This window comes from Melopsittacus undulatus, chromosome 2 (assembly GCF_012275295.1).
Source record: "Melopsittacus undulatus isolate bMelUnd1 chromosome 2, bMelUnd1.mat.Z, whole genome shotgun sequence".
In the NCBI taxonomy this organism is placed as follows: Eukaryota; Metazoa; Chordata; class Aves; order Psittaciformes; family Psittaculidae; genus Melopsittacus; species Melopsittacus undulatus.
This window is the reverse complement of record NC_047528.1, coordinates 69,240,817-69,507,396: the sequence shown is the minus strand read 5'-3', so window position 1 is coordinate 69,507,396 and position 266,580 is coordinate 69,240,817. Positions and strand designations below refer to the sequence as shown.

The 266,580-nt window shown below is 40.7% G+C and overlaps 2 protein-coding genes across 10 annotated transcripts; both read left to right on the top strand.

Annotated features, from left to right (window-relative positions):
* The first annotated feature begins 49,041 nt into the window (after positions 1-49,041).
* Positions 49,042-109,699, top strand: ZBED1 (zinc finger BED-type containing 1). 6 transcript variants are annotated; one of them, XM_031051164.2, is made up of 4 exons: positions 97,106-97,249; positions 102,586-102,886; positions 103,617-103,667; positions 103,769-109,699. In XM_031051164.2, the coding sequence occupies exon 4, from the start codon at positions 103,820-103,822 to the stop codon at positions 105,905-105,907; it is 2,088 nt and encodes a 695-aa protein (XP_030907024.1). In that variant the 5' UTR covers positions 97,106-97,249; positions 102,586-102,886; positions 103,617-103,667; positions 103,769-103,819; the 3' UTR covers positions 105,908-109,699. The 6 variants fall into 6 exon arrangements, with proteins under 6 accessions (XP_030907026.1, XP_033915984.1, XP_033915986.1 ...); XM_034060095.1 differs by lacking the exons at positions 97,106-97,249; positions 103,617-103,667 and adding an exon at positions 96,513-96,588; XM_034060094.1 differs by lacking the exon at positions 103,617-103,667.
* On the top strand, positions 96,379-257,908 carry DHRSX (dehydrogenase/reductase X-linked). Of its 4 annotated transcripts, none has more exons than XM_034060098.1 (8): positions 96,379-96,588; positions 133,801-133,908; positions 145,131-145,199; positions 200,430-200,531; positions 210,962-211,169; positions 228,120-228,327; positions 256,565-256,726; positions 257,712-257,908. In XM_034060098.1, exons 1-8 carry the CDS (start codon positions 96,477-96,479, stop codon positions 257,739-257,741), a joined length of 999 nt encoding a protein of 332 aa, XP_033915989.1. In that variant the 5' UTR covers positions 96,379-96,476; the 3' UTR covers positions 257,742-257,908. The 4 variants fall into 4 exon arrangements, with proteins under 4 accessions (XP_033915989.1, XP_033915987.1, XP_033915990.1 ...); XM_034060096.1 differs by having other exon boundaries at positions 256,565-256,782; XM_034060099.1 differs by lacking the exon at positions 133,801-133,908 and having other exon boundaries at positions 256,565-256,782.
* The last annotated feature ends 8,672 nt before the right edge of the window (positions 257,909-266,580 follow it).

Sequence of the window (266,580 nt, the reverse complement as noted above, 5' to 3'; positions counted from 1 at the left end):
GGGTTGGAAAGGACCTTAAGATCATCTAGTTCCAACCCCCCTACCATGGGGCAGGACCATCACACACCAAACCATGTCACCCAGGCCCAGCCTTGAACACTGCCAGGGATTAAGCATTCACCTCCTTGGGCAATCTGTTTCAGTACCTCACCACCCTTACAGCAAAGAACTTCCTTCTTAGATCCAATCTAAACTTCCCTTGTTTAAGTTTGAACCCATTACCCTGTGTCCTGTCACTACAGTCCCTAATGAAGAGTCCCTCCCCAGCATCCCTGTAGGACCCCTCAGATACTGGAAGGCTGCTATGAGGTCTCCACGCAGCCTTCTCTTCTCCAGGCTGAACAGCCCCAACTTTCTCAGACTGTCTTCATATGGGAGGCGCTCCAGTCCCCTGATCATCCTCATGGTCCTCCTCTGGACTTGCTCCAACAGTGCCATGTGCTTCTGATGTTGAGGAAACCAGAACTGCACACAATACTCCAAGTGAGGTCTCACAAGAGTAGAGGGGCAGGATCACCTCCTTCGACCTGCTGGTCACACTTCTTTTGATGCAGCCCAGGATACAGCTGACTTTCTGTGAGTGCAAGGTGAAGCTGACTCATTTTAAGTTTCTTATCAACCAGCACGCCCAAGGCTTTCTTCACAGGGCTGCTCTGAATCTCTTTTCTGCCCAACCTGTAGCTGTGCCTGGGATTGTCCTGACCCAGGTGTAGGATCTTGCACTTGACTTGGTGGTCCATCCATCAAATTAATGTCTGTCCAATTTAGAGACAAAGATGTTTTGTGGGACAGTCTTGAACGCTTTGCACAAGTCCAGGTAGATGATGTCAACTGCTTTTCCCCTATCCATCAGTTCCATAGCCCCATCATAGAAGGCCACCAAATTGGTCCAACAATATTTCCCTTTAGTGAAGCCATGTTGGCTGTCACCAACCACCTCATTGTTTTTCATGTGCCTTAGCGTGCTTTCCAGGAGAATCTGCTCCAAGATTTTGCCAGGCACAGAGGTGAGACTGACTGGTCAGTAATTCCCCAGGTCATCCATTTTCCCCTTCTTGAAAATGGGGGTTATATTTCCCTTTTTCCAGTCATCAGGAACTTTACCTGACTGCCATGATTTTTCAAATATGATGGCCAGTGGCTTAGCAACTTCATTTGTCAGCTCCTTCAGACCCGTGGATGGATTTCATCAGGGCCCATGGACTTGTGCCTGTTCAGGTTCTTAACATGATGTCAAACCTGATTCTCTCCTACAGTGGGCCCAAGATCTTCATTCTCACAGTCCCTGCGTCTGCCTTCCAAGACTTGGGTGGTGTGGTCAGAGCATTTGGCAGTGAAGGCTGAGGCAAAGAAGTAATTGAGAACCTCAACCTTCTCCAAACCCAGGGTAGCCAGTTTTGATAGCATCTGGAGATTTCCTGCCCCTCCTGGTACAATTCCTTCTAGTTGGGATACAACACTCCTGAGCTTGTAGCAGGTGATTCCTGAATATCAACCAGCAGGCTTGTTCCTCCCTGCTCTCTAGGGTATATCCCATGGAACCTTACTAAGCAGGTTCCTGAAAAGGCCCAAAGTCTGCTCTCTTGAAGTCCAGGGCAGTGACCTTACTGCACGCTCTTCTCACTGTTCTGAGGATCTCAAACTCACCATCGCTACAACCAAGGCTGCTCTGGAGCATCACATTTCCAACAAGCTCCTCTCTGCTGGTGAGCATGAGGTCAAGCATGGCATGTCTCCTTATTGGCTCCTCTATTACTTGCAGAAGGAAGTTGCCTTCTACACAATCGAGGAACCTCCTGGATTGCGTGTGCCAGGCCGTTCTGTCCCTCCAACAGATATCAGGGTGGTTGAAGTCTCCCTTGAAAACAAGGACCTGCAAGCATGAGGCTGCTCCTATCTGTCTATAGAGTGCTTCATCCACAGAGTCCTTCTGATCAGGAGTAGTAGTAAATGTCTTTATTGGTGCAGCAGCTGGTTGTTCATTTGCTGAGGTGTGTGTTTCCTTGTTAGCTCCCTGCAGAACCACAAAGCAGTTCTGGGTGGTGATGGCTTGGAGGAAGCACCTTGCTGTTTAATTGTCCTCTTTCTCCTTTTTTTTTTTTTTTTTTTTTGTTGAGTGGGGTTTTCTTACCTTTTTGTAACCAGTTCCCAGCTTCCTGGATTAGTGCCCTCATCCTTTTCTGGATATGCCTGGAGCAAGCAGCCCAGCTCCCTCTCACCTCCCGACACCTTTCAGGTACTGACAGCGCCCCGCAGCTCAGCCCCTGCTGCAGGAGCACCCCCACCAGGGCGCACCGAGTGCAGCCCTGCCCATTGTGCACCCTCGCCTCACCAGACCAGTGCAGGCTCTCTCTGCACCCCGAGCTCCGCACTGCAGCCTCCCCTCTCACCGGCTCTGTCCGGTGCCGCCGCTGCCACGGCCGGGGCAGCCCGAGCAGAGCTCCCAGACTGGGCCCTGCCCTGAGGCGAGCGATCCCCAACCCGCCCCTCCCGCTACCCGCTCCCGCTGCCGACGCCAACTGCCGCACCACGCGGTGCTCCCGCGCTCCCTGGGGCGGGCTTTCCCCGCTCAGGGCGGGGCCGTCCCTCCTGGCTCCGCCCCCTGTGAGTCCCTGCCCGCCTCAGCGGAGCTGCGGCTCCTGGGCAAGGCCTGGAGGGGGCTGGAGGCTCCTGGGCAAGGCCTGGAGGGGGCTGGAGGCTCCTGCGCAAGGCCCGGAGGGGCAAGGCCTGCAGGGGGCTGGAGGCTCCCTCGGCGCCTGAAGCCGCTGAGAACTGAGGCTCATGGACACGGGGCTCCCCTCGCTCCGGTGCTGAAGGCTCCTCTGTGGAGCTGCTCACCTCGGGAAACCTGCATGGATTTTAAGACTACCAGGATTTAAGAGTTTCTGTGTTGACAGTATTAGCTTACCCCAAGTTATGTGCTGTGTGGAAGGCTCAGGGTAGAAACCACAAGGAAGAAAGCTAAAGTTTAATGAGAGATAATTGTTCTTACATGCTTTGTTGTCTTTTTTATCTCCAGCTCTCTTACGTAGCACAGGTTATGTATCTGATCAGGTTCATAAACACAGTGAGGGTGTAGATGGGGATTTTGGAAGAGGCGGTCAGATCTGACAAACATTGCAAGAATTTATCAGTCATTTGTGAAGGCATTTTGTCTGTAACAGCTTTTGTGTACGCATGCTAGATGCACGACATTATGGCAAAATCTTTTGAACTGCACTGTTAAAAACATCTCTGTTTCTTGCTTAGATCTTCATGTAAGGATACTTCATTAAGATGCTATGGCAAATGCTGTTGGTAACTTCAGTTGTCTACAGGCTAAGATGGGCATAAGTTAGTCATGTGTTGCAGAATCAAAGAAGCAACTGCTCCAGGGTGTTACGAAGTGTACTGTTGTTGCACTTTGTTACAGGGAGCCTACAGGAAAGATGGGGAGGGACTCTTAGCATGGTAGTGATAGGACAAGGGGTAGTCTAGTGTAATCAGGTGTAGTGGAATGTGCCCCTGCCCATAGTGGGAGTTGGAACTAGATGATTTTTAAGGTCCCTTCTAACTCAAACCTTCTGTGATTCTAAGACTCGATGATTAAAGTTTTAAATTTATGCTTCAGGCCCAGGTGTAGTTAGAAAGTCAGTGGCCTCCATCATTGCATAGCCTGGCTATGGAGTTAGTGACCCAAAGAAGCTCAAGTCACTAAGTTATGCATTTGTATGGAAGTATACTCACTTTGGTGCCGTGTTCACCAGCACACGTAGATACTGTCAGTTCTCAAAAAGACCGAGCTATATAAATGAATGCAGAATCATGGCAGTGGAAAACTTGCAATGCTTTAAATAGGGGAATTCCCAGAGTCAGTCTTCTCTCACACGCAGAACTAAATGCATTGCTAGTCATGCATTGTCTTAGTAAGAAACGAATCTAAAGGGGCAAATGCCCAATGCCGCCTTAATGGGTGGGTGCTTAAAAAGGCAGGTAGGAAACCATTATTCTTACTTCCTTTCAAAAACTTTAAAATTCTTCTTTAAAGAATCATTTCCAGCATAAGGGTGGATTTCCTGCTTTAGAATCTTTCTTGTGGTTTTTCCTCTTCTTCAGGAGCAGTTGACGTTCTGTGTCTTTGTGCTCAGTGATGCTGATTAGCCAGGCTCCCTCCTCAGTCCATAGAGCTTTTTTTTGGATCATGACACAGAAATGCATGGTGGTACTCTTGCACTTCGTTGGTGAACAAAGTTGATTTCCTGAATTTGGTTCCCAAAAGATGACTGTTAGTATCCTTTCTCTTGCAGCTGTCTGTACAGCAGTGGCAGAGAGAAGGGTGTAACAGTGGGGAAGCCTACATATTTGCCTGGGTGGAAAAAAGAAAAACATTGAGGAGCTGCTGATACTGATGTCATGGTCCAGTTGAGAAGAATCCCAAAGCAGCTTAAATTATTCCATGGTTTAATTTACACTGATGGATAATATATTAATTAGCTGATTCATATTTGGACTTTATTTTTTTGAAACTGATAATTTAAAGTAAGTTGAAGTGCAGGAGTAGTATTCCTGTCCTTCCATACTACAGAGGAAGATAGTTTTTCCTCCAATTCTCTATTAATTATTTGCTTCCTTTCTGCTTTTGCCTTTCTGCCTTTGCAGGAAAAAAGAGAAAAAATACAAACCAGAAAGGCAGTTAGTAATCCTAAATAATTCAAGCTCTCTTTTACTATTTCCTTAAAGGACATCTTATGAATACAAATTTACATATTTATATGTGATTTTGTTGCGAATGCTGGGACCTGGAGGGAGCAGATCTACACTGTAATTCTGAGAAATGACACACTTTTTCTGTTATTATCTAAGGGAAGAAATAGAGAAGTGCAGCTTACTAAAGTAAACCTATAATATTCTTGATTGTCTATCTTTTCTTACTACATTGCAAAATTAAGGGGGAAAAAAGATAACTACAAGGCAAAATGGTATGTATGTGAAATACAAACCACACAGCTGGAACACATGCTTTTCCTGTCTGTGTAGTTTAGGAAAAGTCATTAAGTCAAACAATACTGCATTTTCCATTTGAGTGCATAAAATTTGAGTTTATAAAATAAGCTAGCATAACTGTACTTGCCTTGGGAGCACTAGCTGTGAATAACTTCTCCATAGAATTTAAGAAATGTGGAAAGTAAGCATCACTTGAGAAAAATAGCTCATGCATTTGTCATTCCACATACATTTTTTCTGACTCATTTATTTTTACACTGCTCTTTTCCTAAGTGCCCAGAGTGCTATCAGAAAGCTTAAACAAATCCTCCTGCCTTTTTATTTGATAGGGGTGGAGTGAAGAATTGGAGTGAGGTCTCGCCGGTCCTGGTAGGGATGCATTTTCACACGTGGGGTTTGTTATTACCAGATTCAGAATCTCAAAGCTGTTACTGCTCACCTTTCCTATCATTGCTTCACTTTATTTTCCCCATATACTGTTCCATTTCGTTGCCTTGCCACCTTCTCTATCTGGGTAATTGCAAGGTCATTGAAGCTTGCCCTTGCTATCTACTGAGACCAGTAGATGGGAACCAGCAAAGGAATTCATTATGTCCTTAGTTTCAAGCACCCCAGCTATGTCTAGAACTGTGAAGTCAGAGAGACCATGTATGCTTGCTAGTTTAAAAAAAGTTAAAGCACCATAGCGGTATCAGATGTGGAGGAGAGATCAAAAACATGTATTGATGAGGTGTTGCATTGCTACTGACTACAGTGTATCTCATTTCTTGTGCAAAACCAGGGCAAATACTGATGATTAAGATGGTTTGTTGATGCTTCAATCTTCACTGTGTTGTGTGCACTGGCGGACTTCGGTATTTTAAAACCAGCTAAGAAAGTGGAACATACCATGTTGGTCTCATTGTATCTCAGAAGAGAGGTAGTTTCTGGATCTACCATATTTCTACCATAATTGCATATTCTATTATATACAGTCCCCAGTTCTAGTTGACATCTGCTGATGCATATGCCAGGAGGAATCTTTTTAAATGTACAAAATTCTGCAGAAATTGGTAATTTCTCTCTTCCTGCTCATTAATAAGAACCAGTTGTGTGTACACTTCTCTGCTTTAAGTGACAAACATCTATGTGCCACCTCACTCCCCTCTGTCCAAATGCAACCTGCTAACTTGAGTTCCTAGTGTAATGGGACACTAGGGTTAGCTATGGCCGATTGTTTAGATGAGCTTTAGCAGAAAAGAAGTAAAAGGTGTGCTTAGACTCTCTCTGTTGAATATGCTGTGAGAGACTGTAACTATGGGGAATGAGCTGTCCTTTTATAGTTAAAGTAGTCAAGTTCTGCATAGCACCTTTATATTAGTGTACAGAATGCACAAAATAATTTTTGGTTTGTGTAACAGTTCAAAAGAGGACTTTCCACATTTTGTGCAAAGAAAGTGATTGTTTAGTGATGCAAAAAGGAAGCTTAGTAGTTGAGATTTCTGATTTTATTCCTGGTTTGTGACCTTGAAAACATCAGCCTCTTTTCCTCTTGTTTCTTTCCACAGCTCAACAAGTGGGTTGACACTCTTGAATCTTTCAAAATTTAGCACTGGCTTTTTAACAAGATAAAATATTCCAGATGCAATCCTCAGATGCAGCCAACATGGATGCAGTGGATGACCTAGGCAGACCACAGGTCACATAAAAGTAATTTCTGTCTTCCTGGATACAGCACCAGGAAGGCTAAATTTCAGCCTTTGCAGCTGAAGTTAGCACATCAGAAAAACTGACCAAAACTCTATTGCAAAATCTTTGCAGATTGTGCAGTTAGCAGGAGCATGCATCACACAGAGCCTCATCTGTGTCTTGTCACATTCAGGTGCTGGGGAATTAGCACAAAATTGACACCACCAGAAACAAAATATGTTTACAACATGCTGTTTCTCTGACAACCCATTGATTTCCAGAGGTTTAACTTCATACAAAAGAAAAATAAAGTCTTCTCCACCCTCTACCAGCCACTCTCTACAGTACCTTCAAAGCCCACTTCCTCTTCTGTTCTACTGAAGACACGCACTTAGAAGAAATAGGCAGAAGAAACTTCCTTACTGTCTTAAGCACAGCTGAAAATCATAGAATCGTAGAATGTTTTGAAACACCTTCAGATCCACTGTATTTTTCTCTGCTGCGTTAATTATACACACCAGCCTTAGTGTTCACATCCTAAAGCTGGCTAATGAGAAGGAAAATCAAGCTTTGCTTATCTATTTGTCTTATGGTAATTTTCTTCTTCAAAAGTAATACTGATCAGGAAAGAATGCATGAGGAGGGTGAAGCACCAGACAAACATGCATCAGACCTGACAAGTTCTGTTCTGGCCTGGTGCTTTTTCAGTGAACTTTTTAAACTCGACACAATGGGATTTAAAGAAAACATCATCTCAGCACACCAGTTCCACTGTTTTATTGTCCTCACTTGGCAACAGCTGAATGTCATGTTTGTGCTGTTCTTGCACATTCTTCTTCATCTTTATTTACAACTAATAATTTGTACAACTCTTGAAGATATTTGCATGAATTGCAGCATTAATTTACCTAGAAATTGAATGGTTCTGTAACTTTATGCCCTTCGTTTAGTATATTTAGTTCCTGTGAGTTTCCAGGTTATGTTTAGTTACTAGCATAATTCACAGTTTTATCATAAACTGTCTTCTTCCCTGTGTTTGGCATTTCTTCATTGAGGCATTTGTATAACGATATGAAGGATTTTACAAGTATAAGAGGTGAAAATGATGCATACAACTAATTTGATAGATATATGAAGTCAGTAATTCAGCTAATACCCCAAAATACCAGAAGACTAAATGTTTAAGTTTACATCCTTTTTCAAGTTTTATAGTTTATCACATGGGAAAGTAAAAATCAACAATTGATTGTGTGGTCAAATTCCCAGGCATCTGGCTTGTGAACCCCTTGATTTACTCAGCAGCATTAAATTTCGGTGGAGCTATTTAAGAGCTCAGAAATATCCCTTAGTAGAGAATGGAACAGTGGAAGAAAATCATTAACTATACATCCTCACAAGTATGTTTTTTCAGAAGCTGAAGTAGGACCTGTGAGGAGAGGCAGATGCAGTTTTGCGTGGCTATGTGTGCATTACTACTGATTGTGTCTATGAGTTTTGCTTTCAAGAAAAAAAAAGTCTTCCATTTGTGTTGCCATCTTCATACACTATTTAGAGATTACCTCAGAAATGCCTGCTCTTGCTGGGGAAGTCAAGAGGAATAGCAGGGAACTGCAATCTGGTCTCCTCAAAACTATGTGGGAGATGTTGCCATTGCTTTTCCATAGGAAGATGCTTTGTGCTAACAAAACCCATCATAACTTAATCACAACTGCAGTCATTGTATTGGTGATCCAAACAAGCAAACATTAGATGCTAGTTTTAGTTGCTTTCCTTTTTAAAATACAACTGTCTAGTTGTTGGGTTTTTTTTTAAATACAACTGTCTAGTTGTTAAAAACCAAGCTACCAGGCACCTGCTCAGTTATTTCCATATCTTTGCAAAGACTGAGAAAAGAGGGACATGATCTACAGCGGCCACAGTACGTGAGCAGTAGGATCTCTGGGAAGCTGTAACCTAGACTGTCTGTAGAGACTACCCGAGTACAACTCTGTAGTTCACGTTAAGGGATTTCCTGCTTGAGATTTTCAGCTGATTTCATCTGTAGCAGTATGTGGTGGAGGAAAACAGTCTCTTGGGTAGGGCACATGCGCTGTGCTGGAGAGAAGTTAACGCACATTGAAACTTTAGACAAAGCACATTCTCCACCCTCAGAGAGAAGAAACTGTCAGCAAAGTGCCTATGACTCATGAAACAGATTAATAGGGTTTTACTAGCATGCCTAGTTTGAGTTGAGTATAACGGATAAAAGATGCCTCAGACCATCCCATGTGAATTAGGCAAATGTTGAATTCAGCTGTGGTTATGCTTGCTATTCATTTTTGGAAGCTGATTTCTGTTGGAATTTGTCATATCTGTTGTTTTTCTTCATAAAATATTTTTCAGTGTGGCCAGTAACTGTGGGCCAGAAAGAAGGCATGCACACATACAAAAGCCGTGGGTTGTATTTTAATAAGGATCCCTACTGCTTATCATTGCTGGTTTATGTAATTGTCTGGAAAAGGTCAGCATAGTTTGTGATGTTGAATGACTGAGGCTGAAAATTTTGCAGTTGGTTCCTTCCCCACCCCCTCACTGAACTTGTAATCTTTTGACTTAAACCACTAAGAAAAAATAAATCAGGGGAGAAAAAATAGGCAATTCCAGCCTCAGGCCTTTGCACCTTTGTTTTTGAATTGTGGTGAATCTTACTAGCAAAGCTATTCCCAAATAATGGTTATAAAATATTTGGTTTAAAGACAAAAAACACTCAGATCTTTAGGTCTAAGGCCAGTTCCATAGTGCTTAGTTGGTGTTTTTCTGTATCTCTCTTATAAAATTCTGTGCTAGAATATCTATATTTTTGATTTTGTTTTCGGTAGCACATATGCACTCATCTTTGACATGACTTTTTATGTTGACTATATTTGTCTAATTACTTCTATAGGCTTAGCATAGAATTTAAAGTGCTTGCTTTGCTTTTAACACTCTGCAGTTGCTCAAAACAGCTAACTGCTCCCTTAAATACATTTCAGAGGAGGACAGGGTTGAAGGAAGGTCCCTGCTGCCCCTGCTGTTGGCTGAGTGAAGTCAGCCTCTGCTGTCATAGGAAGATCAGGAAGAAAAGTTCAATGCCAACTTTTATTCAAATTAAAAAGCACACTGGAAGAAGGCTCTGAAAGAGATCTGAGCGTGGCACTTGGTCCTCGGGGGACTGGGGAAGGAAGCTAGCTCTGCAAAGCCAAGGCAAGCTTTTCTTTTCTTTAGAAATGGGGACCCAGAAGTGACACTGGCAGTGGAGCTATGTTAAAGAGCTGCAATCTGAGGAAACTTAGAGCAATGGCAACAGGACAGAAATTGAAAATAGTTAGGGAAGGCACTGGAAGAGAGGACCACCTTAAGGCCCTTTTCTCTCTTACACTTTAATATGTAATAGATGGAGTGCAAGGGCTTTTATTCCAGTGTCCCTAGGAAAAGCAGGGTGATCAAGCATTGCAAAAGACTTCCCACGGATGTGGTAGAATCACCATCCCTGGAAATGTTCAAAAAGCTGGAGATGAGGCTCTCAGTGACGTGGTTCAGTGGTGACCCTGGCAGTCCTGGGGTAACAGTTAGACTTGATGATCTTAAAGGTCTTTGGTAGCCTAGTTGATTCTAAGAAATAGTCACAGGTGCTCAAAAATTGAAGTGGTTATTATGTAAGGAGTGCATCTATACAAGTAAGGAGAAAATAGTATCTAGGAGATTTGCTTTGTAATTGCAGATGCAGCCATAGAGTGCCTTTTTAACACACCTGATGTCTCTCTCGTAACTTATTCAAAGCAGCATATGAATGGTGAGCTGTAACCAAAGCAAGAAATTTTATTTCTGAAAGCAGGTCTCTGTCAGTAAAGGGGACATGCATGCCAGATTTCCTCGTAGCAGCAGAAGCTGTAAGACAGGTGTCCCATCAGAATTGAATAAGAAGTTACGTCTTTGTTTCAGTAGGATCTATGTGTTTGTCTGGCGTTTATTTCCACTTTGTAGCCTTATTTTGCCCCAGATTGGATGAAATAGGTTAATCATTCATATTTGAATTGTGTTACATAATGAATATAGCTTCCTGGGAACAGGACACCTGTGTATACATTAGCTTCACTTAGAGCATAAGGAACCTATAAATAGGACAGGCAATCATGCTTTCCTGTTACCTCCTCTAAGGTTAGTTTTATGATTATCAGGCATTTGCATGTATGTGGTACAGTGATGCAAAGGCCAGATAAAAGTTTATAGCATCACCTGCTGCTTTTGTGAAGAGGGATATTCTTCAGCAGACATTAGTTAGGACCATTGTAGTTAACACATATTTGTGGAGGTACTCACACACCTGACTCAGATGCTGCTTCTCCTTCCTGAGCCAGAACATGCAGAAACATACATATATTTACTCATATATCTATTTATCAGAACACAGAAAGTTAAAACTCGAGTTTTGGCAGGAGAGCACAGTTGAAATTTTGTCCAAGCAGGAAACTTTCATTGGGAAAGGTATTAAAAAAGAGGGTTCTTGACTCAAGGTGCAGTTGTAGGAAGAAGATTGGCTCCTGTGGTCCTTCACTGGCAGATACCATCATGCACTGAAACGCAAAGGAACCCTGCAGGGTAGGTAGCAAGTGATGCTGGTGATGTCTTATGTTGTCTCCTGAGCTTGTCTGCTTGTTCTGCATAAGTTTGTGTCTTGGTGGAAAAGACAGAAGAAGAATCAGACACAGAATTTAATTCCCTATGTGTAAGGGAACAAGGCTGGACTCTTCACAAGAAATAGGGAGGATCTCAAAATTAGTCATGACACAAAGTGGCTTTTGTGTGATATAACCAGATCATCTGTAATTGCTAAGAGAGCATTTCAGCTGTCCTAAAACTTCCTGCTGGGGACCAAATTCTGACTTTAGTCAAAAGATCAAATGCTAAATAAGAAAAACCAACATGTCAGAAAAATTACCCTCTGGAAGTGAGGAAGTGCATGTAAGAATAAAACATGAGAAAGAAGCAGTCTTGTCTGAATCAAAGTGGAAGTAATGCAAGGGTGTGATTGGCAAGTATTAGTCATCAGTACTTTATGTGCTTGCTCCTGCTACACGCCCTGGCAGACCCTGGCTGCTTGCCCAGGCTTTATGCAGCTTTGCAGGGCAGAGCACAGCCCCCAGCTGCATCTGTGGGCCTGAACTTTATGTCCAAGCAGTGATTAAACTTTCTTCCCTTCCTCTGGAGGTCTTCAGTCAGCAGTAGAGCAACAGTGGAGTACATGTTCTCCTGACAGCATGGAGGATCTAACTTCCCAGGATTTCTGCATGCTCTGGATTTGGAAAAAGACTTTAGAGGAAAACCTCAAACCCTCAGTCATGAGTGAATATTCCTGGAGTACTAGCTGGTACTGACTAAATGTCTGCGGAATGGCACAATGCCAAGCACTACAGTTTATGTTATTATTCCCCTGGAAGGAGATTTGCTCCTTTACTGAACTGTGAGACTTCAGTTTTGTATCAGTGTAAGTCTTTGAGAGGCTTTTAACTAGGAGAAACTTGGAGTACTACACTGATTGGCTGGAAACACACCAGCAGTCAGTGAGAACAGCTGCTAATCATTTAATGGGTTGTGATTTACTTATTCCTAGAGGCTAAAAGAGACCAGATAACTGGAATTCACAGATGATACACTCAGCAAAAGTCCAAATAAATAAGACTATCCCAGAAAGTTTGGCCAGGGTAAAGGTACTCTTTCTTTCTTTGCTGTAGTACTCATGTATAGCAAATCTTTAGCTCCTACAACACCAATGGTATGTAAAGTGTTTTGAGCATTTAAGTCCCTAGCCCTGATGCAAGTAGCCCCTCTCTGAGGAGTGCTGAAGACCAGCATAGCTGCAGTGCAGAGGCTTTCTATTTGCTTTTTTCCTAGGCATCACCAAGATAACAAAATCAACTTATTACCACCTGACAGTTGTGGACAAATCACAGTCCTGTCCTCTCCTTTCCTCTGCTCTCCTCCTCTTAGGTAACAGATTTAAAAGAAAATCATAAACATCTGTGTCCAGGTGTGGACTTCTGATGGAAGGAACGAGATCTCTTGTCCAACAGGCTTCTGGTTGTATGACAGCCTTTCTTCACTCAAACTGGAGCTGAGATAATTTTGTGTTTCTAGGAGAGCAGAGAGCACACTAGGCAGAATACAAATGTTGCTGTTAGATAACAGGGTATTAAATAACCGTCTAGTTTCTTGGTAGCATTAGCAAACTGAAAACTTGGTGCTTGAGGCAGGATTAAGCAATAGGAGCTCATTTCTACTGCAGTGGAATTGGTCAGATCCTCTTACAGCTCATGGAAAATCATTATATTTAAACCTTACTGCTGGGCCACCAGCTTTTTGAAGCGTTCATAGCTTTCTGCTGGGTTGATATTGGTGAGGCTAGTGAAGCACAGTACTAAAAATAAATTTTGAAAGGCGAGCTTTTGGCAGATTTGCAGTCCTAACAGCACTTTTCTAGTTCCCTCCTCAAGATAATATTCTTAAAATGTGATTCAAGGAAATTAAGTCCTAAACATCCAAAACATCAGTTTATATAAGTATCTGTCTTTATCTGATATCCTAATAATGATATCCTGAAATATTTGTCCATTACAGTTGTACAAATCAGGGCAAATCTAAGGCAAACATCCTGGGACCTGTTGCTTTCTTCACCTCCTGTCAATGTAATTAAGGAAAAAGCTAAGAGAATAGTTACGCCAAACGAGAAGTTAAAAAAGTTGTGCTAAATAAGCATGCCCATCTGTCTTTCACTAGTGTGCTATGACTCACAGAGATATCTGGAGATCATTCTGTTTCCTTCCTGCCCTGAAAAAGAGGTTTTCACAATTAGAATGTAGCCACCTTGGTTTAGACTTTTTTTAGACATTTTATTTCTGTGCAGGCAGTTCATTCTAGAGAAAGTAACATGGATGCCAGTTGCTAACTAGTTAAAGAAGAAAGCAGAGTGATAAAGTATACTTAATCCCTTAACATTTTTTTGTATGATGCTTCAGTGCCATTTCCAAAATCATTCTGGTGTACTAAGCTACTAGGTCTACTGTTTCTCATAGGCTGTGTCTGCACTAAGTGGATGTAGGGTGCTGAAGAAGCTTGTGGAAATGCTCACCAAGCCACTTTCAATCATTCACCAGCAGTCCGGTTCACTAGGGATGTCCCAGTTGACTGGAAGTTAGCAAATGTAAAACCCATCTACAAGAAGACTGGAATGAGGATTGCAGGAACTAGACACCTGTTAAGTCTGACCTCAGTGCCAGGGAAGGTTATGGAACAGATCATCTTGAGTGCTGTCACATGGTACAGAGGACAACAAAGTGATCAGGCCCAGTCAGCACGGGTTTACGAAAGCAGGCCCTGCTTGACTAAGCTGATCTCCTTCTATGACAAGGTGACCCACTTAATGGATGAGGGAAAGGCTTTGGATTTTGTCTACCTAGACTTTAGTGAAGCCTTTGACACTATTTCCCACAGCATTCCACATGAGAAACTGTCTGCTCATGGTCTGCATGGGTGTACTCTTCTCTGGGTAAAAAATTGGCTGAACATCTGGGCCCCAAGAGTGGCAGTTAATGGAGTTAAACCCAGTTTGCAGCCAGTTACAACTGCTGTTCCTCAGGGCTCAGTATTCAGGCCAGTTCTGTTTAACATCTTTATCAGTGATATGGAAGAGGGGGTTGAGTGCATCCTCACTAAGTCTGCAGATGACACCAAAATGGGAGTGTTGACCTGGTGGAGGGTAGAAAGGCTCTGCAGAGGGATCTGGACAGGCTGGATCTATGGGGTGTGGCTATCAATGAGGTTCAACAAGGCTCAGTGCCAGGCCCAGTATTTGGGCCAGAACAGCCCCATGCAACACTACAGGCCTGGGGAAGAGTGGCTGTAAAGCTGCTCAGTGGAAAATGACCTGGAGGTGTTGGTTGTCCGGAGACTGAACATGAGCCAGATTGTGCCCAGGCAGTCAAGAAGGCCAACAGCATCCTGTCTTGTATCAGAAATAGTGTGGCCAGCAAGAACAGGGAAGTGATCATCCCCCTGTACTGGGCACTGGTGAGGCTGCACTTCGAACCCTGTGTTCAGTTCTGGGTCCCTCACTACAAGAGAGACACTGAGGTGCTGCAGTGGATCCAGAAAAGGGCAACAAAGCTGGTAAAGGGCTTGGAGAATAAGTCTTATGAGGAACTGCTGAGGGAACTGGGATTGTTTAGCCTGGAAAAAGGAGCCTCAGGGAAGACCTTATCGGTCTAGTTGTAACTACCTGAAAGGTTGTAGCAACGTGGGGGTCCTTGTCTTCTTACAAGCGATAGGACAAGGGGAAATGGCCTCAAGTTGTGCTAGAGGTGGCTTAGATTAGGTATTAGGAAAAAATTCTTCACCTAAAGGGTTGTCAAGCCCTGGAAAGGGCTGCCCACTGAAGTGGCTCAGTCACCATCCCTGGAGGTATTTAAAAGGCATGTAGATGTGGCACTTAGGGACGTGGTTTAGTGGTGGGCTTGGCAGTGTTGGGATAACAGTTGGACTCTATGATCTTAAAGGTCTTTCCAACCTAAATAGTGCTATGATTCTATCTATGATTCTATTGATGAGGACATTTCAAGGCTTTGTAATGAAACTTCCCATAAAACAGCCATGGAAGTAAGTAGAAGGGATAGAAAAGGGATATGTCATTAGGTTCAGAACTTTTAGCCTGAAGGGGAGATCAGGTGAGGTGTTCTTTGTCCTTTTTCTGTTAGGTGTGAAGCAGTTGCTACATAAAATTCAGAATCTCTCTTGGGAATAGTGCTTATGCCACTTCATGAAGCTGGCCTGTACTACAATAGAAATGTGTGTATTCAGATGGTCAATAGACCAGAAATACAAACAAACCTATTGTAAAACTGGAGGGAACAGCTAACACTGCAGTGATTTTACAGCTTCACTTACATGGTAAAAAAAATGTTTCTAAAAAGAACTGGCAGTGATTATTAATAATAATTATTAATTTTTCTGTGTTAAAGAAAATTTCTCTTCATACATAGATATAAATATTGAAGAAGTTTTAATATTATGATAGTGTGTCAGAGAAACATTTGGCTCTTAGCCATGTGTTAACAATTACAATTTGTTCCAAGGATGCAAGAAAAAGTATTCCATAAATATTTACTATGCATCCATTGTTAAGACTTGATTAATATGAATGGACAAGAGACAAATGTTATCTGTTCTTTTTAATGTTGTGGTCCTTGTTAATTTGTGCTACTTTGTTTTCCAAAGGGGAAAAGGACACATCAAGAGAGTTTAAGCACTTTAGAGCAATGAAGCTATCCTTGAAGCTAGAAGAACTGTTCTGTTTCTTCAGTAAAAATGGTAACGTGAGCACTTTCAGTAGATAAGTGGCAAATTGGAAAGATGTCATTGTATAAGTCTTTCCATATGGATACAGTGAATGTGTCAAGTAAAGCAGCCTACCATTTGACAGATGATGGTTTTCAGAAAGATTACTGCATTCACATTGTTGAATTGTGATTGGAAGAGCCAGATGAAGCTGATGCAGTTCCAGATGCTAAATATGAAAAGTTTATTGTAAGACTCAATAAATGTAGCATTTACAGCCACAGACTTGCTGCTGAGGTACCAGCTAAGTGGGTTTTGTATACTTTTGATGCTGAAGTACTGCAATGCAAAGCCTAATACATCAGGAAAATGCTAGACTTCATGTGTGAGATACACAATTATTTGCAAATATTCAGTAAAAGGATTGTTTTCTTTAGCCATAGACATTTTCTTTATGGCTGTCCTGGTTTGAGCCATAGCAGTCATTTTTTCTCCTTCTTGTAGCTGGTGCAGTGCTGTGTTTTGACTTCTGGGCTGGGAACAGTTGCTTGATAGCGAGCATGTTTTGAGTTACTGCTCGGGTGGTTTTTTGTTCAAGGCCTTTTCTGAGCTCATACTCTGCCAGGGAAGAGGGGAGGCCGGGAGGAAGGAGAGACAGGACACCTGACCCAGGCTAGCAAATGAGGTATTCCATACCATAGCACGTCATTCCCAGGATGCAACTGGGAGAGAGAGCCGGAAGGGCTGGTTCTCTGCGGGGGAAATGGAGGAGGTATGGGTCGGTGCTCGGTCGGGCAGGGTGGAGTGAGTTATGGGTCGGTGGCTGGTGAGGTGTTGTATTCTCTTCGCTTGTTGTTTGCTTTATCATTATTATTTGTAGTAGTAGTAGCAGTAGTGATTTGTGTTATACCTTAGCAATTAAACCGTTCTTATCTCAATCCATGGGGGCCACATTCTTTGGATTCTCCTTCCTAACTCTCCGGAAGTCGGGGGAGCGAAGGGGGGAGTGAGTGAGCGAACTGTGCAGATTTGGTTTAAACCACGACAATGGCCAACTTCAATCAGCACTTAAGTTTACATAGCAAGAAAATAAGTAATATTAATGAATTAATTAAACAGTTTGAGTAGCTTTTCAGATAAAGACAACTGCTAGTGACAATACTGAAAGATGTTGACACTTGGTCTCAGGTTGTGATCTTCCGTTCTGTGTGTTACTTAGTGGAACCTGAGAATTTCAAATAGTGTCCCTGGTAAAATACATTCACTAAAGATGATCAGCCAGGGCAAACATTCTTCACAGCTTCTCAACTACTGCTCGCCCCTCCCTACAAGCCATTCATTCCTGAGGCTTGTGGTTCTGGCAGAGCAATTCTTCATTAGTGTATCTTCAATACTCAGCTATTTTACAAATAGAAAGCACCTACCTACTGGACAGATTTTGTGACAGCCTAGGATTTCTAAAAAAGAGGGTGGAAACAACCTCAACTAATGTATTATATGTCTCAAAATATTGTCTTGTTGCTTGGCATTTAGTATACCTATGGATCTTGAACTCCAGTTCTGTTTTTGTAATTGGACGAGGTGTTCTCTCTCCTGCAGGATTTGTCAGGCAGTAGTATTCTGAGTCTTTCTGGTAAAATACATGCAATCTGACCAATAAAAGGCAAGTGGGCTACTCTTCTTTGTTCTACAGTGCTCAGAGCAGAAAGAAAATGCTGGAACCATTTGTGATAAAACTAGTGGTACATGGCAGAACACTGTTTAAATTTTCATTAGACCTTTGAAGCCAGTGGCTTCAGCAACTTGATAGACCACATGAAGGAGATATTTTGAAAAACAGCAAGGTATGGTTGCATACTTTAAATGGAAGTTTTACTGTATGTTTTATCTTTTCCATAGGACACATCACAGTGCAATTGGAATTGATCTCTTACTGTGTTTCAGGTTCACAACCCTCAGGCTTTATAGGTGATCTGCTTAAGACATGTTGACAGATGGTTGCTTGGGAAACTGATGAGTTAAAGTGTATGCTGGTGTCCTAATAGTCTTCTGAAATACTGTGCCTCTCACAGATCCACGGAGAGGCATGATCGCTGTGGAAGTGGGAGATGGTGGTTGTGTGTATGAAGGCTTATTTTTCAGATCTCACTGCCTCCTTGGTGGAAATGTGACATACCAGGGGTGCCTAATGAACTGCTTCTGAAAGAATTCTGAGACTGGCACATTCATACTTTTCATTTGGTCACTGACTTAACACAATTAATAAAATGACATCTTCACACTGGCTAGCATTATCAGTCTGACACAGGCATTTAAAAGAAATTCTAGTTGCTCTTTTTATTATACCCAAGTCAATATTCATATAGACTAGGTAAGAACACAGACCTATGTGCATGTTTTTGTGTGAGGTAGAGTGTGCATGCATGCATGCGTGCGTGCGTGCACTCACACACTGGGGGAAGTGTTTGGGAAATGACTGGCACGTAGCAACAGAAAACAATAGGTCTCTTTAGTGTTTATATAAGATGAACCCCTTTGAAATGATAATGAAGTGTCTGACAAGGCAAACAAAGAATCACAGAATCATTGAAGTTGGAAGGCATCTCATGAAATCATCTAGTCCAATTCACCTGCTGGCTGCTTGGGACAAGCGTCATTCTGGTCATCAAATAATTATTGGATTACCAAAAAACCCTATAGTAGTGTCTTAGAATAATGTGTTTTATCTTCCTGGCTTCTGTACTTAGCATTCATGGTTCCTGTTTTAAACTGTTTCTCTGAAACCATGACAATGAAGAATTATAATTAAGAAAAAAACTTAATTCCAAGAGCTGAAGTTAAAGACAAAAAATATACACAGAGTTTTGTTGTTTTTTTTTTTTTTGTATAAACAGTGTGTCACATGTACTGAAGAATCCACATAAAATTGTGTGGAGTAGAACAGCCAGCTGTTGAGCATAGCAGTGGCTATAAATTAACTACATGGACTGTGCAAATAATGAATCTCATAACCAAGAATTTCCTAAGGCTTTGCTTAGCTCAGGGGTGAAAACTAGCAGCTGTTAGAAGAAGCAGCCGCAGATGATTATCAGCTGCTATCATGACTTTTTAAGGAGAGGGCCACTCCACTTGTTCTTGACATGGTTTGATTGCTTCGAAAACAGTACAGGAGATAGAAAAGTTAATTAATTACTTTGAAGTCTCAAAATTTTGATAAGTATTATTTTCTTCCTCTTCTGGAACCTTCAAATTCTTGCTTATGTGTTCCGCATTTCCATCATGTAACTTTCAGTGATTCACAGCCATCTCCTGTTTTTCATAATTGTAATTTCCCCCCTTGTTTACATGTACCACACCCTGATGTTTCTTGCTTGGTATTTTTTTTTTTTAAATAACATCTGTTCTTACTCATTTAAGTACTCCATAAAGATCCTTGAAACAGGAGACCTTTTCCTCCTCATATGAGTCATGTCACAGGCATGATGCATCTAGGTTTTCCAAAGCATCCAAAGGGGTTGGTCTCCTAAATTCAGAAATAAAACCCCAAGATTGACTGGTTTGCTCTGGTTTTTGTTTTGTTTTGTTTTTTTTTTTTTTTCTTTCAAAGATTCTCTAATGGGTTTGTGTCCTGGGTTCAGCTGTAGCAGTTATTTTTGATTGCAAGGGTCAATTAGGGAGAATTCATTTAGAGGTTTGCTCCTCTAACTGTTTTACAAGCATATCTTTTAATTTCTGAGGCAGTCAATGTGATTTTAAGAGTTCCCATAATTACTGTGAATTCCTTCCTCTCACATAGTACTGCCAACTGCCAGTAGGCATCAATGAAGGCTCCTAGGAAGTCCCAGTCAACAAGATGCTATTGACTAAAAGACACATCTGTGTCAGAGTTGCGTGAACAAGGGAAAATCAGAAATTATGATCAAGAAACAGTAGCTAACAAAAAGAAAAATTCACTTTTAATAGTCAACTTTTAAAATAAATTTTAGTCTGCCAAGAGGAATTAAAAGATAACCTCACAGTCTTTCTGAACATGCCAAGATACTTAAAATCACAAGAGCAGGGTAGCAGAAAAAAAAAATAGACTTTCATCTTCCTGATTTAAAGGAAGGAAACACACCTATGTGTTGATTAATACCTTCACTCAGTTTGTTTTCCATTATTTATTGCCAGGAAACTAGATTGCATAATCTAATTCCTGGAGTGGGTCCTTCACTTTTTCTGTTAAGGATAACTAGCCCAGTAGAGGTAAATCTTGAAGATGGTTCTTGAAGCCCCAAGGAGAGGAAAAAGGAAGATGAGCAAAGCTCCTTTTCTTATCTCCCCATTCCAGGGCACCTCCCATTGTGTCTCCTCTGGGCAGTGCTCCTGCCCTGCTTCTCTGTTCAACACCACTGGGTTTCACCTTATTTCCATCTGACTGGAAGAAATGAGCAAACTGGAAACAGGAGCCTCGGAGCAAGATTAGTGAGCTGCTTGTGTTCTTGTCTCTCATCAGATATCTTGCTCATGGATGTAGTAGGTGCATTGAACCTGTCTTGCCCTTTACAGACCTAAAACCTGTGACAGATCATGGTTATAAAATGTAAAAATCCATGCTGCAAATTGCAGCTGTTTAAGATCTGACTCATGAGCAGTTCAGATCTCTGCTGCAGCAGAGGGAAGATAATGGGCTATGGCAGAACACCCTGCCCCAAGCTGTCACCCTCACATGACAGCCATCTGCAAACAAGCCAGTCACCGATCTGACTGCAGATCTGACTACACAGCGAGACTGTAGTGGGTCTCTTTTGCAGAAGTAAGGGGCCTTCAGTCACATGTTGCGGGCTGCCATTTGTGGAATCATTTGATGTGGCTGAGGTAGAGGTAGAGCTGGAGGTGGTGACTTGTGACATAGTGGTGGAATGCAGCAAGTCCATAACATGGACGGTCCTTCAGTTTCCTCTCCAGTGCACCTCTTTTCAGAGAGTAGGCAATGCAGAGACAGACTAGGACACTAACTCTCTCCCTCTCTCTCCCACACCTCTTTAAGAGAGATCTTGAAGGGTTCCTATGTTTGTGGTCACACTACCTACTTATGGCTGCCTCTGGAATGGTGAACTTGAACAGATCACCATTAGCATTGCTATAGTTAAATGTATATTAAGAAAAGGTGCTGCAAAAACATTATAGATATGAATTTTGCTAAGAAGCTGTGGCTATGTAAAATATATACAAGAGCTGTTCAGTGACCCCGGACCACACTGAGGTTATCAGGAAGCCACAGCTGGTGATGTTAGATTTCTAATCAGGAAACATCCTTAAGAATGTTGAAGATAACAGCAGCATTCTGCTGGGGGAGAAAAAAGTCAACCAGTCATTGTACAGGGGTCACATAACTTGAATATATAAAGAGAGGGTTGCAACAATCTGAATAGGCAGAGCCTGAGTATTTAAGACTGTAATGAAAACCACTAGTTTTGCATATACTCTTGCTTCAGCATTGGGGCTGCAGAAATGTTCACTTGCTACACTGTATTAGTATATAGGTGTTATAACATCATTAGGGGGAACAAACAACTCACGCTTGTGTCTAAACTAGTGTCCTTACTGAGGCTTTATTGTAAGTCAGCTACAACTGCCTGTCCTGTATATAATATGAATAAAGCTCTATTTATAGCCAGGCAATTTTTCCTTGAGCTGAAGAAGCAAACAGGCCTCAGAATTAGGTGACAACTTCATTGTCTTTGCATTTGTCTCTACTGGCAGTTGTAGGACCTACCTGATAAAAAATTAATGATGGCTTGTATGAGGAATGAGGATGCACTGAAAAATTATCATGTTTTTATTTTTTTGTTTGTTTTTATTATAGAGAAAGTTATTGCACTCCACAAACCTAAAAGGAAAATCATAGCAAGGAAACAGCTGTTAGGTAAGTCTTCATACAAATCACTTTAGTGGCCTGTTAGATAAGGCTTTGAAAGAGTGATGGAGGGAGGAAATAACAGAATTTTGTTCAGCAAAATCTTGTTATGAGAGAACTCCAGGACAAGATAATGATATTGTTCTTTGTTTCATAAATATAAAAGTTATGACTTTCCTGGCATGCATCACAAGGCCAGTGGTTAGTAAGACATGCAGTCTTGTCTCAGGTGCAGCATAAAATCTGTAATAAGGGACTGGCAACCACGCTAGCTGAGATGTCATGTCAACACTAATCCTGACTCCTTGGAGAGCACATGAAGAGTGAAAGGCACACAATCAGAGTTCTGTGCAAGCACTGTAATAAATGTATATTATTATTGTATATATTATGTATATATTATTGTATATATTGCCAAGGGAAGCAATGTTGGGGTTTTTTTATAAGTTTTTTTATACTATCCAGCAACAGCAGCGATGTAGCTAGACTGAGCTTAACAGAGGTGAATTCTTCAGTTGGAGAAAAAAAGAGATCTGCTCCACTAACATTTGTTATGGGATAGGTCCAAATTACAGACATACAAATTCACCTGTATTCAGCCTTTGAATCTGGCATTATAATTTAATTCACTTTATAAGCAAAACTTTGTTCCAGGAAACAATTGGTATCCTACAACCTCACAAGGCTTTTGATATCTAGACAGTAAGGAAATCACTGAAGCAACTGGTCTTGTTCACAGTGATAAAGAGTGATTAACTTATTTCTTTTGGGAACTGCAATTCCAAGGAATAGGTCTAAGAAGAAATGAAACACATCAAAAGTTTTTTGCTAATGGCATTTCTTTTCCTCTTCTTTCCCCTGCCCTGGGGAAAGGGTTAGGGTAACCACCAGCAGCATTAGCTTCCCATTATCATGTTGACGAATCTTCCTTTTCATTAATATCTGCTTCATCTTCCTCTGAAGTGTGCCAAAATTTAACCCAGTGTGAAAGTCTGTGATGAAGCTGCAAAGCAGAAACTTAGCAGGGGAAGCTGATACAGACATGCAAAAGAGTGTATGCAGCAGTCCTGTTCATTTTTTACAGGGCTCACTCATTTTTGAGTGGTAGCTGCCCTGATACAACTCTACACACTGAAGATTAAATGAAAAAAATAACAGCAGAAAACCCCACTTCCTCCATAATTCAGCCTCTGCTTTCCAAATTGTAATTGGCTTCATGCTGAAGACTCACAGTTCTTCCATCCAAAATTAGCTTTTCCAGTCTTACAAACCACAACTGCTTCTGGCTGGAGTAAGGGTGAATTTTAAAAAATATTCTGCTTCCAGTGGAAGAAAACATATCTAGGCTGCTGCAAACAATATAACTTATTACTCTAAGTGTTTTTATAGCTAATCGTTTGCTAAGTGTATCAGCAGTGTTTTCTTTCTCCCTTCTTTGTCTTTAGTTGAGAATACACAATGATACCTCCTTCCAGCTGGCCTCACAGTTTATATTTCATATGAAATTACCTCAGTTTTTCAGGTTATTCCTTTGGGTTACAATAAGTTGGACAGACTGGCAAGTTTTTAAAAATATAAATAAAGCTTTGAAATAAAACTTCCTGCCCTGCCAACTCTCCCAACTTCCTGTATCCTCATTCTTCTCATTTTGCAGCTACTGATAGCTCAGGACAGTGTTTTACATGGAGAAACGGATGCATAGAAATGCTGCAGATGTTAGACAAAATCAGCGAGGGATCCAGGAAGTGAAGTAGAAGGTCAGTCCTGGCCTTTCAGTATATGCCAGGAAAGCAAAGGAACTGTGGGCCAACAAAAGGAAAAAATGCTGTCTACCAGAAATGGAACATTTTTCATACTGGCTTTTTAGTATGCTGGAAACCAGAGAAGAAAAAGCATCAGTGATTGATCCCTTCTCTGATATGTCTTATGATACAGTCTGAAGACTAGTCAAAGGAAGCTGAACCAACATTTCTAACCTGCATTGCAAAGTTCTCATCAGTGTGCAGGAGCCTATTACTACAATGTGTAATACTCTCATTGCCATCTTTTGAAGTTTGGTAGGTTTTTTACTACATATGATATATATGACTGAAGTTTCTTGTCTTTAGAAAAGAGAGCCCACGTGCTTCCAGCAGATGCAGGATGAAGGCTTCTGCATCACTCTAGCTCTGACTCTCCATCTTATCCAGTGAAATTTTAAATAAGCTTTTAGCAAGAGTTTGAGAGAACCTCACATAAGCATCTATCACTGGCCAGGATGCACTCCTGAGATAGAAGTGCTGTGAGGAGTAGAATCATAGAATAGTTAGGGTTGGAAAGGACCTTAAGATCATCTAGTTCCAACCCCCCTGCCATGGGCAGGGACACCTCACACTAAATCATATCATGCAAGGCTTTGTCCAACCTGGCCTTGATCACTGCCAGGGATGGAGCATTCACAACCTCCCTGGGCAACCCATTCCAGTGCCTCACCACCCTAACAGTAAAGAATTTCTTCCTTGTATCCAATCTAAACATCCCCTGTGTAAGTTTTAACCTGTTACCCCTTGTCCTATCACTACCGTCCCTAATAAAGAGTCGTTCCCCAGCAACCCTATAACCCCCCTTCAGATACTGTAAGGCTGCTATGAGGTCTTCTCTTCTCCAGGCTGAACAGCCCCAACTTTCTCAGCCTGTCTTCATACAGGAGGTGCTCCAGCCCCTGATCATCCTCGTGGCCGTCCTCTGGACATATTCCAACAGTTCCATGTCCTTTTTATGCTGAGGACGCCAGAACTGCACACAATCTGAACTTAAGCTTTCTGTAGACCAAGTAACTCCAGGAAGAAGGGTTGTTACCTTACTCACTCTTCTCCTTTGAAAGGCACTAAAAGCCTTTCTAGTTAAAGAAAAAAAATAAAAAAGATCTGCAGATTCCATATTGAGTTAGGAACTTGCCTATATCTCCCTATAGACAAAGCTTATTTTATGTTTTGACATTGTACCTTGGCCTCTGTGGCACCACAAAATACTTTATTCTCTCTGAAGCTCATTAGGAGAGCACAGGAAGGACTGAGCATTATGCCAAGTTCTCTGTGTAAATGTTTCCCTCCTTACAGTTCAATAGGCCATTTGTAAGAATATCTAACTAAAGGATATTCCTTTGCATGTCATTAATCAGGAAAAGCAAGAAATGAAATGGTGTGTTTTGTGAGCTTTTATTACTGAGTCCTTTGGCAATGAATGTGACAGTGAGGTGGCTGGGTCAGCCTTGGGTAGTGTCACAAATAATGGGACTAGTGTAGTAATAGATGTCTCCTGTTGTAGTGCCACTCACAGTTGCTGTTCTCCTCATTTTTGTAAAATGTAATTTCTACTGGTCCTTGATGCGAGACAGAAAAGGAATTCTTAGTCACTCACCATGGAGAAGCATATAGATAAGGGCTGGTAACTGGCTAAATAAATCTTCAATGTGTTTTATCAAATTTTTCTTTAGAGCTATCCAAAGTCTTCATGCACTTACGTTAATAATCACAGAGCAGCAAAAGGCAGTACACAACTTTTTTGGTGCAAGGCTGTGAGCACCTTTCTAACAGGTGAAAATGCTCATTTTTGGACTTACAGGATAAACACAGATGAAAATTTAAAGTTTATTTTAATCAGGCTAATATTTGCAGTTTAAGAAGACTGCATTTTTTTTGTCTGCGTGAATAAGACAACAGTTTTTAGTAATGTTAACCAAATTGTTAATGGTACTTTGGTAAGGTTACAAAATTACTGTCTCAAAAGTAAAGATACACTAGGAGTGCATGTTTCTGCAGCTATTTAACACAGACTTGTGCCTTTTGTATATCTGTAGCATGATGTAAGTCTTAGAGAGATTGTTTTTTTCCCCACTGGTCCTGGTGTATCCTCTGTGCCCAGAAGGGACAGTTGCTTCCCAAGCAGCTACTTCCTTTGTCATCCGGCTGTACTGTAGGAGCCTCTTGCCTTGTTTACTCGTCATTATCCCAGTCCAGCTTGTACAATATACTCTGTGTTCTCCGTGACTCCTTCTATGTTCCTTGATATGGGTGCTTCAGGAGACTGAGTGAATTTACTGACACATTGTTCCTGTGGGATGGGGAGATGGTGTCCTTCCCATTGGACCAAGGAGCAACTAAGATGCAGAAGAACTCGGGGAAAACCCTTCCACTGAAACCTCTGCAGCCTAAGTTTTTGAGAACACCTTATATTAGCAATTGAAAGAATAGCTCTTGGTTTTCAACTGCAATTTGCAAGAAGTAGGGTATTAATATTCACTTACAGATTTTGATGATAAAATAATTACTGGCATACACAGTTTCAGATTCTGTGGAAATACTTTTTAAAACCAGCATTGTAAAAATGAATTGATACTTCAGTGACTCCTGTTGGCTCCACTAGAGCATAAAACAGGTATTATATGAAGAAAAAATTACACACTTTTTACCACGTATTTATAGAAATTTATTTTTTATGTTAACACAGACAGAATGAATCTCCAAACTAATAATCAGATGGCGATCTTGAAGCTCTAATGTGCCACATTGCCTCAGGCTCTATCATGCTTATGATAGCTATTTCTCTTAGATCTCACCTCTCCTAGACACAGTCTAAATTATTTGCCTCTCAAGAGACAGCAGTCAGGCTTTCTGCAAGTGAAAAAGAGGGAAAATATGCTGATCATATGCAATACACAGGCTGGAGCATCCATTATTTAAGCATATTTCAATTATTTTAAACATATCACTGCACTAGGCTTTGTTTTCAGTGGCTTGATCCTTAGAACCTGTTTACTGACTTTAACAGTTGAGAGCCAACCTTTACACACAGGAGAGATTATAGAATTACAGTATTGTTCATGTGGGGTTTTTCTCCATTTGTTTGATTTTAAGGTTCTTGCTAGCAGAACTGTGTATACCTTTAACTCTATTGTCTTTTGTTGTCATGCTTCATCGCCATTTTGACCAAAGCCTCTGATGATTCCAACTGGTTCCCAGTGTCAGGAGCTTCTAGTGGAAGTGTAAAAGATATTTATCAATTCCTTAAGAAATTAGAACGACTTGTTCTCATTGGAAGGAAACAACTATGAAACACCCATACTAGGATAGCCCACAATAGCCTGCAGTCCTCTGGGCAATGTGGACTTCTGGTCAGAGGGCTATCATGCATCCGGTTGCAGACACTTGTGTCAGCTCTCTGGAGTCCTAGAGATCCTGCCCAGGCCTTGAAACAGCATTATTTTTCTTTTTTTTTTTCTGTTTTTGGTGAAACTCCCATGCTGTGTTGACAGTGAACTGAACTGAACTACAAAGAAATCAATCTTGCATCTGCCTTTCACTCCTCTTTCATAATGGGTTTCCCTTTCTAAGACCATTTTTGCAAGGTTATGGCAAACAGTTGTCACAGTTATTGTTTTCTCTTTTGTATTGTTTCCTAGCCTCCAAAATACCATTAGGTGAAGTTATCTGCAAATAAAGATTTCTATTTTTCACAGAAATGGCAGACTTTGTTTCCCTTCTTCTCAATTGCTGTGTCATGTATTGTATAAAAGATAGAGCAGCCATTGGACATAACCATTCAGTTCTGTTTTTTTCTGAGCCTGCTAATGAAAATAAGCTGAAAAAGTTCAGATTTCTGGAGATCTCACTGTATGTAGCCACATCTGGCATTATAACTTTACTCATGAACACACTGCATTTTATGATGCATGAAGGGATCTTGCAGACTCCACTTTTCTGAGCGAGGGTTTCAGGTGCAGTAGTGAGTGTCCCCCAACAGCCACTTTACTTGGGGCATGCCCTAGGGCATCAAGAAATGCAGCTACTCGTGCATGAGGATGCACTTACAGTTCCATACATAGTCCTCGAGGTTATGCTCAAAATTCAGGCTGAACATAAAAAGACACATGCTTTTTTAATTTATTTGGCTGGAAGTATGTGGCTCTGGCATTTTGCTTGAGAGCTAGGCATTCCTTGGGTGATAGCAAAGTGAAGGATTCCTAGAAATATAACATTTTCACCACTGGGGGGGAAAAAAAAACCCTCTTGTGGCTGGTGAAGTGCCAGAAACAAGAAATCAAGTACTCTTCTCGATTAATATTATCTTTCCAAAGAAAAGAAGAGATACAATAGTTGCAGGAAACTTTTGTTAGTGAGTTGCTTTCCTTCCAGCTGTGGGATTGCAGCAACAAAACTGTAGCTCAGCAGTTGCAGTTATGCCCGTGGTAAGATACTATTCAGAAGGGACCATCTCTAAATAAACAAAGATTAAAAAAAAGAAAGGAGTTTTCAGTGATCATGTGATGATGAGCAAAGATTGTTCCAGACTGACCTTGAAAGCAGAACTTTCCAACCTCATTTGGTGTGCAAAGCACTGGGAATACTAGTTTGGGTTTGTTGGTTTGTTTTTTTTGTTGTTTTTTTTTTGTTTGTTTTTTTCCTTTATCTCTATTGCTGCTGAAGAAGGAAATTGTAATTTTGTCCTCATTTTACAACAACTTTAGAGTAATTGGCTAGAAAAATGCGTAAAGCCGATGCGGAGGAGGATTTACTGCAGTGCTTTCAGTTATATCCTTAGAGAGTGCCATCTAGGGGTAACTTGCTAAAACCTCGTCTCTCCTTAAAAATCAAACCGGAAAATATTTCATTTGCATGATGCTCCAAGATATTGCAACAGACACTGAGCACACTGCTTGGAGTACATATGGTGGCATTAAAACTATAGGAAAGGAGATTAGCAAGAGATCACTACAGGATACAAAATAATGAGTTCAGAAAATCATCGTTCTCTCACCTCCACAAATTACCTGGCATTTACAGCCAAATCCTCCCATGCTGTCCAATAATTCAGTTTATTGTCCAGCTTGTGAGAAAAACTATGAGCTTTAAAATCCAAATTCTTTAATGTGATGATTAAATTAAGACAATTAGTTTTCTTTGCTTGTTTCTCTGATAGGACGAAAAGGAAATGCGTAATTCTTACAAACATCTGAAGACATTAGCAGTCATATTTACCTACAGTTTTGATTTATTTTGTTGCCTGTTTTGATCTCCTATTCTAACTTTGCACATTTTTAATCAATATATATTTGGAGTAATATGATCCTAATGTTGCCTAATGTTTGCCTAATGTTTCCTTTACTTAGCATTGCTCGAGTTGGTTTAAAAAAGCCTGGTTTTCCTCCTGCCTTTCTGAAAATTATGATGGGCAAACAGATAAATTCTGAAGGTCTCGAGGCAGCTAATTATGTTGAGATACTTTGATGATGCTTGAATTTCTACCATTATTTAGTCTCCTAAAATAAACTTGCTAAAGAAAATTTCCATTATTTTTATTGTTTTGGACAGAATCCTAAAGTTCTTTCAACAAACACTCAGAAGGAGAAGGACCAGCTCTCCAGGCTTCAGGCATGAAGCCACATGCAGACAAGGACCTCTTCTCCTTCAGGAAGCAGCATTTCTTCCTTCCACCACACCTGTCTTGCCTGTTCTTTTGTCACCTCTTTTTGGCTTAGCATAGTTAAAAATGTATCTTACATATGTTTGTCTTGCAAAGTATCCCACAAAGAGGTATATTTGAGTCAGCCTTGCTGTATCCTCTCTATCATATACATTTCCTAATTTCTTTGGGTTTGGAATAATCTTCAAACTCTATATAGCTGTTAATCAGGTCACAGTTTAGTCTATGGCTTGTGCTCCAAGGTGCTGTTAAAGATACCTATCTAGAAAAGTTAATTCTGCTCATGTCTCTAGTATCATTGTTACATTGTTATATTCAGTTCTTTTCCTGGTAAGAGCTGCAATCAACCAGTGCTATGTTAAATCAGCCTCTGGTAGAAGAAGCTGGTCTCATTTTTCCTTGAGCTGCACAGCATTTTTTCTTTACAATATTGTTTTAATAATATAGAAGTATTTGATGCTTACAAGTACTGATGGAAATAAAAACTGTTGGCAAATGTATCAATATCCTTCTGTCATTCAGTAATCACTCCCATGAATTCATAGCACCCCTTTTACAAGCAATCTCCGCTCCCTAAATCATATAATTTCAACAAAAGGATAAACAGTCAGTTCCTTAATTTTGTAAGCATGATTTATAAAATGGAATGGTGGAAATAAATCATAATTATGGGATAGTGCGCTAAAAAACTCCAATGTAGACCTATGATACCAGGAACAAAATGAGCTGGTAGAAACTGTATAAATGGTTAACAATTATTTATTATGTTCTTGTTCTAACATTTTTCACATTACTGAACTGGAAAACTCAAGGTGTTAATGATGCTAGTGGGTGAAATTCCTTCCACTTTCACCTTCTTCCAGGTCAGTGTCAATATCCATTGATTTTCGTAGGTCTCGTACTCAGGTGGTGGCACATAACACATGCTTCAGTTTAGTGCATACCTGTCATAATTTGAACACAGCCACAAAGTCTCTCTCTCACCTCCCCTTTTTCTTTCCTTCCACTTCCCCCCCCACTCCCCACAATCCTGGAGGGATGGGGAGGAGAATCGAAAGAATGTAACTCCCATGGGTTGAGATAAGAACAGTTCAGTAACTAAGGTATAACACAAACCACTGCTGCTGCCACCAATAATAATAATGATAAGAGAAATAACAAGGAAAGAAAATATGATACCACCCGCCAAAACGAGCCCAACCCAGAAGAGAGCATGCCCTTCCAGGTAACTCCCTATTACCTCCCCGGGCATGACGTCCTGTGGTATGGAATACCTCTTTGGCTAGTTTGGGTCAGGAGTCCTGTCTTTTCTTCCTCCCAGCCTCACCTCCTCCCTGGCAGAGCATGAAGCTCACAGAGTCCTTGGTCAGAGTAAACATTACTTAGTAAATACTAAAAACATCGGTGTTATCAGCGCTGTTCTCAGGCTGAAAGTCAAAACACAGCACTGCACCAGCTACTAAGAAGGAGAAAAATTGACTGCTACTGCTAAACCCAGGACAATACCTAAGTACACATAATACTTAAGTAAGTGTATATGTTACTGAAGCCCAGAAATGGTAAAGGATTTTATTTTTATTTCAAACTAAATAATAGTGGGTGAAACTGTGCTGTGTTTTATTTTATTTTCCTCAGTAGCTAGCCCTGTAATGCAAGCTTTTCTTCCTCCCATTTTCTGCTTTTAGTAGAAAGGTGTTGTTATTTAGCAAGTGGCTTTGTCTACTCTACTTTGTGCTAGAATAGTAAAAATAGCCAAAAATTGCAATAATAACTCAGCCATTTTCTACCTTTTTAAAGAGCGGTACAAATATGAATGAATTGTTCATAATAGCATATGATTATCTTTTACAGCATCTACATTATAAGAGAAATAAAAGCATAAAGAGCTTTAGAAAGGTAACAATTAGTTTTGCAGGGGCTTTTATTTTGTTGTTCAAGTATATTATACTATATAGAACAGAACTAATATCTCCTAAAAGTATATAAAAAGAGGGGAAGCTTAATACTCCATACTGGATATAACTGAAATAATTATTTAATGTTGTTGTTAATATTTTTTGATTGTTGCCTGGCCAACAACCTTTTTGCTTTGTGTTTCTTTTGTCTTGGAAGCATTCAAGCTCTGATGCACCTATGTACAATTGCAGGACACTTCTCACCTATGAGCACTGAATTGCAATAAAGCAGTGTTTTAACCTGAATAATATGTAATGGAAGAATACTGCATGCTGGTAAGCCCTCCTCTCCCTAAAGTATTTTAAGTTAAAATGCCAAGATGGGAAATTGTATTAGCCGTATACCTCTCCACCTACCAGTAGCTGCTCTGAGTGGAAATAAAGTGATGTGAAAAACCTGAACTGGAGCAAATCCCATCCTGAGAGGGAGACTGGTACACAGGCATCCATGTCCCTTTCTAATTAGCAATAGCACTCACTGTGCTTGTGCTCAATTAGCACTTTGTAATTGTAATTTCATCTTAACCCCATTTTTGATCTTATATAATGTCTCAAGACAGCTAAACTTCTTTTCCTCCTGTCAGAAGGGAGTTACTAGCAGGGAGCTGGAGTGCTCCCCCTCAGACCTCCTCTAGCAACTGCTGTGCATGCTGTGTGAAAATGTACGTTTCACCCTTCAGCTAGATCTAATTTAGAAATCTTTGAGCTCTGAATGATTTCCTATAGTTTGGCCTAATTGAATCTAAGTGCTTTTGCATCAAAACTAGAGTGCTCATCTGGGCTGAAGCTAAAAACCTGTCACCCTGAAATACAATCCCAGAAACACAAGCCCTCCTCTGTGTCAACAGTTGCTGTCTACTGCATCAAAACCAGACACTGCCATCTTCTGTGTTGCAAAAATAGTTTGATCAAGACCGAAGTCTTCTGCAGAATTGAATTACCACCAATATATGCTTCAGCCTGAGGGCTCACCCTCTCCAAGAAAGAAGGCATGACTGCAGGAACTGCACGGTGCCTCCTGTGAGAGAAAGGAGTTCTGCCACTGCTGAGGAATGTGCCTCTCAGGGCAAGGCCCAAAGGGCTACCTGTACTCTGTGACTTGAGATGCTGAGTATGACTGACCAGCAAGTCAAAAGATCCATCTCCAGCACATGCATTGAGGTATGAAGCAGGAAAGAAACTACTGCTGGGAGCTGTATCTCATCTCAGGTGTTTGGGGAATGTGACTCAGGAGTCAACTGGGCGAGTGCTCTGCTGAGGGAAAGACATAGAATCATAGAATCACAAAACGGTTTGGGCTGGAAGGGACCTTTAAAATCACCCAGTTCCAACACCCTGCCATGGGCAGGGACACCCTCTACTAGACCAGGTTGCTCAAAGCCTGGCCTTAAACACTGCCAGTGATGGGGCAGCCACAGCTTCTCTGAGAAACCTGTTACATAATGGCAGACTCAGACAAAGTGGGCTGGGCTCCCTTGTCTCTTTCTTCCAGTGGTGTTTGCTGTTAGCTTTCCTCTAAATCCATGAAAACTGTTAGTGAAACCCCATTAGTTTCCCTAAGAAATTCTCACCTTACAGGCTTTACAGTAATGTACTTAATCCAGAGTCTAACCATTCTCAGGTACCTCCCCCCTCCAAATTCTGCTGTTCTCTTTAATGTTCAGGCAAGAACAAGAAATATTTGCATATCTCTATTCAGAAGCCTCTTCTAAGCACACCATACAACTGCTGCACAGGGCAACATCTTTTACTGATCTATTAATAATTATAATCATAACAGTAGCAAGTAACTATGAAGCACAACTACAGAATATGAATCCATGATCTTATCCCAAGGTAAGAATGATAAGAATAACAGTATGAGTAATATTTTACAATCATCTAGCTACCAAGATTATATTCCTACAACACTAGACAGACTTGTTGCTTTTATTTTAAAGACTGTCTAATTAAGAGCACTCCTGATGTGTCTAGGAAGTTCGAAGGGTTTAGGCAATTGCTGTCACACATTCAAAGTAAATCAGACTGTTAGGCTCTAATATTTACATTCCACAATTTCTGGCTTGCTACATTATATTCCCAAAGTAAATATCATTGCAGTGTAGGAAGTTATTTACAAAAGAAAAGCTAAGGAAAGCTATTCCATCATTTCTATTTTCATCAAGGTGAAAAACATGCTCTTGCAATCATCTTACTGGGCTCAATTCTATGCTCCATTAGCAGGAAAATCTTCCACTTAAGTAAGCACGGATGTCGATTTTGTAAGAGAATTTGGTATTCTGTAGCAACACCTTGTCTTGCTGTCAGTAAAGTCAGTGGGAGACATGCTTCTGAAGGTAATGATGGTAAAATGAGATCTTTGGTGGTGTTCCCAGTGCTACACCAGCAGGAAAAGAACCACCAGTTTCACAGTTCATGGAAGTGACCATCAAAGAATTGATTTGCTTCTGGTAAAAAAACAAATGGGAGTGGGCCTGAAATTTAAGAAATTTTAAAGTAACCTGCACTGAAGCGTGGGAAGAACATCAGACCTTAAGCATTTTAGTAATCCTCAAGTGGAGAAATCACATTGATTCAATGACTTCAATGCTCCAATTAATGTCAATATGCATGCAAACAGCACCTGAAGCTGCTGATTTTATTTAAAACAAACAAAAAAAGTTAAATTCAAAATTCCCTGTGTTCCCTAGAAATGCCACAGAAACTAATGAAACCCTTTGTTCTAAATGAAGGTTGTTTCAGTTTTCCAGTCAGCAATATTCTTTTCAACTTTTAGTTTGGAAGTAAGCAGAAGAATCCTCAGTTTTATCCAAAATGTGTTAAATTTTGACTGTGATTTGTTTGCATTTTCCTACTTTGAACTCTTTCATACATACTAAGCAATGCTCTCAGGTGACCTTCTGAAATATACTGAAATCCAATTTGGCAGTTGGAGACAGCATATAGCTCCAAAACCATCTCTTCAGTTACTCTGTAGGATTGTCTACCCCCTGATATCATGTACAAAAGCCCTTGGAGCTCTCCCTAGAGATGTTCACAGTGGGCAGTTAAGGAGGGGCGGTGCACAGATCTCACCAACTCTTCTGCATATTTCAAACTTACAATATTGTCTCTGGACTTAGGCCAGCGAAATAATTTAACTTCTCATGGCAGACAATTTTTATCTTCGGCATAGTTAATGCTCCCCAAATAATTAAAAAGATCGGCCTACAAAGCTGTTGGCTTAGGAGAAATAAGAAATTAGTTAACAGATGTGTGTTTCAGTAATGTTACTTTTAATCAGCTGAATCACAAAATTCTTCCAGTTCTAAGTTTATGCAAAAAATATATAATATTCATCTGAGCAGACACACAATTCCAAACATGCGCCTTTTCCATCAATTATTGGCAGAGTTGTTCATAGTTTATTGCAGACATTCCCAAATGCTTATAAATTATATTGTATGATTGGATGCTTTTATAAAATTGATCAATATGAAAGAAATGTTCATGATTTGTTCTTCTGTTTAAAGTGTCACTTGTTTATCAAGGTTCAGCCTTCATAAATTCTGAATTCATGAGCTGAATACCCAGGTTAAGAAGTAATAATAACAATTGCTCTCAGGGTTCTTGATTGCTTATTGCCAAGCAGCCCTCTACTGCCTCACCCTGCAGCAGGGTACTCAGGTGACAGTCACACTGGGCTGGCCATCAGGGCCACATCTGTGCTGGTCACGTTAAGCACGCTTTGGGAATGTTTCAAGGCATTGCTTTAGCTTGACCAGGTGCCCAGAGAATTTGCAGTCATGGTTCAGGGGTCAGCACAGCCACAGATCTGTCCAAATACACCAGGTGCATGGAACCGCCCTGCTGTCAGTGTCTGAATGCTCAGTAGGTGCAGGCAGGTGTTCATTGCCTCTGCCAGGTAATAACCCTCTGCATATTTAACTTACTAGCATAGGCAAAGCTTTAGGGGCAGCAGTACAGCTAAACTAACGTTCATATCAATCAACAGCAGATGAACAATTAATAGAAGATGAAAGAAGTAGTGTAATCTGTACAACTCAGTTGATTTCACACTCGTATTCATCTCATCTTTCTTAAGTAACAATTACAGCATTTACTGATTTTAGATCCTTGGTAGAATAAAAACAGGTAAAAAGATTAGAGCAACTTAAACCATCTTTTCTTTGAGACCCGTGAAAACCTGTACCTTTGAGTTGCTGCTGATTCCCATTTTTCAGTTGTTGCCTCTGTCTTGCAGCACAGCTCCAAAAGACTGCTACCACATCAATGATGAATAGGCCGGGCAGCGATACACTACTTTGGGGAAAAACAAACAGTAAGGGAAGGAGTAGCTGAGGCAGGGGAGAGGAGGGAAACATTAAAATGCATGTAAAGCAAGGCTTACAACACAGCACAAATCAGCTAAGTTGAAGTATAAGCTATGACAGGAATCACATGAAACGAGTTCTGCAGCATCTGCCACGTCTAATGTATGCCCTATGGGACTCCAGCTGGAGCTCCAAATCAGGATCTTACTGCAGCCAACCACACTTGCCTTTCCACAAAAACCTCTCTCTGCCTTTTTATCAAGGGAAACGCCACAGGTAATTCAGGATGAGAGTTCCACTGGGTCTTGGGAAACCTATGGGCCATGGCAAAGGGATCAGTCTGACTGCGGTCCCTCATGGACCATCTGCCACTGACAGTAGAATTCATGGGTTTGGGAGGTGGAACAACTGACAAGTAAATCTCCGCATATTTTCCTCAGTATCCTTCTCTACAAACTTCTTTTCCCTCCCAAGCACAGACCACTTTATCCCCTGGCTTCTCTGTTATACCTAATTGGAAGTCAGCCATCTGATATGGTCATGCTGCTCTTCCAAGTGTATGTGGCAGTCTGGTGTAGGTATTTGGAGCGTGATTCATCAGACCAAGGGTGGATATATACATCTGATCTAGTTGTCTAGACTCCATTTGTCATTTACTGAAACAGATACTTCTACCAAATGACTCATCTTATGCTAAAGTTGCTTTCTGAAATGAATGGTATGCCAGAAAGTGCCCATTTCCCTCCATTAATTTCAAAGGGAGTTCAGATGTGCTTCAGACATCTGAACTCTGCATAGGAGTGCAGGAGACAATATGCTGCACAGGAGGTGCAGGATTGTTCAAACTTGGTCTGTTGCTAGAAGCAGATGTCAGTTTACTCATTTCTAGAGATCAGGTACGCCTCCTTGCCAAGCACAAAGCCCAAGGTCCTTGTGGCCTTTTACTTCCTCACAGCTTTTAGGTTTGGAAAGACTGAGCCAAGCAGCCACCCCTAGCCCAAGGGAAGAAGCAGTTGTGGGCAGTGGTCTTCTGAGAGACTCCCATTCTCAAGTTTTTACTTCACCACAGTAAAAGTGCAGGCATAGCCAGATGTGTAATTTTTGAGTTTCCCAGGCCAATACAAATTTACAGACACGTAAGGAACCCCTTCAGAGCAAAGCCTTATTTATCCTCTTAGTCATGGGTACAAACCACAGGATTTATCAGGGATGCGAAAAACACCCTGCTCAGTCCCCCCCAGTGGTCCCTCCAACCAGTATTCCAACTCCAGCAGTGGCAGCAGAATATATTATTTAGGTAGAGTACGTGAGCCTACCATTTTCTGCCATCTGTTCCCTCACATCTCCAGAATGGAGTAATTTCATTCAGAAGTTGAAACTTTCCCTAGGCTTCCTTACCTTTTCTACCCAGACCTGCAGGGATTTTATTGGAGTGCTTGTTTTCGGTTTGAATTGAGGCAGTTTACCAGGGCTTCTAACACAATATTTATAACAATATCAATACAATAATACCAATACTGTATGAGTCCTGGAATACCTATATGGTATTTAAAACAACAGAAGTATCTAGATATAACACTTTCACCTGACTGCCAGCCATTCACTGCAATCTTGAATACAGAGCATCTGACTCAGCTGATCATTCCCTACATCGGGAGAAACTGCTTGCCTGCTGATAGCTTTTTTGTCTATTTCCTTAGATACCTATTTGTGCCCACAGCCCTCTTTCTAGCCTGTCATCCTCTGTTGGCTTATGTTCAGACTTTCAAGAGCAAATTGTTCTTAGTCTGCCAGGAATCAGAAAGGGTATATTCCCCAAAAAACAGCATCATTATTGCCTTTTCAAGGATTCACATTGCTTTGCTTTTCTTACTGGCCCTGCTACATCTTTCATTTGGTTTAATTCTCTGTGCTGAGGCAAAATAATACCTCCTCAGTAATGTGTGTATGATATTAAAAATATTACACATAATTGCCTTGTTTGTTATACTTTGCAAGTCTAATGGCGTTCTACATCATGTTCCTCAGGTCTTGGATACTAAAGTCTTGGTTAGTGTGAGGATCCCAGCCTTCACCGCACAAAGGAAGTATTTCTACCCCTCTTTGTGGCAGTGTAAAGCTTAAAAACATTATTTTGTTAAAAATAAAAATGTGAAAATCTGGAATCAATTTCCTATAAAAAACAGGCTCATGATTTTTGCGATTATGCATCACTTTGGTGGGGGCAGGGAGGAAGGGACATTCATTCATTATTACTGAATATTTGCAGGTGGCAATATTAACTATGGAAATTTCATCTTTGGGAATGGTTTGTCACCAGTGTCTTCAGAACAGTAATAATATCCTTCTCCCATTAGTTTGTGTGAATATATGTAGTCCTATGGTCTAATAATATTCTCTCTGCAGGTTTGGACCCTGATCTTGCAAGCTGTATTTTGTACCCATGGAAAGTGCTGCAGTGATATGCAGTAGTAGTATGCAGAAGTAAGAAACCCTGGCTGTGTAAGATAACAGATCTTGCAGATAAGCAAATTGAGTGCAAAAAATAGGAGACATTTAGTTTATCTGTATTAAATTTGCCTTTACAAGAAATCACACTATATTCAAACTCTGCGATATTAAAATAGAAGACAATTTAATACACAGTTTCTGTTCATTAACTGTTCTTTACTCCAAAAGTCAAAGGATGCACCTCTTCTCAAACCCTCTCTCCAGAAGACACACAAACACCAGCATAGAAATAGGAAGAGGGGTTTTAACTCCAAATCTGAAAGGTTGATACCTTCCTTTCGGTCCCATTAGGTGGAGCTCTCAGACAAGAAGAAATGACCAAAAAAAAACCCAGCAGGCACCCTTAGGAATTATTAGTACTGTACTATGCGGGTATTTTTCCCTGCTGAGAGCCCTCTCCTCTTGATAGAATTCATTTGTATCCAACTAGAAAGCTTATTACATGCTTTCAAAACTACTATTACTCAGCAACCTGCCTATACAAGGTTTTCATTAGCTTAACACATTACTAAGAGATCAAGCTGCAAACTTTCGAGGTAGCTGAATGCTGCATCACTGGGGTCAGCATAAATAACCAGACCAACAGAGAAATGGTTATGGAGATAGGGAAGCAGAGCAGGTAAAGAATTTAAGAGCAATACATAAATCAGAAAGTTCCAGCAAGTGCTTGACCTTGTCTCCACTAATGATGGAAGTCTACTGACATGAATGGTGCAGGATTCAGCTGAAAAATTCCTCATGCAGACACAAAGGCATAACACAAATGAGAATAGGAAAATGTTTGTAACCTGATTTTCTGCTGTTTTCCAGTTTCTATTCTTGTTTTGATTTTGTACTTCATGTATTATATTCTTACAAAGTTTTGGGGTAGCTCTCCCAATGCCTACTACAAGGGGAAGGACAAAGACTACCCTTTGTGAAGTACTGAGCAAGCAATGGACAGAATGATGGGTACATATTCCTAAGGCTACTGGCTCTTACACTGATTATTCATTATGTGCAGTAACTCAGCAATGTCAATGCTTTTGCTAACTAAGTGGCTGTGGCTGGCAAAATGGAAAAGAGGAAAACAATGTAATATAGACAATTATGAGAATTACAGAAATTATCAGAGATTGTCCAGATATACATGGAAGGAAGAAGTCTGAACTAGTTCCTGTTAGACTACACTGTGTTTAAAATAAATGATTGACTTAATTTAATCAATTTGACTGTGATTAAACCCTGCTAGTTTTACCTTTCTGAAAGCAAACAGGACACGTCTATAATTGATCATTTCAGTAAAGCTTAGCTTACCTCCTAGATTTATTCTTGATACAAAAATCTGATCATTTCAAGACCATTGAGATCTGATGCTGGCAGGTCATTTTTATTTTATGTTTGAAATATCATCTGTCTAGTTTCAGGTTTTGCAGCAAAACTCGACAGTGCAGCAGACACTTGAACAGTCTGAAAATCTGTTCCATTTTCACTTCTTAAAACCTGGACTCCTTGTGCCCAAAGTAAAAACTATTTAGCCCCTTGTCCTAAAATAAGTAATATGCAGTGTCTGTGAAACATGAGAACTAGCAATTTCATGTCTGTGTTGAAATCAGTTTGCCTCATTATCTGACAAGGTTTAATTTTACACACTACCTAGATTTGTTTCACCAACGTAAAAAGAAAACTTCTGCTAGTATAGACTGCTGCAATGTGAGAAGAGTGTCTCATCCCAATATTGAAGGCTTCTTCCATGCTTCCAAACTCTTCTGCTCTGCATGTTTCCCCAGAGGAATGATTTGTGATCAGTATGAACTTTTAAGCTTTTAATTTTTCCTGTCCCAAACCTGCTGCTGACATAAGAAAGGTGTCACAGGTCAGAATATGACCTTTCCTTCTTGAGCCTGTCACCATGGATCAGGACCGTTCTGGAGCACTGGGCAACGTGCACTGGTTCCAGAGGCTGCAGCTGTAGCTTCCACAACCAGTTACAGAGAGCAGAAAAAGCCAGAGCTTCAGGAGCACATCTTACTTCTAACTTCCCCTCACCTGCCTTCAGGATGGCCTTAATGGCTACAGAAGCCTATGCATTGTGGTATTGATCAGCTCAATTCTCTCTCATATATGGTCACTCATAGCCTCTATGTACTTATCCTGAGACCCCTAACTCTAATGGAGGGAGGAGTTATCCCTGTTTTCCCTTTCAGGTTAAGTAACTTTAGTGCTATCCTGGGAGCCTACAGCAGAGTAGAAAACTGAACCTGATTCTGGTTCACCCTATACTTCAAGGTGACACTGCACAAAGAGATGACTGTAAGTCTGATTTAAGCTTCAAGAAACAGAATTAAGGTTACAACAGTCTTACCCTGTTTGCCTAGATACCAGAGAGAAGCAAGCAGGAGAAGGGTTGACCGTAGAAAGCTGAAGCACTTGATGCCACACGGTGAGCCTCTGACAAAGTCCTGTAGGCAAAGAACACAGTTGGTAAGATTCACCTGGCTAGGCATGACAGAACCATTATGCCAATTTTCCCAGTGTAAAGCAATAAGCTCTCTCTCCAAATCTGAAATTTTCTCCACAGAGAGCTTGTTTTTAAGAGATGAGTGGTGTTCAATGGAAGTTTTTCCAGCAGAAAATTCCCCTCCAGCTTCCCAGTGTCCACACACCTGAACAGGTGAGAATGTTCTCTTACCCATGATTCAGTATTGTGCAACAGTGTGGTTAAAAGACAGAAAGTCAATGTCAACTACCGAGACTTCCATAAAGTCAAATTAAAAGTGTCAAGCTATTGTGACTACCTTTGTCAAAATCTGGGTGACAAGCTCTGCTGTGCAGCAAAATGTGCTTGTTTCGCAAAACGCTGGTGAGGAACAGCCGGATGCTGCTCCTCAGGAGGCTGCAGCTACACAAACCTTCTGGCTGCATCTTCTCAGCTTGCACCTGACCCTGGCACCCGGAGCTGAGCCACCTCATAGAAAGGGAGAGCCTGAGAATATAGCTCATGCAGGTGCTTGGGGCTCAGAAGGAAAACAGTGTGATCTTGATGAGAAAAATAATAGCATTCACACAGCCAAAATTCCAATCTGCTACTGATTGTGCTGCACCACTCCCTTTCTTTCATTCACCTGATTTGGACATGGTGCTTTGAAGAGAACATAAATACACTTCTCTTGACTTCTTTATCTATCCTTTAGGAAAAATGCTCAGTGCTTGTACTGTGTATCCTAATACGGTTTCTTTTTGAATATCTATTTCAGAAAACACACCCCTACTGCAGCACAGTGCAGCCTATAGCAATGAAGAGGAATAATAACAAAATCCTTAAAGACAGATCAGGCATTCTGAGTGCTATGCTTGGGTCAAACTTGAATCTGAAGGGCTTTTATATATAATCAAAAAGATGTTTTCTCTCAGTCTCACAATAAGTTATATGATGCTGGAAATTTCTGCTGGTCATTATGTGAAATTATTAATTATTAATTATCTGAAATAATTATACTTCTTAAAGTCAAACTTTCATTTGCTCTGAATAAATCCAGCCTCCTATTTAGTAACAGTCTTCTCTCATTAAGCTTTCTTGAGACCTCATCCTGACAATGGGTGCACATTGGCTATTAAACACAGGTGGTTTGTGAGGACCCTGAGATGCCGTGCTAAGCAAAGCTTCCCAGCCCAGTTACATGCTTCACTTAGGACTCATCTGTTCAAAACCTGGTAATCCTGCACATTTGTTTAAACAAGTGGCTCTGCCATGACCAGCCCTGACCTACTTTCCTCAATGGCTTATTTGTTGCACACACGTTTCAGCTTTCCTCCAACTATACTCAAGCACAGCCTGCCTTTTGCTGTTAGCAAAATGCTCAAAACAAGGGGGCCCTGATGAGGGAACACCAACATCACTCTGCCACACAGAGCAGAAAGTACAATGTATTGCCAGCATCCAGCATAACCAGAGGTTGTTATCTGCTCTTCAAGTGAGCTTGGGATTAATTTCTCTTAGATGGCCAGTTTGACTTCTTATTGCACAGAAACAGAGCAGCAAACCAAATATAAACACATAACTCTTGCAAAATAAAGAAACCTATAGAAGAAAATACAAATGCAGTTAAAGGGTAACAGTGTTTAACAGTGACCATGTCTAACCTCTCTTCACCATTCGAAAGAGATAGATGGAAGACAAAACTAAATCACTCTGTGCAGAGTACGCGTCTCTTAATCTTTTCAATAGAACCACAGTAGAGTTTTCTGTTGGTCGTATCGATCTCTCCCACGTTGCACGTGACCTATCATATTTTTTTCCAAGACATCTTTCTGTTCTTTAAATGACAGCTTGATTGCTGGAGCCAATCTCCATCACAGCAAAACTATTTATCTAGTGGTACGGGTGAGTGGCGCTATTAGTCCTGAAGTCCTGTTGTGTTGCCACTGGCTAGAGAAAATGATTTTAAATTGAATGGATTCTGTTTTGATGTCCAGTATCTAAATTTTTTACTTCAGAAGTGGTTTTCTAAAGGCGCACTCAAGAATAGAAGGCCTCTCCCCCTGCCCCCAACTCTTCCACTGAACTCCTCCACACAATGTCAGGCAATTCCCAGATGTTTTGCAAATAGCTTGCCTTTGACTTCGGGTCCCAGTAGAGATTTTTCATTCCAAACATGGTATAAAATGACAGTTTATGCTTCAGTGAAAATAAAAAAATCCATAACCCAAGGTATTGGTAGAATGCTCATGTAGGAGCATAGAGGATGAGTTAAGTTGAGAAGGGAAGGGAAAGGTGAGGTGTCAGTAACTGGCTTAGTTCTCTCTCCCTGCACTAAAGGACTAATGACTGATTAGCATGATTATATAACTGAAATAAGTGAAACAGAAAAATCTCCTTCTATAGACTTCACCATTGCACCACGAATGAGAAAGCATGAAAAGAATTCTCTTTTGTAACCTGATAGAAACATAGCTGAGCCATATTAACCACCTCTTCAGATGGACATGTGCCTAAGCTTTTCTCTGTCCTCTGATGTGAAAGACACATATCAAAAGTGGTGATGGACAATTAGGTCAGAGATACCTCCTTTGCTCATCCTTTTCCTTAACTCTCTTGCTGAGTTTATTCCGTGTTCTTAAATTCCTGTAGGTAAAATTGAAGAACAAAAGTGCAGCTGGGGTTTGCGCAAGTGGCAATTTGAAGAGTACCTTCATTCTCTAAACAGCTTGACTTTTCTTGTCAGGGAAGCATTATCTGTCAAACTACATGTTCCTCCTCATCCCTCAGCTCCAGCAACATGTTGCTGATATCTGAAAAGGGCTGATATCCATCAACATCCAGCATTTAGCCAAGTTAAATCCACAACAATAAAGTAATGCACTCATAACCACTTTCTACTCCTCCTAGACAGAATTAAGTAAATCACCCAGACTTGGATAGCGAGTCAGTGCTACAGGCAATAGTGGAGCTGAACTTTTCCTGAGTCTTAACCCTACTGTGCAACCACAAACTCTTGTGGTCTGTCAGTAACGACATTAACCACTCTGGCAGAGAATGACACGAAGAATAAATCCAGCTAGCACCAACCACAGCCTTAGCTAGGTACAGGATGAAATTCAGCCTGGGGAGAAGAGTGAACACAGTCCCTATGGCCAGGCCACGCTAGTCCATGTGAACCATCTCCCTTCTTTTTCTGGGATGGAGTATCTGCACCATGAGCCAGATACCCTGCATGATGCCCGGGGCACCTCTGAGTAGCCCCAAAGGAAAAAAGAATTGGTAGTCCTCTTTTGTCATCTCCCATGGAAAGGTAGGACCGCTTGTGTCTGCAGCTTCAAGAGAGCCAGGGAAAATAGAGCTACTTGATTTTCTGTCCCAGTTTGAGGCCTTGATTTGATAAAGATCCATTCTTATAGCTTTGAGTTGTTTTAGTTGATTTTTCTTGCCTTTCATTTCCCAAACACTCTAACTTGGAAAGTGGAACTCCACTACCCCAGGAGGGTATTACTGATGTGATTCATCATGACAATATGTAACTCCTGTCTCCTTCCTGCATTTCTACTCTTGAGTGTTCTATAAAGAACATCTTTTTTCAAAGCTGTGTTGTGCAAAGGATGCCTGTAATCTGTTCTTTACTGTGGCCAATAAGCTTTCCCATCTCCAGTCCCCTCCCCATAAAGTACCATTACTCAATATCTCTCCTTGCTGTGAATCTTTTCAAACTGTAAAGTTTTACACTTCCTTACATTAAGCTGCATCTTCTGAATAATGCTGGTGGACTATGAACTCTTACAGTTAAGAGTTTTCTCATGGCTCTGGGTCATACAAATAGCTGACTAGAGGGAGGTCCATTAATCAGCATCACTGATAACTCAGAGATTGTTTTCTGGCTCCCTCTTTCGAGAGGAAGACCTGCTTTGTGTGTTTGATTGCCCTTGGTGCCGCTCGTTCATGTTTGCCCAGGCTTTTATGCTGCGCCCATCATTGTGAAACGTGAGATGACTGATAACTCTCTTCTAATTCACTGAATAGATACTGTCTCGGCAGCAGCACGTTTTGGCCTAAAAAGGAGTATTTGAGGCCTGAAATGTAATCTATAGATTTATCCAATCTAATTAGTGCCACTAGCATCAGTATTTTATGATACAGACATATATTCACTCAAGCTACAGAGTCAGCTGCCAGGCAGGCATCCCATCAATTTGTGGTCACTTCTGGCTTGGAAAGGATTTAAAAGATGCTATAGAGGTGGAAGGCTCTGAAGCACACTATCAGTCCCTTAAACAACATCTTTTTCTATGACTGTTCATTATCTTTTATTAGACTGAATTCCAGTTTTCACTAATTTCCTTGTCCTTTCATTACTTTCTTGTAATTAGGTAAAATTCTGGTTTTGTGGAAGTCAGTGATAAAACTTCTACAGCAAAAAATACTGAATCTATCTATTTTTTAAGACAATAGATTGAGAGTTGGGCTAAATTAATATGCATTGAGCACCGTGCAGCAATGACAGATAAATTGCCATGCTCAAGCTCACTTGCTGACAATTGCCTTTGGTATTTGTAACATGTGTGGCCCTCTTTATTGCAAACACATTCCAGGAACAGTTGGCTATGTGCGTTCACTGGGCATCTTAGATATGGTTCTGACACTTGTTCTCCAAGGAATTGTTCTGTGCCTCTCAAAATCATTCTAATAAACCAGAATGTATCTCCTGACATTTTTTTTTTGCACCTAGAATTCCCATGAAGCCATTGAAAACCGGACATGCAATGAAAGATTGTATTCAGAAATGATCAGTCTGCGTTTGACTCTGAACTGGAGTCATCTCCAGATAACACCAGTGTAAATCACAAGCCTTTCACTGACATCCCTGAAATTACATGCAAAAGCAAACTGCCCCCAAAAAGAAAGGGATCCGGCTGGCTGGTTGTTTTCTTGGGTAAAGGAATGAAAAAGAAAATTATTTATTTCAACCTGAACTCATCAGTCTTCTGCCCAATCTGCCTGTCTTTAATTGCAGTAGGGAAAACACACTGGGTTTGCATTGCTGCTAGTGTCAGGTTTACTGTGAGAAAGGATTAATAACTATGACTCCTTCAAGCACCCAGCTCTGCCAGCGCAAGCCTTATCCACCACCACAGACCAGTGGTTGTTCCCTTTTTAAACACTGCAGCCCGCTCCCAGGCATTCAATGGCTTCTGATCCCCTCCCACACCAGGGATGTGCTATGAGTTGTCTAGATTTGTCTCCACTAGTGGAATCGGGGATAACATGAGCTGGCCAAACCTGAGAATCTAAACCATCCCTGCCTTTCCAATAGGTTCTGGCTGATCTGAATAAATACGCTGGCAGGAGGACTGGAGAGGTGACAGGGAGTGGTGATAACTTCATATTGGCTAAGGCTGTCTGTGAGCTCAACAAGAAACAGCCCAGTCTTCTTGTGCTCTCTGTGTTGCATAGGCATTTGGTACATTAGCACGGAAGTTAATTTGGGCATTTAAAGCTGCCTGCATTAATGTGTGACTGTGGGTCTTTTCACCCATCTTTTGTGTGTGTTCTTCCTTGCAAATGTGTATTTGCTGCAGCACACATTCTCAAAGGGAATTGAGAAGGAGAAAACTCAAAGCTACATGTATTAATATTCCTGTTTAATTTAATATCAGCTTACAAGGTGGAAATTAAAATGATTTTTCTGCCACTGTTATCTCTCTTCACTTGGCAAAGATTGATTTCCTTCTTCCCCACTGCTTACTAATAAGACGTCTGAAAACTAAGATGGTTTTCATGTTTACTTCCTTGTTTAAATCAGCTTTCTCAACTAAGGACAGCTTTGGCAATATATTTGCTTTTTAACTTGTGATTTCTGTGTTGGCTCAGACTCCACCAGTGACAGAACATCAAACATGGAGAGGCTATATATTTTTAATTACTCAGGGATGCCCTTGTGCATAAGTACATGCAAATTAAACAAGCAGAATTCGAAACCTGTTCAGAACAGATTGCACATGTTACACAATCAGACACATTTTGGGCTCAGAAATGATGGTGCACTATTTTGCTTCTCGTGCTGACAAGTACGGAGGCATCGGCCATCACTCCATACAGCGTCATGCCATTTCTAGTGCTGTGTCTGGCACTGCCAGGTTTGGTACCACTTTCTTGAGAGCTGACAAGCCAGGGAAGCAGCTGATGGCAGCACATGAATGCTTGAGTGTGAGAATAAGCTCAACAACAAGTCTACATGGAATGACACTTTCCTACACAGGAAATAATAATGTCCAGCAAGGGGACTGGATAAAATATGACCTTTTTGGTGTCTCAAAGAATCTGACATAAGCAGGTAACCACCTGCCTTCAGGATCTAGCACTTCTTTGACACGCGGAGGATAAACTAACAAGAAAAGTTGCTGTTTGGAATCCAAGCTGCATTTAAAGGACTTGGTACGTGTACCCTGGTAGCATTACAGCTCCAGCCAAGACAAAAAATGGCTGGTGAAAATCTCTTAGCATAAGGTGGTCACACCAAAAGTAAAAGGTAGGGAATATGGCCACCTGCATATTGCAGATGAGGAAAAGAAACTAAAACACTAGAGACAGAGGCAGCAAAGTGAGCTGACCATTCCTCCAGCACAAAAAAGCTGAGCTTTTTCCAAAAGTAATGTGTCCTGCAGCACATTCTCTTGGGATATTATCTCATACCCTTTAGACATTTCACTGTGTCATAAGTCTCCTTATTTAAGAGCCTAACATTTCTCCTTCACACTTTCTTTCCATTGCCTTTTTTAAATCCCCATGCTCAGCATTAAGAAGAATTTTTCCACTAGGGTGTTTATGCTTTGAATACCTATACAACATTATCTTACCTTCTTCCTCTCAAACAAATCCTTCCTTCATCCAGTTTATACGTTTAGAAGTTTTGATCTTTCATTCTCCCTCTTGATGGAGTTGTTCTTGTCCTTCTTGGGGGACTGATGTCTCAAGGTTTCTTTCAGCCTTATCTTACATGGTTCCATGACTTTCTTTAGTGTTCTGTATTTATGATACAGTTGCACCCAGAACTGAAATCCAGTGAGCACCTTCTGTGAAGATGCATATGGCTTTGTCCCCATGAGCGATGCAAGATGACAATCCCTCACATTGTACCAGAAGCAGCTTACACTGTATGAGCAGCCTGTGTCCTTCTGTGTGTGCTCCTGCTGGCCACCTGCATGGGTGACCTGAAGCAAAAGCATCTTTATCTCTGGTTGCCTCCCAGAGCAGGGCTGGTTGTAAGTCACCTTGTTCTTGGTCCTGGCCTGCTGTGCTGGGCCACAGGCTGGTGTCTGGACACACTTCAAGTGATAAGTGCTGTATGGTGTGATGCAGTTTGGGCACTGCTGGTGCTACAGAACTCTGTGGCAAGTTGAAGGCTGCACTGTAGTTGCTGCTAGGGGGTCGGTATGCAAGTGATGGTCTTTCATCCAGTTTCTATCTTCCTGTCTTATTTCTGTGCTACCTGTCCTGTGGAGCCTTTGGCCACAGAGGCCACAGAGCCACGGGGTTTTTCTTGCCAGGTGTGACCCTTACCGACCTACCAGAATAAGAAAAAAGCCTTTTAATTTCATCAGTGCTGTGGAGGGGTGACCTTTCCACTTAGGAAGCAGGGACAAGCCTCAGTCACTCTCCCCACCGCCCGTGGGTCCCCAATGGGCACTGAGGGTGATGGAAACTCCTAGTGCGGGCGGAGGGGGTGCACTGGGGGCACACACTCCGGCCCCCTCACACTATCCACCCTGCAGCCACCGCCACGGCACGCATTCGGGCAGCGTGGGGCGGGAGGCAGCGCAGGAGGCGGCAGCGCAGGAGGAGGAGGGAGGTGGGGGAGAGCGGCGGCGAGGGGAGGGAAAACATCTGCTGGGCGGAACACAGCGGCCGGCGCGGTACCAGTGTGCCGCGGTTGGGCTGACCGCGCTGCCGGCGCCTGCCCGTGTCCTCCCCCCGCCCCGCAGCTGCGTCCGGGGCCGGGGGCGGCTGCACCCGCTGCGTCCCACCTGCAACTTTCCCTCCGCCGTGGATGGCTGTCTCCGGAGACCTGCAGCGCAGCCGGGCGCCTGACACCCGTCCCCCATGGGACACCCCTGCGCTTAAGTTTGCCGGCACCCGGTTCCCCTCCTCCGCCGCCGCAGAGAGGGCTTGAAGCCGCGGCGGGGGCCGCGGTGCCCATGGCCGGGCGCCCCGCGGCGCCGAGGTGTCCGTGCGCGCCGCCCCGTCCCGCCCGCCGGGCAGCCACCGCGCCCGCCGGAGCGCCGCAGCGGGAGCGCTGAGGGAGGCAGCCCCCGGCACACCGCCACCGGCCCCGCCACAGCCGCCGTTGCCTGCCGGGTCGCTGGCGGCGGCGGCGGCGGGGCCGCGGGATCCGTTCGCGTTCGCTGCCCCCGTGTAGTTCCCGAGTCGTGTGTCCTCGGTGGCGGCCCGCGGGTGACATGCAGTCCCTCATCTCTCCGGTGACCAAGGCTATCCTGGTGGCTTTGTTCATCTTCGCCATCCTGCTGATCCTCTACGTGATTCTGTGGTACATCTGCCGCGATGTGGATTGCGACCATGGGATCTGAGCGGCGCCGCGGGGCCAGGGCTTAGGAGCCGCGATTCACCCCGCGGGGCCGGCAGCGGGAGCCCCGCCGGGCGGCAACCGCCGCCACCGCGGCTGGAGCAGGGAAAGGGAAAAAAGAGGAAAAAAAGAAAAAAATTAGAAAAGAGGGAAGACCCGAGCGGCGAGAGCCCGGAGAACAACGGCAATCGAGAAACCAACCTGAGCTTGACCTTCAGAGACCAGGGTGACCCGGTGAGTCTCCGCGCTCCGCGGAGCGGGGAATGCGCGGGTGCGGCGGGGCTGTCTACCTCCCGCCTTCCTTCCCCTCTCCTTCCCTCCCGCCCCGCTCCTCTTCGCTCCCCTCCCCTTGCACACACACACACTCACACGCACGGATGTGGTACTGGTACCCCACGCCGCGCACACACACATGCACCCCGGTAGATTTGCGTGCGTGAGTGCCGGCTGCCCACAAGCATATGCGTGTCCTCAGGGGACGAGCGGGACGGGTCCTGCTGGCCGGGGTGAATTGTGCTTATCCCCGTCCCCCCGTTCCCCCACTTTAAATTCATGGGGTGACAATGCGGGAGCCGCTGGGGCCGTTTGAGGCCGTTCGTTTGGGGCCGTTTGGGGCCGGGGCTGTTTGCAGCGCCACATTGGTATGCAGGCGGTGGCTGCACCGCCGGCAGACCGAAAAGGTGAGCCCCAGGGATGGGGGAAACCCAGGGTGGTATCAGCCCGGAGGCAGATCGGGAGAGTAACGGAGAACGAAGGGGAACGTGTCTGGTGTCCGGCGGGCAGACCTCGGGGAGGGGTTGCAAGGCGGAATGAGTTTCTCCTTCCCAGGGACAGGTTGGTGGAAAGACGTGGGGGAGATGGCAGAAAAATGTGCCTGGGAAGTTCTGGATGGCAGCGGTCCTTGCCTGGTCTCACCGGCACTGCATTTCCTGTGTGCTACTCTGCACGAAAGGGTTAATGCTGTCCTTGTTTAAGGGTCGAATATATGACCGAGCCGGCGATGTCAGAAAAGGTGGATAAAAAAGTGTGTGGTTGATAAACATGTACACGCTGAGCGCACTGGGACGCTACAGGGGACGTATCCTGCCCGGCTGTTTTCCCACCTGAGAGAATTTGTCGTTGGCGATTTCTGCTCTTACCGTTGGACTGTATTGAGTACCATGTGCTGAAGCGATGAGACAGCAGCACATTGTGTTTAAAGTGAAAAAGACCTGCTGAAAGAAAAAGGGTCCTAAACACTCGGGCTGTAAACGTTTCTATCGTTGACAGAGAAGCAGGCAGGAGTAGGACTAAACTCTAGCGGTGGGTGTTATTGCTGATGGGGATGTTTTCGGACATGGCAGGGTGCGGATGTGCGTACACAGTGGGGAGTAAGAGTAAAATCAAATCTGTGTCTAATGGGAGGGAATGGGGACCTGGCCAAGTGTAGAGAGTAATTGTGTGATTTGGGATGATTTGATATTGAGTGTTGCAGACCGAATGCTCATCTTTGCAGCTGGTGTCTGTATTTGGAAGGAAACTGTTCAGGAGTCAACTCTCTTGCCATTTTGGTTTGTGCTTCTCTTCAGGTTGTATTTCGATGGGCTTTTGACCCCACTACTTGATCAAACATGACATTACCGTTAACGCACCCCACTAATGTGATTATAGCAGCAGTGACATAAATGTTGCCTTGCCCTGCAACTAACAGCAGCTATGCATTTGTTTACTTCCCCCGTGCACACTGAAATGTCTGTTATTCAACAGCGGGGGAAGACGGGAGGAGGAGGGGGAAGCTTTTAAAGGCATTCAAAAATGGCCATAGCTCTGTTTTTCTTGTACATTTAATTATGAGAAATGAAATACCTTCCAAGTCCTCTTCTTCAAATTTCTCTTTGCAGTTTCACTCATCAATACACTTGTTGTTGCTAAAGTGGCAAAAACCTCTTCACACTTCAACATGTCAGGTTCTGTCACATGTTCCTTCCCAAATGAACAGTGGTGCGCACCTTCTGCCCCTCTCCTGGCTGTCAGGCAATGCAGCTACAGAGGCTTTGCCATTTCATGTTAATTATTTTACAGTAAGCCAGTATTTCAAAGTGTTAGTTACAGAACTGGACAGAATGTGCCAAATTAAAATGGTTTTATTGAAACTTTAAATATTGACAGATATATGTGAATGTGATTAAATGCTTGAAGTGTTGATATGACCAAATGTGTGTTCTATTGCCCATCATTACTAACACTGAGCAGCTTAATCCTTGCAGAAACTGTGAAATAGTCCATTCAGTTATTGTGTGACCATTGGTGTTTCCAGCTGGCTTGTTACTATTTTAATTATGTAGTTTCTAGGAGACAAGGTATAGAAAATACTTTTCTTCTGACAGATTACATTCTAAATAAGGTAAATATATATGTGTTTATATATAAATATGTATATATGCATTTGTATGAACACTAATGGGTATTTTCTAGCCTAGCACAAGTGAAAAATCACAAAAGCAATGATTAGAATTATCACATTTGATTTATAGTTGAAGTCGCGGATCTGTTGGCTTTGGGTTGATACTCTGTGTGTTCATTATTGTGTATTAACAAACACAAACCCCTAAATATATGAAACTGCTGCGATGCCTGACAGAAGGGGATGAAATCCTGGCCTTGCTGAGGTCAGTGTGGAGTTTTGCAGTTGGTTTTGAAGGAGTCAGGAAAGTGCCGTCAGATTTGCATGTGAATTTGAAACAGCAGGATGTTACTGAAGTTGAGAGATCTATTAAAACATTAAACAAGGGTAGATCAGTTACAGTGGAGTGCCTTATTTTTATGTTTATTTACTTGCTTGCTCAGAAGTTGGGTGACTATTTTATTTCTAGCTAGTGTTATTAGGTGCTCCTGCCCCAACTCAACAGTTTTCACCAGCTTGCTCTCTCTTAATGTATGGTAGTGTTTCAAAGGTGGTATCTGAAATACAACCTGCAACTGAGATACAGAGTACTGTAGCAACAGGTAGATAAAGATCATCCATACATATTTTTTTGCCATAGGATGGGTTGTAGCATCATGAGTAGTACCTTTGTTCAAAGCAAAGACAACTTGTTATCGTGTTCAGCTTGAGCCAAGAGAAATCTTCCTTTACCAGATTGCAAAAATTGGTAATGTTGTAGGCTGAAAGTATGTTATTAGTTCAAAAGCAATTTAATAGGCTATTCAAGCACTGTGTAAAAGGATATTTCAAAGCTTTGCCTTTTTGTGTGAAAAAGACTGTGAAGAAGTTGCCACTGCTTCATCAGCAGAAGTGTAATGAATTTTATGGATTAATTCCTACTGCAAGGCAGCATGCTACAGGCTGGTCCCAGGAACCCTGTCACATCTGACTTAAGCACACAGTATGTTTCTAGATAGGTCATTCCTTACCCAGTCCCTATTCAGGGAAATCCCCTGAAGGTTTATTAAATATTTTGCTCGTAAAATGGATTAATGAGAGACAACATCTTCATGGTATGCCCTTATGAGTGCATCTCATTCCATTTCCCTGAAACAGGCTTAAAATGAGCATTGAAGATCATTCCAGCATAGGAGGGCCTCTGCAGAGACGAGAGGTTAGCCAAGGTCCAAAGATGGCCTTGCATTTTACGATTGCTCAGCTGTCCTTTTTTCCCTCCAGGTGAGTGTAAAGTAGAGTAGCCTTTGGGCTGCTGCCAGGCAAGACACACAGATCTGCCCTATACAGCTCCAGCCCCATTTAGCAGAGGGCTGGCTGTAATAGTGATTTCCTGCTGTCTGTTTTATGCAAGAGGTCAGATACGATCATTTTATATTTGTCTCTTTTGGCCTTAAAATCTGTGACACTTCAATTATTGGTGATGTGACAAGCAGTGAGGATGATTTGTATGTTTATAAACAGCTTGGAGGTGGGATCCTGGGGATTAATTATATGATTTATGCCATGATTAGAACACTTGCAACTGGCGGGGACCTTTGAATGACAAATTTTGGAGCGTGTTAGGGAGTAGAGTGTCACTGAAACAAGTGTATTAAACCTGCAGCATGCACAGGCTGTATCTTTTCTTCTTTCTTTGCTAGAATACTGCTCTTGGATTGGTAATGTTAATGCAAACTCGGGTGGTGTTGTAATGGAGTTATAAAGAGTGTTTGCCCTTCGCCTAAAGAGCAGGCTCGGCACACACCCGAGATCTATATGTACCATTAGACACATTAGAGCCTGGCATGCTCCCTCCCTCCTGCACAGTACTGCTTCACAGCTGGAATTGGACATTGAAACATCCAGAAAAGTTCTGCTACAGTTTCTCAACAGATTAATTTTCTCCCCAGTTTTCCTTTGATGCATGAATGTTTTATCCTTCCTGAGTGGCAATCCTCAAAACTGTGACTGTTTAGTGCGTAATGTGGTTTGTAGACAAACTACATGAATTGATTTTCCTGAAGTGGGCTGACAAAATGAGTGTATTGGAAAGCAGCACACACTTGCTTATTTGTTGTTCTACATTAAGCTAGGCTTTTCAAGTAAATATCCTTTAAAATAGCCTTTTGTTTAATTTATTTTAGTGTGTAGCTTTCAATATGGAGAGCTAAGATACAGTTCATGCAGTTTCACAGCAGCATCTGCTCTTGTTAGCGGCACTCTGAAAGCTTTCAAAATTTTAGTCAAATGAGAAAATTTGAGCTTCAGCTTGGAGTGGCTCATAACACTGGCTGCTGTTGAGAACTGCATCCTTATTTTGAACGTTCTGGTGTACTACTTCAGAATACTAAAGATTCTTACTGGCGTTTTCACGAGTCACCATTAAATTAAATCATATGTGAAGGATACCGGTAAGGTGACATTCAGAGTTTCTTTGTAGAATGTATTATGAATGTGAATTATAGCCAAGAAAAAGATACAGGGAAAAACATTGATTGTGACTGATTAAGAAAGAGGAAGGATTGGGAAAAAAGGAGAATGTTACATCAAGATGGAAGAAGAGAGACTCAGAGTGTTCACATTTTAAAAGGTGCAGCTAACATAGAGTAAAATGCTAAGCTCACAGAGCAAAAATTGCCACTTTCCTTTAGAGGAAGTGTACATACATATATACACGCACATATACACGAGTGTGTACATGTGTACATACATATGTGCAGTCTATGCGATGGAATTAGAAATCTGCATCGTTAGAATGAGCTGAGACTCTTTACATGGATTATTTTATTCCTTTATCCTTGAAACCTGGTTCTATTATTGCAAACATACACCTATTTTAAAACCAGATAGTGTTGCAGATGCTTTCTTGAGAACTTTGTGATCTAACATAAATGATACTGTAGACTGAAATTATGTATTAATCATCCTTGTAAAGAAAATACTAGCACTCTTTTCACTTTGGGAAAAAAATGAGTTCAGGTTTTATGGGCGAGAAGTACATTAATAACAAATAGATTTTATGTCTTGTTTTTTCCACTGACCTCAGAGACAAATCCTTATGTACTAGTGAAAAAGCCTGTTAGGTAATTAACCTATTAGGACCAAGAAATAGGTGTGAGAAAAGAGCACCTCAGAGAGAAGATAGCAGAATTGTAATATTTTGGCTAAAACCAGTAATAGCCAACACCTTCCTACAAATGTATAAACCTTTCATGTAACACATCTTTTGTATTTATGTCTTCTAGTGCAAAAGACAAAAGAAGCCCCCTGAAGTTATGAGTGCTAATCCTCATGTGCATTATGATGCCTTTTTGGGTATTACACTTTTTTATACAAAGCCTGCCTGAGAAAATATTTGGGTTTGAGTGGAACAGGAGAATAGATGTATCAAGGTCTAGGAAAACAATAAAAAATAGCACCTTTTGTATGAATAATGTCTTCCATATGCCCTTGTGAGATATTTATATATAAGTGGGCTTAAAACTAGATTTATCGTCAATTCCCATTCTAGTGACTTGTTTGTGTTTTCTACTGTAATACCATTCTGACATGCTTGATAGGGACTATAAGCCCTATAAGTTTCATTAAACTAAGTGGGAGTTTAATGGAATCTTGTATCAATGAAGATAAAAAGAAGACTACTGTGAGCACAGGGAAGGACATTCATCAGTATATGTTTCTGGTGACTGACATAGCATAATTGAACTTGGCTGAAGGGACCATGAAATGGTGGAATTCAAGATCCTCAGGGCGGTGAGGAAGGCACACAGCAAGCTCACTACCCTGGACTTCAGGAGAGCAGACTTTGACCTCTTGAGGAATCTGCCTCATGAAGAATCATGGGATAAAGTCCTGGAGGGAAGAGAGGCCCATGAAAGCTGGGTAATACTCAAGGATCACCTCCTCCAAGCTCAGGAATGTTGCATCTCGACAAAGAGGATGTCAGGCAAAAATGCCAGGAGGCCTGTGTAGATGAACAAGGAGCTCCTGGACAAATGCCAGTACAAAAGGGAAGCCTGCAAAGAGTGGAAACATGGACAGGTAGCTTGGGAGGAATACAGGGAAATAGTCTGAGCAGCCAGGGATCAGGTTAGGAAAGCTAAAGCCCTTATAGAATTAAATCTGGCCAGAGATGTCAAGGGCAACAGGAAAAGCTTCTATAGGTACTTCAGTGATACGAGGGAGTCAAGGGAAAATGTGGGCTCTGTCTGGAAGGAAATGGGGAGACCTGGTCACCTGGGACATGGAGAAGATAGAGGTGCTTGATGACTTTTTTGTCTGTCTCTACCAGCAAGAGCTCCAGTCACACCTCCCATGTTGTAGAAGGCAAAGGCAGCGACTGGGAGAATGAAGAGCTGCCTGCTGTAGGAGATGATCAGGTTTGAGATCATCTAAGGAACCTGAAGGTACACAAGTCCATGGGACCTGACAAGATGCATCTCCAGGTCCTGAGGAAACTGGTGGATGTAGTTGCCAAGCCATTATCCATAATATTTGAGAAGCTGTGGCAGTCCAGTGAAGTTACCACTAACTGGAAAAGAGGAACTATAACCACCATTTTTTAAAAAGGTGGAAAACCCTGAGAACTACAGGATGGTCAGTGTCACACCTCTGCCCAGCAGGATCATGGAGCAGATCCTCCTGGAAACCACGTTAAGGCACATGGAAAATAAGGTGGTGATTGCTGACAGGCAGATGGCTTCACTCAGGGCAAATCTTGCCTGACAAATTTCGTGGCCTTCTATGATGTGGCCACAATGTTGGTGGATAAGGGAAGAGCAGCTGACATCATCTGCTTGGACTGGTGCAGAGCATTTAACAGTGTCCCACGTGACATCCTTGTCTCTAAACTGGAGAGGCATAGATTTGCTGGATGGATCACTCAGTAGATAGGGAATTGGCTGGATGGTCATACTCAAAAAGTTGCAGTCAACAGCTTGTTTTCTAAATGGAGACCAGTAATGAATGGTGTTCCTCAGCGGTCAGTATTGGGATGGGATAGGGAGAAGCTCTGTGAAAGACCTGGGGTAATGGTAGGCAGCAAGCTGAAAAATAGGGTCTGACCTCAAAGCTGCCCCTGCTTTGAACTATAGAGTGGACTGAGGCCCCTTCCTTTATCCTTAATTAATACTTAAATTGTCCTAGGATTGTATGATCTTACAAACAGTGTACTCTTGAGAATCTTCTACTGGAATGAGTGCTGTGTGATACGCTTTCTTCCCTTAACTGTTTATGCATGCTAGCCAGGTAAACAAAAAAGATGGAGGCACAGAACTGGGACTGGGTCAGAGTGGGGATCTGTTCTCAGTAAGCCTGGCCATTTTAACACCTAGAGCTCCTACCCAATACTACTGGGTATGGCTTGGTCAGCTGCTGAGATGGTACATGGCAGTGCATCACTAGAGCAGAATGACTGCTGTGCTGGTATATGTGTGGAGAATGAAGCCATCACAGATAAAAGTAGCTTGAAGGTTAAAGACAAAAAACACAATGTGCTTATAGCCTGTTTAATTCTTACACCTCTGTGGGGCCTGTAGCACATTTCTAGGAACTGGAAATTAATTCAGTTACATCGCTCTAACTATAATATAATCATGCTGGGCATACTCTTGTGCAGTATAATATTTTCCATAATCTTGTCCAATTTTTATCTTACTTTGTGTTTGCCTTCAGCTGTACAAAGCCTGTTATGTTAACTATAATGTCCGTAGAGGTAGTTGATGCAGTCAGTAGGATTTTCAGGTACTGCCTGGCTTGAATTTTAACTGCTTTGAAGAGAACAATCCCATGCGAGCTGCATGCTTTAGTATCAAACCTGTTATCTCAGACCTAGGCTATTCACAGTTTATATTTAGGCGGAGAACAGACTACTAGCTGGAGAAAAAGGCACTTAATGCACATGGCCATTGTACTTTTCTTACCCTCAGGTAGAAAAAGCCTTCTCCTCAGCCCTCGGAGGTGTGCCATGACACACTTGCCTGCCCTGCTGGATGGTGGGCAGGCGCTGGTCAGAGCAGGGAAGTTTCACAAGATGGTAGTGAATTTATTCAGACCTTTCGGTGTACACCCAAGTTTATTCCACAATTACAGTACTAAGATATCAAGGGTAATTACTTTCAGTGCAAATCCAAAATAAATGAGAGCTGCAGTGCATCTGTTGTCAGGAGCTCAGACTGTGTTTCTCCTATGTTAGTTCACAGACTACCTTCCATCGCCCTTAGGAAACTGATGGAAAGCCACATTTGTATACCTCAGCTCTTCTTTTTTTTCTTGCTTGAAGATGTGTCAAATCATAACAAAAAACATTTTCAGCCTAAGAAAAAAGTCAGGCTGTTATGTATTTGAACACATAAACTGCTATGCTTTAGGTTTCTGAAGTGACTTCAGTTTTTCCTCTCATGTGGTCTTACAAGCCTGGAGAGATTTTGAATTCAAGGTGGAAGAGAAAGCTTGCTTTTTAGCTGACTTTATGAAAGCTCTCTTAGTTCTGAAACGAAATTATGTATGAAGCAGAAAGATCCTGTATTGTATTTAAATTCATGCAACGATTCCCGTTTCAAAATCTCACAGAGTACTCAGGTGTATTAACTGCATATAGGTAGAATATACAGATGGGATATCCAGTTAATTTATTTATTATTATCCAGTTAATATATTTATTCCAGAGCTTCTATGAACCTACTGCCTTTAGGAATTTCCTTTGAGAATTAAATGTTTGACAGCTTCTGCCTGAGAAGCAAGACACTGGCACCAAATTCATTTAACTTGAGTCCATGTGTTGGAGGTGCCATGGATTCTGAGGATAAACGTGTGACAGTGTTATGAAATTGTATTACCTTTAATATCAGCCAAGTGTTTCTTCTCTTACTTCTGGCTTCACTAATAATGTCAGCTGGAAGGTAGAGCACAACAGAGGAGGCTGAGGCAGGCTTGGATGACACTGCAGCCACTGTTGTGAGTCATTCTCTTTTAATCACGTAGACAAAATCCTATGGGCATGTGGGATGATACATAAAGGAAGGCAAATTTTTGCTTGCTGTGGAGGAGCTGTTCATTTGTAACAAACATTCAGCTGACTACAGCGGAGCGGTGCCAACTTCTGTTAGCAAAGGCTTTGGTTCCGATGATACATATATGCATTAATAAATGGTTGAAGTCCTTGTTCAGGCTGCAGACAGTAGCAGACAAATAAGTCATGCAGGTAGGATTGCGTCCAGCCACCTTTGTCACTCTTCAGCCCATGTAGCCAAGTACCCTGTTGTTTTAACTGAATGGGCTCCGATTGATGCGACACACAGACCTTAAAACTAATAATGTTTATTAATAATGTGTAATGTGTGCTCTATATCAAATGTTGCTAAATTAAAAAGGAAACTGTTACTTTATGTGAGATTAAAGTGTTTATGGTATACAGTTGAAAAATATAGCTATGCAGTGTGTGCCCTTGGTTCGGCAGATTTCATGAGATAAAGTAAAAGAACCAGCACTCCAAAGAACCTTTGTACATACCAAAAAGGAGTCATTCCTGAATAAGCTTGTGCGTATGCTGCTGCTATTTTAGGAATGTCAGTTAGGTAAACTATACTTATTATACACAGCTCGGTACTCTAGATGATTAGAGAGATCAAATGGGTCTTGTGATAACTGAAAAAATAACTAAAAGCCTCTTGAGATTCAGCAAGGAGAAGGTTAACTGAAAGACAACATCCTGGGTGGGGTGTACTGGTGGTAGTTGTGCTTTGGTGGATGAGAAGGGTTTTTTAGGATACCTCACTAATAGCTGGCATGGATGGATGGATGGATGGATGGATGGATGGATGGATGGATGGGATGGATGATAGGGAGCCCTTTGGGGACTTGCAAACGCCAGGTAAGTCTGGGAATGCCAGGCAGGCTTTGCAATGCATTTCTCACACGGAGTCGCTTTAAAAAGGAAGAGTCTACTCTGACAGGGGCTATCCAGTGTCTGGCAAGGAGACAAAGCGTGGAGCTGGACTGCGACTTCAGGACATGCTGTATTATGGCAGTCACCATTTGGTGCAGACTTGAAAACAAGCTCAAATGCACAATACTAAATTTATAGTGATGTGCCTTAACAACCTGGTGTTGTGACCTAGTGTGGGCATGTGTCAATGTGTTTAATGAGTATTGTACTTAATAACATATTAATATGTGTAGTATGATGCACTTCTTAATTTGCCACATTAGGATAGCTGTTGGTTGAATTAAGCCTGTGAATAACCTTTCCGTTACATTTCTCTGATGCCTGTACTAGTACTTAAACTTAATTTCTCTTTGAGCTATAGTTTTATGAGTAAATCAGGTTGTTGAGCTGTGAAATCCATTTATTTTCCTCTTAATATTTCGGTTATATAAATATTGTAAGAGTGTAGATCTTGCTGTTGTGATCAGCTGGATGGTGCCTACTGCCTGATTACTATTCTGACACAGTATCTTCACACTTCTTTATCCTAACATAGAGCCCTACAGCCACCTACCAGCCTTATCTTCCTAGAGCTGGAAACCTGTGCTGGATTTCCCTTTCAATATGTGGACAGTGGACTTTGTGCCTTGATAGGGGACAGGCTGAAAAAATGCAAAGTTATTATAACTTTTGAGCATCATGAGATAGGAGAATAAGCTCTTTCAATGCAGAAAGTGTCTACATTTTTCTGTCTCTATCTGTAACAGTAGCAGATGGAATGTATAAGCCCAGAATACTTCACCCTTTGAATAATGGTGCTTGCTTAGGAAAGCTCAATTTTACTTTTTCCGTGTATATAAGAAGTTGATTTTTAAAATTTAAAAGCACAAGCAAGTCTTACCCTTTACCTGCCGGGGTTTTCTACCAGTCGTAATGGTTCTGATTTTTAAAACCTTCTCTATGATATATATCACATTAATGATGTGTTTAAAGAGATGTTATGCATATGCATAACATACACACATTTATTACCAGTGGTGATTGAAGTAAAAGTGGTCACTCCTCGTTTGTGCATTTCCATCATACAGATGATTTCCTTGTTTTGCTTAGTTTTAGGTCCCAGTTCATTGCATGGGCTGGGTCAGTGCCCCAGAAATGAAGGGTGAGACCGCTTGGTTTTCAAAAGGAACTCCTGACAATCATAAGTTTCTATGGCTTCCATTATATTGATATTAACTTTTAGCAAGGACAGAGTGAGAATGGAAATAGATTCCTTCATAAATTAAAGGTGCTTCTAAAATAACTTTCTGTATGGATTTTATCTTTGGTCAAGATGGTGGCCCATTCATACCTGTCTCCTTTTCTACTCAGCAGCTTTGGGCAGAGGATTCTCTATTTCAAGATGACCGACAGCTTTGGTGCGTGGCAGTGAGATGCCTGTGTGTTGGCTCTGGAGACTTATAAGTGGCAACACGCAGATTTGGAAAGTCTCTTGATTTTCACCTGACCTGCACACACTCAGCTTTTACTTCTTTTTTTGAGTGTACACATATATGCATACATATAGCTTTATGTAACTTTTACAATTTATTATAAAATTTAAATGATAAAATCCTTATGTATAGTCTTATATAAAAAAATCAGCCTAGATACATATCTATACAGAAACATAAATCAGGAAATGAGAAACTAATTAAGGAAAGGAGAAAGGAAGAGCTAACTAATTTTAAATGACTTATTAGGTACATCACTGTAATACTTCATTGCTGTATTACTTAGTTATATACAAAACAAGTAAATAAAAGTAAAAAACAAACAATATTCTTCCCAATAAGAAAGCTGATGTTCTCTGTCTCAGAGACTTAACCAAAACATAGAAGTATTCATGTCAACATCTCCCAAAAAATCAAAGCATTTATGGGTTTAGCACCACTGCAGGATTTTTCTGTTTAGATTTGAGGGTGAAACTATTCTCGGTGCCTTTTGACACTGAGCCAAGACCTAGTGGAAAAGGCCTAGTCATTTTGTAGAGAGAATTATTGATTTTCCCTTAAGTTTAAGTGCACTGGTGTGGAAAGGGTGGTCTTACACTTCTAAAACATTTTTCAAATGTAAACAGTGGTGAGCTTCGACCAGTCTGCATTTGTGTTTGCTTAAGACCCAACACCCTGGAGGCAGAATACTGTGGTAGTAGGAATAATATAACTATAAAAATAGAACAAAACCTGTAATAGCAGGAATAATATCTAGCCTTTTACTGTGAATATAAAAACTGCTTAGCACCATGATGTCCAGACACTTATGGAAAAGGTGGATGTAAGCCCCTCTGCTTTAAAGGATATGAAATTGAAGCTGAGGCTGGGGGACTTCCCTGAATTTACCTCCTGGAGCATGAAAGAACCAGGCTTACAAACCAGCTCTGTGCATCTCAGTCTAGTGAGCCACCCTTGAAACTGCTCTGCAATAAGATAATGATGTTGGTGATTACTGTGTTTTGATCTGCGAATGTAGTAGTAAGAGGTTACATATCACTGCACTATCATTTTAGGCAATTTTCCAAACATTTATAAATAATTCAAACTTCAGGTTGGATGTGGCACATCAAAGGTATCTTGTCACATCCCCTTGTCTTCTTACATTAGAGGAGTATTGGAGACAGTGCTGACATGTTATAGCTATTAAATAAAACAAAAGATTTTGAATTGAATGGCATTTGAATACCAGACTTTGGCTTATAATGGGAAAGTAAAACCTTTGCTATAAAATCTGGTTAGAGCACTTCCATACAGAGGACATTGAGAGGAGTATATTGACATTTGAAACCTTTGTTATTTAAAAAAAAAGCTAAAGGCTGTTGTTGACAAGATGAAAGAAGGTTATGGGTAGAGAGGCCAGGGTTCTTCACTGTGACCATTACTCTCAAATAACATGTCATTATTTTTAATGAAATGTTATCTATGTCAACTTACGCGGAAGTGGAAACCACTGCCTTCAGAAAAGGAAGCAGCATCCCAGACTCCAACTGAAAACCAAAGCAAACCCAAACTTCAGATTTGATTTTATTAAAACATAAAACTAGAGATGTTTGAAGGTACCTTTGACCTTCAAGCTCTTTTCTTAAATATGGGAACAACAGATGGTGTTGCTGAATGATTAAAGTTGCATGAACAAACGCATTTAGAGATGGGCATGGTGCAGATGAAGTCTAGAAACACTGCAGAAGGATGCAGAAGGCAGAAGTGATGAATAAATTAAAAAAGCACCCAACATGACCAACATCACATAAGAAATGACTGGACATGGCACATGTCATTAGCAAAACCCAACACAGTTATGATTGACACAGGGAAAGAAATGAAACTCATTTTGTGAGGACACCTAAACTGCTGTTGGCCTTTCCAAACTTGGATGGTTGTGTTATAGGCAGGACTGCCAGCTTCTTGGAGTGCATGTGAAGCAGGTGATACAAATGAAACCAACATGGAGAATCCTATTATGGAGTGAAAATGAAATACCTCCTGTGCCAGTCTGCACTTACGCAATTTAAGGAGGTAGCAGTCAATCAATTACAAGTCTCACTAGGAGAGAAACGCCATTTCTTGTGAAAGCTTAAGATGTTCTGTTTCAAACTGTCTGGTTATTATTGATACAACATGACTGCAATTTTAGGTATTGTAATAATTTCTGCAGCAACGAAATGCAGATAAAAGCTGAGCAGTGATCATTAGTTTAATCTATTGAAATGTACAGTGCTCCACTGCCCTCTTTTGCCACACACCTGGAAGAGCAGCAGGCAGAGTAACAGGTGCCATCCCAGCAAAGGGCACCTCTCTCTTCCAAGGCATGTACCTTTTAAAGTGGCTTGCAAACCAGTGACAGCAGGTGAGTGATCCTTTGGGAATCTTCTCTTTCTTGCTAGAGAAGGAAAACTTACTCCAAATACAACCTCTTCTTTCACATGCCTAGGGAGGAAATATTAATCTTTCAGTCCTGCAGGTTTTCCACTGAATTCATAAGTGATCGTTAGAATTTGATCCCAAGTGTATTTATTTCGAAGGTATTGCTATGTGAAATACCTCATAGAGATCCTGAAGAAATGGAATTAAAAACTACATCAAGGGCTTGCCCTCCACATGCATTCTGCTGGGAACCAGTTCAGCCTGGTTAACATTGCTTCTGTAAGCTCTTCCGCAAAGGAGAAAATCACATTAATTGTTTATTATCTATCTTGCTTACCAGGACAAAATATGTTTAAAAAATTCTGTGCCAGCCCTTCAAAATCTTCCTGTTAGTTAATAGGGCACACTTGAATAATTATGTTGATAGTTATCATCCCATTTTTCACAGTTGGCAGCACCCTCTAGCAGCTTGAAAATTATTTGGTTTTCCTGCCATTTTGACACTGAAATTTATGTAGAGAAAGAATAGCCTTGGGCGCATGTTGGTGTCTTATTGTCTTGCCAAGATATATTTTTGCTTTTGCACAAGCTTCACCAACAGTGAAAACACAGCTCTTGGAACAGTTTGTATCTGTGAGGTGTCCTGCAAAGTTAGTAAAGAATAATAATGCATCATGAACTAATTAATCCATCCTAAAGCAGAGTCACATCCTGGGTAAACTTGGCTGTCTGCATTTTTACAGCAGGCACTTTCAGGTTTCACTTTTATTTTATGGGGAAATAAGCCTTTTATGCATTAATCATTTTACAAAAATGTATGTGGAAGCATACAGAAACATATGACAGAAAATACTGACTCTTCTATGTTATTTGCATCCTATTAAACCATTTTGCTGAAGTTACTAGACTGACAATTATCTAGGTTTACAAGATTTGGTCAAGGTTTGCTTTTAGTGTTAAGAGGCAATAATCTAAGGATGTTTAACTTTAATTTCTGTTCATGTCAATGGCAACTCTTTTGTTGCCATTGAAAGTACCCACTGAAATATTTTCAGTGGGTATTTCCACAAGCTAGCTAATAACAGACATTGAGAAGTAGTTACAGTAGTGTGCCCATTGCTGTGATAAAGTCTAGGAGCAGGGGAGTTGGATGGAAGAAATGAGAAGACTGTTGGGGAGGCAAAAGAGCATTGCACAGCTTGAGAGAGCTGTTTTGAGGAGGCAACACAGCTGGGGAGATTCAGGGTGGACTATAAAAGCATGCAGGAGTGCTAGGAAATAAGGAAATAAATACTACTCAGCTCCTTCCTCTCCTTGCTCAGTTCTACTTTTGACACAGCTCCAGTGACTTGTCAGTACCTGTCTGTCTGTCTGTCTAGCAATCTATCTATCTCTCAACGTACCTACCTTCCTCCAGCAGACTAAGGAGACTTGGCTGCAGCTCAGCCGAAGCTGTGGCACTGGATATGAGCAGGCAGTAGTTGTAACACGGCTGCCTGACAGATGTGTGAAAGTTATCTCGCACTTGACAGCTTTATGATACCGAACGTGTTGAGGTAACAAATGTCATGGAATTCAAAGCAAATAATCTGTGATACCCCTTGCCTTCTTTTCCTTTCCCTCCCCTTCACTTCCCTAGGTCTACTTATGTACAGATGGCAAATCTTAACTGGTACAGTCCTTCTCAAGATCTGTGAAATGCCTGAGTTCAATTTCAAAGGTTCCTTTTATTCCTTCTCTTTTTTTTCTTGTTTATTTTAGGAAAAAGACTTCTTTCAAAACCAAAAGCTCAGAAAGCTAAATTACAATTTCATGGTACTAAAAAAAGTCTGTTTCCTACTGTCAAATAACATTTTTTTAAGTCCTTAATTTATTTGCTGAAGATAAAATGCATTAAGACCTGGAATAACACAGCACAGCACCAGTGTTGAAAATCTGTAGTAGCAGGACCTAATTACCACCCCCTGGGATTAATGGAAAGCGTCTACATTAGTGTTTTGGTTTGGAACAAGAGCGTGCTTTTGAAATGAGGCTGATGGTGGTCAGCACTTCCCAGGCTTTGGTTCATAACACAGAGGTCTCTCAGCAAGCATGAGAGGGCTTCTCCTTGGGCAGCATAGAAGCCTTCCTGATGTGCTCCAGGTATCATTCCCTACTGATCACAGAATCACAGAATCCCGAGGGTTGGAAGGGACCTCAAAAGATCATCTAGTCCAACCCCCTGCAAGAGCAGGGTAACCTAGAGTACATCACACAGGAACTTGTGCAGGCGGGCCTTGAATATCTCCAGCGTAGGAGACTCCACAACCTCCCTGGGCAACCTGTTCTAGTGCTGTGTCACTCTTAGAGTAAATAAGTTCTTCCTGATGTTAACGTGGAACCTTCTATGCTCCAGTTTATACCCATTGCCCCTTGTCCTATCACTGGATATCACTGAAAAAAGCCTAGCTCCATCATCCTGACACCCACCCTTTACATATTTGTAAGCACTGATGAGGTCACCCCTCAGTCTCCTCTTCTGCAAGCTAAAGAGACCCAGCTCCCTCAGCCTCTCCTCATAAGGGAGGTGTTCCACTCCCTTAATCATCTTTGTGGCTCTGTGCTGGACTCTTTCAAGGAATTCCCTGTCCTTGAACTGAGGGGCCCAGAACTGGACACAATATTCCAGATGTGGCCTCACCAAGGCAGAGTAGAGGGAGAGGAGAACCTCTCTTACCCTACTAACCACACCCTTTCTAATGCATCCTAGGATGCCATTTGCCTTCTTGGCCACAAGGGCACATTGCTGGCTCATGGTCATCCTCCTGTCCACCAGGACCCCCAGGTCCCTTTCCCCTTCACTCCTTTCCAATAGGTCAACCCCCAACCTATACTGGTACATGGGGTTGTTCTTCCCCACATGCAAGACTCTACACTTGCTCTTGATGAATTTCATCAAGTTTCTCCCTGCCCAACTCTCCAGCCTGTCCAGGTCTCGCTGAATGGCAACACAGCCTTCTGGTGTGTCAGCCACTCCTCCCAGTTTAGTGTCATCAGCGAACTTGCTGAGGGTACACTCAGCACTGGTCCCAGCACCGACCCCTGAGGGACTCCACTAGTCACAGACCTCCAGCTAGACTCTGTGCCATTGACCACAACTCTCTGCCTTCTTCCTTTCAACCAGTTCTTGATCCACCTCACTACCTGATCGTCAAGCCCACACTTTCTTAGCTTATCTATGAGAATGCTGTGGGAGACAGTATCAAATGCCTTACTGAAATCAAGAAAAACCACACCTACTGCTCTACCATCATTCCTCCACCTAATCACTTCCTCATAGAAGGCTGTAAGGTTGATCAAACATGACTTCCCCCTGGTAAAACCATGTTGGCTGTTCTTAATAACCCCCTCATCCTTAATATGCCTAGAGATGGAGTCAAGAATAAGTTGTTCCATCACCTTTCCAGGGACTGAGTTAAGGCTGACCGGTCTATAATTACCCGGGTCCTCCTTCTTGCCTTTCTTATAGACTGGTGTGACATTTGCCATCTTCCAATCCTCAGGCACCTCTCCCGTTTCCCATGATTTACCAAAAATTATGGAGAGTGGCCTAGTAATGACCTCCGCCAGCTCCCTCAGCACCCATGGGTGCATTCCATCTGGACCCATTGATTTATAGATGTCCAGATTGCATAGCTGATCCCTAACCCAATCCTCATCTACCAAAGCAAACTCCTCCTTTGTCCTGACTCCTTCTGGAGCTACAGGAATCTGGGCCCCCCGGGGAGAGTCTGCAGGAGTAAAGACAGAGGCAAAGAAAGCATTCAGCACTTCTGCCTTCTTTGTATCCTCTGTCTCCAGGGCACGCACCTTGTTCAACAGTGGGCCTATATTGCCTCTTGTGTTCATTTTATTTGCTATGTATTTGAAGAAGCCCTTTCTGTTGTCCTTAATCCAACTTGCAAGATTAAGTTCCAAGGAGGCCTTAGCTGTCCTAATTGCCTCCCTACATCCTCTAACAACTGTCCTATATTCCTCCCAAGTGGCCAGCCCCTATTTCCATAATCCATAGATTCTCCTTTTCCACTTGAGTTTGCCCAGCAGCTCCTTGTTTAACCACGCTGGTCTCCTAGATCCCTTACTTGATTTCCTACTCATTGGGATGCTCTGATCACACACAGCTGCCAGAAAAAATATGTCTGTTACAGAACTTTACAAAAGCTTCAACTCTAAGTGCCTCAAGCTCTAACTATGCTACTTAGGATTGAATTAATGGAAGTTAGTTATTCCATGTTTTCTAGGATTTTTGGCTCTATGAAGCAGTCATTGATGATCTCCAGAAACTTCACTTGTAAACTCTGACATTTCAGCAGCTTGTGTACCAGCAACTGAAGCTCTCCATCCGTGAGTATTTTATGAGATATCTGATGACTGTTCTTTATCTAGCAACACCCTTTACTTGATAATATTTTTAGCTCTAAAAGTATATAGCAGTAGCTGTAAAAATCTAATTTAATTAAGGCTAGTATCAGGAAAATACTAAAATGTTCATATTTTGTGTTCTTATGATATGGGAAGTTGTATCATTGTAGATATGAATACTTGTGTAGGTCGTTTCTTTATGAAGCCATAGCTCTAATCTGCAAAGCAGTTGGATACTTGCCATCAACTCAGATGTAGTCTGAGATTTTTACTTTGAATTCTGCCATTATTATTATACAGTATTTTTCTATTTCAATGAATAGTGTATACGAATAATGAATATAGTATTTCAGTGATAAAAACTTTCACCCGATGTCAAATATTAGAAATATCCTCTGAATTGCTGTTATTCCATCAAATTATTATTTTTATATTCCAACTGCATAATATTCTGTGGGTGCAGCTGTGAAGAGACACAAAGAGCACCAGTCATACATGTCCCATTGAACTTCAAAGGAAACTGATGCCAAAAAATGTCAGGGTACTTAAGGAATTTCAAATTATTGGACAGTAAAAAAACAGCAAGCAACATCAAAATGTTGAGAATTCAAAGGGGATGTTTATAGGGTCTGTCAATAAGAATAAAGAAGTGGGGTAATCTTGGAACAACAGAACTGTGTAACAATTGTATCAGATTATAGAATCATTGAATAATTAGGGTTGGAAAGGACCTAGATCATCTAGTTCCAACACCCCTGCCATGGGCAGGGACACCTCACACTAAACCATATCACCCAAGGCTTTGTCCACCCTGGCCTTGAACACTGCCAGGGATGGAACATTCACAACCTCCCTGGGCAACCCATTCCAGTACCTCACCACCCTAACAGTAAAGAATTTCTTCCTTATATCCAATCTAAACCTCTGCTGTTTAAGTTTCAACCTGTTACCCCTTTTCCTATCACTACAGTCCCTAATGAATAGTCCCTCCCCAGCATCCATATAGCCCCCCTTCAGATACTGGAAGGCTGCTATGAGGTCTCCACGCAGCCTTCTCTTCTCCAGGCTGAACAGCTCCAACTTTCTCAGCCTGTCTTCATATGGGAGGTGCTCCAGTCCCCTGATCATCCTCATGGCCCTCCTCTGGACTTGTTCCAGCAATTCCATGTCCTTTTTACATTGAGGACACCAGAACTGCACACAATACTCCAAGTGAGGTCTCACAAGAGCAGAGTAGAGGGGCAGGATCACCTCCTTCGACCTGCTGGTCACGCTCCTTTTGATGTAGCCCAGGATACGGTTGGCTTTATGGGCTGTGAGTGCACAGTGAAGCTGGCTCATGTTCATCTTCTCATCGACCAACACCCCCAGGTCCTTCTCCTTAGGGCTGTTCTGAATCTCTTCTCTGCCCAACCTGTAGCTGTGCCTGGGATTGCTCCGACCCAGGTGTAGGACCTTGCACTTGGCATGGTTAAACTTCATGAGGTTGGCATCAGCCCACCTCACAAGTGTGTCAAGGTCCCTCTGAATGGCATTCCTTCCCTCTAGCGTATCAACCGAACCACACAGCTTGGTGTCATCGGCAAACTTGCTGAGGGCACACTCAATTCCGTTGTCCATGTCAGCGATGAAGATATTAAACAAGACCGGTCCCAACACCGATCCCTGAGAGACAACGCTCGTTACTGATCTCCAGCTGGACATTGAACCGTTGACCACAACTCTTTGAGTGCCACCATCCAGCCAGTTCTTTATCCACCGAGTGATCCATCCATCAAACTGATGTCTCTCCAATTTAGAGACAAGGATGTTTTGTGGGACAGTGGTGAACGTTTTGCACAAGTTCAGGTAGATGATGTCAACTGCTTCACCCCTGTCCATCAGTTCCATAGCCGCATCATACAAGGCTACAAAACTGGTCAGGCAGGATTTCCCCCTAGTAAAGCCATGCTGGCTGTCACCAAGCACCTTGTTGTTTTTCATGTGCCACAACATGTGTTCCAGGAGAATCTGCTCCCAGATTTTGCCAGGCACAGAGGTGAGACTGACTGGTCTGTAATTCCCCGGGTCATCCATTTTCCCCTTCTTGAAAATGGGGGTTATATTTCCCTTTTTCCAGTCGTCGGGAACTTCACCTGACTGCCATGATTTTTCAAATATTGTGGCCAGTGGCTTTGCAACTTCATTCACCAGCTCCTTCAGGACCCGTGGATGGATTTCATCAGGTCCCATGGACTTGTGTACGTTCACGTTCTTAAGATGGTCTTGAACCAGATCGTCTCCTACAGTGGGCCCAAGATCTTCATTCTCACAGTCCCTGTGTCTGCCTTCCAAGACTTGGGTGGTGTGGTCAGAGCCTTTGCCAGTGAAGGCTGAGGCAAAGAAGTCATTCAGAACCTCAGCCTTCTCCAAATCCAGAGTAGCCAGTTCTCCCAAAAGCTTCTGGAAGGGGCCTGCATTGTCCCTACTCTGTTTTTTATCCACTACATACCTATAGAATCCTTTCCTGTTATCCTTAACATCCTTAGCCAAGTTTAATCCTAACTGGGCCTTTGTTTTCCTAATCTGGTCCCTAGCTTCCTGGACAACATCCCTGTATTCATCCCAGGCCACCTGTCCTTGCTTCTACCTTTTGTAAACCTCTTTTTTCCTCTGAATTTTTTTCAGCAGCTCCTTATCCATCCAAGGAGGTCTCCTGGCCCTCCTGCTGCACTTCCTTCTAGTTGGGATGCAACACTCCTGAGCTTGTAGCAGGTGATCCTTGAATGTTAACCAAGAGTCTTGGGCCCCCCTGCCCTCTAGGGCTATATCCCATGGAACCTTGCTAAGCAGGTTCCTGAAGAAGCCAAAGTCTGCTCTCTTGCAGTTCAGGGCAGTGACCTTACTGCACGCTCTTCTTACTGTCCTGAGAATCAAGAATTCAAACATCTCATGATCGCTGCATCCAAGGCTGCCCGGGAGCATCACATTTCCAACAAGCCCTTCCATGTTGGCACCGCTCCTTGTCGGTTCCTCTATTGCAGAAGGAAGTTTTCTTCCACACAATCCTCCTGGATTGCTTGTTCCGGGCTGTACCATTGCTCCAACAGATATCAGGGTGGTTGAAGTCCCCCATGAGAACAAGGGCCTGTGAGTGTGAGGCTGTTCCTATCTGTCTGTAGAGTTCTTCATCCACTGGTTCCTCTTGATCAGGTGGTCTGTAACAGATCCCCACAGTAATGTCTCCCAGAGCTGTTTTTCCCTTTAACCCTGACCCACAAACTCTGTTGACTGATCACCTGTCCCCAGACAAAATTCCATACTCTCCAGCCTATCCCTAACATAAATAGCAACTCCCACTCCCCGCCTGCCAGGCCTGTCTTTTCTAAAGAGCCTGTACCCTTCCATTCCAACACTCCAGTTTTAGGAGCCATCCCACCATGTTTCTGTGATTATCTATCTATAATAAAAAAACCCCAACAAATTAAGTGAAAAAGACCTGCACATGATCTTTAGGCCCAAATAGAGCAGTGATTCTCTACAATGAATTTTGAAAAGCTGTAACCAGTTGGGAAATAGCTGAAGATGAACATCTGTATAGCTAGCTAAGGAGACGATAAACCTGTAACTAGACAAGAGAGATGTAGTGGAGAAAGGATGCAATTCTTTGAGAAACTAAAGCAAGGAATCCTGCCATTACCATTTAGCTGGCTGCATGTTCAGCTATGGTTAATCACTGATATGAATGGTAGAAAAGGATATCTTTAAACATCTGAAGTATGAGAAAATGATGACCAGGATGCATATGAATGTCCAAAGATAAATCCTATCAGATAATGTTATATTTTTCTGAGGAAATAAAAAAAAAGCCTGCTACAGATTGCAGTATGTGTAGAGTGCAGTAAAACATTTAAGATTGTTTCTCACAAAGCACTGTGTTGAAAAGGATAAAATTGGTTTCAGTACAGTGAGCACTTGTGCCAACATTGACAAATAACTTGCTGGAGGACTGTATGAAAGGTGAAAGGTGTTAGGAATTAGATAGGAATGTTTTCAAGGAGATATCTGAAAGGAAATTACAGGGCATACTTTATTTAACATCTCATGAATGATCTGCTTTGACTACAGATTCTTTTTCCCCTTCAAAGAGCTGTTTAGCAATTGAAAAACCACAGCAAGTGTCCGTGAAGGGCCATGAAACAAGTGTTGAGTTGTATAGTATGTAGTCTGAGCAGAACATGGCTGGCTATGAGTCTATGATAGGTTCATCCCTCTTTATTCATGAAAGAAAAACACAAGATAAAAAGGAAGGATAATTATGGGATGGACTAATCCATCATGGGATAGACTAACCAAGTCTATGAGATAGACTAATCAAGTCAACAACTGAGTTGTTTGTGCTTTTCCTATGGTTCTCTAACATACAGGGAAAGGTCGCTGACCTTTCTGACCGTTCTTTCGACTAAAATATTTTCTTGTTACTCATTTTATGTGGCTGCTAGGACTTGTGATTTCAATTCTAGGAAATAAGGATTCAGTAATGCTAAAAGCACTATTTCTATTTTATTTAATAATTTTCAGGAAAAAAGAATTTTCAAATTGGAATTTTCTAAAGGGAAAAAATATTTTCTTGAATAGAAACTTCTGTAAAACTTTGCAATATGAACATAATGGAGGATAAATCAGAGAAAAATAAACGTACCCTGTAGTACAAGACTTCAGCCCTATGTTTTCTAAGAATCTTGTAAGTAGCAATCAATTTTTAGAATCAGATGATTTTCTCTATTTGTTTATTTCACAAATTGTGATACATTTTTTAAATTTATTTTTTAAATTAATGCAATACAATTAATTTAAATTAATTAAAAATTTGTTTTTTTTCATTACTCTCCCTTCTCTCCAGAGGAACACCAATGAATGCCAAGTTTTCTTTTGAGATGCATAAAGGTCTCATTGACTTTAGTGAGAGCTTAATATCTACCCTTTGATAAGAGAATTTTGTCCTAAGATATGTCCAATTAAAGAAGTGTCAAAAGAAAGTTTCACTTCATAAAGAAGCTTTCATGAGCATTACCACTGAACTGCAGTGATTCGTTTTTTTCACCCAGTCAGTATATGAAGCATGCTGGTTTCACCGAATGTGTAACACTCATTAGAAGGCAACATTCTAATCAGAGTACTCTTGTTTTATGTTGCGTTTTCCTTTTTCATTACTGTGCTAGCTGCCATTTTATGTGACATTTTAGAAGCCAGCTAGAAATTTTTCACTTTCCATCTTTTGTCATGCTGGATACATGTGAGTGCACCAGGGTTTTGAGAAGGACAAAAAAAAAGATGAGGTGGCGTGTTGCTGCCCCTGTGATGAGGGAGAAATCTTCAGTAATGTGAAAACTCTGGCTCCATCCTTTCAATTTCCTTAGGACTGTCTGCAAGTTTCTGAAAGCTGTGACAACCCAAGCAAAGGTTCAGAGCAGTTTGATAAACGTCAGTGTGTATGGATCTCATCAAAGATCTAGTAAAAAAAAGAAACCCTAGCAATTAAAAACGAGACAAAGATAAAAATATAATTAAAATGGCTTGAATGACTAGCTTCTGTGTTGGTGAAGATACGTGGATAATTTAAAAGAGAAATTGCTGCAAGTACTGTGACAGTGATGACAATTGTCACAATTGTATTTGATTAGATTCTGTTACTCTTAAAATCTTTAACTTTATAATTACATCTGATTCCATTAGCCGTCCCATCCTTTTAGGAAAGGTGTGTATGTAATAATGAAGATTGTAGGGAAAAAGTGACATCTTATTGTACTAAAAGGTTCAGAGACCTAAAATGCTAATTTTAAAGAATGCTATTTTCTTTTAGGCTTTATATACTATTTTCAGCCAAACGCCCACTAACATGTGCTAAAGGAAGTGAGGCTGGCCCAAGCCTAACATCCTGATGATGATTTGGGGTGGCTTTCCTCCCCAGCCAGGGCTGGTGGTAAGAGGCAGGAGCTGGGGAGAGCCTCCAGAGGGAGATGCTGCCCTGCGAACTCCCTGCCTTGGTAGAGGGAAGTGCCCACTCCAAGGCTCTATGCTGGGCTTGCCCTGGATCCTGGGGTTTAGGTGCAAGCCAGGGGCCACTTTAGCTCATGGCCCTGAGTGCTTGGCTGTTCTTGGTTTACCAGCATCCATCACTGGTGAATTTTATTTCTGTGCTTGTGTTCTTGCTCCTCAAACGCCTTTTGCAAGGAAGTTGACAATTTAATGGGGTCCTTGGCATTAGAAATGCTTGTGGATGTTTTCAAGTGCTTAGTTTTATAAAACCCCATCTTTATTTGGCTTCTCTGAAGTAGCTGTCTGGAAGAATCTCATAAGGGTAATGTCTGGGCTGCCCCCAGGAAGGGGACTGACCTCTGCAGCACCAGACTAGAACAAGAGCAGGAGATGTGCCAGCACCAGCAGTGGCTTGCTGAGGAGCACCTCACATTTTTCTCTGGGATTGTGTGGTTGGGAACTTTCTCAGTCAGTCGTGTATCTGTTACTCCTCAGTGCTTGCTCAAGCACAGGCTGTGTGCTGAAGTTCATCTGGAAGTCAGGAATATCACCATCCTACTTGGCAGTTTGGCAGCATGCTGAAAATCCCACATCAGCAATCAGCTTTTCAGTGTGAGCAAGTCCCTGCTAACTACATTGGCTCAGATAAGCTTGTTAAGTGATGGAGACTGACATTTGCTCCTGGAGAGAGCTGCCTTTATTTGTGAAAGTTATCAGATATTACAATGATTCATCTGCTACTTCAGGCTAGCTGTTCAGTTTTCCTTCAAGTCAAATCAAACAGTTGCTGTTGGCATGAAAAACAGGGAAGGCAAGCAGAGTAAGAGAAAGAACACCTTATAATTAAAATCAAGCTTGATCTTATACCTTACTTCATTATACTGCTGAAGAAAATGGCAGGTTTTGCTTCCAAATATTTAGACACTCCAAGCAATATTCAGCTGTAGCAACACAGCTTTAGACTGAGCAAGAGCTAGAATTACAGTAGGGAAATTAGTTAAGTATTTTTAAATGCTCCGAATCCTAAATGTCAACATACTCTTTGAAAAAAAAAATCAGCGTGAGCCTCAAAAAAAATTGACGTTGCCCTCAGCATGTTACTGGTACCAAATACTGAACAGATATTTTTTGTTGGACATCCTTGGACATGCCCAGGATTTCTTTGGATGTATCTCAGGCATTTTATCATCCTCCTCTCCATCCTTCATGGATGAGACGAGAGTGACGGTATATTGAAAAATGTGTGATCTGAGCATGATGTGAATGGTATGGAGTAAGGGGTGGATACTGTCCTGGGTTCAGCAGTAGCAGTAATTTTTCTCCTTCTTAGTAGCTGGTGCAGTGCTGTGTTTTTGACTTTCAGCCTGGGAACAGTGCTGATAACACAGATGTTTTTAGTTGTTGCTAAGTCATGTTTTCCTGACCAAGGACTTTCTCAGTCTCACGCTCTGCCAGGGAGGAGGGGAAGCCTGGAGGAAGCAGAGACAGGACACCTGACCCAAACAGACCAAAGAGGTATTCCCTACCACAGCACGTCATGCACACTATATAAACTGGGGGCAGTTGCCCAGAAGAGCTAGTTCACTGCTCGGTCAGGCTGCATATTGGTCAGCAGGTGGTGAGCAGTTGTATTCTCTTCTGTTGTTATTTCCCTTATCATTATTATTACTGCTGGTAGCAGCAGTGATTTGTGTTATACCTTAGTTACTGGGCTGTTCTTATCTCAACACGTGGGAGTTACATTCTCTTGATTCTCCTCCCCATACTTTCGGGAGTTGAGGGAAGAAGTGGGGGGAAGTGAGTGAGTGGCTGCATGTTTCAGAGTTACCGGCTGGGCTTAAGCCACAACAGTTCTTTGTGGTGCACTGGGTAGAATTCCTTCTTGATTTGTTTGGGAGACTTGTTTTTCGACCAATCCATTAAACCCATGCCATCTAATAGCTGGTGAGGAAACTGTACTCCCATTCCTGTGTTTCCCATCTTTGTCATTAATAACTCTTCTCCTTCTGCCCTGGTCTGTGAATAAGAGGGGTGTTGTCCTTGTCCCATGATGCTCAGTCATGAAGTGGCAGCTGACCTGCAAGTGTGGTGTTGCTTAGCAATCACTCACCATCAGGCAAATTGGGAAAATGGGTTAGAGAGATTTTACGCTGGTGAAGAGATAAATGCTAATTTCTCCAGAAGATTCTGGTTTCTGTGGTTATTAGGAAGGATATTAGCTCATAACCCCTTCTTCTTCCTGTTGGGTTTTTTTTTAACTTTTTTAACAAGTTGAAGAGCATTTGAAACAGATCATCAGCTTAAAGGGAACTCTGTGAGAAGTGCATTTGCTTCCAGAACACTAATTTAACAAACAGCTGATGTAACTGAGAAGGGAAGGAACAGTAAATAATACAAAGAGAATATTATTTTAATGCTTCTAAGAAAGTTTTCATAGCCACGTTAATTTCTGGATCAGTTTCCAGAGTCCTGACCCTGCCACAGAATCCCTTCTGGTGGGATGCTGAACCTGCCTGTGTCCAGAGACTCAGAGGCTGTGCCAGCCCACCTGAGCTCACTGCAGGACCCAGGCCTGAATTAACTAGCCACCTGGGTTGAGACAGAAGAAGGTCACAGTTGCCCTGACTCAGATCACTGGGGAGCTCTTGTACCAATGCATTGCGATGGAAAGGAGTAATTTGAATTTGGAATATTGGTAGCTTTTGGGCACTTTGTTGAGAGTTTATTGGAGATGAGAAGCTTTCTTCCTCCTTCTGTTTTGATGTACTATCCACTTTTCATGCCTCCATAGCATTAGATAAGGAAGGGGGAGGCATTCTGCTTCACCCTTGTTGCCTAGTCCAGACAGATCTCTTACTGGATGTGAGCAGTAAAGTGAAAGCTTTGTCTATCAGACTTCCTGGTTATACTGTAGAAGATGCAGGATGCAGTGATGCCTTCTAGTTCACTGTGTGGCTAACAGGATGTCTTTCCATGATATGTGGTGACAAGGGTGCTCTCTCTTGCTTTTCCTGGAGATTTTTCCCATCTCTTACAAATCACAAGAAGGGTAGGCATGGTTCCAGCTTTTCCCCCTCACTTATAAACACTGGTAGCCAGGCAGTTACTGCACTTCCAGAGTGTAGGGACTACTGGTGTGCCAAGCCTTTTTGTGCAAAACACGTAAATTCCTTGTACTCCCTCACACTTAGGTCTGCACAAAGCCTAAACACAGACGAGGCTCTCACTTCCAAAAATTTCTGTATGGAGTTTATGCTGCACTCTAAGAAGATGAGCTTGTGGCACCCCAGAAATGCATCAGCCCAACACAGAGGTGCAGCATGTTTCCGTGTGTGACACATGAGCTGCTCTGCACAAAAATATTGAGAACTGATGCATAGTACAGGTTAGAGTAGGTGGAATATTCAGAACTCTAGTATGTATATTGTGTGATGGATCTCCATAGGAAGTATTACCACATGTGGTAGCTGCCCTTAGAAAATAAACACAATAGCTTTTCATTTGATGGTTATTTTAGCACATGGTCGAAGTGTGAAAAGAATTTAATACCTCTGTCGCTTAAACTGGAAGTCTGACATTTCTATAGCCGATGACAAATGATTTTCCAGACACATTTCTGAGTTTATTTAAACTGAGAGGTAGCTGTTATCTTTCTGAAATGTCAGGGTGCTTTGTGTGAGAAATACAGATACTACTTTCCTTTAACTGGCATTAAGTATGTCAGAGCAGGATGCACAGGGTCAAATACAGACCCCCTTCTATAATAAGCAACCTCCAAGTTATAAGTAATTTCTTTATATAAGTATCCAAACCGTTTTCAGCACATTTTTGTCTTGACCCTTTACCACAGGCAATAGTACTTCTGCTGGCAAGGCATCTGATTTTTGCTCGTCTCTTGAGAGGTTAAAATGATATACTGATTTTTACTACTGCCTCAGAGGACTGCAGAAAGAAAACCTATTTAATCAGAGCGCATAGCTTCAGAAAATTACCAACTACTATTATGAAAATAACTGAAAATATTTCAGAATCCCCCACCGTTACAAATGGGACTGCTTCCCAGCATACCATTTTAATGATAATTTCAAGAGGAGACAAAGGCTGACAACACATATCATGAGAGGGAAATCAGAGCTGCATCCAGAGAGAGCAATTTCAGGCAGGAAGCAGTGGGAGAGTTTCACAGTTCCTTTCAGATAAGAAGCGCAAGAAACATACAAATGTGAAAAATAGCTTGAAACGTAATGTAAAACTTCTCAGTGAGGCAGTTAAGAAAATCCCCCACAAAATGTATCTATCTCAAACATGGTGTGGATGTGTGTTTTCCCACTTTCATCACTGCAGCTTCCTGGGACTCTGACAATGAAAACTAGAACCAAACACTATTAATGATTTAGTAACATTGAGTGAATTGACTATCCATGTTTTGAAGCCTGTTTTCTTTATAAAGACGGATTTTGCTGAAGCTGCCAAATTAGTGATTTCAGCAGGGAGGGAAGGCTTCTGTTTGACCCCCAAGTAACAGAGAAAATGAACTTCCTTACATATAAGTAATAATAAACCATTTTAATGCAAAGTTCATAAGAAGTCTTATTGTATTCCCATCTTCATACACTTTGCTCGTGCAGGGTACTGTGCTAGCCTCATTTTCTCTGATGAACAGTGCAGAACTGCGGCAGTGCATCTGCCTAACAAATGCTCCCTGAGGAAACGTAAAGATCCTGACTGTGTTTGCGCAGGCATCTTGTTAACATGCACACATAATCTGTGCTCTCAGTGTCCAATTCATGGACATAACCTGCTTCCAGCTTGGTCAAAGCTGCAGAAACAGGCGTCTAGCTCTGGAGGTCTGCCCCACAGTCTTCCTACTGGGGATAGGAAGCTATCTGTCATGCATAGTCATTAGCTACTTGTCCTTCCCCAGCTTGGTAATGGTACCTAAGAAACAAAACATGCCTTTGAATTGCCTTTGTGCCGAAGTGAGAAGATGGATAACAAAGTGCAGAGTGTTCCTGGCTTTGCTAAAAATGTTTTGCTTACCAAATGGCGTGGCCTTGATGGGCTGAGAGACCTTTAGCAGAGAGGAACTGTGGAACAGGAAATCTGGGCTAGTTTCGCTGTGCGTGTCAGGCTGCAGCCAAAACCAGAGTAGCTGTGCTAACATGTGAAGAGTCATCTGATAAAAGGCTGCTGCCAAAGAGGCACAACTCAGAGGAGGAATAGCCTCAATACTTTCTTTTTCTTGGTTTTGGTTCCAGAAGATGCCTCTGTCTCATGACTAATAATATTCAATCATCATGCTATAATTAAGGGCTTTTCATGTAATCAGCTGTAGAACTGATTACTTTGGGCTATACCCTGCTCATGCTGAGCTTCCTGGCAAAATTCCCACTGACATCAGTAAGAGAAGGATTGGACCTTTCCTCAGCAGTTTACCACTATTGTTTAACAATACCATGCTTTTCATATGGCTCACAGTGGAGATCAAATATCTAGACTCTTAATTCTTGGAACATTAAAATGGCAGTGTGGAGATAACACGCTCTTTCTCAGAAGACTGAGTTTGTTCTGGTCGTTATTGCTTCCAAGGAGTACAACACCAAAGCAAGGGAGGAAAAGGTATGAAAAAGATTTTATCTAAGAGGCTGAAAATGATAGACTCCCAAGGCATGAAAAATAGGAAGGAAGATGAAAGATTTTATATTGCAGGTGATATAGCAACATTCACTTGCTTTTGTTACAGTAAGAACCCAATCAAGCGATCAAACCCACTAGAACTTCAAAACATAATACACCCATAGATTTAATAATTTATAAGAAAGGTATTTCACCCTTTTTGCCAGGTTTTGCCGTTAACTCTGATGGGACCAGGATGCCCAGGAGATTAACTAGGAGTTGAAAAAGCTTTGGACATTTATAGGCATAGCCAGAACATAGAAGACATGAGCTCTATAAGCTCTTGTTTGTAAAGGTTAAGAGCTTGCTTTGCGAAGTACTGAACATGTGTAATTCATTTTGACTTGAGGTAGAGTTCAGGGCATGCAGCCGTGTTCAGGAACAAACCTTAATTTCCTGTCACAAGGGCCAAGTGTCTCTATTCGCATATTCTTGCTTTTCATAATTTGCACTGCAGTAGCAATTAAGGGATACCATTATAGACAATGATCCCATTGTACTAGAAATAACAGTGGGTCATTACTCCAGAGGCCTTCAACTCTGAAGCCAAGGCAATTACTGGAGACAGTTTACTGAAAAGTGAAGAGCAAATTCCAGCAGTGCCTGTCTTAGGGCACTGAGTGCAGGTGCTTGGGCGTAGAGGCTTCTCTCTTGAAACCCTCTGCCTGGCGAACATGCAGGTAGGCCACTCGAGGCAGAGGTGTCTTGAGTGTTGCACAAGGAGACACTGCAGCTTTCCCTCTAAGGACCATGTGGGTCAGGGCTGGGGAGCCCAGCTTGCTCATGAGGGGTCAGGGTGAGCACCATGCTATGGAACTGTGGTTGTCACCACAGGTTGCGTAAGAGACATATCACTGCCAGACATTATTTGTCCCTCCTTCTGGCAAAGCTCTTGATGCAGTTCCTTGTCAGAAGGAGAGCAGCAGATTATACTGTGCTGCAGCTTGAGTTGTCAGTGAACTAGACATCTGTGAGGTGGTTGCTTCCTTATCCAGATGAGGCATCTCCCATGAGGCCATCACAGAAGATACCTTGCACAGGTACCCAATTTCCAGACATGGAGGAGATGAAGGGATTACAGAGATGGGTCAGGGAGTGTAGGAGCACGTCTCTACCTCCCAGTGTATTGCCATACTGCTTGTATATTTCCAGTGTCTTAACCACATTTCTTAAGGATTATGCTTCACAAATGCTTTCAGAAAGGTCCAATCTTAAGTAATAGTTCCAAGTAAGGTGGATGGCGTGGATTCTTATGGCTATGTCTGCACTAGCTCAGCAGAAACAGACTGAAGGAGAAAGGAGCTGGTACTCCAGGGAGTTTTACTTTGACCCAGTTTAATAGCATAGGCTGAATACCTGTACACCCTAGGAGTGCCTCATGGAGGGCCTCTTCTACTGATGGCTGTAGGGTACAAACAAGGTAGGTTGCTGGAAGGACAGACAGAAACTCACTTTCAAGAACAGCACTCCTTGATCAGAACTAAGACTCATGAAGGTGCACCACCTGCCACCTGCACTCCCAAGTGCATGAATTGTATGGTCAGAAACACACTGAAAGTCTGGCACTTCAGCTGGGCAATCTTTTCTGTGAGCTGATGCACTGAGCCATTTACAAGAGGCACAACAGTCTGAAGCACAGTGTAAGACCCAGGGCTACACCCCTTCTAATCCTATCTCTGTCCTTAAATATGCACCTGTCTTTGTCCATCTTTCTATCTGTTTACTTGCCTTGCTTGAATTTTATAAGGATTCAATTTTGCATATAAGTCCAGAGATGTGAAGGTTTCCATATAAGTAGGCACTGTAAAAAAAAATCCAAATACAGTAATAAAGCTACTTTGTCATCACACTAATGTAAAGGAAGGAAGGAAGGAAGGAAGGAAGGAAGGAAGGAAGGAAGGAAGGAAGGAAGGAAGGAAGGAAGGAAGAGGGAAAGACAAACCATATAATCAGGATATTGTCAAATAGAAGTGCTGAAAGGTGTCAAAACTTTACTGCTAGTAAAACTTCTAGTAAACTGCTAGTAAACTAAAACTACTAGTAAATCAGTTGTGTTTGAAAAAGTTTACTGTCAGCAAAAAAGTCTGGTTTTCTTTTTCAAAATGCAAACTTTTCCACAGTGCTGAAAATCTCACCCCAAAATCCTTGTTTAACCTCAGACTACTGGGCTTTGTGAATTGGAAGTGTTTAACTTTCCTATTCCTTTCATATTGACTTTGTAATCATGCTGGAATAGCAACTTAAATTACAATATGTTTCTACTAGATGCTGCAGACACTGATATATGTAGGTGCTTTGACAGAATCTGTATGTAATGCCTAAGAATCATGATTTTTCACAATTTTTTGGGAGAAATTTAATTTTTCTAATTCTGATTCAGCATGAAAACAAATGTTGAAATGCTAGTGCTGAAATCCTTACCAGCTGTAATTATAGTTATCCTAAATAATTTTGTTTCTGAAGCTGAACAGAGCAATGGCAGCTAGAATATGCAAGCCTATGTATTGTAGTCTATTGGTATTCATAGCTTATGCTTTTAATCTGAGCAATTTTCCTTAATTTTTATTTTCTTCTTGTGCTTGTGACTTATACAAGGCACATTTATTCTAAAACAGCTTTCAGTCATTTCAGTCTTTTGCGCCATTGTTTCTAACATCAGACATCTCAGTGCTGGGGTCTTAGCAAAGTATAAAATGTGTTGTCTAATTTATAAGCTAACATTTGTTTGGTCTGTTCCCTTCTTGGTTAGGTTATGAGAGCAGAAAAAAAAACCAGACCATTGATATTCAAAGAAAACTGTGTGGAAGTTTCAAGATTTTTCCATTAAACTGTTCAAGTATGAGCTCAAATCCTTGTATACAAGATTTTTTTTCTTCAATATAGCCTCTTTTGCATGACAATGTCCAGAGATACTCATCCCCAGGTGAGAGCTGAGAGGATTTAAGGGGAAGAACACGCCATCTGGAACGTTTATTTTTTCACTTCATACATTTACAAAGTGATTTAGCTGTACCTGCCCGCTCCGCAGGTTGGCTCAGGCTACAAGGCAAAAGTCGACTGGCATTTTTCTAGCTGCTGTCCCATGGGATTTACGGTTCTACAAGCCAGATCTGCCTTCCAGTTACACCTCTGCAACCCCTCTGACAGTTAATGGCATTGTATGAGGGTAACTTGAGGATATCACTTGGCCTGCAGTTATGTGGAATTATGTGATGCTTTTATTTCAGTTTTTCTTCCTCAGGTCAGTGGAGGATTACTTCCTTCTGGAGCAAAATCACAACTTAATGACAGGGACAAGAAGCAAGGCCTTTTCGTTATGGTCAATGGACAGAAACATGTTTGTATCGGGAGGTGATTTCGGCTGCTGTTTGGTTTTCTGTTTGTCATCTATTGTTACAGTACTGAAAGGGTGCTGGACATTTCTAGATAGCACTCCCTCACCAGCCGCCCTTCTTCAGTGTTCTTGAATATTCTGCCCAGCTCTGCCCTTTTCTTCCCATTTTGCTGTTGGGTAATGTGGCCAAAGAGAACCAAAGCCTACTGAGGTGTCTTTCACTGTACTTGCTAGGCTTAGAGTCCTGCCCTTCATGTGTTAACAGAGCAAAATCTCAGCCTGAGCATTTTACACACTCCTTGTAAAAGATACTAAGAGCTCCAGGTTAGATTTTGACAGAAGGTTTGCAGTCTGGCCATAGCACCAGGACTTTCATGGTGTTGTCAGTATGGGCCATGAAACCATGCAGCCCCTCTCCTTCCTTGAGCTGGACTGTATCGCTGCTAGGGTTTTACCTGTCTGTGACACAGAAAATGACAGGTGAAGTTGAAACTTTATTTAAGCCTTTTAGCTTTTCATGTTGCTTGATTATACCATCTGAGGAAAGTGATTTATGATACTGGCTTTGCCCTCTTTGCTCTGCTAGGAGACCAAGCAATGCCTGACAGGGGGTATCCATCTTCATTGCTGCTAGTTTGATTGGAATTGGGGGATCCTAAAGATGGAAGAGACAGTAATGATGCCCTTCAGAATATTAGGAGGTGAAGAAATAGGCTTGAGGAATTGGCAGATTATCAGAGGGGAAAAAAATTAATCAGAAAAAAAATCTCTGTTAGGAAACCAATGTTTGTTTGCTGATGCTGCTAATTAGTCCGTCGGGGTTTTGTCATCTAGTTGTCACTGATCTTAACAAATACATTAATTTTGAGGTACATAGTAGGGCTTATTTCTTAATGTGAATATCTGCAATGATTTTATTCTATAAGCAAATAAAAAAGGACACTGACAAATAGGCAAAGCCTAAAATTTTGCAAATCCACCAAGTAACACAAAGTTACTATGAGAGAATTTCTGTGCTTTCCAGACTGTCAGTGATAACTGCCAGAGCTGACTGGCAATCAGGAGTGCTTGGTGTGCTGGTAGGGACCCTCCTCTCTCCCCAGTCAGCTCCCTGTAAAAGTCCCTGCATGGAGACATGGAGCATGGGTTCAGGTTTCTCTGTAGAGATGACAGGCAGCAGCCTTATGCCTGAAGTGCAGGTAGAAGACAAAGATAAACAAAAGCCTTGCAGGGAGTGGGTTGAAGCAAGGAAACAGTATAATAAATAAATGACTGGGTAGATGAGGAGCCACACTTCTTTCTCATTTCCAAGCTCTGCCTAGGAAGGCTGGTAAATAAAACCAGTCAGTCCATGGAGTGATTCCTAGACAAGAAAATGAGTTAAATGTGCGCCAGAGCGTGGTGCTGTTAGAAGGAGGCTGTGTGCGCCATCACTATCTGATTGCTCATTTTCCCCTGAAATAAATATTTCCTATTGGCATTAATGCTAATTTCTGGAGATGCTGGACAGAGGTGATTAAATCACTCCACACTTCAGATGCGTCTGGTTTCTAGTCACTAATATTCTGCATTAGTTTTTGATTAGTGACTACCAGTTATCAAGAAATGTATCTTCAGGGTAGTGAAACCTATTCTCCTCTCTCTTGTAAATGTGGAATAAACTTGAAGTCAGAAGTGTGCCACTGATGCGTAACAAGCTTAATTGAAGGTAAAATGATTTCTATTTGTAGGCACAATGCTAATACTGAAAGAAGAGCAAAGTTCCCCTTTGTGCAGGAGGCCTGAATGCACCAAAAAAAATCACCTCCTGAACACTCAAAATGATACACTTCTTGGTCCTCTCCAAGGGGTATTTCACTCAAAGGACACAAACCAGCCACATATAAGTACATGCAATTGATTGGCTTTTCTAGTGGTAGAATCTATAAATAGAAACTGGTTGGTCTGTGAGAAAGAAAGGCCAACAAGCTGAAGTAGATGTACTAAGTAGCACCATCATCCAGTGCAACAATCAGAAAAATGGCTTGAGGTTATTAAGGGAAAATAATTGAAACTATCAGCCTAATGCATAGCAAAAAAGCAAACAATACAATAGGTTTCAATAGATTCCTCTAAGTAAGCAAGAAAACAGCGGAGAGCAAATCTGATTCTTGGTATATGGAAAAATACATTTTTCTGGGAAAAAAAGAAGCTACTGTACACTCAACAGGTGTGTTTATTTTAACATAGAACATAGATTGCATCCTATGAGTCAATGTGTACATCAAGGATTTACTTTTAGAAATTTATATTGATTTTTTAAGTTTTCTTAGAAAAAACATTGTAATACCTACTATGAGCATAGAGAATGACACAGCAAAAACAAGAGAGAATTAATCAATGTGGCTTCCCCCCCTTAGGAAGAATAAATCATTATAACTATAACTCTAACAAGATATTACAGGGCTCGAACAGCCCTGAAAATTCCAAGTAGCAGCAGCAGGTAATTAAAGAGGAAAAGCTGAGATTAAGTTTTATGTTTAAAATGCTTCAAGAATTCACTGCAAATGCCTTTATTTTCTTTCTTTTTTCCCTCTCTCACTCCCTCTCTCAAGTGGCAAACAGTAGTAACCAGAAAAAGAAAGTGCAGAAAAAATGCTACTTACAAATCATCCTTATCACCATAGCGGCCTCACTGCTGATGGGTATGGCTGGAGAATGGCACAGATGGAAAGCTGTTGTGTGCTGATGGGAGAGCAGATGCTATTGAAGGCATTTTGTGGCATCGGATAAGGTTCTGGCTTGTCTCCATCAGCAGTACCAATCTCGTTACGTTCAGCATGTTAAGAGATCTCACCCTCTAAAGCCAGGGCTGGATGGCTGCAGTGAGGTGTGCCAGTGCTGGAGGCCAAGAACAGCCAAGAGGGCCTGCGAGCAGAATTTTAGGAAAACATGTAGTGCAGTTGTCACCTGTATTTTCATATGATCTCATAGTTAAAAACAGGGAAGAGCACGGCACGGTATGACTAGCCAATTCTGTGCAAGCCTTAACATGAACACCTTTTGTCTGTGGCTCGCTTAATACTCAGACTTTAATCTCTGTCTAGTTTACACTTGCAGTTTTGTGCTGTAAATATATGAAATACTCTTTATACCAACACCTCTTTCAGTATGTATCAGTCTCAGTTAAATTAATCGACACTCCATAGTACACTTTGAACAGGAGTTGTCTGAATAAAAGTTAACAGATTGTGTTGTACTGTGAGCTCCCTCTGAAGAGATGTGAAAGATCTTTTACAGTAAACAGGAAATGATTAAGACAGAAAAAACGGCATATAAAATAATACATGGTTTAAAGACAGACTGGGAATTTTGCTTTCCTGCTTCACAATATAGAAATAAAGGGCTATAGAATGAAATTTGAAGGTGATAAATGATAAAATGTTAAAATGATTTGTCACACAATGTATATACTCATATACATGAAATGCAGCACATTTAGAAGAAACTTAATAAAATTAATAGTCATTTGGAGAATCATCTACATATAAAATGTATCAAAAGAGACAGTGGCAGAAAGGCAAAAAAAATGAATATGAAATCTTCAGAATTTTTGTCTTAACAACCATTACTAAATATCAGTATAAAAGGTGGAGATAAGGAAAGTGGAGATTACTATGTAGGAGGTTGTCTGCTGAGAAGAGTTTAAACTTCCCTCTGAGATACCTGGTACTGGTAATTTTAACAGATACATACAAATCTGTGCTGACCTTCCATCTCATCGAGTGCGGCTGTTCAGTGCTTGATCCCATTCTGGAACTACAGATCACACATTCATTCATATGCATTTCTGAAGCTGAGTAAAATTTTCTTTCATAACATCATGATGTAAATTAACCTTTTGATTAGAGCAGGAACAGTTAATAATTAGAGGGAAAACTAGACCTGCATGTAAAAAAAGCCATTTCTTTGGGCCTAGCTACAGGCAAATGTATGCCCTTTTCTGTAAATAAACGCGTGTTTTGATTAAGCAGTCAAGTTCTATTTCAGTTTTTACTCTTCCTATTTAATCAACAGCAGCAAGAGAGAGAGAATCAGATCCCTGATTGCTATTGATGTCTTATTGTAAAGCATTGCTTGCAAGACAGTGCAAAACAGGGATATGATTGATACTGCGACAAACAAAACCCAAGGATGCAAAATGTAGTTTTTACCTTGATTCCTGCTTGAATAAAAAAAAAAAAAAATTAAATACAGTGAATTGGCTGGAAATAATCATTATTAGGAAGCAAAACCCCAATAAAACACAAGCTGGCCACAAGACAGATGGGTGCAAGTCCTGATACGCAAGTTGCAGGAAATCCCCTTGTTTTGCAATTAGAAACCCAGCCAGCAAAATCATGAGCATAAAGCTGCGCATCCTGTGCATGGTGTAGATGTTTGGTTGCTTACTTTTCTTTAATATGAAAGAGCAGCAAAGGCTCCTGGTTTTACACTTCTGATTGATAAAAACCTGTTTGCTAAGTGTTGCAACTTGAGCATGTGGTTACCAGGAGAATGTGCTCCCCAACTATAATTTTTGTGTAACAAGTGCATGTTATAGCCACTATAACTCTTTTATTCAAAGTAGTAATGATGCTGTAATGTGATTTATATAGAAAAAGATCCCTACTCTTTTGAGGAAAGTAAACCAAGCCCTTTAAACACTTCTCTATTAAGTCCTGGATGCAGGAAATGCCAATCACCTTCCACATGCTTAATGAAATTTCAAAATGTTATTCTACTTGTCTGTACATGCAAACATTATAATGTATATGTATATTCTGGTTTTTATTATGGGAAGTTGTCTACACTTCCCATAATGTAGACCTTAGATAAATCTGCTTGGAAGGGAAGTCAGGGCATAGGAAAACATCTTTTAACTAGAACTGTGGAGTACAATATTCTGCAGTGCTAAAGCAGTTTACCTTAAACTCACCAATTAACAGTCAGTGACATGGAGTGGATTGTGGGGTGATGTTCTGTTTTCAAGTTTGTAGAAAAAAAATACCAAACAGCCAGGTTTTAAGAACCAGCTTCAAAGATTACAACTCGTCACTTGAATTATTGATTGGTTTGGATTAAGGCCTTTTACTACCTATGCACTTTTGTAATCTCATGCTGGTACTTAAAAGTATATTCTTACGAAAAAAAAAGCCAAATAATAGAAAATAAATATATGTCTCTAACATGTATACAAGCAGGGATAGCTGAAGCCTTTATCTTTGGTTTATCAGAATTAAATACTGAATGAAAATGGCTAATATTACTGAAACAGCAGCAGCAGATTAGAAAACAGTACAAACCCAAGGCTGATCCAGGCTCTGTAATGCACCATTTCTAACCTTACCTCGTGAAAATCCAAATGTTATCTATATCAATCAGGCTCGAGCAGTCTTGACTCTCAGGGCAGCTGGAGAACTGAGAAATACGCACTTTGTTACATAGTTAAGAGCCTCTAGTGAAAGATTTTTAAAATTGGCCTATCCTTCACTCTGTACTGTCTCAGCAGACTGGAATGTGATGATGATGTTGAATTAAACTGCTTCCTTAGTTGACTTGGAAATTAAACTAGCATAAGTGATGTATTATATATAATCAAACTATTTTATTATCTCTGAAACATATGGAAGGTAGTATCATACATATAAGCAGAATCAGACACAGAATCATAGCATATCTCAAGCAGGAAGGGACCCATAAGGATCATTGAGTCCAAGTCTCTACTCCTCGCAGGAGTACCTAAAACTAAACCATAGGACTAAGAGCATTGTCAAAATGCCCCTTGAACTCTGGGAGGCTTGGTGCTGTGACCATTTCCCTGGGAACCCTCTTTCAGTGACTGACCAAATCTGAATGTGGATATTTAATAACTGGATAAGCCCTTGGGTTTCTCTAGCCTTTAAATTATTATTTTTATCAGCAGAATTAATTGTCTTTGATAATTTTTAGTATACATATGTTAGGAGGTCAAACTACAATTCTGGAACATTTTATGCTTCCTCACAGCTAAATGTTAAGAGGACAAAGTCTAAGGTTGGGGCCCAGCTGAATCTTCTCTGCAGTTGTTCTTAAGGCAATTCACCATGATCATACTATTATTTGCTTTTGTACTGAAAAAAAATGAGATGAAGAATGGAGAATAAAGCTCAGTGTTTACAGGGACTTGGATCACTCCAAGGATAAGGAAGGAGATTTTTCAGATACCTCTTTTTTTTAACTCATCTATGTCACGTAAAAATTCATTGTCAAGAATAGCAGGACCTCTTTATTCATTTGATTAACTTCTCCCTTCAAAATAAAAAATGTTGTCTATTCATTTCTTGGCCTTGCTAGCTTTTTACACAGTTGTTTTGTGCTTAGCAAATTAATGCAATGCTATAGAATAGCCAAAGTCCAAACCATTACTGCACAAGCCAAACAAACAAGTTATATAATGCTGCAATCACTCATTTGTTAAAGTAAGTGGAAAATTCAAGGCGTACGTAATCTTTTTGGACAACTGACAGGCAGGTGTGATCAAGTGGATGGGAAATCCAGTGATTGTAGGCAGATAGAGAGACAGGTTTGTCCGGGTGATTAGAAAGTGAGATGGAATTGGGAAAAACGGGAGAGTGTCAGCTGTCCCAGGACAAGGAGAAGTTACAATGCAGAGACAGCTGAAGGGTTTAGAGGAACCAGCTGCAGCAGTAGGAACTGTCTAGGGAAATTCAGGAGCCAGCACCCATTGATAAAGAGGAGAGCAAAGCTGTTGTGCCAGAAAAGTGATAAAAGGAGGTGCAGAGCAGGCTTAACGAACTGCCAGATCCTCCTGGATTCTCAGTAATATATTCAATATAGAAGGCAGAAAGGGGAACACTGGGCTTCAGGCACCTCCCAGCTCAGGTCACTGTACGCATCCCTCCTGTTTGTGGTCTACATTCTAAGTACCCCATGAGCACACCTTTATGCAGCTCCAGCCCTGTTGCAGGATAAATGGTTTTACTGCAAGTGAGCTTTTCAGCTCCACTTGTTTTCAGATGTACTGACCCTACAGACCAGAAAATTGCTCATCTTCATCCTTCCTGCTGCATGCCATGATTCAGGTTAACAGTGAGCTGAACCGTTTTTCACCAAGGTTAAACCAAAGCCAGCCCACCTCTAGCCTTTCTCACAATTCCTATCTTCTCTCATCTGCATTAGTTCCTTTGCTCAGCATTTGCATAGTGTTTGGCCTGATCTTGCCTCCAGCTTGTTCTATTCATCTCTTTACCCATCATCGCGTTTGCTCTCATATGCCGCAGCCTAGAGACAGGCAGTCGGGAGCACCCCAGACAGTCTTTAACAACAACAACAGACATAAGAGATGCTCTTCCCATGCTGAAGTCACGGAATGCTGCGGGCAGGACCCAAGGAGCCCAGGAAATATGTGCAGTTAAGTACAAAACCAGCATGGGTCCTAAAGACAACATGTATTAGATCCCATCTAAGAAGTCATTTGGTGAAACAGGAATACATGAGGAAAAGCATCTTCACACTGATGTGAGACGCACAGACAGAATGGGCCACAAAGCCAGGTCACTTCAAGCTGTATGAAAAAGTCATAACAGGCAAGAATTGCCCTCATTTAAGTAGCATGAGTGTTTAAAATGTCAGTCACAGGCATGACTACACATTAATTTCTGTATGGCACAGTCCTTGACACTGCATCCATTTCTGTACTGCTCTGAAGATTCTGATATCCAAACTCCACCTCCCCGCTTCCTTGACCTGGCCACTCATCTGTCATCAGTGGGAGGAGACCCTGCTTATGGTGTTGAGTCACCTGCTTATCCATAATGTGTGGGATCTAATTCAGCCAGCATGTCCAAAACTAGGGCTCCCACATCTTTGCAGGATTTGATCCCACTGCTTCCCAAGGCCAGCTGGCTGGTTGTGACAGCAGTGAGTGCAGTCTTCAGGGAAGTGCCTGCAGACAGCATGGATGAGACCAGTGAACTCTGTTACTGAACCTTTAATACTAACAGTAGTGGTGCTGTCATAGCCCCGTTTGGCTGAGGACAGGCAGGGTTATGTGTGCTTGAAAGCTTGCCTGCTGTGTTCTCCCCACATACTTTTTCTTGTGTATACATTGCTGTACATGGTACTCAAGTATTCTTGCAAGCAGATGTAACAGAAATACAGGTGCAGATCAACTCATGATATCCAGTTTGTGAGGGGTGATGATTTTGCTTTTTTATTTTCTTCACATTAGAACGGTGCTAACAGATTTTCTGATGAAAGATGTGTTTATCTTACAGTACAGCTAAGAGATCAAAGACACACGGAGGACCTGGTGTCATAGAAAAACACTTGTTTTGGACCATAATAATCTCCTTGTCTGTTTGCTGAACCCTAACAAAATCCTCTCAGCTGTGGGTTGGGCAGTGTTGCACAGGGTATGCCACAGGTGCTTGCAGACATCGCTATACAAACACTGAAATAACCACATGGCAATTACTGACAGTAGATATTTTTTAAACAAAAATGAACTGTCAACAAATCCGTTTCTGTAGTGGGCTTAATTAATCCTTTTTTTTTAGTAGCATTATTTTATCAGTGTTGAAATACTGCCAGTCTACCTCACATGCTTAAATCTGTCTGAAATTCCCCTGCTCCTTTCCCACCTTGACTAACAGAAGTAACACCATGCCATTTTGGTGCAACAGCTTTTCCCTGACCCCATCCAAGACATTAACGAATGCATTAGTCAGGGTTGGATGTAGTATGGAAGCTTCTCACCCTGCTCTTGTTTTGCTCTGATTTCAGTCACTTTGTTTTGCTCTTTTTTTAGTGTGGGATTTGTTTCTTCTGTTTTGTAAATATAGGGGGTCTTATCCCCTGAGAGCTTAGCATCCTTTGTGCAGAGCACCTTGTCAAAGGGCTTTTGAAACTTCATCAACATTAAGCAATCAGTTTATCTGGTTATGGATGTTTTCAAATAAAGTCTGGCAGTGTGTGAAAACTGACTCCTCACTACTGAAATAATGCTGGTTAGTCCCTGCTACATCTAGAATTTCCAGATGATTTGTTATTCTTTCAGCCAATTCACCAAGAAAGGTGATGAGTACAGTTTACAGGCTGCTAATGCCCCTACTTAATTTTAAATAGATTCACTATTTTGAGGTGTTTGATGACAGAAGGATTTTTTTTAACATAAGCCTGTGCTGTTTTTCTGGCAGCTCACCTGCTTTATGCTTGCGTTCCTGAGGAAAGTTCGTATGTAAATACACATGTTTGGAGATCTTATTTTTATTTTTGCAAACCCAGCCCCAACTACTCATGCTTCAGGCTTTCCAGACCAGATACATCCTGAAAGTGCGACATACACTGAATACTCAGATGCACAAATACAATAGCTGCTGCAGGGACAATCACTTTGAAAAAACTCAGAGGCAGTAATAAGCACACTATGCCTGTTACATGATAGCTGAATGGTGTTACCATTTAGTAGAAGAGGGGAAGCTGTCCCTATTCCAGGACTCATTTGCAATTATTCGTTCATATTTCACCCTGATCTTCTCTAGCCTAAAAAGTGTAGGCTTTTCAGGGAACATGGACTGGAACTCTGTCCCCTTGTTCCCATGAACTTAAATACTAGGCTGAAAAACATCGGATTTCTTTTCTTTAATGTGTTCCTGGGCTTCCCATCCTTCTGAGTACAGCCACACTGTCAAGGATTGGTTTTTCCCAATGAGATTATTTTCTTGAGAAGTGAAATATCTGAAAAAGACTGACATGGATCAAAAGCCATCCCCCTTCGTGGGTAAATGCTGTAGCGCTGGTTCTGTTACATGAAAGGTCAGTGTTACACCTATCTTCTATCTCCCCCAGCATTACTAAAGAAGCATAAATGTATCCTGTGAGATGACTGCTCATAGCAGAGGAGCCTGCTCTCAGTCCCAGGGACTTTCTATGGCATTGCTTGCAAACACCTCTCCTCTTGGCAAAGTTTCTTTCCCTTTCCAGGTAGTTGGTCCTCACCAAGCTACTATGGAGAGTGCCCAAGAGGTTTTACTCCTCTGTAGGGTCCTGCTATGCTTACATGCCCAATATCAAGTAAGCTGATGCCTCATTTTGGGATACCTAAAATGACTTTTTTTTTTCATAGAGGGGGAAAAAAATCACATGCAGCCTGTCAGAATTGTCTGCAAATGCTCAGAACCCCCCATGAATTCCAGATGCAATCCCAATTGACTGTTTCCCAGCACTGCCTAATCTTGTGAGCACTCCCCTCCTGAACCTGAAAGCTCCTTGGGCATTTAACGTGGTTCACCCACACATGTTAAGGAGATCCTGTTTTGGGAAGATAGGCACTTATCTCTTGCCTCAAGTCCCACTCCAATCCAGCTTAGGAAGACAGGCATTTAAATCCTTTTTAGAAGCCTGAAAAATAAGCAGCAGTCAGAATTATGTCTGGCTTCTTCCGGCGTGGGCCATCAGCTTTGACATACGTGCAAAACGCAGAGTACACGTCTTAAGCTAAACAGGGGAGCGGAAGTGTTCATTTAACTGTTTGACAGGGATTGCTGTGACACTGTTGACATCTTGTGAGACTGCAGCAATTATTACGCCACACTTGGGCAAAAAGCATTGCCCTCTCCAGCTGAACTTCCTGAAGAGCCGAAGAGCCGCGTGGTGACTACTAGGAGTTCTTGGCTCCAGTTCTCATCTTCAGGGGAGCAAATCCAAGGGGAGCAAATTCACACACCTGGAAAAGATGTCTTGTACAGGAGATTGTCATGGAACAAGCAAGAAAAAGAGGGCATAATCTCACAACCCTCCACGCCAGGCCAGAGAGCATCTGAAGTGCAAGGCTCTGATGTGGCCCCGTGCCTCGTGCGTTCCTGGCTGCACAGGCTCTCAGCTGCAATACCTACCATCCCTGCTACTCGATGATTGCTGATTATGCCATTCGGCTGAGGAGTTTGAGCTCAGGGCTTAATTAGAATCTAGAAACATCACCTACTTCCTTTCTTATGACTTTATGCATCTTTATGCAAAATGTGGGTGAAAGCACTGTGATCACCTACTGCTTCATTAGTGCCAGTCCTGAAGGAGAAACAGAGAAGCTGGATCATGTGTGGATGGAGAGTTTCCAGCCTTCCAAGGGGATATCTGTGTTCTAACTACAGGCTGGTTTTGCCCACTGGAGCTGAGTTCTCTTGCAATTGGTGGAAAGAAGGAAGCATTGTAAGCACCTCAAAGGAAGTAATCATCTTCTGCAGGTCTTCAGAAGTGCCCCTCTCTGTCCGCTCCCTGTACAGCAAAGTTGCAGTAATTAAATTACTCCTTTTGTCCCTTCCAGGGCTCAAACACCTGAAATTTCACTGAGGTAGTAACATCTCAGTGAGGTATCTAAAGTAGGTGGATGAAATTCCCCACCAGATACTCAAGGCCTCACAGTTAATGATTGCAAGAAAAAAAACAAAGTATCAATCAGAATATGGTGACTACTGAGAACCAAAAATAAAGCAAGTATCATGTAAAATTCTGATACATTGTTTTGAAAAGTATCAGATGCATAGGCTTTTGTTAATATTTTCATTTTTCCTCCATGCCTCATCAGCCTTTAGAAAAAATAATTTAATCTAGGGTTAAAACAAATCTTTTTCATCCTTTCCGTACTCATGAACCATGGAGGGCTGAAAATCAGTTAAACACCTTGAGAAAAAATAGCAGGACCACTAAGACCCATTGTTTGTTCTCCACTTAGTCTAATTCTTTGGATAGCATAGTGTGAAAAAAGACAGAGTATTTATTGCTGTAGCTTGAATACGCATCAATCAATTTTATTATACTAGAAACCCTGAGAAAGCATAATATATTTATATACAGATCAGGTAAATACACCGTAGACAAGTTCCACAGTTTAATGTTGCAAAGTGCTTTCATTAATGCTGTAGTTCTGAGGAAAGGTTGTAAGAGAACATAAAGGAGTCAATATTTGATTTTTACTGAGATAAGTTGAAAGCACAATTCACCTTTACTAAAAGTCAGTGCTTCTTCTTTCATGTCTTTTTATGTGATGCTCTTTCTACCACTCTATGCATGGCTGAGAACAATATATATTAAGAATGAATCCTTCATTGATGTGACTTCACGATGTTCTGTTTATTATTTATGTTTGCATAATTTCATGTGCTAATATAAAACTCTGTAATTCACCAGAGATACATACAATTAAATGGTTGGGTTTCTCCTGGAGCAACTGCACACTATGGTTTTATTTGATGTATATTTCCAACAGGATACAGAAAGTCAGATCTGCTGAACAGTTCGATCTGACATTGAAAAAGTATATTGTTAATTTTTTCTAGAAAGCAGATTCATTTTTTTTTAAGAGGAGTAACATTACATTTCAAATGCCCTTCCAAACGTTGTATGGCTCCCTATCCTCCTCAAAATGTTACTGAAGGACCTTAAATTAAATATAGAGGTCAACCTCTCCTCTTGTGAAATGACTATTTTTTTGTTTTGTATTGATACTGAGGCTCATCTGCCATTACAAAACCCAGCAGTTCTGTGAATGAAAACCACAATGTCAGGGCTAAGCGCTCTATTTCCTGTAGCTGAAAACTGCTGTCTACCAGGACTGGTAGGTAGGAACTACTCTGTTCCAAGTAGTTGGAGTCTTCAAAATAAGGCTAAGGATTTTAAACTTGACAAAACTCTAGATGTAAACCATATTACATAGTAGGTATCACTGTAAAGAATGTGTTCATCAGGCTTGTATAAAATTCTGGCTGTTGATTCAGGCAGGCTTTGAACATAAAGCTGCATTTGGAGAAATGTCACTATCCCTGGAAGTGTTCACGAACAGTGCAGATGAAGCCCTTAGTGACATTATTTAGTGGTGGCGTTGGCAATCCTGGCTGAGGTAGAGGCTGGACTTGATGATCCTATAGGTCTTTTCCAACCTAGCTGATTCTGTGATTCTAAATTGTATCTGCAACTGCGGAGCCGCGACCGCGAGAGGAGGAAGCCTGACGGATGCCCGAGGTGGCAGGGGTCATGCCCAGGCAGAGCGATGCCCATGGGGTTCAGCAGCAGGAGCAGCCCTTCACCTGTGCCAGACAGAACATGAGCTAGCTCAGTGCGCACCTTCAGCCACGGGGTCTGAGGCACAGCCTGACCCCCTTGCGGTACTCCGGTGCCAGCAGCAGTGACAGCCGAGGCAGCCAGAGCCGCTGCGCCCAACCCGGCGGCCTCACGGGCGGCTGTCAGCGCCTCCCCGCTGCTGACTCCCACGGCCGCGCGGCTCCCCTCACCCGGTCCCCAGCTCCCCGTTGCCAGCGGCCAGTCTGCCCACGGCCGCCCCTTCCCTCCCCGCGCCGGCCGAGCCGCGGCCCTTCCCCCGCCGCACATGCCCAGAAGGGCGGGAGCCACGGCGCACCCGGGCGCTGTTCTGACAGCGGCGGCGCTTTTCCTTCCGCTGGGCGGGGGCCGCGCCCCCCCCCCCCCTCCCCCCCCCCCCCGCCCGGCCCTGCCCGGCCCGGCGGCGGCGGCCAGCCACCGCGCCGCTCACAGGCTGTCTGCTCGCCTGTCGAGCTCCTTCCGCACCTCGCCCCTAGCCAGCCGCCGCGGGGCGGGAGGCGGCCATGTCGCTATTGTCTGCGCCGGTGCCCTTGCTCCGGGTGTATTGGATCGGCCTCCTCGTCATCCTGCACCAGCTGCGCCACCGCCTCCTCTCGCGTTGCCCCGCGGCCCCAGGTGAGCACCGCAGCCGACGCCGCAGGGAGGAGCGGTTGCGGGACGGGGGGCGGCGAGCCTCTTTGCAGAGGGGAAAGTTTGCCCTGCCTTGCACCGCGGGGAGGGCGGCAGTGCTGGGGCCCAGGGAGCGCGGGGCCGCCAGACGGCCCGCACGGGGAAGGATAGGATAGGATAGAACAGGACAGCTGCGACCTTGGCCGCAGAGGAGGGTTGGCCCTTTCGCTCCACTTCCTTCGCAGAGGAGCAGAGGTTGAAGCAGCGCCGCGGCCCCGCACCGGGCACCACCACCGGGCTCCACCCCCTCTCCCTCCGAGGGCCGAGACAGGCCCCCTGCGCCGCCGGAGGGCAGCGGCCCGGGGGGGAGCTGCGGCTGGCGGAGCGCCCTCCCCGCCCCCGCCGCGCCGGGCCCCGCCCTCACCGCCGCCGGCGGGCGGCGGGTCCGGGCCCCGTCCGGCCCCCGGGCCGCGGCCGCCCAGGACGCGGGGCGGGGCGGGGGGCTGAGCCCGGGACGGGCAGCCGGCCTTACTGCGGCCTCGGGAGGTGGTGTGGGGGCTCTGCTGGCCGGCGGTCCCCGCTTCTTCTCTCCCTCTTGTGCGCTTTCTGACCGTTTCGCCTCAGACCTAGGCTCAGAGCCGCGCGGGTGCAGCCTCCCTCTGCCCAGGTAGGTGCTTGGAAAGCAGGTAGCGGCCGGCAGCCTCCTGCTGGCCCGCCAGCGGAGCTGGGCTCGCCTGCCGCCTCCGACTGTTGTGCCCCTGCCGCGCCAACAGCCCCGGCACCACCGACCGTGGGCTGTTCGAGAGCAGAACATACCCGTGCTCAAAAAGCTTAGGCTTTAGTAGCGGCTGTCGCTCGCTGATAGTCTTTTTGCTGAGAAGTGAATGACACCTGTAGTTTTCTCCAGGGGACTTCAGATTAGTAATGTTTGGAGAAGTCATGGTTTGAACTTTTCCAATTTGGGTCAACAGCATGGTTAATAGTGACTAGGGGAAACTTTGAGTTTGACAGAGAACAGAGATCTGAATTTCCTCTTTCCTCTCATTACTCTTGAAGACTTTTTTTAAAAAACTTCTGAGTTTATAAACTTAGAGCAAACTGTGAGTCTGAACGGGCAGGTAGGGTATCATCAGGGCTGAACATACAACTCCGTGCAAGTCAGTGCCTTTAACTTCCTCTGCTCAGCAGCAAGTGAAACTCTGTGGCTCTCACAGTAGTTTTAACCAGAAGAACAGTTTAAAAAAACCAGCAAACCATATGCTGAGAAGGCATAGTGTTTTGGTAAGAAGATGGGGCAGATGAGGAAATTGTTTTAGAGAATATCTGAAGTGGCGAGGAGATGGGACAAGCATACCACATAGTAAGAGTGTATTAGTACACTTCATCACATGTGGCATCCTTGGGTAGCATTTTGTCTACTTTTAATTCCTTCCAACCCTTCTGTGATAGGCTGGGATCCTCCTTTCTCATTCCCGAAAGACAGTGACAGAACCCCCAAACAGATGATAGTGCCCTGGTGACCGAAAGGGCAGATGTGCGTACGGTTTGAAGTCATCTGAGCATTTTTCTAGTGTTAGTTTTTCTTGGCAGAGCAAAGCTGGGTATTGTGCCTGGGGAGTGTAACGCTTTCCAAATCTTTTTTGAATCTCAGAGAAGCAGCATGATGAAAATGTGACACAACTGTTTTGTTCCAGTCTCTTCTTTGCTGCTGTTCCAATAAGTAAAAGTGTTGAATTTGGAAATGCCGGAGGAAGGCAGTGAAGATCAACCTGGAAATGTCAGCTGCCTAAGTAGGACCAGGACAGATTTGACAGATGTAAAAAGTTTTCTTTTATCCCTCACTCATGGTGGTTTCTTCCAAGGACTATTAGTTTCCTCCTCAGATAGTTGTTTGCGTGCAGTTGCCTCTTGGCAGTTACCTGCTGCCTCGCTTCAACTCGTAGTGTCCAGCTATTGCTTAGAAAAGTGAATCAGCTTGTCAATGGGATCTTTTTTTACCCAGATAAACCCTGTTTCCGTAATAACTTCAAAATAGTGACTGCAGTGCAACAAAAAGCAAAAGTGTTGGTTAGAACATGCTTTATTAAAGCTTGGATCAATAAAATACTCTTGCTGTAGAAAAACACAAAGTGACTTTTCCAGACAGTAACCTAGTAAGGTGCTTAAGTAATCTAGAAAGGCACTCAGGTTTAAAGTTTTCTACATCTTTTCAAGGGGCTGTCAGTAACTCTTACAGGAACAGGCGCTTTATTGCCAGGGTGCCTTCCCAGGGAGAGCCTGGAGGGGGGCAGTGGGTCTGGGAAGGGCAGGGCAACTTCCGATGATACTGTTTCCCTGGCCCCAGCCCCCCCCCCCCGTCAAAAGTTCCCACTCTTCATGCGGCAGTGGTCCAGCTCTACCCTGGAAGGTTTAGAACAGAGGGATGCTCCGTGGCTTGTCTTTGAGCTCCATGGGTAAGCAAAGGGGTCTGGAGTCAGTGCAGCCTTTCTGCCTCTGAATTTTCCAAGAAACGCTTGCTTTCTTGCACTTGCTGGGAAGAAGTGTTCAGGATTTCAATCCAAGTAAACCAAACTAATTTTGTTTTCTTTTTCTTTTTCTTTACCCTAACTTAGAGTAGCATGCTCTTGGCACGTGTGCTTTCACGTGGGTTTTAAAAGTGACCATCTGTTCTGTCACATCCTGCTGGGGTTCCTCTAATTTTTATAGATGGGATTCAAAATGGGTTTGGATGGGAAGAGGGAAAGGGCAGTTTGAGCTCTGGAATCTAGGTCCCATGCAAAAACTTGGTAATTGTTTTGAGCTGCAAACTGAAAAGATGCTAAAATTTGCTACTGAAGTGAGCCTTACTCCCCTGTCCCAGTACAGACTAGGGAGGTTGTCCTGAAATGCTGATCCCGGAGAGCAGGGAAGGGAGATACAGAGCTGGGGAGGATAAACGGGGCACAGTCAGTGGTTGCTTTGCTAACTAAAAAATCTGTGTGCAGAGGTAAAGGGGAACTTCTGTTTAACTTACATTAGAACATTTTTCCAAGTACTAGTTGCATGAATGTTATAACTGCTGATACGTAGTGCCAAGTTTGTTAGTGTTCAGTGATCTAAACGATTAAAAGTCTTATTAGAAATTACTTCTTGGATGTTTTTTTTTACAGTGCTTACTCTTAATTAATTGGAAAGGGGGAAAAAAGCCCTGCATGACTACAGGTCTTGGTATAAGTAGCTTTTTAAAAAGAAAAATCAAATCAGTGGATGGATTAAAGACAAACTAGTATTAATTGTGACACCAGGATATTAAGACTGGAAATGCAGACCCTAAAATCATGAAAGTCATCCTACCAATAACAAAAAGGTTTAAATAATATGCTACTACTGCTAGTATCTTTTGATGTTTTAAAAGTCTATGAAAGAATTTATTAGGCATTTTCCTCCTGCATTTTCTCTTCTACTGTGTGTGTTTCATTGAAAATTGGTAGGAGAATACTAAATACTGAACATTTTGTAGTTAAATCTGGTGCCTGTGATGTGTAGAAAAATGGCTCTGAAGAAGGTGGTAATGTGGCTGAAGTTCAGAAGACCTTAAAGATGACTCCCTTCCATCGTAAAAGTGGTTGAAATTTCATGCGTTTTCAGTTGGTCCCAGTTTCTAGTTATTCCGTATCATAATTTGTTCCGAGCTTCTTTGCAATTTATCATGAAATACTAATTTGGGAACATGAACCTCTTAATTTTGATTCATGTATTGAGGGCTTTTACTTTATATGAGTAAAACTTAATGATAGACCAAGCACTTCCTCCTCAGAGCTGTATGAGCTCTAGGTTGTAAAACATCCATAGGTGGGTAGAGAACCAACCAGGTAGGAAGGATTGATAGCAGGCAAAAATGAAGTTGCATCTAACAATTAATCCTTCTCCCCCACACATGCACCTTCCTAAGAGAGTTCTTTATGTAGTTTCAGAAGTGAGGAAACACTCGTTTTGGTTGCGGGTGTGCAGACTGAGGCAAGGGGTGCGTGACAGTGATACCTGCGTGTAATTAGAGAGGGTGCCATGACTGTGCCTGCACGAGGGGACGGAGCAAAGGTTGCAGGGTGGCTGCACACCCCGCATTTCCTCACATCCCTGTGATTTCTTTCACAATAAGAGTAACTCTTATGTGGGGAGACACAGGTTTGCATTAGGAGAGTTAGAGGGGCGTGAGAGGTGAGGCAGCACAAGGTACTCCGTGGAGGAGACCTGGGCCCTTCCTCCTCCTCCTGTGGCAGGTGAGTCTGCAGTGAGGCCAGCAGGGGATCCTGTCTGCAGGCATTTAAAAGCCTTAGCCCTGCTACTGGCTGGTGGTGTTGGCCAGCTGCATAGAGGAGGTGAGGAACAGAGCAGCTTCTCCGAAGGTGTGCTCTGTTTCAATGTGGGTGGGAATTCCAGGGAGAAAGGAAGAGGCACGTTGGTAGCCTGGAGGCTTCCGTGTGTGGAAGGGTTTTCAGCAAACCAAAGTGGCACTCTTTTTTTTTTTATTCATCATAGAAAACTCGTCAAGCTTTAGGAGAGCCTTTCCATCAGCTGCCCTTGTAACAAGCTGCAACACTCCCCACAGGCAATGAGGTGTTTCATTCCAAATGGATTTCCTTCTGTGAGGTGCTGGTGTCTTCAGTTTGGCTCAGAATTGAAGCTGCTCTAGTTTTTGCCAAGCCAGTGCTATGAGCACTGTTTCACTAAAAGAGGAAAAAAAATTACCTCTCTTACAGAAAAATGAGAGATGTGGGCTTTTTCCTTCTGGTTGTTTTTTTTTTTTTATCTCATAATGCCAGTTACACTTTGTAACAGTTGAGGACAGGCAGGGATGATTAGCAGTTTATATTCCAAACTATTATGACAGCTGAAGTGTGGTTTACAGCATTATAATAAAGGTTGTGTTACACTGCCATATCCTTAACTGTGGCAATGCTATTCTGTGCCACTGTTACCAAGTGCCAGATCCATTTCAACATGACGGCAGAGCTGAAACATACATAAGAATAAAGGGTGGGGTGAGTCTGTAACACTCCCTTTCTCCAAAATAACTTGTATTTTATCAGTCTGTGATGACCTTTTTATGATCCAAGGTGTGTCATACTAATTTTAAATCTTAAAGTAGGATCAACTCCTTTATCACAGTGCCTTCCTCCTTGCTTTTAGGAATTGCCACATAAATGCAAAGAAAACAGTAAGATATAATGGAATACCAAGAGCCTCTCCATTTCCTTGAGACACTGTATCATGGATTGAAATGGAGGGATCTAAAAGTAATAGTAATGCATACTGATACAATATGTGTCTTGTCAGTACACAGTGATGATATTGCAGGGTTACATCATTATACATTACACCACTTTGTCTTTCAAAATCATATTTTTTGTGGGATTGCATGCCTTGGTGCTGTTGATATGCACCATCTCTTTGGAATAACACAGCATGACCATGTTGAATCAATAGTTTATCCTGGCAACTTAAAAGGCACTGAATGTATCACAGTATAGGGCATGCTAGGAGTGAGAATATTGTCCCTCATAGGGGACTAAAAAAAAAGAGAAAAAAAAGCCTACTCCCAGAAGTAAATCTTCAGAACAGATACAATAAGGTACTTGCTCTGCACCTCTCATTCTGCTTCTAAGCCATCAGCTGTGTTTAAATAAGTATGTTTAACCTTGGCAAACTGATGTTTGGTTTTTCATTCAAGGCATTCAAAAAGTGCTTCAAAATGCTCAGAGAGGAAAGATCTTTTCTTGGGAATGTTCATCAACAGCATAAAGCACAATGAAGAAGCTTGTACACATACATTTTTGGGCTGTTCCCTTGCAGCAGTGTGAAAAAGTCAGTTTTTCCCTCCCACAGCCAGCCAGGTTGCCAACTGGGGATTTCCGGGCTTGGGTGCAAGTGCAGCTCCTGACCAGCAGAGAAGGAGCAGTGCTATCACTTTCAGGATTGCTGTAGACATGCTCCTGATATTCCTCTCCTGCTCTCTTCCCCTAGATTTTTGTGGAGGAGGTTGCATCTGTGCTCAACTGGTGTCTTCCTTCTCCTTCCCAGTCCTTGCCAGGCCCCTGGTTGAAGGGCTTCTTGCTGTGAACAGTGGCTCAGCTGGTGGTGTGGAAGAAACGAGGAATCATCAGTGTGCAGCCATGCTGTGCTGTGGCTTGGCTTTTTGATGTAGCAGAATCAGCTCCAGAGGGTGCCAGCTGCCAGCACTGTGCATAGAGACACTCTGGGCCTCAAGGAGTGCTTGCATATGACTGTTTGCACAAGAAGCATTTTCCTGTGCACACATACTGAGGTACAGATTGCCAAGTCTTGCCTTATCACCACACTCATCTCTGAAGTGTCACCCCTTCCCAACTTCTGTAGCCTTTTGAGGAAAATACAACAAAATTATTTTCCAGCTGATGTGGATAATAACATTTATTAGTGTTTCCATGTCTGCTTTTCCTGTAATTATAATGTACTGTTATTCCAGGAACCACAATTGTGAACTAGTAGTTCAGGAGATGGCTTTGATTTCAAAAAGAGGACAGGAAAGGTGTCAGATGTGTATTGTTGATCTGCATGTAGGCTCACACACCTTTTCCTTTTATTTCAGTCAGAAAACATCTTTACATTTTAGAGGAGCAGATAAATGCCATAATTTACATCACAGATTTTTTTAATTAAGTATTTTTTTTTAAGGTAAATGCTGGAACAGTTAGATTGAGCTAACAAAAACTTCTTTCAGAATAAACAAACAATAAACCCTTCGCTCCTTCAGTATCCACTTTCAGTTGAAATAAATAAGTGAAGCTCAGTAACTTAGGCAAAAGGATGTTGGTCTAGCCTTAACTATCACTGAAGAGGCAGGAAAACACTGTAGCAGGTGACCTCTTTATGTAACAGTAATGTATCAGCTCTGTGGTATAACTGTGTAATTCCAGAAATGAAATTTATTGAGGTCTTCTAGCTCAGTTTCACAGCAGAATGTGAGGCATTAAAAATCCTTTTTAATTTTTGACATTCTGATTGGCTTCTTGTAGGTCACACTTCCTGCAAATCTCATCTTTAAATTTGCAAATGTAATTAGTAAGGTAGGTTTCTTGATACATTCACAGAAGCGTTGATTTCACATAGTTAAGAGTGGTCAAACTTGTGCTTTCTCATTGTATCTTTATCTTACTGCCTTTATCAGGTACTCATTAATGAGTGAAGGATCAAAAAGTGGGACGGTGGCCAAGAAGCAATGGAGAATAAAAGTTTAGAAGGTTCCCCATCAGACCTAAAGTTAGTGGCTCACCCGAGAGCAAAGAGTAAAGTGTGGAAGTACTTTGGGTTTGATACCAATGCAGAAGGATGCATATTGCAGTGGAAGAAGATCTACTGCCGTATTTGCATGGCACAGATCGCCTATTCAGGAAACACATCCAACCTTTCCTACCACCTTGAGAAAAACCACCCTGATGAATTCTGTGAATTTGTGAAAAGCAACACTGAGCAGATGAGGGAAGCCTTTGCCACCGCCTTTTCAAAAATCAAGCCAGAGTCATCACAGCAGGTTGTTCAAGATAGTCTCATCATGAAGACCTACCAGAACTATGAAAATAAAAAGCATCAGGAACTGACATCCGCAGTCATCAGCTTAATTTGCGAGGGCATGTATCCGGCCTCTATCGTTGATGAGCCCACCTTCAAGGCCCTCTTGAGAACAGCAGACCCCAGGTATGAACTTCCAAGCCGAAAGTACTTCTGTGCAAAAGCTATTCCTGAAAAGTACAATGCCATTAGAGAAATTGTGCTGAAAGAGCTCACTGAGGTTCTGTGGTGTGGCATATCCACGGACATGTGGAGGAGCGAAAACCAGAACAGGTCGTATGTAACGGTCGCTGTTCACTTTCTCAGCAGCAGTCCTGCCAACTGCCTGGCTGTGAACTCACGGTGTTTAAAAACATTTGAAGTACCGGAGGATAATACTGCAGAGACTATTACACGAGTCCTTTATGAAACGTTCATTGAGTGGGGGATCAATACAAAAGTCTTTGGTGCTACAACAGATTACAGTAAAGACATTGTGAAGGCTTGCTCTCTCTTAGATATTCCCATACAGATGCCTTGTTTGGGGCACACTTTTAATGCAGGAATACAACAAGCTTTTCAGCTCCCCAAACTCTGCAGCCTTCTTGCCAGGTGCCGAAAACTGGTGGAGTATTTTCAGCAGTCTACAGTCGCAATGTACATGCTGAGCGAGAAGCAGAAGCAGCAGAATGTTCTCCACTGCATGCTGGTAAGTGACCGTGTTTCCTGGTGGGGAAGCACGCTTGCTATGCTGCAGCGCCTCAAGGAGCAGCAGTTTGTCATTGCGGCTGTTCTTGTGGAGGACAGCAACAATCACCACCTCATGCTGGAATCCAGTGAGTGGAATACAATCGAAGGGTTGGTGGAGCTGCTGCAGCCTTTCAAGCAGGTTGCAGAGATGATGTCTGCTTCAAAGTACCCGACAATAAGTATGGTGAAGCCACTTCTCCACATGCTTCTAAATACTACCCTGAACATCAAAGAGAATGATTTGAAAGAAATCAGCATGGCAAAGGAGGTGATTGCTAAAGAGTTGTCAACCACCTACCAGCACACGCCTGAGATAGACATGTTTCTCAACGTTGCAACTTTCTTGGATCCCCGCTACAAAAAACTGCCTTTTCTTTCAGCCTTTGAACGGCAGCAGGTTGAAAACAGAGTGGTGGAAGAAGCAAAAAGCCTTCTGGAGAAAGTAAAAGAAAATACTTTTAGAACTGAAGAGAAGTTCTTCGCTGTTTCGGAAGAGCCCCCTGTGAAAAAAATCATCATCTCCTCTACTCCTCCTCCTACAAGTGTCATCAATAACATGCTGGCAGAGATCTTTTGCCAGACGGGAGGCGTGGAAGACCAGGAGGAATGGCATGCTCAGATCGTTGAGGAATTGAGCAACTTCAAGTCACAAAAGGTCCTGGGTTTGAATGAAGACCCGCTGAAGTGGTGGTCTGACAGACTAGCGCTGTTTCCAGTTTTACCAAAGGTTCTTCAAAAATACTGGTGTATTCTGGCCACACGGGTCTTCCCTGAACGCCTTTTTGGTTCTTCTGCTAATGTTGTAAGTGCAAAGAGAAACCGGTTAGCCCCGGCTCATGTGGATGAGCAGATCTTTTTGTACGAAAACAGTCGGAATGGGTCCGAGGCAGAACTGGAGGATGAAGATGAAGGAGAGTGGGGTTTGGAACAGGAACAGATTTTTAATTTAAATGACTCTGTAAATGTAAACAACAATTTCTTCAATATCCGAGACAGTGGGTTTGTTTAACAGGACTGCTGCAGTACATTTAATAGCAAAGAAAATAAGGTATTTGTCTTAAGTTACCAAAAATACTTTGGTATTATGCTATGAATGCTGTAAATATTGAACAGTTGTAACAAACTTGATTTAGCTTCCATTGTCTCATGTTTTTCCCACTGTCTTAAAACACGAATGACTTATGGTTAAACAGCACTGAAATGAATGAGGAAATAAATTCTGCAAGGACTGTGATTTGTGACTGTGGCCCAGATTTCAGAAAGCACTTACCTGTGTGCTTCCTTTCCACTTGCTTCAGTGGGAGACAAGCACATGATTATGTACTTTCTATCATAAAAATATTTTCCTGCATTAGGACCCTGAGCAAGGGCGTTTTTAAGATTTATGCCTCCATTTGTAAATCCTGTGTGACTCAGGATATTAGCTTTAAATACTGGATTTTAAAACATTTTTAAAATCCATAAATCTGAGCAGTGAATATTTTTAGACTGTATCAATGCTATGGAATGAAAAAAGATCTTGAGCCTGATTTTCTTTTTCACTACCTCATGTCTTAGGCCTGGTCTATGCTAGAAAAATTCAGCTGGTATCATTCTGTCAATCAGGAGACTGATGTATTATTATTTTAACTGTTACTGTGCTGGCATAGGCTGTAGTGTGGATGCACTTCTACTGGGATAATTTATTTTCCTTTCCAGTGCGGTATAAATAGTATAAACACTTGTAAACCGGTATTGCTGCATCTACATTAGTTTGGTTTTACCATTTAACTGCAGCAGCTAAATGGCAAAACCTTTTTTTTTTTTTTAATGTCTAGGCAAGCCCTGATTGTAGCTTCTCGTGCTTTTACAAAGTGGTAACGAAGTGTGCAGGGTCAAGGTGGTGTTGTGTTACTTTTGCTTTGTGCCTACATTAAAGCTGATGCCATGTGATGCAAAGCAGGCAAGGCATCAGGCCCGTTGGAGGTCAAGAGGGAGAGGGAAGGAAGGAAAGGTCAGGGAGACTTGTACAGGCCATGGGTCTAACTGTCTGTTATAAAGTCCTTAACCTCTTAATTTAAATGGGGACTTGCCCAGGGTAACTAAAAAATTTTGTTGGCATGAAAAGCAAAATAAAAAGCTTTAATATTATGTAAATATATTTAAAAGAAGGGGACCCCTCTGTTTCCCCACATGTATTTAGTCAGTCTTTAAAATTGTTTCTTATTACATTAGCACCTAAAACCTCTCTTTTTTTTTTCCTCCTGTCTCTTTTTGATTCAGTTTGTAGAGTGGACTTTAGTCCTGTCCAGTCTAATGTTTTGAGTACAGTTTCAGATTAGTTGTTGTGTATTGTAATCTGTCCCTTCGTGTCTCTATGCCTGAGTATTTTAAGCCCTTTTGAGAACTTGGCAAACAAGAAAAAATTAAAAAAACCTAGTCCCAAATTCCCCATCTCTTATGAAATACTGCAGGTCATAAACAGGATTAGAGTTCATGCTTGGCACAAAGTGGGATGGCAGCCAGCATTTTTCCCTGAGGTGCAAAGGAAGGCTCTTGGCATTGTCTAGTTACAGTCAAGGTTTGCTTGGGTTTTTACTTTTTTTACTGGTGTCTCACTCCCCACCTCAGCTTTAGTCTACGGCACTGTTGAGCACAATCGTTCTGGAGAGAGGCCTGTTGAAAACTGGCCATTGTTCTGGAGGAAGAAAGTTGGGGGTTTTTGTAACAGGGATACCCGTGGACATCTGGTTGTAGAAAGGGCACAGCCAGGAGGACCATACAAAAATGAGAACTGTGGTGGAATTAAATCTATTGCCAAACTGCTTGTTTATGTTTTGTTTTAATAGTTTCTGGAAGTCGAAGACCTCTGTGTTCCTTGTAGGTGGGGAACGGGCGGGTGGGTGGGGAGGAAGGACAAGGTTTAGAGTAAATGCATGAAGTAAGTAGCAGTGAACTACATGGCACATCTAAGCCCAGGAAAAATGCACTTAACAGGTGATGTGGCCTGTGTTCAACTGTCAGTAAGCCTGGGTTTTCACACTCCAGTCCTGTGAAAATTAATTTGCACTTTTGCAAAGTACATGCACAGTGCATCCCGTTGAATGTTGCTGCTTGCTACGTCCACTGAAGAGGTGTATGTGATTGCCCAAGCTGCAAAACACAGGGTTGGCCTAAACTCCCACAGGTATGCAGGCTATCAGCAAGGGTAGTGAAAGCAAATTATGGGAGTGAGGTGCAGCAGGTCCCTTAGTGATGTTACCTGAGCTCCTGTGACACCCCTGCAGTGTGCCAGGAAGACCTCTTGGGTTTTACATTCATTGAGTGCCAGCTGGTGTTGGTTACGTCCATTTTTACCACCTCCACCTACTAGCAAAACTGCTGGCCCTTGAGGAGCAGTGCAGATGCTAGCACAAGGTATGCAGATCTTCTCTTAGATGAGCATAATTCGAAGCCATGCCGTGGCAACCAAGGCAGAGAGCCCTGAGCACCAGTCCCCTGGTCTGTGTTCATTCTGCTCCCCTTGACAGCATCCGTCTCCTGTTTCCATCTTTGTTCTTCTAGGGCTAAATGTATGCAGTGTTGCAGGTTCAATGCACTACTCTCTTCCTTCCAGCTTCTTTTTAGTTTTTGGTATCCAAAATAAAACCATAATTGGTTCAATTGTCATGTCTCAGCATTCTTTTTAAAAAAGGAGAAGGAAAAAAAGAAAAAAAAAGAAAAAAAAAAGAACAAAGCCATTGTTAGTCCTACCCATTGTTTGTGAGATTTTTATTTAATGTTCTAAGCCTGGAATATTGTTAAATAAACCAGAAAAATAAGTTAGTTACTAGATTATTTGTCTGCTGTGTGTTCATATCTGTAGCACTTTACAACTTTGAACTCTTCTGCAACAAGGGAAGTTATATTCTAAGGTTTTGAAGCTATGCATTTATTTTCCTTTGATCCTGTAAGTTATTAAAAAAAAAACAACATGCTGTACAAATCTTTTGGATTAAAAAAGAAAAAAAGATGAAACATGTCAGAAGTTTAGATGGTTTCTCTCACTTAGTGCGTGTGGTGTTTCTCATTTAAGCGCACAATTTTCTGTTGTTTTGCTGGGTGGAGAACCAAAGTTGCAACGCTGTTTTAAATATTGCTACAATGTGAGTTAAGTCCTGGCGCTGTTGCCAAGGGTGGGCCCAGAACACATTTCCAAATTACGCTATTAATTCAGATTTATGTTTGTGTTTTTTGACAGCTCATTTGAATCCATAATGTTTAGTTTCCTTTTCAGTACAGCTAGAACATCTTTTTGGAGGGGCAATAGAGGAACTTCAGCTTTTGAGTGCCCTCATGCTGGGAAAGTGAATTTTTAAACAGGCTCTCAAAGTGCGTTCTTGATGTCAAAAGAAGAAGAATTGCCTTTTGCCACCAGCTAAGTATTTCCAATTCAGGATTAAAATTCAGTGGGCTAGGCAAGGTTTCCTAGGGTTAACAATGTAACTAAAGGCAGTTTTGTGTGACTGACCAACCTTTGCAAGCATTTCACCTCTCACTGCCATCAGGGATTGCTGTGAGGACAAAAGGAAAACCCAGAACCAAAATGAAGCTGAAGAGGTGAATTGTTCCAACAAACCATGTGTGAGATGCCTTGGTTTAAATGAAGGGAATAAAGTTCTGAGTTACTTGGAAAGGACATATTATTTTAAGTTTCTATTGCTGCAGTGCATTAGATTAATTTTGAGGGTTTTCTTTAACTAATGTCATGGTGTTCCAGTTAGCTTTACGGGAGCATTTGTATGCAGGGACACAGCAATATTAAAAGCCAATGAAACACTAACTGGCTATTTGTAATATTTTGTAGGACTTTTGAAAAATGTTAAAGGTGACGTAGAGTTCATGATTTTGTGATTTTCATGTGATAGCTTAAAAAGAAGGGGCTGCCTGAGGACCTAATTTCTGAAGGAGGGGACGTGTGTGGATCTAAGCCCAGAAGTAGTGTGTTTTACATATTCCATGACAATTGGGTAAAGGAAACTATGCTGGAAAAACTGCATTTTAGTCTGCACAACATAGTCCTTTCAGTGGTTTCCATTTCTGAAGTTCTGGTGATCTTGTTGCTGGTGATGCAGTGTTATCCGTCTAGTGTGGGCTGTCTTTTTGGCTGTGCTGAGGAGACTGTGTTATGTTGGCTCCTGGTCTTCTAAAGTTTTGTGTCTTTTTTGCTTTCTCTTTTCTCCCCCATGGCAAGACTATATGGACTACCTCACCATATTTCCTCCAAATTACTAGCCTTCTGCTACATTCAAGATGTGTTTTAATTTTAGGGGGTGTAGGAAAATTACAGAAATTGGGTTTGCTTTTTTAATAACAGTATTTGGTGCTGTAGAGGGACTTACAAGACACAGTGTAATTTTACGTCATGTTAAAAGCACATCAGTAAAGCATGTCTAATGACTTGATGCTATTTAAACTGGAATTTCAGAACATCACTACAGCTGTCATTTTTACATGCAAATGTATTCCCTTGAGGTTGAACAAGAAAAATCTATTAAATAGATTTTTTTCTACTTCTGCAGTAATTTTCAGTGCCCCTGCAGCCTGGTTAAAATATCACAAGGGAATTGAGTTTACTGTAAAAAACCAAAACTCTGTCTGTAAGCTTACCTTGTTTTCTAAAACCTTTTTAGGGATAAAACTTGATTTACAGTTTTTTAGAAATGCAAAGGCTGTTAGATAAACTATTTTCAAATGAGAGGCCCTCAGACTCTGAAGTGTTAACATGATGCTTTTTGAGCATTTTTATTGACATTTCCACACAGAGTGGTATTGATTTCCCTTGCTGCCAGAAGAAAACATTAAGTGTTCACAAAAGCAATCCTGCCATTTGCAATACATTGAAGTGGTGATCAGATGTATCTTTTTGAGAGGTGCTGAAAAGGTTGTTACCTTCTACACATATGTGCTGGTTTCCATGCCTAATAAATAGTCCTTACTTCCAGTGACTTGAATTGGCAAAATCGTTACTCCTCTGTCTTGCCTCTTCTCCCTGGCTCTGCCTGGGCAGAGCACTGAATGGGGGAGCAGCAGGAAGAAGTCCTGCACACCAGTGTGGTTTTCTTCCCTTACAGAGAGACTGTTCTTTGAGAGCAGGTAAATTCAGTTTAAAAAGAGTTTAAACTAGGTCCTTGTTCTGGCCCACTGCGGCTAAAGCACCTATGTTGTGCTGCAAAAAGGCAGAGCCAGTGATTCCTCCCCCCAGAGTGATGTACATTGTTCACTTGAATACATTCCTTAGTTGGACCAAAATTGCCTGCTTAAGGGGAACAATGATGGGCAACTGGGCTCAACACAGCTAGAAAAATATGATCTGAGTGAAAGGCATAATAAGCAGTAATAGTCCTTATTGCATTCAAGCCCAGGCTGAACAGGGCCTTGAACAACCTCATCTAGTGGGAGGTGTTGGAACTAGGTGATCTTAAGGTCCCTTCCAACCCAAGCCATTCTGTGATTCTAGGGTAGAAGCAGTTTGTGCTGCTCTGGTTGTTTGGGTTTTTAAGATAAATATATTAATATACCAGTTTGTGCTCTGGGCTGAAGCTGTGCCTGGGAAATTTTGTCATTATTCAAGTAGTTAAGTGCTTAATACTGACATAGAAGAAAAGTGTGGCATTCAAGTAAAGATTTTTATATAGAGAGTAAAACTACAGTTCCTATTCAATAGCGATTTTGGGGCTAACATTTACAGTGGTTTTACTGGTATAAATATCATGGCCAGAGTTACACACACATTCAGAAGCAGTAGGTTAGCCTTGTTTTAAAAAGAGACAGGAGAGGATACTTTCATTTGGAGTAAATTAAGGAATGTCTATTTTAATGTTCTTAGGTAGAAGACTAATTAAAATGCATCTGTAAATGTTTGTGGTAGTAAAATAATTTATGTAGATATATCTATAGAGAGTTAATCCCTTTGGTTAACTTAGTACACTGAAAGTATGAGTGTATTTGTCCATGTCTGTATGTGCATGATGTGATGTTCAACAGCGATTCCCCAGACAGTGCAGAATAAGGTTATTTTTAAAAAGGCAGTGTCTTTGATTGCATATACTTTTCTGAGAATGTTGTTGTCCCAAGTATTTGCAATCAGGAATGAGGAATGAATCTTTTATTTCTCTATGGATGCTGTTTTGCTTTGAAAGTTGAGACACTTTGTGTCGTTACATATCACTGTCTTTATAGACACTGTAATTGAAAGGGTTTAATTCTCCCTTTTGTTTTCTTTTTTTTTTTAAGTGTGCTTTTTCGACATGAGTCATCAGTGAGGTTTAGAGTGTTAGGAATTTACAGTGATAACAAGTAAGATGACAAATCAGCATCAGGAAAGCTCATGCCAGAAGCATCCCATCCCATGTCATGAGTGCTGTACTCCAAGGGAAACCTTCATCTTCTCAAACATGCCTTTCTGATGTGTGTGTGAGAAAGAGAAAAATGGAGTGCTTTTGTGAACAGTGATGGGTCTGGTTTATGTGTGGTAGTCCAGTTGGCTGTGAGTTTGGGATGTGTTCAGTGGTTTGGCACCAAATTTCAATTTCTTGAGCATGAAGCAGAACTTAGTATGAACAGAAGGAATTTAAAAACAAATCTGCAAAAATCAGTTACTTTATTGATGACACCAAATAGGAAGTGGTTCCATCTATGAAAAATACCGAAATTGTAATAGGAGCCTGGAATTCCTGTCTGAAATCCTGACAGCATTTAAAAATACTAAATGACTAGCTTCCCTGTAATCTGACATTTCAGAACTCTGAACAATAGCTTTTTTACACGTGTGTCCATGCTGCCAGCAGTGAGCTGTTTTTGCTTCAAAACCCTGCACTCCCAAATGTCCAGGCAGCAGTTTTAGGTAATAAGGTAATGGAGAAGAAGGGAAGAACAAGCCCTTACTGTAATCTGTCCTCTAGTGTGCAGGAGCCTGGGCTGAAATGTTGTTTCTGAATGATTTTTTGACACGGCCTCTGATCTGCCACAGATACACATTCATATGCAATACAGGAACTTGCCACTGATCATAAATCTGGCAGGTCCCAATGGAATGAGTGCTGTGGTGCGAAAGAGCCAGTCTTGTGGAGGAGTGAAGCCTTCTGTGCATGGTATGTATCTCTTTTTGTCCCCAGTTTTAAGCCCTTTTTTATTTCCTTTGCCGGTAGTATTTCCTTTGCTGTGTGGGTTTTGCATTCAAAGTGTAAGAACAGGAGAATGTTACCTGTGTGCTTTCAAGACAGAGTGAAAGTAGGCAGAGGTTCAGCTGCACTGTTTGCATGAGCACTAGGTTGAGAATGATGTTTAATATATCCCATAGGGTTGCAAATGTGAGACTGGCATTGCTGCTAGGAGATTTCAGCATGCCTGGTTAGAGAAGTGAGCTGAGAAAAGAGCAATCTTGTGCATGTTGTATCAGAAGGTATGATGCAATCTGCATGTGAACTTAAAGCAGTCACATGAAGTAGTTCTGTAGTCCTGCAAACAGACTAACCACTTTGTTCATGCCCTCTGCACTCCACCCCACCATCCTTTCATTACTTTGGCTGATACTTGCAAAGATTTCGCAGTTCTTTTTGGAGGGATAAGTTCACAGATAATACAAGAAACAATTTGTCAGTTGTTAAATTATTGCATATACTTTTTGTGCTTTTTTTGGCAATGCATATTAGAGCAGATGGAAGATAAAGTTATTTTTTTAACCCAGAGATGGGATCCACACTCATCTAAAGTAGGTTCTCATGCACAGAGACTGATACGCTCTTCCTGCAGGTCTGTCTGCAGCGCTGGTCTGTTGACTGTACTTCTACCCTTTCTCTAGGCTGCTTTGGAAAGTTGCTGTGGTCTGCAGAGTTGCTGTGGTCTATTTCCCCAGTGTTTTAGTGTTGCTGGGTCTGCTTTCTGGCCTGCACATTCCTGAAGGAAGGGAATAGGCTAAGGATTTTCCTGTGATCCTGCCTATTCCCTTGGCTGGTTGACCACCTGAGAAGAGTGGAAGGGTGGAAGGTAGTCCTGCTGGATGATAAGTTTGCAAACACCGAGACTACAGAGTGATACACTCATATTTATTTTTAGGATAAGATTAAATTGATACAAAATGTGGCCTAAAAAAGAGTCTTCAGATCTTTTGCACTAGCTCCTTGAGATAGATGTCCACATACAGATTTAGGGATTTAATCTCTGAAAGCTATCCATTTTGCATGCTCTGCCTTTAGAACTACTAGAAATGCCAGCAACATAAGTGTATCTCTCTAAGTATCTTTTAAATAATGACATTTGGAGGTGGGCTGTGTCTGTGATGCCTTTTTAAATACAAACCACAAGTTTTCATTTTCCATGTATCCATTTTCTCTTCCATTGTGCTTCAAAGGTTAGTATTCGTAGGATCATTCTGTCGCAGATGAGCTATTCAAACACTTCAGGTCACAAGCATAAGTGGGTTTCAGAAGTAAAAGAAATATTTCCCCCCCTGACTCATAAGCTGTAAGTCTTAATTACTCCGTTGCTGAGGGAGGCAAGTGCAACTGTGTTTTTCCAAACTAAGGGAAAATATGAAATGTAAATAACTACATTTTTTTTTTTACTTAAAATTCTGAGAATAAAAGCCTTAAGTGTAAGCACTCCATTTTTGCCCTGTTGCCTGCATCATAGCCATATGCTTTGGACCTATGGTATTCTGTTGAGCGTACAAGCGAAAGAAGAACCTTCTATTTAATCATGATTTTACTTATGAGGATGTTTCGGTTTACATGATTTAATCTTAAGAAGCTTAAAATCAGGAGTTTCAGCAGATGTGAATGAGCATTTCTATTGCTTGGTCCTTCCTTGAAAACCAGGAACGTTTGTTCATTGTTAATGTAGAGCAAAGAAGGCAAATTTCTTAAGTCCAGTATTATAAGTGGAAGAGTGGGTGTTTGCTTCATGCTCATGTAGCTGAAGCACTGATAGATTTCAGAGCTGGATGATGGGCTGCTTGTGCTGGTAGGGCATCTGGGTCTAAAGATGGACAGATGGTACCTTGCAAAGGATATGTGGCCTTTGCTTCCATGTAATTCCTGTGCCAATAAATGTGAGGCTTCATCCCAAGAACTAGCTGGTCGTGCAGTTAGGAACTTCTGCAGTCAGTCAGTGTCTCTCCTTTTGGGGGGGTGTTTGGAGTAGGATCTGCTTGTTTAGGTGATGGAGCAAGCTCTGTTAGCATTAGAGATGCTGCAACTCAGGAAAATGAGCTATAAAATGTAATTGTTCCTTTACATCATAAAAAGAATTGTTCATCCAAGTTCGACTCAGTCAGTCTGAAGGCACTGAAGATTGTAGAAGTTAAGCTGAGGAACACAGATCTTTACTGCCAGGCACTGGGGTAGGTGGAGGTCTTGAGTCACACAGGAACTCCTGTGGACACTACCATTAGTCTTCCTTGTGTGAGACAAGTTGCACAACCAGAAGTCTTATTTGGCTTAGATGTGAGCACTGAAGCATCCTCAAGAAGTTTTGCAAGGCCGGAAGGCAGGAGGAAGGGAAGTGTCCATGGACCCTGTGATGTTATTTTTAGAGATATTTTTGTACTCGAATCATAATATGTCATTTTGCTTAGACCGTGCAGATACTGTTCCACCACAAATGCTTTACACAGGCCTCCCTTGCTCAGTGCTGGAGTAGTGTTGAAGTCACATGGGTACTTATGTATAATAATCTTGATTCAACTCAGTTACGGTAAAGCTTTTAGTGCACTGAACAAATAGAGTATTATGAAATATTTTGATAAACTGTGTCACTAAGATTATGTGCTGTGCCTTGCAGACAGGGCAAGATTCAAGATTTGGGCAGTTAATTGTGTAATGGTATAATGGTATAATTATGACATAAAAATGTCATAATTATTTATATACACACACAGAGCCCTATCTTGATGTTTTCAGAAACTGTTGTCTGCCAATTTCAAGCTTCCCATCCTTGCAGTTTCTAAATTACAGATGTCATTACAGATGCAATGATTTTGGGTTTCTGACTTTATCATAAAGTATGAATGACTGCATTAAAGCTGCAGATGTGGTAGATTATGGGTAGGTTTAAATAGGGTTATTGCCATCAAGGAAAGAAAATACTACAGCTACTATTCCTAAAGGAAATAACCAAATAAAACAGTGATATTTTGCTTCATGTCAGGGTTGCTTTTAAGAAAGAAGAAAGTGCCATAGTTTTGTAATGAAATCATGATATTTGCTTTCCGTGCACAGTATTTGTGCTCTGCTAGGAGTGGTTTGATGCTTCACAGCAAATTCATTGGATAAAGAAAACTACATCCCGTGTCCTACCCAAAACACTCTCTGAGTTGTGTAAGGCTGAGTAAGAATCCTTTGCACTGATACGCTCCTGGTTTTTGTAGCGTGACTGTTTTCTGCCAGAGTCTGCTTTCTGAAACATGGACATTTTGCCATCTGAGGAAATGTATAACCATGATTGTTAACATTGCTCAATATTTTAAATTAGCCTGGAGAAAACAAAAAAGGAAAGTTGGACCTAAAAAACGCACTGAGCTTGTTTCTGAAGGAGGACCTTGAGTGAACTGTTAAAACCTTTTTTTTTTTTTCTTGTTGACACATTGGTAACATGGTGATGTAACTAAACACTCTCCGACTCTATGAGGACATACTCATCTCCTGTAAGCTCTGCGCTGGGTTATCCTCTGTGACATTAGCTTCACCAGCATGAGAAAACGAAGTCACACCACACAAAAGCAAAGCTCAGTCACCTCCTGACCTCACATTTCACACCGGCGTTTCTCACATGCAGAAACCAGGGATTTGAAGTTAATGAGCCTTGTGAGTGTTCAATGAATTTGGGATTAAGTTTTTAATCTTCTGTGCTGCAGGCAAGGGTTTGATTGCCACCTCTGGCTTCCCAGGCACGGTGTGCTGTAGCGAGAAGAGGGTGATGCTGTGTGTTAGCAATTTATACCAAAACAACTGATGCTAGGGCCCATATGCCAAATGCCTTAAAGAGACAACCCAAAAGATGCTCTCTGCCCTAAGCAAGTTATTTTTAAAACAGAAACAGATAGCTCTTTATAACAGTATTTTTACAAACTTGTCAATTTAAGGAAGTTACAGATGAGTTGGCGTAAGACCTTGTTCTCAAAAAAAGGTTCAGTGATACTATTGCAAATGGCTTCTAAAGTATGCAACAGTCTGCATGTTACACCAGGTGAAAGCAATTTTCTAAATAAAACATCACTGACACTACACTTTCTGCAAATCAGGACTGAGACAGTGAAGAGATAAGTTTCTGAGTTTTCTTCTGACTGCACTCCAGTGAACAGAGTGCCTGCAGAGCAGTAAGTGCTGGCTTTTTGGCAATTGGATATAAACTGGTTAACTGGAAATTAAATGTTTGTGCTATGAAATGTTTTTGCAATGAAATGCTTCTTGCAGCAGATACACAAGAGCTTCTCGGATGTATTTTTTTCAAAATAACATCTTGTTAATGAATAAAGCCATCCAGTGTGAATACAGATATAATCTAATCTGCTTGCTAGAGTGCTTTCATGCTAATTAATGCCACCACCTATATCCCAGTCTTACTTGTGCATTCATAACTGGAGTTACTGCATTACGCAGCATATGATTTTAACATTAAATAGTCTGTTGGAAATTAGTAGGAAAAAGGTCAAGAAATGCAAAAGCCATGTTCTATGTTCTCTTGATGATGCTGTATTTCCTAATTATAAGGTACAGATATTTAAAGAGCAACTAACCTGAGTCAGAAGGAAGTTTCAAGAGCTGTAGACAACTGCAGTTAAAAGTGACTAGCAGAGTTCTTTGCGCTTGGTTGTAGGCAGGTAACTTTTTTTCCTCCTGTAGCTTCTCAGGTGTTCACTTTTGTAGCTGATCTTTTAAATTTGTTACATGCAATTATCCATCATGGCAAGTACTAAAGGGACATTTGAAGATACAGGGATGAGTGTGTAGAACAACAAAAGAGGTGGGAAACATTGTAGCTTGGATTTTAGGTTGAGCATGGCTGTTAGAGTTATGCTAGAGTGACATATGGTCTTATTTGTTTATGTGCTAATTTAATGACATTTAGTGGGGGCTTTACTACTAAGTGTACCATATCTTCTATCCATCTCTTCCACCTCGATTTTTAAAGTCATGTAAAGAAACATATTTTTCTCAATATTTATTCATTAAGACTAGTCATGAAATATTCTAGTGAGGCACAGGTGTAAACCGTATTTTTTTCCCAGCCTTCCAATCCAATTTTTGAAGTATTCTTTTTCTTCCGTAAAAGAAAAAGCATGTACATACCTATATATGTATGCAGAAGTTCACTGTAATTCTGCAATGAGGTCCAGTTTATTCAGTTCAAATTCTTACAAGCTGCTACTCTCTGCTGCAAAGGACAAAGTAATCTTTACAAATGTGCTGGCCCATGGTTTTGCTGAGGGCTGTAGTGGCGTGGACTGATGGTGGGAGCCACCATGGCCACCACATGGCCAGCATCTCTGCGAGCATGATCTGTTGCTTCCAAATCCACTGCGTCAAAATGGGTTTGCAAGGTGCTTTTCTGGCTTTGGTGGTGGTGGTTTGGAAGGGGAGATGCCAAGACCTCTTTGCCATGGTGTGTGGAAGAGGAAAAGAATCCAGAAAGTTCAGGGCTGGCAAAATGCCTATGCTCCCTGAAGAAATGTCACTGTGAACACAAGATTGTAAGTGGTGTGGTTCTGGAGAGTTGTTCTGGGTGGCCCTTTTCATATTGACATTGCTTCTGTCTGCCTCAGGTTTGGCTGTAACTACTGCTTTTTTACGTGAACATTTGTCTTCTCCAGGTTAAACCTGCACTGGGCTGTTTTGGCTGGTGTACTGCAGTGCTGGGCAAAGCACTCCCTTGTAAAAATGCCGTACACATCAGCAGGGCAACCCTTGTGGGAGCTTATTCAGTACAACACTTTTGCTGTTTCCCCAGGTGAAATAGGAAATGCCAGTAACTGTGTCTGGAGCAGAGTGTGAGCTTTTGTTGGTACTGCAGTGCTGGTCACAAACTATATCAGGACACAGACACGTTAGACAGATGTCTTAGCATGCCTTGGGAGGGCTGCGGTGTTGTAACCCTTAGTGCTGATGGAATTTTTTCTTGTATGGAAAGCTGCAAAGCTTCAAATGCAATAAAACAAAATAAATGCTGAGGTAAGGACTCTAGTAGCTGGTACAGCTTACAGAGACAGGAGGGGCTCGCTTTGGTCTTCCTGCAAGGAGCTGCACACCTTTTACCTTCTGTATCAGCACCATTTCTTCTCAGAGGTGTTCTAACTGGTGGCAAAGCCCTGCTACAGGACCATGCATGAGTGTGCTGGCATTTCAGACCGTGTGTTACGGAGGGCTGATGGAGATGTAAGGCTGGAGTCTGGAACTACAGCTGCATTTTGGGGTTGCATCTTCCAAACCACCAAGAAGTCAACACGCCGCATAAGGTGTGTGTTTGAAATGCAGGCCTTGTGTGCTCTTGGAAAAAGCCCTAGAGAAAGAAATATCAGAAACAGCAGAGAGCTGCTGAACAAGCCAGTGCAAGCCCTTCAGCTTTTATTCCTCAAGCTCTTTTTCTCCTCCCCTTGATATGTTTAAATTTCTAAATTCCTTTGTGCTTCTCAAACAAAAAAGCTTAATTCAAATTATTTTAATTGTTTAGCATCAAACAGAAATTTAATGTAGGTGTAACTATTTTCTGTTTAATGTGAGGTGTAATATGAATGCTGTAGATACGTAGCTTCCATCCATCAGCTTGGCAAAGTCCATCCTCCAGGTCTGTCAGCTGCAGTGGAAGTTGGTTATCATCTTGGTGTGGTAAAAATGAGACTGTAAGATCTGTCATAATACATGAAGTGTCTTTTTCCCAAGAAAGGAAAAGAGTCATGCCATAAAAGAATATTTCACACCATATGGGCTGTTACAGGACAATGCAGTGATTTAAGCTAGATCCTCTGGTTGGATGGAACAGAAAGCACGCATGAAACCTCTTTGTGCTAGCACTAATGCCTGAAAAGTGCTGGTATTTCTGTCTGAGGTTGTTAGAAGGACTGACAGGGTGCATTATGATGTATCAGCCTGTTTGAACTGCTGGTAAGATCGAATAGTTGGGAAATGAGGTCATAGCCTGGCCATGCAGAAGGACCAGTGTGGTCCCTGCAGCCCTTACCTCCCAGCTTAGAAGCAGGATGTTTGGGAGGTTTCAGTCGACAAAGACAAGTGTTTCTGTATGAAATGAGCTTTTCCCTTAAAATTTTTGAAAACTATCTATCAGAGATACAAAATGTAGGAATGAAAATAAGATGTTTGTGTCATAGTCCCAGAGCATTATCAGTGACAGGACTCATTTTGTGATTAGTTGCATTTCTTCAGAGGAGCGTGTGATACTCTCTAATTGAAATATTAATAGCAGATAATGGTGCTATAGAATGGTGGTCTCTCATATGGAGACACGCTTTGAGAGTTTTTAATCTGTGTGGTAACTCTGCATATTAACATTTTTTTATAATTTTGATGAAGAGCAATTATAAAGCTTGCACAGTAGCTGCTCTTTTTTAACTAATTCCCCGAGTCCTGTGGATCTGCATTAGATTGATGGCCTATAAAATTTCATTCGAAAGTAAGTCTTTGACTGAGGGATAAAAACATCTAATCTTTAAAAAAAAATCTTTCCAAACAGTTTGCTGCCTCTGTTGCAAAGCAGCCGACTTCCTTGTGAAAAATTTGGTGCATGTTTTATGAGGAACAAGAAAGATGAAAATGGAAAGAAAATTTGTGAGTATGAGATCACTTCAGCACGTGTTCAGAAAGAGGAGTCTGTAAAGAAATCAGTCTTTTCCTAGGAAAGAACTGTCTTGAGAGAGTTAGGAAATTATGTATAGTATAGTTGAGACCTTTCTGTACTTGCACTTTCATTCTCCATTTGAAAACCCTGACCTGCTAGTGTTAGCAAAGAGAAGAATGAATAAAACTCCATCTTGAGAAAACAAATGCAGCTGTCTTGAAGACAAAACATGTACATGCCTTTTGACTTTCTCATTTCAAGTTAGAATGGATTTTTAAGCAGTTTTGTGTTCAGAAAGTAGTTCCATCCAGAGGCTCAGGGGGCTTTAGTGGAACTCCCATCTTTATAAAGGAAATAATTAACACTACCCCTAACGCTATCTTCCATCATGAATTTGTGCTTCTGGAAGCTGGACTGTGGCCCTGGTCGGTGGCACGTGGCAGTGGAGCATTGAACAGCTCAGAGCCCTGGGCCGCTGGGGCATCAACCTCAGGCACCACCCCAAGCTGGGCAGCTACCTCTATGTTGAGGCTATTTTCCATCTTTTTTACTAAACCAGTAGCACCTGAAGGTTATCTCACATTAATGTCGATGCTGTAATGGTTTCTGATCGTTAGTTGCTTCTGAAGATTATTAAATATGGAAATGTGATTTTTAACATTTTGTATTTTAATTAATTGCAAATATCTCAGGGTAGCTTTAAGTAACGATTGGTTCATGTGCTGTGCTTCCTGTTAACTAAATTTTTCCCAATAATCTCTAATCACCTTGTACCGCTCTTCCTGATTCTGATTACTGGAGCTTTATATATAATAATAATCACTTCATTTCACAAGTGATTACACCATTTTCTGAAGTGAGGTACTCCAGAAACTTTCAAATACCTTTTAAGTTCTGTATACCAACTCATGACTTCTGTTTGCTTCTTTATGTTAGATGGAAATACTGTCACGCTGAAGCCACGGGAGGCAAAGGGGTCTGCTAAGTGGCAGCAGAGCATTTTGTTGGCTGGAAGATTCAGATCTGAATGTGACCTTCATCTGGATGCTCTCAATCTTGATTGGGATATGGAAATTACATTCTGTGTCTCTGTAAAGAGAGGAGATGCAGCTTAAACTACTCTTAATGATCTTGCTGACTTTTTTTTTTCCTTCCCCCCCTTCCCTATGAATCTAATATAGTAAGGGAATATTTAAAGAATAGACTTTTCTGATTGCCCGGCTGTATCTCTCCATCTGCTCTCTGAGCAAGGAAGTGATGGAATGATTAATTCAATCTTTTAATAGCATGTGGTCAGAATAAGATGTGTTGAAATTTACAAGCAGTAAAAGTAGAAGCTGTAAGATAATGTTGGGGTTGTGGTACAATATCCTGTTTGGTCTAGGAATATGCTAATACTGTAGATACTGTTTTGAAAATTAAAAATAAAACATTTGGTCTTTTGAAAAGTAGAGCTCATAGTGCAAAGTATAAATTGTTTTCTGTTGGCTTTTTAAGTCCTGTGGTGAGATGCTAAAAAGTAGGTGGCCATATTTTGCTTTTTGTTTGGGTTTCCAGTTTGACCAGAAATGAAGAAATCACTCTTTGCTTCAGTTTCTGCATATGAAAGACCCGATGAATCATAGAATCATAGAGTGGAAAAGACATCTTTTAAATACCTGCAGGGGTGGTGACTCAACCACTTTCCTGGGCAGTCTATTCCAATGCTTGGCTACTCTTTTGGTGAAAAGATTTTTCCTAATACCCAATCGAAACCTCCCTTGGAGCAGCTTGTGGCCATTTCCTCTTGTCTTAGCGCTTGTTACTTGGGAGACCAACCCTCACCTCACTACAACCTCCTTTCAGGTAGTTGTAGAGAGTGTTAAGGCCCCCTGTGAGCCTTCTCCAGACTAAACACCCCAGTTCCCTCAGCTGTTCCTCATAAGATTTGTGCTCCAGACCCTTCACCAACTTCATTGCCCTTCTTTGGACCCACTGCAGTACCTCAATGTCTCTCTTGTAGTGAGGGGGCCAGAACTGAACACAGAATTTGAGGTGCAGCCTCACCAGTGCTCAGTACAAGGGGATGATCACTGTCCTATTCCTGTTGGGCACACTATTTCTGATACAGGCCAGGATGGTGTTTGCCTTCTTGGCCGCCTGGGCACAAGTTGGCTCATGTTCAGCTGGCTGTTGACCAACAACCCTGGGTCCTTTTCTGCTGAGCAGCTTTCCAGTTTGGAGAGTGGACAATCTTTGGTTCTTGATACAGAATGAAAAAAAAAAGATTGTCTGATGTCTCTTAACTTCTGTAGGATGGGAAAATTCATTCTGCAGGTACTAGACTATGCAGAGCTATTTCCATTACGCCAATTTAAATCTCCTGGGATGAGCTCCTCTTTTTCATCTCTTATTTCACAACAGGAAAAAAGTATAATTACAAGGTGACATGACTTGAAGAGCATTGGGAAGTTTTACATAAAATGGCATTGCCTGAGGTATTGCACAGTTACATTTGCCCAGAGGGAGGGAGTATGGGAGTAATTATCTGTAAATCTGTTCAAAAGATAACCAGATGCTTCTTTTTTTGATTTAAAGATACACCTGTATATCACTTCCCTATCTTAACTGTGACTGGAGTGAAAGAGAAGAAAGCCAAAGAGTAACATTTAATAGGTAAATGTATAAAAGGAATGAAAGATAAGCAGGGCAGAAAATACACAGCGAATGGAAATACATCCTTCTTTATTCTTGTGATAGTATTTTCCCATGTAAGAAATCATATGGGTAGATGGATCCTTTAAATATATGTATATGTAGAGAATTGTTACGTTCTTCTTGGAGCTAGTGTTGAGTTACTTCTCCTGGTATTTTTAACAAGTTCAGTAATCAGGCTGTGGCTATCCAGTATACAGGGAGTTGCTGCGATTTCTTCATATTATTGCATCAGCTGTCTTGCCCTTGTTTCACAGATGCCTATGTTACATTTTTGAGAAGTGCTTTTATGAGTGAAGCCAGGACTGCTCATGAATAGATCACCTGGACTGAGCCAAACAAGCACCATGCCTTTCAACTGCTGCTTTTTTTCAGAGTGCGGTGGTGTCCCACATGCCTCTTGTACTGTATAACATTATGAGAGCTGTATGGCAGCAAAGCCCTCCCCTCCTAGTGAAGGTGGCCTTCCGTGGCCTCATCTGAGTCCCTAGTTGGCATCTGTCCCCAAAGCAAAATAATTGCTTAGTGGAGCAAAATATACTGTGTGTGGTGTAAGGCTAGTGGATAGTCCAGTGCCAAATACTCTTGCACAAGTTTGTCAATATGTGGTATCAGCCTTTGACTGAAACACTCTTATTCCTTGAGAAATTGAGTGTTTCTCCAGCAAAAAAACCTGGCTCAAACCAGGAATAACAAGGATATTAAGGTAAGGGCTAACCTGTGATGGCAGAAATTGCTTGATGCCTGTTTGGAACTTGAAGAGTTGTAATGTCCCTAATAAAATCTGTAGTTGTAGATCTAAGGCAACTTTTCCATCTCTTATTCCTTTCTGCCTCTGTCTTCCTTCTCCCACCTCATCCCCTCCCAGGTTTCAAGTGCTCTCCTATTCCTACACATTTGGCAAGGAACTTTGCTCCCAGAGCAGATTGTGGGCAAGCACAATGATGAATTTTTAGCAGATTTTTTAATAGTGCACTGTGGTATTTCCCAACTGTCTGATTTGTATAATGGTGTGTTCAATCTATCTATTTGGCATTTGTAAAAATTCGATTCAAATCTCTTACCTTTAGATGAGTTTTGGCTAAAGGAACAAAGTACCTGAGAACAGCAAACATGGCCAGAAGTGAGATTTAGGACTCGGGAACTGCACCCTCCCTTCTACTTTTTGCTTTGTTTTACCCTAGGGCCACTCCATATTTGTTGGGATCAAATTTCCTAGTATCTCTGTCAAAATCAGCCTGAACTGATTTTACTTTTACTGAAGCTTGTAAAAAGCTCTGATACATCCTTCATCAAACTGTTTTTCAATGCAGCCTTGTTTCCCATTATCTTAGAGAAAGCCAATTCAGAAATGGAAAGAAAACTTCCCAGATAAACCATCCTCTTTAGTTTGCTCTGTTCTCAGCCTCTTCCTTCTCTTGGGGCAACATTCAGCTGCTTTTGGTGTGACCAGTGAGCCCGATGCAGAAGGTCTGTGCAGTCAGAGCGAAGACAGCATAAATCAGTTTGGAAAATTGCCATCTATATTGCTTCTGTTATCTTTTTTTCTGTGCAGCCCTCTGCCAAGTCTAGCAGCATCACAAGATCCAGGTTCAGTATTACTGAGGATCCTATTTGACAAATAAACGAAAAGTACTCAGGCTCCAGTTGAAAGATGTGTGAAAATGCGGCTTCCCTTGGCTCTTGTAAACAAGGTGGGACTTCCTAACTTGCGAGTACTCCAGTCATACACTCCAGAAAACGGAGCACTGAAAATATGTGTGCAAATGCAGAGAAAATGTGGGGTTTTTGATTACTTTGGCAGTAGCTGTAGCTTACCTTTGTACTAATCTGTGGTTACAGTGCTTTGATTTACACCATCTTCACCTCCCCCCCAAGAAACCATGGCTAATTTGCATCAGTATGTAGAAGGAGACAAAGGTGTCTGTGCAGGTTTCCTTGCTGGACCTTTCTTTGCCTTGAGGACAAGGTGGCAATGTCCTCAACAAATGGACCATTCAGAGATTTATGATTATTATTAATTGATATTAAATTGTTTGGAGTTGTCAGCTAAATACTTGGAAGTAGGGGGGAAGGTGAAGGCAGGGGAAAGGGGTTTGAAGCACTCTAAAACAACCCCTTCTTGACCAAAAAGCTTCTTCCTGTGTCTTTGAGAATCTAACACTCACTTCTGCTTCCCTTCCCACACCCTGCCTTCCACACATACTTCTCCCTTTATCTATATTTATCCTGTCTTTCCAAGAATCACTAGAAGAAATGCAGATAGGTGTGTCATGCAAATGAAATTTTTAGTGCAGCTTCCCACCCCCCTTCCCATTATTGCTAGAGAGATCTCTTATCAAAGGACTTTGATTTCTGAGTGCCAACAAATGTTGCTCTAAAAAGCTACCTTATTTAGGGTATTGTTATTTTTCTTTAGGCCTCTCCCTCCTCCCCCCCAAAAAAAAGTTTCTTTCAGTACTGTAATGATGGCATCATAACTTTCTTCTTACTACTGCACCAGTTTATCTTGCATCTTTTATAAAATGTGATTCCTTTCACTATAGTTAAGTCTTGCTGTGGATACTGGGACTCCAAGCTTGTGATATTGAACTCTCATAGTGGTTGTTGCTATGTAATTCCTCCCAAGGCTCCCCAGTGTGTTCATGAGATGAAAAATAAGGGGAGGAGGAGCTATTCTGCTTATTAATCCTTTGTGGTATAGCTTTCCCATGTGTTAAATGAGATCTCTGGGGATGAGTCCTGGAATCAGTTTTGGGGAATTGTATCTCTGGCTTCTGTGAAGGGCTTGTCATCTTGCCTGCAAATGTTACCACTTCTTTCTAAGCAAGCTGGCATGCTTGTCAAAAAGCTAAACAAATGTTATAAACTTACAGCAGGATTAAATTAGGGTAGGGCTTATTTTAGTTATTTTCACTGGCAATTAGAAAAAAACAAACTTCATTAGTCTGGCTCAGCAGATGTTTGCAGCTAACCCTGAAGAGATACCACTTGTTCCTTTGTTGATGAGGTTGGGAAGGGATGGGGATGCACATTAGCTCTTTAGCTGGGTGAACACACTGCTTTGCTGGTTGGCGTAGATGCTGACTCCCCTGCTTTTGTGTCATTTGCTGCCTTGCTACACCTGGTCATTTGTCTAGGCTTGCTGGGTATGTGGTACCTTGGCTCGAGTTACGGCACTGGTTGGGTTCTCAAGTGTCCAGGCAGCCCAGACAACCTGCTGCCACTAGTCCAGGGACTGCCCATGCTGTGTGTGTGTGAAAGCTCTGCTGTATTGGGGAAACGTCTGCTTCAAAGGGCAAGGCTGTGCATGCGTTCCCATGGATATCCCATCCTGAAATACAGGGGATGGAGCTATGAATCTCATAGGTATTTCATAGCTATTCTATGAATTTCCATCATTGGCAAGTGCAAGTTACTATTTGTTGGCTCGTTGTCACGCAGCATTTTAGGACCCATGTGCACCTTGTGCAGTGGTTAAACAAGAAACTTGGTCTTACGGATGCCAGGGGTTTGCTGTGGTTTAGTGAACGGTTATTAACAATCCATCTTCCCTATTGGTGGCTGTGTGGGAGGCTTCTTAAATTAGGTCTTCCCTTGGCTGCTGAAATTCTTACAGCCATCTGGCTGCTGCTGTTCCATTAATAGCACCTTGAGATCCTGTGCGTTTGTAGGGTAAGGGACACATTTCCATGGTTTGTTTCTCCTGCTGTTCTGGTTCTTCAACACCTTTCACTTCCCATGAGTAACTCCAGGGACAACCTGTCTCCAGTACCTCCGTTTCCTCGTGATTACCGATTTTCACTTTGCAGAAGTAAAGTAAGACAAAAGCCAGGAGGCTTATCGCCTGGCTGGTGCAGAATTCCAGTTGTGCTTGGAAACAGATGCTCTCCCTGGCAAAATAAATCTTCCTTACACAACACATCCCTTGAGTTAAGGTACATTGGAGCAGTTGGTCATGTGCCAGTGGATCTGCATGTGTGCATGACAGTTGTTCAGCAGCAGAAGGTCTGATGACCTCAGCTGTTGAAACCAACAGGATACCTTTTCACAGAAGGACAAGTCAGGCTGGTTACCACCTACCTGTTTTCCAGATTTAAAGGCCTTCAATCTTGATTGCATATCGATGGTAGGAGCATGGTAGGAAGCAGCAGAGGCAAAAAAGATTTTGGTGTGCAAATTTGGGAAGACCATTTGCATTTGAAAGATCATCTGCACAGGCTTAGGTCATACAACCTTTCTTCTGGTGAAAGTAAAGAAAATAAATAGCAAGATTGCATGGTTTATTCCTCAGGACTTGAGTGCCTGACATTGTCTTCTGTTAAGATAGTCCTGGAGTGACTTTTTGAGTCTGAACCCCATTTGCTTGGTCTCTGCCAAAACAGAAGTTTATGGAGATGTTGCTTTAAGGCTCATACAAAAGGCTGTTTCTGAAAGCTACATGGTTCCTCCAATGGTCTACTGATTGCCTCTCAGAGTAGCAAATGAATTACTTTTGTACATCTGCTTTGAAAGGGATCTTAATATCTAGAATCTCAGTATTACCACAGTATAAATCAGGGAAAAAGAGCCAAGAGTATTTTGTGATAAGAAAAACGACAGTAATTCAGTGGTAGACAGAGCTATATGAATTCTTCAGCTAACTAGAAGAACTCGATTGTGCCTTGTCCTGTGGTGCTTGATGAGGACTGACAATTACAGTTTGCCCTCTCTTTCTCACTCAGTGTTGCTATACAGGAACAGCTCCAAACTTGGCTCTTGTTATTCTATCATCAAACTAAATATTCATTGGGGCTTTTTTTTTCTCCTTTTTTTTTTTCCATCTGTGGTTCTGCCAGTTCCCTTTGGGTGTCAAATTTGCATGCAAATTATTCAGCTATAGGAGGAGGGAAAAAAATAACTGTTAGGATTTGTCTGCAGAGGTCTCTTCATCACAAATAGCACCAAAGTCTCAGCACCGAGTGCCCAGTTCAGGAGGTGCTAGCAGGACTCAGTGTGGCACCTCTTGGGTGGCCCCTCTGACCAGCTCTTCAGATGCCTTTGGCGATGCCCATCTTTTTTCCCTGATAACGAGTGGAGACTGATTCAGATAATTCAATTCTGCCTTTTGCCTTTAATGTCTTAGAAAGAGGGTTTAATGAAGAGACTAATATAAAGATATTATATTTTAATGTCCACAACTCATAATGTTCCATGATGCAGATGTTAAATTTATAGGGTAGGACATATAGCTTTGTAAAAAAATCACATGTAATTTTAATTTCTTTTAATAAACTTTTAATACTTCTTTTTTTTTTTGTTGTTGTTGTGTTTAGCCTCAGGCTGTGTTGTACAGACACAGAATACCAAAGCAAGCAACTGTAAGGGGAGTTCTGAGGTTTTCATTGTGTTCATACTCAATGCATTTCTGCAAAGAAGAAAGTTTAACACCTCTGTTTTGATTTGGCTACTTTACTTATGCCCATCCCTACCCCAGAGTTGAGATTTTGCCAGCAGGAACTGGTCATTGATATGGAAGTGGTTGTTGATATGGGTCTGCAGTCTGTTTTATTTCTCTGTGGTTTTGACAGTTGCAGAGGCACCTTGACAGCCCTGGAAAATCAGTATTTTTAAAAACCACAGAATTGAATCATAGAATCATAGAGTCATAGAATAGTTAGGGTTGGAAAGAGCCTTAAGATCATCAAGTTCCAAACCCCCTGCCATGGGCAGGGACACCTCACACTAAAGCCACTCAAGCCTTCGTCCAACCTGGCCTTGAACCCTGCCAGGGATGGAGCATTCACGACCTCCCTGGGCAGCCCATTCCAGTACCTCACCACCCTCACAGTAAAGAATTTCTTCCTTATATCCGATCTAAATCTCCCCTGTTTAAGTTTTAACCCATTACCCCTTTATTTATTTATGTACCCATTACCCCTTTATTGCCTTAAATTCTTCGTGGCTTTGTGTAAAGATGTCTCTGTACATGGAAGCTATTTCAGATTAAGTAGAAGTATATTTTAAAAGGTGATAATTATTTTTAAATAGTTTCGTATCTGGTCATATTTATTATAGAATAAATCTGCCTTATTTTTCTGCTTCAGCTTAACCCATTTGTGAGCTAGACAGGCTTATTTCTTCCAAATACATTTGAATGCAGGTAGAACCTGCAGCCTGGGAGTAGCCCTCAGACTTTGGTGTGATAAAGCAGCATTGAAGGGCTGCAGGCTGGTTTCTTTGAACACAAAGGGAAATTAACAGCTAGTGCTTGGTCAGGAGATTTTCATTAGCACCAGGGCTGTACAGTTCTCCTGTCCCACAGTGATAGCACTGGCATTACGCCTCTCTAGCTGAGATCAGTATCTACCTGCTTACTAGCAGCAGAAGCAGAGAGGGAGCTGGGGTGTTTTAAACGAGGTGCAAGAAGTGCCAGAGGGAGCCTCCCCTGTGTGACTGAGCCTGTGGATCCCCACTGCCTTCTGCCTGGGAGCTCCCAGCCTCCAGCCATTCTCCACTCAACCTCTTGCACCAAATAAACCAGTATCTGCTGTAAATCCATGCTGAGCCCGGGTCTACTTTAAAGTTTGACGTCGGGCTTCATCATGGGAGAGGTGTTTTCACACTGAAAAGGTGGGGGTTTCACAAACTCTACCCAGAGGTGGAGTTCTAGTGAGAACAGGGCACCAGTAAACTGCCTTTCACTGTGGTTGTCACTGGCTTACACACCCAGCCTGGATTAAATCCTGCCACTTTCATTGATGTAAGAACTCGTAGTGAGAATCGTGAAGGTTCATTTTACATTAAGGCATCTGTCTTGCTGGAAACAGTGCACCTTTTCTAATGCTTAGAATTAATTTAAGAGTAATAAAAATAAAAACTAAGAATTAACTGAGGGTTAGTTTTTTTTAGTTGGTTTGTTTTTGTCTCTCCTCCCAAAAAAGAAGATGTTTTCCTTTTTGTGTTTCTCACTGTGGCTAACACTAGCCGATATGCTGGGATGTGATATGCAGTATTGTGTCTATTCAAAATCATGCTATGTGGAAGCTGTGTACTGTACTGTTGTAAATAAAATAGATACTGTCCATTTTCCATGTGTCTGCAGCACTCATTTCTCCCCACCTGGATGCTTTCTTAGGTCCTTGGAGCTAGCTGCTCAGACAGGCCTGTTTTAAAACTCTCTGTAATGCAAGATCTCAGTGAGGGCACTTCTGCAGTGGAGTCTGTCCATCTGTCATGCTTTTCATTGCAAGTTGTTAATGTACGTGATTTGGGTGGCCATTGGGACCAAAAATTGTCCTTTTCTTTACAGCCCTCATGGGCACTGTCTTTCACTGTCCTCTGCTATGCACTATTTCATTACAGCGATACCTGTTATTGCTTTGCTTTTCTGACTTCACCTTTTTCCTTCATGCTGTTTTCCCTTCCCCAGTCCTGAATTCTTTTTCTCATTTTCTTGCATTCATTTTCTTCTAAGCAAATTAATTTTGCACTAAAATGTCACTTCTTATTCAATAGGTATGTAGAGGGGTGCAGAAATGGAAATGAGTGGCAGCACCTGTATGCAACATGTGAAATCCAAATGTCAGGTTGGCGATGTGGTGAGAGGGGAGGAAACAGGAGGAGGAGAGAGTGCTCAGCCAAAAGGAAAGCAATTTCTCTCAAGGAATTCTTTTTGTTAGAATATGTATTTTTTTTCAGCTATAGAGAAATAAACAAAAATTGAAATGACTTTGTTTCATTTTTTCTATAGTTTCTATGCCCTAGTGCACAGGTGAAATGTGATGAAAAATAAATTTCATTGGGAGGGAGGACACTGGGGAGGAAGCAAATTGTTCAACTCTTACCATGTCAGTAGAATTTTCAATGTAGTTTATGATTGGATTAATTAAATTTTAAAATAAAATTACTTAGTAGACTTTAGCTGATGTGTTTGCCTTCTAGATGGCATTTTCTTTACAAGTAAATACGTAGTTGCCACATGCAAAGTTTACACATGTATCTGAAAGGCCAGAAATCGCCTTTTGTGCTTTAACACCAAGGCAATGCCAGTACTCCTTGTGTGGATTTAAAGCTGTTCCACCCCTCAGGAGAGGCCTCAGAATATCTCTTGCAGCATGGACTCAGCTGAATGAAGAGGTATTTGTTTTGCAAGAGTTTGTTTTTCATAGTCTTGAACTTTTTGAGCTAATTAAGCCTCAAAAAGCTGTTTGTTTCAGTTTATCTGCCATCTTGCAAAGAATATTGCCCTGTTCCTGGCTGAGACCTGTCTCCTTTCAACACACCTTTGGTACAAGGCAGTGGGTTTGTATTTTCGTGTGGTCTGAAATGCTGAACAGTGGGCACATACTGCTTCCCCTTTACATGAATGCAAATCATTCAAGCAGTGATTTTTCACTCCGTGGTTGAAAAGAATTGAGATTATGTGTCCTTGCCAAATTTCAAGTGTATCTGGTCACGCTGAAGCACAGGGGCTCTTCACATAGAGGTGACAACAACTTGTTTCGCTCTGAGAACATCCTCTTCAAAATCTTTTATTTCCTGACTGCATTTTCAAAACCTGCAAAAACTCCCTTTCTTTTTTTTTTCCCCCTCCACTGACAGAGAACAGGCCAGGAAAACATAATCTAAAAATGCCAAGACTGATAAAGTAATAAGCAATTAAAAATACTACCCAGAGCGAACAATTTACCCAAGTAATTACTGTCAGGTTGAGCTTCAATTTCTAAGTTTAACTCTTGAAGAAAATGAGGACATTTTACTTAGAGTTTATTATGAGAAATATTTGTGGTGGAAATTGCAGCACTGCTTATAACCAAACCAAAGTTCTTTAACAAGGCTCTCAGTGATGTTTTACTTAGCTGGAATTATATATATTAGGACACCTACATGTGTGAATATCACTGTAATAGGAATTAACTTTTAAATACTTGAAAACAATTCTCACTGCATGGATGGGAAGAATCCTGTTGTTACCTGAAGAGAGCAGAAATTCATGTTGAATTGTGCTGCAAAGAACTATGTATTTCAAAAAGGTAATATCTGGGTCCTTTTTGAAGTTGCTGTGAAGAAAGCAGCTTGTATCAGCACTAGTTCTATGTTTTATAACAATATAAAATATGAGCTAGTGTTGTACAACAAAGCAATCCCCTAAAAACCTAGAAATCAAAATAGAAAGTCCTTTGATAGATGAAAGCCGACATCTTTTTGACATTTGTTATTTATAACATTGCCTACGGACACTGCACCACGGTAAAGTGAAGTACTCGGCGCCGTTTTCCTTGTCCAAATACCTAGCAGCTTCTTCTAAAAAGCAAATAGAAATTCACCTTGGACACCTGAAAACACTCAGTGCTTCACATGAAAGATTCACTACCTCATCAAAAGATCATATTTGATATTTGACCTAATTCATGCCTTCCCCGAGCAGCTACATTAAAATGCTTTTGCTCTCCTCTTGCAGGAGGGCTCCCTCTGTCTTGGAGGGATGCATTGGGCAGCCTGCAGTCGGGATGGTGGCCACTCTGCCAGGACTGTCCCAGCCTCTTTATAGCTCACTTGGGGGTCCAAGGCCTGACTGGGGATTCAGGATAGACAAGCTATAGCCCCTAGCAGAGGGAGCTTGGAGAGTGTGCCCTACCCACTGGCTGTGTGTTGCCAAAGAAAAAGGGGTGCTTGTTGGGGCACTGGGGATGCTAGCTCTTGTGGGAGAGAGCTGAGGTGGTTGGGAAAAGCAGTTCGGGTTTTTCATGCAAAAAATTATCCCCTCCTTTCTCTGGGGGCCAGGACTGGACTTTATGATCCTAAAGGTCTTTTCCAACCCAGTTGATTCCATTATTCTATGATTTTCTACAGGGAGAGTGCTCAGTTATGCAGGTAAATTACAGCATTTGGCTCCTGCCCTTCAGATACATCATCTTTGACTGAGCCCTTTGCTGTTTCTCCTGTGTTACTGGTAGGGGCCTGTTCTTCATCTTTCCTCATTCAAGAAGTTTTCAGGACATCATGCTACTGATTGAGGTTGTTTCCCTGTGTGCATGGAGTAAACCATCTCTGAGCTGACTTGCATCAGCAGTCACCTTGCTCTGTAACAAAGTTAAGGGGAACAATTTAAAGGACATTTTACTGCAGGATGACGAAATGCATGCAAATAGAAACAAAAAACTTTCTGATCTGACTGTCTTTCGTGTCATCTTTCCTGAGCTCAAGTCTTTCCTGAACTGTTAATATTGGAAAATTATAGCACAGTAAATAATGGCGAATGCTCACTAGTTTTTATTTCTATGCAGTTTGTTTCTGACATTGATTGCTAGCCTGGCTTGAGTAGTCTGCTAAGTGTACACCTCTTTAAAGTACATTTTAGCTTCTTTATAGTGTTACTATTGTGAATTAAACTTGTGTTATTTCTTTTTCTTCATATAGTTTTCCCTACGCAAAATGGAAAGGTTGCTATAGTGACTGGAGGTGCCAAAGGAATTGGTTACCAAACTGTGAAGCATTTGGCAAGGCTTGGCATGCATGTTATAATAGGTAAAGTAATTGGTTTATTAATATATTTTTTGTTTTAGAAAGTAACTTTTTTTCTCTTAGAGAGTATTTTCTTTCCAGCATAAGTAAAGATATGGAAGGGTAAGTGAGGGATTTGCTAGCATTTAGATCAAATAATTATTTGATTTATGTTTTGTTTTGCAAGGTCTTCAAGAAAAGTAGACAGTTGTTTGTTTGTTGTTTTTTTTCCTGCTGAACTTGGAAGAGTTGGGCTACATTATTTACTTATGTAAGAAGTAAGCAACTTTACTTATTAAGAAGTAAGCAACAAGGTCATGAAAAAATCTTAAAAATATGGGTATTTAAAAAATATTTATTGTCTTGTTACTGAGGATGGACTACAGCATTAGGGTCCACATGTTCCTTAAGAGGAAAACTAATGAAAGCCTTGAATATTCCAGTCATAGTGGGGGATGATTTGTGTTATAAGAGCAGAAGAAGTCCTGAGAATTTCTTCCATGTACAAATTGAACATTTACATCTGTTTGTCACTGTTGGTGGCCTTTGTAGGGAAGGCAAGGAGATAAATACCCTGGGCAGTTAATTCGTGTCAGTCTGAGGTGGTGTCCTGGGTTCAGCAGCAGCAGTCATTTTTTCTCCTTAGTAGCTGGTGCAGCTCTCTGTTTTTGACTTTCAGCCTGGGAACAGTGCTGATAACACAGATGTTTTTAGTTACTGCTCAAGTGTTTAGTCTGACCAAGGACTTTCTGAGTCTTATGCTCTGCCAGGGAGGAGGGGAAGCCGGGAGGAAGCAGAGACAGGACACCTGACCCAAACTAGCCAAAGAGGTATTCCATACCATAGCATGTCATGCCCAGGATGTAACTGAGAGTTACGTGGAAGGGCTAGTTCACTGTGGAGTTGGAGGAGGTATCTGTTGGTGCTTGGTTGGGCTGGATGGGGTGCGTTATCAGTCGGTGGGTGGTGAGGTGTTGTATTCTCTTCCCTTGTTATCTCCTTTATCATTATTTCTATTGGTGGTAGCAGTAGTGATTTGTGTTATACCTTAGTTACTAAACTGTTCTTATCTCAACCCATGGGAGTTGCATTCTTTCTATTATCCTCCCCATCCTTCCAGGAGCAGGGGGAGGGCAAGAAGGGGGGGGGGGGGGGGGAGTGAGAGAGAAACTGAGTGGCTGGGTTTAAACCACGACAGGTGGGCCGGACAACTCTCCTTCTGGGGGTGCCAATTTCTCTCCATTGATAATAATGAGTTTATAAGCTGACTGTGTTAAACTGAGACATCTGAAGTTAGGTTAGGTGAGTTTCTGCAGGAAGTCCACAGTTGTCCTGAGTGCACAATTTCTTCTTCGTATTACAGACAATATTAGTGAGACTTTTTCCCTGGTTTTTTTTAAGCTTTCTATACTATATATATACACTAATATATCTAGCAAGGCTGCATGTACCCTCTTGAATACTCATATTTAAAATGCTACCTTTTGCTGTCTTCATCTTTCTTTAACTAGATTTTTACCTAAAACATTGTAACATTTACATGATAAGGTCACTGAAGGTTGGTATTTCATAATACATTAGCAAGCTAGTGATGCTGTTTTATTTAGGTTTTATACAGAATTTATACAGAATGTGCTCTCTCTAAGGTTTTGTATACATGTCTTTAAAAAAAATCACAACACACCAAACAAGGAACAAGAGCACAGTGCACATGTATTTTTAGTCTAGTGCATCAGTAACTCTGATGGAGTTGCTGTGGAATTACACAGGTGTAATACAAAATGCCACTTGTTTTAATAGATGTGTCAAACCCAAGCATCTACAAAATGCAACCAGATGCTGCTCTATGTAGCTAGATGCTAGGTGCAGCTAACGTAGTTAGATGTAGCTAATGATATCAGCATTAATATTTCACTAAAGAAGTGTCTTCTCATTTTTAAGGTGGACTGCAAAAATGTACTTGTTGGGAAAACAAAAAGGTCAATTTTCTTCTCTTTGCATATGGTCATGGGAGCATAGAACATTGCTGCTTTTTTAAAGACTTCTTTTATACCAGTTAGGGTTTAGGATATTTCATGTTACAAAATCAAATGTGAGATCCTTAGGAAAGGAAATTACAAAATCTCTGAATAAGCTGATATTTTTTTTCTACTCACAATCGCTCTTTCATAGATCTCATTCACTGATACATCTATACTGCCTTGTGTGCAGCATGGGAAAAGGTACAACAGCTACTGAGTTCTTACCCTGTCTCTGTGGTTCTTCCGGAAATGGCAGGCTAGCTTATGGACAGATTTTTTACAGTTTTTAGGAGTCATCAGCTCTTGGTGTGTTTTTCCTTATCTGGAATATGTAGGCTATGTCCTGTAGCCTATTTTCTGGGTGGGTTAAGAGGAAAAGTAATGGTATGGGTGATATTCCAGAACCTGGATGTTATCCTTTGGGTGGCAGAGTGCATAGTCATCTGCTGACAAGCCCTCCACTCTAGCCTGGAAATACGTCCTTTATTTTCGATAAGGGGCATTCTTTTAGCTCTTTCCTCTGCTTTTTCTTCAGGTGCTTACAGATACACACACTTCCATTCACTCTTCAATTGTACCAACCTTAATATTTGCATTATGAATCTCTACAGATGTAAATTAGTGAAACTAATTATAGGAAGCATTTGATGAGTAAGATTTTCAACTGATTCAATTCTTCCAGACAAACTCTGACCTAAACGCTGAGCCCTGTGAGTCACAGCCGTCTTCTCTGCCTGTGAAAATCTTCAGAGCAAAGAAGCCCTGTCAGTAGAATGGATAGTCTCAGGCTTTGTTCCAGCTGCAAGATTAAAACAGTCTCAAAACCACATTAAATGCAATGACCTTCCATCCTCATTGCTAACTGTTGGCCTTAAGTGTCCAGAGTATGCTTAAAATACTTGCTGGCACATTGGCATGCATTAGCACATTCAGCTTGAGGCCATGCAAGCAAAGATTTAAGCCTCAGATAAGACAGCAAGTGTGCTCAAGCTTTCTACCCTAGAAGCGTTTTCACCCTATGTTTGTATATAGACATGAACTTATGTGAAAGCGTGGATGTTAGGAAAATTTGGGCTTGCAAGGGAGACTGGTGTAGCTCACAGTTGGTCTTGGCCGTTCACTGAGTGCTTCTTTCTCACTAAAGGGACTTTAGCAATAAAGAATGAAACCCTGCGTCAGGCAAATGAGTCAGACCTGAATGTCTGATGTGAAGATGATTCACTCTCTATGATGTCAAAGTCTATTTGACATTTTAGAGGAGTAAATGTTTGAAGTAACTTACTTTTAAATCCAGTCTGCCAATGGAATGAGGAAAACAGCCAAATAAAAAGCATGTTACCTTGTGGAACATGAATGGGCACTGTATGAAAAGGCAGTGTGCTCACTTTTTCAGCAGGCAGTTGCAGTTCTTTTACAGCTTCTTTGTTTCCAGTCCCAGCACTGGTGCATAAGATACCAGTCTTGCACCTCTGCGAGTTCTGCTTGCCCTGCCTTCAGCCTGTTACTGAGAAAAAGGTTGGCATGAATGTTGAAATGATGAAAGTAATTTTCTAAGGGTTTGTTCGAGGTATTTCACTGAGACTTTTTGTCAGGCTGCGGTAACATTATGGGCAGTCAGAAAGGCCTTTACTTTAGGAAAATCTTATGACAGACAGTTGGATCCCTGGTAGAGAAAGCTACTGCCAGCGGTGAGTCTTCGGATTCAAGCCACACCAGGAGCTCCTGCTCCCTCCTGTGTGATTTACTGCTTGATAAATAATCTAGCAATTTTATTTTCAGAGAGAGAAGGCAAATGACGCACAGGTTTTGGTGCCTACTGGCTAGTGACTGATATTGATGATGATGTTTTGTGTGGACTTACAGGTAAATATGACATTGAAAATCAAGAGATCCTTCCCATTAAACCCAGTAGGTTCAGCTCTGGTTCACAGTGCTGGCCACAGTTTTGTGAGTCTGAATTTAAACTGATTGGAAGTGTAAACTCTTCATATTCCTTCCATCCTTCATCACTGGGGTTTAATTTTAAGAGGATTCTGTGAGTGCATGTTAAAATTGTTGACCTTAAAAAAGAAAGCTTCAGTTTGATTTTTCCTTTTTTTTTTTTCTCAGTCCATTAATAAAAGTCTAGAAAAAAATGTCTGAGAATATTTAATATTGGAGCTTTGATAATACTGTCTGATAATGGTGAATGAAAAAGTCCATCTTGACAGTGTTACATGTATGCTGCTTGTTATAAAACACCAGGTTCAGGACAGTGTAATCAATCTTTTTGTCTGAGTATATCAGCGTCATGATTTTCTAAGACAGGCTCACATTCTGAAGGAAACAGTGCCATTATATATACATATATGTATATATATTCAAGTGACTTATTTGAGACATGCCATTTTGGCTTAACTAAATGTAGTTCCGTCACCAGACTCATCACTGCTGTGTGATCTCTTTAGGCCCTGCAGAAGACCAATGGTAGATATTTCTGTCATCTCTTTCATTCACATTCGTTTCCAATTTTCAAGCTGGACTCTCTGCACTATGAATCAGACAATTCTTATATTGTATAATAATACAAAGTGACTTTAGAAGGATAATTAAACCCTATCAAAATGGTGCAATTGTTCATTTTCAAAGACAGTTTGATTTAATTTCAATTACTGACAATTTATATGAGATACTTTAATAGTCTTTTCTCATTGTACATAGATGTGTGAGCTGCTTGAGTTATATTTTTTCTAGAAAAGTATTTATCTTCATAATTTAAGCTAAGTTTTGTTAGGTCTGAATGAGTCACAGAGTTATTCAGGAGGTGTCAAAATGTTACCAGCCTTTTAGAAGTGGGTGACGGTTTCCTTTTGCTGTGATGAACATTAAGAAAATGCATGCAGATTGCCTTATAATTGTCATTTGGTTCAGTTTTTAATGTATCAGTACACTGTAATCAGGATTATGAAAACTCTACTTACAGCGCTATTCGTTATTTATACGCTATACATTTATACACACACAGAGCCACACACAGCCTTCCAAATCTGTTAGAATTTTGTCAAACACTCTAGTCCCAAATTTCTGCTCTAAGGAGCCTGGAAGAACTGGAAAAAATAAGAGAAGGATGGTGAGGAGGGTGAGATGGTCTGTGCAAAGTGGGGCTGGTGGGGCTAATAAATAGAGGTTCTTTCAGTTGGAAACATATGACTGAGGTGTGATATTATGAATGGTATAAAGAAAGTGGATGAAAAGTGGTTATTCCCTGTCTTATTGTACACAAAATATAGAACACCAAACAAATTAAAATAAATAAAAAGAAACAAACAAAAGCAAAACCAATCCAAACCCAAACAAAACCAAAATACTAAATACAACATTTTAATGTAATTGTGTCATTAAGTCACAGAGCCTGTTGTCCCAGACCCCTTTGGCAGCCAAGCGCTTGAATGAATTGGAAGTTCAATTAGATGCAGCAATGGAGGATAGGTTCATTGAGAGGCTAGGTGTGACCTTTGATTCAGGAAATCCCTGCAACTTTTTTTTTTTTATTGAAGACATTACAGATTCCTTTAGAAAATACTCATTGTACTGAGTTCAAATTTCTCATCCTCAGAGCTTTCTGGGGCAGTCATTCCTCTCTCGGACATATGCTGCTTGTTGTGCCACGTGCACTTGCAAAATCATAATCCTCATAACATCAACTGATAGGATTTTGGTTTTCACTTGGGGCTTTCGGTGCCCTTGCAAGCCCTGCCTTCAGGCTGGCGTGCCGATGAAATCAGTTCCCCTTCAATTGTAATGAGGATTATGCTACTCTGAGGAGGTACCTTAGTTCAGATTTCCAGTTGGAGTCTTCTTTATATTCTGTTGCATAAAGACAGCTAACCATTACCCTCTGCAACTCCTTAATCAAATGGCATAAATTTATACAGGATTTACTAGCATACCACCAAGCTTCTCCTGGTAATGCACATATGCATTAGAGTTTGTAGGCATCAGTTCTAAACTTGTGTTACTTGAAGTGATGAGGGGGAGTGGGGAAGGCCACTAATAGCCTAAGAAACCAGGAAGGCTGTGAACCCTGGAAAGTGGTTCATCATTTCAGGGATTATCTAATACGTAATTATAGATAAATAAGTCAAGAGATGAGCATTTATCTATAGCTAAATAAGTCAAGAGATGAGCGTTTATGAGCGTTAACCTATCAAGAGATGAGATTATCTACCCTAAGGTAGAGTTCCCCAGGTGGATGAGGGGGTTGCATTTGCCAGAGGCTGGGGAGAGGGAGGGACTGGGAGGCGATGTGCCTGCATGGCTGACTTGCCACCAGGCAGATCACCCTGTCCTCCCTTTCCTGGGTTGCCTGCAGTGGGGTTTATTGCAGGCTGAGGGGTGCTTCAGTGCTCAGTGTGGCTCTTGAGTTCCAGGCTGGAGGGGTTGGGTTTGTCTCTTGACTATCGCAACCTGAGTGGCTTGCATCTTCTTGGTGTTCTTTACTATGAGGGTGCTGAGGCCCTGGCACAGGCTGCCCAGAGAAGCTGTGGCTGCCCCATCCCTGGCAGTGTTCAGCGCCAGGCTGGACGGGGCTTTGAGCAACCTGGTCTAGTGGAAAGTGATCCTGCCCATGGTAGGGGGCTGGAACTGGATGAGCTTTAAGGTCTTTTCAAACCCAAATGATTCTGTATTCTGTGGTCTCAAAAAGGTTTTATTTGTGTTTCGCTTTTACGTTATTTAGCTGAAAGTCAGGAAATTCTCCACTTGCTACCTTTGGTAAGCTAAGGCTTTTTGCATTTGTGGGTTATTCTCTCCAGGCAACCTTCAGCTTTGCAGGCTGTATCATTCTTCATAGACTATTACAAATTTCTTTATAATGCCCTGCAGTATATTCCCTTGAAAAGTCTAGATTGCAAATCCTTATTATGGCAAAACAGCAATTGGAAAGGATCTTGATTTTTTTATCAGGAAATTTTGAGCATGAGTATCAATTACTCTTTTGGAGAGATTTTCACATTCAAAGAAATGAAAAATACTGTATAAAGAATACAATAGATATGTATCAGGACCCTTTAACTAGTGATTGTGTGAATATTTCCCAGCTGTGCTGGATTTCTAGGAGCTGTGGTTTTGCCATCTGTATTGAGGCTGAGCAATCTTCTGTGATAATTCTGTTGAAATCCCTGAAATAACGTTCAGAGTTAGGATTTACTTAAGTGATCAAGATGGCAGAGCCTGACCTTTAGGGTAAGATCCAAAGCCTCTTGCTGCTGATAAGAATTTTTCTATATACTTCTGTGGTGGCTTTAGATTGACATGCTTTGCCTTGTGGTGTTTGTGTAGATGAATGTTGAAGAGGAGAGTCAATGTTTTTCACTAAAAGTTCTGTTAAATCTATTATCCATCTTTTTGTTTGTTTGTTTTCAAGACGAGTTTCAGTATTTTACTAAGAATTAGATTTTTTCATGCCATTAAAATGACATTTTATACAAATTAATCCATTCAGACTTGAATGTTATTCGTTTTATTTTAAGAATTGATTGTATTCCGGAATGTTATTGAATCAGTCTCACCTTACTTTTTCACTGTTCTATGGGGACTAAAAAGAAAAACATCAGACAGGGCACTGAACAGCTTGCATAAACAGTTCTTGAGACAACTGTTATCTATTTTGTGTTCCCAATAGACACTTTAAACTAGCAGGAAAAGCAGTATTATTATGGTTTTGGGTACTTTGATGATCTAACTCTCTAGACATTGAATCCCTTTTTCTCAAAGCTTTTGTTCAGATTCCCTCACTGCATAAAACACATGGTCTATCTTTCCATTCCTATTAATTTGTCCAAACCACTTGAATCCAGAGTAGGCAAATCTTATCTTACAGATGCTATAGCATTTAAAATGGGTAAATTCTGGAGTGTTTGACTTACAAAAAATATGGTGAATCATTAAAAAGTCCAGTCCAAGGATTCTCTTGTGCATCACAAAGTTTTTTAAAGGATCGCTACAAATGTACTGTTGAGGATCTAAACCAGCTGATGGTGGCAAGAATTTAATTCTCATATAGTAAACTGTCCCCTTCCTCAGTTTTGAGTGCTGTGCTCCAGTGTACTTGAAGGTTGTGCCATTTAGTGACCCATCTTTATCAAGAAGACACAAACTATTTTTCATTTTTTCCAGCCTAAACCTGATTGTGTTAGTTTGGTGACTTAAAAGCAATTTTTAAATTTTTTAATAAAATAAAGTTTTTTTAAAATTTTGAATAAAAGGTGGTTGTTCTTTTTCATGCCTACCACTCACTTTTCGTAGAGGATCCCAGAAGGATGTACCAAAAGCAAGGCAGTACAACAATGCAATGTCCCTTTCTTCTCCTACCCATCCTCAGCAAGGGGATGCTGGTTTCCTTAAGCTAACTTAAAAGCGTAGATTACTCTCACAGTCTTATGGTTTCTTTCTAATATATGTGTCTTTGAACTTTATGTAAGGATTTTGGTCATTTGTTCATTGTTCAGTGTCATTTGTTCATTTATTCTTTCTTACAGGATTTTCTCTGAAAGAATTATTTCAAAAGCCTCTATTACCATGGCAGCTTTAACTGAGGCTATTTCAATTCTGAGATACTCCAGGTTTCAAAATCTACTTTTCAAACTCTCTTGAATCAGGCTGGAAACAGACAACTGAAGTGACTGTTCAGCAAAATAATTATTTTTTCCCAATGGTGTAGAGTGAAAAATATGCAAATACGAATAAAATGAGTTCTTTTGGAAAGGACTGAGATTTAATGAATAACCATTTATATAACAGCAGAATAAAGCAAATTGAAATTTGTTGTGAACACAAGCTCTTTTAAAAGAATAAATTAAGTGAGCATACTGAGAGTTAAATCAAGACACTGGAGGCTTTAATAAGCCAATTGTCTGCATCAAGAGCACTGAATGAAAGAGGAATCAAGTAAGACCTTCACAGAATTGGCACTTAAGTGTTTTTGTTTTTACGCTAACTCTATCTGGTGTAATAACACACTGAGTTTGAAATCTTACTCTAGTACATCACTTGAGGTGAAACAATGAGGAAAACTGATCTCTTGCCCACAACCCCTGTGCACAGATTTCCCCAGAAATGGCAGTTTCACTGGAGGGTTTGTTTGTGGATGCTGCATCTATGTGTAGAAATTAGCATCAAGCTGAATGTTTCTGTTCCGGACAAGGCTGATTTAAAGGGGAAAATAAACAACAGCAAGAGAAAATACTGCAAAGGTCTCCTTGGTATTGTTTGTTTGTTTGGTTGGTTGGTTTGGGGAGTTTTGTATGTTTGTTTGTTTGTTTTCTTTTCTTTCTTTCTTGGTCAATCTGATCAACATAATTCCCTAGTTAATGAAATTCATAGAGAACAGTTATAGGCCAGTATGACTCTAGGTTTAATGTGAAAATTATATTCTCTCCAATATCTGAAATGCTGAATGTCTTTATTTTGTTCACAAATATTGGCGAATAATGAGTCTTCTTGTATATTGTGCAAACGAAGATGTGTTGCAAATCATTGTTTTTTTACTGCAGAAGCACAGCAAAACCTCCATCCTCAAAAGAATATTAACCTACCTCCTCAAAGTGATCAGGTTGTCCCAAAAATCTCCATTCACTGCTCTGAGCAACTGATGGATGGCATGATCTGTCTCAAAGGGCATACTCCCACTTTTTGAACATATTCTCTGTGAGATCAAATGAATCCAACTCAATAGCTCTATAAAGCATGTTCTGACATCTTAAAGTAAATACAAGCAGATACCAACTACTGTGAGCAGGAAGCTGAACTAGATGACCTCCTGAGGTCCCTTCCAAATTCAGCTTGCTCTGTGATGTGATTCTTTCCTTCTCTTTGATAGAGCTGATTCACTGTTACTAAAATAGAAAAAGTGAGAAAAAATGTGGAAAACCTGAAATTGTGGCTGCATAGCTAACAAGTAAATGAGAGGACAGAATGCTTGTAAAGTGGTGTAAGATAAAACCTGTATAGAAACTGTCCTGGTTTCTGCTGGGGTAGTTAATATTTTCTTAGTAGTTGATACAGTGTCATAAAATCATAGAATATCAGGTTGGAAGGGACCTTAAGGATCATCTGTTCCAACCTTTATAGGCAAGCACGACCCAGAATAGATGTCCCAGCATGCTGTCGAGCCAAATCTTGAAAGTGTCCAGGATTGGGGAATCAAATCAGTGCTGTCTTTTGGCTTCAGTCTGAGAACAGTACTGATAACACACCAGTGTTTCAGTTGTTGCTGAGTATGCTTACCCCAATCAAGGACTTTTCAGTCTCTCATGCTCTGCCAGTAAGGAGGGGTACAGGAAGTGGGGAGGAAGCAGAGACAGAACACTTGACCCAAGCTAGCCAAAGGGGTATTCCGTACCACAGCACGTCATGCCCAATATATAAACTGGGGAGAGTTGGCCAGCACAGGCTGATTGCTGCTTGAGTCAGGCTGAGCGTCGGTTTGTGGGTGGTGAGCAGTTGTACTGTGCATCACTTGTGTTTCTTGGGTTTTATTTATCTCTCTCTTTTTGCTGTTTATATTCTTATAATATTTTACTTTTATTTACATTATTAAAACCTGTTTTTATCTCAACCTGAGGGGTTTAACTTTATCCAGTTCTCTCTCCATCCCACAGTAGGTTGGGAGGAGTGAGTGAGCAGCTGTGTGGTACTTAGTTACTGGCTGGGGTTAAATCATGACAGAAACCAAGGCAGAGGTTTATATAATCAGGAAAAGAAAAAGGCACTTTCATGAAGTTCATAAGAGTATCATTCTTTATATCGAATTTTGAAAATAAACAATAGGTATTTTGATGTGTCATGCTATGGAAAATATTTGTGGATGGATAAACAGAATGTGAAACTTCTTTTTAAAAAATTAACTTGTACCACCAAGCACAGTATTTTGTTTGTGCTTCTGTTTTTTCCTTTGATATAAGTTATTATAAAAATTGCCAAACGAATGTCACTGTTTACCTGAGCTGAATGTCACAAAAGCTGGTCCTATCTTGTATGAATAAATGAGATAAGGAGGCAGAACTCGTGTGAACAGCAAGTGCATTTGTGCAGCCTTTGTCAAAATCTCTTCTACCTGACAGTGCCTTTTCACCTGAAACTTCATACTGGTTTTACACTGTGGTTAGCACTTCATAGCGGCATACTTATATTTGCTATCCTTAGGTTGATTGCATCAATGATTTTCCATTTTCTGTGTTCTAACAGCTGGAAACAGTGAGAGCGAGGGCCAAGAAGCAGTGAGGAAAATACAAGAAGAAACTTCGTCTGGAAAAGGTACCATACTTTATCCTTTTCTTTAAGGAACACTTTATTCCTCTCTTTCAGCTGGCATCTTTTCTTACATTATCCCACTTTGTGTATTGTTAAGCATCTTTTACTTTGGGGAAGCCAATCCTTAAAGTAAACCTGACATGAAGGGTAAAATGAGTAGGATGTATTTAAAAAACATTTTCAGTTTTGTTTGACTTCTTCACCATGTGTCATTGCAAAAGGGCTGCCTGCAAGTTACAGGCTGCCTGCACGTGTGTATGGGAACAATGATTTAATAGCTGCGCAGAAAATCAGAATACTAGAGATTTCTGCTAAGGGGAGGATGAGAGTAGGTAAGAGTGGGTATGCTCTTTTTTACTGCTGGTCTTGCCTCCATTGTGTATGATCCCATAAGAAAGTGCTTGTATTTTCTTTTTCTGAGGGAGAGGGGTAAAAGGTGTCTAAAAGAACAACATTGCCCAATTGGAATATTTGACACATGTTGAGAGCTTATAATCCTTCACAAAAGGAAACTGTTTTCTTAAAAATAGATAGGTCTTTCATATCAAGCCAAAATTCCTATGTTTTTACAGTTCTTCCATTTCTTCTCTTAATCGCATGAGCAGTCAAGTTGGGGAGGCATAAGGAGAGCGTAGCTTGATAACTATGAGAAAAGGTATATTGTGCACTATCTGCTGTGTGATTATAATTTGCAGTTTATGGTGGAGGTTAGTGCATCTAATGTTTCCATCTCGGATTCACTGGGTGTAGCTCCTATTAGCATATGATGATTCACTGATGCCACTTTGATGTATCATTTCTTGGCAAAATAATAGGGCAGTGCTGCTAGTCCATCCTATTTAGGATCTCCATGGCTTCTTCTGAGATCTGATTCTGGTTTTGTGCCTCTAATAATTACTGTTATGATGATCAAAATAGGTTAATTATTGTGTTAAAACCCCCTTTCATTAAGATTTATCTTTTGACTCAAATGTGCACCCATCATAGCCTCAGGATACATGTATGCTAGTTAAAAGCATCATAAATTAAGGTATAGTCAGAAGGATCATGAAAGGAAAAAGGTAATTGTTACATTGTTTAAGTCTTTTGCTGGAAGTTTCTGTACAGAGACCAAAACCATTTGGAGTTAATTACCTCACGTGACCTGCATGAAGCTGAATAAAGCAGGGTCTGTCTTATTTTCTCACAGCCGTGTGATCACAGGCTTTTCTAGCACCCTGGTCTTTCTTGGGTTTTCTGCATGAAGTAAGCTCTAACGCTCAGTTATAAATTTTGTCAAGATACATCTGGCAGTTTGAGGAAGCTGAAAGTGTATCTGAAGTTGACTGATGTTTATTATAATGACTGAGGCTTTAGTAATCTCAGATTCTGGTAGATTTGGCCCTAAAACAAATGGAAAGAGAATTTCAAGAATTTCCTTAAAACAAATTTCAAGAATTGTTTCCCGATTGAGGGATGTTTGTACTTACAAATGCATTGTCCTCTACAAAGGACTCACTTGAGTTTGAGCAGTAGTCCTATGTGAAGAAAACTACTTACAGAAGCTGTTCCCATCTGAAATACTGGATTCTTGAAGGAGAGCTACTCAAAGCAGTATTGCTGGGCAGCCAGCACGATGAAGGATTAGGACAATATAGCTGTCCTTCCTTTACTGTGAACAAACTTTATGAGTGGGTGCCAACAGTTTGCTATCCAGACCTCAGATCTCTAATAACAAAGAAAATCTCCTTGCTTGTTATCAGGTTAGACAGCAAAAGGGAGCAAGAGACCTTGTCCTCTCCTTGTTTCCTGGCTGAGACATACATAGCACAAGCATCCCCAGAGACAGCTCTGGGAAAAGGCCAGGCTTGTTGAATGCACAGTGTAATGTAATTACAGAGTTTTTAAGGCGATATGGTCCTTCTGTGTCTTGGCCACTGTCTGTCTGATGCTTTGTCTGCTATCTAAGGATGAGCAGTTTTGCTTGACATAATGTACACTTCTGGGACATGTGAGTTTCAAAGCGTGTACGTAACTGATTCCTATCAAGCAGCTGATGAGCTGTTAACAGTTTCAGAGGAGAATAAAGACTAATAATCAAAAGGCTATGCATGCAGGTGATGCTTTTTTTTTTGCAGCAGCAGCAGTAGCATGGCAAGTCATGAAGAAAGGACTGACAACATTTTTGAATCCAGGGTGGCAGGAGACTTCTTTTCCCATGCTGGAGGCATTCAAACCAGAGTCAATGCCAAAAGATGGTAGGGTATTGGAGAGGAAGGCAGTGATGCTAAAGGACACACAAAAATCCAAGCAATGTATCACATCACCTCTTCTTACCACCCATCTGCTCTCATAGTGCTATACCAGAAACCTCTTTGGTTCCTCTCACTGCTGATTCCAGACTGTTTAGATGTCCTTCTTGGTTTTGGGTCTCTGTGCTGAGTTACCTGTTGCTAAGCTAAAGGGTGAAAAAGGACATGGGTCCACAAGAGTGGAAGAGAATAGGTGCAGGTCCTTGGGGCATGATGGATCCAGTTCACTCGAACACCAGAACTTCTTCCATGATAAAGCACTCAAAGCCCTCAGATATTCAGAGCAGACCAGAAGAAGTGCTGCATTGTCATTGAAATTATCAAATGGCCACTATTTCCAAAAGACCAAGGGCAACAGATTGCTATGCTCTGAATCATAAAGCTGGGAGAAACCAGAATGATGTGGGCATTTATCTTGCTTCCATTTGTTAAATTGGGAACTTGTGTTGTTAATAGTAGCAATTATATGGCTGGGAAAATTGTTGATGGCTAGGGATTGCCACAAAGATATTCTAATTGTGTAAGTCTCTGTAATTTACCCAGGGTGTGTCTATGCTAGTGTGTTCATTAGTTAGATCAGGAGAGTGCTTTCCAGGCAATGCTCAACGGTTGCCTGCTTGCTAAGCACAGGTTCACATCAAGAAGGGCACTGCAGGTCCTGACCTGGATTCTGTTTAGACAGAACTAGCCTGAGAGGTGACCTGCAGCAGAGTGACTTCTATTGATCGATTGGGAAGTTTCTGTGATAACTCTCAATGATACTACAAAAAATCTTTCTGTGTACATAATATAGATTATCTCCTCAGCTACCCTCAGTTTACATCTCTGCAAATGAAAGCTGGTTTTAACCCAATGATTACAAGCATACAAATGTTGGAAACTAATATATAAACATGAATGAAAGCTGCATTCATTCCAGCATAGGTTCATGAATGCCAGTGGAATCAGCAATTAGCAAAAGTTTATGCATAAATATCACTTAGCATAGTACTGAAGAAAGGCTCTCACAAGAGCAATGTAGGAGCTGGAGTTGCAACTACACTCAAAGGAGAAAAAAATTGAAAGTTAGTGAGAAAACAGGGTGTAAAAGTCATATTAAGCACAGACCTCTTCAAAAGGAGAAGCCTGTGTTTAAAATCACCCAACATTTTTGCGGCAATTCAAATAAAACCACATTATAAAACTAAGCACTAAATCCACAGCATTCATGAGGCTTCCATTTGAAGCCAGGTGAGAAAGGAATGAGAGACTTTCTCCCTCGGAGTCAGAGGAATGCAGAGGTTAGCACAGTGGCAACCAAATCGTATCATTTACAATCTGATCCACATCAAGACAGCGTGGGCCAAGCAGTAGGAGGAATGATAGCACCCTAGAAAAACTGCAATTCGCATGCATTCAACCAGCCTGGCTTTTTCCCAGAGCTTTCTCTTGGGATGGTTGTGCTATGTATGGCTCAGCCAAGGAATAAGGAGATAACAAGGTTGCTTACTCCCTTTTGCAGTATAACCTGCTAACGAGCAAGATTTTCCTTGTTATTAGAGGTCTGAGATTGAAGAGCTTACCCAAAGAAGGGGTGATCTAGCCGATAGGTACCAAGTGTAATTGCAGAATAACTCATGGGTGATAACTCCACTAATGTTCTCTGTATGTCAGGCACCAATTTTAACAAAACAATCCATGTTTCTCTGCTCTGTACCAGACTGTCACTGGCTTTCCCTACAGGCTAGAGTAAACCAGCTGCTGAAAGTTCCCAAATTCCCAAACTTTTAGATTTGCTTTTGACCAAGAGTCAGTGGTGATATTCCCAGCACATGGGCTGGAGTTGGGAAAGCTATTCAGCAAGGCCAGTACCTTCTTAAAATGTTCCAAATTGTCTCCTAGGACTTTTTTTTTCTGACACGGTACGTCAAAGGTGTTGTTACGGAAGTGATCATCCAGATGGTCAAAAATAGTAGAAAATATTTGTGGTTGAGAAGTGTTTTCTATATGTGTGTGTAAACATGTGTGGGTTTATCCTTGCTTGTGTCAGATTTGCTTTTATGGTGTAGTTTTGAGGTGTAAAAGCGTAACACCCTGAGCTTGTGGCAAGACCTGACATGGCTTCTTTGTTCTTTCTACCACATTCTGCCATTGGCATATCCTTTCTTTACCACTGCTAATGCTGAAAGACCCATAGAATTGGTTTAAAGAGTTTCCTAGAAATAATAGCGTAGTTTCCATCTACATGGCTTCTTTTTTCATGCTGGTGTGTTATCTCCAGTACTTAGGTTTGGCAGGTCAGGGACTGCCCTCAGAGTTGTACAGCTGAACGCCAGGCTTATGAAGACATCTTGAAAGACAGGGTAGTGATATGGGTGAGGAGTAAAGAGGTCTCAGTCTGACAGTATGCCACTTTGCAGGTCCCTGAATGGAACTGCAGATCATTTCTGCTTTGTCTCTTGATGATGGGTATAAGAACCATGCCTGAACATTAAGATTTCTTTTCCTTCTGTTGCCTCAACTAAGATTGTATCAGGTATATTCAAGCCCCATGAGAATATTTGAATCTTGAAAAATATTGGATGTGTTAATCTAAGTCTATAAGGACTGGATCCTCCACATGATCAAGGGCTGGAAGACCCCTTTCTAGAGTCTAAGAAAGTAGTGCAGGGGCTAAAACAGTTTCTCTGCTCATAGCACTTATGCCCAGACCTCTTATAAAATCATTTAGGTGAATAGTTTGCAAATCAATTGTCCTACTTTTCTGTTGGTTTTACATAATACTTTGATGCAAAAACATGGTTAAATTCATTAAGCCTGCTTACTCATGTCTTTTTTGTTCTCATTTTGACTTTCAGTGTAACATGTTGCAAGATTTTTTTCCCCTCGGCACTTACAGACATTTAAAACAATAGAGAATCCCCAATTTTTTGTGTATCTTATGACACCTTAGAAATTGAGTTGTCATGTTAACAAGGTGGTAATTCAGGCATTAAGAGCAATATGAATAAGGTTCACAGAGTTGAAGATGAGCTGTAGATCTGGATGGTGAGATAAAGTCCTTGCAATATAAAATGTATTCATAATGCAGGCACAAGCTCTGCCTGTTAGTTTCCTGAATTCCCATTTCCAGTGGAAATGTGAAACATACTTCATTAACAGGCTCTGTCACTAAGGAAACATGATTTTCTCATATTTATATTATTTCTAATTGAAATTTAGAGACAAAGAAGTGCACAGGTGTAGCTGTAGGCAGAATAACAAACTCCTTTTGGATGTCTTGAAATGATTTTCTGAGTGTAAATCACCAAAGCTTTGTGTGACTAAGGGGACGGGTGCTCCAGGGTTAGGATTTTGCTGATTGGGGTGCTCTAGAGCAGGCAATAGGGAGAAAGGGAATTTCAAAATTAAATTGCCTCAGCAAGGCCTGAAAATCTTCCATTTCACCCTCTTACAGGATTTTGTTCCTCTTTGGTGTACCTATAGAGTCATGATGTCAAACAGTGGCTGGATAAAGGTGCTTCTGGGTTTGACACCTCCCATAACATGCAATTAATTTTTCTGGCTCTAGCAGTAGCTGCAGACAGGTTGCATGGGCTATTTCCAGACCTTGTCTGCTCTCAAGAAAACTGCCAGCAAACACTGAAGGACAAAGCCAAGAAGAAGGCAATTTGTCTTCTCTCTGGAATGCTTTCATATCTCCCTTCCAAGATCTACTTTATATAGTCCTAACTTCTGTGGGTTACATATAGGGCTTTAGAAGTTAATTTGCTTATAACAAGTGTAATATTTTCTGTGGAAATGCTATTGGCTTCTGCACTAACGATCCAGCTACTGGGAGTAAGGAGAACTTGTGGCCTGGAGTAAACATGGGAAAAGCAGAGCCTATATTTGAAGCACTTAACAGGCTGTGTGTGTAACCTGCATGTGAAGCAACAGACTGTGGTCTGTTTAAGCACATGGGCAGTGCTCGTCTTTCCTTGCCAGCTCCATCCTTGCAGTAGTATGGCAAGGTTCCAGAGGGAGAACAGCCAGAGAGGAGCCTCTGCACCTCTGAAGAGCCAACACTAGTGTGTCCATGCTTCACTTGTGTTTTGAGGGCCAATTTTCAGTGGCAAAGAACCAGATCTCTGAATAGATATCCAAGTTCTTAAATGAGATATGATGCCCAGTGATAGGATCAGAGGCAATGGGCACAAATTGAAATATAAGAAATCCCATTTAAAATTAGGAAAACTCTTTTTTAGCATAAGAGCTATTGAATATTGGCACAATTTGCTGAGTTTGTAGTCTCCATCCTGGGAGATACTCAAAAGGCATCTGGGCAGGGGCTGGGACTGGTACAATCTCCAGAGCTGCCTTCCAGCCTCAGCCACCCTGTAACTCTGTGATTCTATGAAATTTTAACAGCCAAATCCACATGAAACCATGAAACATGTCCAGACATACTGTAACAGACACAGATTCTTGTGTGTGACTGTGTAAGACTACTGGCTCTTCAAGGAATTGTATTGGTGTTCATACACTGCCCATAAAGACTCTTGGGTACGGAACATGGTGAAAACAGCAATAATTTGTCCATAATGCAGTCTTAGGAAATGGGTATTTGACAAGAATTTTGGAGCCATGGAAAAAACTCTTCAACTGTCTGTGCAGGTAAAAAAAAACATTCTATGGAAACAGACGGAACAATTGTGGGAACACTGAGCAATAATCTGTGAAAGGGCCAGAATATATTGCCCATAAATCTGGATCAGCTTGCCCTTCTTGTTATTTTTATCTATGCAGGGCATATGCTAATATATTTTATATTGAGACCTAAATTTTAAAATCTATGTTTCAAATAAATGCTTTCAAAATTACTTGATGACATCTCTGCCACATTTCCACAATCTGAATGGAAATCACCAAACAAATGTGTACTTTGAAATCCTTCTCAGCCTGTTTAAAGGCTTGCAGGAAACATGTAATGCCAGAGCATTTTTTATAGTCTTTGCTGGTACTTGGTGCTAGAAAATCTTGCTTGTAAGAAGAAATAGAAATACCCCTAAGGAGTTTGGTATACTCTTGAATTAAGAAAACATCTTAACACAAGAAACATTAGATGTCTGATAATCATGTCTGGATTTGGATATTTTTTTTTATTGAGGCTGTTTCTGGACAAGGTGATGTGAACTATTTCCCCATGATAGTGGTCAGCTGTGTTTTAGTCCTTATTAGGCTTAACTCTATGTCTGCCCCTCTCTCCTTGTGAAAAGATTACTGTTGACTTCGGGCTGCTTGGAAGGAGTAGCTCTACACAACTGAGGTGACTTGAGGAGACAAAATAAATCAAATCATCTTTAAAACATTTAGTTTGACCTAGTTGAAAAATAATCCTTGCCTCCCAAGCATAGAAAATGTGTGGGCCTGTGGTGGGAGATAGAGCTCCATGGCTCTGGCCAAGATTTGCTGTTGTTCTGCATTCCCTCTTACTCTACTCCAGCCTCACTTATGCTCATGCACTTGAGCTTTTTTGAGTAATTTACAGCTACTAAACTTCCTGGAACATGGATCTCATTTAAATTGTACAGTGTCTGTAATTCCTTCTCCTTCAGAACTTGATGGTATATTGGGGGGGGGGGGGGGGGGGGGAGGGGAGGGAAGAAGAGATATGCATGTATTAAACGAAAAAAACAATATAAAGGGAAAAAAAACCCTTTGTCATGACTGCTGGGGGCATCTGAACTGGTAGTTTATGAAAAGTTAATTTTGCCACCTTTCCCCTGCAGGCTTTCCCCTAGATTATATTTTACACTTGAAAGTCAATCCATGAAAAAATCCCATTTTATAAATAATTATTTATAAAATATATGTAAAAATAAAGCCCTAATTGAAACAACTTTCATGATGACAGGACATTTCCTAAAGATGTGTCTGGTTTGGTCTGTGTGTCTGTTAGTGAAAGAGAGAGAGAAATGCTTCTGCACTTAGTCTGCAAAATGAAGTGGGGAAAGTGTTCCTGCCTGTAGAATGGATTAACTCCAAACATGGTAGTTTGTGTTCAGATCAATCCAGAAAAAAGGGTTTTCCTCCAGTGCACACTGGGTTTCTTATGACCCAGACTACAGTACAATCAAAGACAATATTTGTTTTAAAATCTGGACCTTTAAATCTTCTTGAATCAATAAGCTGCTGCTTATCAATGCTTTGTGTTAATTTGCAAATCCATGCTATATAGGAATTTCTTTCTTTTTAGAGAGAATTTTGCAAGGATTTTGTTTAAAACAATTTTTTTTTAAATTGCCAGAAAACTGAAATGTCCCGTGGAAGACACTTCTTTCATGTGAGTCTGAGCCTAATTTCCGTCAGTCTTTTCTGGGATTTTTGTTCTTTGAGATGATGCAAAATTAAATCTTCAGTTCCAGTTTAAGTGCAGTCTTCAAATTTTCTTCAAGACCTTGTTTCTGTATACAGAATGCAAAGCACATCTCCAGTGCCATGAAGGCCTTATGCTTTGAAAACATAGGCCATAGATAATAGAGAGAGATATCAAAAAGTGTGTTTATTTGGCATATAACTGTCTCACGTCTTACAAGGCTAACGTAGTGAGCAGTTCTCCTGAGAATCTTACTCAGGCTTATCCTCCAGATAAGATGACCTCAAATGGCTGGCTGAAGACTGCTATCTTAGAAGATATATGAAATGATATTTTAGTCTGGAATCATAATCCTATAGTTACCTTGACAACTACCAGTGATACATACCTACATTGTGTTTGCCTCTCCAGATGCAACTTTCAGCTGGTCCTGCAGACAGAATATAGATTTTTCTTTCTTTTTTTTATTTGCTTGAATTATATCTCTAGAAACATGCTATTCAGAAAGCAGTATCCTTTTCTTTGTGTCCTCTCAGTGGCATAAAATAGTGATTTGCCTTTGCTTGCAAAAGAGAACAATTTGTGGCAGCATTCACGTATTATACTGCTGAACAGTGACTTTTTGTATAAATCTCAGATTCAAATCTGTATGTTAGTGTAAACCAAGCTGGTAATATGTAGAGATTAAATCTGAATAAGTCTTGAGTTTCAAGTAATGAAAATGACATCACTGAGGTTATAATCCAGTGTGTTCTGTCTTCAAGTGTCATGCATGAACAGAGCACACAGTGTACACTGAATGGTGGAAGAAGGGCATGCCAGAGGAAGGGTGTCAGAGAATAGCAGCTTGTACTTGTGAGCAGAGCAGAGCTGCCTGGACAGTTTTTTCATCTAAATGCAGTGAAAGTAGAGAATTCAGACCCATGTTTGCATTTAGTGATGGGAATTTGGGCCTCAAGATGCATGAGGGACCCAGTAGCTCTGCTAGGTCAAACTGGCTATTCTGGCTGTATATGTGGTTGGAGGGGGCAGGACAGCGTAGCTGCAACAGCTTCGGGAAGTTGACTGGACCTGAGCTGAGAAGTCCTTCACTCCCTCTTAGTTCCCAGGCCTGCCTTCTGCCTCCTCATAGGCCGGCTATCCAGGCAGGTGCTGAGGGTACACAGCCTTTAGCAGGTGTCTGCAGTGCAGATGTTACCTAGTCATTTTTCTGTTTAAATGAAGAAGAACTCATTAGGTGATGTAAATTGCTGGCGCAAAAGTTAACTTCATGAGGCTAGTTCAGAAATAATGTTCTTAGTCTGTGTGAAAATCTAGCACCTATATCTGTTCTGCTGACAGACAGGGTACACCACAAAGTGACCACACACTAGCTGCATAAGATGCAGAGTTTGGTAAACAAGCACACTAAAGCAAATCAGCACACTAAAGCAATCACACTAATGTAAATTAGGTAAATATCTGTCTATATGTAGTGAATAAGTACAATAAAGCAAATCAGAGATATATGAGTAAACTACTGAAGAAAGTTAGCAATGCACTAAATCATTACTGCATAGAAAGAACAGAGATTAAGAAGAAATACATCACCAGTTACCACTGAATCATCATCTGGGCCCACACTTCCAGCTGGGAAGCCTCATTGTAGCCAATGCCAGGAATCTCAGGTAATTGGGAAAATTCCTACATGGTGAGTCCACCCATAGGTGAGGCTTCTCTCATAGCCACAGGAGAGTCTCCCTTTTACACCTTTATCAAAACGACTGACTTTATGCCAGATCTCTGATTGTTTACTCATGGGACCATGCAGTTTCTCGTGATCTCACCGTTGTCCACTCTGAGTCATAGAACAGCTGGACACCTATGTTTTCCTGTCTCTTTCCAAAAGTCACAATGAACATAAACATATATACTCTACACTGTGGCAAGCAACATCCTTTTATTATGTCTCTCAGTCATGAGAGGGAATCAACTCTCAGCTAAGTTCCCATCCATTATAATATCCTTAGTCTGTTGAATATAATTTTACCTTCTTATTTGAAGATAATATGTTGAAAAAAAACATGCTTTTGTACTTCCGAAGTGTTTGTATGGTGATTATTTTCAGAAGCTGGATGTAAAAGGGCTAATCCTTCACTTAAGCTAGAGGAGTGCAACCCACCAGCTGCAAGTTTAGGGAATTTCTAAGGCAGCAAAGTGAGCCCAGGATGAGGAATTTAATTAATTTCCTTCAGTCCATGGTTAGAAGCATATGCTGTGGGGAGTTTGGATCGAGTGCAGCATGGTGGTCTCGGGGCACAGTTGTGTAAGGAGCAGGTTGGAGCTGAAAGGAAAGAGAGGGGTTATGAGTCTGTCTCCTGTCCTGTGCAGCCTGGCAGGGATTGACCTGAGTGGTGCTCGCCCTACTGCCTGGCTTCACCAAGCCTTTCCACAAGCTGTCATCACAACCACCCAGAGAGACCTTTTGAAACACACCATCTTATGATAGTCACAGAGGATAACAATTAGTGCTGGTTTTCTTTCAATTTCTTTTTAGCACCAGGCAAGACTGTATGTAACTGGTGATATAAAGAGAATTCAGTATCAAAGGGGCTGTATAAATTTAAACTACCTACAGTAAACTGTTAATTTACTTGAAAAATAGTCTATAATGGTCCTCTTTATTTTTAAAACAATATGACGATTTCTCTTTTTTTTTTTTTGCAGGTTAATTTCAAATTTTGCAGATTAATTTCAGATAATTTTTCTATATAGTTTACTCTTTAAGTTGAATAAAAATCATCATCCTACTGCAATGGATACTGTAAAAAGGAATATGTACATATGTGTTCAAAGAGCAACTGAATTGGACGGGTAAAATGGGAGAAAATAGGAAAAACAAAGGAAAATAGAGGGGACAGAGTGATGGAAGGAAAAATCACAACATAAATACCACATTCCATACATTTTTGCTTTGAACAGTTACATTTTTTTAATAGTTATATTTTTTTTTACTTTAGTTACAAGTTTTGGCCCAAATACACAGTTAAGACACTCACATGCAAGTTAATAAGCTAAATGAAGCTGGGAGATACTAGAGTGAGAGGAAAGGGAGACTAAAGAGAAAAACAACACTAGGAGTAGGAAAGGGTGAAGAAGCATGTGAACAGAGAGAGAAAAGAACCTGAAAAGAGGTTACAGCCACATAAGTTTGAAGGAGAATAAGATTATACCCCAAAAATATGATGTGCAGGGTCTGGCTGGTTGTTTACTGTATATGTTTAAACAGACTTTGAGTAGATGAGTCCCTGAGGAAAGAACTGGAGTGACTCCATACTTCAGGATTTCGCTGCTGGGAGTTGCATTCATTGCACTAACATGGTAGAGAAACTCTTGGAGAGAACGTCCTGGTTAGCAGTGACACAGCCCTATTTCCAGGGCATGAGCTGGGCTAGCATAGTGCAGGCAAGGCAGACTTTGCTTTCAGTGTTGTTTGTATCCCCCAGGGACTATGGAAGAGGGTATTGTCTTTGTTCTAGCCCGCAGATTATGAAATTTCCCCTACCTCTCTATCAAGGAAAATTGATATTTTCCTTTCCATTCTGTGTACTTTATTTCCTTGTCTTCTTCAAAGGTCTTCCAAAGCATTCAGCATTCCTGGCATCGTTATGTTTCCATTTCTGTCTCTCTTCCTCTTCTTCCTTTCTCTTTTCCTATTTCTTTTTCCTTTCTTCCCTCCCTCCTTCCCTCTCCCCTTCTTTATCTCTCTTTTATTTTTTAAGGAATGAGGAAATAGAGCTCTGTAACATGCATCTTGCTGTATAAGAAGGTATTTGTGTTCTCATAGGAGTTGCTTTCCATTTGCTGGTTTGTGTACTGCAAGCAAACAGTAAGTATCAGTGGGAACAACCTGTACTTTTATTGTGCCTTTTCTTTTTCCACTTTTAAGATTATCCCAGGTTAATGGTGCTTGCAGAGTCAGAAAAAAATGGGGCATTTTTTTAAAGGAACAGTATTATTTGCTATTTTGCATATTTCATCCACTATCCTAAGTTTTGTTTAGTTTCTCTTTAGCTGGCTTCTTAGATGGAGACATAAACCTACTGCCTATCCAGGAAAAACAAGCTCCTTCATAGATTTTATGTAGGATTGGAAGAGTACACATGCATGATATGGGTTAAATGGTATCTTTTCTCTGGCAACTATTCTGTTACATTAGTTTCAAAGCTGTCAATTTAAAATACATAAAGTAAGAGTGACATGTTATGTCCACTGGGTGTTTGTGTCCTAGGACAAGGTATCATGCCAGCCCTGGGAAAAACCTAAAAGATAACTTACATTATTATTCATCAGAAAACCAGAAAAAGAATGGCGGAATCATTAAGCTCATATTTTTGGATGAATGGGGTGAAATAATTCCTTATGGGTGAAACCAGGACAGTGACTGTGCTCTTCTTCCTGCACCATTTTGTCCCAGTGTCTCTCTGGCTTTTCCATTGCCAATGGACCATCACTCCATCCTTTTCCCCAGCCTTTCTTCTAACTGTTTCTGGATTCCTTTTATTTAATATCTCAGAGCTGAGCTGGACTGCCAAAGGCAAGCTAGAAATAGGTGTCAGTGAGTAGACACAGCAATTTAAAGGTATGAACTTAACCTTGAGTTATCCCCCTGTGTCTTTTCATCATTGCCTCAAACCAGTTCCTTGGCAATATGGATCTCTTTTCCTTTGATAAGAGAGCTCTTTGCTCTTCCCTTGCCCTCTGTCTGGACTGGCACTAATACAGGCAGGCATTTTCTTCTCTAAGTTATCAGGGAGAGCCCTTGAGCAGTGCTGCAAGAATGCAGCAGCAGGAAGGCTGGCTTGGCTGGAGGCCTTGTGTTTTGAACCCCCTGAACCCTGTGTTTGCTGCCTGTGCTTGGAGGAGCTGCACTCTGCACAGATTGCTGTGTGAGAGCTGCAGTCTGCAGCTGCCGAGGAAATGCTGATGAACACATTGCCTAGCCTAAGTGCAGCCAGGTGGCTATGTTAACAGCTGATGATAAAGGCCATTGTTTTAGGTAGAGGGTGTCCCAGCTCCCAGAAAGGCTGAAACATCTTAAAATAGCAGAGGACTGGTAGAAAGAGTCCTAAGAACCTCCTTGAAGCCTTGATTCTGGACCTCCAAAGGCAGTTGTGGAGTTGTGGCTCTGTGTCATGGGACAGAGGTCTCCCCTGCTACCCAGGGATTGGAGACTTACACCGCTCAATGTATTTTGTAAAATCAGATGACTACAGATCACCACTACTGAAGTTTTGAGGCCCAGTTCATTCTCTCCCCTCTGTGGAAGGTACTGGTGTATGCATTTGAAAGTGTTTCTATCAGCGTATATTGACTCAGTTCTCAAGCACTATTAAAATCTGGGAAGGTCTTTTGATGGTTTTATGTTCACGCTGAACATGAACAGCAAAAAGGTAAAATCCTATGAAACCACACTGGAACACTAGGAAGACAGAATGAAAAAAATTCCTTCATGTCACGGTTCCTTTGTTAAGAAAGTTGACCTGTACCCTCCCCGCTAAGGGCCAAGCAGCTCAAAAGTACCTCCTTAAAAAGTGAACATTAAAGGAAGGTAACTATAATATTATGGCCAGAGCAGACCTTGGTATTTACATGTGACTGAGAAGAAGTGTCAAGGATTTTGTACCTAACAGTTTATACAATTACATTCAATAAATGTGAATCACAAAGACACTTGATTATTGCATCCAAATATTTCTAACCCTTTTTTGGGGGGACTACTATAGCCTTCTAAATAATGGCTTTTGGGGCTGTAATTCCGTCTCCTCTAGAAAACAATGGTAAACTTTCAATTGACTTGAACACGGTCACTGGTTCTACTTCATAATTTCTAACAGTGCAATGTATTTTGTTTCTTTCAGTGAATTGCCCTAACTAGAAGTTTGTCACAGTTTTATCAGTAAAGTGACAATTCCAACAATTCACCTGGAAAATTACTCAGAGGTAGTCCAGGCAGGCAGGAATTTTGATCCTAGTTGGCCTTCAAGTTGTGTTGTGGGGCATAGAGACTCATGGCTCTTCAGATCTGAATCACAATAGGGGTGCATGCAGGTGCTGTTCCCAGCCATATATGCTAAATCCCCCACACTAGATGTATCTTTTTTTTCAGTCAATAAGAAATGCAATTCAGCTACACATTTTAAAATGCATACCTTGTAACATTTTTGGTTTCAGTGAATTTACATATGAATAACAAGGAGTTTTTAAATCTAAACCCTCACTCAGCCTGAATAGCACCAAATAGTGGTGTGATTTCTGTGTATGCTAAAGTTCATATACGCTAATCAGTCTGACTGCTTGGAAAACACTGCATAGCACTCGGCTCCAATTTGCAGAGTAACCTGTAAAGGTTAGCCATTAGCTGAATTCAGTCACCTTTCATCTTACACACTGCCTGACAAAGAGCTGTATCTTGCATTCCCAGTGCAATGAGGCTGAACCAGGCTTTTTTGTACTAAGAATGAATTCAAAGCAAAAATGCTTGGTAGTTACAGACAAGAAGATCTTAGTTGCTTTATACTACACCCCATCTCCCCTCTCCACACACCCAGTTGCAGACATTTTGTAGCCTTTCCTTTAATGAGCTTTGTATTTTGAAGAGGTCACACTCATTCAGAATGTTATTTATTTTTCTCTGCTCTTGCACAACACCATGCACTTACCTACAGTCATTCCTCTGCTAAGTGTTGCATAATTGTGCACTTTTGCTTGGTCTTTCAGGAAATTCCTAATGATCCTCCCAAGCCTTGGTTCAGCTGAATGCTTCTGTGTTGTCAGCAGCTTTCACCACCTGTCTATTCAGCCTGATTCACAGAAAATTTGTAACACCTGGCACCTATCACTTGTTTGGGTACAAAGCAAATGAACCATGGTGTTTCTCTTGAGAGTGCTCAGAATTAGCAGCAGACAGAGGCAAAGACATTGCTCCTGGTGAATAGGATCATTAGTTAGCTCTTAGACTCAGGGAAGACTTCTTGGAGCCCAAACAATCCTGACACTGAAAGCTTAGGCAGGTTTTATTTTGTTGGGGGCTTCTTTTTCCAGTGGTACGTGTGCAGAGCAGAAAATGCTCAAATGAAACAAACAAGTGTGATTTGGAAATGGCTAGTGCCTTTGCCTCCAATCAAACCCATCTTAAAATAATAGTTGTATTGAGCTTTGTGGAACTGAAGAGCGTAGCTTCCACATTCCAAAAGCAAGGCACTGTAGATACGTTAGGGATGCAGACTGCTACTGTGTAGCATCTTTGAACAGAGGGTATTCTATTCAGGAGTCTTCCTGGGTTACCTTCCTCAATGTGTGTGTGTCAAGTCCAGTGAAAAGACGAAAAATTTAATGGTTAGACACAGAGCAGTGGGAATGCTGTGCTGACTGATCAGATACATTGTCTGGAAAGTAAGGCTATTTTTAAGTCAACGCAGTAAGGAAATATGTGGGGAAAAGATAGATAAATCAGGATATTTTTTCTCCTTTTTGTTGGAGTAAAAGAAGGAGTCCGGGAAACAGGAGTTGCTAGCAAGAACATCTAGAAGTCTTTGTAAAGGCATTTGTGAGTGCTGCGACATATGTCTTTAACCTAGATATATTGAACTGAAAGAGATGCAGATACTTGCATGAACTTAGAAAACTAGATAAATACAAGATTTTTGAGTTACTCCTTCATGAGAATAAGATTTTTATCTCACAAAGGAGATTTTCAAGAAACAGACTCAAGCCTTGAGAGGCAGTACTGATGGAAGAGCTGGCAATAGTTGAATGCCTGGGATGCCAACTGCAGCTGGAGTGCTTCTGGCTATACTGAACATGTTAACAGTATGAACACAGATCCTTCACCTTTTTTGGTATGGTAAATGAACAAGTTTATATTGAATCTCCATATTCAGTCTCAAGAGTGTTTTAAATTGTTGACTAAAAGGTCACTTCAGTGTGCTGCTGCATTTTGTGGGGGTCTCAGAAACAAGGGTAGGTGAGATACAGAATGAGATTCTAAAGATGGGCAAATGCTGTACTTCTTAACTACAGTCACTTCAGCCTCTAAATTTGTATGTTTCATTCTTTGGATTTTTTTTTAATATACCATTTATTGTTACAGTGGAAATCTAAAAGTTTCATTCCACTATGTGACTCAGAACTATAAATCAAGATTTGTTTGGATAGAAATTAATGTTTTATTATGTAAGCTGAAAGTAAAGATTCATAAAGTTAATAGTATTTTGTTTCTTCAGTAACATAGCAGTAACATCTTGTCTTTGGGAATTTCAGCCTTTCCAAATTCAATTTCAGCAGCCTGATGTATTTACTTACCTGTTTTAATTAAGAATTGGCAGGAATAAAGAAAAAAAAAATGACTTCTTTCTGAGCTGATAGGATCTTAATTGAGAATGCCTGGCTCTCACATTGTCATTGATCACTTATTTTTATGAATTATATCAGGGCATGCATAAGGAATATGTAATAACCGCCTGTGGCAATATCTAGCAGAAGGAGCTGAGAGAGCCCAGGTGTTTTAACACGGTGGTTTGAAAAGGCTCCAAAAATAGTATGTGATTTTCGAATCCTTGGACGAGGCAGGGGACAGCTTTCCAAACACCTGGACTCATTGATCCACCTGTAGGATAAGCTCCTTCCCACCTGAGACATTGCAGCATATTAACTGTCTTTGCCATGCTTGAACAATGCCCATTTCTTTGTTGTGTAGCTATGGAACAAAGATGCAATGTTTCTACACAGCCCTGTTCCCCAGAAAACTTACACTTTTCTATTTTGCTTCCTTTAGATTTGCAGAACACCTTTGAAAGGCAGTTTTATGGAGGAATGTAAAATAAGAGACTTTAATGTGCTTGAGAGCTTCTATGTTGTTTTATATGCTCCCTCCAATGCCACACAGAGAGGGAAAAGTACAGATACTTACCTAAGTAATGGTTTGATTTTTAACTCAAATGTAGATTCTAAGTGTGCAATAATAATAGATAAGCTGTCTGAGACATTAAAATACATAATAACAGAAGTGGGGATTTAGCCTCATTTTCACTGCTTTCCCAGTCATCAATACCTAATAAATAAATCATGACAGGATACTGAGCCATGTAAAGACAAGTGGCCTAAGAGGCCAGTGGGTAGGAGGGGAAAAATGTGTAGGAGGGGAAAAATCGGCATCAACAAAGAGTGGGGAAAAAATGCACGTGCCAGTGAAATAGTTTCATAATAAATTCATGGTTTGAGCTGTTTCTTTCAACTTTCATCTACACCATAAACAAACTAATAAATGTTAAGAGTATTTAAGACAAACCCAATCATCAAATATCCTGAAAAAGTTTAACCCAATGAGATGTAAGATAAGACGAGATTTCAACAGATCTTTCAAAAAAATAGAAATAATGAAAAAAAAAAAAGTCCCAAAAATCTGTCTGATGCAATTTAGGAAGAATCTGTCATGGGCATTGTTAAGCGGTTATTTGTTACCACTCTTAAAAATTTGCCTGCTGTTGCCAGGCCTAGCTTCAGCTTTAGAAGTGCCTAACTTCCATTTCTGAATTGTGGTGTTCTTTTATCTCCCAGATCAAAGCGTCTTCGACCTATTTAGGAATATTCACACTGTATTAGACTCAGTTAATGTGCCTTTTATGTAGTACCTGCCCATGTCGGGATTTTGGGTGATAAATCCACTTGGTCTTTTTGAGGCTGAGAAACATAATCTGTCCCAAATTTTTTTTGGAGAGGTATGTGTACCTTGGAGGTGCTTCTGCCTGGTGGCACCCTCACCCCATACCAAGATCAGACAGAGCACACACCAATGCTGACCACTGCTTTTGTTTTTGCAGGGAAGAAATCTGGATACTCTGGAAGACTAGGTTTTATTAAATTCTGGATAATTAGGAAAACTGACAGTGTGCTTCCACCAAATTACTTGAATTGGAAGGGGTCATCAAGTCCAACCTATTGTTTTTTTAAATTGTTCTACAGGAAACAGGGTAGGATAAGATATGGTTAATATATATTGCATGAAATATTGTTGAGATCCTTGATTTTCTGAAATGTCAAGTTGGTTATGGAGGAGGAAAATACCAAATTTCAGTATTGTGATAGTTGGGGTTTTCTAGGACTAGCACGGTGGTTTTAGAGGGAAATATATATTCTAGAGATTTGTACATGGCATCTCATCCACCCTCTGCATCAAAACCACAGTCTTATATGGTGTAAAGACTAAACAAGATCTTCCGGATACAGCTTTTAGGTATTTTGTTCCCAAGACTTCAGGAGAGAGATAGGGTGGATCTCCTTCACAGACTCTATGCCATTCATTTAGCAACAGGACCTTTTGAGAGGGAGGAACTCAAGCATATTTCATACAAATTTTATTCCTTAAAAGAAGCAATGACTTGTTACTCAGCATGGTATCTCCTTTATAAGAATCAGTCCTTTGGGATAGCTAATGCTGAGCACACTGTGGTTCAGTCTATCTAACCTCATCTACATTATTGCTCAAACTCAGTGACTGAGAACGCCTTGTGGACTGTGTTGAGTAACTTGTGGTTTTCGCACTTGCTCAAATGTCTCTGAGGCATAGCTTGGACAGTTAGCATCTCTAAACCACTGGTGGTTGGGAGCTTATGGGAAATGCTGCAGGAAGCAGCAATAACTGTGTCTAGGAGTTAAGACCTGCAGTGAAGCTCTAAAATTTTAGACCTTATAGTTGTGTCTTGAGGCCAGGCATGAACAACTGCTAATTTTCCCCTTTTAATGCCCCTGCATGTATACTGTTGTTTAAGCTACAGACAGAGTAAAATCTTTGAGCTCCCGATCTGCCTTCTAGATGTGCCAAATAGGAGCTAGTCATCAATGAGTTCCTTTCCTATAGGACTTCAGAGAAGTGCTTGTAGGTAAACTGAAGAAGAAAGGCAGAAATTTCAGGATTTACTTTTGTGGTTGATCTGTTCATATACATGTTATCTATGAATATACTTAGTCATACCTTATGTATCAATATACTGTGTGCTTGCTTCATGCAATAGGATTTTCCTTACTGCCTCGAGAAGAAGCTTTCACCTCTGTGAAAGACTGCTGGGGTGATGGCCGTGGCTCCATGTGGATATAATATCTATATGTATTAGGGACAGCCATTCGTTCTGTAATCTTCAGAAATGTGATTTCCAGGCTAGCACAACACTGTAAGTTCTCTGACACCAAGAGCAAAGGCCAAGTCTTTGTTTCCTGAAATCACAGAATCACACAATGATTAAGGTTGGAAAGGATCATCCAGTTCCAGCCCCCTACCACAGGCAGGGACACCTTCCACTAGAGCAGGTTGCTTAAAGCCCCATCCAGCCTGGCCTTGAACACTTCAGCAATGGGGCAGCCACAGCCTCTCTGGGCAACCTATGCCAGGGCCTCACCACCCTCATAATGAAGAACTTCTTCCTTATACCTAAGCTGAATCTCCCCTGTTTAAGTTTGAACCCATTACCCCTTGTCCTATAACTGCAATCCCTGATGAAGAGTCCCCCCTCAACATCCTTGTAGACCCCTTCAGATATTCAAAAAAATATAAGTTTTCTCTGTTCTACAGAAGTTTTCACAGTGCTGTGTGTCTCTGTACTTGCTGGTGAGGTGCCTGCAAGCAGCATCAGTGTAACACAGATGTGCTTCATTTTTCTTGCTGCCTATTTAATGCAGATGCTCCATGGAGGACCCTTTGCAGAAATATTCCTTCCTACAAAAAGGTCGCAGTCTGCCACCACAGTGAGCAGTGCCTTCATCTGTGTATAGTTCAGCTGAAGCCATCTTTAAACCAGACAGAAAAATAAATCGCTCATAGTGGGAAGAGTTCTTCAGCATGATCCAGATTGCCTCAGTGTAGCCCCTTGGGACTATTCATGCACCAAGATACTCTTCACTGTGAATAGGAGTGACAAAATCTGGCCCAGAGTTAGTTTGCTAAAATGTAAATTTAGAAACTGCCACAAAAACATGTGCAGGGCACAGAAGTCTTTTTTTTCCACCCATAATCATTCCAGCTAGGTTTTTTTTTCATAGAGAGTGACTGTGGCAGTTCAAAGCTTCACTAACATTGTGGGTTGACAAGGGGAAACATTGCTGATCCAGCTCAGAGAAGTAGGCAATTTGCTTCTATAAAATTACCCTTAGTAAAGCTTTTGGGAGTTTGTGTCAGACATATCTGAGTCATATCTCAAATGCTCTCAGTCATGAGAGGAAGAGGGGGTCATATGAGGATGAGAAGCTATATAGACATACAGAGTAACCTCTGATGAAGTGCACAAGCCATAGAAAGGGAAGCTGTCAGCAGCTCTGTGCAGTAATCTGGAAGTGCTGACTGCCAGTGTTACTGTATTTCATAGATTCTGAAAACGCTGAAACCCAGAACACATGGCTTTGCTATATAGATGCCGAACACCTGGTATGTAGTGTGGAAGGAGGATCCAGGCCCCTTTTTGTGCAAGGGGCATAGCCTTGGCAGGCTGATACCACCTTCCAGGGCTCTGCTCATTGCACATTGTGTATTCTCAGGCAGGTCACCTTCTTGCTTGCACTTCTCTCCATGCCAAGTAAATGCTTGTGACCAGGCAGGGGAAATCAGGCTGAGATTGTTTGCAAGTGGAGAGTTGGATTCCCTTGTCATAATACTTGAGGCCACTGACTCAGCCTTAAAAAAACAGGCACTCTTATCCTTGCAGCATGAATTAGCCATGGTAACCTTTGCAAGTGGCAGTATATAACAAAACTGGTGGTCAGATGTGGTCATACAGTGTAGCTTTTAGCAATATTAGTGTGTTTCTCTAATAGTTTCATTGTATTATAATAATTTTCCAGGTCTTACTTCACTTTTCATTTGTGCACTGTGTTCAGGCAGTGCATAGGTGATCAATCTTCATTTTTGTCTGCAACAAAATTTCTTTAGAAATACCTCTAATGTTGGGGGAGAGAGATGAATTTTGTTGTTGTTGTTGTTAGCCTCACGTAATTCTGCAATTCTTTGCCACCTTTTTTTTTTCATTATTAGTAGTACTGTTTTTCTTTTTAATGCCAGTTACAGATCCCAGATGTCAAATGGCAGCAGCAGCAGCTGGCTATATAGCAGATCCCTTAGGCTGCAGCTGGGTGAGCACTCCTGGCCTTATTCTAGCTGTGTCATATAGATGGTCTGCAGATTATTTCTCTGAGCTGTCATGATCTTTAAATGCCTCTAGCTTTTTTCTTCCTTTCTCTTACTCTGGTAATACATGGGGGCTGGAAAATTCACTCTTGGAAAAATCTCTCATGCATTGTGTACAAGGTCTGTGGATCAAAAGGATGGCTATGTGTACATTATTCCTTTTACATAGCTAAATGGTTCAATTAATAAATAATACCAAATACTCCCCATAAATACAGTATTAGACTAGGGCTGACTCTGTCCTTGCATACACTGCATCTAGGACGATAGCACTCTTGTATGAGGATAAAAGGAGAAACATTAATTCAGGAAGTCTGATCTCTCTCTTTAAAATTATATGTCCAAATGAACTTCGTGTCCAAATTGCTTGAATGGTACTTTTCTGTTCATGAAGTCAATGTGAAGTAGACTGATTGGATGTGAATGACAGAATAGAGCTTCAGATTTCAACAAAAGAAACAAGCTGAAATAAGGTTAAATTTTCGATAGAAGACTGCATGCACAATATACCGCATTATCTGCAGAGAGGAGTTACAAGCAAATTAAAATCTATTATTTGCCATGCTGGATATATTTTCAGAAGCACCTGTGCTAGTGAATTTTCTTTGCTAGTTGTGCTGTACTTTTCTTTTAACCAAATCCTTTCACTACTGTGCTGTAGAGCTGCCAAAATTGCCACTAACATTAATGAAATAATAACAAAGTTATGCTTTTGCTTTTAATTACAACATAAGCTTTGTTAAAGCAGTATAATTTGAAAGTAAAATATAGTTCAGGTATTCTGATTAAACATGAGTATTCTTACTCAAGATCAATAGCACCCTGATAGCTGAATGATTTCATCTCAGATTCTTGAGGCATACATTTAAAGGCAGTTGTTTCAAAATATCATTTACTAATAATTTACCTCTCCAGTACTGTCAAGGGTATTAACCTACTTGAAGTAGTTTGTTCCAGACACAGAATTTGTAGTTAACTCATCCCTCTTCTTTCCTTTTGGGTAGCATCAAGCAAATGGTTTTCACCAAGTGAGACAAGTACACATTCCCTATTTTAATCATCCACTTTTGTTTCTCAAAATATTACCTGAAACTAAAATGGAGGTGATGCAGGCATTTGGGTCCCATTCCTTTGTATCCGTTAAGAATTATTGATTGTGCTTGCAGGCACAGAGCAGAATACAGCTCAGAGCTCAGGGAAATTGCAGAAATGCCATGCAGAAGTAACTGTAAGCACACAGAATTTCAGCATCAGTAAAGGCAACTCCACTGTAATTTATTTTAAATCTGAAGTAGTGTTACCTGTTTCTGCTTTACAGTCACTGAATTATGTTATGTGTACATTATCTCTGAGTTGGGCACTCATATAGCCTTCACTTACGTGTCTTCCTCCAGCTGCACCTGCATAACTCTGTTCATTTTGCTACTTTCTACTCCCAACTTCCAGTTTTCTCGACACGATTCAGATTTTTAGCTCTCCAAAGGACATTGCAAGCTGGGTGGCAGTACACGCCATTCTCACTAAGTTAATAATGCTTCTCTCGCTAGAGCAAAGATGCTTTTATTCTCCCTTCCTAAAGGAAATGTGAGATATTGAGCAATGTTGATTCTTACTCTTGATGAAATCATGTGCAGTAGGCCTGCTGTGCTACTTCCTAATAAAAGACAAGTCTGAGTGCATTCTTGATTTCTCTTCCTTGCTAGTCCAAAACAAAATCTGTTTTTCTCTTGTCTCCCCAGCAGCTTTTCTTCCTCTGTTACAATTCTGAAGGAGGCACTTGATGCAATTGTTCAGATCCTTTAATCACATTTTTGTTTGTGTCAGTAGAGTTCCTGCTGGTCCTTTGTTGTGCTTCCAGTTGGTTGAATTTCTCATTCTCACATGACTGACTGACAAGATAGAGTAGTGAAACATCTCAACTGCTCTGAAACAGACTATTTGAAACCTGCAGAAACATTATTTTGTAAATGTTTCTCCACGCTCTGTTTCATGTCTTTCGGCAGGAAGCTTTGTTCCAAAAGGTCTTCCAAAATATCTTTCTTTCTGTCTTATTTTGGGATATTTTATCAGTTTCTTTATGATTTGACTACACTTAGGAGGTGCACTTGTATCTGAAAACACATTCCAGAAGCTTTATCAACAGTTGAAGTATCCTGCTTAGGAACTGTGTGATCAGGAAACTTCTCTGTTCTTTTTTGTTCCCTCCCACCCCAATCCCTCTTGTTTTTTCACCTGCTTCAGATATCAGTCATTTTGTCTCCACGTCTTACAGTTCATCTTGCTTTCAGCTTGTCTGAATTGCAGACCATCACCGCCATCTTTTTTCACCCAAGTTTCTGATCGTATTTCCCTCTGCTTTAAGCTTTTGTGATAGAAATTGTTCTGTTAATTCCTTTCAATGATTGTTTCTTCCATCTGCCTGCTTGATCTTCTCCTTGTGTTCAACTCTCTTTCCTTAAACCCTTGTTTCTTACATCATGTTATGTTACCTAGCCTTAGTCGAGCTCAGTAAGCACAACTTCCCCTGTGTTTTCAATGGTCTTGATCACTGTATTTTTTTTCTTTTTCATTTTGTTTCTCTAAAGCCTCCCACTGAAGTAGATGTGCTTTTAGTTATTAACTTAAGCACAAAGAATATCAAGTTCCGCATGCATCACTACAGGACTGTTATATATGTGATACTGAACTAATTTGTTCTTTGCTTTGTAAATAGTTCTGATCTAATTAGTTCTGGCTAATTCTGTCCTGAACTTACTCATGAAACTTCAGTACCAAGAGGGTAGATCACCTTATGTCAGTGAAAATTTATAAAATAATGAAAACATATAACATAAAGCTTATTTTTTTTACCATAAAGCATCATTGTAACCCCATGAAATATTAGTGAGGATTTGAATTTTGTCATGAAAGAAATTACAGTATGCCAAAGATGCGGGATTTGCGGTTCAGATGTGATCTATAAACTGTACCCTGTTGAAATAATTCTTCTGAAATAATTCCCTACCACTTCTAGTTAGAAATGTGGAAGAGATCAGACCTGGGGAGCATGTAGGACAAACTGTGGTATTCCTGCTTTTGTGTCGTCATGGGAAGGAAGATGGTGTTTTGCATTAAATGTTTGCAGAGAGATAAGTGAGTTCTTCTGCCTGTGAATATATATTTCTTTAATGATGATAACATTGAACAAAATCATAAAAGAAATGGCATAGAATTTTCTGTCTGAAGAGGAAATGTAAGTCACAGTAAGAAAAAAGCCAGCTAAGAAGACACATGTCAGTAAGAAATGGCATTGAGCCAGTCAGAAATAGCTACTTTTCCCTTTAAATCTTCTTTAAGTTTGAGGCCTAAAGGAAAACATGTCAAGCAAAAACATATTAACTTCTATTCAAGTGATAACAACTGTATTTAAACACTATTAAAAAACTTGAATTGGGAAGATACTGTGGTGCCATGGTGTGGCATGTCTGTTTTCATAAAATAGATATGAACCTGGGTTTATGCCTTAGATAATGCATCGCACCTCTGCAGCTTGTTGCAGAGTTCAGTCCATGTGTACCTGAAACTCTCTTCATGGTCTATGGATGTATTTCATGTAGTAGATCATGATGAAATACTGCTCTAACCACAAAACCACAAGTATGTGCAGCTCAAGTGAGTATATCTTGACTGATGAGGGGAAAAGAAAATAAAGTATTACAATATTTCTGTATATGACAGAGCCAGTCATTCATGTGGCAGATACCACATTATTGAATGTATATTTTGATTGCCTGGTGGGGTTCAGGAATCCTGTGAGTGACATTACCTGGGCAACAGCTGACTGCTGCATCATAATTCTCCATGAGGATAAAGCCACAAAGCAAGGAAAAGCCTGAAGTTAATTTGAATAAAAGATGGAGTGAGGCATGCACTCAAGAGCTGCATTTGGTGACAGAGTCTTAATGTTGTGGAAAAATGCTAATTTAATCTGTTCAGTAATGTTGGTGAGCTTTCTTATGTAATTCAATATCACTTTATATTAGCATTTTATCCATTTGAATTCTCTTCATACATAATTATGTATTTTCAGGTTCTTTGGTCAGAGAGGTGACACAAACAGAGTGGGAATATGAATGACTGCAAGATGTACTGTGCACCGTAAATGATGATGTCAGCCATTTTTAAAAAGATGATAAATATGAAAACCCCTAGGCAAACTGGTTTTTCTATTCTAAATTCTGAGATGATTCTGCATGAAACCACAGTGTTGTATTGTAATTGCTTTCCTTTTCCTATATTTTCCTTTTTAATTTTTCAGGAAAAGAGGAATCCAGTTACTGATTTCATATTTAATAATTTTTATAGAGATCAAAATCCCTTGGAATATGAAGTACTCTTTAGTATGTATGTTGTAATTAGCTGTAAAAATTTACATAATGAATTAAGTAGTTAATTTATGAATGTGATCTGTGTCTATGTATATGAACCAAGGACCCATGCCCTATGCTCATGATAAGAAATTCTCAGCTAATCAGTTCCTGCTCTGGATCGTTTGAGCCTTCCAGTTAGCTGTGGTCAATCATCTGGACAAATTTACCGTGGTTAAGAGGTTTCTAAGTGCTACAAATTAAAATATAATTTTCTTTTGCATGTACTGTTCATACTCAGAACTACTAGGGCAAAAATACAAGACCATGTCTTGTCAAAAGTGTAATACAGAATACCCTGAGTACATTCATGCCCAGGTATGGTATAATCTAAGGAGAGCAGTATTTCTCTTTTTGAAACTGTTGCCTCCAAATCTGTGCGTCTGAGGTTTTTTTTAACTTTTATGGTAGTAAGCAGCATTCACTACTCACAAGCCATAGTGTGGCAGTGGTTGCCTCACGGACAGCTTCGAGCCATCACAGTTGTTTCCTACAACTGACAAGTCAGTGGAAAAAGCCTGTAGCGTCTGAGATGGCACAGTCCGAGGATGACACAGTTGTTGACCAGCTTACATGGACAACTTCTCCAAGTTCTACTGGGGTGGGAAGAAAATACATGGAGGGAATAGTTTTTATTACAGGTAGTTTCCACTGACTAATATTATTCTAAATCTTCCTTTAGAGCCATATTTATTTACATCTTAGGAGCTTCTGAAGTACTTGGGGCTTTCTAGAGGGGGAAGTGAAAGAAGCCGTCCTGTTATTTGAAAAGCCCAGCTGAACATCAAGTCACTACAACTGTGATTCCTGCTGTCCTGCAAAGGATGATGTCATCAGATAACCACGAAAACTCTGCTAGGTAGCAGAGTAAGACTAAAAGTAATGGGCATAGTAGTGAAAAGTCCACGGTGAATTCTTCTAGTGGATTTGCTGCTTTGAGCACTGAGTCTGAAACTGGGGCTATGCCCTGCCCTGCCTAAACAGCACAAACAGGGCCTTATTTCTCTCATTTAGAAGATGGGTGTTCTTCATTATGGCATGTTTGCTCATCTTAATAATCTGTGTGAATCTGTTTAAGTAGGAAGGCTTGACTTGAATTGATTTGCTTTGTTTAAACATGCTCTAGCTTTTGCTCATGTATATAGCTCATAAAAAAGAAACCTGTTTGAGTTTAGTGCAGTATCCCATGGTGATTACTTGGATGTGCTGTCATAGCCAAGAGCTTTGAGTCTAGGATTTTGTTGGCAACAGTGCAGCTGCAATAATTACGATGATATGGAAAACTGAACCACAGTTTGAAAACCAAAAAGACTATTGCAACTCTTACCGTTCAGAGACTGCTGAGTAATGTCCATTCAATATATGTAGGTAAAATTTATGATGCTTTATTATTTTAAGTAATTAATGTGGATCAAATCTATTTCAGAAGGCATCCTCTGGTTTAAGCATGCAGGTAGGAGGTGTATTTGGCTGTTTTGTTTAACCAACCACTTAAGAGTCAAGTAGAATTTTTAGTGAAATTAATTTTGGCTAGGTAATACTTACAAAAGCCTTTGAAGATATTTATTGCCATATATTTGTTAGATTTTACTCATACGGGTTGAGGAACGACATTTTTTTGTCTCATAAGCAACTTGTCTTGTGAAAAGTATTTCAACAACTTTTTTGACCCATCAGCAGTATTTTTTTCTTGATCGGAGCCTACGAAGGCAGATTTATGGCTTGGATTTCCAATAGTTTTGCCAGAGCAAGACACTGAATCCCCCTGAACGCCACGTGCCATGAATTCCAATCCTGCATGTTGCCTAAAGTTGTCACATGTAATACTAACGAAGAGCAATGTGAATTTGGCATGAAGAACTGTGGCCTTGATTCCCTCAGTGGGGATAAGAAAAAGTTTTCGACTCAGCTCTGGTTGAAAGGCAGAGTGTTGTATTCAGCACCTTCTCTGAGGGTGAATTCAGATTTCTTAGTTGGGATTTCTTTCAATAGAAAAGCGGTTAATTTGCTTAATTCAAACATTTTAGTTGTAAGATATGATTTGCCTACATCTTAAATAGTTCTTCTTATTCCTCTGGTGACAGCTAGAAGTTGAAAACATCAGCCTTCCGCTGGGTAGTCTGCCTGTGAGTTTACCAAACTTGATCCCTTTCTGCAATTTTTACTCCGCTCGTACTTGATTTGGATGATGTTGACTTTGAGACAACACTGGCAGTGCAGGAGAAATGAATATCATTTGAAAGCTAGATCTTTTTGTGGTTGGTTGTAATATATAAACAGAAGAAAACTGATATGCAATGGTAATCTGCAATCTTATGAGAGAAGCAGTTGAAAAGCAAAACGAAGACTGAGAATGAATGTTTTCTGACAGAAATGCAGGTTCTATGGCTGGTATGTTTTTCCTCACACAACTGTATATCTGATGTAATCAAAGAATAAAAAGAATAAAAAATTACATTGCTGAATAACTTCTGGTAATTAGCTTAAACAGAGACAGATTTGTGGAGGTGCATGCTATTTTGAGCAACCAGTAATTGTATTAGCTACACCTCAGAGACGAACTTTGTCTTCTGTTTAACAGCAGCTTCCCCATCCTGCCTAACTAGGTTGTACAGTAACCTTGAAGAGATGATTTTCTGCTTTTGAGGGAATGTTTGAAAGCTGTGGATATGTTTTTTGTGTATTTGGGCAATCAATCAGTTTATTGCTTGGCTTCTTTCCCAGCTCCTGGTTCTTTTTACTACTTAATTTTGCATCGAACAAGCAACTAAATGTTCTAATAGTATATAAAGAGAACTGTTTTGATTGTCATATTTTGAATTCTTAACAGCAGCTTAAAGTATTACAGCCATATCCTGTCAGCATATTGTGGCAAGTCTTGTGAATTATTTTTGGTAATGAGTATGAGGAAAATGCCACTAAAACCCTGCAGTAGAGCTCTGACATTTTTCATTGCTATTTCCTTCTAGCTTTCATCTAACAAGGATCTGTTTTCCTAGAAAATTAGTTTCTCCCTCTGTTTCGTAATAGAACTGTGTTTCCAAAAAGTGTGGGTTTGAATTGCATCACAACTTCTGCTGGTCTTCCACACTTTAGGTATCTTAAGGGCAAAGGAGGCTGTTGATATATTTGATACGTGCTGACACAAGGAGCAAAGGGTCCTTTGCAGCAGAAGGAGGGTGCTTGGTCCATGCAGCATCTGGCAGGCAGGTGGGCAGTGCAGAATGCAGCTACACAGGGCAGTACAGCAGGCACATGTTCCCAAGCTGGCAATGAGCATCTTCAGTACGGGCTGAGACTTCCCCAGAGAGAAATTGTGCAATATATGGTATCTCTAGCCTCTCTAGGACAGGTGTGGAAGGAGGTATCATCCAGGCACTCAAAACTGAAATTTGCAACAGCTACCTTTGACACCTCCCCAGAGCAGCTAATGCTCTTTGAATTTGTTTGCCATTTAAATCCCTGTCACCTCATCTCCATTTCAGTTGCTTCTTATGTTCTTTGTGCTTCATTCCATGCTAAGGTCTATTACTTGGAAAAGCTCAATACAAATCTGGTCAGCTGCTTCTGAGCTGTGTGGATGGTGTTGATGCAAAATGCTAGTGATGGAATAGTCTCTCCTGATGTTTCACTGGAAGTGGTTGGCTTCTGTGGGGACAGGAGGGTGTCTCCAGTTGGCAGAGTTACAGTTTGGCCTTGAAAAGAAAGAAAAAAGACCTCATTCCCCCCCCCCCCCCCCCCCCCCCCCCCCCCAATTACATACCTGTTAAAGTGCTTGCTTTGCATTAGAATAATTTCACTGTTAACCTTAATAAATTGGGATAGCCCATAGACTCCACAAAAGTAAAGTAGGCAAGTCAAGGACTTGCCTTAATTCTTTTTCTCTGTACTCCTGTTAATTGTATGCATCGATCTCTTTTTTCCTAGAAAACCAAAACCCAACCCTAAAACAGTATCAGATAAAAAACCAAAAACCCAAAACAAAGTATGACCCACAGATTAAGGATATAAAGAATGCATACATTGAGCATTGTTTTGTAAAATCAAGAGAATGAGCATTCCACCAGGAATGGAGCATTCACAACCTCCCTGGACAACCCATTCCAGTGCCTCACCACCCTTACAGTAGAGAACTTCCTCCTTATATCCAATCTAAACTTCCCCTGTCTACGTTTTAACCCATTGCTCCTTGTCCTATCACTACAGTCCCTAATGAAGAGTCCCTCCCCAGCATCCTTACAGCCCCCCTTCAGATACTGGAAGGCTGCTATGAGGTCTCCACGCAGCCTTCTCTTCTCCAGGGTGAACAGCTTTCTCAGCCTGTCTTCATATGGGAGGTGCTCCATTCCCCTGATCGTCCTTGGGGCTTCCTTTGGACTTGCTCCAACAGCTCCATGTTTTTTTTTGTTGAGGAAACCAGAACTGTACAAGTACTCAAACATGTTTAGGGAGAGCTGAAAACTAACATGTCCTGATACAACATTTCTAATGGCTATGACGTGGTTGTATGATGTGTGGTCTCCTGCGAAGACTATAATTAGATTTGAGAATCTGGGTATGGAGGATATTATCTCACCTATGTCCCTCAGTTAAAGGCAGACAAAGTCAAATGAGAAATCAGCTTTAATAACTAAGGTGATAAGACATTAAACAGCATAAATAGAATAAAAATTTACAGAACAAATTGATTTTTCATCTTGTCTAGGCTTAGATCAAAAATACCCTATGTTTCTTGAAGAGGGGTTCTAGTTCTGAAATATAATCTAATGAGCTTACTCAGTCTCTGGGAGAACTGTTATGATGGAAATAAGAAAATAGGTAGATGGGTTAGTGAGTTTTTAGGAAAGGAACAAAACTGGGATGGATGAGCAAGTAAATCAGTTTTAATTTCTCAGCATCATAGTAGAATGACAGCCACAAAGCATGCAGTCTGTCATGGATAATTTTCCTTATATCTGGACAGCCACTTTTACAGGAAGCAATAACTTCAATAGCTATCACTCTTCAAGATACCTCTGACAAAGGTAAAACTGGGTAACTTACTTTTGTAGTATTAACAAATTCTACATAACTTCTAGAAGTTATGATAAAAAAAAGAAGGAACAGAAATGTTTTCATGTGGAGACAGTGTTCTCACAAGAGAATGGATATTTGGTACATGAGCTCTGAATAACTCCGAGGGATACAGCAAGACCGTGGGAGGCCCGAGGAAGCTTAAGCAAGCAAGATAAGAAGAAGCTGTAATTCACTGAGTTATGAGAACTGTGGACTGTTGGCAAGCGTTCGAGGTCAAGTTCTCACACCTGTGCTTAACCAATTATATGTTAGTCACTAAGGGTCTTCAAGACATGTACCCAGTCATGATATGCCAAATTGCTGTAGGTGTGTGTAAGCAATAGTATATAAGGAGTTAATGCTTTGCAATAAATGGCTTTCTGTCTGATCACATTGATCTCTGAGTCCATTCCACAGCATTTTCATTTTCTTTATTTTCTACCGTCTAGGTAAATATTCAGATTCCTGTATTTCTGATACAGTCAGTGAAGGAAGGTCACCTTCCAGAACTTCCTTTGAAAGAACCCACAGTCTTTTTCTGACCACCAGGAAAACAAAGTGCCTGGTGTGAAATTGGGTGTGTAGACTTCTCTTTAGAGAACAAAGTGGGGGTCTCTTCCAGATTTCCTTGCCATTTTTCTTATCCTGTTCATATCTTTGCATTCTATCCTGTAAAATACCTGTTCATTTCTGTACAGAGTTAGGCCAGCACTGTGTGCATTGGGAATGTACTCCAAATGAAGCAGAGTGGGAGACAGAATCTGTCTAATGCTAATACCCCACTGACTTATACCTATTAATAAGCCAATCAATTCATACTTTTATACAACTGTAAGAAGGACCAAAAGCATTTTGGTTTTATCATTAAGGTTCTGATGATAAACGTGTTAAGTACTGTGTTCAGACCATTTATATACAAGACTTGCAGTTAATGTATAATTAACTAATTTTCAAGCAACTTCTGCTTGCTTCCTGTATGCATTTCATTAAAATGCTTTCCAACATAATGTAATTTCGTTAAGGGAAAAACAAAACAAAAAGCACACACAGCCTACTTGCTGTTCATCTAAAAATGCCATGCATTTTCAAATTCATAAGCATTGTACCTAAGTAAGAATATGTTTGCAAGTGGCAGCACTGGAGTATAGTGAGTCCTGTAGGATATCAGGATTGGATCCATAAGCTTTCAGGACAGAGGGTTAGAACAAGCTTGTCTATCCTGACCAGCAGCCACAGGTCTGATGGGATGCAGGTGACATCTTTAATGTTCCACCGACTGCTGTGAGATCCCCCAGGTCTGGCACATGCTGGAAAAGGAATGTATAGTAAGATGTTGGATCTAGATGATCTTCTAAGTTCCCTTTCCAGCCTGAACCATTCTATATGTGTTTAAATAATAGGACAGAGACTGGGTCCAAAAGAGGGTCGTCTGATTCTACAGGTAGCTGGAGGAAGTAGGACACAAGCTAGCAAGTTGTTGGTGCAGATGTAGCCGTCAGTCATCAGCCATCAATTACCCATCACAGGTAAGACCAAGCAGTCTCTTACACAGAGCACCAACGCAGGAACTGAGCACCGGGGAAGAAAAATATTTCAGTGGCAGGTGCAAAATATGAAGGAAAAATAGCAGAGAGGCTTTGAAATGCCAATTCACATTGTAAAAGAGAGTGGTAGAGAAGGATGTGATGAGACACTATAAAAAGGTATCAATGGAAACTGTGATAGGACATACATGTTGGCAGGACAATGTACAATAATAATAAGTACCAAAAAAAAGTAGAAATTTGATATAGGCTTGTGTTAATATGGTATACCAAAAAGGAATGCAGGGATAATATCAAATATTAAAGAGGTTTGCAGTCAGAAGAGTGAAGTTTATTCTTATGGCTACACAGTTCCAGGAGAGAATCTGCTGCCAGGAACTTGGTTAGGCCAGAGCTGATACAACCCTGCAGTGTGCAAACTGTGGCTGAGACAGTGCATCTAGGGCACTTTGATTCCTCTAATTAGAATGCAAGTCAAAAGCAAGAGGCACAGCCCTTTGAGAGCTAGGTACTGTTTATATAACAAAACTTGAAAGAAGTTTTAAAATCATTTATTAGCATTTAAAAAAAAGAAGAAAAAAAACCCACCACCAAACATACAAAACAACAACCAAACAAATGAAGAAGGAAACCTCTATTACACACAAATCCATGCCAAAAGAAAAAAACACAAACCCCAACCCCTCCCCTCTGTGTGGTTGTCCTTTCCAGTAGTTCCTTATGGCTGCTGAAGCATCATCAGGAAAAGTTGTTCAAAACTTCTTTGTCTAATGTATCTTCTTCCAACTAATTCAAGTCCAAGTAGCTGGTGCTGTTGTAGAATTGCATTGCTGTAGCATATCTTCTATTGTCAAAGCTGTTTTCATTTTTGTTTGCGTTCTTGACATGTTTTATCTGTTGTGTTTTTTCTTGGTTTTAATTTTGTTTTTTTCCATTTGGTAAGATCAGCAACCATTACCTCAAAATGCTGCCCTTTTTTCTGCCCTCCCCTTTTGCTTCCTATATTCTCCCACAGAAGAAGGAGTAAGCATATTAAAAAAGTCACTGTGATGTTTGGTACTGACTTTCTCTCTATGCCCTGTATGGAGGACAAAGAGCATTATTTAAATGTGAACTTTTCTAAGCCTGTCATAGTTGATTTTTTTTCCCTGGATATGTGTGATGAGACTTAAAAGAATTTTAATGGCAGATTTTCCAGCATGGCTCAGTTGAATGTCTTGATATTAAATTTTAATAATTTCAAATGAAGCTCTGTGTGGTGCAGCGGAATTCAGCAGAAGTATGCTGTTCTAATAAGCTGCAAACTGTTAATACTGAGGTCCTTTTTTGTCTGCCTCTCTGGTATCAAAAGGCTTCCCTGAGCCATAACATAAAATAAGTTTTCAGCTATAAACTTGAAGTTCATCTGTTAAAAATAACTGAGGAAAAGGAGGACATCAGTGGATTCGCTGTTATTAGGATGACTAAAGGTGACAAAGATAAGCCACTGTCATAGCACGTTAGGCTTTCATATATCTGTGAAAAAGATAAATGAGCTTAAGATGTATTTGGTGGTTAGGATATTAGGAAATATCAGTTACAATTTATGTTGAATTCCATCTGAAATACAGAGTAGTGTCCTGCTCTGCATGTTCAGTAAAGTGGTCACAGTCTGAATTAGAGAAAGCTTTCTGAGGTAAACAAACAGTCTGCTTTAACGAAAAGAGGCTAAATGAGCTTGACTGGTTTTGTCAAAAAATAATTAAACCTGGCAGAGGATACTCTTGCTGCTTGTGGATATGTCAATGGAGCAAATAATAAAGAAAGTACAAATAAATTTACAGTAAAAGACAGTTTCAAAAGGCAGTGAGTTATAAACTAGCCATAAATAGGTTTTGATTAGAAGTTAGTTTCCCAGCAACTGGAGAAGTGAGATTATTGATCAGGCTTCTCCTAATTACCAGAGAAAAAACATATTTCACATTGAAGCTGATGAGTTTATGAAGGGATATTACATAGTGCATGTGGATATAGCTATGATTTGTCAAAGCCTGATCACTCCATGCTTCCTAGCTTTTACTGCAAATAGGTTGGTTGTACATAACCCTATGCGGTAAAATAAAAATGAAGGTCTTCCAGCTCTTTTGCCTTCTTTTCCACAAACCCAGACAAAACCATAAGGATTAGATAACTTCTAACATTTGTTATTGAAGTGATTTCTATAGCTCAACCAAGATTGGGACTCCTTTATGTAAATAGAAGGTAATTAAAGAACTTTCAATAAATAATTTACCCTAATTAAAGTAAGTCAACCATTAAATTAATTTAGAAAATTGCTATTGTATTTTCACTCTTAAAAGTTCATGATAATTATTTGTCACAGATCAATTTTTGCATTTCGATAAAGAATTAATTACAAATGTATATAATTATTTTGCTGTATTTTACCCTTCTTAATAAACTCTGGCAATTTTGCATACAAAACTATGTGAAAGCTTCAGTTCAAGCTGCTCTGAAACATTTGTAAAGCACTGAATACTTTCCCCAGCTCATCCTACATTTTAATGGATTGAGGACAGAGACTGCTAGAATAAATTTGGTAAGTGGCCAGGAAATAACTCCTAGGTTACAGAGATGTCTTCTGCATGGTGTGATGAATTTTTAATGCTTTTCCAAAATTCATAATGGCATTTCCCACTGCATTCTTTTCAGGTGGATCGAGTAATGTGATACAAACTCTGAATTAGACATTTTTCAGTTCCACGCTTTGTTGTGAATCTGTTAGTCTTAACATTTGTTATCATCATGGACCAAGTGTTCCTATCTGTCAGACCATCCCTGTACACATTGGTATGCTCTCCACATTTCCTCACAGAAATGCAGAGCTGTGAACAGATAACTGAAAATCATAGCACTTGCTACACTAATGTGTTGTTATTTGCCTGCTTTGATGTTCTTGCACATGATAGCTCATCCGTTTGCTTCAAAGGGATCACACTAAACTGTAACTGCAGTAAGGGCCTACGGGAATCTCACTATTTGTAGGAAACAATCACACCTTTTTCTATGGCTCTTCTAATCTTATGATGATTTAAATATATAAGCCTTGTTGCATGGTAATCTTTTTTGACTCACATGCATACTTAGATCAGGGTTTTTCATGATGAGAGGCTTTTCTAGAATTGTGTCTTATAAGGCTCTGCAGCCTGTTTTTCTTTCTGAGTGTTTGAATGGAGCAAGGTCTGCTCAAAATGTGAAACTTAAAAGTTTTGGTCACTTGGACTATATTAGAGCTTTTTGTAGTGTTTGTAGAAGTTGAGTGACAATGAGAAAAGTACATTTTAAAACCTTGCTTATTTGTGTCCTAAGGGAATTAGGTCAGAATATCCATGTATGTTCCAGTGTAATTCTGAGGTTCCACTAAACTAGGCATTTGATCTGTTTGTGTTTGATCTGCATTTGATTTTGGAGCTCCATTGTTAGAACATTAAGCCATTGGCTTTTCAGTCCATATTAAAGTTTCTTTCTTCCACCCTGTGTGTTCTTTTGCAGAGGACCTTAGCTTTTTACCCAAGGTGCATTGCAGAATTAATGCCACTTGTACTGATTTTCTTTTTCTTTTACAAAGAGTATCTCTAAACATCCTTGGATTCCAAGTCTGGCTGTTACTGCTGGGTGGCTTTATCACAAGCCGACCACAGTATAACAGAAGTATTCAGATAACCTCTGAGAGAGCACAGAAGATATGTTCTTTGAATTCAGTTAGTACCAGCTGTAAGTTTCTCTCCTGTGTCAATCATCAGTTTCGTTACTTCCCAACTAATATCTTTGTCTCATTTCCCCTCATGTAATTAAAACCAAAATTTATAGTTTCAAGTGACAGATTAGATGTTTCTGCCAGAAAATAATGCAGAACACATACTCTTCTTAAGGTGTGCGTTTCCAGCCACTAGAATTGCTCCCGCTATTTTGTAAGTACATCTTCTTCACACTCCTTTCAGTGTAAAGTTCCAGAAGACAGAGTTCTCCTTTAACTGAGCAAAACTATATTTTAAACGGGACTGAAAGAATACAAGAATGCAACTGCAGTAGAGGGAAACAAAAAAGTGACACAAAGGAGGAAAGACGTAGTGCTGGATTTCTGCTTCAGGTTCCCAAGTATTACAGAAAATGCACCATGATTCTCCTCCAAGGAAAAAAAGAAGCAGCATAAACTTGCCCTTCCTAAGAGTATATTCCCTTCAGGTGCAAAGCATGGTAGTCAGGAAACCAAGGGCAAAGGGGAATAAGAAGCTGCTCTCTTTGTGAGCAAACTGTCAATCTAGAAGATCATGGAAAGACTTCCTGCACTGAATATGGAGTACAAATGTCTTTTACTCAGCTTCATGGGTGAAACATAACCTGTAACTTTTAAAATGTCATCAGCAGTCACTCACACCTTGACTGCACAATCTTTGGCTTGTAATGGTTTCTGTTCACTTCAGCTGAGGTAAAAAAGTTATTGGCTGGATATTGCAGCCACAGTTGTCAGTAATAAAATAGGTGTCAGTGTTGGTAGTTCTGGGGAAGAGAATCTTTGCTGATGTACTATTTGCACACACAGGTTTTATTTTGAGAGAGTTTTGAAAACAGTCCTACATTAAAGTAGCGTAAAATCATAGCTGTGAGTCACAGTTTATGCAAAGACAATGTAATGTCTGCTTATGCTGAGAAAATATATCTTAAAAGAGCAATTATCAAAACCGGGTTGATTAGAGCTAAAGAATGTAGTAATTTGGAGCAATGCAAGTCAAGCATCTTAAAGCGTTTGTTTTCTACTAGAAATTTAAATCTCCTAAAAAGCATTGCCAAGGTGTAGCAAGTCTTTTATTCCACAAAAACAAAATTACATGGAAAGTGCATATTGCCCTCCAGCAAAATTACATTCCAGGTTGCCCAAATGTCTTAAATTATTCTCTGTTCTCTCTGGCTAGGGCTTCCCTTTCTTCCTCATTGACTTAGTTGAGCCAACAGCAAAAAAGATGTTTTCAGAGAACAAGAATGCAGTTGTTTCAAAAATAGGGACAGGAAATATTTGCTATCAATTTACCTCATGACATTCAGAACAGTTTAATAGAGGATGGGTGTTAGGAACCTGGAGTCTTTCTGCTTCTCCTCATTCTGTTTGGGAAGGTATTTTAAAACAGAAATAAAGGCTGAATAGTGTGAAAAGTCAGACGTGCAGACTGTTTGGATGTGTACTATAGATACCTATGCCTGTCAAAAAGGAGCCAATTAGAACTTTCTCACTGTGAATTCCAGAAACTTTGAAGGTAGGTTATTACAGATATACTGAACTGTTCGGGTAAAGACAGATGAAACTGTGCCTGGATAATATCAAGTGGCTCTGCTTAAGAAATACCAGTAAGTTTGCCATTTATATATCTAAATATTTATCCAAGGAGATAAAGAAGGGAACAAAGAAATTCTCTAGTGGTGTCATGAACAGCTCTCTACCCCCTTGGTTATCACACAAGATAACCACCACTGTCCTCATTGTCACCAGAGGACAGGGAGATGCAACCGTGGCCACACAGGTTTTCCACATATCAAGATGACTAGCCTTGTGGAGAAGTAGCATCCTGATTTCCTGCTAGCTTCTCTCTGCTGTAACTCATTGAGAAATTATGTTCGACTCAGGAATGAGTAACTGCAGGGCAAGGTCCTGTGTCATGCAGGAGGTCAGAAAGATGGTCTTACCAGTGCTGATCTGTGAAATACCAAGCATGGGTCAAGGCTTCATCTTCTTGGCAAAAGCTCTATGCTAGAAATGTGGGCACACTTCAGCCATTCCCATGTTTTCTTCCCACCTCACTGTCTGTAGGCTATGTTGAGCTTTTTAGAAAGTTTTTAGGGTAATTTCTGACTAAAATATAATCATCCCTCTTTAATTCAGTTCAAGATTTGTATTGTTTGCAGGCTTGCTGGAGAGGGGATGATGCTTCCCAGCTCTTCCATGCAGCAGCACCTTGCATTGCTGTGCTATGCCTGCAGCCTGTGGAGAGCTGCTGCCAGCAGCTGGAAGTAGAATGGAATATATTTCTCAGGGAAGCAGAAGTTGGTTGTTTGCTGTAAGCAGAAACCTCCTGAAAGATTTGTTCTAGAAAAGAGAGGGGAAGTGAAGATGAGGGAAGTGAAGCGAGTGTGTATGAATGATAACTGGATGGGGATTAGTTCCTCCTTTGATGATTTTGGAGGCTGGGCAAACTAAAATACTTAGTTTCCTACATCCATTAAAGCTGTTGGGACAAACAATATGAGAAAGTCAAGTACAGGGTGGAGAGGTCCCTTGGGAGAGTACCCTAATGTTTTCGAGAGGCTCATATTTGGAGGGTATTTCTAATCCAAACACCGTTTGCCTATTAAAACTGTTTCAGAGCACAAGTGACATCTGGACATTTGCCTCCATGCATTCACTAGCTACCACCACTGTTACAGTGCAGATGGCAATATGTCTGCCTTGGGGTATAACTCATAATAGGGAGTGAAGGTCTGCAGTTGCCAGAAATTGAATTACCAACAGCTAAGGGTTTGAAAAAGTGGAAAAATTAAACAGAGATAAATCACAGAGCATTGGTGGCTGCCATCCAAGTAGTCTGAAAGAACCAAACAACAAAGCAGCCACGCTGCTAACCCAAATATATAATTTACCCTTACATTAGCACTCTACCTGGCCATTAAAGATGTGGTTTCCAGAATTCTATTCACAACTAACCAAATTTACTTTGGCCCCAAAAATGGTGATTGAGAGGCTCTATGTCACTTCCATGAAATAACTGGAGGAAGAACATGGCCCCTGTGCCAGCATGGGATACCAGGGCCGAGTGGTCATAGAATCATAGAGTCAAAGAATCAGCTAGGTAGGAAAAGAGCTTTAAGATCATGGAGTCCAACCATTACCTCAGGGCTGCCAAGTCCACCACTAAGCCATGTCACTAAGGGCCTTGGCTGCACTGTTTCAGAACACTTTCAGGGACGGTATTTCCACCACTTCCCTGGGCAGCCTGTGCCAATGCCTGAACACTGTTTTGGTGAAGAAATTCTTCCTAATATCCAGTCTAAACCTCCCCTCGAGCAGCTTGAGGCTGTTTCCTCTTGTTCTATGACTTGTTACTTGGGAGAAGAAACCAGCCACCTCCATCCTCTCCATCCTCCTTTTGGGTAGTTGTAGAGAGCAGTAAAGTGCCCCCCTTTCCTGGTTGCCCCGAGTGACACTGCAGCCCTGGTCTCCACTTTCTCCCAGGAAGAGCTGACACATTTTTCCAGGCGGGCGCTGGCTCTTCTGTACTGCCCATTCCCATATGAGGGAAAAAAGGGGAGGTGGGAATGGCACCCACCACCCTACCCAGCACCAGGGTGGGTTGTACAATGCACACCATGATGTTAGAGGGCATATTCAGACCTCTACAAATACGACTTAAGCTCAGCCCTAAACAGAGACTTAAGGAGGCACTGTAGTGGGTGAGAATCTGCTAAAAACAGGCAGTGTGGTTTTCATATGTTGTGGCATGCTGTACCAAAATTTTGCATCAGAGTCTTTTGATCTTACAGTGCTGCTAATCTGGGTCTCTGCAGCAATTCAGAAAGGTAGAATTCAGATCCAGACCTGCTGTTAAAGGCAGTCTGCTAGAATAGCATGCTCGATTGCATTGAAGTTATTATCTGGTTTCTTTCCCAGTATGTGAGGGCTGTTATCTTTCCCAAAAATGCTAGTTTGGCATTAAGCAGAAATCAAAAACCTCTGTAAGTCCTCACATCCAGTGTCCTGCCAGCTGTAATTCTCTACTCCTCTTCTTCATAGTGTCAGGATCACAGCTGTCACCATCTTAGAAACATTAATCTGTGGTGAGGAGAATTCCTGCTTTCTTCAAGAACCAAATACCACTAATATATCAGAACATGTAAGAAAAATCATTTCATACATTATTAATTTCCTGCAGAGGATGAAAAATTTAAGAGAGGTTTGTCTTTCTGAGTTTATCTTTCTTAGGAGAATGGAAGAAAATCCAGTTTGCCTATAATTTGAGTTATATTTGGGTATAAACAAACTAACAAGAATCTATTTTCTCCCTACCTCCTTTTAAAGGCTTGTCCCTGAAGGGTGTACACCAAAGGAAAAACAATGCTGTGACTATTGCCTCAGAAAAGACCCTTATACCTACTGCTAACCACTAACCCACTAACCAGAGAGCAGGTGTACACATAAATAGATTCATGCACTGGTATACATTTAGGAATGCTACACATCTCTTTACACCAATCCAGCAAGCTCAGCTGCCATCATTGTAGTACAACTGACACATTGCTCCGTACCTCACACCCGTTCTGCAGGTGGGAAATTCAGACATGGAGGAGTATCTTACCAACACTTCTTTAAAAATAGTTTAGCTGATAAAAGTATCTCCAGGAAGTCCAAATATTGAATGGGAATGCAAAGACGTACCTGTACAGATAGTTCTGTCTCTAGAGCTGTAGCAAACGTGGCAAAATCTGTTATGCATAAGCCAGATTTTTGAACAGAACAAAGGCTCGAATATCCATTTTTAGTTCACCTGGAACCTTCCCCAAACTGTACCTTTAGAAAAAAAAATTGGTTTGTTTTTTCTTGGAAGAAAAAGGTTTATGCAGTTGAAAATATCTTTTTCTTTCCTAAGTAGCGACCAAATGAGAGTATATGCTTTCCAGCTGGACATAGCCTTCCCTGGCATTCTTTTTCTTATGAAAGGGAGAATTTCCACAAACTGTCTAATGAAAATGCTTATCAGCATGATTCAATACTGGAAAATATATAGGATGCACATTCCTAAGAGTAAGAATTACTCATATGTCCAAGAATAAGTTTGCTTTCAAGATGAACAAAAATAACAGAAGCACCGAATGTTGCAATGGAAGAGAAAAACCCTGTGGCTGCTTGCTCAGTAGCTCTGGCTTACATTGCCTGAAATTCCAGGTCAGTATTAGCAGGGAACTGCTATGAAAGATAATTGCTTTAAAGCCCCATCATGGAACAGGGACACTACATTAGAGTGATCATGCTAAAAGCTCTGAAGGACCAGCAAGGGAGGTGAGATGAGAAGAACAGCAAAGTAACAAAATAGGATTGGGGTGGGGAGGAGAGATCTGTAGTTTCCTAAAGATGAATCCATCTCAAATTAAAAAAAAAAGAAAAAACAAGCTTTTCTTATGTTAATACATCCCTGGAAATAATATGAAATACCTATTTGCATTGAAGCAAAAAGAGAAAGGAGGTTGCATCCAGTGTACAGGGCAGCCTGTGAAGCAGCAATCAAGAGGCTCTTTTGGCATTCTATTCACCTGCACTTCTTTTTCCTTTCACTTTTCTTGCTAGTAATCTCTGCCACAGATTAGTAGCTGCAAGAGCTGTGTGATTTATAGAGCAGCAGCAAAACTGCCAGTTCTCACCTGGGATGTGTAGCTATACTGTCGTTATTTTAGAAATTATAATGTCTTGCAGTTTGCTTAAGCTCAGTCTCAGTTATGTGCATGTATAGACATAGCGACACCAAACCCAACCACTACAATGATCTTTACCTTCTTTGACTCTCAGGATGTGTGCATCAATTAGATTGTGCAACTCTATCTCAGTTTTTCTGTTGAGAAGTCACAGTTATTTCAGAGACATTCATAATACGAAAAGAATTTAAGCACTCCCTGCAGGACTCCTTATCTTTTCCCGGCATGAATTCTGTGTGTGCTACCCAGCTGTCTGTGAGCCTTTGGCAAGATCCTTCTGGAAGTTCTCACTCTCTTCTTCCCCCTCTCCTCATCCCCCCAAATCTTAAGTATGATGAAAAACACTGAGTCATCTGCGTGCATGCCCAGTTCTCTCATTTTTCTCTCATTCTCTGTTTGTTGATTATCAGTTGAAACTGAACACTGGGATTCAAATCATCTAATTTTTGAGGTTTATAATGCAGAGCTTTAAATCTGAGTCAGTGTCCCCAATCTCCCTTTGCAGTCTGTGGCGAGGAATAAACAATTGTAGGACATGATTCATCTCATCTTAGACTAGATTAGTGAAAGAGGTGAGATGAATCCCATCTTAGAAGCCCTCTACAGATCTAAGCTTGCCTAAGCATGAAAGCAAAACAGCCTAATGTCAGATCTGAAAGAAAACAAAGTAAGCCTGTGCATCCTGATTCTTGGATGAGTGGGAAAAGATGATGACATTGCTATCCAAGGTTATTTATATTTTCTTAAGTAACCCATATAAGATCCCAAGTATCGCTTGACATGAGCCAGGAGAGGCAGTTGCACCAGCAGACCTGTGTGGATGGAGTGAAGAGGGGCAGGGATGTGAGGGAAATGAAGCCATCCTGCCAGATGATCAGAAAGCAGGTTAGCCATGACTACCTGGCCTTAAAGCTGTACAGCTGGTGGAAGGGGCAGCCCCAGCCTCTCACATCGCTCACCTTGGCTGCCTGCTCCTGCTGCCTCCCCTCCATCAGCTCTATGGCCTCTGCTTCCACAGGAAAAGAGTGTGACTCGCTGATCGATGTGAAGGCTGTCCCCAGAAAGAAAGAGGAAAAGGAGGAAAAAAAAGTCAGTTGAAGCTGGGTCTGAGAGCTGCTCAAGCTTGCCATGTGGGTGCTGCGACTGACACAGGGTGGAAAAGCAGAAAAATTCTGGGGAAAAGAAAGGTAGTCTTTGCAGAAGTATATGTTATGGATAGTTCTCATGACTATAGCAAAAGTTGTTGTATTCTGGACAACTCAAAGTTATTCTTGCCTGGAGCTTGGAAATATTATTCCCCCCTCTTTGTTTTGTTTCCTTTGACTCTGCAAGGTTTTTGTCCTTGAAGTACTACAAAGCAGAGACACTATCAACCTCTGTGTTACCTCAGAGGCTGTGGAGCAGCATATTTGCTGAGTTGTTTTTATGGCAATACCAAAGCTTATTACAAATGTACTTCTTTGCACTGGAGGTTTTTATTTTGGTGGTTTTGAAATGGAAAGCAGCTGTACGCAGAAAATACGATTGCTTTTTGGAAATGTAGCCAATGGGAGAGTTGTTTCACCATCATGTAATGGTTCTCTGGTATTAAATCTGGCTGTAAATTGAAAGTTGATTTCAAGTATGAAATCTCCAGACAATGTACTGAGAAACGGTCCTACTGGAACTTTTGTTGGGTTTGGGGTTTTTTTTTGCAGATCTCCAAGTATGTATTTGATACTGGCATATGGAAAGAAGCTCCTGCATGGCAGACTAGGACATGCTGGTTTCAACTGAAACCATTGGTATTTGCCATAAAATAGCACAGAAGGTCTTAATCTATTTTTAAAAATCAGTAATAGAAAGGTAATTTTTTTTAAGGACTGAAGGTTGCAAGCCAGTTCCCATCTCTTGACGATTACATCAATGAGAGGACAGGAAAAGCCAGATCTGCACTGACAGACAAGAGGTTCTGGGCTACTGGGAACTGGGCTGTTATAAGCTCTGACCTATTTCAGTCCAAAAGCAGGCTAGTTGAATTTGGAAGTTCTTAACTGTAGCAACCATAACCAAAAAATATGTTATATGGATAAATGTGAGAGCTTTTTTTTTCTTTTTATTTTTCAATTTTATAAGGTGAAAAAAGTAGAATTTCGTGTTAAAAACCAAATAAATTAGAGAGGCTGAGGCAAGCAAGTTTTAAGGTTGTAAAGATAAGAGCAAGGTAGCTAATTTGAAACTAAATTGAATTTGGTAGCTTAGGGAAAATGTTTTGAATAAACAAACTATATTTGCTTTTGCACAGTAAGCTGTTCATATAGAAAAGAAATTCTACAGTTCAAGAGGGGAACAGCTCAAGATGAGTGCTGGTGCATGTTTTAGTCAGGGTACATGTCTAATAAAATATTCTGAAGGATAAAGCTGCCAGCAAAAGATCACTGGGCCTTTTCTTGTCCTCTCTGGTACTCTTCCATATGCATGTGTGTGCCCTGGATCATCAAATTACACAAGTGATTTGATATCTTAATTTTTAAGCTACACAACCCAAGATGCGTTGGGAATGTGCAAGTCCAGAGATGAGAAACTGGAAATAAATGATAGGTCCATATACTTTGCAGAACTGCAGCAGTTTAAATCAGTTGAGGACTCAGCTTCATTTCTAGGAAGACTCATGCTCCTAGCTTGCTTTGAAGTACATTTTCATTTTGTTGTCTTGTGAAAGCCTTGTTGACTTTTATATTCTTTAATAGCTGGACTCTGTAATATCTCCACAAAAGCTCTTTACCTAAGTTTCATTCCTGATGGAAGTTGTCAATATGAGAATATGGTAATGTGTTTGTCACATATGTGCGTTATATTTTGAGGTTTTAAATGAGATGTAAGTCACAGTGTAGAGCTAAGTCACTGTAAAGAGTAAATGTCAACCAAGAAGCAAAAGAAACGTATCTGAAATTCACAAAATATAGCAATGAAACTTCATATAAAAATTTATTCACCAGCAAGGAAGAAAAAAATACATCTAAAAGTAAATAGAATCATAGAATAGTTTGTGTTGGAAGGGACCTTTAAAGGTCATCTAGCTCTGCCTCCCATACCTGCAATGAGGGTAATAATTGCAATGAGGATATTCTAAGCAATTTTCTGTCTATAAATGAATCTTCAGATGCTCACTGTGAGCTCTTCTGTCCCCATGAGGCAGAAGGAATTTACCTGGACCTGTCGTCTTGTTTCTGGTCTCCCTGGAGGGAAGAAAACATACATAGCTGGGAATGGGATGAAGGTTGCCTTCCTTAATCCTCAAAAAGAGATATGAGAAGCATTTCCACTGCAACATGTTTGTGTTTTTTTCCAATTATCAGCCCTAGGGTGAAGCTGGTGTGGTCATGTCATTTCCCACCATTTCTCTATAGGGCCCTAAATGGCTCTTACGAAGAGCCATAATCATATTTCCTTTCAACCTATGTGAAGGCACACCCTTACAAATGAGAAATAATGACAGAAGAGGTTCCCCAAACCGTTGTTTAGTGGGGTAAAACCAAAGTCTTTGGATACCAACAAGGCAGGATATTAGAAGACATTGTCTCTCTGCAGTCAGGAACCTGAGTGAGGAGTACCTGAAGTCATGATGAGGAGGTGGAATCTAATTTCCAGCAAGCATATGAGGACATTCTATACGTATCTGTTATTGTATTTGCTATTCTTAAAAAAATAAAGTGTTCCCAGTCAATAATCTGGAGGAAATTTTACCCACGGGAAGCTAAGATAACCTTTCTCACCCTTAAAGCTGGCTGTGGATACCACTGCTTGTGTCCGGCTGACACCACCTCCTGAGGTTACTCTTCTAACAAGGTGATGGCAGATTATTTCTTTTCAAGTCCTGTCCCTGCTGAACAGAAAATGTCAAATACTATACAGCAAAGCATGTTTGGAAAACCCAGAGCACGCTTTGTCTGTAGGAATTGTGCTTAAATGGTAGCATATTTAATACCTGGTGATGCAATTTGCAGAGTCATGCATAGGCATTTCTGTTGCTTTACATGGAGTGCCTGCTCTTTGTACCACTGTTACATCCAAGTGCTCTGGCAGCATGATCTGGGAAGCTGTTCTGGAGGACTTCCTGTGATGAGCTGGTATTTTGGCAGTAATGGGAGCTGCTGGTAGCTACAGAACTGAAACACTGTTCTTCCCCCGGATTTTTGCTTATTTTGATTAACCAGGACACAAGAGCTACCAGGAATTTAACATGTTAAAGGATCACTGGACTAAGCCACACTTCTGCTGTGGAAGTTGAAAGTAGTTAGAAGAGACTACTCAGTTTCTGAGAGCAAATTTTTATTTACTTTTCCAATTCTGAGAGAGAAGGTGGACTTTCCCCCCCATTTCTCTTAGTCCAGTAGGTTAAAGCTACATGGTTAAGAAATGGCACCATGAAATGCCTTTTTTTTACTATAGCTGTTTGAGCAGTGTTTAAACTGTCCCAAGGAAGGAAAAAAAAAAAGCACAAATTTCTAATATTTGCTCAGTGTGAATTTTTGTTTATGTCATGAACACTGATGCAGAGCTCTGTCTTCACTGAATATGCTGGAGGATGACACAGAATCTGTTCACAACTCCTAACATAGGCACAGAAAGCTAATCTCTTCAGACTGCCTTTAAAGTTAGTGGCACTAGACTGAATGACTCAGATAAGCAGCAGCTGATTTAGGTGCTCTGGCTTGCCTGCTGAAAAGCTGTAGACAAACTAGGCTAACTCAAGTTGTGAGTGTATCTTTTCATGACTGTACCCAAACCGTATGTCTTTAAATATGCTCACTATTTTGATCCGTGGCACTACACTCACACACTTTGCTAGATGGATGTGTTCCATCTGTCTTTTTCTTCAGTGGCATATCACAAGCATCAGCTTGAACAGTAAATCTGTGCTAGAGTTAGCCATGGTTTATTATTTCTATTAATAGTCTATGAAAGATCAGTGATCTAAAATAGTGCCACAAAATTATACATACTAATAAAGAAGAGAGGAGAAGACTGGGGAGAAACTTATGAGATGCCCAATAGGCAATAGTGAGCATTTTAGTCTACAGTCACATAGTTAAAATAGTCTGAAGGATTAGGAGCCAAAGCTCTGCAAATTGTCATCATAACCACAGCTGGAATTAAGGGGCCAACAAGTGTTGCAGCTGTGATTGCACATACCAGGATTTTCTGTGCATTAATCAATTATTTAGTTCCTGAGAATCTTGGATGCAAGTGAAGAAAGGGGGAGATTATGGAGTGCTTGTGGTGTGCAGCCCAGAGCAGTCATCAAGCGCACAACAGCAGGAGCACAGCATAAATGAGAGAAGCTGTGCTTGCTGCATTTATGTGACTGTCTCTCATTGTGCTCAATATGCAATTGGCTGGTACACACCTTATTTACCTGTAGGATTTTGTTTGGTTTTGCGTACCTGTGAGTCCTTCTATAGTAAGCATTTTCTAGTCCTGGATAGCATGTGTAGTTATGTCATCATGCAGGTCTGAGCAGAACTTGTATCACAGCCCGTGTGTCAGTCCTGGGCAGTGTAGAAAACTCCTCTTAACAGGAGCTACATTCTGTAGGTGGGGGCTTGTGTGCTTCTACACATACCCATTTGGTAGAATTAGCATCCTAGAAATGCTTTTGCATTTTTCCACTCACAATGTTGTCATATAGCAGCCATAGTTTTGACCTTAGGTGGTCAGAATTTCCAGCTGGCCAGAAGTTCATTCCCTTCACTTGACAGCCCTGTTTTGATTGAGGGTGGCTTTTGTTTTGTCTGGAAGATGTGTAAGCAGATGAGCAGAATCATGCTGACAATGATGAGTTGATTCTGGGACACCTTACTGTGGGGTGAGAGAGAACCACAAGGGAAGGGAGATAACAGGCTCTTCTCTGAAGACTGGACCAGCCAAAGCCACTACTTATGTCAGCAAGGACAGTACTGTAACAAAAGAGAGGAAGGCTCCAGTCAGTACTGCTTTATGTCTCCTCCTCCTTCCAGTTCATGCTTTTTTCTCCTGGGTTTTTCTCCACTTCATTTTCACCTGCTACCTTGCTGACAGAGCTTCTCTAGCTCTGCAATGCAGCATGTATCAGACGCCAGGTATTTGCCTCATAAAGAGTGCTTTCTGGTAAAACAACATTTCTGTCTCTGTCCAGGTGCTCAGAAGTATACTCCGTTCATTCGTGAGCAGAGCAGCATTTCTCCTTGCTGCTGTGCACATAAAAAAGTGAGGCAGAACAGCAGATGAATGGTCAAATTTGTCAGTGCCCCCTGTAGAGATACAGCAGCCAGAGAACATGCAGACTTTTTGCAACACATTTTTGGGCATGAGTATGTGACTATTGCAGACCATTTTTTTTAATTAATCTTGTCTAAGAACCATTCCTTGTTCCTTGCTAGATAAGAAACTCTTCCTGCTGGTATCTTCAGGCACTGAATAGATGGATGGCAAGCAGGAAGAGACAAAGAAATCCGTTCTACAGTCCTCTTTCCACCATGTTCTCAGCTCCATGATGTGCTGGGCAGGGTTGCAGCTTTCCCTAGAATCCATCCCCTGCTTGTATTTTTAGCACAAAGTGAAAGCATGATGGAAAACTGCTTTGGTGTAAGTAATAAAATAAAGTCAACTATGACTTATGATTTCTTCTGAAGTGGAGCTGTAGCTTCAAGGTGATGAGTTAAAGCTGAATACAGAATGTAGTGGTAGTTGGTAGGTGGCCTCCATCTTATCTTAATCTGCTCTAAATCAAACCTAAGTGACATAGTCTTTGCAGGAGCCCAAACATTTCATTTTCCTGCATTCAGCTGATCGGCAAGTATCTCACAAGTTACACTCCCTGATAATTCACTGAAATATCTGTCTATTATTTTTGCTTCTGAATTTTCCTTTCATAGTAGACCAAAATTCCCATTTCATGGTTTTCATGGCCTTTGATTCAGGCATAGAAGAAATGTCCAACCAGAGACGGCTGTGCTGTCATGGAAAGCAAAAGGATCATAGAATCATAGAATAGTTAGGATTGGAAAGGACCTCAAGATAATCTAGTTCCAACCACCCTGCCATGGGCAGGGACACCTCACACTAAATCATATCACCCAAGGCTTCATCCAACCTGGTCTTGAACACTGCCAGCGATGGAGCATTCACTACCTCCCTGGGCAACCCATTCCAGTACCTCACCACCCTAACAGTAAATAATTTCTTCCTTAGATCCAGTCTAAACCTCTGCTGTTTAAGTTTCAACCCGTTACCCCTTGTCCTATCACTACAGTCCCTAATGAATAGTCCCTCCCCAGCATCCCTGTAGGCCCCCTTCAAATACTGGAAGGCTGCTATGAGGTCTCCACGCAGCCTTGTCTTCTCCAGGCTGAACAGCCCCAACTTTCTCAGCCTGTCTTCATATGGGAGGTGCTCCAGTCCCCTGATCATCCTCGTGGCCCTCCTCTGGACTTGTTCTAACAGTACCATGTCCTTTTTATGTTGAGGACACCGGAACTGAACACAATACTCCAAGTGAGGTCTCACAAGAGCAGAGTAGAGGGGCAGGATCACCTCCTTCGACCTGCTGGTCATGCTCCTTTTGATGCAGCCCAGGATACGGTTGGCTTTCTGGGCTGTGAGTGCACACTGAAGCTGGCTCATGTTCATTTTCTCATCGACCAACACCCCCAAGTCCTTCTCCGCAGGACTACCATGAATTTCCTTTTTGCCCAACCTGTAGCTGTGCCTGGGATTGCTCCGACCCAGGTGTAGGACCTTGCACTTGGCATGGTTAAACTTCATGAGGTTGGCATCAGCCCACCTCACAAGTGTGTCAAGGTCCCTCTGAATGGCATTCCTTCCCTCTAGCGTATTGACAGAACCACACAACTTGGTGTCATCGGCAAACTTGCTGAGGGCACACTCAATTCCATTGTCCATGTCAGCGACAAAGATATTAAACACGACCGGTCCCAACACTGATCCCTCAGGCACACCATTTGTTACTGATCTCCAGCTGGACATTGAACCGTTGACCACAACTCTTTGAGTGCGACCATCCAGCCAGTTCTTTATCCACCGAGTGGTCCACCTATCAAATTGATGACACTCCAATTTAGAGACAAGGATGTCATGTGGGACAGTGTCGAACGCTTTGCACAAGTCCAGGTAGATTATGTCAACTGCTCCACCCCTGTCCATCACTTTTGTAGCCAAAAAGAGGGGAACTCTAAATGTTAAAAAGAGAGGTGTGCTTATAGCATGAAAAAGCAGGTGGACAGAAATGGGGAAGTTGACCCCAATGGGAAACTCAGGGAAGTGCGATCACTCAGGGGCTATGTCAGGTTCTCCTAACACTGGGCCTTCCCTGGCTCCTGTGAGGCTCATGGTGTCAGATAGCTTTCCAGGAGCCACGGCATGCTTGTCCTTTGGGTCCTCTGGCTTTAGGTACCCTGACCAAGCGAGCGGAGGGTGCTCAGTGCAGGAACAGGCACTGAAGAGTGATGGTGCTCGGTGGTGTCATGGGCGGTCAGCCAGCGTAGCTGTCTACAGTACGTAGGGCCACCTCGAGGAGCAGCAAGGAAAACATCATTCTCTGTTGTTAGAAAGCTGCTGCACCAGGCACATACATGTTTGAAAGAAAGCAATTAGGTAAAGCAGTTCATTGTAGCACCATCATATAGATACCTATTCATATGTGAATAATGGCATAAGTAACTGTAGCTGTCTTTTGGGAAATCATCCTCCTTTTATATTTTATTAGCTAATAAATTTCTGACAGCTGAGTCATCAAATTACAATAATAGACAAATATTTTTAAGATTGAATATTTCAACCAGTGTCTGAGAATTATATATTCACTTGCTTTCATTGGACAGATTGTTTAGATAAGAACTAAGGGCACATCCAGTAGAAGAAAGAAATACAGGTATGTCTGTCAGAATAGAAGTACCTGAATGCAAGGAACAGTGTAAGAGAAAAAAGAGGAAATGGGATAAAGTTAGAAATTAGAGTATTTCAGTAGCATTAGCTGCAGATATTCTGCATGTAGATTCTACCCCCCAATTTATTTTTTTTTTTTTAATAGCTGTCGTGGTTTAAAACCAAGTTCGCATAGCTCGTTCACTCACTTCCCCCCTCCTCACTCCCCCAGCTCCCAGAGAGTTAGGAAGGAGAATCCAAAGAATGTAGCCCCCACGGGTTGAGATAAGAACGGTTTAATAACTAAGGCATAACACAAATCACTACTGCTACCACTAATAAAAACAATGATAGAGGAAATAAACAAGGAGAGAGAATACGATACCACCCGCCGAAACGAGCCCAACCCAGAAGAGCTAACTCCCCCCTTCCGGCCAACTTCCAGTCACCTTCCTGAGCATGACGTGCTGTGGTATGGAATACCTCCCCGGCTAGCCCAGGCCAGGCGCCCTATCTCTCCCTCCTCCCAGCTTCCTCTCCTCCCAGCTTCCTCTCCTCCCTGGCAGAGCATGAGCTCAGAAAAAGCCTTGGACAAAACCAAACATTTGAGCAGTAACTCAAAACATACTTGCTATCAGCAATCGTTCTCAGCCCGAAAGTCAAAACCCAGCACGGCACCAGCTACCAAGAAGGAGAAAAAATGACTGCTACTGCTGAACCCATGACAATAGCATACAGAAAATCGAAGGAACCAGTTAGTTTTGAAACCTATTATTAAACTCAAAAGCAGAATAATCATTGTTGTCAGTTATTAGGTACTTGAATAATTTGAAGTCTGATGGGAGACAAACCAAAAAGACGAGTAATATATCTAAATATTATTTTTTGGCATGTTTAAGTTTGCTTGCTGTTACCGCACATCTTTTTGATCATACCTATTCTATACAGAGGACCTTTTGCCATTGTTGTTTTTGAAAAGTGGTTCAAGTCACATTGTTAGTTCCAAGTTCAGATTTGGCCATTTGCTCACTTTAATATTAAACACTGGTCTTTATTAATCATGACATTTTGAAAATTGGCATGCTTAGTACATTAGTGCATGCTTCAAAATATCCTAGAAACTAGACATTGTCCTTAGCTTCTAACTGTGTAATTCTTCAGTACGCTGATTAAAACAATTAAATACTCGGATCATTGAACAAAGAAGAAATTCGGTTTCTATTCAAAGCCGGGCCACTGAGTCAGCATACAACTTGGAGACGTGTTTTGGCACTCTTTCTTGAGTGGAGCAGCACCTTGGTTGCTGCAGCACTCGCGCCAGTGGAACCGCCTCTTGGCAGAGAGCTGCTGTGCGCGAATAAGCATGAACAAGGACTCTGGCCATTAATGTTTCTGCTCTGTGAGCAAAAAGAAAAGTTTGGGGGTTGATTTGTTTGTTTGTTTTCCTTTCCAAAGCATGTTCTGATCTTTTGATGCAAGTACTTTACAAACACTCAGTATGATGACACGCTTCCCAAGTAAGCAAGTAAATAAGCTTAGTAATGATAGCCTTGGCCTAGTATGCCATTAGTCTAGGCAATGTATAGTCGTAACAAAAGGCAGCATTTGCTCTGCAAAAATGTGAAGTTAAGGGAAGGAAGATCAGACAGATGTAGCAAAAAGTTTATTCCTAGGAAGGGTGAGATTTTCCCTGTGTGGCTGAAAACCACTCACCTTGGCACACTGGTTATCTAACCACTGTTGTTGGCAGTGCAGAAAAGAACAATTTCAAGGTCAAATGGGGGGAGATATTAAAATTTGGCTTAGTGAATGTTCTCAGGGACCTGCTTTTCTTGCACATAATAGAGGCATCAGCAAAATCCAGGAGAGTCAGTAATATTGCCACAGTCCATATGGGTGGTTGAAGAACTGTTTGGACCCTGTGCTGTGCCACAAAATACTGCAGCTAATGAAAGTCCAATGCCTTCTATACCGAGATGAATATTTTCTATTGAAAGGGACTCTTCCATTGGCAGTGTGAGTGTCTGCCTTCTAAGAAGTTGAACATGCTTTCCTTAATCTCTCTCTTTGATGAGCTGCCTGGAGAAGCAGAACAACAGCAGAGTCAGCATAAATCTTTGCCTGGGTCTTTACTGTATTCCTTGTTGTATGAGTTACTAATAGGTTAGTACAACCAGATTTTGTGTATCTAAGCAATTACAGTGCCATTCTTGTGGTTTTATATAGCTGCCAGACCACAAGAGGGAAGACCTGAAAAACTCTTCTTTTACAAGCGTGAATAACTTTTGCATTTCCTTACCATGTCCAGATGCAGGACGTGGTCAGTGAAGTTAAACAAAATAGCAGACCTCCTAAAGGTCTGCAGGGAGCTCAAGAAATTGTCCAGTGTTATTCATGGGTCAGAGTTATTGAAATAGCAGGACTTTACAGCCATTTTGAAGAAATGTATTTACACTGGCTTAAAATTGGAATGTTAAGTGTTTTGTTTTGTTTTAAATGAGGAAAAGGGCACTGGATAATTTATAAATTCACTAAGAAAATTTTATTGGACTAATACTGTCTATGTTGAAAATATATAAGGATTATTGAAGCCCCATCCTGTAAAAATGAAGGGAAATGAAGGAACTGTTCTCCTATAAGGGATTTTAATAACAGCTGTGATTGTCTTGTTATTTATCTTGCTGTTGTGCCTTCAGGCCTTCTTAAACTCTTAATATACAGATATACTATAAAGAGGCATTATAGCTTGCAGCCTTCATTGTGACAGGATGAAACAGTTTGGTGAATAGCACAGATGGCCGAAGGAAAAGAGTAAGAGGAAAGGTCTAGCGGGGATAGCTACTACTATTGGGGGTGGGAGAGTGGGGGACCACTTGTTTCCACTTCATAACCCTGGTTATGGCAGTCATACAAGGCAAGGCAACCAATGAAGTCGAGCTGTGAGAGTAAGGCATGAAAGCTGAACTGCAAGAGGAGGATTTTCAGACTTGAGGAGTTTAAAGTTACTAGGGGATTTAAATTATTAAGGGATCTAAATTATTATTATTACTAATAATAATTAATTTCATAGTGTTCTACTGAAGGTCAATGGCTGACTAATGCTTTGGACAAAGGATGTTTTTGTTAGAGGCATATTTTCTTGGAAATAAAACCATACTAGTGTTAAATATATTTTGAGACACTGACACCCTGCTTCCTGACCGACATTAGCAGGATGATGCCCACAGTATCCATATGAGGTGTAATCCTCTCAAATCATATTGCCATTGCTGGAGCCAAGAGGAAACATGACTCTTTCCTACATTGGAAAGGTTTTTACATGACTGGTTGCTGCTGCCAGGTGACCCAGACACCAAATGTCCCTGGATGTCCATGAGAGCTATGGCATTACTTACAATGCCATGTTTGCTGTCGGTGATTGAATGAGTCGATGAATGGGCACATTGTTGCTCATCTTTGCTACTGCCTCAAAAGCTTTGTTTTATAATTTGCTGTCAGGCTTCATCACTCTTTGGACCACAGACATTCAGGAGATAATCAGCAAAAGAATATAGGGCAGCCTATTTGGCATTGTGAACACAGGGAAACATGGTGCCTGATGTGGTTTCTCCTTTCCTCTTTTGATTTCCAGCTGCCATATCTTGATCATCTCAACACCGAAGAGCTGTAGCCCCTCTTCCTAAATAGTAGCTGTAGAAAACTCAGTAGGACTGGAACATATTTGCTCTGCTTGATGCCCTTCTTCACCTCCTGGCAGCAGCATTCCTCATACTTACTCTGTGAGGAATCCGTACTTTAAAAATAGAAATGAAAAAAGGGAGAAGAAAAAAGGAACCTTCTGAGACCAGCTTCAGCTATAATTTTGAAAAGCCTGGTGTATTTTTAAAATCTTTCCTGTTGACATTATCATAAAAGCCCTTATTGATGTCTGTAATTGTGGTTTTATATCATTTGACTGATCTAACTCTGGTTTTGTTCATCTCTTCTCTCCCAGTGGAGTTTTTATACTGTGATTTGGCTTCCATGAAGTCTATACGGCAATTTGTGCAGCGGTTTAGAGCAAAGAATTGTCCGCTCCATGTCCTGGTGAATAATGGTGAGTTCTGTTTTATTTCTTCACATGTCTGCAGGAGAAGATACGACAAATGGGGCTCTCATCTATAACTTCACATTTCAAATCAGTTATCTGAACTATACAGCAGGTTAAAATATGGCTGCATTAACAAGGGTATTTTTCTATGACTTGTATTTTTCGGAGAGGCTGTCAGCTGAGCAGACCAGACACTTCAGTGCCACCCCTGCTTGTGACGTTATTGCAAGTCTTGTTCCTTTGCTGTGTTTTTTAGTTCTCCAGCACTAAAAAGCACGGAGCTACACAAGAATCTGAGCACCCATGATAAATATAAAAAAGAAAGGAAAGCTGTACTTCATGGGTGTAGAAAACCTGTCTTTAAACCTTTATTTATTTTCTTTACCCTTATATTTTCCCTGCACGAACACGTGTTCACTTTGGCTGCCTTGTGAGCTGGGCTGGGGGGGGGGGGATTAATCCATATGAAATATAATCTAACAAATTATCCAGTGACCTGAGAGCAGTCACTGCTTGGATCAAGGTACTACTGTAAAGTTGTCCATAAAGTTGTGTCCTCAGTGGTCAGAGAACAAATTAAAAGGACAACATTTATCTTGCCTTTGTGCAATTATCAAATGAATTTCATTACTGTTAGGGATTTTAACTTTTGTTATTCACATACTTGCCATCTAATTATGTTTTTTAGCCACAGCATTTTTGGAAATCAGCCCATACAATAATTGTCCTCCAAGAACCATGCATGCTCTGCATGCGCTTTCCTAAAGGGAAATTTTCACCTGCCTATTTAACTAGGGGAAAAACCCGCCAGCAAAAATTTAGGCTTCTTTTAGAAGTTTTTCTGCTTTTACATGCTGCTGCTCTTGCTTTCCCAATTATTTACATACATTTTTATTAAGACATCCCAAAGAACATTTTTAGTTTTACTGTGCACCCTTCAGTCCCATTGAAGGCAAACGTACTGTAAATAAATGGGTTTGTTACAATTCGTTGATGCCTTAAAGAGCTCTCAGTAACACAAGCAAATACTGCAATAAAAATTCAGGAGTATTTGTGTTCCTGATTGATATGAAACATTCATGAAATGTTAAATTAAATGTTCATTTTTTATTTGACTAGTCAAAATAGCCTACCATTATTATTCTAATTGTGCAATAATTAAAGGCAGTGGATATTTAATCCTGCTTACAAAATCATTCCAGTTTTTGCACGTCTACTCCAGCAGTTTTCCAGGTCACTGGTGATCTTTTAAAGAAATGTATCTCCATCACTTGCTCTCCATCCTTTGCCTAGCTCAAGGATCTAACTGGGAATTACATTAATACTAAAATCCTGAATTTCAGAGTATTTTCCTAGAGCTAGACACCAGGTCCCACAAAAATTTCAGTGATGTTCAGGTATCCAGCTAATTCAGAGACTTTAAGAAGCCTTACATGAACATTTAGGGTGTTCAAAATGGAGGTTAGTGGGCTAGAGTCACCTCCTCTCTTTTTGTTATAGCTGATTTTAGCATATACATTTAACTTTCTAATTTCTAATTTAAAAGGAAAAATTTGGTTGAATGCACACATTATTTCAGCTGACAAATAAAGGCCTGTTGTTCCATTGCTATGCTTTCTGCATCTGTAATGTGCATGCTCAGCTCTTGGTTTTAAAATAAACAAAACATGTTAAAGATGCAAATAGACTATTACATAAACATTTAAAAAAACATGATGTGCTAGTGCTAAAAAGAAAAATGCTGTAACACAGAAAACAAATTAATTTTATGTGAAAAAATAATCTATGTAGCTGAACTATGAGGCACAGAAAGATGGATGCAGGACAAGCAGTTTAGGAAGCTTAATATGACAGAAGGTCAGAAGAATGTCTTCTACTCTGGTAATTAGCAATTGGGTGCCATTTTTTAGTTTTGTTTTTGAAAAGAACTGTAGCATTGTACAGTTGAAAAGCATTTTGTAAATTACAGCATGTACACTACTGTAATTGTTTAATACATTCATTAAAATACATGCTGTTAAGATACGTAAGAAAGTCTGCTATTTTCCTGTGGCTGCGGAAGGGACAGATAGTAAAACACTTCATAAAATTCCACAAGCAGTAGTCACTGTTTCATGCCAGAGAGGGTTTTCTCTAACTTCCAGTCAGTCATTTTCTGTGTGTGCTAGAAATATTTCTCAGGACCTGTAGTTAATATTTTTACTTATACATTGTTTACAGTACTTAATGATTCTAACCAAGAGAGCTACCACCAAAATCACATCATCTTTAATGATAACAGAATACCTATGGATACCAAACACAGGTGGTCTAACTTATTAACAAAGACATACTAACTACTTTCTATGTTGTAGTTCATTGACTGGTTTATGATTCTGACTACAGGTTAGAAAAGGAGGGGGAGAAAACAATGAGGACAGCTAGTATACTCTTTGGCATGCACACCAACACAAAAAAAAAAAACAACTTAGAGATTTTAGGATAATATTAACATGCTATACACAGATTACAGTTAATAAATTTCAGGTCGGAGCCTATCTAAGCCAATTTAAAATCAATATTTCTGAGCTGCTGGCTAATTCAAACCTTCATATTTCGTACTTCATGGGTCATCTAAGAAATCTGAGTCTCTTGATAGAATGGATGTATCTCTATAAGCTTCCCTCTTTAGCTCCCAGGGAATAATAAAAGCTTTATCAGAATGTCAAATACATGTCAAATATATGTATTTCTTTGTGTTACCATAAAGTAACAGCCACAGTTCAGCCACATGCAGCCCAGCCATAATCCTTTGCAGGGAGACATCTTAGTCCCATTGATCACATGTTAAATTATTCTTGTCTTTGAGTATTTGCAGGACCAGAAGGAATTGAGATCTGAAGGGTAGGAACAAGTGGCTATATGACAGAATCACAGTATTTTATAAGTACTTACCTATTCACAAGTATTACTGATTAGTTAGGTTTAACAATAGTTACTTACATTATCACAGTAAGTTCCATGTGAAAAGATCCTGTCCCACTGGATTAGGTAAGAGCCAGCTCTCCTCCCTGTAGCAGTTGCAGTTAACACAGACTATCCTGTAGTCTTATGAAAAGGAGAGACAAGAGGAGATTCAATGGAGAAGGGAAAGTTCGCAAGGAGGTTTGCTGCTGACTCCAGTGGAAGTTGGACTTCATAAAAAGTAATGCTTCTCCTCCAGCCATGTAAGAAGGCTCATCCACTCAGTAAATCTTGTTGCAGCATCTTGCTTACAGCATCATGTTTCATCTTTGTCTTTCCATGAAGACAAATAAGAGCAATACATCAGCAAAGCTGAGGTGAAAAAGGTATAGAGGGACAGGGAAAAAAAGAGGACAAGCAGAAGGGGAAGTGGCCCTTTACCTTTGTGTAGTGGATGATAGTAGACATCATGGGAGAGATGGGCCTTTGGGAGATGTTTAGAGGTGGAAGAGGTACTTTGAGGTGGTGGGGGAGTTGTTTTTAAATGGATATTCCATGGATGATGGGCAAAACTAGAAGATTCATAAGGACACCATCATGTAGCATGAATGTGTTCTAAAATGAGAAGATATTCTCAAGGCCATATTTTTATGAAGAAACTTTGTGCACAGCAGATACCATTTACTCAGATTTTTCAGAAGGGGTTATCTAAGAGAGATGACTGGAAAGTATGAGGAGGCTGGCTGATCCCACAGTGCTCTTTACAGGCATTAAGGGCCTTGGGTACTAGAAGTAACTTGTCTGGGCTCATGTATCAGAGCACCATGATACTTCTGACGGAATTCAACCCAACTTGTTGAGAGTGATTGAGGGTTATACAGTGCTAACATTACCTAGTGCCGAGATTTTTAGCAGTAGTCATCAGTTAGAGCTTTTATTATACTTGAATAGCATTGTTGTCTGCTAGAATGTTTTGTATCCTATATAAAGATATCAGATTTCTAATAAAAGATTGTTTATCATTAAAAGAACTAGTAAGTTAAAAGAATAACTTCAGGCTACTTCTGACTTTCAAACTGTAAGATTTCATTCATGAAAATCCTGTCTTCTGTTTGATACTATCTTTGTCATTTTAATTATTTCCAAAGCTTTTTCTATGTCTGTGATATCACTTTGTGAAAAGGGAAATATCTCAGGCTCCACATGCTGTAGGTTCTTGACACATTTGCTTTTATGTTCTCAATATGAATGTTTTATCAGTGGAAGACAGATACAAAATTCAGCTATTGATGGATTAGGAAACCCAGCCAGTTCTACTGAAGTGTGTGGAACATTTGCCATTGGCTTTCCTCAGAGGCGGGAGTGAGCCATGTCTTATTCTTACCTAATCCTATCATAGCTTTTAGGTAAAAATATTTTTATACAAAGTGCAAAACAAAATATTGTACTTCTAAGAGAAATTGCTATTCAGTTAGAAAGCTGTGACTGACTTTCTTATTTTCTGATTGTGAGTGGGATAACTCACCATTGTGCCAACTCAAATAACCAAGTTACTGAGCGTATTTTTAGGAAACAAAGCATTTGGTTTTTTTTCCCAGTGAGACCCAATTATAAATGCTCTGATTTATTTTAGTATAAAAAACAAAATGTCAGTTATGGAACATATTTTAGTTTTTTTAACCTACGCATTTTCCAAGGAACTAGCCTGTGCCTTCTGTTTGCTGTGTAGCAGCATCACACTGAATCAGAAAGTGAATCTGTTCTTACGGAGGTATTGCAGCCTGTTCAGTTTTTATGCTGAACCTACCAAGATTTGGTTGTTCTCACAGCCTTGAATGTGGATTGTCTGCAATTCTATTTATTTATTTGTTTTACTTTAAACTAAACTAAGAGCTTGTCTTTGCTGGAAAAATGCATTGCTTTATTTTCTTTGGCACTGCTAATGCAGTCCACTTCTCTCTTGTTGGCACTGTAGTGGGTCTGGGACCATTACCATTTGACATTACTCAATTTTTAGTTCCTTACTAGTTAGCCAGACTCACCATTGAAGATCCATGCAGAGGACACTGTTCTGCCACTGGTGGCAGTGGATCTTCCCAAAGGTCTAATGCATTGATGTGGACTCTCAGTGTTTTCTAGGTGTCATCATTATGTCATAGGGTAAAATTTCTTGTTTGCTTCAGTTTCCTACCAGTTTGCTTTAGAAAACTGCACATACATGTATACAGAGTTCCAGAAGATACTGGAAAGTGCAAGTGTCTGAACTCCTGCTAGGGAGACAGGAAATAGCATCAGAGAGCTGTACCAACCTTCATTTTTTATTTTTGTGTTTTTCTTCTTCTTAACTGTTTGGATTTTTGCCTTTTCAGCTTTCATACACTGAAATGCTGGCTTCTGTGTGTGGTCCTGTCTAGACTCAGAACATTTTTTTGGGATACCAGTTGGTGTGCAGCATGCCTGTAGCATTGGGCTCTGCGTTACAGATGAAGTTTGGCAAGCAGTGTGTCTCAGTGGTGCTGTAAATTCATCTCTCTGCAGCCCAGATGAGGCATACATGTAAAAAGCAGTTATGTGGGTACAGCTGTGTCTCCTATAGGCACTTCTGGATGCAGTTCTTTTAATAAAGCATTGCACTTTCTTGTTGTTCACTAACCAGGAAAGATCTGCAGGATGAGCATATTCTGGGATAGCACAGCCCAATACAATGATGTGGAACAAGCAATCTAGTACAGGCAGCCTAGCCAGAGGCTATACTGGCATTGAGATGTTCACTATAGATGGCCCTATTCAGGAGAGAAGTGGGTTATACTATTTTATATGTAGATAGATCCACCCATAGATCTTTGGGAGTATGGATGTGCAGAGCAGAGTGGTTTGGACACTGTTAAGTGAGGTGGGTCACCTTGTGTGGCTGCACTCATGGGATGGAAAATGCTGCTAAGTCAGTCAGCTATACCAGTATAAAACCTGTATAGAGAAAAGGCTTTATGCTTTTACTTGGAGTTACTGACTCTAGTCATTCTTCCCCTTGGGAACTTTTTTGGTGCAGTATGTATCTTTTTCTTGTACATAACAAGAATTGGGTGGATGAGATTATATAGGTTCACTTCCTGCTGTGAAGGTGCTACATGTAAGCATATGTGACTAACCTCTTGCATTTTCTGCCCAGCCTTTGGGCTGCTGGGAATTGCATGTGGAAGCACTGCCTCCAAACCCACTTCCATGAGCCTGTTTGGGAAAAAAGACATTTTGTTCTTCATAGGAAGAGTTTTTAAATCATTCTTCTTTAGTGAGTTTGAGAGAACTACCTCTAAAAACCTCCAAGTAACTCACTGTAAATAAATCTAGATGAGTGAAATACTTTTATTTTTAAAGCTTTTAAAACACGTTTTATAATGGAGCTGAATGACAGGAAGTACAGGAATTACAGCAGTGTCTACCATCATCTGCAGTACAGGCAGACATGGTAGAAATTATCCTATATATTCCAATAAAAATACAATATGCCTGGCCTATAGTATTAACAACTGTCATAAAGTTTTTGGTTATGCTGGGAGCAGTATCAAACCCCTTATGCTCTTAAAATCACCTAAGACTGATTCACTGATGGATCCCAAAAGTTTCATTAGAAACTTCTATAGAAAATCATTATAATTATCTGTTTGCAAAGACAGTGCTCTTGAGGTTTATTCATTCTTTGAGAGAAAAATACAACTATTGCCTAGTCATAAAAGTAAAAATTAATAGATTTTTTTATTAATTATAGCTAATAAAAATGTGTTTAATTTGAACTTATTACAAAAAAATGCATAACTGCAGCACATTGGAATGTATTACTGTATGTATAAGAATGGTTTTCCAGCATAGTTGTACAGCGAAGTATTTTGCTTATTCTAATATATTTCTATACTTGCAAAATCACACATCTGTGCATCATTTTGTCAGTTTTTGGCAAGCATATTGTCAGCCTTTTGCCCGAATATTTCAGTAACAGCTAATCAAAGTAAAATCTTGTGTTCATCTTACTTGTTCACTAATTTTCTAATGTTATGATGATATCAGTGACATTTTTTTAAAAATAAATCTTGAAACAATGCAACTAAATCAGAGGAAAAAAACATGCAAGAAAGTTAAAGAACTGAGGTATTTGGCATTAGTGGTCTGTGTGCTGCCACTTCAGATTTCATGTGTACCCCAAAACACTGAGGAGACTGACTATTGCTAATTAAGAACAAAAAGATTGTGGGTTGTGTGGATTCCATAGCAGAAAAAGAAAACTCATTCTTAGTTTGCAATGACGAGGTAAGGTAAACAAAGAAAGGTTTTTTTTTTCTTTGTGATGTTTCAAATAGTACTGGATTAATTGAAAGAATTAAAAATAGAAGCAGCTTTCATTTTTTGAGTTAGCATTTGAGGCCCCTGAGTAAAGCTGACGATGTTTCAGGACCAAAGAAAATCAATAGTGTGCCACTTCCAGGACCTATTGAATGCTACGCAGCTAATAATGTAAAAAAGAGAGCTTGCTGCTACGTTTCCAAGGTTTTCCCTTTTATCAGAGAAGCAGCCAGGTTCAGTTGCCTGTTGGGTATTCCTTAGTACACTTGCTGTCAGTGAATTAAAATGGCTTCTCCTCAAACAAAAGAAACAACCCGCACATTGCAGGGCAAGATTTTTTGATAGCGTTGATATGAAGCACCTCAAAGACGAGAGTCTTCGTTAAAAAAAAAAAAAAAGGAATAAAAAACACAAAGGTGTTTTGGATTAGTATTATTTGACCTTGAAGACAAAAGGGAAGTTCTAGTAGTGACAAATGCAAGCAGCGATGATTGTGCGTGCTCAAGGACTTGACCGCAATTTCTACTCAGAGGAAGCTCCTGAAGAGCGAGAAAAGTAATTTTTGGAAACATGTATCTTAACAGTTGTGCATTGCAGGAATGATTTTTTTTTTCCATCTCCTGATCTGGGCTCAGATCTGTGTTTGCTTCCAGAACATGCAGCACAGATGGTGAAGACTAATTGGGGTGGAGGGCAAAGCCTCTATGTGCTCTTGAAATCCTGTGTCTTGTCCAAAGGTCAAGGGGGCAGTTGCTATAGCACAAGCATCCTCAGGGATGATGTGAGTGGTGACAGCCTCCCTGGCTTTGCCTGCTGGTCATGATGCAAAGCTGAATGGCTGTAGCTGCCATCTAACACACTTCTCTCCAGCCAAATCCCTCTAGCCCTCTGTCTGACTCAGCCAGCAGTGTGTGTTTGCATGCATGGGTCCTATAGTGAGCCCTGCAGCAGCCCCAGCAGATGCAGAAGCAGTATTTAGGGTTTGCATCAGCTTTGCTGTGCCAGGGCAGTTTTCTGTTGGCTGCCATTTCATGGGCTTGCATTTTAATTATAGAATCATAGAACAGTTTGGGTTGGAAAGGACCATAGGATCATCTAATTCCAACCCCCCTTGCCGTGGGCAGGGACACCTTCTACTAGAGCAGGTTGCTCAAAGTCTCATCCAGCCCGGCCTTGAACACTGTCAGTTTTGTGTTTCTTTACCAATGTTACTGAAATACACCTCCAGTAAACTGCTTCTTCCTGCCTTTTCCAAGTGTCAGAGCTTTGGAGGGCAGATTGGCCCTCAGGGAAATGGAGACTGTTTCCTTGCACCAGCCCTGGTGCTCAGAGATGTAGTAATATAGCAAAGAAAAAGTCTCAGCAGGGCTTGTCTCACTTTTCTGTGTGTCCATACCCCTCACATCAGTGCTCAGTCCCAGCCACTGTTTGGATGTCATTATGTGCAGATTAGGGAGGAAATGGAAGGAAACCTGTTTGCGATTCTGTGAGCAGCTGCACCCTGCATCAGAATAAGTACTGCTGAGGAAGAAAAATACAACAGGACACCTGACCAGACACCCTAATCTGTCTTCCTGCTGTTAGAGATGAGATGTGACATACAGAGAAACCACACCCGGCAGCTGGGTTTTCCTATCATTCTGAGGGATCTGGGAAAGTGGCTGCAGTGACAGAGAGAGAGAGATGCCAATCAGAGGTTTTGTAGAGCCTCATCATGTAATTTGTTGTGCTTCTTTCATTGGACCATCAACAGGCATCACTTATGTTCAGCCTTATGTTCTCCATATGCAGGTACACTGTGTTATAACCAACACTTTTGTTTGTCTGTCATCTTCTCTTATTTCTTACCCTCCTTCTGCTTCTCCAGTTAAGCAGTAGGCAGCCATAGGTGAATTGCTAAGGGTGTTGGCCATGCTAAAAGTATCCTGAAAATACCTAATTTTCATCTTGAGCAGCAGTAATGAAGCAGAACTGTCATGTGGCAGGACCTCCCAAAGAAGGAGTGCTGTAGATGAACAGCATGTGATGTTTAAAATGGTCATTTAATATGCCATCATTGGGCTAACTGACATCAAGAAGCTGGATGTTAAAGGCTTTTTAACGGACATGTGAAGTAGCACAAGGATTAAGCTGACATTTTCTCATGTCTATGAGCAGAGGTGGCCTTTTTGCTGTATCATATTCATGTGTTGTAGAGAGAAGACATATGGCCTACAACGTTACTCGCCTTGCACCACGTCCATTCTACATTTTAATTACAAAGGTCAGGTCCACTTGTATGATAATTAAATTTTAATAAAATAAGAATAATTTATAACATTCAAGTCCACTTGTAGTTGAGCGGGATAGCTATCCCCCACACAGCCTCGGTATGCAACATAATTTATGCATGAGCTCAGTATTTTCTGCAAGATGCTGAAATCAACATTGTGTGTTAGGGATGTGGATACTTATTTTAGGCACTGAATTTGAAAATTGTGGCTTGTAGAAATATATGCAAAAATATTGCCAAAATAAGCATTCAAAACCTCATTTCAATATGCAGCTGCTTGCAAGCACAGTAATTAAGATATATTGGGTAAATTTACTGCATCTTTTTTCACCCACACCAGTAAGATAGAAGTTGCAGATTTCAGATGAAGGCTACACAGATCTTTAAACTCCAGCCAGAACTCAGCAGAAATCCATCTGGGAGAGCAGGTCTGCTGCTTAGCCCAATCTTGTCTCCACTGCTCTGAGCAATTTGATGGAGGGAATGTTGTTGGGATCACCCAGCTCCCACCTGTTGCAGATGGATTAATTATGGTTGGTATCTGCTGCATTGCATTCTGGCATGTCAGCAATGGGTTGACTCAACTTTTAATATCTTCAGAACACTTTTAACAAATAAACTCATTTATCCTCACAATCCTGCAGGGAGGGAGGAAGGGAGGGGGAGAGTCAGTTTGACTGTTTTCTGGATAAAGGAACCAAACTGGGTGTTTTGACATTTTTCTCAGCAGGAATCAATCATTGTCTGCTTTACACTTTACATGACATCACCGGTCACTTATTGCTCTAAATGTCGTGTTTATACTGCAGCAGGAGATCCATGTTCCTTCTAGCTTGCTGCTTCTCTGAAATAAATCATCAGGTTTTACCTCTACTTTCTCCTCCAGCTGGGGTGATGCTGGTCCCTGAAAGGAAGACGGAGGATGGGTTTGAGGAGCACTTCGGCTTGAACTACTTGGGACACTTCCTGTTGACTAACCTCCTCTTGGATAAACTGAGGCAATCAGGAACGCACAGTCACAATGCTAGGATCATCACTGTCTCATCAGCCACCCATTATGTAGGCAAATTGCACCTGAGCGACTTACAAAGCAGGTACTGATTCATTTTTGGTGTTCACTGATCTGTAGTAAGAGTGTGCAGATTAGTTTCCAAGAGAATTGTTACTGAATACTCAATATGAGTTTTCTTTTGTTGCCTTTTTTTTTTCTTAATTAATGGGGATTTTCAAGGAATTCCTTAGTATCTTTCAAGCTTGAACAAAGCTTTCAGCCTTCAGTCAAAGACACAAATAATTTAGAAGCTTGTGAACTGATTCTTTTGTTCTGAACCTTAAAAGACCGCTTTCCTTTCTGGTGCTTATACTGCAGTGATGGTTGTAGTGCAGAGCCTGAACTCATCAATGTCTAATCAGGGAAACTCAGTAACTGGGATGTTTTAAAATGGCTTGGGCAAATGCTAATAGACTTCATTCTTAAGTGAATGCATAGGTAGAGGCCCTGATCCTGCTCTCATATGCTTGTGGCTGCTTGCTCCCTGACTGCTGCACATGGGGCTCCTGACTTGGCTCTGAGGGGCAGCTTCACCTGGCCCACATTCTGCCTGCTGCTCCTTCCTCCCCACCAGCTCTGCCCCTGGCCTGTGACTCCTGGCACACTGTTTTTTCTTCCCTCTGCCTCTGGACTCTGCTTTGTCCTGCACTGCTCCTGACATCCTGGTCCTCCCTACTGGTCTCCTCATAGCCTTTCTGCAGCTTCCCTCACCTGCCCTCCAGCCGCAGGCTGTGTCATCCCTCCCACCTATGGTGCTTGCTTGCACACACACATCAACCTTGTGATTCACTACAAATGCTGGAGCCCTGGCTGTCTTGTCTGTGTCACCCAAGAGCTTACTGGGATCCAAGTGCACAGCCAGTCTATTTTTTTAACCCAGTAAGGTGGGTTAAATGCATGGTTGTTTTCTGTCTGACTACTTTAGGAAAACTGCCTGTCAAAATCTATGGGATACATTTAACATTAGAAAGATATCAGCTGATGTGGTAAATGTGTCTGGTGTCATACAGGAGCTGTGTGGTGTTGTTCAGTTAATTGAGGAACAGGCAGGATAACCAAGACGTATTTCAAAAGTTCCATTTCAAATATAGATACATTTCAAAAGTTCCCTGTGAAGTCACATGTGACAATTACGCACCCACAGACAGGCTCCAACAGAGCCTGTCTTCTGAGGGGCTCCAGGGAGTTTCTGCCTGCACGGGTTCAGTATGAGTTTTGCATCATTTCCAGGGAGAAATTCTGTCCCCATCCTTTGACAGGGACTTTCGCACATGTTCATAGGCACCTGACCTGAGGTTTCATGTTGGAACAAAGACTGAAATTAGAGGGCTGGGCTGTTTCCACTGCAGACATTTTACATGTGAATGCTGCATTAGGCACCTCAAACTTTCTGTTTGACTTCTGATTACATACTATGGTATCAGTTTTATTACAAGCGCATTGTTTAAACTTTGCGGGGTAGTTACAGCTTAATCTCTTGCTTGTAAAACAGCCACAGGAGATTACCCTACTCTTCACTTGATGTATGTATTTGTTGTTTCTGATAGGCATATGCTGGATGCCACCATGCAAGGGGGCTAAAAGGAGTATAATTAGTCTTTCTTTGGTCTAAAATGCAGAATGCAAAATTAAATATGGATGTTGTAAGTCTCTAGATAACAGTAGTTTCCTTGATTATAGCAAAGCCTTGTGTTGTGCCTCTAATTTAGGATCATCCTTACCTTTGATTCACCATTATTAACTCATATTCTAAAGGAACCAGAAATGTTTCAGTTAGGAGAGTTATGGTTGGGTATGAACATGATCAATCTGATGTAAAAAATAAAAACATACCAGTGAGATTGACGTGCAGCTTTTGCACCCAAACCTTCCCTTTACATTTCAACTTTATTGGTGTAAGAAGAGCCATAAAGAATGACAGACTTTGGCTGACTTTGCCTGCTCTTGCCCACATGGATGCTCTGAATCATGGAGTGACAGCAGTAGTTCTTGCTTTCCAAGTGCACAGGCACACTGGTAGAACCCAGAAAGGGCTGTAGATTCAGATCAAAACTTTTTCATGGTTCAGGTGGAAGAAGATACTCCTGGTGGGTTTTTTAGCCTATTGTCAATAAGCCCCCAGTCAGGTGAATAGTTAGTTATTGCTTAAATGCTGCTGATAAAAACAGTGAGATACCTTCCACATTTGAGTGTGTGCCTACAGCTTGAGTGTGTAGTTTAACAATCAACCCTGGAGGACTGTTGTGGGTTAGCATACACAGGCATTGCCTGCATCACAGGGTCTTGGAGACGCCTGGTGATTCAGAGCAGCACTGAAGAGTTTTAATGGATGTAGTAAAGACCCATGGTAAGCACTGTGGTATGATAGTGTTCCACAAATTGCCACTGTTTCCCAGTGATGCCCTCTTTTTTGCTGCTTGTGTGAATGGAAAATCTTTCTAAAAACTTTATAATGGCTTTTTCCTTATTTTGAATTGCACTAGTTGTTCATAATTCGTTTAACAGCTTGGGTGTATTTTCCCAGACTGGCTGGTCCTGACCTTGCAGGAAGTCAGCAAAACAATATGGAGTCATTTTTCTCACAGTGGAAAAAGGTCACCATAGTCTCTGCTGGAAAATATACTGGTGGCTGCAGACTGAATTGTTTGCCATGCTCTTGTCCCATTATTCCTAGGTTTTGGTTGGGCTAGTGTCCAAACAGGAGGTGAGTGATAGTGGCCAAGGAGAGATTCATCCATCAAATGTATCAGAGAAGGAAAGGCAGAAGACTTTCTTAACATAAAGTAGACAGTAAACTGATGTTCTTTTCTCTGCTTTACCACAGATTCTTCTATGGGATCATTCTCCCACTTGGGGGATTCTGGGTTGCCGGTCACAGCTGTAGCCATTGCTCCCTATTGCTTGTACTTGCTACTCAGAGATCTGCTCTGAAGTCAGACATCACCCATATCACAATGACCACAGGGCAGCAGCATAACAAATAATTGTTAGAAGGTCTGTCCCATGAACAGTATTAAATGTGTTACTGTCTTCCGTGTTTCCTCTTTGGCTTGTTTTCTGCCATTTTACCAATCTGATTTATTCCATGGTTCTCTTCTCAGCTCCTATTGGGCAGGATGGTTAATTTAATTTTTAATTTCTTTTCCTTGCATTTTATATTATTTTTCTTTGTTATGTCTCTCTTTATGCCTGCCTACTCAATTTCTCTGTTCACAGTTTTATCTTCACCTGTGTCTTTTGAGCTTTTTTGTCTCCATTGCCTTTTGCCTCCCTATGTCATTGCTTTTTCCCTTTTTGGGGGGAGGAAGGGATGCAGTGTCTTATTTCTGCTCACCTGTTAATTTCCTCCTCTTCATCTATCTTCCTCCCATCTTCTTATCCTAGCCCCAGTCCTATTTCTTCCCTGAGAATGTAATTTCTTCCCCTTGTTACCCATCCTCTTCACCCTCACCAGTAAAAGAGACACAGCATGGGTACTTCAAGGCAGGACAGAACTTGTTCCAAACTGCCAGGGCATAGCTTGTTTCATGTGTGTTATTGAAAATGCAAACTCACAAGAGCAATGACTGTTCTCCCAGTTCTTTTGCTGAAGGATATATGAAGAACATCAAACACCTTTGTGGTCTTTTAGATCCAGACCATTTTCAACAGCAATCACATGAGTCGACAAGGGGATCCCTAAGGCAAATCATTCTCCTTCATCCCTACTTTGACTGTTTTCAAGGAGGTGAAAGTTTAACAGAAATGCTATCTATCCCTAAGCGTTTCAACAATGATGATTTCAGCAGTTACATGACGAGGGTAGTACACTGTGGACTCTAACAGCATAGATGGGATGGGGTTTTTTCTTCTTTTGCCTGACTTAAATAATATTTTCTAAAGTGAGAGGAGAATAAAATATGGTCATGAGAGAATTATGGCTGTCTGGTTTTAAGCTTGAAGAACATTGTGCCATTCCCTTGTGTTGAGATAGACTTCAATGCTGCATTGGCGTTCATGGTGCTCATACAAGGCTGGGATGGAGGGTACTCCTTTGAGACCTCTACCCACCAAATGAAGAAGAAATTTTAGGAAAATGGAGAAAAAAAAAGACCTTATTCCCTTTCCCATTCTGTTTGTCACACCTGAATATGCTACCTTCCCTAGAGATTAGGATCTTTGTGTGTTCTGTCTAGGTTTTTCTCCATGGCTAACTATTCTTTTCATCATCCTCTCTTTATGCATGACAAGTGGACCCTGTAATACTATGAATCACAGATCTATGAACTCCCCAGCCACAGTGAAACAGCTCCTTCTCTGGTTCATGTCTCCTGTATATTCAAGACCAGTTAGTCACACTTTCCTTTCCTCTGCTCTCCAGCTGCTGAAGAGCTGACATTTTTTGTAACTTTCCAAGCTGGTACAGTCCCCAGACAATTTCTGGATTTGTTCCCTGTAGCCCTAGTGCATGAATCATGTCAGAGACAATAGAGATTGAAAAAGAGGAATTGCAAAAATCCCAGCTGCCACATCTGCATCCCAGCTGGTGTAAAATAGGGTAAACATCTCTGCCCAGGACCTGGGAGGATGCTGGGGAGACCAGGCAGCTCCAGTTAATCTCCTCAGGTAGACAGTTCATAAAGACTGTAACTGGATGTGTTGCATACTGATGAGAAAATCTATCTAGTGAAGTGACAGGCAGTTCTCCTGTTCTTGGATGGGTGGTATCCCTCATCTTCACTTCTTGCATGTTTGTTGTTGGTAAATGAATGATTGGGGATTTTGTCCCATTAACATTGCTGAGATTTTGAAAATATTGCTCATAAATAGCAATGAAAAATTAAAATATCAAATTACTTTGGGAAAATATGAATCCATTTTTAGACTAAATCCATTGATTTAAGTGATTTCTGATTATTTTGTTTCTGATTTATTTGTAATTATCCTTATAAGTAGATTACCATTTGTATTGTGAAGCATAATGTTGGTGAAACTGAAACTCCAAACCTTTAATTTCTAAGTCATCCTACTGAAGTAAGATATCTCCATCAGTTTCAAATTAATTAAAAAAAAAAAAAAACAAAAAAAAAAAACAAAAAAGCAAAACAAGAAACTCTGGACATTTGTTTAAAATTTATTTTTTCGCTAAAAATGGTTTGATAAGCCAACATTTTTTTCAATGGAAAGGGGTTTTTAAAAAAAAAATCTCAGTTGGTTCCTCTGGTGCCTTTTTATTCTTCAATTCAAGCAAAACCAAACATGCAGCTGATGTAGCATAGCACTATTGTTTTATTTCCAGACTTTCAAATAATAAAAGAAAATTTGTAAAAGGAAATAGGAGGCATTTCATGTATTATCCTTTTATTTTAGTCAGTACTGAGTCTTTCACAGTTAAATATAAAGAGCTGTGTAATTGGTCTGTTCTTAATAAAATGCTGTAAAACCTAAAGAAATTGTAGTCATAACAGATTTTTTTAGATCATAAGACAGATACATGTTATAGATTTTATTTTTACTCAAGGAATATAAGGTTTTGTTTGAGTTGTATTGTGTAAGCAGCTCCCTCACAATGACTTCTATTGTATATTCTGGTTCTGTTTGCAAGATAAATCATGTTCCCTTGACAGGACCAAATGCCAACTGCAGCACACTGCTGTTTTTGGTTAAGTATGCCTTTCCTGCAGCAGATCACTGAGTTTTCCCATCTATAGTTAGATGATAAGTATTCAAATGCTTAATACACATATGTAAGTGTACTTCAGTCCTTCTTTACAAAATGCTTTCTGTATGCAGATGTATTTGCTGTGCTTGCAGCAATTAACATTAATTTCAAAAGTCCACTTGGCCTGGAAAATGAGTGCATTAGGGAAGGCACTGTATTATATGAATTAATTAAATTATTAATTAACTAAATTATATAAATTAATTAAAAATATGGGCCTTTATGTCAGCAGACCAATTCATCAATTCAGTTTTATGTTCATATGCAGCAAGTGATTTTGTCCATGTTGTGGGCCCCAGGCGATCCCTATCCATTTCTGCAACCAGTAATTGAGAAATATGCAAGTCAGGATGTCAACTTTGCAAAATTTTGATTTTACATTTATTGGCATGTTTTCAGTCTGTCTAATCAAAATACTTTTAAGGCTCATTGGTTTCTGAAGAACAATAGCACAATTGGCACTACTGTCACAAAGGTAACACCAGACTTTAATGTATTCAAGAAAATTAAATGTAGATTCTTTGGGTTTCGCAGTGTTAAATTCCTTCTTGTCTAAAAGGCGTTAATGGTCTTAACAAAGGATTATTAATAGTGGTTAATGATTTGATAGGACACACTGTTTCACACTAGTTCAAAATTGCAGCGTATTGGGAGGTTTGTGGTATATGGGTGTTCCTACTGCTCAGCCTCTGCCTGCTCAGTAGCTTGAGTGGGAAAAGTCAGCCCTATGTGGCACACAGGACAGTAGATCTCTGTTGTAGTTTAGCCTCAGCTGGCAACTAAGTACCATGTAGCTGCTCTTTCATCCCCCAGGTGGGATGAGCAGAAGAATCAGAAAAAGGTAAAACCCTCGAGCTGAGATAAGAACAGTTTAATAATTGAAATAATAAATATAATTTGTATTAATAATAAATAATAAATAAATGAAAAAGAGAGAAAACACAAGTGATGCACAATACAGTTGCTCACAGCCGGCTGACTGATACCCAGCCGGACCCAAGCAGCAATCAGTCCTTTCTGGGTTACTCCCTTCACTTTATACACCAAGCACGATGCACTGTGATATGGAATATCCCTTTGGCTGTTTTGGATCATGTGTCCTGCCTCCGCTCTCTTTCAGCTTGTTGTGCTCCTCTTCACTGGCAGAGCATGAGAGACTGAAAAGTGCTTGATCAGGGTATGTGCTACTGAGCAACAACTAAAACACTAGTGTGTTATCAGCATTGTTCTCAAACTAAAGCCAAAACATAGCACTGCACCCGCTACTAATAAAAAATTAACTATGTCCTAGCCAAAGCCAGGACAATCTTGTAGATTCACTGTTTTCCAAAATGGCAAGCTGGTTCAGTGGTAATTTGAAAGTTAGTGTACTGCACTGTGTGAGAGAGAAGGCAAATGGGACTTGAGGAGAATGCAGAGTGGAGGTAGCTTGTCAGCCTTGAGAGGGTAAGGTTAGTTTAACATCTTCCAGTCAGTAAAAAGACTCATCAAGGCTGAGTGAACCTTAAAAGCTTTGGAGTTCTCAGGTTCTGTGTGATTATTCAAATAATTTTAGCATTCCTTTCAATTGCTTGAACTACCACCATCCTCATAGTACCTTTTCAGTAGAGTTCTTCCAGCTGCCTGGTGTAGCTGGGGAAACCTGGCACACATGCCAGTAAATCCCTGGAATAACATGTTACAAGAAACAGCTCACCTTCCACAAATCCCCTCTGGGTTCAGTCTGCTGTTGCTCTTGGTTCTTCACAACCACACATCCTTGATCTTGCCATGTGTGTTAAGGATTACGAGGTGTAGTGGAGGGAGGCAAAGGCAGATTTCTGCCTTATGCATCAAGTGATAACTCTTAACCTTTTCTATGCTCCCCATCATAAACCTCTTCTTTTAGTGAAGGAGAACTTCACCTGTTCAAAAGCAGACCAAACATTTGAATACTGAAACCTGTGAAGAAAACTTGGTCTTTTGATTAAATCAAGTTCATTATAAAAAAAAGTGATTTTTTTGAAAAATATACTTTTGAATAAAATAAATCATTGTAAAAGTAAACTATTTTAGCCCCCAGGAGTTCTTATGTAGCTGTGATTTGTTTCTTCTTTTCTCGTTATACGTCAGGTACTGTGGTTGCCCTGGTTTCTTGCCATGAGAGGTGGAGAGGGGCTGTATACAGCACTGTTTCAAGCTCCCAAGAAGGACATAGACCAAGGAGCACTGTGACTCACAGTAGCTTTCTGAGAAACAACAGCTTTTAACAGTGATGCTAGCTGTAATATGGCTCTGCAGAAATGCCCAAATGAAAGTACTATAAGTTTTGCTTGAAATCTTTTGGTTCTCAGCATACAGGGGTGGGAGGGTGTTCAGTAGCTGAATTTTCACCAGTTTTGCCACCAATCAACCAGTTTGCCAAAGCAACAGTATCTTTTAATTATTTTTTTTCAGTGAGGTCTGGGGCAAGGCAGGTCTGTGGTTGTGTGTTAGCTTTTCAGGGTTTGGACATAAAATTTCCTGTCATTTCCTGGAAAGCCAAATCTGATGGACTTCACTTGCTTCTGGTATGTTTGCAAGTGGCAGATATCTCATGTGCTCTTGTTCCAGGCTATGCCATGCTCCTTCTCAGGAAACACTTGGTGTGCTATTACAGACCTCTGTTTACAGTGTTCCAAGTTGAGAAGGTTGGGAAATCTATAAAACAAAATCAAAAACCATCTGTAAGGCTAAACAGTAGAGAAAGTGATTGCTATCACTGTTCTTTATGGCACTTTGAAATAACCACTTTGCAATGCTGGCTGTTGAACTACTTTTTATGTTACTTGTTTCTTGCAAGTTTTTCTTGTTTGGTGAAGTTGGCTTTTTATATTCCTTAAGAGACTCCTCTCTTCACAGAGCCCTTTCATACACTTAACTTAGATCCTGCATTTTTTCTGACAGCAGCTAAGGGCCACTGTTGATGTACGGTCTCACACGAACAAAAGCCTTTCCTGCCATGTCTGGACTATGTGTTATTTCATAGGTGCAGAAAACAACCACATTTTAATCTTTCCTGTACCTGTTGGCATTTCAGCTGTATTTCTTCTTTAACCTGGAAAGGTCTCCCAGCAGAAGGGAAGGATTCTCGTGACTGTTTTTAACAAATAGATGGCTTTAGGAGCTTGTTCCTTGTCTTAACCCACGTACTGGGAGTTAGTCACTTCTACTTCTCAGTCTGAAGCTGTGGTATTCATAGTCTCACTATAGAAGAAAAGTTTGAAAAAGCTGAAGTTGTTAGATTCTCTCAACAAACAAAACCTGATTTTCAGCATTATTTTGTTGTGCCAGACTTGATAATCTTGCTTTGCTTCTGTGAACAGAGGGAGATGGCACAGGATTTTCTGAACAGTACTTATAGACATCTTGGAGGAAAAAAGATTTTGCAGTCTGTGTGCATGTTCAAGCCATGCTTCCCCTGGTAAGACAGACCAGTCCTTCAATATAGTGAACAATTTGCACTTACAGAACACATTCAGTGCCTCCTCAGCTCCAAGGCACTGCAGTGGATTCAGTCCACCACAAAATGAAACTTTACATTATCTTCACATATACACCAACGCATGCCAATACTTTATTATACATAACCAGACAATATACTTCCCTTTCAATCCCAGAATGAAAAGTCCAGAATTTCTGCAGCTGGTCTGCAAATGTCTACACAAGTTTTAAGATGGTTTTATCAAAACAGAAATAGGGTTTGGGATTGTTCATGTTATTACTGTGCCATTTTTATGGCCCTGTGTGCATTCTGGTGGAAGGGAAGAAACTGTAAGAAGACCCAATACTTCCTTCAACTTAAAAGCTCTATTGCAGAGAGTGTCTCAGAGCTATTCTTATTGTCCAAGAGATAATCTTAGGAGATATGTGACAATCTTCAGTAACCTCAGATCCAGACTATCCAAGAGACAATATGAAAAGGTATGTGGCCATAATGCTTCCCCATCAGTCAAATGAGTCATGAGGACACAGAATGTAGGTCTTGGAGCTTTGATCCGTTTCTTGGCTGCAGCAATGCAAAACCTTGCTTGCTTCTATTTATTTACTCATTCATTTGATGGAGATTTTTAATTGAATGAAAGGATACCGTTATGCTCAAATACCACTTCAAATATTAGCAGGCACTTAACACATCATACGAACCGACCATAGAAAAATGATGCTTCAAAGAGGCAATTTATATCATTCTTTATGAAGAGATATATTTCCTGGGAGAATGGAATTACAGTAATTACAACTTGAATTTAACACCAAAAATCATCAAAACCATTTGAAATTAACACCGATTGTACACAAACTGAAAAATCAGACTTTTTCTTAAAGATACGGATTGTGGTGAGACTTTGAAAAGATCGTCCTTTGAGCCCTTTTAGAGCTGTGCTAAGTATACAGCAATGGAGCTGCACACAGCAAGGCAATCAGTAGAGCAGGAGGGCTCTTGATATCTCACCTCCTGCCATTAGGAGGAGGGATCAGCCTAATGACAAATGATGCACTGATTCCATCTGGATGACAGTAATGCCCAAGATGACAAGACCCTGCTTATTTTGCCTTTCATAAATATTTTTATAATCAATGCATTCCTGGTTCTTTCACTAAATATAGTCCTCCAATGACAGTAAGTTAATTGTTCCCTCTGCATTTCCTACAAACTGTAACAAAGGGCTAGTCACTGAATGTATTTCTACAGTGCAGTGCTAAAAGTTGGGAAGCGTGGCTTTAAAACAAACAAACCAACCAACCAACAAGAGACATAACCCATCTTCCAGCTTGTGGCTCCTACTGAATTGTGAAATAAGCACAAGGCGAGAGTCACTGACTTGCAGATAAATCAGCTACTGAGACCGATGTTTTGCCCTTTAGAGAGAGAGTATCCCCTAGCTCTGAACTCTTACCGTTTTGCTCAACTTCTAATTTTTAGGAGAATGTTTTTTACCACTGTTGAAAGATGTCAGGTAAATCCCAGTTTTGTCCAGAGCTGTGTGCGAGTGCCAGGGGACTCACTGCAGGGAGAGTGGGAAGCTGTGATGTGTGGTCTGTCTTTGTCCAAGACTCAGAACAAAAGGGCAAGGTGGGCCGCTCTCAAAGTGCCACCTGCCTCTGGCTGCTCAAGTAAACCTCGTGTGACCAATTAGGACATGAAAGATTTGCTCTTCAGCTTGTGTTGAACCACTAATTTAATTCATCAGTCTTGTAGCCTTCCTTTCTAACATGTCAATCACAGTATCACAGGGGTACTTCAGGAGTCCCTGATGCTTGAGTCCTTATTCACCCATGTTGCAGCTGCCAATGTATTCCAGTTCAAATACATGGGGGTATGCCACTTTGACTATTATGTGTATTTATTTACAATATTTTTAAAAGACTACATATCAAGTATATGAAAGAAATTTACATGAAGAAATATGTTCAATGAACACCCAAAATGGGTGACTGTTCTGTAGCCTATAGTAGTAGCTGGTAAGAGGACAGCTACTGTACAAAACATAACGTATTGACTTCTTCAGCTAGAATAGCATTTCCAGATTTTATTTTTGTTTTATTAATGAATATGCTTGTTTCTTTCAATTGGCAAAATACTAATTTTCAGTGGTAATACATGTATTCTAATTTATCGAACTCTGTCTTTTCTGCTTCTCTGTATTTCCTTTTTCTTTTTGTAGTGAGGGGGAGATCACTACTGATGAGACTCTACAAATGTATTCATGGGATAACTATATGTAGTACTGTTAGGAAGTCTATTTAAATCTAATAAGCAATATTTAGGTGCCAGGCTTGGGCTTACCCCAGGAAAAGAGAAAGAAACTGTTGAGAATAGCCAGAAAAGATATACCTGTACTCTGCAATGTATGTCTGTAGCTGCTTCAAAATAAACTGCAAGATCTATCAGAAATCTTGAAAAGTCTGCTGCTGCATTCCCTGGACAATGAAAATTTAAGACCGTGAAAGCTTCACGAGTGTTTAATAATAGTTTTTTATGGTCTTGACTAAGCAATGGTGATGATGTATTGCAAGATTAATACATAAATCATTAGGAAATTTTAGTCATTTTAATACAGCAAGTCTGTGTTTTGCTTAATTCGCTGATTCATCCTAAGGCGTATATTGAAATTTTGTGTGGCCTTTCATTAAAAACCCCAGCGTGTCACCCACGTTTTGCATCACTTGTCTTTTAATGGAGCACATAGCAATCGGGTTGCTCTGCAGTTTGATCTTGGTGCACTCTGCCCTCCAGACAAATTAACACGCTGGAAATTGGGGAGCATGGTGATGGGTGAGAGGAGGATGACACGCGCAAGGCAAGTGTGGTGTGAAAGAGATCCACATCAGAAAAACTTCACTGCTAGCACTGGCCAGGTTAGATGTAGCTGTGTGTCAGTCAGTATGGTCATGGGTCCTCTGAGACTTGTGTTGAAGAAGGATATGGTGGGGAAGGGAAAGGGTGCTGTCCCTGCACCCTTATTTCAGTCGGTCTGTATCCACTTCCTCCACGTGTGTGCATAATGCAATAGCAACTGCTAATGAAAGAGAAAGAGCTGAGAGCAGCTCAAGAGCCTGTGCACAGGAGGTGTGGAGGAAGTGGTCCGTGCCAAGCAGCAATTTTGTTTCCCCTGTTACTCAGTGGGTACCCTGAGCAGGCTTAATGCCCTTCACTAAACACAGTATCACTGGATGTAAATGGGAGACCTATACAGCACACAGCCAAGCTAAAGCCAGCCAAAAAAGAAACCAGAGTAAGACTGGCTGCCAAGGGAAGTGCTAAACATGGATCCAGTTTTCAAACTTGGATAGCAACTGAGTCCATATTTAAACACCTAATTAGCCACTGCAGACTCCAGTTTCAAATTTGGCTTCTCATTATGTTTTACAAATGCATTGCCCCAGCATGCTGGGGAGACTGCTGCTGGAGACAGCACCACGGAGATCAGTGGTAAAAACCAGCTTTGGTGAAAAAGAAAAAAAATAAATCAGCAAACCACAAAGCACTCGCTCCAGAATTGAATATTTGCTTATTTTGTTTTGGTAAAAGTCCAAAACAATCCCTTTCTCTTCTCCCTAATTTTTGCAATGACAATGCAAACAATTCAGTCGATGTTACAAAGATTCTTAAGCCAAAAATAAGAATTTCTGCTAAAAAAATTTGAACAAGAAATGCAGAACCTGCCTTACCCTGCTCATTATTCATCAGTATAGAATCAATAAAACATTTTCAAAAGAAGGAGAAGGTCTTGTATATCGCTGCTCCCTTGGCTGAGTTTCAAAGCAACTAATTAAATTCTGTTTGCCTTAACTCCTCCTGTAGTTTCCATCTAGCGAGATGCGCATTGCCCTATTTTATCAGCACCACCTCAGCAAAATGCTATGGAAGGGCACTCCCCAGGGGAGACTGTTTTCCATACTAGGGAATAGTTGTCCATAGAGAGCCCCACTCAAATAAGTGGGTGAGCACAGACTTTCCAAACTACCACTGCCAGGCACACCACTCCTTCCCACTGGACTTCTTCCCACCAAGTCTTTGCTCCATTTTTCCTAGCTGCTGACTGTGCACAGGCTTGCCATACCACAGCACATGCTGCCTGGTGTAGCTCAGTCCTGGTGGACAGTATTTATTAGGATGGATCCCTGGGCAGTCGAACACCAGTAACTCCTACCTCTCTGGCTGTGTCTGTACCAGCTGGGAGCTGAGAGCTAGCAGTCTTTTGCCTGGATGGCCATCTAGTTAGGAGGCAGTTACTCTGATTTGGAGTCTGCCTCCCTCTCTGTCAAGTATAGATGCCTTGTGTCCTCAAGGGTCAAAGCATCACAGGCACTGTGCATGCACTGGTATGCCAACACAGTTTGCTGGTAAGCTGTGTTCTGCTTTGGGCTCTCGTTTGCACATTCATTTCAGAAAGCTTTTAGAGCCTTCAGAAAATGAAAACAATGTGGAAATGTGTAATGTCAATATTATTTTATTTAGTATACAATTATACTTTCATTCAGTGCAGAAATGTACATACAGAACATAAAGTTCCAAGAAAGGCTAGATTTAAATGAATAAGCTTTCAAGCCACATAATTCCATGTGTAAGAGGAATACATTTTATGGTTTCAAACTGAAAGAGGGTAGATTTTACTTAGATATTAGAAAAATGTTCTTCATTATGAGGGTGGTGAGGCACTTGCACAGGTTGCTCAGAGAAGCTGTGGCTGCCCCATCCCTGGCAGTGTTCAAGGCCAGGCTGGATGGGGCTTGGAGCAACCTGGTCTAGTGGAAGGGAGGTTGAAACTAGATGACCTTTAAGGTCTCTTCCAGCCCAAACCATTCTGTGATTCTGCATATATATGCATGATAGATGCAATCCTGGTGAAGGTACGGGAGCCTATGTGCTCCTGTTTCTGTCATGCATAAATTCAAGACTGGATGTAATGAAATCAAGTAACCACTGTTGATTCTTTTTTCCCAACATGGCATTTAAGCAACATGATTCTAGTAAGATGGGGTCTCTCAAACAAACCAGTAACTGTTGTTCAGCAAAAATCCTTGTCAGATTTGTGTCACAGGTCGTTCTTCTGTCTTATGTAGTCCATTGATGTCAGATTCCTGGAAAGCAAAAAGCACACACAGAGAAAATGGGAAGGTAGCAGGTGATCATTGCAGGGGTTCTGCCAAAGTGTCTGTTCTGTGTATCCAATTTTATATCCTTCATATCTATAGTATGTTATTGAAGTCTGATTCCCCACTGCCTTGCAAATCATTTGCATCTCTGCACTGTGATATAAAAGGCTTCCTCCTTGATTGGATAGCTTTTTATATCTTCTCAGCACTTGTGTTTCTCTGACATAGATATCTATGCAAAGTACAAGGCTTTTCAGGATCCAGCCCTTGCAGTTCATGCTTCATTGCCACAAGGTAAGTCAAAACAGCACTCACACAAAATGTGGGAATGGGAAGTCATGGGGATCATTCACCATCCTCCTGCCTGGCATCTGAAGGTTACTGAAGGCCAGACTAGACCCAGGCAGAACAAGTCAGAGTAGTCAATTGCCAGCTCTGCTTCCTTGCAAGAGGCTTGCCAGACAAGATCACTCCAATTCAGGAAGTTTGTCCTGTGCCCCAGCTTCCGTGTTTCACTGCTGAGGGAATGGTGGCACTGATGGAGCAGTGCCAGGGTTGGCTGCCAGCTGGCTGCTGGAGGCGGCTTTAGATAAGTGCTTCTTCCCATGGGTGGCGTGAGCTCTGCCCCACACTGCTGCGCAAGAGAAGCTCATAGCAGTTGAGGATCTGGTCCTTCAAGTTAAAAGGGTTGAAATATGCATGAAGCATAAGGTGACATTTTGAGTGTCTCAGATCAGAGCACGGACGTTACTGAATTTAAAATGTAACTGCAATTTCCTGACTAATGCCAAATCACTTTTATATTCAGGCAGTGATTGTTCTTTATTCTTAAAATAGCCCATTTTACCCCGAGGCGCAGGTGATATCTTTATGATGATGGAACTACGTTATTCAGCATGTTACAGCTCAGGCCGCTGGTTGGTGCAAGGGCCGTTCATAGCCAAGTGTCCTTTTTTATTCTCTCTCAATTTATATAATGCATTTGTGGCCTGTTTGTTATTTGTTTGCTTGAACAAGAATACAGCAGGTGAAAAAAACCAAGAAAAAAAAGAGATGCACTGGAGATCAGTGGTGTTGTCTTTTATTTCCTGTGCCTGAGCTGCACAATTTGCCATTATGTCTCCAAGTTTCTTAGTCCATTCAGACAACATGAATAGTTAAATTGCTTCAGTAGCCTTATACCTCTGCAGAGAGGCAGCTTGTTTGCTATCATCCAGGATGTTCTGTGGTGAAGTGTACCGGATATTATAAATAAAGTATTCGGTGAGAATGAGCTAACAGAGCTCTGAGACATACTTACTATTCATTCAAAATAAAAACCTTGTACATAGTAGCAGCCACAGAAATTGAAGGCAAGTTTTTCAGCAGAGTAGGTGCATTCCCAGCCTAGGCATTTGCTGCACTAAGAGTGGAGGTGCAGAGGCTGGACTCGTGGGTCGCACATAGGCAGGACAACAACTAGGGGAATAGAGAGACCTGCTTCTGGGTGGGTGTCCATCTATCTCTCCCCACAAGCAATAGCTGCTGATCCAGGGACCCCAGCCCCTGGCTGCACATCAGCAGCAGCAGCAAGCAGTGCCCCTTCCCTAGGCTCTGGCAGATGCAAAGAGGATGGGGACCATAGATCTTTTGCTGCCCCCAGGAGCCTGTTGCTTTAGGCTCCCGCCTGCTTTGCTTATGGGCTGTCTGTAATGCCAGGAATTACCTCTGCTTCCGCTAAGCACAAAAAAGGTTAGATGAGAGGCTGTAGTAACTACAAGAGTGAATTGTCATGGCTTAGGAATTTGTGGAAGGGCTGCTGATGCCCAATTCGGGAGGAGCATTTGAAGTGGCATTCCTGCTAATCTGCCTGGAACTAGCCTGCTTACTTTTTAAAAAATACTGCTGCCTGCATGCAGTGAAACCCAACTAATCGCAGCTCCTTGGAAGTCTGACCTAAAAGAAAGGCAGATGCAGCATCCAGACGAGAGAGGCACAAAGGAGTCTCAACAGGTTATGTTGTCTGTAATTCCTGGTATTTGTGAGCCTTCGTTGAACCTCACGTTTGGTAGAGACCCAGCCAGCTGCCTTCGCTCTACATGGCATAACTCTGGTTACACTTGCAGCCACTCTCCTTGCCCCATCTTTTTATCTGTCTTTTTAGCTGTGTGTAATCTGGTGTGTCACTGGGGTAGGGACAATGAGTACCTTGCTCATCTGTACTGTGCCCAACACAGGAGCCATTGTCAGAAAGTAGTAGGTCCTACTGCAATACAAATAATAAATAACCAAGAGTAGTATGGTCAGGCACAGATTTACTGTGGGAACAGGGGATGTATGTGTGGGAAAAGAGCTATGAGGAAGGGGAGAGTAGTTTGTGGGCCTCTAGGTGATGATACCCTGGAGACTGGTGCCTCAGCATTTCTACCTTAAATATTTTGACATAGAGATTCTGGTAGGTACTGTGTCATTTTATTGAAATTTTTCTCCCCACCATAAGACTTGATGTCTGACAGAATAATCACTATTGAACAGCACACCTGGCAGTGATAAGCTGCTTCTTCTGAGGACTTGATGTACAGCTGTTCGTTTGCTAGATATTGCAAAATGCAGGACATTTGATGCTCGTGCAGTTCTGTTTTCCTTATGACTATTTTTATATGCATCTCCCTCTCTCTTTCTCTCCTGTGGCAGATGTTCTTATTCACCCCATGGAGCCTATGCCCAAAGCAAACTTGCCCTTGTGTTATTTACCTATCAACTACAGCATCTTCTGACTGCAAATGAAAGCCATGTGACTGCTAACGTAGTAGACCCTGGAGTTGTGAATACTGAGCTCTACAAGCATGTCTTTTGGGTTGTGAAAGTGGCTAAATGGATGACAGCCTGGCTGTTCTTCAAGGTATGCGGGTTTTTTAATCATTTTATAGCCGTGCCCCTGCATTGTGAGAGCTGTAGGCAGTGGAAAGAGTTTCAGAGTTTATAATAATATATGGAATTGATTGCATTTCTCTGTCCTCATGAGAAGGACAAAGTTGATAAAGACAGGCCTTCCCCAGAGCAAACACTCTCATAGTAAGGGAAGGGAATGCCATTCACATTCTGAGCCCATGCACTGATTATCTCACCTCTGAGCTATCGGTGTGTTTTTATGTGTGCATGGGGGGCAAAACATCATCCCAACACAGAGCCAGAATACGCAGCATGTTCCTTGGAAATGTCTTGTACGTCCTGCTAATGAGAAGCAAACGTGATCTGGCATGGTGTACATGTACACAGCATGTTATAGAGAAGAGGGCAAAGGGAGGAAGGAAGCTGTACAAAAATGGTGGTGGGAAGTGGCCATACTCTAGGCTGTGTGGGCCCGGACACCCATGCTCTCACACTAACACATACTTGTAACAGTACCTGATTTTCTGTTACCTGTTCCTGGTCTGTGTTAGGAAACTTACAGCTGCTTGACCAAACTGGCCCAGAAATGGGTCAGACCCAGTTGCAGTTAACTTCAGTAACATCTTGTAGTGGTGCAAGTAGATCGATCTGAAATCAGTTTAGCTGTGTAGGTACAGTCTCCTCATGTGTACAAGCCTTAAGAGGACTTGTGCTGAGAAAATGTATTTTCACAAAGTAGTTTTGGATTAAGTGAATTGAACCTGATTCCATTAGGGAAAATTAAATGTCCTAATTAAAATGAAGTATTTTAGATCAAGGGGCATGTCCCACAAAGCAAATTTATTTTAAACTTTGATATGGAAATATCAGTAGCTTTAATTTTAGAAATTAAACTGGAGGCTGGAAGAGTGGCTGTAAAATAAGATGCAAACAAATAAACCCATATTAAAAAAAAGTAATAGTATCTTCTGAGTACACTCTGAATATTGCAATACAATTGTAATAGGAATGCTCATAATATGTAATGCATTCTTAAAGAAGCATAAAGCAGCTTTGCCAGACTGTATATGTTAAACTTGTTTTGCCTCTTGTGATTGAAATTTTAAATATCACTCTCGGGTAGTGGTGTTTTTTCATTGGACTTACTTCACCTTGCTAATGTAATAGTTTCCTGCAGATGTTTAGGTTGTGCTCAGCTTTTCCTCTGGAGCCACAAAATTCTGGCAGAATTTCCATGTCTAAGAGTTAGAATTTAGTCTCTTGTTGTTTACAGCCCTCAGTTTCATTTGTGTGCCCAGGGAGACATTTCTGTATTATACTGACCAGGTTTAGACACTGAATGGGATGTCACTGAGCACACATAAAATGACTGGATTTATCACAAGAGGGAGTTTCATACAGCTCTAGTAGCAATGTACTGATAGTTTCTGATTGCTTCCTATTCTTTGGATGAAATACCGCTCTAAAAGAATTCTGCCTTGGAACAGAAGATGGACACAGACATACTGAGAGGCATGGAAGTGTACTTACAAAGTACATGGAAGTGTGTACTGCTGAAAAGTTAACGTATCAATTGCTTTTTAAGTAAGAGTAACTTCAGGTTTGGATGACTGTATGCTTCAGTTATTGAGGTTAATATTTTCATGTTTTTATATAGCACTCAATGTGTTTTTCCTGTAAACCAAAGGAGAGGGAAACTCCTGCTGTGACTCTTCCCGTCCTTCCTCAGGTTTCTGAATCACTGATCTGACTTCTACTTTTTGCTTATTGATTAATGCTTAAGATATGTTTATGTATTCGGGATTGACTTTGCCTTCTGTTCTCACACTCAGGAGCACTTTATCACATAGGTACGTGGTACCCAGTTCCAGCAGAATGCAATGCTTAGCTCTCCATGGCAAGCTCACATCAAAAGCCTGCCTGGCAATTTTAATAGTGCTGTACCAAAGGCTGAGGTATCCAGCGTTTAAACCTGAGTGGGTCTTGTGTCGGTCTTGTGCACTAGGGTAAATTTGTCTGGAGAAAAGTAAGGAAGACAATATAAGAAAATTCAGTTGTCTGATAGTATTAGCTGATAGTTGATAGTAAGGGTTTCTTCTGCTCTGGAATTTCATTCCCAAGTGCACATATATAAATCTTCCTTCTATGATTATGGCAGTAATGCAGTGAAAATGAGGTGATAGCTCTCTAATCGTATTGGCTCAACTAACTTCTATCACCCTGAAGTATTCTGGAGCAGTTTCTAAATGCGTGCAGGAAATTGCTTCACCCGTTGCAACCTGGCACTTGCGAGAGCCAACACAACCCAGATAGCTTCGGTGAGAAAATACATTTTGGCTTTATCACATTGTGTTCCCTCAGGAGAGAGTCAACATGTTGTTTGATTTAATTCCAAACTACTATGGCAGAGCCTCCTCTGCCTTTAAATGCATTTCTGCCAGCACTGGTCCCGATTGCATTCAAGTCAAATACCTCCCAGGTATTGCAGCCTGGACCCACTCACACTGGGCTGCTCATATTTGAGGCAGCTTAGCTGTTAGACAAGGCTGTTGGCTCAACATCCGCATCAGAGCCACCTCAAGATATTTAGGCACAAATAAACCTACAGGTTTGTAAATATGCTATGATACAAGGTATTAACAGCTTGGATTTCTCAGAACTGTGAAACATTGTCTTCTGATCTTTATACTTTGCTCACTAAAATCTCTACCAAATCAGCTGCAGTGAGAGGCACCAATTAGAAGTAAGACAGGCTAAGCTCAACGATCCGTTGATGGTAATAAAATTTGTGAAATTAATGCCTGTCCTTTAGAAGTGATGGTTTCACTCTCTCTCTGCTTGATTCTTTCTAAGGAAAGTTATTGTCTGCTGTTATACTTGTTCTTTAAATTTCCATTTTGCAAATGTTTTCTCTACATTTTTAATAAACACACAAGAGAGAAATTATGTTTATTCCTCAAAAAAAGAAAATAATTGATTTCTACCCCTGTGACTTCTCAGTAAATAAAAGCGGATGAGCAGTCCCAGTCTTTTGCAGAGTACAGTGAAAGTCCCTTAAGAATTTTTGACATAAAGTGATATTTTTTTTTAAGATATAAACTCCAAACTAATAAACTATAACTGAATAATAAGATAATAATAGCCTAAAAAGACATTCGTTGGGCATCAAATTGCAATTTAGCCAACTGTGGAACACACCAGATTTAGCAATGTGTACTGTCCAAGCTAGAAGCCAGGAAGGTACTGTTTCCCTCTGAAGTACTTCTAGTTCTCCTAGAGACAGTGAATGTTCATTCTCAGCTAGATGGCCTCTGCTTGTGATCCAATTAAAATGCCTTAGAGCAAAAAATAAAATGTTGACTCTATTTAATATCTAATGGCAGAGACAGTTCTGCTTCCTATGACTTCATTATACCGTCAAAGTAGAGGTGTTTCTGGCACAGCAATGTTGTAAACTTGCCCAAATCATTCCCTGTGACCAGCTTAGTGAATAGGGTGTTTTCAGATATAGAGTATTCGGTCCTTTCAGCCACCTCAGACCAGTATTTAGGAAGGCATTGTGGAAGGAAGACTGTGCATCAGATCTTGTATCAGCTGTCAGTTTCAAAGATGTAGTGCTACATAAATTATTATTGACTCACAAACTGAAAATTAGTAGAATTAGTGACCCCGCCAGCCTGTAAGAGCAAAGGGAAGGGCTTCAGGAGCACAGGCTAGAAATCAGCCAATATAAACCAGTTAATTTCTTTCATCTGTCAAAATAGGCTGAACTTTAGTGTAATTTTCCAATGACATTTTTAAGGAAATGCTTCCAGCCTGTAAGTGCTGCTAGAAAACAAGATCTAAAACCGCTGGATTCATCATTCATGCCAGAGGACATAGTCATGAAGGTCTTATTGCAGCATTTCTTATTCAAACTGTCCCTTTGGCACTGTGAATGTAGAAAATTCATTTCATCCTTCCCCCACCCTGAGGTGTCAGGAGACAAACACATCACCACACAATAACGCCAGCTGTAGAGAATGAGAATAATTAAATTCTACAGCTGAAAGCAGCAATTCATCAGCATCAACATCTTCTGTCCATGTGAGTGTGAGGTCCTCATGTAAAGCTGTTCTGGAATTTTCTCACAAAATGAAAAATCCGTGAAGAAACATGTCATTTGTGGTTAATTTTTACAAAAGCCTTTTCAGATCAAAAGTAGGATTCTGGTCAAAATCAGAGAGAAAGAAATGGCCTTACTTGCTCTATAACTAGAGTTACTACTCTAGTGTTTAAACAGGTCTCATTTTTGTACACACTGGGACAGGGGTTTACGCTTTAGAACCATGGGGCTTCTTTTATTCTATGAAATAAAGATTTGATTTTTTATACAGCCATAGAATGGTTCTAGGGAGAAAGATGGATGGACCCACCTGAGAAGTCTAATGAGCAACTCTTCAAGCTCCCAAATACTGGTGATTTTTCCTTGCATGTGAATCCGTGGACTCGGGTAGGCATCCAGGCCCTCCTGCCTGTTATGGGGTCTGTGGATGCAGTTTAGCTGATTTATCTGTTCTAACTGCTGAGCAAGAAGGCTTTGGAGCACAGTCTTTTGTGTCTGCCCTAAATAGGATAAGACTTCTCTAAAGTAGGCTGGTTCTCAGTGCCCACCTAAATAACATTTGACCCTGGTTTCCACTCTACCCATTGTCCTCCTTGTCTCAAGCTATTGTTATTTTTGTACCTGTTTTCTCAGGTCTAAGTAGTCAAAACATTTATTCTGAGACACATTGAGAATTGCTAGAGAATGTTTAGATGGCAAGAAAGTGAAGGATTTGTGTTGCATGCATTGGTGTATGGCGCTCAAAAGGGTAAGGATGCTGTATGGGACAGTACAAAATGGGTGGGAGTGGAATGTGTTGGAGTGCATCAGAGGTGAGTAAAGGCTGTTGAAGTTCTTGTTTATAACTCTGATTTGGAGCAGCTACTGGCATGATCTATCCCCAAACCACACCCAAGCTTCCTCTTGGAGAGTGCTAGTTGGAACAGGCCAAAACACAGCCATGGAGCAAGAAAATAACAAAGCAGTGTGTATGGTTGAGATCTATTTTGATCCTTGTCCTGCAGTTTTAGTTGTTTAGTTAAAATAGGAAAAGTATCCCCTTTTTTTTTCCTGACAATGTAAAATAGGAAGACTATCTTCCATCTTTCAAAAGAGTTCACAAGACTGGAAAACTGTCTAACGCTATCTGCAGGATTGATCTTTTGTAGCTTGGAAAATGGCCTAAAGAAATACAGGTTAAACCTACACTGTGCTCTATGTAGGAACCTATGCTTGTCCTGTGTGAAATTGTATTGGAGTGGAACTTTCAGACTGAGAAATGTCTGAAATGTTGTGATATCACTTTGCTGGCAGGCCAGAAGCTTACTGAAAACAGGTAAATACCTTTGTGGCAGAGGACTGCGTGGTAGAGGATTGTTAATTGACAGCTCCGGCAGATTGTTTCATTCTGTCTGAAAGGAATTCAGTTTGTATCCAAAAGAGTAAAAAAATAGTCAACAGTCTCTGTATTGCCACAATGTGGACAGAGTAAGTAAACAGTTAAGAAATTGTGAAAATGCAAGAGCCTAACCAGTGTCAGCACACCAGCACTTACCATCTTGTAATCTGTAACTATTTTCATATTAGAACCCAGAGGGTTAGTTAGGAAAGACATTTTCCATCAATCAATTTATTATTTGCTAACATTTCTCAGCAATTCTTTCCTATGTATTTGGTTAATACCTTTATATGGTGATCTGTGCCCAGTCAAACGCATTCAAAATGGAGGAAACATAAGAGGAAGATAATTTGCTGTGGACCAAAAATACATGCCAGGGACTTGGTTCTGATTCCTGTCAGTTTTAAAGAAGGTAACCACGATGCGTCTAATGTAAAGGTCTCAATAAAGAGCTTGAAAAGTTGGGGAATTAGATGAAATCCTGAAATTTCAACTAGACCATTAGCCTTTCACTTTTAATCCTAGTTAGGGGTTATAGCATCACACGACTGTAATTCTCCCTCATGCACCTGGGAATTTCTACATCCATCATCACATAATACCATTTTCTTTAAGTCAGGCAACACAGCGCTGTTGGGAACTTGAACCCACTGACAGCAGAAAACAGAACAACCACTAATTTTTCTCATCAGCATGTCTCTCAGATATCTTTTTGAAAGAGAGAAAGAATAAAAGAGAAAGGAGTCCACCCCACCCCCACAGAAATGACCCATTCAGCAAGGGTAGGAACAATAGTTATAACACTGAGTTAAGGAGAAAAAACACCATCTTCCCTTGGAAAACCCTGCTACCAAGCTCACAGGCAAGCATCAGTTTGGAATTAGATCACTAAAATAAGGAGATGCAGGGAAGGAGGTTGTGGGAGTACATATTAATATATATATGTGCGTGTATATATGCACACATATCACATGGACAGGTTGCCATCAGGTGTGGTGTGCATTATATATCAATTAATAGTTCTCTGGAGATGACCTACCCAAATTCCTTACTGTTTTGTAACTTGTAATTCATTTGTAACAGCACAGTGATGATAAAATTTATATTGCAGAGCCCCATCACCTAAAGCCTCTACTCACTACAGAGAAATTAATTTTAAGAGATTTCAGAGATTCACAGGCATTCCTTTCCCCCTCTCTGAATGTGACAGTCCTGAATTTACCAGTAATCCAAGGAGAGTGAAAAACCTTGCAATGTGAGGTAAGGCAACTCTTCCATGAGCAGCATAGACACAGTTTTAATGGTTATCCTGAGCTCTGAAAGATAGACAGAAAATGCCAAGCTCTGCCAAGAAGCTGCAAACATCCCCTTTTCTAGTGATCTAAGGCGTCTGTGCCTGGAAACCACCTGTGACAGATCTCCTAGTTCATAAATGTCTGCAATATGAATGCCTGCACCAGAGCTGTTCATCCAGTGATCTCCTCATGGTCACTGCTAGTACTGGATCTGTTTTACCCTAAGATACATATCTGCAGTTGGCCAGATGAATCAATTTCAAGTGCCAGTTTATCACTGTGAATGACAAAGGAGTCCTGTGGTGACTAGCTCAACTGTAGACGTCTGTGCTCTATAAAGTTACTTAGAATTAATGCCATACCAATGTACAGGACATTTTAAAAAACAGTGATGCTAGTAAAGAACTGAAGATGTCATGGTTTTGGATGTGCACAGGAGAGAGTAGGAACTGGAAAGTTGTGTTCACATATCTGGGGCACGAGTAATTTGTGATCAATCTGTTTTTTCAAATGGTAGCTCTACGTGTTCAGAGTATCAAACCACTTCTTGTGTAAGTGGGAAATGTGCTCATGAACAGCCACAGGTGAGGAAATACCAGTTATTTGTGAAATGTGTTTCTCATATATGTTTATAATCCACTGTGTGCCTCCACTGTTTATCACATGGATATTGTCATGCATTTACATAGGTAGTCATGACTATGTATGTATTTATTATAACGTATGTAACAAGAACCACAGAAAGCAAGCATCACCCTCTATTTGAGGAAGAACTGGAAAGAGTAAATACATTTTTTAAAATAACAGGATCACCAAGCACCCAATTTGTGAGTTTTGACAAGTTTCAATTCAGAAGTCACTTGGATAGCTCTGGCTTTAGTAATGACTATAACAATTAGGATTGCCACCGCCAAAGAATTCGTGTTTGCATTTTAGAGAGGGTACGAGAGCTGCAAGACATAGTTCACGTGGTTTGCTTTGGTTTTATTCTCTTCTCAGCCAAATATATGGGCTTTGGAGGAATTTAGTAGCTACACATGAGAAGGGAATTTGGTGCAGTGGCCCTAGTTCCCGTTTTTCTAGAAGAAACATGATCCTGTATGCGGCACAAACACAAGTCATTAAAGTAATCTGTCCAGAGTTAGTCGTTTCTATATGTTAATCTATATTTAAACATTCTCTTTAAATTTGGTCTACAAGTCTCTTCAGGGCGAATGACTACATGTGGATGTTGCCATCTCAGCGCTGGAAAAGGGAAGTAACCACAGGAGTCATGTTACCGCAGACAGGCGCTCTGCGGGGAATACAGTGCATATGCAGAAGAGGATTTGGACGAAAGCTGAGAAATGTGCAATAAAACAAGAATGAACTTGGACAGCTTATCAGTCATGGGATTTATACTGGTATTTGTTTGGCTTCTCCACGCTGCCCTACTTTTATGTCACTGGAATAGGAAGGACATGCTACTACTGGTCTTAGGCTCAGGCATGGTCTGAAAAGATGAGTTGCTCCCAATGTCTCTTAATTGCTCATCATAGTCTTGGAGCTAGCCACCCTCAGTTTACAAGCTTAAGTTACCATTTTATCAACTGCTTATCCAATGTAGTATATATGTCACTTCTTGATTGAACAGCAGGGGCCAGAGCTTATGCCTGTGCTGGCAGCCCTGTGTTCCCATGGCTTTGTTGCAAGTGGTGTTCTGCAATGGCTACCCAGCTGTCTTGCATCCCTGCAGCAGGCAGCAGTATGCTGATGCTGAATGTGTCTCAGGAAGAGTGGTACTGATTGACTTACTCAATATTTTTCCTGACAAGCTCTGGAGATGCAAAATGCAGTGTTCCACAGTCTGCCACTTGTCACATACTATCCTATGATGATTAAAAATGTAGAAAGAGAAAAGCTGTCCCATTGTTTTTAGAGCTGAGAGTGGTGAAAATAAAATTACATGCTATGAGTATATTTTGACAGGTTGTTCTGTTCTAAAAATGGTATAGAAAAGGCAATATGAGGCAGTATGCTTGTTGGGATTTTTTTCTGTTAGGGTTGTACATTGTCCAGGTGCAAAGACTATTTTTATGACTGCACGGGCTGTGAATGTAGATTGGTCATTTCTCAGGGAGGAGTTCAGTTATTACTATTTTCATACATCATGATTAGTAATGACAACTTAGGTGCCCATTTTCCTTTGCATATATATTTACGACTTCCATCATCATGAAACTTCTGGTACTTCATTGATGGCTTTGCACAAGTGTAGCTGATGAAGACCTGCTAAATTAGGAAACAAGACCCAAACCTAAAAGCGTTCAGGTCCCAATCTTATTGCATATTCTTGTAGCAAGGATTATCTGATCTGACTTTGCATCTTCTAGGTGGAGTGTGGTCCCTATGAAAAGCATTTTACATGTCTGATCCTGCTCCTTAGAGCTTCTCCTTGATCTGTGGATGGCCTTTTATTTTTCTTGCCTGGTTTAGGTTTGTGGCCCAGGTACCCTATTTTACATGGCTATTATCTGGAGGAGAAGTGGATTAAGGCTGGCGCAGATACCCCAAACCTTAATTGCCTTAGAGGGCCTGCAGATATCTAGAGGTAGTAAATACTTCAAATGTTTATAATACTGGATTCAGCTGATGTTGCTTGAAATCCATTCAAGAAGCAGATCTAGAAGACACAAAACAGGGAGTTTTATATAGTTTGGTTTGGTTTGGTTTCCCAAAATAGAATTGCCCTATTAGTACTATCGTATTATAAAACTCCATGCTCAGTTTTGGTTTTATGGTGTGGTGGGCTTTTTTCCCCTTATATTGGGGCAAGCCTGTTTCATATGAACCACTGTTTTCACTGCAAAATATAACAATAACCCAGTACTTTGCTCTATAACTTCTCTTATGAGATTTTCAGCCCTCTCATCATACTACTGGGTCAGAGGCAGATTGCTGGTGAGTCATCTGTTTCCAGCTTTTTGAAGAAGTGATAAAATATAAAATGTGTTTGTGCTCAGGTACCTGGATTTGTCATCTCCAGGTCACTACACAGCGGCTTACTTAGAGGAGCCAAGAGGATTATAAAGCACCTCCAGTGCTCAGAAGTAGCTCTCGTACGTGTGATGTAAAATATATCCCACGCTTTCCTGATTGGGAAGAAAGCATTTGCAGTGTTAGAGTCATTAGCCTTCATAGATGTGGGCAGGTACCATCCTCCATAAGCGTGGTACCATTGCTGTTGCTCTTACCATAAAGATAACAGATCTTTTGTGTGTTGGTTTCAGTTTGAGTCTGTGGAAACTTTAGGCAACAACTTTTTTAGTTATATCATGGTATCTAGCAATAGCTTTTAATCAAAATAAACAGGAGTGAGGTTGCTTTCAGGGCAACAGTGGTCAAGACAAGAATGAATTGAGGCAAGCTGACTGGAAATATATTTACTTTAAGAAAGTGAGAAAAAAAATAAGAAAAAAGCAGTAAGAAACTTGTCTCTAATCATTGGAATCAGGCTCTGGTAAAGGTTTCCACAGAATGGTAGCTATAAGTAAACTGTTGGATTTAAGATGGAATTTAAATACATTTATAGGGAATTTCAATGGGTATAATATCTACAAAATTATGAGATCAGATATGTCCCAAGAGGCCTCTCCAGTCCCTTGTTCCTTTTGAATTCCTTTTGTATTTAGAATCCTATTTTTCCCCCTTCAGGTTTATCAGTTTTTCTCCCATGCTGAAAAAAAAAAAAAAAAAAAAAAAAAAAAAATCCAGTATAAGGGTGCAAAAGAAAAGATTTCCCAACAAACATTCATTTTGATTGAGAACATGTTGGGTACCCAGCAAATCCTGCTTTAGGAAAACCTTTAGTGAAAATCTGCCACTTCTTGCCTTCACCTCCATCCTTGCCTTTCAAGACAATAGTTTTTACTTGTTTGCTGATGAGCTGTATTGAACTGTGCCCCCACCAATGCAGTTACAGGAGAAAATTTAAGATGGGGCTATAGGTCAGACTGAAGAATCTGAAAAATGAGACCTTTTATTGTCCTGCTCAAGAAATCTGTGCATGCAATTAAAAAATAAATTAGCCAAAATAAAAATTCAGCTGTAGGGATAGTTGGCATAACTATCTGGTTAATCTCTGATCACGGCTATAGCCGTGGTCTTCTTGAAGTTGGTCAGTGCTCAAGAGACCCCTTCCAGCAGAGAAGCCAGGCAGCCAGGAGCAACAGCCTTGCACAAGAAACTATGGCTTCCCTTATGTTTCCACAAGCTCAAGGCCACCATCTTGGGCCCTCCTGACTGTATGGTTTACATTTTAAGTACCTTTCACCTTCAAGATGGGTAACTCCTGGGGAGGCTTGTAGCCCTGCTGGAAGTCAGCTGTGGAGCTCCAAGTGACAGTGTCCAGAGTAGTCTAGTGTGGGTTTGCACAATGAGGATTTCCATTCCTAAAATGTTCAGGTGCCAAATATCGTCTGAGGAGAAGAAAGGTATGAGGTGAAGAAAGAAATGTTCCTGAAAAAGCCCAGCTCACCCTGTCTCTATAGCAAAGGTGCTCCAGCCCTCTGATCATCTCTTTGGCCCTCCTCTGGACTCACTCCAACAGACCCATGTCCCTCTTATGTTGGGTGCTCCCAGGCTGAACACAGCACTCCAGGTGTGGTCTCATGAGAGCAGAGTAGAGGGGCAGGATCACCTCCCTTGACCTGCTGGTCACACTCTTCTTGATTCAGCGCAGGATATGATGGGAATATCTGCCTGTGAATCATGTCACTGTTATGCATGTGTTTTTGCCACTTCAAGGAATTAGTAAAAAGTGTCTAATTCCTCTGGTAAAGAGCACTGCATTACTGCATCATTTTTACCAGTAGGTATTTCTTCATGTAAACAGTTTTCTTGCATAAAAAATTCCTTATTTTCATGTGGGCAGATAAAAGGTATTTTCGTTAAGTAAGTGCACATATCTTCCTTTCTTGTTTTTCCATATTTTCACTGTAACGTGTATCTCTGTAAAACTTGTGTTGACAGTAGATCCTTATTAACAGACTTTTGCAAGTATTTTCTTATTGCAGTTATATAGTGCCTTTATAATAAAAAAGTAGATACATCTAAAATGCAGGAGCCTGGCATACCTTTTATGTTTTGGAGTCTCTTTGCTAAAATCTGTGGAGACTATCTAGTTTTCCTGCTAAAATACCACTTTCCTTCAAGTATAGGTTTTTTTCATATACAAAATTATATTAATAAAAGAAATTCCTTTTTAATCCTATAGTAAAAAAAAGCAGCCTACTGTAGCTTTGCAAGTTAAACATAAATTATTAAGTAGTTTTCAATAATATTCTTTCACTCTTCATTTCAGTCACCTGCAACACCTAAGAATATTTAGGAATAATAAATAAATAGCTCTAACAAAAAGCAAAACACTGCATATTTTGGAATACTGAAAGATCCTTTTCATTTGGTCTGCTGTTTGTTATTGTCACTGTAGATTATGAATGAGAACACCTGCAATTATCCCCCAGTTAATGTACTTTTGAATTAGAAGAAAGGGCAGAGCTATGGTGCAGCTGGCAAGTAGCCAGCTTACATCCATTGCAAGCATTTAAAACATCTCTTCAGTAAGCTTAATGATAAAATACGTAGGGCTGGCTCTTCTGACAACTTATGGAACATGATAGATGATAGTAACCTTTTCTCTAAATTAAACCAGAAAACTGAGAGCCGGCAGGGCAGTGTGATCAGGCACACAAGCTTTGAGATGGCAGCTTCCTTTTCTGTTTCTCACTCCATAGATACATTTTTAATGTTTGTTTCAAGATTATGCCAATATATTCTGGGATATATTCTCATTTCCACTTCATTCTGCCTCCTTCTCCCTTTGTAGTTTCAAATTAGCTATATGTGTACTTCTTTAATGTAGCAGCAGTTAGCACAGGCCAGAGCACTGTCTGGATTTTATTCCCTCTTCTACACAAAAGCAAACTCTATGAGTGTAAGCAGCACTCTACTACTAGCAGATGAGGTGTAGGCTGAGAATATCTTCATTCTCATTTTGTAATTTCTCATACTTGCCTAAATAAAAGGAAAAAACAGTGAGTGAGCTTTTTTTGAGATGAGTTTACATAGAACAAACTAAAGAGCTTATTTGGCTCAGTCATCTATTTTTTTGCTTAGGGAAACATCTTCTCTAAGAATGTGTACCACGGTGCTATTTTCTCTTCAAATTTCTCTTTGTGGTTATGTTTTATTTGGGTTTTTTTTTCTGCTGTGGTCAGCTACAGCTGACAGCTGTTTGTAAATTCTTCAGAATATTAATTTACACCAGAAGATAGGAATCTCTCTGATTTCTCAAGAACCAACTGCTTTCATACATTTTACTATAACAGTGATTCAAAAAATACTACTGTTTTCTTCTGTAAAACACCCAAGTCTGGTTATTTCTAGTTGCAGCTAGGTTTTTATTCTTTTGAGTATCAGTTCCTCCTATCAGATGCTACTGCTAACTGTTGTCAGGTGTTTGAGTAGCTGTGCTCTGGTGGCAGGAGTGAAGTAAACTATTTGTTTTCTAAGCAAAGACCAGATACTTGTTCTGGGGTAAGCAGACTGATTTGCAGTTAAAACCTTAACTAAAGGAACATCATTTCTAGCTACAAACCAGCCACATCTTGAGCTTTGTATAACTCAAAAAGAAAAATGTGAGACTCGGAGGTAATCAGCTTCTTCACTGCGATGTACATCTGGGGTATTTGCTTATACAAGTGAAGAACAATGGGTTATTCTCTTCCCTGTGCTAACAGAGTAGAATTCAGATTTGTACCTTAGACTAGTTCACTCTTGCTATACACAGACATGGTGATAAAAAGAAGGCAAAGGACTATATTTAGAAAATTAGGCCAATGGGAACTTAACGGTTCACTATAGGGGCCAGTGATAAATCTCTCTGAGAAAGACTTCAAGTGTTGAAGCACATCACCTCCAGCTCTGGCCACTTAGCATATTTTCAGTTACTCTGAGCAGTAAATGCTGAAAAACATACTGGGAAGACTAAAAATATGAAGTCCTGCAGGGTTATACTGGGCCCATGAGAGGTGAGGTCATTTTGTGACTGACAGTACAAGAGCTTTGCACAGAGTCCCACGACTACATCACTCCAGTTTCAGTCGTACCACTGCTAGCTGTTAGACTTACCCATCAGAAGTCTACCTTTTGCATTTTATTCTAATGTCTTTAAAATATTCACATTAACCTTTAATATATCCACAGCATTACAGACAGGAAAAATTACACTGAGATGAAGGAACAAAGACAAATATTTCTGAAGAAATTTTAAATAATGTGCAGATCTCTTGTGGGCATTTATTCCTGTGCTTCATGGTGTCAATAATTGTGAATTGCAGCTATCTTTTCCCTCTGAACAGAGCATTGCTCCTGAAATGTAGTCATTACCTATTGATTAGCTCTATTGACATTGTCATGCATCAGTAGTTCTGATTAAAAAGAGTACCACTTATTTTACAGCAATGTATAAGATAGCTAAAATTAGTCTTTAAAATGTTTTTTTGGGGTTAGTTTTGGTTTGTTTTGTTGGTTTTTTTCAGAGACCACATTGTCATTTTCAATAGCCATAAGTTTCAGGATAAACAGAAAAGAGACAAGGGCTTTTTTTGTTTGTTTGTTTAGGGTTTTGGTTTGGTTATTTTTTTGATGGAGTAGTTTTAAATGTTCTGCTGTCTCAGGATAGGGCTGCCATAAGGACGTATTTGTCACTCTTTGGTGCTAATGTAATTTCCTGATTTTCCTACTATATGAGTTTCCATTTCATCCCAATTGTCGGTAATGTGCTATTTTTTGCTTAAATGATGAGACCTGAGATTCAGCAAGAGCGATAATTAAAACTATTTGTTTCACAGACTGTCAGCAGCTATTAGGGATTAAACAAATATAAATTAAGATTTTTTTTTTCCCAAGCCATGTTACAGACTTTGCAAAGTTCACAAACAATTGTAATCCTCTTCTATTGAACACAGATTTAAAAGTAAAGGTCAGTTATGTTTTGGTCACTAAGGAGTTTATGTAGTTGGCAAAAAAACAAACATTTAGGTTATTTTTATCTAAAAAGTACACTGCTTGGGAAACTCTTGCTTCTCAATTGTGGCTCCCTTGCAGAGCTGAGGGACTAAATGCCAGCCACATCAGCTCAGCAGACGTTTGCAGAGCAAAAGGGGCTTAGAAGCTTGTCCCTCCAGACATAGCAGTGGCTCCTGCCCCAGGAAGGGCTGAGCAGCAGCAAGAATTGTAGCTGATGCTGGTGGCTTCTGCACCCTGAGACTGTCCCCACGCACACTCATTTCTTGTAGCCCTCCACATCCAACATTGCTGTCACACCACCCCCTTGTGATTTTGCTGCAAGAGAAGCTTTGTTTTCTGCCCTGGCTTGAAATTGCTTGTGGACCTACCACTTTTCCTGTCTTCTCAGATTTGGCTGGGTAAATATATTGATGATGTTTCACATAATATTTCCCTCTTCTTTCTCTAATATCAAAAAGCTTGGGCTTCTCTTTGCTCCAGAGGTGGTAAGAGCCATCTGCCCTAAGAGCTCATGCTTTCAAGGCTGCTGTCTACCCATTTGTGGTTTCTGAAGGGGATCAGTGATACAGATGGGTGATCTGAAGAGGGTAAGTTTCATTGCTGCACTGGGAACCCTCCTACCCTGAGCTCCTAAGCGCACCCTCCTCCACATCACATACAGCCTGCAAAAAGGGATCTGACCCAATGTGGCAAATGCCTGGCATGCTGTTATAGGAGCCACACTTGGTAAGGATGCGGTGAGGCATTTAGGGATTCAGGAAGAAAAGAGTATGAAGAAGAGCTGAAACTATCTGTGAGATTGTCATGGGGCATGATGAAAAGGCAGGCAGAGAAGCGGGTGAAAGTTTACACTGCAGACATGCTTTGCATACCGCATAGAGAACAGGAGGGCTAATCTTGATTAGAACAATTCAGTTCTTCTGTGAAGTACATATTAAATAACAATAGGCTGCTGCAGAGCTGTGCAGACTTGCAGGTGAAGAGCAGAATTTTAAGCAAGCAGCCAGGAGGGCAGGAGGAGCAGCAGGGAGGGATGGAATGGGCAGGCTGTGCTGGCATTCCAGCTTCTGCTCAGACCTCAGCCTGTACTTTTATGAGTTAAAAGCAGTTACTAAACCACAGCATAGTTCTGCATTAATTCCACTGGAATTTTTCCCAGGACACAGAAGTTTAATCATCTGGAGGATCACTACGTGCAGTGTATCACCTTGAGCAAGTGAGTTGGGAGGGCTCATTGATTGGACTCTCAAAGCAAGCGGACGTGTATAGCAAAATGGCATTACCAAAAAGCACAGTTCAATATAAGCTCCCTAACAAAGCAAATTGTTTCAGCACCAGATGAGTCTGTAACATGCATTTATCAAACCACAAAACCTCACAGTATTTGTTTCCCATTCTGAACAACTGCTCTAACCTTTTAGTCAAAACACCCTATGAATACAAGTGCAACAGAAACTCTCCTGGGCACTTAATAAAAATAAAAGGTTAATTCATAATTTTGTCTATTGATAGTTCTGCATATGTAAGTCTCTTTCTCATAGTTACCCATGCCCTTAATCGGTATCAAAACCCAAGTCAGAAGTACTCTGCAAGAGCTATCTGAGAATGAAGTAAAAGGAACATAAGATTTTCTGGAAGAAACTCATCTTTTTTTAATAACAGACTGGGGAAAGACATTGGTTGTAGAAGGGATTAAATGTTTTTCTCCTTTCCAGTTTTTCATGTCTTCCTTCAGGTAATGAGATTTGACTGTCACTATGGATCTCATTTTTGGAATTTAAACCAATTCTTCCTGTGACACAAGGCAGGACAGTTGGCTTAGTCATTGACACAGGACTGGTGTGTACTGTGTCATCTCTACAGCAACATGGCACTTCTGCTGTGACTTCTGTCATCCGGCAGAGGAAATAGGAACATAGGAAAGACCACATCTGCCACCACATCCAGTCCTGGCCTTTGCAGGGGACGCATTTTGACAAATGAATGGCTCCATCTGCTACCTTAATGAAGGTTTAAAAAAACACCTTAGAAATAAGCCTGGATATTAAAATTAACACCTTCAGTAGGTAGGAAATCTGAGCCTTCCTACTTATTAGTGCTTAAAAATTTTCAGTGCATCCCACTCCCCTGCTTTCCTTTGTCTGTTCCACTGTCAAGGATTGTCACCTTTGTTTTTCTCTCTCTGCCCCCTTGCAAATTAACAGTATTGTCACCTCTCCCCAGGCTAATATTCCCCTCTGCGCCACCAACCTGCCCTTCTTTCAGACCTTTCATGTGATTAAACGTGATGAATTTAAGCTCACAAGTAATTGTTTTCAAGGTGGATTTTTTTGTGGCCATTTCAGACCTCAGGAAGCATTTGTATTGCTGAGAGTTTGCGTTGTTTGCTGTCTCTATTATGAGCCTTGCAGTAAAAGATACGCCTAACATCTTGTCTGACATACTTTTAAAATCATGATTAATGACAATGAAATGAGCAGCACTATTTCCCTGTCTAATGTTACACATGTTCTTTGGGGTTCTTCTGAATTTAAGTCATCGATAGGTTCCTTGTCAGACAGTAAAGAGCCCCAAGGTTGATTGATTCAAAGGGGTTTAAGTTGCAGAGCTTAAACTCACTTTCAGTCTACACAACAAAAAGCATGATTTGAATAATCACATTCGGTCCTCCTTTGCATTTGCATTTTTAGTTATTTTGTTAAAACCAAGTTGATTCTGGTGGGTTAGTAAGCATTCAGATACAACAATTTGCAATTGAATATAGCCTTTACCTTTAAATTTAGTACTTCTTTTGGGTAACTTAGAGGATAAGCTACGTAGACAGCTCCATAATTGTATGGTTTCAGAAATAATCTGTGATTTCATGACTAGCATTTTGTTTAATAGAATATAGGAAATAATATTGTTTACAGGATGACTGATTTTGTTCTTGACTTTTTTTACAAGCTGAACCTTGGTGAAATATGTGTTTTATTAAAATGAAGAGAATTGTCATATTGAAAGGGTTTTAAAAAGAAGTAGCTTGAACTTATTTGGCACATTTTTCTTGTCAAAACAGAGGATATATAATCTGTAATTACTGACTTGAACTAACTAATTCTTTCTACTGTATCTGTCAGAAAAATAGAAAATCTGAGTCACTCTCACCTATTTCATTCTTTCACTAAAATAACTGTAGATAATTAGCCTTCTCATTTTCCATCTTTGGAGTATGACACTAGGGACAGATCTAAATTAACCTTCTTGTTTTTATTTTTTTGATTTATCATTCGAGATTAAATGCTGAAATTTCCAGCAACTGGAATTATAGGAAACGTAGATTTGTAGAATAGGATTCCTTCCATCCCCACCACTTTTATGTGTCTTCCAGTTTGGACTTTCTCCTCTCAGCTTTTCGGAATATTGCAAAACTATAATTTAAACACAATAACTATGTAGAAAACAGAAACTCAGACCAGTGATGTCACGGACAGTGCTAAATGCTCTAAACTTCTTCCAGCAAATGTCTGCAGCTATCATGTTTCAGTCCTGCAGAAATGCTCAGAGTCAGTAAAAGGGAAAAGGAGACAATGGCTGAGGTCCAGAGTGAGGATAAGCGCTGCGAGGTGTCATCTCTTTTTCATTGTAGAAGCTTTGTGTAGAGCAGACCCATCAGAAGCCCAGCTAGCATGTTGCTGCAATGTAGACATGAGAAATTTGGGGAAAAGTGTATTTTCACTTTCATCTTTCCCATCTTCCCAGTCATATTTTCACCTTGCCTGCTATTAACACAGGTAGCAAGCACCCTGTAGTCATTTTTGGTTAGTTTGTGTACTTTGCTATTTCTGGTCACCATCTTCGCTGGCACAGGAACATGGCCTGCATGAGTCCTGGTGAAGTGTCCTGCGTTGACATTACCTAGTGATCCAGGAGGGATTTGCACCCTCTCACCTGAGCCATCTGGTTTTAGCAAGTGTCTCCAGCAGGCAGGTGAGAAACCTGGGCTGACAGCCAGCCTCTCTCAGCCCCACCACCTGGCTGAGCCCATGGGTAGGAATAGCCCCACTGCTATTTGGGGTGCAAAATGAGGGTTGTAGCAATTTAAAATAGAAGAGGCTGTGAAATAGCTGCTGGCCTATGTAATTTGGGGTTATTTCATTTTGTATGTGTTCTATACAGTCTTTATTGCTTTTGATCTCTTCATAGTTTGTAAAGTTTTCTATATTGTGGTTATCTTTTAATATTTAGGAGTTTCATGCCCGTCCTGAGTGCTTATAAGCATTAAGTAGAAAATAAAAGTCCTTACAAGAAAGTTGTGAAGTTGGAGATACGTCAGTTCCCATTTCCTGAGAAACGAAAACAAGATGAACGACTTGTCAAATGTTAAATCCTTAGTAAAAGAGTAGAGATGACAAAGGGAGTTACAGGTCAGAAGTCATCATATATCTTATCCCTGAAGCCAGCAAAGCATTCTAATTTGTGTGAGCATGCAGGAAATAAAATTAATTGTTCAGAGGTATATGCACTCAGGATCATTTTCTTCAGCAGTTAGAGCTTTAGGTTTTCATACTCTCTGGGGCTGGTAAAAATGCAGATAACCTTTCAAATACAAAAACTTCTGTGTGCTCTTCTGTGTTGTTTGATTTTGATTGCCAAAATCAGGCATCATTTGAAAGCAAAGATGAGCCATGTACTGTTACAACGTAATGCATAGAGAATGAAAGCTCTAAAGCTTTTGTGGTTGGTTGTTGGTTTAAGTCTCTTTAATTTTGATCCATTCACATTTTATTCATATTTAAATGGTGTTTTGAACTAAAGAAATGGGCATGCATTACTAAATGATGCAGATGTTCCAGCCACACTACCTATCAAAGAAGTTTTCTCTCTAAGAACTTTGTTGGAGGGAGGAGTAGTCTTATGCTTTTATTCATATTTCTCAGACAGTAGTAGTTCAAAACTCGGTAGAATTAAAGCCTTGTGTAGTTAGTGAAAATAACAGGATGGTTCTTTAGCATATATCCAGCATGAATACTAAGCTGCAATTAAGTATTCTTACTTAATGATAGATCAGCCTGCATCTTGAAATGAAGAAAATTATATTGAATTGCTCACATGATACTGTAATTATGGGCATAGAGCTGGTAATAAACAAATAAATTGTGTTTTCCGTTACAAACACAGAAAAGTGGTGACAGTCTAGTGTGCAAGGCATCAGGATTAGGATTTATGAGGCTCATTCTTTTGTCATTTATTCTCCTCACCTGTGCATTTGTTTCAGTAGATCACTTTCCTGTCTGTGAATAGAGGTGTTGTAGAAAATCCCAGGTTATGAGAAGATACCCAGGATAACAGTGAGTGATTCAAGTCAGGCATCCTTAGCAAGAGGTAGCTGTGGGACATCACCATTTTCTAGAGGGCTAGTTAACCAGTGTCACTCTCCCAGAAAAGGCTTTAGCTTTTTGTGAAGTGTGTGTACTCCCTCAGCTCTCTCCTCCTGTTACTGCCTGCCTTATTTCCTAGAGACTGGATGTTCTTCCAGCAAGTGACTTTCTCTGGCTGGATGTTTATGCAATGTCTGGGGCAGCAGGCTCCTATCTGTCAAATTTTGCATACTGCTACTGGGTGAGGTAACAAGCATAATGTAATTTGAGTGGCTACAGCAATATCTCAGTTCTTACACTGAAGACATCACTGTCTGCTGCAAAGCAAGTTTAGCGATCAACCTTCAGGCGAAGTAATCTTCCTCAGTGCACTTGACAAAATGAACAAAGGACTCGGTTATGATTAATGACTTTGACACAAAGTTGTAAGACTCTGCTAAAATTCAATCATATAAAGTTGAGTTCTTGTTTCCATGTTGAAAATTGCTTAAAACTAAACATCGTTTTTCAGGTCCTCCATTTCAACAGCTGAGAAAATGAATAGTATAGATCCAGAAACACTCCTGCTTAAATCACTGAGGTTATATTGCACTTCGAAGTGAGACAGACTCAGTTTGAAATTAAGACACTTAAGTTTTTTTTGTAGTATCTGCAAGTCAAGAGAGGCTGAGATAGCTGGGCTTGTTCAGCCTGGAGAAGAGAAGACTCCAGGGGGACCTTGTAGTTGCTCCAGTGCCTTCAAGAAATCTGGAGAGGGGCTTTTTACAAAGCCTATAGTGATAGGACAACAGGGAATGGCTTTATACTTGCAGAGGGGAGGTTTAGAATAGATAAAAGGACCTTGTGAGGGTGCTGAGGTGCTGGCACAGGTTGCCCAGAGGAGCTGTGGCTGCCCCATCCCTGGCAGTGTTCAAGGCCAGGCCAGATGGGGCTTTGAGCAACCTGGTCTAGTGGAAGGTGTCCCTGCCCATGGCAGGGGGTTGCAACTGGATGATTGTAAAGGTCCCTTCCAGCCCAAACCGTTCTGTGATTATATGATTCATATCTTTGATTCAGAAATTGTTTCTCCATAGCCACAACATTGTTAGGAGCAAGGCTTCACATTTTAACTTAGCCATTTCTGTCTGTAGCTGCTGTTTCTTTTAAAGGTGAAATCTAAAGATTTTTATTATGGAGTGAATTTATTAAAGAATTCTCTTTGCTGTGAGTTGGGGATTGAAAAGAAATTAATTTGATAGTGCTGACTAGAACTCTAGGGCAAACTGTATATTCAATAAAACATCTCTATCTCTTTCTGGTCTATAATCAAGGCAGAAATTGGATAGAAAAAGAATAATAGTGAGCTACCTAGGAAAGAATAGAAAAAGAGAGAACACAGATGGAAACCAGGGCTTTTGAGTGAAGGCAGAGATCTCTGAAAAGCTGTGCTGCCAGACCTGTCTGGCAGCTTTGGCTTCCTGAGGATCTGACAGTTGGCCCTGGCCACCGATCTCACCAGGACTTGCAGTCAGTTGTTAGAGCCTTATTGATCAAAGGTTGCTGAACACATCCTTACACCTGCGTCATGGTTTCCTTTCGAGGCTTTGTTTTCATACTTAGTGTTTCAGCCAATTACTTTCTGGCAGAAATCTTCAAAGCAATGATCACGTTAGGAGGTCTAGATGCTGCAGAAGTTACACAACAAGCATTGAGCTCACGTGGTCCATGTCTTCACCAGGAGGCTGTGACACTACAGCAGCTGTTGTTATTTTACCTCAGAGTCTTGCACCAGAAAGTAATCTGGTTTTGAAATAATTTGGTAATTCACAGATCATAGTAATCGGTGCTTTCTGGAACACGGCTATTTTTTTTCTTACAAATTTGCTATTGTATTTGTGGGAATGCAATCCCAGCTACTTAATTTCTGCCAATTTTCAAACTATTCTGTGTTGCTATGACTTTGTACTTGCCTGTGTCTTTAGAGTCAAGCAGTGCATTGAGGGTGACTGGGTGTCACCCCACCATCAGCTGCCAGCAAGTAGATGAATGACTTTGCTGTACCAAGTAAGAGTACTGTCATATTCTCATTCTTGTTGCTAAGCCCCACTGTGCACATGTTCAGGCATCCCAAATCTTCCTTGCCTTTCCTGAAAAAAGGCGGGCAGAAAACTCTGATTTTTACAAGCATGTCAGTAAAATACCGCTGGAGTATTTTACATTTTCAAAACAAGTATTTTGCAAAATGCAAGTATTTTGCATTTGTAAAACAGTAACAGAATAATTAATGATGAGGAAGGTAAATGAACACTTTCAGAAGTGCCTGGGTATCGAAGCTGAGAAGATGGCATTTTCAGTGCTTGCTGTGTCTTCCTAGCTGGAACCTGGGAAACATGTTACTAGCCAGAGACATGCCTTTTTGTTACCCAAGGAATGGCCTGATGGAAACTCACACATTTAAGAAATCAATGTCACAGAGCACTCAAAAAAAAAACCCTGAAAGCTCCTTTAACCCATTAGCCCATGAGTAGATTTCCCATATGAATTGAAAAGTGCATGACATAATGGATGTAAATACATGAGGTAGGACCATATTTATAAAACCAGTATTGGAGTGTGCCTATAGCAGGTCTACTTAATGTTGCTGATAAGGGGCATTCCAACAACACTTAATGTATTCAATGTTCTTCCTCAGCATTAAGCCACTTGCCAGCATGCCATGCAGTCCTGGGTCTGGCCCCTCATTTGTGTTCCTTAAAATGCAACTGTCAGTCATTGAGCTTGCCAGTTGCTTCCTGCTGTCTGTCCTCTTTGCCCAACCTTCTCACCTACCATGTCTCAACTTGGCAGTTTCTTGAAATCAGAAAATACAAACCAGGCACAATTAGCTGATTAACTAGGACAAGGGGAAGCTGTTCAAGAGTAAGTACTCCTCTGATATAATGAGTTGTGTCATTAATGCTTTTTCAGTCATAATCGTTGTCAGGCAATACCATTTGAAGTACATGCATGCTGCCCATTTGAGGTGTTCGTCGCAGTGTTTAAGACACATAGAAAGGTTCTCACTGTTTGCTGGTAGTTAACTTAAAATAGTCCTGGGAAAAGTAATGGATTGCAGAATAGGAATTATAGGAGCTTATTATTTTTTTAGCCCATCCAATTTTCTGTGTTTTCCAATGGATATACCATACTGTCTGCACAGAACTCTTGAGCTATGAATTCAGGTGAAGGTGGAACTGGATGAATACATGGATTAATGTCATGTGTTCAGCCGTAGCAGTCATTTTTCTCCTTCTTGTAGCTGGTGCAGTGCTGTGTTTTGACTTCTGGGCTGGGAACAGTTGCTTGATAGCGAGCATATTTTGAGGTACTGCTAGGGTGTTTTTGTTCAGGGCCTTTTCTGAGCACATGCTCTGCTGGGAGGAGGAGAGGCTGGGAGGAAGGAGAGACAGGACACCTGACCCAGGCTAGCCAAAGAGGTATTCCATACCATAGCACGTGATGCCCAGGATGCAACTGGGAGAGAGCTGGAAGGGCTGGAGAGCGGGGGGAAAATGGAGGAGGTAGCACACGGTGCTCGGCCGGGCAGGGTGGAGTGAGTTATGGGTCGGTGGCTGGTGAGGTGTTGTATTCTCTTCACTTGTTTGCTGTATCATTATTATTTGTAGTAGTAGTGGTAGTAGTGATTTATGTTTTACCTTAGCTATTAAACCATTCTCTCAATCCGTGGGGGCAACATTCTTTGGATTCTCCTTCCTAACTCTCCGGGACTTGGGGGAGCAAGGGGGGAGTGAGTGAGCGAACTGTGCGAATTTTGGTTTAAACCATGACAATTAAGAAGGAAAGCACCATGAAGCCATCATGTATAACTGATGCAGGCACCACAATTTCTTAGAGTTAAGAGGTTCTGCCTGTTGTAGACAAATAAAGAGGATGTAATGTTTCATGGCAATATGACTGTAGCAACTAATTGTAGTCAGGTAACACATTTTGCATTAGCACCTAGTATTGACAAGGTTATATGGTACTTAAAAATGCATTAATCAAAATGAATTGTGAGTCTTGAAAATTGGCGAGTCTTAAAAAAACAAGCCTAAACTATGAACTCCCTTAGTATATGTCCCAGTTTTCATAGAGCAGAATATTCCATTTCATGCTGAGGGAAAATTATTCTGTGTTGACTTACTATGAATAAATATTTACAAAAAGAAATATCAGAACTTCTATAAAAAAAAAATTTATTTGATAATAAATAGTGCCAAAATAATACAGTTTTGAGAATCTAGACTGTATTTTGCTTAAATAAGCTGGTGACATGCTATCTTTTCTCTCCTTATTCTACAGCCTTCTCATGCAATGATCAATACAAAGATAAGTAATTTCAATCAGACCTTTATTTACTGTTGAAGGCATACTGCAAACAAATCTTTAATGCGAAAAAGAAAGTAAAAAATGTATTCAATACTGGAACAAGCTAGAGGAATTGCAGATGCCGAATCTAATGAGGAAAAGTGAAGCAGAAATCAGTTTTATTTGGATATGATAAAGAGATTACAATTGCTTGGGTATGAATCATAGAATAGTTTGTAAACAAACAAACAAAAGTTCAGCACAAAAAAGTTGGTAACTGAAGAAGCATTGTGCCATTTATAGGAATCCCTCTTGTCTTACGACAAGTCCAGCCCATTCATGAACAAGATGTTACTGATCCTTTATGTATGTATGTTATTCTGTTACTGTTTGGTGGTTGGTTGATGTTTTTTTTTAATTCTGGCAGTGTGTTGAGTGTCTTCCCCATGAATTGAATGGTACTTCTTATTACTGCCTGTCTACCTGCAGCTTTTGGCATAACACTTCAGAGTCCCAAAGACAGAAACTTCCTCCTGTTTGTATAGACCATTATGATGAACATCCTGGGGTTTACAGATCAAGGTATTCACCCACTGGCTGATGATTTCTCTTGCCTGTTATCAGGCCATTGGCATCAAAGGAAGGGTCATGTGTTGCTTTGATTATAGTCTCCTGCTTGTGGTCATTTTCTCTTCCAAAGGCTTTAAGGTTCCTTCATGTATTTTGATGAGCTATCATATGTTAAGAGCTGTGGGGCTCCTAGGAAAGGTGGCAACCAGGAGTGTGGCTGCCACTGATGGAACAATTCATCCTGCTCCCTCCTGTACAGATACTCATTAATTGTTCCTGTGTTTGCAAGTAGATGCCAGCTTCTTCCTTCCAAAGAGGTTTTCAAGTGCTAGTACACAGGCAGGATGCATGCATGTGTCTCTGTGTGTTGCAGTTGATCACTATGCAGTGTAGTAGACCAAACACTTTGGGAAAGAGTCTTGACTCTGTGTGGGCAGGTGGATGTACAGTGCTTTTATGATATGTATGGGCATGATTCAAAGGTGGAGTTACAGCATTGTGCTTTTCTTCCAGCTTCTCAAAGCAGGTAGATCATCCACCCAGCTGGAAGGCCAGGGCATTCCTCATGTAGAGTTTCCTCTTTACTTTCAGTAAAACAGAAAACATGCCAAAACAATGAAGAGATCCTCAAGTAAGGGAATATTAAAGCTTTCAGCATTAATTAACCACCCAGAGGATGGGATAAAATGATTAATAAATCATACATATGCAAGTCTGCTCCCCATTGCACTGCAAAAATTGTTTTTCTTTAACCTAAATTAGTATACACTAATTGCTTAATGTATTATAGTATTTTTTTTTCCTTAGGTGTCTAGATAATCCCTTTTAGCAACAGGTAGTAGAAAATAAATAGGAATCTTGCATAGAACCTTCTGATCAGCATATTAAATATGGTGGATGTGGTGAAAGACAAATTAAATCTTGTGAAAAGGTACATCAGCTGACCTTAATGGACAGTGACTGTGCTTATAGACTCATCACAGTGTGGCCATGTAAGCACATTTATTATGTCTGAGCAAGCTCAACATTTTCTTTGTATTAAAGAATAGGAAACAATTTGCCATATAAAGTGTTTGGTAACAGGATACTAGGCTGCATGAATAAAACCAAACACGAGCTTTCAATTTGTACATAGCCTTTGTTTAAATTTTATATTATTTAGAGCAGAAGAGAATGAAAAAGAAAAGAACAAAACAGAACGGAGTATTTCAATTGGAAGGGATCATCTAGTCCAACTGCCTGATCACTTCAGGGATGACCAGAAGTAAAAGTATGTTGTTAAGGACCTGGCTCAAATATCTCTTCAAACACTGACAGATTTGGAGCATTGACCGCCTCTCTAGGAAGCCTGTTCCACTGTTTGAACACCCTCTCAGTAAAGATTCCCTCTGGTGGGAAACTTACATGACATATAATAAAAAAAATAAAAATCTTGATAAATCCTGCATGTCCCTTCCCATAGAATCAGCAAAGGCACATGGTATTTCCGATAGTGTAGGAAGATCCATACAGACCAGTCTCTGTAGAAAGCCCTGCTCATAAGCACATTGTGACACAAATTCCACCCACATACAATCCTTTTAAAAGCATTTTAGTTTTGCGCTGTTGTCATTAAGATTTGGGAGTCATCGACGCTGACTTTTACAATTGTGCAGGATAGCTGAGGAACTCAGGAACATAGCATCCAGTGAACCATCACATGAAGTAATGGTTTATCTGTGTCACTGAATTTTTAAATAAAGCACAGAAGTACATTTAAAAAATTGCAATTTGTTTCTGTCATCCAGAATAAGTCATATAAAATGTGAATGCTCATATTCATAATTTGTTCTGTTTACAGTATTAAGGTACTTTATATTACACCATAGCTGATCATGCTAATAACCTCTATGTGAGAACATGGACTCCAACTTTTTGGAGTCATCTTGATACTGCAAAGAATTATACATGCACATAGCTTTATATTGTTTACATAATTTGCTAGATGTGAATAGCACAATTTTCCATGAGAGAAAGAAGGTTGAAGAGGTAGTAGTAAGGTACTAAACTAGGGTAAATAAGCCCTTTGTGAGTGTTTCTGGATAGTATCTCACAGTACAGTCATCTTAAAAGTAAACAGAACAAAAACCTTCAAATTACTTAGATTTATATTTTTTTTAATAAGGCACTGAGTAACATAGTCAATACTTGTTCTTCAGGTGAGTTCTTCAGGAAAAGACATCCTGTCAGGTGCAGCAGAACAAGCTATGAGCAGTTTTAGTGCTGTTAGTGACTCAGAGAATGACTGCAAGGATTGTAGAATGATAGAGTATTATTTAGCAGGCATTGATCATAATTATATCACTGATAAAGACAAAGCATATAAAATGTTGTGGTATAAATATGCTTTTCAATGAAATAAAAGAAATGCCATGGGAATAATTTCAGTGATAGCTGTGTGATTCTTCTGAATGCAAAATGGAAATGTTTTGCGTATCCTCAGGATAAAAGGCGTTATTACTCTAAGCTATCCACTTATTAATTTTCGTTTAATACTCATGGTATATCAGACATTGTAGATCTTTCATCATTTTTCTTTATGACACTGTAGAACCCTAGTAACTGCGCTCCATGTAAAACGTAATTCCCTCATTTGCCTGCCTGCTTGGATTGAGCTGGAAGTTCTTAGTTCGCTGTCTTGGTTTCCATGATCCTTTGTCATATTGTTACGATGAACACATTGCGCATAGAGCATAGCCTTCTTCTTCTTAAGACAGAGTACAGATCCCTTCATCCTTGCAAAATTAATAATTAAACTAGGATTTTAATATTTGAGTTTGCTTTTGGGCTTATTATCTCTAACTGTGACTTTATTTTATATGCTCCATCTGACTAGCTCTTGAAAAAATGGGCCAGAGTTTTCAATCTATCTGTTCTGTGGCTTAAAGCTACCTCAAACTAGCACTGTTGCAGAGATGGACTGTACTATGCTAATTGAATAGGTGGTATTTTTATATTACCAGCTTGAGGTTTCCATAAGGACCACACATGTGATGCAAAATTAGGGAAGCTGATTGTTACTGGTGAGATCTATGGTGTAATATAATTCTTCTGTTGTACCTGCCTTGCTTGAATTTGTTGGGGTTTCTTGTTTGTTTCTGCAGACTCCAGAGGAAGGAGCCTCCACAACCATCTATGCAGCAGTATCGCCTGAGATGGAAGGAGTTGGTGGCTGCTACCTTTACAATGAGGAAAGGACAAAATCAGCTGACATAGCATATGATGAGGAGCTGCAGAGAAGGCTCTGGACAGAAAGCTGCAAGATGGTTGGTATTTCTGATAAATCCAGCAGGGTTTCCTAGAAGATGCCACTTCCAGCTGGGTAAATAAAATTGCATTGACAAGCATCTTAGGTGAATTCTTGCAGCATCAGTTATCATCCTGGAAATCACTGTTCAGTCCCAAAGGCAAACATGAACAGCTCTGTTCTTTGCTTGAACCCCTAGTCTGCTAGGGTGTGGGGGGAAATATTCCCACAGAAAGATGTAGTGGTTGGTTTTAAATCTAACCATCAGTTTTGTAAATCATTACGTTTCAGTCTGTGATTAAAATACAGTCTTTAACCTTGTGCAGAGTTAAGTTTTCATTTTTTGTTAAACAAAAAACCCCACTTCCATTGATGAGTGTGTGGTGTCTGTGACATGTTAAGCTTAAGCCACCTTTGTACATATAACTTACTTAATCAGTTTTAAAAGTTGCAGCCTTTTTTCCTTAAGCTTCATTAATCTTTAAGAAACTATTTAATTAATATCTTCCTGTTTTAGTGCAGGCAATTTGCATTAATGATTATGTCGTTTCTATCATAACATTACATGTCAGATTTTATCCAGAGGTATGAACTGAAGATCAGAACCAAAGAAAAGAGATAAATAAATAAAAACATCACATAGGAGATTGAACTCAGTTGCTTTCAGTTCAAGTTCAGCTCTCATTTAAATACGAGCCTACGAACAAAGGAGAGATGAAACAGTAATAGCAACACTGGTATTAGCAGAAGATGCAATTGGCCTATTGTCTTGGCAGTGGGCTAAGATTACTCATCCCCTTTATATCCTGAACCCATGTAAACTTGCATCTACAACTTCTTACATTTTCTTTGGTGAGGAAATTCACTCATCCACTACCTGTTGCGTGAAGAATTGCTTCCTTTCATTGGTTTTGAACCTAGTTCGTATGAGTTTCAAAACTAGAGTTCATGGTTTGGAAGAGACAGCAAATTAATGCCAGTCCACTTTTTCTACATTGCCACAGGTTTCAGAGACTTCGCAGATGTCCCCCTAAGCTGCCTACTTCGCCACGTTGAAGACTAGCCTCTACCTATTCATCAGACTTACATAGCAGCAACAGGATAATCTGCCTTTTGTCATGTATTCCTTTCCTAAATATTCCTGATTAGCTGTGATATTTTTAATTTTATTTGACTGTCTCTGACTGTGGAGCTGATATTTTTCATTAAACCATTTTTGGTAAATCCCAAGATTTTTCTTTTGAGTTAGTTCAGAATAGTTTACACAGAAACTTCCCCTGGAAGTGTCAGTCAAGATTCGAAGTCTCCCCAAAACATCTAGAAGGTTCCAGCGAGACTATAGAATGGCAGGACACTGGAACTGGACGATCTTTTAAGATCCCTTCCAACCCAAACCGTTCTGTCATTCTATGATCTCTCCTGAGTGAGAGAATATTCCAAGCATAGACTCTGACTAGGGAGCCTGAAATCTTCCAGTTTAATGGAGTAAGCTCTACCCTACTCCCATCTCATTCATTTTAGGTGTCATCTGAAAAAGCAGTATAATCTTGCATTTCCCATTTTTAAGATATACACAGCAAAAGAGACCAATAGGTGGACATAAGGCTTATATACATTTTGGGGGACTGGAAATCACTGCATGACAGAACTAAGTGGAAACACAGTGTTATGTTCTCATTTGCAGCAGACTAGAAGCAATATGAATGTGTTCCTATGCACTGAACCCAGGAATAATAATCCTCTTGGCCCTTTTAGCTCAAACCTGTTACTTCACTGACCATATACCTCCAGCCTTTGGTTCAGAGAGGGATCACATCTAACTGAACGAAAGCAGCCTAATATGTCTAGCAAGGAGATGAGAATAAAAATAATAAACTGAATGAGAGCATATTTCCCTTCTGTATTAAGTCATGCATGATTTATTCCTAGCTTCTTAGTATATACAAGGTTAGCAGCAGGAAATGTATCACTCAGTCACTATAACACTTTCTCTGTATGACTAGCTGACTTTGGGGGTTTTTTTGGTAAGTGAAAATAGTGCTTGTGAAATGCGCCAGACTGACACTCTGGAGACTAAATTCCTCTGTTTATTCACGGATCATGCACAGGATGCAGTAAGCCCGCTAGACAGCCAACATTTTGATGTTGCCATAGCATTCCCACTGAACATCGTTGCTGCTAGAATACATCCAGGATTACTCAAACTAGATGGCACCAAATTACCTTCATTTTTAACTCTCTCAAAACTCCACAGTATTTGCCCAACCCATATCAAGAGGCATAGGGATTGATAAAATAACAAACAGTAAAGAGAGCTAGTCATACTTTCAGTGTAATCTGAGCCACTTTGTGAGCAGACTCAGTCCGATGAAATCTGTTTCAAACAAGACTGAAAACATGGTTTGTGAGAACCAAGAACACAGATTGTGCCTGTATGGGGGAAGAGTCCTAAAGCCAGGGATTTATAGAACACTACAATACTATAAAGATATAGTTGAGTTAGTTGCAAAAGAGTTATCTCAGGAGCTAAAAGCAGAAAACTGTCAGCTCTGTAATGACACATAAGCACAAGAGCTTGTTTTGAGCAAAATCCAGTGTTGTCACAAGGTGCTATGTGTTACTGGGAACACAGACTTGTGATGCCATTCCAAAAATCCCAAATAATCCTTAGCATATCTGTTTAGGAAAAAGAGAACATTTATTTTATTTCTATACATGGAAATGTTAAGAAATCATTTGTTTTGTGTGTGTTTCAATGACATGGAATTTCTGGAGATCTGAGGAACCTGTATTTCACTTCACCAAAGACAGCTGAGAGATCACTTGCATCCTTGAAGTAGGTGTGTGCATATAGAAAAAATACAAAAGAGCTTTTTAACCTTGCAAAGAAAGGCAAAACAAGCTCCAGTAATTGCAAATTGAAGTTAGACAAATTAACCTTCCAACATGATATCAGATTGTCTCTCTGTGAGAGTAATTACGTATTGGAACACATAGATCTGATATCTGAAGATAATGAAAAGATGCCTCTGAAAAGATACCTGGCAAGGAGGCCAGGTTGGCTTCTATACAAAGTAGATCAGTCACAGTGAAGTCAGACTTAGATTATTCCTCACATCCAAAGTGATAGCACTTATTTTGATTAGTATGAGAATGACCCAGTGCTCACAACTTCTAAAATGGATATTTTCATGCTAGAACTCCACCAGGCTAATGTTAAATACAAAATATAGGTGCCTTTTCCTTGTCTCAAAAGGGCACACAAAATCTACTGTCTAGTTCAAGTGTGAGATCCGACAGAATCATCATCTAAGGGCCACCATGCCCTTGATGAGGGAGTGAAAACATTTCAAATGAATATTTTATTCCTATTTAAAAAGAGGATGCTTTTCTTTTTCAGCTCCTATGGGGACAAAGAAAATCTTTAAAAGGGACAAAGAAAATGAACAATGTTTGAAAGATAGTACAAATAAATATCATAGATCTTACTGCAATGAATGCAGTTATCTAGAAATTTGATAAGCCAATATTATTTAAACAGTGAACTTGCCAAGGAACGAAACAAAGAGCCCTAAGTTTCTTAGGAAAAATGTTAACTTTTTCATTAATTAACTAGTTTATTTGTAAACTGGGGGGAAATTAATTATGTACTGAAAGAGTAAGTGCTGTAATTCGTGTGTGAATACACTGTTATTCACACATAATAAAGTAGCTGCATCCTTGCTTCCAGTTCAGAATTGATTTTAAGCCCTAAATATGGAACCTCTAGCCACTTTCACAATGATGCTTTATAAATACTTAAAATTTATAGTCCTTTTTTTGCACAACTATCAATTACTTCAGTACACAGTGAGAAGTGATACAGTATAGAAACAAAAGGTCATCAGGCTTGCTCCTGCCTCTTCCAAATGCATGGTAGTGTTTGCTCTAAATGTAACAATACATGGCAGATACTTAAATCCACATACTAAAGAAGCTACCTGTGGAAGCTCTGGCTCTTGTATAGTTCTGGTGTTAGACTGTCTTTGTTCATTATATGACATTGTTTATGCTCCAGCTGCCTCCATGGAAAGACAAAATCAGATTCCAGTGAAGTTAACATGAAATCTGTCACAAATAAGATAAAAACACATGATTTTGAGAGAGGAAAGTCTGAGGTCTTTGATCAGTCTGCAATAGCTGGAGAAGTCAGTGCAAAAGTGAAATATATTGCACAACACCAGGCCAGGTAAGAAAGATAAGCCATTATTATGAACATTTTTTCAAGGGAGTTTTATTACTTTTTAAAACAAACCCACTGTTTTTCAGCAGACCACAGTGGTAACATTGACAATTCTGTGATCATTGTCAGGAAGAAAACAGGCTGGTGACCAAGAGTGCTGTTTCTAGATACATGTAGTTTGCTTCTATTCTATACCCGTAGCCCTTGTTAGCATCTCTCCCTTTGGAAATGGACCTGAGCCATGAATTCCTTTCACAGAAGCAGTCAAGAAGAGTCAAAAATTAGCAGTGATCATCATTTATTTAGATGATAAACACTGTCTAGATTGAAACCAATCTAAAGTGAAAGACTTCCTAATCCCAGAAAAGCAAAAAGGGGGGAGAAAGGGTGAAAGAAAGAGGGGAGGAAACCATTAGGGTATGGCACTTTTTTAGTGCTATTAAACCATGTAACCTCTTCACAGAGAGAATGCAAGACACATTAAGGTAGTAAGCAGGCTTATGTCCTTTCCAGAACACACAACAGCAAACATGGTCTTTATCATTGCATCACTTGAACTCTCAGACTGAGCTCAAGTAACACCAAGCAGTTCTTGTTAATCTATAATTTAAATCTGCGTTTCTGAAAGTAGTAACAAGATTTCTTCCAGATTTCCCACAGTTATGGAGTTCATTATTTAGTCCATATTGATCTGCATATATCCAAGATCTGTGGTGTATCTAAGGTTTTTTTAACAATACTGAAGGAGAAAAATAATCAACTTTTTTTTTTTTTTTTTTTTTTTTTTTTAATAATGCCAGCACAGGTTCTTTTCTCAGATAACCTTCCCTTTAAGACAATGTCAGCTTGTTACAAGAAAAGTAAGACTGTGCTCAAGAAAGTTAATGTAAATTACTTACTTTTCCCTTAAATACATTCTACAGCTCTGCTGAAGTTAATGAGACATCCCAGAATGACTGTCGAAAGATACGTAACTTAATAGCAGAAGAAGCTGTAAAAACCTTGTATTATTTGAATTTGATAATGTCTCAGAACATTATGTCTGGAGTGGAAGCACCTTATCAGCGTATTAAAGCCCATATTTTGTCTCAAAGAGATTAATGTAGAAAACATGCACCATCTAAAAATTCCACTGATATAGTATATTGAGAGAAGAGAGTAGCATTCATCTCACTTAAAACAAATCACCTAAAAGCAGGATAGTTTAGGCCAGTCAGTTAGGCTCCGTCTGTGGTCAGTGAGTGTAATACTTTATGGGACAACTCCTCTGACCTATTTGAGTGTGAAATGAGTCATGACACCATCTCTCTGACTAGCTAGAGAGAGAAAATAGACAAGCAGTCTAGAGGTTTACTAACTGTTGAGCTCTTGTTGGTTCAACCAGCTCTACATGAAGTCACTCTGCCTAAGAATAAAAGCTTTCTGCTCTGGGATTTCTTGTTTTTTCTTTTTTTTTTTCTTCATGTTTTTTTAGCTCAGTAGCTGAGGCACCATAGCAATCTTACAGTTTGATCTTCTGCACAACAAAGATGGTTCCGATTTGAACTGGATCATCTGTTCTCAATAGTCATCAGTTCATGTCTGAAATATTCAAGTTAGCCCAGAGCACACTGGATATATTCTTTCCACCCATAAATTGCCCTCAGCTTAAAAACCTGAGCAACTTTTCATGTCCCAGCTGTTTGGTCTAGTTATGCGTTCACCTGCCGGTTTGAAGAATTCGTTTTCTGATGCTAGTAAAGACAGCCAGGAAGGGAAGGAGCTGTCTCTTGACATATTTTTGATAACCTAGCTTAATTAAGCTCTTTGAATCTTTACATCCTGTAATCGTTTTCTTTTCTGTTTGTGAATCTTATACAATTTTTCAACTTCCCTCCTGTTTTTGAGATCTCAACAGCAGATTTTGGTATACACAGGTAACATAACCTCACTAGTCAGCTAACTTTTTTAACTGTTCCTACATACCCTAAAGCCATATGAACCTTCTTTCCTGAAGCATCACAGGGCAGCTCAGATTCGGAAAGTCTATAAACCTTTTTCATATTCACAAAGTTTTATCCCATGAATGCAGTCCACGTTGTTTGTTTCAAGATGTATGATCTAATAGAACTCTGAACACTTCTTTTATTGTGATTTATTTCCACTGTTAAAGCCCTAAATCTACACTAAAGAGTGTCTGAGAGGATCTTGGAGCTGTTGAGTCAGAAGGTACAGCAGGGACCAAGAGTCGAGGACTGACATCATGAAGAAGTGCCATAGTTCAGCAATTAAAGCCATAGATAGAATAGTACACAGTGACCTGCTTTATCTGGAATATAACTAATTTCACCAAATAAATTATTTCATTTGTTTTAGAAATTATTTCTGTTACTTATCTCTGACAGAATCTCCTAGAAGATATTTCTGTGTCATCGCAGCCAGGATTAGCTGTAACAATGCACATTGCTCCACACCTGTGAGTTGAAGAGATTCCTGGCAATTATACAGTACTTCAGGACAGTGCTGCAGCTTCATCAAGTTTGCTCTAAACCTTGGCTCTAGCAGATTTAGAAAAGCAGATTAGGCCCTCAGAGATCTTTTTTTTTTTAAAAAAAAAAAAACCTAATACTAATTCTTCATCTTCATTTTTAACCCTTCTTTCCCTCTCAGAAGCAACTTTTTTTCTGAAAACCTCTGTGCAGGAGGGAGATTTCTCCCAAAGCTGATGGAAATATGTTTTGTTCCATGCATCTACTTGGCACACTAATTGTAATTCCATCATAACTCCCTCTTGCCCTGCTGGGTCTTATTCCTGGACATCAAATTCAACCCACAAATTCGAAACTTCTCTGCTTGTTAGGATGAGAATCATTACCAACTGTTTTATGGGACTCTAAACCACATTTCATACTGCATTTATTTAATCCACAATTGCTGTTACTGCATTTATCAGCAGCCTTCTTGTAGAACAAAAAGCATTTTACCACAAGCTCATTCTCCAGAAAATACTGAAAAATAAATCTGTCATCCTGCTTCTGAACGAAAAAGCAAGATGTGGGTATTTCCTGCAGAACAGTTTCTGAAATATTTCTTTCAGAAAATCAAAACGGTTTAATAAAAAGGTTTAACATAAATAACATTTAAAAAGTGATGGAAATGTCAATATTAAAAATCTAAAATACTCAGTTTTCCAGAACACGAAAACCAGCAGCAAGCTAGGGTTTTTTTAATACCTTGTAAATAGAGAAATTGTATTTTAAGTTTGAAGTGATCTGGACCAATATGGCTGTGTTTCTCATGCTATTTCACTTTAGACAGTGCAGCATTTTGCAGTGAAGTAGTTTCTTTAAAGAAGCTCAGGGAAGAGGCCTTTAGTGAAAGACATGTCTTTCATTATGTTCTGAAAATAAAATTCTACCTCTGTAGTAGTTGCATTTTGAAGAGATTTTTCTGTTGATGAAGATGAATTGATGACTTGAACTGTAGAAGAGGATTCATTGCACAGAAATTTTCCTTCCACATCACACTGCTGTGGCCTGTGAAGACCCAGAAATGAAAATACAGCACATATGTTTGATTTTTTTTATCTTCTCCCCCTCCATCACTTGTTTCAGCTGTGAAGTCTGCATAAAAAGAAAATAGGAGAAGGAAATTAACAGCAACAGAAATTAATGTGCTTCCATAGGAAAAGTGCAAAAATGAAAGAGCAGTTATCTGAATTTCATTATCAGGCTAAGCACTTCATATCCCTGATGTGTTCTTTGGGGTTTTTAAGATTGGATATTAGGAAAAATTTCTTCACTGGAAGTGTTGTCAAGCATTGGAACAGGCTTCCCAGGGAAGTGATTGAGTCGTTATCGCTGAAGGCACTTACAGGATGTGTAGATGTGGCACTTCTGGACATGCTTTAGTGGTGGACTTGGCACTGCTGGATTAATGGTCTTTCCCAGCCAAAATGATTCTATGATTCTATATCTCAGTTTTGAATATGCCCTTGAAGAGTAGCTCTCAGAGCCACAGGACTTGGGAAATCTGGTCCCATCTGTTAGGGGGTGTGACTTACGTCCTTCTAAAATGAAAGACTTGTAGTTTCTGTTTGTGTTCAGCCTTCATTTCACAACAGCTAGTAATACAAAGTGGCTGCTGTTTTCAGTACAGCTGAAAAGGTCATATTCTGGGTGTTGCTCTGTTTTGAAATATCATCCTCTTAGTTCATTGACAAAATCATGCAAAATGATTTTTATTTTATTTCAGAGGCTTCAAGGTCAGAAGGGAGTACTGTGGTCATCTGAAAAACAACCTTCAGACCTGAATATCTGCAAAGTAGTTTTATGAATGTTTTGCAAATACCTTCTTATCTTGTGTTCTTTAAAGGCAAGTGAAAAGGTCTGGGTAATAGGTTAGACTGAATTTGTAATTTTTTCCTTTCTCTAAATTTCTGTAAAGCTACATGACCTAATTCTCCTGAGAGCAGATGCTTTGGGGCACTACAGTTAGACTATTCATCACATCAGCTCAGCAAAACACATAACTATAAAAGCGTGTGCTTGAGCACATTCTAAGTAAATTGCTTTTAAGTGTGTGCTCAAATTTCTGCTTGTGCTTTACTGACTCGGAGCTACAGTGCGTTGTGCTACAGCTATGGGACAGGTGACAAAAGGGTATTGGGATCACACCACGGTAGGTATAATGAACAGCACAAGCTGGAGGGTTAATTTTTATCTGCAATTGAGACCAAGCAAATGGTCTCCATGGTTGAAAGTTTGTCATATGCACCAACACTAGCCCAAAGATATGTTTAAGCTTTATACTTTTTAGTTAAATACATTTTAATCAGAAAATCATTGTGTCTGCATAATGTCTAGAGGAAAATAATAGAGATGTTAAAGTCTGTTTTTAAAATAGAAACCCAAAACTAGCCCTATATTGCTATACCACTCACAAGTCATATACCAAAAGTTCAAACCATACATCAAAATGACAATGAGGCATAGACTTTTGGGAGAAGACATAGGAATGAGCCCCATGTCAGAGTATTATAAATACAGAAATTATTATTTGCAAGCACTTGATTATGTACAATGCTACAAGACAACTCAAAGCTCTGCACTTCTTTACAGGCACATAAACTGGAGTGGTAACTGTATGTCAGTGTAAAATTGTTTGTTTTCATGAATGGGAAATAAAGAAATCCAGAACCACTTAGATTTCATATGTTCAAAAAGTAGATGCTTTGCTGAATACAAATGAACTTGTAATTCTTCCTATTTTTCTTGTGTCCTTGTTAATTTTTAATAAGTCTTTTGTTAGATGTGATGAAAAGCTTTAGCTCAAACCTCTTGAGGTAAAATCCAAAACTCTGGGGAAAAATAAGGAAGATTAATTTGTTTAGCTTCTAAAAACATGACCACTTTGCCAAGAATCTCCAGCTGGCAGAAGACAGGAAGAATGTCTCTCTCAATTGCAAATTGCCCATTCTAAAATGGCAGAGAAAATGGCAGAGCATCGGCCTTCCACCCTGATTACCTACAGCTGGCTTGCCTTTCACCTCCCCTCTGTCAGGCAAAACAATATCTTCCTCTTGCCATCTCTTCCATCTACCTCCTCCAAGACGCACACAGAGTTATGAAACACAGTTGACAATTACTTGTGCATTTGAGATGTACTGTGGC

Bases quoted from the DNA above. Each gene is read 5' to 3' on its own strand.
- DHRSX (XM_034060096.1), top strand. From the start codon at position 96,477: ATGTCGCTATTGTCTGCGCCGGTGCCCTTGCTCCGGGTGTATTGGATC. The intron at 145,200-200,429 runs GTACCATACTTT...CTTCTCTCCCAG, and splicing joins AGAAACTTCGTCTGGAAAAG to TGGAGTTTTTATACTGTGAT. The intron at 228,328-256,564 runs GTATGCGGGTTT...TTGTTTCTGCAG, and splicing joins CAGCCTGGCTGTTCTTCAAG to ACTCCAGAGGAAGGAGCCTC.
- ZBED1 (XM_031051166.2), top strand. From the start codon at position 103,820: ATGGAGAATAAAAGTTTAGAAGGTTCCCCATCAGACCTAAAGTTAGTG.